The sequence below is a fragment of the Pogoniulus pusillus genome, chromosome 10 (assembly GCF_015220805.1).
Source record: "Pogoniulus pusillus isolate bPogPus1 chromosome 10, bPogPus1.pri, whole genome shotgun sequence".
In the NCBI taxonomy this organism is placed as follows: domain Eukaryota; kingdom Metazoa; phylum Chordata; class Aves; order Piciformes; family Lybiidae; genus Pogoniulus; species Pogoniulus pusillus.
Window position 1 is genome coordinate 6740960 of NC_087273.1, and position 215658 is coordinate 6956617.

Here is a 215658-nt window from a genome sequence, read left to right on the forward strand (position 1 = left end):
GGTAGCACTGGAGAAGATACTGAGGAATAGCACTGGAGAAGGTACTCAAGGGTAGCACTGGAGAAGGTACTGAGGAATAGCACTGGAGAAGGTACTCAAGGGTAGCACTGGAGAAGGTACTGAGGAATAGCACCAGAGAAAATACTCAGGGGTAGCACTGGAGAAGGTACTGAGGAGCAGCACTGGAGAAGGTACTCATGAGTAGCACTGGAGAAGGTACTGAGAAATAGCACTGGAGAAGGTACTCATGAGTAGCACTGGAGAAGGCACTGAGGAATAGCACCAGAGAAGATACTCAGGGATAGCACTGGGGAAGGTAGTGAGGAATAGCATTGGAGAAGATAGGAGTAGCATTGGAGAAGATACTCAGGGGTAGAAGTAGAGAAGATACTGAGGAGTAGCAGTGGAGAAAATACTCAGAAGTAGCACTGGAGAAGGTACTCTGGGGTAGCACAGGAGAAGACACTCAGGAGCAGCACTTGCTCACACTCCCTCTCCTGCTGCCTGGCTGGTAGCACTGGGGAAGGTACTGAGGAGCAGCACTTGCTCCCACTCCCTCCCCTGATGCCTGGCTGGTGGCACTGGGGAAGGTACTGAGGAGCAGCACTTGCTCACACTCCCTCCCCTGCTCCCTGGCTTCCTCTTTGCAAGTTTCTGTCCCCTCAACCGTGCCAAATCTGGACGTGTCTGGTTTCTAGGTAGGCTTTCTCTGCTGCAGGGAGGAGGATCACCTAGTGACATTTCCTCCAGAGCTGTTGTATTTGGAAGCCTATTGCAGAGCAAGGCAGGGAGAACAGCCCTGAGCTCCATGGGCACTGCTGCTCTCATCGTGCAGCTACTGGTGTAAATCAGCATTCACACTTTGGCATTGGGTCTAATTCTGAAGAGGGGGTCCTGAACTCAGGCAGTGAGATGATGCAGAACACAGCAGCTAGTAGGAGACAGAAGAAGGTGCCTGGGCCCCAAATTCCTGTGTGTAAATCAAAGAAGTGTTGAGGTCAGAAGAAGGCTTTGGGATCATCACTCCAAACACTCACCTAAAGCATCAAAGCATTCTAAAGCATCAAAGCATTTTTTATTGCCCAAGTTTCAACTCTGTGGAGGAGAAATAAGTTTGAACTGGAGGTCAAGGCATGCACCTAAGAGAACAAAGGCTGAGAGAGAAGAACCTGGAGAGGGAGGGAACTGCAGCTGCTTGTTATCCCTGCTGGCTGGGAGCAGGCTCTTCATGAGACTGTGCAGCCTGCACAGAAGTTTGATCATATGAAATCAGGACAGAGCTCTTAGCTTCACAAAGAAACAGCTCTGACACTGGAGCTGATGGAGAGACTCCTGAGTGAGCACCAAACTGGAGGCCAAACTGGAACAAACACAAAGATTCTGCTTCTGGGGCAGTCCTGCTGGCTGGGAACTGCAGAAACAGGAGGTGTCATAGAATCAGAGAATGGTCAGGATTGGAAGGGACCTCAAAGCTCAGCCAGTTCCAACCCCCTTGTGCCACAGGCAGGGACACCTCCCACTAGAACAGGTTGCTCAAGGCCTCATCCAACCTGGCCTGGAACACCTCCAGGGTGGTTGTGGAGCACAGAATCACCCAATGTGATCAAAGATCAAAGATCATATTGGGTGATTCTGTGCTCCACAACCTCCCTGGGCAACCTGTGCCAGTGTCTCACCACCCTCACTGGATAGAACTTCTTCCTACAATCCATTTTAAATCTCCCCTCTGCCACTTTAAACCCATTACTCCTCATCCTGTCATTACAAGACCTTGTCAGTAGTCCCTCCTCAGCCCTCCTATAGCCCTTTTCAGATACTGGAAGGCCACTCCAAGGTCTCCTGGAAGCCTTCTCTTCTCCAGGCTGCACAGCCCCAACTCTCTCAGCTTGTCCTCATAGCAGAGCTGCTGCAGCCCTCTGAGCATCTTGGTGGCCTCCTCTGCACTGGCTCCAACAGTTCCATGTCCTTCTTGTGCTGGGGGCTCCAGAAGTGCACCCAGGACTGCAGGTGGGGTCTGAGGAGAGCAGAGCCAAGGGGCAGAATGCCCTCCCTTGCTCTGCTGCCCACACTGCTCTTGCTGCAGCCCAGCACAGGGTTGCTGTCTGGGCTGCACTCACACTGCAGGCTCCTGTTGAGCTTTTCATCACCCCAGACCCCCAGGTCCTTTTCCTCAGGGCTGCTCTCAGCCATCTGCCACCCAGGCTGGAGTTATGTGCCAGGAGGCAGCTGCTGCCCAGAAATTCCTTTCTGCTGCTTTCCTTAGAGGTTAAGTGTTTGTCCTGCTGAGCACCTGGCATCGACTCCTGCAGGCTAACACTTTGTGTTTGCTCTGCTCTGTGCTGTGTTGCTTGTGGGTGGTTGCTGTGGCAGAGATCAGTTTCCTCTATTAACAGGTACAGAAAAGGCTTTGTGCTGAGTTGCTCCTGGGTATTCCCCTTCCTCCCGTGCCTGGTACAGATGCTAGACAGAAGTCAGGAATCACAGAACCACAGCATTAAGCAGGGTGGAAAAGACCTCTAAGATCATTGACTCCAACCTATCACCTAAACCTTCTAATTAACTAAACCCTGGCATTAAATGCCTCATGCAGCCTCCTCTTATACTCCTCCAGGGATGGTGACTCCACCACCTCCCAGGACAGCCCATTCCAATGCCAATCACTCTATGTAGAACTTCTTCCTAACATCCAGCCTAAGTCTGTCCTGGCACAGTTTGAGACTGTGTCCTCTTGTTCTGTCACTGGCTGCCTGGGAAGATCAGCTGAGATAGGAACAGACTCCCCAGGTCCTGGCTCTTCCCACCCAGTCCTGCTCCTCAAGGAGCAGAGACCTTTTCTGTCTGGTAGCACTCTTCTGGCAGGTGATGGTTTGCAGGGGAACCAAACTCCTCTCTCTTTTATTTTGTCACTGCTTTCCCTTGTGTGCAAGATTCTTTGTTTTAGGGAACTTGAAATGACAAATGGCATTTATTCAGCAGGTTAAATCTTGGTAGTTGCACTCTGAACTCTGTCTCCTCACATTCTAAGTTTCTAGAGCATCTGTAATCCACCCTGGAGCCTTGAGGAGAGTGATCATACAATCAACCAGGTCGGAAGAGACCTCCAAGCTCATCCAGTCCAAGCTATCACCCAGCCCTATCCAATCAACTAGACCATGGCACTAAGTGCCTCATCCAGTCCTTCTTGATGAAGCTGTTCTTGAACACTTCAAAAGAGACTTGAGAGTTGAAAGTAGTCATTCACAATCTGACCTAAACACCTCCAACCCAGACAGATCTTCATCTGAGGTAGATCTTATCTCTGTATGGTTTGTGTACAGTATGACTCTGACTCTGATCTTCACCAAACCACCAGCAGTGAGCATCTGAGCTGGTTTGAACTGCCATGGTTAGAGCTGCAAGTGTGTCTCTAGCATTAGCAATTCCTAAAGTGTGTCCTGACCTTCTGAAAGCCTCATTTGTCCCCTCCCATTCCCACTCTGCCCTCACTTCAGTTTATGCTTCAGTCTTTGTCCTGGCAGAGATTCATAGAATGGGTTGAGTTGGAAGAGACCTTAAAAATCATCCAGTCCTATGGGCAGGGACACTCCTGCTAGCCCAGGTTCCTCAAGGCTTCACTCAACCTGGCCTTGAACACCTCCAGGGAGGGGGTATCCACAGCCTCCCTGGGCAACCTGTGCCAGTGTCTCCTCACCCTCACTGCCAAAAACTTCTTCCCAATATCCACTCCAAAACCTTCTTCCCAATATCCACTCCAAATCTCCACTGTTCTCATGAGTTCTAATTTGACATCAGCCTTTGGCCAAGTCCTCTTCCACCATGTCCACTGAGGTTCTTCCAGTCTTAATGGCCATGAGCTGACCTTTGTGCTTCAGTGAGGGAGCTGTGACTGTTTTTGCTGAGGGGATGGTTACTACAGCAGGGTTTGAGAACAGCTTCCTTCCAGCTGCTGTTGCAAAAGGAGCAGGATGTGCACTCGTGGACTCGGACGTCACCTTCCTCACCTCTCGCAGGAGCCACAAGTGTGGCAAAGGGAAGAGCTACACAGCTTTAAGTAGGAGGAAGTGAGGAGGAAGTTCTTCACCATGAGAGCCTGGAATGGGTTGCCCAAGGAGGTGTTTGAGGCCCCGTCCCTGGAGGTGCTTAAGGCCAGGCTGAATGAGGCTCTGGCCAGCCTGATCCAGGGTAGGGTGTCCCTGCCCATGGCAGGGGTGTTGTAACTAAATGATCCTTATGATCCCTTCCAACTCTGACTGATTCTATGAAGTAGTAATAAGGCTTAAATTTTGGGGTATAGAGTCATGCAGGAAGGCAAAGAATGAATTCTGGAGTGTAGTTGTGCAGCCTCATTGCACAGCTCAGCTTTTTATGCCCAGTTTCAAGGTGGAGCTTCGTTTACTGTCAGCCTTGACAGTACTGTGTACTGAAATGCACCATCAGAGTGACAAAGCTACAGTGTTCTTTGTTTCTCCCTAAGCATTCTTGCCATAGACTCACAAAATGGGTTGGATTGGAAGGGACCTTCAAGATCATCCAGTTCCAACCCCCTGCCATGAGCAGAGACACCTCTCACTAGCCCACATTGCTCAAAGCTTCATCCAGCCTGGCCTTGAACACCTCCAGGGAGGGGACATCCACAGCCTGTTCCAGTGTCTCTGCGTCCTCACTCTAAGGAATTTCTTCCTAAACTACAGTATAAATCTGCCCTCCTCAAGCTTCAATCCACTCCCTATCATCTTGGCACTACAAGCCCTTGTAAAAAGTCCCTTCCTGCTTTTCTTGTATCCCCCTTCAGGTACTGACAGACCATGGTAGGCTATGATAGACAAGGAGAGGCTGAGGGAGCTGGGGTTGTTTAGCCTGGAGAAGAGGAGGCTCAGGGGTGACCTCATTGCTGTCTACAACTACCTGAAGGGACATTGTAGCCAGGTGGGGTTGGTCTCTTCTCCCAGGCAACCAGCAACAGAACAAGGGGACACAGTGTGAGGTTGTGCCAGGGGAGGTCTAGGCTGGATGTGATGAGGAAGTTGTTGTCAGAGAGAGTGATTGGCATTGGAATGGGCTGCCCAGGGAGGTGGTGGAGTCACCGTGCCTGGAGGTGTTGAAGCCAAGCCTGGCTGAGGCACTTAGTGCCATGGTCTGGTTGACTGGCTAGGGCTGGGTGCTAGGTTGGCCTGGCTGAGCTTGGAGGTCTCTTCCAACCTGGCTGATTGTATGATTCAAAGCACAGTAGTGCTTTCATCACTTACTGATTTATTGGTCTTTTGTAATACTCGCTTATGAAGTCACTGGTTAAAAATGCTCTGTCATGTCTTACTCTCACCCTGGTGCCTTCTGAAAGGAATGCCTGGCATTCCCAATGGGCCACTGCATGTCCTGCTCTTTTCCCAACCCAGCCTGGGAGGAAATGCCAAACCTTATGGTAATCATTTCCCAATGGAAATTCCAGATGAAGAACATCTATCTGAGGCAGAAGGATTAGAAACAAAGAAGTTTGGGGGTTGTAGGCATTCTTTGAGTACCTGTGTGATTTGTTGGCAGTAAGAAGTGCAATTTGTTGGCAATAAGAAGTGCAAACCAGGTGGCACAAGTTCAGGCAATGAATCAGTTGCTTCTCTTCTGAAGACACTAAAAACTTCACCTTACTGTTAACAGCCAAGATTAAGGCAGGCTGTGTTGCACCACAGTGAGTTCCTTGGGGTCCTCCTTTACTGACCTCTCTTTATTTCTTCTAGCCATGGCATCAAGGGCAGAAGAGGACAGGGCTCCCAAAGGAACCTTGTGCTCTTCAGACTCTGAATGCATCTCCTTGTGCTGTTTATCAGCAAAAGGCCATGCTGGCACCTTGCATCTTTGCTGGACCCTGGTGTCTTTGCTGGTACCTTGCATCTTTGCTGGCACCTTGCATCTTTGCTGGCACCTTGCAACTTTGCTAGTACCTGGCATCTTTGCTGGCACCTGGCATCTTTGCTGGTATCTGGCATCTTTGCTGGCACCTGGCATCTTTGTTGGAACCTGGTGTCTTTGCTGGCACCTTGCATCTTTGCTGACACCTTGCATCTTTGCTGGCACCTTGCATCTTTGCTGGCACCTGGCATCTTTGCTGGAACCTGGTGTCTTTGCTGGCACCTGGCATCTTTGCTGGTACTTGGCATCTTTGCTGGCACCTTGCAACTTTGCTAGTACCTGGCATCTTTGCTGGCACCTGGCATCTTTGCTGGTATCTGGCATCTTTGCTGGCACCTGGCATCTTTGTTGGAACCTGGTGTCTTTGCTGGCACCTGGCATCTTTTCTGGCACCTTGCATCTTTGCTGATATCTGGCATCTTTGCTGGTACCTGGCATCTTTGCTGGCACCTTGCATCTTTGCTGGCACCTTGCAACTTTGCTGGCACCTTGCATCTTTGCTGGTACATGGCATCTTTGCTGGCACCTTGCATCTTTGCTGGTACTTGGCATCTTTGCTGGCACCCGGCACCTTTGCTGGTTTTCAGGGTCCTGTCCTCAGCTCTATGTACCATGGCTCATTCACAATGAGTCATCCATTGTGTGGACATCCAAAGGCCATTTTTATGTCCTCCTTACACTTGGAGGCAGGAACTTGCTAATGAGTTCCAGCAAGGCAACCAAATCACAGCCGCATTGTGTCGCAACCTCTTCGTGCCGCACAGCGTCACCCCGGGAGCCCTGGGCAAGGCACTTCTGCACCCCTGGCACGCAAGCAAGGACGTTCATCTGGAGAGAAACTGCCCTCTTGGAGGGCAGCTGGGCACCTTCCTGCTGAGGAGCAGCCATCAGCACTCTATATCCTCTCTGCTGAGTGAGAATGGTTCTGCTCCAAGCAGGCAGTATTGCCCCACTCTTCAGCCTCAGGTCCTGCTGCAGCTCATTAGTGGGGTCAGATCAATCATCTCTGCTTGTCAACATCAGTCAGTGGATGCACTAAATCCTCTCTGTGCAAACTCTAAAGCTAACCCCAGAGCTAGGTTTGTTCAGGCTGGAGAAGAGAAGGCTGAGGGGAGACCTTATCACCATGTTCCAGTACATAAAGGGTGGCTGCCAGGAGGATGGAGACTCCCTTTTCACAAGTACTCCTGTGGGGGAAAAGTTGCTGCTGGGCAGACTCCAAATGGACTCCAGAAGAAAATGTTTCCCCATGAGAACAGTTGGACATTGGAATCATCTCCCAGGGAAAACAGAGGATTCCTCTGCACTGAAGTTTTCAGCCTCAGCTTGACAGGCTCATTGCAACTCAACTGTTACCTAGAAAGGTTGGACCAGATGGTCCTTGGGGCCCTTCCAACCTGTCACACTGGAGTTCTCTCTTCCAGCATCAACCCAGCAGACACCTACAGAGGTGAGGAATGGCAGAGACTGCTAACCAGGGCTCCTAGCAGCACCTGCAGTCTCACAGAGGGCATCTGAGAGCCTTCGGTGTAGGGCTTGCAGCAGGCTCCAGCAGCAGCAGGCATCCTCTTTTCCTGCTTTGGCTTTTGGCCAAGTCCTTTTCCACCACCTTCTGTGAGGCTGGGATTTGCAGCCTGCCTTGAGAAAGCGAGGAGCAGTGGTGGAGAGTCAGCCCCAGAGCCCTCTGCAGGGTCTGAGCCCAGGCTCCTCACAGCACCCAGCCTTTCCACAACCTTCAGCCCTCTTGCACAACCAGCAGCCTCTTGCTTTTGTCCCAAGCAGGGAGCAGCAGAGGCCTGAATCACAAAGCTGAGATCAGAACCTGAATCCGAAGCTCTTATTCCCATGAGGGAATATCTGGACACAGAGATTATGCCAGAGGCTCATCCCAAGGAAATGAAATCACTCTGAGAAGAAGACAGAGATGTGTGCATTTCCTAGCTGGTGCTGGCTGGGATGGGCTGCAGGCAACTTAGCAGCATGGCCATGGGTATTTGAAATCCTACTCCTGAATCTTCACCTGGGTACTTCAGCAAGTGGCCTGATCTTCACATCTGCAATTGCTGCTGGGTGTCTGAGAGAGCAATAATCCACACAATTTCACATTAGAAGTGCAGGGACCTGTCAGGGATTTGCAGCTCAAGGTGAGGCCCTTGTGAAAGAAACACCTAGGAATAACCTGGGACAAAATCAGCACCAGGTTAGATTGACTGCATGTGAGGACCAAGAATTATGGAATCAGCCAGGTTGGAAGAGACCTCCAAGCTCATCCAGGCCAACCTAGCACCCAGCCCTGGCCAACCAACCAGACCATGGCACTAAGTGCCTCAGCCAGGCTTGGCTTCAACACCTCCAGGGATGGTGACTCCACCACCTCCCTGGGCAGCCCATTCCAATGTCAATCACTCTCTCTGCCAACAACTTCCTCCTAACATCCAGCCTAGTCCTTCAACCTAGCCTGAAAGATGTAAATGCACCAAAGCTGAGCTTAAATGGGCCTCTGGGGGCATGGGAAAGGTTTGGGGACCTCAGCTGAGTCTCCTTAGGGCTGTTGAGGCCAATTGGTGCAGGCAGGTCTCTGAGATCAGTCAGCCTCTTATGCAGTGAGATCCCCAGACCTGGAGATGGTTTTCACCTGCTTGTCATTGCTCTAAAGGAGTTCAGTGAGGTCATTAAAGGGCTCAGCTGGAAATGCTGAAGGAGCAAAGCTTGCTGAGACTCAGCAGCCTGCCTGCCTTCAGCTAGAGGCTGGAAAAATGGAAGCTGCAGCTTGGGAGACCTTCTGTGACCTTCCTGAAGGTCTGATTTCTTCCCCAATCTTCTGAACAGAAATTAAACTGAACTGAAATAACTTCTCAACATCAAGAGGAGCAATCCAGAGGATTTCCTTCCAGTGATGGCCCAGCAGTGAAGCTCTTTCTCAATCCCTTTGCCTTCCATCTTCAGATGAGAGCTGAGCTGTAGAGACCATGACCTTTTCTTTTCTTTGCCTCAAATTGATGCCACTACAGTCCTCTGTGAAGTTACCTGCTCCAGAAAGGGTTTTAAATCACAAGTGCTTGCCCTGAGCTTGATCTGGTGGCAACAGGTGGTGGACAGAGGCAGCGTGGGGATAGCAACAGGGCTGCACTTTTTTTGTCCCAGGAAAATTGCTTTTACTGTTGGAGAGAACAAAGAATGAGGAACTGTTCCCCCCCCCTCATGGGCATGCACAATGAAATTCAGTGTTTCCCCAGCTTGGGCTGGTGTTTGTTTTGGAGCAAGGTACAGTAAAGCACTAGCAGGGCACACTTGACAGCATCTGGAGTGTTCAGAGTCACGGAGTTGTCCTGGTTGGAAAAGCCCTGCAAGATCATCCAGTCCAACCATCTACCCAGCACCACCATGGCCCCGAGTGCCACAGCCACAGGTCTCTTGAACCCCTTCAGGGATGGGGACTCCACCACCTCCCTGGGCAGCCTCTTTCCAATCCCTCACCATTCTTGCAGCAAAGAATTTGTTCCTCGTATCTGACCCTAGCCCTCCCCTGGCACATTTTCAAGCCACTGCCTCTCCTTCTATCACCTGAGGCTAGGCAGAAGAGCCCAACCCCACCTCACTGCAGGCTTCTCTCAGGCAGCTGTAGAGAGCAATGAGCTCTGCCTTAGCCTCCTCTTCTCCCCACTAAACACCCCCAGCTCCCTCAGCTGCTCCTCCCCAGCCCTCTTCTCCAGACCCTTCACTGTTGTCACTGGCATGCCCCAGAAGTGCAGAGCTGCACCTGAAACGAGCTGCTTGCCTCTCCTGTAGAGCTTGAAGTGCATCTTTAAAAGCTTCCCATGCTGTTGTAAAGCTTTGCCCTAACACAGTGTCCAAACATGGCCTTAAGCTGGCTTCCTGAGCATTGCCTTGGGCAGGAGCAGACTGAACTGGTGCCAGTGTGACACTCAGACCTGGTGGCAAGGAGGAACTCCTTTTATTTTGTGAGGAGCAGGGTAATTTACAGTCCTACACGGAAGGCAACCTGCAGCAACGAGTTGTGGCATGCCTGCAGAGCACCCAGGAAGCAGCTGAGGCTTCCCTTTGGAGCACAAATGCTGCATTGTTTCACTGCCCTGCTTTGTGGCCACCTTTTGGCCTCCCTCTGGAAAAGGGCAGATTGTCCCTGTGGGTCATTGCTGGTGACTGAGGAGATGTTAATGAGCTGAGTTCTTGATCAGCCTCAGGGAGAGCTGCCTGATGGACAGTGAGGAGTTCATCCCAGGACAGGTCCTCTCAGCAGAGTCTTAGAATCAGTAGAATCACAGAATGGTTTGGGTTGGAAAAGACCTCCAAGACAAGAACACAAACCCTATGAGGAGAGGCTGAGGGAGCTGGGGTTGTTTAGCCTGGAGAAGAGGAGGCTCAGGGGTGACCTCATTGCTGTCTACAACTACCTGAAGGCACATTGTAGCCAGGTGGGGGTTGGTCTCTTCTGCCAGGTAAGCAGCAACAGAACAAGGGGACACAGTCTCAAGTTGTGCTGGGGAAAGTGTAGGCTGGATGTGATGAGGAAGTTGTTGGCAGAGAGAGTGATTGGCATTGGAATGGGCTGCCCAGGGAGGTGGTGGAGTTGCTGTGCCTGGAGGTGTTGAAGCCAAGCCTGGCTGAGGCACTTAGTGCCATGGTCTGGTTGATTGGCCAGGGCTGGGTGCTAGGTTGGTCTGGATGAGCTTGGAGGTCTCTTCCAACCTGGTTGATTCTATGATTCTATGACAGCAGCCTGGCAGGCTGAGGCTTCAAACTGGCCAATGTAGGGGACTCCACTGCTTCCCCTGGGAGATGATTCTGATGTCTGACTCTGCTCCTGGGGACAAATGTCTGGAGTCCAATGGGAATCTGCCCAGCAGCAACTTGTCCCCATCACCTCTTGTCTCTTCCATGGGACTCCCTGGAAAAAGGGAGTCTGCACCCTCCTGCTACCCACCCCTTATGTGCTGGTCCATGGTAGCTCCCCTCAGCCTTCTCTTCTCTGAAAGGATGTTTTCCTCCTCACAGCCATGGCAGAGGCAGCCTCTTGCACTCACAACAGAACGGGCTCCAGTGGCCATACCCTTGCCTCATTTTGTCCAGGATGTTTGACACTTGGCTTTGCTGGGAATATTGGGATTTGTCTTTGCAGGTGCTTCACTAATTCCTTGGAGCAAGCAGGAGACAGTGGCATTGTTTCAGCTTCAGCCAGGACTTCTTGTGCCACTTATAACCCAGACTGGGTATCTCGTGTCCCTTTCCAGCCCCTCTCTTCACGCCCAGGGAAGATCTCTGGATGTCCCCAAGGCCTCCTTTTCTGTTCCACACCCACCAAGCACGGGCACCCCTTTGGCAGAGAACTGGTGAATGTGGTTTGTCAGCATGGCTGCTGGTGTGCTGTGGATGTATCTGAGTCCATGCCCTCTTCCCTGCATTTTAGTTCTCCTCCCCTCACGGCTCACAGGATGTTAGGGGTTGGAAGGGACCTCTGGAGAGCTTCTAGTCCAACTCCCCTGCCAGAGCAGGACCTTCCCCTCTTCCCCAGGCCACCACAGCACAGTGCAGCCCAACTGAGTGCAACTGCAGTGCTTCTGAAGCCAGACTAATTAGCAGTCTAATTTAGCCTCCAGTGTCTCTTAGCCAGGAGGTACCAGGCAGGCTGCTAAGGCAGCGATACTTCTGCATCCTTCCGCCGCGCATCCTCCTGGTGCACACTTTGCCCTCCCTTGGGTCCAGGCAGGTCCACACTTCCATCTGGAGGCCACGTCTGATACAGCAGCTTCTTGTCAAAGCCCAGAGCCTGCTCTGGATGATCCCAAACCTCACATCTGTGTGTCCAGACCTTTGTTTTTCGTGCACATCAAGCTCACCCCACCTGACCATTAGACCTCTAGAGGAAGGTTTTGCCTTTGTCCTGGAAAGAGAGAGTCCAGTGGAAGGTACAAAGCTGCTGGGGGGCCTGGAGCATCTCTGTGAGGAGAAGAGGCTAGAGACCTGGGGCTGCTGAGCCTGGAGAAGAGCAGCCCCAGAGGGGATCTGATCAATGCTCAGCAAGAGCTAAAGGGTGAGGGTGGCAAGAGGATGGGGCCAGGCTCTTGTCAGTGATGCCCAGTGACAGGACAAGGGGCACAGACTGAAACCCAGGAGTTCAATCTGAACAGGAGGAGATAATTCTTTGATGTGAGGGTGCTGGAGTCCTGGAGCAGGCTGCCCAGAAAGTTCTAGACAGTTCTGACAAAGTCCAAGAGGCACTCTGGTTCCCTCTGAGCTGGTAAATTAAACCTCCCCACTTTGCAAGACAAAGGTAAAGTTATGAGGCTCTAGTCCCAGCCATCAGTGTGTGAACAGACACTGCACTGAGAGAACTGCTGCACTCCTGAGCGTGCTTAAAGCTGACAAAGTCATAGAATCATAGAATTAGCCAGGTTAGAAGAGACCTCCAAGCTCAGCCAGCCCAACCTAGCACCCAGCCCTGGCCAAGCAACCAGACCATGGCACTAAGTGCCTCAGCCAGGCTTTGCTGCAACACCTCCAGGGACAGCAACTCCACCACCTCCCTGGGCAGCCCATTCCAATGCCAATCACTCTCTCTGCCAACAACTTCCTCCTAACATCCAGCCTAGACCTCCCCTGATTGCACAACTTCACACTGTGTCCCCTTCTTCTGTTGCTGCTTGCCTGGCAGCAGAGCCCAACCCCACCTGGCTACAGCCTCCCTTCAGGGAGTTGTAGACAGCAATGAGCTCTGCCCTGAGCCTCCTCTGCTGCAGACTGCACACCCCCAGCTCCCTCAGCCTCTCCTCACAGGGCTGTGCTCCAGGCCCCTCACCAGCTTTGGCGCCCTCCTGTGGACACCTTCCAGTACTGCAACATCTCTCTTGAATTGAGGAGCCCAGAACTGGACACAGCACTCAAGGCGTGGCCTGAGCAGTGCTGAGTCCAGGGGCAGAATAACCTCCCTTGTCCTACTGGCCACACTGCTCCTGATGCAGGCCAGGATGCCATTGGCTCTCCTGCCCACCTGGGCACTCTGCTGCCTCATCTTCAGCTACTTTCTACCAGTACCCCCAGGTCCCTTTCTGCCTGGCTGTTCTCAGCCACTCTGTCCCCAGCCTGTGGTGCTGCTTGGGGTTGTTGTGGCCAAAGTACAGAACCCTGCACTTGGCCTTGTTAAATCTCATCCCATTGGCCTCTGCCCACCCATCCAGCCTGGCCAGGTCCCTCTGTAGGACTCTCCTACCCTCCAACAGATCAAAGGTGTCCTTGCTCTGCAGAGCCCCTGGCAGCCTGTAGATGTCAGCAGCTGGGCCACAGCCGCTGGCTGCAAGCACCAGCATCTGAGTGTCTTGCTCAGTCCTTTTCACATCACCACCCTTTGCTTTTTGGAGTGAAATGTGAAGAGCTGCAGGGCAGTTTAAATGGAGATGTCTGATAGCAGTGTCTGGAGAAGCAGCCCCAAGCACCCTGGGGAGATGGAGCAGGGCAAGAGCAGCCCTGGCTCAGTGCAGCAGGAGCCAGCAGGGGCTACTGCAAGCTCACCATGCAGGGCTGCAGGCAGCCTGCTGGCCCAGCTGGCACTGGCAGACACCTACCCACTGCCTCCCTGCTCGGCACATCCCTTGGGCATCTCACCTGGTAGGAACTCCTTAAACAAGGCACACTGGAAAGTGCAGCCACACTGAAGTAAGAGCCCAAGCACTAGGCAAGGTCATGGTGATGAAACAGGACCAAAGTACAGTCCAGGGAATGCCCATCAAATCTAAACCCATTCTGCAGAGCAGCAGGGTCCACAGCCAGGCAGAGGTGTGCCTGCCAGAGACCAGCTCCCCTCCAGCACAGCTCAGAAAGGCAGCAGCTCCTCCAGGCTGGGCTCAAACAGGGTGGGAGTCAGGGTGGGGAGGTCACTGGTGAGACACATGAGGATCACCAGGATGGGCTGGTGCCAACAGAGCACTGACAGTAAAGGAAACCTCACTTGTCACCTTGCAGCATGGAGTGACACAGGTGCCATTGCTGTGCAATGTCCAGCAGCTGGAGGAGAGCAAATCCCACCTCTGGAGGGGGCCTTGCTCGCTGGCAGGGGGAAGAGGAAGCAGAAGATCCATCCCCAGAGTAGCATCCCCTTGGATGATGTTTGAGGTAAGAATGGCAGCAGCCTGTGCACATCCCTCTTTGACAAACACTGTCCTGCCAGTGCAGACTCCTGCTGTGACATGGCCAGAGTGGCGCCAGGCTTGGCGTTCACACCACTCCTGTGCTGTCATCTGCCAGCCCTCAGCTCCAGGCTGCTTCGCTGGGCAGTCCTCAGCCTCACAAAGAATGTCTGCAATTGTGACACTTACTGCTGGAGCTGAAGGCTTGAAAGCTCAGTGCCCACTCTTGCAGCATTGCTGAGCTGATGCAGAGAGGGTCTGTGTGGACACCAGCTGCTGCTCAGGGAGAGGAGCACCCAGCTCCCTGGCCGTATCCCTCCAGGAACAGCTGGGCATCTACTGCTCAGATGTGGCTGCTGCTTCTGCAAGCACCTTTGCATGAAATCCCACACCTGAGAAAGGCTGAGGGAGCTGGGTTTGTTCAGCCTTGAGAAGAGAAGGCTTAGGGGTGACCTTATTACTACACTCCAGTACATAGAGGGTGACTAGCAAGAGGATGCAGACTCCTTTTTTCCTGTGAGACCCATGGAAAAGACAAGGGGTGATGGGGACAAGTCACTGCTGGGGAGATTCCCATTGGACTCCAGAAGAAAATGTCTCCTCATGAGAGCAGCCAGACACTGGAATCATCTCCCAGGGGAGCAGTGGATTCCTCTGCACTGGCCAGTTGTAGACTCAGCTCGACAGGCTGCTGGGCCAGCTCGGCTTGATTGCTACCTAAGAAAAGTTGGACCTTGGGGTCCCTTCCAACCTGGCACTCTGGGATTCTCTGAATGACTTTTGCACAAAATTTCACAGCTGAAGATGCTTCCACTGCTGCAGCTGCCAGAACCTGTGCTCTCCACACAGAGCTGAGTGACCACACCATGCAGCTTCCAGCCCTCCTGCAGCTGGCTCACCAGGCAGCAGCCTGTGGTCTCCTGCTGAGCATTGCCTCTTGCAAGCCTGGGATCATAGATCATAGAGATCATAGAATCAACCAGGTTGGAAGAGACCTCCAAGATCATCCAGTCCAACCTATCACCCAGACCTATCCAGTCAACTAGACCATGGCACTAAGTGCCTGGTTCATTCCCAGTGTGTGATATAGAATGACAGAGCTTTAGAGGTTGGAAAGGACCTCCAGAGATCATTGATTCCAACCTCCCTGCCAAAGCAGGACCCCCAAGGGTAGTCCACATGGGAATGCATCCAGGCAGGTTTTGAAGGTCTCCAGAAGGAGGCTTTACAACCTTTCTGGGTAGCCTGCTCCAGTGCTCTGTCACCCTCTCTCTAAAGAAGTTTCCCCTCATGACATGTAGAAGCTGGGAGAACCTCATCCCAGAGACTGGATTTGCATTTCCAGTGGGCAGCTGCTTCAGATTCTTCACGTGTAAGGACAAGCATCCTGCCTGGAACAAGGTATGGCCTGCAGGGCTGAGAATGACAGTTTCAGATGGATCAAATTCCAGACTGGAAGACACACCCTCCAAACAACTGCACAGGGAAGAATCTTTCCAGAACTCCAGCATCTCCTGAGCAGCTGTTGCCTCATGGGTGCTGCCTCACACAGGGACAGGCAACCTCATTGGTGACTTTGTACCTTGGTGTTCCATGTGCCTCCACTCTCAGATTCATAGAGTCATAGAAGGGTTTGGGTTGAAAAGGACCTTCAAGATCATCTAGTTCCAACCCCCCTGCCATGGGCAGGGACACCTCCCACTAGCCCAGGGTGCTCAAGGCCTGGCCTTGAACACCTCCAGGAAGAGAGAATCCACAACCTCCTTGGGCAACCTGTTCCAGTGTCTCCCCACCCTCACGGTCAAGAATTTCTTCCTCATCTCCAGTCTCAATCTCCCCTCTCCCAGCTCAAAGCCATTGTCCCTCATCCTGTCACTCCTAGCCCTTCTCAAAAGTCCCTTCTCACCTCCCCTGCCACCCCTTCAGGTACTGGAAGGCTGCACTAAGGTCTCCACAGAGCCTGCTCTTCTCCAGGCTGTACAGCCCCAACTCTCCCAGCCTGACCCCAAAGGAGAGGTGCTCCAGCCCTCATCTGGCTTTGCTTTGCCCAAGCACTGCTGGACCAGAAAGACATTCAGATGTCCCCCAGAACGAAGCCAAATGTCACCCTTATACCACCCACGACCCCTGGGGTGGGTTGGGAGTGTGCTGGCCAGGCACTGGGAGGAGATGGAGCCCTTCAGTCAGAGGTGCTCTTGTTCCACCCAGTGCTGCTGAAATGCCACCGCCTCTGCTCTCACTGCCACCCTGTGCTCCAGGACCCTGCTCAGAAGAGAGGCATTCGAGTGAGAAGACAAATGTGATCCATGCAATGAGACACTCAGGAGAGGACCGTGGATATGACCCTGTAAGTATGGCAATGTCTTTACTCCTGGGGAGCCTCATGAGACAGCTGGGTGCCCGGAGGGGTTCCTGGAGCTGGAGAGGGAAAAGCAGCATTAGGGAAGGACAGGAGCAGCCACAGCAAGCACTGGCAGCTCCTGATCTTCAGCAGAGCTGAGCAGTGTCTCAGTGTCAGAGGTGAGGAGGTTGAGGTCTCCTCAAACCAGCCCCAGGGCAGAACTCAGCGAGCCAGCCCATGCACTTTCTCCAGCTCTGTGCCTCTGGGAGGGCTTCAGGAGCAAAAGCAAAACGAAATGCCATGGATGCCTGCAGACATCTGCTCTCCTGCCTGGGCCAATAGCTCAGGCAGCACAGAACCTAAGCAGCCACTTCTCTCTCTGCGTGGTTTGAAGGACACACCGAGGGCTGCTGCTTGCTCAGGCAGACAGTATTCTCTCTGCAGAAGCCTCAGCTGGTGCTGTGCCTCTGCTGTTTCCCCAGCAGCTTGGTGCATCACTCCAGTTCCTGGTGCTTACAGCCCACCACGAAGAGCGTTCCACACGGAGCCATGGGCACACACATCTCCTGTGTGATCTGGTAGAGGGGGGTTGGACTGGATGAGCTTTGGAGGTCCCTTCCAGCCCCTGACATTCTGTGACAGTGTGACACAATGTGAGGAATGTCTGCCCTGCATGCACAGGGGCGTGGGCTGCAGTCACCATCCACTGCTCCTGCCCACCAGCACTGTGTGAGCAAAGGGCTGCTTTCTGCTGGCAGGGCTGAGGAGCTGGACTGCTTCTGGAAGCACTGCAGTGTTTAAGTAGGCAGTGGCAGGGGAATTACATGCCCAGCATTAAGCTAATTTAGCATGAGGAGGTTTTGGCTTCATAACTGTGACTCAGCATCAACTGCTGAGGAGCAGGAATCTGTGTCTGAGTGTGGTGTCAACCCTAGAATGGGTTGGAAGGGACCTTGGTGGGGACTTTGGTAGCACACAGTGTGACAGTGACACACCTGAGGGGCAGTTTCCTTCAGAGTTTGGGTTTTAGTCATATCCTGAGGTTTACACACACAGAGAAATTGCTGCTGAGCCCTTCTCTGAAGTTTGCCTGTGGTCAGGGCACCTCAGGGGCTGGGACTGTGCAAACTTTCAGCAGATGAAATTCTGAGGGGAGAACAGAAAGAGATCATATCTTTGGGACAGCTTGCCTAGAGATGTGGTGGAGGACACATCCCTGGAGACATTTATGGTCAAACTTGAAGGCCATGGGCAGCCTGATCTAGTTGGAGGAGTCTCCTTCTCTAGAGACTTTCAAGATGCACCCAGACGTGTTCCTGTGTGACCTGCCCGAGGTGATCCTCCTCTGGCAGGGCAGTTGGGATTGGTGATCTTCAGAGGTCCTTTCCAACCCTTCCCATTCTGTGATTCTGTGCTTCGTTGTCCCTGCTGACTGCAGGGGGTTGGGCAGGATGACCTTTGAGGGTCCCTTGCAACATGATGCCATCTGTGAAGTCTTTGTGGTTGGACAGCACAACAGCAACCAGCCCCCCAGACCTAGGACTGATCTGCAGTGGAGCCAAGACATTTCCCGTGTCTTCATGGGTGAACATCCAGACCCAGGATGTAAAATCTGGTGGGATCTGGGTCATTGCTGAAGGCTGCTTTATGATCTGGGACATCCTAGGATGAGGAGAATGGGGAAGCTTTGGGCTCCATCACTGTCCCCTCTCAGGTGGTCCCGCAGCAGCCTGCAGGTGGAACCTTCTCGCTTGTGCACCATGTAAGGCAAGAGTGACAGTGCCAGGAGAGAGAGCAGGCTGCTTTGCAAGGGCAGCTCTGACTGCAGCAGAGGGCTTGATGGCAACAGCTTCAAGTCAAAATTAGAACCTGAAGCTTCCCCCAGGCTCTCTTTCAGGTCTAGCATGACCATTTGGCTGCGCAGTGGGGTTAGGAGAGGTCTTGGTTGTGGCTTTCAACCCAAAAACCAGAGTGGAGGTTTTGTGCCGTGAAGAAGCACAGATCCAGACATCTTGAAATCCATCTGAGGAAGCAATCTGCCCTGGTAAACCTTGGATGTGAAGAAAGCCTGGGTTTGGCAGCCTCCTGTGGAGCTAACCAGGGCTATGTGAGCTGGCTGGGTGTGGTGAGGTGGAGATTTCCCTCCTGGTTGAAGCTGTCTGACTACAGCTCTTTTGGACAGGGCAGTTCCCTCTGGTTCTGCCCTTTGTAAGATTTCGTGGCTCCAGGCCACACAAACCCTTGGTGCAGCTTTCTAAAGCCCTGTGACCTCAAGTGGGTGACTTCATGGGTGCAGGTGATCAATGCCAAGCCATCATACGTGACTGAGCATGTTTCTGGTGCTTAGGTCACAGTGGCTGCTGAGGATAAAGAGAGTGACCTCTGCAAAGTGCTGTGCATGCAGACAAAGGTCAGAACCTGACGAGTTCCAGCTCATCAGATGATGTCAGAGCCCAAAGCCTTCAGCACAGGCACAGCTGCTAACAGCAGCTCTGCTTCTCTTCTATCCCTTAAAGACCTGTGCCCCCCCCCCCCAACTCACAGATGGGCTGTGGGAGGGTTGTGGCCCCCTCTTAGAGCACTGCAGTGGATCTTGTGCATTGCTCAGCTAATTATCTGAGCTAATCATCTGTTTCCTAGCTTCTGGTTTCCATGCTTATCTGTGGTGTCTGCAAAACATGTCCTGGCACACCAGTGTTGCTGTTGGCACTTTCGGGTGATGACAGAAAGTAATCTTGCTGAAGAATGGGAGGTCCTCTGCAGGCTAGACCCAGCTGGTTTCAGTTCCTCCATTGGCTGCTATTCTGAATGCAGTCTCCTGGTGAGCTGAGGCTCAGGAAGACCAGGAAGAATGTTCTAGGTTTGGAGTTAATGATCTGAAGTTGTCCAGAAGCAGCTGCTTATAAGGAATCTTAAGGGGGTTCCTCCTCACTGTGAAGCAGAGAAGTGTGTTCTGAGCTCATGCATGTCCTGCTCTGTTGGTCAAAGTGCTACCCCTGAAGCCCAACATCACCTTGCCACAGCCAGGCTGCCGTCCTGCTGCCAAAACAGAACAGAAACCTCTTTCATTTCTCCTGTTGGAGATGTTCTTCTGGCTTTAGCAGGCTGTTTGTTAATGATTTGAGGCTGAGTTACTCAGCAGGTGAGCTCCAGCTTCCAATCATTTATTAACTTGAAATGATTTCAAAATTAGCCATGCAAGGAGCCAGCAATGTAACAGAGTCTTTAAAGTCTGGGGGAGATCATCACATTCCCTGCCTGTTGTAAAGAGATCAGCGTTACCCTTTCATTTAGGGGAGGAAATAGCCAGGTTGTGACTTGTTCTTAGCTTTCCAGGCATATAAACAATGTTTGTTATGAAAGATGGGGGGGAAAAAAAAACCTCCACACCAACCCTGCTCTGTGCATGATTGGAGTTTGCAGTAACTCATTCCTGCTGGGTGCCCTTAAAGCCTTCTCCCCCATGTGCTATCTATTCCTAATCTGCTCTGACCAGGCTCCATAAAGAACTTATCAGGTATTTGTGTGACTCAAATGGACTCAAAACCAGGACGTTGGTAGGAGCAGCTCAAGTGTGAGAGTGAAAACCAGAAGCACCCTGGAGCCATGGTCACCAGGCCAGTGTGAAAATAAACCAACACAGCTGGTTTGGCTGGGAAGGAGAACTCTGGCCACCACCAGGTTTTTGCTGCTGTCTTAGCACTGAGATCCTTGCCTGAGCCCAGGTAAGTTAAGGATTGGCTTTTAAAACTTGTACACTTTAAAGAAGCTATCTCTTGTCTTAGCACTGAGATCCTTGCCTGAGCCCAGGTAAGTTAAGGATTGGCTTTTAAAACTTGTACACTTTAAAGAAGCTATCTCTTGTCTTAGCACTGAGATCCTTGCCTGAGCCCAGGTAAGTTAAGGATTGGCTTTTAAAACTTGTACACTTTAAAGAAGCTGTCTCTGAGCTTCCATTAAATCTCTAACCTTGAATTAATCTCCAGGAAACAAAACCTCAGTGGCTGGGAATCAGGTTGGAGTTCGAGTTACACTGAAAGGTTGGCACCATGCTGCCCTGGTGTAAGGTGATAATGGGGGGGGGTTAGATCTAAAGATACTCAGATACCTTCTGGGAGCCAGCAGCTTTATGGGGTGAGCATCCAGCAGGGGGGATAATTGTCAGCTTTGGTGTTATCTTGGTTTGGAGACTTGCAGGTCTGAAGCTGAGACAGGAAAAATCCCACCTCTGTCTTTAAACATCCAGAAGCAATGAGGCAGCTCCAGGGCTTGAGCTTGGCTTGAAGCTCTAAGCTACCACAGCATGGAGCTTCTGTGCTGCTGTGAGCTGAGCAGAAAGCTGGGGCTTGTCTCTTCCCCCGTGTGCTGAGAGGATTCTCAACCTTCCTGAGGAGTGGAATCCTCACTTCAGTTTTTTTCTCAGGTGCAGAGCTGCAAACTGCAGGGCAAAGTGGAATCCCAGTATCTTGAGTGCCCTACAGTGAGTCCAGCTCTTGAGAGCAGCGCTCCAGAGCGGGGATGATGCGAGCAAGAGCTGAGTATTTATGGGTCTGCTTTGCCCTCTCCCTAGCATAAAGCTGTGCAGAGCAGAAGTTACAAATGAATTGACATCAATCCTGGTGTGACAAAATGGCTTTGAAGGCAAAGTGCTCTTCTTGCTCCTCTCTGTGGCTCAATAACTTCCAGTTTCAGGCTTGGTCTTGTCAGTAAGTTGCTTGCTCTGAATGGGTGGGCAAAGAGTGGGAGCTGGGATGGTGTGTGCTGGTTTGGGTGTTTTCTACCCCTTAAACCTCTCCTTGTGCAAGAGCTGCCGAGCTGCAGTGCTCTCTGGCAGACAGCTCTTGCCCAGTGAGTAAGGGTGATAAGGCTCGGTACAGATAAGCACCCCCTGACTCTACAGCTGCATGGGATGAAGCGGCGGAGCTGTGCTGTCACCAGCTCCGTGTGCCGCACGTCCACAGGCGCGACCTGGCTGTGGCTGGGTTCTTCACCCAGCACCCAAGGGCGGTGCGGGGCTGGGGAAGCACAACTGGCTCTATCCTACGGGTTAGGGAGGAGACAGGAGGATGTTTCGGGGTGTCCCTGCCAGCCAGGGATTCCCAGGAGTCAGCAGGTTGCCTTTCGCCGTGAAGTTCGAGATGAAAGCGTTAAGCGGAGCCTCCCCGGGGGTGTGACCCTGGCTAAGGCAGCTCCTGGCGGCGCAGGAGGTGGGGAGGGAGGTAAAGGCTCCCGACGTGCACCGAGCCCTGGGAGTGTCCAGGCCTTCCAGCGCGCCCGGCTCGGCGCTCGGAGCCGCCGGCCAGTGGGCTCCGGGCAGCGGCGGAGGCAGCCGGAGCGGTGCTGCCATGTCTGGGCCAGGGCGCAGGGGAGGGCACCTGCGACTCCTGCTGGGGGGCGAGCAGGTGAGTGAGGCACAGGCAGGGCTGCTCTGCTGGCAGGGTGGGCACAGGCAGCTGCTGCTGCTGGGGGGGTGAGCAGGTGAGTGAGGCACAGGCAGAGCTGCTCTGCTGGCAGGGTGGGCACAGGCAGCTGCTGCTGCTGCTGGGGGGTGAGCAGGTGAGTGAGGCACAGGCAGGGCTGCTCTGCTGGCAGGGTGGGCACAGGGAGCTGCTGCTGCTGCTGGGGGGTGAGCAGGTGAGTGAGGCACAGGCAGGGCTGCTCTGCTGGCAGAGTGGGCACAGGGAGCTGCTGCTGGGGGGGTGAGCAGGTGAGTGAGGCACAGGCAGGGCTGCTCTGCTGGCAGAGTGGGCACAGGGAGCTGCTGCTGGGGGGGTGAGCAGGTGAGTGAGGCACAGGCAGGGCTGCTCTGCTGGCAGGGTGGGCACAGGGAGCTGCTGCTGCTGGGAGGTGAGCAGGTGAGTGAGGCACAGGCAGGGCTGCTCTGCTGGCAGGGTGGGCACAGGGAGCTGCTGCTGCTGGGGGGGTGAGCAGGTGAGTGAGGCACAGGCAGGGCTGCTCTGCTGGCAGGGTGGGCACAGGCAGCTGCTGCCAGGCTGGTGAGCAGGTGAGTGAGGCACAGGCAGGGCTGCTCTGCTGGCAGGGTGGGCACAGGGAGCTGCTGCTGCTGCTGGGGGTGAGCAGGTGAGTGAGGCACAGGCAGGGCTGCTCTGCTGGCAGGGTGGGCACAGGGAGCTGCTGCTGCTGGGGGGGTGAGCAGGTGAGTGAGGCACAGGCAGAGCTGCTCTGCTGGCAGGGTGGGCACAGGGAGCTACTGCCAGTGTGGTGAGCAGGTGAGTGAGGCACAGGCAGGGCTGCTCTGCTGGCAGGGTGGGCACAGGGAGCTACTGCCAGTGTGGTGAGCAGGTGAGTGAGGCACAGGCAGAGCTGCTCTGCTGGCAGGGTGGGCACAGGGAGCTACTGCCAGTGTGGTGAGCAGGTGAGTGAGGCACAGGCAGAGCTGCTCTGCTGGCAGGGTGGGCACAGGGAGCTGCTGCTGCTGGGGGGGTGAGCAGGTGAGTGAGGCACAGGCAGAGCTGCTCTGCTGGCAGGGTGGGCACAGGGAGCTGCTGCTGCTGGGGGGGTGAGCAGGTGAGTGAGGCACAGGCAGGGCTGCTCTGCTGGCAGGGTGGGCACAGGGAGCTGCTGCTGCTGCTGGGGGTGAGCAGGTGAGTGAGGCACAGGCAGGGCTGCTCTGCTGGCAGGGTGGGCACAGGGAGCTACTGCCAGTGTGGTGAGCAGGTGAGTGAGGCACAGGCAGAGCTGCTCTGCTGGCAGGGTGGGCACAGGGAGCTACTGCCAGTGTGGTGAGCAGGTGAGTGAGGCACAGGCAGAGCTGCTCTGCTGGCAGGGTGGGCACAGGGAGCTGCTGCTGCTGCTGGGGGTGAGCAGGTGAGTGAGGCACAGGCAGGGCTGCTCTGCTGGCAGGGTGGGCACAGGGAGCTACTGCCAGTGTGGTGAGCAGGTGAGTGAGGCACAGGCAGAGCTGCTCTGCTGGCAGGGTGGGCACAGGGAGCTACTGCCAGTGTGGTGAGCAGGTGAGTGAGGCACAGGCAGAGCTGCTCTGCTGGCAGGGTGGGCACAGGGAGCTACTGCCAGTGTGGTGAGCAGGTGAGTGAGGCACAGGCAGAGCTGCTCTGCTGGCAGGGTGGGCACAGGGAGCTACTGCCAGTGTGGTGAGCAGGTGAGTGAGGCACAGGCAGGGCTGCTCTGCTGGCAGGGTGGGCACAGGGAGCTGCTGCTGCTGGGGGGGGTGAGCAGGTGAGTGAGGCACAGGCAGAGCTGCTCTGCTGGCAGGGTGGGCACAGGGAGCTACTGCCAGTGTGGTGAGCAGGTGAGTGAGGCACAGGCAGAGCTGCTCTGCTGGCAGGGTGGGCACAGGGAGCTACTGCCAGTGTGGTGAGCAGGTGAGTGAGGCACAGGCAGGGCTGCTCTGCTGGCAGGGTGGGCACAGGGAGCTGCTGCTGCTGCTGGGGGGGTGAGCAGGTGAGTGAGGCACAGGCAGGGCTGCTCTGCTGGCAGGGTGGGCACAGGGAGCTACTGCTGCTGCTGGGGGTGAGCAGGTGAGTGAGGCACAGGCAGGGCTGCTCTGCTGGCAGGGTGGGCACAGGCAGCTGCTGCTGGGGGGGTGAGCAGGTGAGTGAGGCACAGGCAGGGCTGCTCTGCTGGCAGGGTGGGCACAGGGAGCTGCTGCTGCTGCTGGGGGTGAGCAGGTGAGTGAGGCACAGGCAGGGCTGCTCTGCTGGCAGGGTGGGCACAGGCAGCTGCTGCCAGGCTGGTGAGCAGGTGAGTGAGGCACAGGCAGGGCTGCTCTGCTGGCAGGGTGGGCACAGGGAGCTGCTGCTGCTGGGAGGTGAGCAGGTGAGTGAGGCACAGGCAGGGCTGCTCTGCTGGCAGGGTGGGCACAGGGAAGTGCTGCTGGGGGGTGAGCAGGTGAGTGAGGCACAGGCAGGGCTGCTCTGCTGGCAGGGTGGGCACAGGGAGCTGCTGCTGCTGGGGGGGTGAGCAGGTGAGTGAGGCAGAGCTGGAGTCTCTCTCCTGCTGTAGCTGCAGTGTCAGAAGCCAGGTCCTGCACTCTCCCAGGGTTCTGGACATATTCCTCTGGGATACTCTCGGTGCTGGAGGGAAGGAGAAATGCTCAGTCAGAAACCTGTCAGCAGGGTCCTCAGCCTGGAGTAGGCTTGTGTGAGGCTGTGGTGGTTCACCTGGGCAGACAGTGGGCTAGGGGGCAGAAGCCTCAGCTGCCCTGCAGGCAGCCTCAGGCTGGTATCGAGGTGACCTTGTCTGCTCTTGGCGGTAAAAGTGATCTTTGCCAAGGGCGCTGCAGCAGAGAGTGACTTCTGGCAGGGAGGAGGGGTGAGGAGGTGCTGGGGCTCGGTGTGAGCCCTGCTCCAGCAGCACGGTGTGAAGGGAGGGGGTTGGTGCAGCTCCCCCTCCACGTCTCGGCAAGCAAAGGGGCTGTGTGCCCAGAGAATCACCAACTCCCCTTCGGTTTGGCTTAGCAGAGCTCATGCCCAGCCTGTCAGCAGCTGAACCCCTAACATCGTCCTGCTGGTACTCAGCTTCTGAGGGCTGTCACTAAGGCCCAGGCTCACTTCACACAAACGGATGTGGGTCTCAGTTTTGGCTGTGTCCCAGGCACTCCCGTGGGTGGAAAATGACCTGGGTGCACCTGGAGTGGTGCCTGCAGCGCAGAGCTTGGCCCCGTCTGGTGTATTGGGTGTGCATGGTGAGAGCTAATACAGCTCAGCCTTCTGCTTCCTGCACAAGGGACAGCCAAAGTCCCTCCATCCTGACCTGCCGTGGGCTTGAGCAGCTTGGGGAAACCCCGAGGCAAAATCCCTAGGAGGTCCCCTGGGGGGGTTTGGGGTTGCAGTGTCCCTTAGTGGTGGGAGCTCTGCGTAGCTCTCTCTGCAGTCCCCTCCTTGATGGATGGATGCACCAGAAAGCACATCCAGGCTGCTGGGTACAGATTAAGATGCTGCTTGGCTGCTCCTGCTGGGCTCAGCTCTGGGTGTTCCTCTCCTTCAGCTCTCCTCTGCAGATGCCTCTTTCACCCTTGTGTAAAGACCTGCCTGGCTGCTACCTTGGCTTTGCCCTTCCCCTGCTGTCCTGTCCCTGTGCTGGCAGCTTTAGCACGGGAAGATCTCCATCCTTAAGCCCTCTCCTCTGTCTCTCCACAAAGATTTAGTCTTGGAAAAGTATATTTCAGGTAAGACACAGATCTGGCAGGAAGGTCAAGTTCACTCCCTGTGAGCTGTGCTGTGTGCCCTGCTGTGACTCTTGCAGCTTTGGGGCTGTGCAGTGCTCTTGCCTTTGCCTTTTCCTTGGCTTCTCCAACAGTTGCAGTCTTCCTTGCTGCTCGTTTTGCACCAGCCCTGCTTATTTATTCCTGTCTTTCCCCTCTGCTTCTTTTTCTTCCTTCCAAGAGTGTTCCAGGCTTCAGTCAGTTTTCCTCCAAATGTTAAATTTCTTCTTAGTTAAGTCTTAGGTCAGCCAAGGTTCTGCTTTCAAGGCCTTACCTGAGGGAATTGTGCAGTTCTGTTCCAGTTTAATGTAAGGAAGATCCTGGCTGGCAGCAGGCAGGTCAGGAGATGGCTTTAAGTAGGTGGCCACAAGCATATGTTGTTGGGAGGGCTGGGAAATGAGCATGTTAGAGCTCAAAGGGGGAAATGGGGGGGAAAATAACTCCTGTTTGCCTTCTGAAGAGAAGAGGGAAGTGGCACAGGCAGCAATAAAATACTAGGAGGTGGCAGAAAATGTGACAGCTTGGTGGCTTTATGGAGTGCCAGTGTAAACAGCCTGTCAGGAATGGTGCCAGGTCGTTGTGCTGGGGAAGTCACTGCCTGCTCTCAACCCCCAGGGTCTCAGAGTTAACTGAAGTAAGGGTGCATGGGGAAGGGGGTTGCCTCTAGGCTGAGCTGGTGCTGTGGGAATGTCGTGTGCAGAGCTGGTCACAGAACTGAGAAGGATGCAAAGAGCATTTGTGCTTCTGCAGCAGCTGTAGAGGAAAGGCCAGCCTGCCCTCTGGCAGTGAGGGCCAGCAGTGGGAGAAGTGGGTGAAGAGTTGCTTCTCCAGCTTGTTTCTTTGGCAGCACTTGAGTGGCACTCAGAGTTCTGAAGGCAAACGATTTACTCGGGGGTGTAACAAAGCAGCAGCTGAGTGCTGATCTCCTCTGTGTAAAGATCACTGCTCTCAGGCTGCAGAGATCAGCTCTTTCTCTGACATCAGCCCCTTTAAGGTCGAACTCTGCTGAAGGGAGCACAGGCAGGAGCAGTGAAGCGCTGCTGGAGCTGGCTGCGGTCCCTGCTCTGGTTTAAGAGTGGTGACTTTGTGCTGCAGGACATGGCTCGGTGGCAGTGGTGGCATTGGGAGCTCTAGCTGAGTGGTCAGACTTGGTCTCAAGGGGCTCTTCCAACCTGAGCAGTTCCGTGGTTCCATCTGCTGCTAGTGAGATGTTCCTCCCTCTCTGCTAGGGAGCTGGAGTGGCTGCCCAGTTATTCCAGTGCCAAGGTCCCTCAGCATCTCCGCCGCTCTTACACTGCCGTAGGGATCTGATCCAGGTGGGGGGATTAGTCAGCCACACCCCAGGGGATTTCAAGGTGTGGCTGCTGATTCCTGAGCTCATTTGGGAGGCAAAGGAATGACACCATCCCACTGGGCTGCAGCAGTCTCTCCCTTATAGACAAACCCATCTCTGGGCTGGTTGGGCTTTCAGGTGTGCTTTTGCCTTGATGGGTGTCACTCAAAGGCCAGGAGCTGTGTGGGATCCTTCCTGGCTTGTGTTCTTTCAGGGATCCAGCACTGTTAGGAACTCCAGCTGCTCACCTGAACCTCATTTCAGCAGGGCACTTGGGCTTTACAGGTGGTGAAAACTTCCTCTGGGCTTGGGAGGTGAAGATAGAATCACAGCATGGTTTGGGTCAGGAGGACCCCCTGAAGGTCACAGCATGGTTTGGGTCAGGAGGACCCCCTGAAGGTCACAGCATGGTTTGGGTCAGGAGGACCCCCTGAAGGTCACAGCATGGTTTGGGTCAGGAGGACCCCCTGAAGGTCACAGCATGGTTTGGGTCGAGAGGGACCTCTGTGGGTCACAGCATGGCTTGGGTCAGGAGAGCCCCCTGAAGGTCACAGCATGGCTTGGGTCAGGAGGACCCCCTGAAGGTCACAGCATGGCTTGGGTCAGGAGGACCCCCTGAAGGTCACAGCATGGCTTGGGTCAGGAGGGCCCCCTGAAGGTCACAGCATGGCTTGGGTCAGGAGGGCCCCCTGAAGGTCACAGCATGGCTTGGGTCAGGAGGGCCCCCTGAAGGTCACAGCATGGCTTGGGTCAGGAGGGACCTCCAATGTCTCCCTGCCCTTACTGTCAAGAATCTCTTCCTAATCTCCAGTCTAAGTCTCCCCTCCTCTTGTCACTTCAAGCCCTTGTCAAAAGACCTTCCTCTAAAGGTGATGTTGTTTCATGCCAACCTTCTCTCTTTGACTATGGATGGATTCTAAGGCATGAGTTCATCTCCCCCATTGGTGTGATGCCACTTTTGGAGCTAAGGATCAGAGTTTTGAGTGCAGTATTGGTTGCCAATCACAAGTCTGAGTCCCTTCAAGCTGCTTTCCTCAGTCTGCCTTTTCTTCTAGTACCTGAGGGGGAGAGAGGACAGCCAAGGCTCCATGATTAATCCCATTGAAGGAGTCTCCTGGGTCTGGCTTGCTTCCTACCCAGAGTGCTGGGCTGTGTGGAGAGCTGTAAATTACACTGCTACCTAACTTTAATTACAGCCTTGCTCTCTCTTCAGTGCCCCAGCTGCTTGCTCTCTGTGTGTGCTGCAGGACAACACTTCTCCTCTTGCTCAGCTTTACAAACCTGGCTAAGGGTGGTTTGCTGAGTCACTCCTTTTGAGGTGACCCTGGGCCATGCTCTGCCCCTAATTAGCAGATGAATCCTAAGCAGTTAATGGGTTGCAGTTGAACAAGTGGAGCAGAACTGGAGTTGTCCTAATAGTGCTTGAGATTCAAGTCCTGGTGTGTGCAGTACCTGGGATTGGAGGTGCTGGGATACACTTGATGGGAATGGCTCAAGGCTTTTTGTAGTGGGAATGGGGAACACCTGAGTAGTAATAAATACAGAGATGGCATCACTGGCCCTTAGCTTGAGAGTCTGCCAGCCCAGTCCACTTGGCAAGCTGAGGCTTGCTTGTTTCCCTTAGAGACATTACTGGATGGAGTTCTGTTTAACCTTCTCTTTAGGTTCATCTCTTCTGACTAAATGAAGAAAGTGACTATGAAAGCACAGCATCTGCCTTCCCTTGCCATCAACGAGGAGAAGTTCCTAACCAGGTAAAGTATGAAACAGCCCCCAAGGTTTCATGGAGGTGCTGCTTGCTTTCAAGTTACTCCCTACTTACTCATTGCCAGGGGAGCCCACGAGAGCTGAGCCCAGTGATGCAGCCCTGCTGGAGCTGTTCCTTTTGTGCTGCTGCTGATTTGGGACACGGTGCTGCTGGCAGAGCTGCTTAACCTCTGTGACCTTCCATACACCTGGCATACAAAGCATTTGGAGTGTCTCAGATGAAGCAATGGCTCTGGGGGCTTGCTCCTTTGTATGCTGGCCTGTTAGTGAAGCCTGAATCCTGACTGAGGGCCTCTTGCATCACAGCCGTGGGTTCAAGTGCTGCTCAAGTTTCTCTGCCTTGCAACAAGCCAAGGGTTTCAAGAATCCCTAACATTCCACATGCACTCAAGCTTGCTTCCAGTGCAGCTCCCAGGCTCTTGTCCCTCATCTCTACCCTGGGTCCGTGTTCTGTTCCTCCTCTTCCACTTGTGTCATGCAAACCTGCTGATGTGCCAAGCCTGGAATTGCACAATGGCTGGATCAAAAGGCTGACCAAAGCATGTGGGATTGTTTGGCTGGCTGAGCTGCTGTGTCTTGAAGCATAACTGCCATAAATATCTGTGGATAAATGCCTAAGGCCTGGGGAGAGGAGGACACAGGTGAATTGTCCTGAGTTAGTCTTTCAACTGGACCTGTTCTGGGCTCTGGTTTACCACACTTGACCTTGTGCCTTCCTTCTGTCCTGCCTTTCTTCTTGGAGAAAGTGGTGAAGGCAGTCAGTGCTACTCTTGGGGCTTGTCTCTAGGTTGTCCTACCAGTTCCTTAGCTTTGGCCTCCAGGAGCAGCTGCATTTGGTTGTGGTCACAAAGCAGTGCTACAAGCAGCAGCCTTACAGCAGAGCTGCTGACCTGGCAGCTGAGCTCTGGAGGTGTGGGCATCTGCCTCCCTCTTGGTTAGGGCAGGCTTTGGGCACTCCTGGGGCAGATGTGCTTCAGCAAGGCAGTAAGGAGGCTGGGGCAGGTCTTCTTCCTGTGTGGGGCTACAGAGGCCAAGAATGTTCTTTTCAGGTGTCTCTAGTACACGAAGGCACATCAGTGAGAGCTGCTGTTGCATCTCTCCTCAGGGCTCTTCCCCCTGTGGGGTGGTTTGTCACTGCTGGCTGCAGGAGTGAAGCCTGGGGGGACTTATTTGTGCAGACTTCTGTGGAAGTGCCTGGGAGGTTTTTCCAGATGAGGCAAAGAAACCAAGTCTGACATCTTCAGAGCTGGCTCTGTGAAAAGGAACCTGCCTCACTTGGTGCTTTTAGCCTGGGCTTTGTTTTCCCTCTGCAGCCAGCACAGACTAATAGATGGGCCTCAGTGTGATCCAAGTCCTTATTTATTCCTAATCCATCTTCAGGGAACTTACCTCTTCAACTCCTTACCTGGAAGCAGCTTGCACAGTAGCAGCTGTCAACAGAATGATGGCCAAAGCTTTTAAGCTGCACGGAGTCAAAGGACTCCTGCTCTGAGCACCTCCCAAGCAGGGTCAGTGGGTCTGCCACAGCCTGGCTCAAGCAAAACCACAGCCCTCTTAGCTGGCTCTTAATCTGCCTTTGCATCTGGGTGAGGCCTGTGTCCAGGATGTGTTTCATCTTGCTTCCTTTAGCCAGCATAATCCACACTTCACTTGGACCTGGTTCACATCAGTTAAACTTTTGGTGGGATGAGCTGAAGACAATCCCTGACTCAGGAGATGCAGCCTGTGGAGAGCTGTTCCAGCACAGGGCAAGCAGAGCCTTTCACCAGCTGGAATGTGAAGAGCCCAGTGACTCGAAGTGAACATGAAAAATGTTGCTTTGGAGCCCACAAAACCACTTCAGAACCTCTGGGCTGGGAGAGCTGAAGGTTAACCAAGTGAATCGTTCACTTCCAGAGCGGTGGAAGGGAACGCAGTTAGCTGGAGTGCTGCAGCCCTTTGCCTGCCCTTACCTGCTGCTGTGTGAGTTTCCTCTGCACCTCCCCCTGGCATCGGGTGGTGCACACTGCTCTCTGCACCTTGTCTTGGGCCACAGACTGCTGCACCCCCAGCATGTATTTCTGTGTCCTCGGTGAGCTGAGTCAAGCAGTCAGATGCCCTTTCAGCCGAGCATCTCTCCCGTGGGGTTCGGTGGTTATGGGCAGTGCTGGCAGTGCCATCCTGGGGTTGGGTTTGAGGTGGGGGTTTGGTTTGGTTTGACTTCAAAGGGGTGTAAGAGTTGTACCTTCTGATGAGCCATGGGTCCTGGGCAGCTTGGAACTTGCACTGAGGAGTCTGCAGATGCTGTTGGGCCGCGGTTCAGCTGGCAGTGTCTCATACCAGACCAACCCAGGCGTTGTTTGGAAACAAACTTCATGTCTTCACCCTCCACTGTAGGACTGCAATGAACCTTTGCTGTCAGTCACCTCCTCTGGTGCTTGGATTGTCCACGGGGAGGAATTCAGGCACTGCTGTGTAACTGTTTCCCATGCTTAGTTACTGTGCTGTTGGGATTTGCTGCCTTGAAGGACAGGCTTAGTGTTCTAAACGGTGTGAAGAGCATTTCCATGCCTATCTCCATGTGCTGGGGACTCCTTAGAGCTGACTGGGGGCCAGCAGCTGCTCAGCAGTAGCCAGAAGGTGCTTTTCCACAGCTCCAAAGCAATCCCCCCCCCCAGCCTGTGCTTCTGCACCGTGGCATTTATGGTTTCCTGTTGCCAAGGGCTGCGTGGGCAGGTCAGTGGTGGGGCTGTGCACATCTGTTAGCTCAGGTGGGAGTGTTGTTTGCATGGCTGAGAGCTGGGCTTACCCTGCACTGTGCCTCCAGCCTGCTGGGATGCTGCTGCAGCTCTGCACACCCAGGGTTCCAGGCTCTTGGGTGGCCCAGGCTCTGCTGGCATTTCCCAGGAGGTGTGGAAATTGCAGTCAAAAAGGCAGTAACTGAAGTTCCTTCTTGCCAGACAGTGGAGGAGGAGGCTGTGGCCTCCCTGTGTGGTACCTCTGGTTTGGTTGTTTTGAAATCCCAGCACATTTGAGATTTCAGGGCAGATTGAGACTGGAGATTAGGAAGAAATTCTTGACAGTGAGGGTGGGGAAACACTGAGACAGGTTGCTCAGGGAGGTTGTGGCTGCCCCCTCCCTGGAGGTGTTCAAGGCCAGGTTGGATCAGGCCTTGAGCAACCTGGGCTAGTGGGAGGTGTCCCTGCCCATGGCAGGGGGGTTGGGACTGGATGATCTTGAAGGTCCCTTCCAACCCATTCCATGAATCTCTGTTTGCTGTCTGTTGGCAGAGGTTACAGAATCAGTCAGGTTGGAAAAGACCTTTTTGAAGGTTCTCTTTATCTCCATCCCTTCTCCTCTAGGCAAAGACTTAGAGTGAAGCTGGACACTGAGCTGTGTTGCCTGGACGTGCTGCAGCTGTTCTGAAACGAGAGCTGAAAGGCAGAACTCCATGCAAACCCTCCTGTGGGGACATCTGGTGCTAACATAAGGAAGCAAGCTGCAGCCCTGCTGCTTGGGAGGGTTGTTCTGTTTGCTTCTCCCTGCTGACTGCAACCAGTCCAAAGTACAGAGCTGTTCTGGGGCAGTGTCATTAATTAGTCATGGTCTGGTGTGACTTTAATGTCCTCTGTGTGTCAGGCCGTTATAAAAGCACTCAGCTACCATCCCAGTGTCCTGACACAATTCCCCTCCTGGAGGCTGAGGGGGTGACCCTTACCCTGCCCAGGGCTGCAGCCTCACACACCTCCTGCTGCTAGCACCTGGCTCTTCCTGCCAGATGGGAATCCTTCTCTTCTCACCCTTTCTGCTCTGACCTCTTGCAGAGAGCAGCTCAATTCACTTCTGAAGACTTACAACTCCTACTATTCTGACCAGGAAAACCTGCAACTGTCACATAATCAGGTAAGGATCATAGAAACATGGAGCTGGTTCTGGCTGGAAAAGCTCTCCAAGATCATCCAGTCCAACCATCAACCCAGCACCACCATGGCCACTAAGCCATGTGCCTAAGTGCTATGGCCACAGGTTTCTTGAACCCCACCAGGGATGGGGACTCCACCCCCTCCCTGGGCAGCCTCTTCCAACCCCTGACTGCTCTTGCAGCAAAGAAATTGTTCCTCATCCCCAACCTAACCCTCCCCTGGCACAATTCCAGGCTATTTTCTCTCCTCCTTTCACCTGATCCTAGGAAGAAGAGCCCAACCCCCACCTGACTGCAACCTCATTTCCAGGAACTGTAGAGAGCAGTGAGGCTTCCCCTCAGATTCCTCTTCTCCAGAATAACCAATCCCAGTTCCCTCAGCTGCTTCTCACCAGCCCTGCTTTCCAGACCCCTCAGCTTTGTATCTCTTCTGCCCATCAACCAGGATGTTTTCATTAACTGCTGCTTCCTCCTCGACCAGCAGAGCTGTTCTGCCCCTTTACCACCTTCTTGGCACACTGGCTGCAGCAGATCTGTTTGTCTAAGCAGAGCAGACAGGATTTGACTTGCAGGTGTGTCAGGCTGTGGGCATGGTGGCTGGAAAGCCTCCTGCTCAGAGCTGGGCTAACACTGACAGCAGATCAGGTCAGCTGAGGCTTTAGCAAGAGCTGAGGCATGGAGATGACAAAGGCTCTCGAGTGACCTCTTCCAGAGCTGTGTTGGCCTATTATTGTCTCCCTTTGAGGGCAAATCTGTTATTTGGTGGTCACTCCATGCTGCTGCTTCACTCCCTGGTCCTTTGTTGCAGCCAGAGGGAGGCAAACCATTTATTGAAGGGATCTTGTCCATCTCCTGGGGAGTCCGGCACCCCATCAGGCTGAAAGCCCAGGATGAGAAGCAGCTTCCCTCTTTTGTCACCCTGAAGGCAGCCGAGAGCGAGGGTCTGTTCCCTGCTAAAAGGTAACCTGGGGGCTGGCACCAGTGCCAAGCTGAGCTGGGGGGGAAACTCTGCCAGCAGGGCAGTGGTGGAGCCCCAGGGAAGCTGGGGTCAATCTTCCTTTTGCTGCTGAAACAGGGTGGGGATGGGGGATGCAACCTGCTCAGCCAAGGAGCACGGAGTGGTGGGGGTTGGAAGACACCTCTGGAGATCATCCAGTCCAGGGTCTCCTAGGGCAGGTCACACAGCAACACAGCCAGGTGGATCTTGGAAGTCTCCAGAGAGGAAGACTCCACAGCCTCTCTGGGCAGCCTGCTCCAGGGCTCCAGCAGCCTCACCATTAAGTGTCTCCATGTTGAGATGGAACCTTTTGGGTTCCAGCTTGTACCTTTTTGTTCCTGTCACTGGGCACCACCCAACAGAGCCTGGCACCTTCACCTTGACACTTACTCCTCAGATACTTACAGACATGATTAGGTCCCCTCTCAGCCTTCTCCTCTTCAGGCTCAGGAACTCAAGTCAAGGGGAGGTCTGGTTCTTTGCCTTGACCACATCTGCTGGTGCAGGGCACACATGGCCTGCGGGACAGGGGCAGGCTGCTGGGTCAAGTTGTGCTTTGCATTTTGATTTCTGCTGTCTGGAGATCTGGATCTTGAGTAAGCAGGAACTCAGAGTCAGCTGGAGCTGCCCTGACATGCCTTCAGGTATGTGGAGCAGCTCCAGTGCTTGAGCTTGGGTGAACTTTGCCATGCATGGAACACAACCAGGAGCCCTGGCACCTTCGCTGCAGCTGGGTGGATCTCGTTTGCAGTGGGTGTAGGATTGGTGACACTTCCTGCCACTGGGGGGTTGTTCTGTCAGCAGTGACTGACCTGAGGCTCCTCTGGGGAGGTGCTGCAGTGGACTGTGGGGGTATTGACATCAAGCTGAGGCTGAAACCAGCCTGGGTTAATTCCTTGCTCTGGCACAGAACTGGTTTGGACAGCACAGCACTGGAGAGGCAGTGTGGTGACTTACAGTGAGGGTGGGGAGACACTGGAACAGGTTGCCCAGGGATGTTGGGGATGCCCCCTCCCTGGAGGTGTTCAAGGCCAGGTTGGATGAGGTTTGCTGCTCTCCCATGCTCTGTCTAAAAGTGAACAAATGAGGCTGAAGTGTGTTTGACTGTATTGTGACTGTTTGGGCTCAAATTAAATTGAGGGCAGATGGGTTGTTGGTGAATCTCAACACGTCTGGAAAGGTGGAGGCTTAGCTTTGTGCCTCATCTTTGGGCTGCAGCAAGGGCAGTGTGGCCAGCAGGGCAAGGGAGGGGATTCTGCCCCTTGGCTCTGCTCTCCTCTGACCCCACCTGCAGTCCTGGGTGCACTTCTGGAACCCCCAACACAAGCAGGACATGGAAGTGTTGAAGCCAGTCCAGAGGGAGCCATGAAGATGCTCAGAGGGCTGCAGCAGCTCTGCTGTGAGGACAGACTATGAGAGTTGGGGCTCTGCAGTTGGGCATCTGCTGGATGAGCAACCTGGGCTAGTGGGAGGTGTCCCTGCCCATGCCAGGGGGTTGGGACTGGATGATCTTCAAGGGTGGGAACTGCAGGAAGCCTGGAAATCTCTGAGCTGATGAGGAGCCCTCAGCTGTGGCTGTGTTTGGTACCTTAGGGGCATGACACGCTGGGGGGAGTTTGATGACCTGCATCACATCAGCGGGGACACGCTGAAGGCTGCTGAGGCAGAGCCAGGCCTGGAGACAAGTGAGTGCTGCTGTCCTCCTGCTCACCGAGTCCTGCTGTGTGCCCTTGGCCCCTTGGCCTTTGCCTCACACAGAAGCCTCCTCCCGGGGAGGTGCTGGTGAGGGGGCAGAGCAGCCCCAGCAGGGCTGATTCACTTGGGTTTCTCCAGACCACCTGTGCTACCAAAGCCTGACGCTGCAGCCCCAGAGCCAGCAGGACCAGGACTGTGCCACCCTGCCCAGGGCCCGCAGCGAGGCGGCTGTGACACGCAGGAGGAGCAGGGTGCCCACCATAGCCAGGAGGGAAGAGGAGACTCGCAGGTTCTCAATCAATGGCCACTTCTACAACTACGAGGTAGGGAGGGTCCTGCTCTGTGCTGGCAAACCCAGCAGCTGTGCTGGCAAACCCAGCAGCTGTGCTGGCAAACCCAGCAGCTGTGCTGGCAAACCCAGCAGCTGTGCTGGCAAACCCAGCAGCTGTGCTGGCAAACCCAGCAGCTGTGCTGGCAAACCCAGCAGCTGTGCTGGCTGACAGCCACTGAGGATGGTCCTCATGCTCTGCTGGTTTGTTCCTAGACCTCTGTTTTCACTCCAGCCTTTGGATCAGAAACCAAGATAAGGATCAACAGCCAGATGAGGACAAGGCAGGTCATAGAGCAGCTGCTGAGGAAGTTCAAGGTAACTCCTCCTGAGATAACTCTTGCTCCCTCCATGCAGGTGTTCAGAGCCAGGTTGGACAGGGTCTGGGGGCTTGGAACAGCCTGGTCTGATGGGAGGTGTCCCTGCCTCTGGCAGGGGGGTTGGAACTGAATGGTCTTTAAGGTCCCTTCCAACCCAACCCATCCTGTGAGTCTGTTTGCAGGAGTAAGTGCAGCTCTTCCTGGAATGGTAACTGGAGTGTAGTGGGAGAGGATGGTGCCCACCCCAGAAGAGGCCACCTGGGCTGGTTTTAAGTTACATGCCTTTCACAGTGCCTTGGGTCTAGAGAGGTCCCCTTGGGTGTGGAGAAGGCAGTGAGGGAATGATGATAGCTCTGGGAACGCTCCCAGGAAGGGGAAACGGAGCCTTGGCTTGGCTATTAAGAACAGTTTCTTGGCTGCAGGAGTGGTCAGGGGTTGGCAGAGGCTGCCCGGGGCCGTGGTGGAGTCCCCATCCCTGGAGGTGTCCAAGACGCGTGTGGCCATGGCACCCGGGGGCACGGTTGGGTGGCCAGGGCGGTGCTGGGTCGGTGGATGGATGGAGGCAGTGACCTCGGAGGGCTTTTCCCACCCAAACCTTTCTGCCACCCCCGAGGCCGGCGCTGGGGGCGGGGGGGCTGGCGCCGTGTCCCTGCTGCCCTCTAGTGGCAGCTGCCGGCAACTGCGCTCCGGCTCAGCCGCAGGTGTTCTGCTGGGCGCTCAGAAAGCTCCAGGGAGCCAGAGGTGGTGCTCGGGATCGCTAGGGCTGGTGAGCAGCAGCTGAGGGAACTGGAGGTGTTCAGCCTGCAGGAGAAGAGGCTGAGAGGAGGCCTCACTGCTCTCTACAGTTCCTTGAAAGGAGGTTGCAGTCAGTGGAAGTTGGGCTCTTCTCTCTAGTGATGGAAGAAAAAGGAAATAGCCTGGAGTTGTGCCAGGGGAGGGTTAGGTTGGAGATGAGGAACAATTTCTTTGCTGCAAGAGCAGTCAGGGGTTGGAAGAGGCTGCCCAGGGAGGTGGTGGAGTCCCCATCCCTGGTGGGGTTCAAGAAACCTGTGGCCATAGCACTTAGGGGCATGGCTTAGTGGCCATGGTGGTGCTGGGTTGATGGTTGGACTGGATGATCTTGGAGAGCTTTTCCAGCCAGAACCAGCTCCATGTTTCTATGATCCTTACCTGATTATGTGACAGTTGCAGGTTTTCCTGGTCAGAATAGTAGGAGTTGTAAGTCTTCAGAAGTGAATTGAGCTGCTCTCTGCAAGAGGTCAGAGCAGAAAGGGTGAGAAGAGAAGGATTCCCATCTGGCAGGAAGAGCCAGGTGCTAGCAGCAGGAGGTGTGTGAGGCTGCAGCCCTGGGCAGGGTAAGGGTCACCCCCTCAGCCTCCGGGAGGGGAATTGTGTCAGGACACTGGGATGGTAGCTGAGTGCTCTTAGAAGCTGTTTCCAACGCAAGCAGCTCAATGTCTCGATGCAATCCAGTGTCTTCTAACTCTTCCCCAGGCAGGACCCCACTCAGGCCTCTGAGTGGAGCAGCAGAGAGCTGCTGCTGGCAGCGGTGTGCTGGGGCAGGGTGTGTGACTAACCCCTGTTTGTGTCTGGCAGATAGAGAACAGCCCCCAGGAGTTCGCGCTTTACATCATCCACGCCTCCGGAGGTGAGCTGGGCCCTGCTGCTGGCTCACAGCAGCCCTGGGCATCCTCTGGGCCTCTGTGGGACTCACCACAGCCAGCTGGCCTGCTCTGCACACTGTGGGCACGGAGGGGCTCTTCTGGAGACCTTTCTGCTGTAGTCAAAGCCTGCTGGAGATGCCACACCGTGACTGTGGTGCCAGGCTGCTGCTGCAGTGCTCTGGAGCATTTGCACTGACAGTTTGGGTGGTGGTCCTGGGTCCCAGATACCCAACTTGAAGCAGTCATCTGCTAGTGCAAATACTTCCTTCTGCAACAGCTGACTCCTGGTTCTTAAGGGGCAAAGGAGAAGGATCTCTGCTGAAAGGAACAGCTGAAGGGATGGGGGAGAGAAGCTCTAGGCATGGATCTGACCTGGCACATTACTGTGATGATGCAGTGGGCTTTTGGTTTGAGGAGTGGGTCAAGCTTGGCATCAGCCCCTTAACTGCTGTTGTGTGTTCTGAACACCACAACTTTTCTTGTCCCCCCCAGAGAAGAAGCAGCTGAGGAGTGCAGATGTTCCCCTCCTGCACAGGCTCCTTCAGGGACCCTCGGAGAAGGTGGCCAAGTTCTTCCTGATGGACAGGGACGTGGAGGAGATCAGCAGTGATGTATGTCTGCCCCAGCTGCAGGAGCTCAGTGGCTTTCCCAGTTCCTGCAGCTGCTGATGTGTGCTTCTTGTCCTGCCAGGTGGCTCAGTACCTCCAGTTCCACCTCCCCTTTCTGGAATCGATCCTGCGCAGGATAGATGAAGAGGAGCAGCAGGAGATCCAGCAGACAGTTGCAAGGCAAATGGGAGTGGGATAAGTGGGATCACTTTGGGTCCAGGAGAACGTGCCCAGGTGTGGGTTTGTGGCAGGATGCAGGTAGGACACTGCTCTGCCTGCTCAGGTGAAACTCTGTGCCCAGTTCTTACTGTGCCTTCTCCTTGATGTCCCCCTCCCTGGTGGCGCTCACAGCCCAGGCTGGATGGGGCCCTGAGCAGCCTGGGTTAGTAGGAGGTGTCCCTGTGGAACCAGATGCTCTTTAGGGTCCCTTCCAACTCAAACCATTCTGTGACTCTGTGAGCAGCAAGTTAGGATTTGGGCTGAGTTCTTGCAGGTTTCTGTTAGTTAAGAGCATTCCCTCCCCCTCTCTCCCCACCTCAGGTACCTGAAGGAGAAGACCATGATTTGCCAGCAGCTGCACAGCCGAACTGCCAGGAAAACAGAGACCACTGTCTGACCTCAGCAGCCTGCTGGGGTGTGCTGCCTTGCTCCAGGGAACTTTGTCTGTGTCCATGAGGAGCACTCCAAGCACAGTACTCAGAGTGCTGAAGCTTCTCCTGATAACTACACAGCCCCACCAGAGCTCACTGCTCCTCAGTTGTGGAATACAGGCTGGGAACCACCCAAGAAGAGGCATTAAATTCTCTAAGGCAGATGCTGAGCCTAGCTTAAAGTTTGGAGAAGCAATCCCCTGAAGAGCTCAAGGCTTTAAAACCCCCCCTGATGTAGAAGCCACCACCCAGGAGCCCTCTCCAAGGGGACATTTCCATAGGCAGTGTTCATTTCACAGCAAACAGGGACTGGGTGGGCTCCCTTCTGCTAGGGACACTCTGGCTTGTGTTAGGAGCAAGCTCTCCAGCAGAGCTAAGTGGCCAGAGGTACTTGTGTCCAAGACTGCACTTTAGGTGCTCACCTGGCTTCAAACTAACACCTGTGCAAGAGCCTCGAGCCTCACTGGCTCCAGCCCAGGAGATGCTCAACATGCTTAGGCTTTGAGCTACCACCAGAGAAACAGGAATGGAGACTTGCCCCTGAGCAGCACCTCAGCACTCACTTCAAGGTGGGAGGGAATTCAGGTACGTAGATGCTGCTGGGACTGCTCCTGGAGGCACCTCAGTGTTTGGAGCAAGATTCTGTGGGGGTCTGTTGCTGTTTCCTGTTCACTGTTGGGAATGCTCCATGGAGAAGCTGAAGCTCACAGCTGTGCTGGGCTTAGGCTGGGCAGGGACTTTGGTGCAGGCTGGCCCTAGCAGTGTGCAGTAGCTCAGCTCCTGCCTGCCTGAGCTGTGCCTAACGTTAAAGCTGATGTTGTAGAGATGTAAATAAAGCCACTCTGGTAGTTTGCCTTTTTCACCTGGTGTCTTGTGCTTCACCTTGGGTAAGAAACACTATCAGGGAGGAAAAAGCCTCCAGTACCTGAGCACAAGAAAGCTGGAGAGGGCCTTTTTGCAAGGGCTTGTAGTGGCAGGTTGAGAGGCAATGGATTGGAGCTGGAAGAGTGGAGATTGAGACTGGAGATGAGGAGGAAATACTGTGTCCAGTTCTGGGCTCCTCAATTCAAGAGAGATGTTGAGGTGCTGGAAGGTGTCCAAAGAAGGGCAATGAAGCTGGTGAGGGGCCTGGAGCACAGCCCTGTGAGGAGAGGCTGAGGGAGCTGGGGGTGTGCAGCCTGCAGAAGAGGAGGCTCAGGGCAGAGCTCATTGCTGTCTGCAACTCCTTGAAGGGAGGCTGTAGCCAGGTGGGGTTGGGCTCTGCTGCCAGGCACCCAGCAACAGAACAAGGGGACAGAGCCTCAAGTTGTGCAATCAGGGGAGGTCTAGGCTGGATGTTAGGAGGAAGTTGTTGGCAGAGAGAGTGATTGGCATTGGAATGGGCTGCCCAGGGAGGTGGTGGAGTAGCCGTGCCTGGAGGTGTTGAAGCAAAGCCTGGCTGAGGCACTTAGTGCCATGGTCTGGTTGCTTGGCCAGGGCTGGGTGCTAGGTTGGGCTGGCTGAGCTTGGAGGTCTCTTCCAACCTGGTTGATTCTATGGGGAAACACTGGCACAGGTTGCCCAGGGAGGTTGTGTCTGTGTTCAAGGCCAGGTTGGATGGGCCCTTGAGCAAGCTGGGCTGGTGGGAGGTGTCCCTGCCCATGGCAGGGGGTTGGAGCTGGATGATCTCAAAGGCCCCTTCCAGCCCATTCCAGGAGTCAGTGAAAAGGTTGCCTGGAAATGCTGTGGAATAAATCCAGTAGGAAAAGCTTCCCCCTGCCTGAGTTGTTAGTGGAGGAGCTGTAAGTCCTGGGTCTGAGATGAAGAGAAACCAGTGCACAGGAGGTGTTCTTCTGGCCTCTGCTCACAGTTGCTAAATGGAGCCATTTTTGCCACCACCTGAGGTTCAGTAGTTGAATTTCTGCTTGTCCTGCTGAGCTGGGACTGAGAGGTGCTGGGAAAGGGCTAGGGTAGGGGGCCCAGAGTCTGCTGGGGCTTAAGGGCAGTGGGATAAAGCTGAGCCTCGCTGGCTGTCAGCTCTCTGAGTGCTGCCAGACAAGCACAGAGCAGGGTTTATTCCAAGGAGGACTGGAGGGAGGAGGCTGCTGGGGGCTGCTGGCTTGGGCTGCGAAGTCAGCGACTGGAGCATCTGCCTCACCTGAGCTGGTGCTGTGCCATCAGCTCTGGGCTGCCAAACCCAACCAGCCTCACATCCCAGGGGGCTGAGCAGAAGCTGCCACACACCCTCTGTGCCCTTACTCTGGCTGTAAGTTACTGGTGCTGCCTTAACGCTTGCACTGCATTTCGACTGGCAGTGAGAGGAGCCCCAGGTGAAGTCTGCACACAGGTTTCTTCCCCCGTGGGAGTCAATCAGGTTTAATGCTGAGGCCAGCTGAGATCTCTGCACAGACCACGTTTGCAGCTCCACAACCCAGGGGGCTCTGTGTGGGACCTCGATGGCTTGCTTAGGCATCTCTTTGCCTTGTTCAGGCTGCAGAGTGCTGGAGCTGCTGTGAAGCATCATGACCCCACCAGATGTGAGTGAAGAGCCACAGCAGTTCCCTCCACTCTGGCAGATCCTGCTCCTCTTCATACCTCCTGGACACTTAGAGTTGTGCTGCTGCTCAGCTGGGTGGGGGCTTCCTTGGGGCAGCAGCAGCCTTCTGACCTGCTGTGGGACCTCCTTATGCTGATAACAGTTTCTCACTCCTCTTTATCAGTTCTGGACCCTGGAAAAAACAAAATATCCATGAGCAGGAGAGTCAGCAAGAGAAGAGCTGAGGAGGGTGAGCTGTGGGAGGAGGAGAAGAGCTGAGGAGGGTGAGCTGTGGGAGGAGGAGAGGGGCTGAGGAGGGTGAGCTGTGGGAGGAGGAGAAGAGCTGAGGAGGGTGAGCTGTGGGAGGAGGAGAGGAGCTGAGGAGGGTGAGCTGTGGGAGGAGGAGAGGGGCTGAGGAGGGTGAGCTGTGGGAGGAGGAGAAGAGCTGAGGAGGGTGAGCTGTGGGAGGAGGAGAGGGGCTGAGGAGGGTGAGCTGTGGGAGGAGGAGAGGGGCTGAGGAGGGTGAGCTGTGGGAGGAGGAGAAGAGCTGAGGAGGGTGAGCTGTGGGAGGAGGAGAGGGGCTGAGGTGGGTGAGCTGTGGGAGGAGGAGAAGAGCTGAGGAGGGTGAGCTGTGGGAGGAGGAGAGGGGCTGAGGAGGGTGAGCTGTGGGAGGAGGAGAGGGGCTGAGGAGGGTGAGCTGTGGGAGGAGGAGAGGGGCTGAGGAGGGTGAGCTGTGGGAGGAGGAGAGGGGCTGAGGTGGGTGAGCTGTGGGAGGAGGAGAGGGGCTGAGGAGGGTGAGCTGTGGGAGGAGGAGAAGGGCTGAGGTGGGTGAGCTGTGGGAGGAGGAGAGGGGCTGAGGAGGGTGAGCTGTGGGAGGAGGAGAGGGGCTGAGGTTCTCTCTGCCAGCTGTGCACAGACACTGTGTGCTGCAAGGTCTAATCAGCGTTCCACACTTCAACAGATGTTTTGCTTTCACTGCTCAGCTGCTGGGAGGGACCTGCGCCCCCAGTGGGCACCCAGCTGCTGGGAGGGCTCTGCATCCCCAGTGGGCACCCAGCTGCTGGGAGGGCTCTGCATCCCCAGTGGGCACCCAGCTGCTGGGAGGGCTCTGCATCCCCAGTGGGCACCCAGCTGCTGGGAGGGCTCTGCATCCCCAGTGGGCACCCAGCTGCTGGAAGGGCTCTGCATCCCCAGTGGGCACCCAGCTGCAGAAGGGATCTGCATCCCCAGTGGGCACCCAGCTGCAGAAGGGATCTGCATCCCCAGTGGGCACCCAGCTGCAGAAGGGATCTGCATCCCCAGTGGGCACCCAGCTGCAGAAGGGATCTGCATCCCCAGTGGGCACCCAGCTGCAGAAGGGACCTGCGCCCCCAGTGGGCACCCAGCTGCTGGGAGGGACCTGCTTGTAGGCAGGGCTTGTGCCTGGCAGGGCTGGGGGCAGCCTGGCTGCCCGGGCCCTGGTTCTGCGGCTGGGGGGAGCAGTGCCCAGCCCGGGGCTGCTTGTTTGTGGCGGGGGGGGGGGCAGGCAGCACTGGTACCTGTGTCTGGAAGCAGGCCTGGGGGCTGGGCTGGCCGCAGCACTGCTCCCTCATGGTGGCGAAGGCAGCCGAGAGCGAGGCCAGCTGCGCCTGCGAGATGCGGGGCTTGTACTTGATGAGGTTGATGAGCATCCTGCAGGGGAAGCAGCGCAGCTCTGTCAGCAGCGGGCACGGCAGGGGCTGCCAGGCTCTCCCTCGGCAGTGCTGGGGGCTGGAAGGGACCTCTGAAGGTCACCCTGCCAGAGCAGCATCGCTCAGGGCAGGTCACTCCAGAACACATCCAGATGAGTCTTGAAAGCCTTCGGAGCCCAGGTGCTGCCCAGCCCCTGCCTCCAGCTCTCTTTTCCTTTGCTGTGCTTGCAGCAGGGAGCAAAGGTCATAGACTCACAGAGTGTCAGGAGCTGGAGGGGACCTCCAAAGCTCCTCTGGTCCAGCCCCCCTGCCAGAGCAGGATCACCCAGAGCAGATCACACAGGAGTGCATCCAGAAGGTTCTTGAGTGTCTCCAGAGAGGGAGACTCCACAGCCCCCCTGGGCAGCCTGTGCCAGTGCTCTGTCACCCTCACAGGGAAAAAATTCTTCCTCAAGTTCACATGGAACCTCCTATGCCTCAGCTTGCACCCACTGCCCCTTGTCCTGTCACTGGGCACCACCCAGCAGAGCCTGGCTCCAGCCTCCTGGCACTCCCCCTGCACACTTATAGACACAAATGTGGTCACCCCTTAGTCTCCTCCTCTCCAAGCTGCTCAGCCCCAGCTCCCTCAGGCTCTCCTCACAAGGAAGATGTTCAACTTCCTTCATCATTTTTGTGGTTTTGTGCTGGGCTCTCTCAAGCAGCTCCCTGAGGTCCTTCTTGAGCTGGGCTGGGTGGGACAGAACTGGACACAATACTCCAGATTTGGCCTCAGCAGGGCAGAGCAGAGGGGAAGGAGAACCTCCCTCGACCTCCTAACCACAGCCCTTCTAATACACCCCAGAGTGGCACTGGCCCATTCCCCTGGCAACCAAATGCAATGCTCAGGCTTGAAGCTGCTCCACCCTGACCAAAGCCTGGGGATGGCTGCAGACCACGGAGCTGGATGGACCATGGCTGGGTGAAAGCCAGCCCAGGACGTCTGTGGGCTCCCCACAGCACGAGGTAACAGCCAGGGAGGATTTCAAGCCCTGCAGTGGCTGCGTGGGGGGCAGCAGGCAGCTTTCCAGAGGCTGCAGGAGGATGTGGGCAAGGGGAGCACTGCCAGGGTAAGAGCAGGAGGCACAGGGGGGAGTGTCACCAGCCTTGGATGTGTTTAAGGGTGATTTGGAGGTGGTGCTTGGGGCTATGGTTTAAGGTGAGCCTTGTAGAGTAGGGTTCTAGGTTGGGCTTGGTGATCCTGAGGGGCTTTGCCAGAGAGAGTGATTTCCCATTGGAATGGGCTGCCCAGGGAGGTGGTGGAGGCACCGTCCCTGGGGGTCTTCAAGCAAAGCCTGGCTGAGGCACTTAGTGCCATGGTCTGGTTGACTGGCTAGGGCTGGGTGCTAGGTTGGACTGGATGGGCTTGGAGGTCTCTTCCAACCTGGTTGATTCTATGATTCTATGTGATTCTGAGAGTACAAGAGGCAGGGCTTACTCCTGCTTCCTGTGCTGCAGCATCTCCTCCTGGCTGGTGCAGAGGTCTTCGTGGAAGGGGAACAGCTCAGGAGTCAGGGGCAAGGGCTCGAAACTCTCATCCATCTCCAGCTTCCCCAGGCAGGGCCTCCTGAAGGAGTAGGAGCTGCTGCAGCAGTGGCAGACTCCTGGGTTTATAGGATCCCTTAGGTGTCTTCTGCAGATTTCTCCCAGCACCAGATCCAGCTTCACAGAGGGAGGAGGAGGAGGAGGGAGAAAAAAGGGACCTTAGGTTATCTGCTCTCTTCCAGAATCCCTGCAGCAGAGGCTGCTGCAGTAGAGGGGAGAGAGAAGAACAGCCCAGGCTGAAACAAAACCCTGCCTGTGGGACAGAACCTGACTGTGCCACGGTGGGCAGAGCAAAATGGATCAGATGCTTTGCATTCACAGGGTGTTAGAGCTTGGAAGGGATCCACGGAGATCACCGAGTCCAACCCCCCTGCCACAGCAGGGCAATACCATCTGACACAGAGCACAAAGGAACACATCCAGACAGGCCTTGGAAGGCTCCAGAGAAGGAGACTCCACAACCTCCCTGGGGAGCCTGTGCCAGTGCTCTGGGACCCTCACAGTCAAGAAGTTCCCCTTTGTGTTGAGGCAGAACCTCCTGTGCTGCAGCTCCTTGTCCTGTCCCAGTGAGCAGAGCCTGTCCCCCCACTCCTGCCAGCCCTCAGATGTTTATAGACATTCACACTTTAGGGGCTGCCCTTTGCCCACAGGAGTGATGTGATGCCCTCATAAACCACCTCTGCTGCTCTGCAGAGTGCCTGTGGGTACCTTCAGCTCTGGCAGAGGTCCCTCTGCAGCCCTGCCCTACTCACGCTCTCCTCAGCGCAAGGCAGCAGCTTGTCCTGGCTCAGCTGGCAGCATTTGGAGCCAATGGTGGTCATCTGCTTGGTGAACTCGATCAGCTCTGCAGATGTCAGCTGGGGCATCTTCTTGGTGAAGCTCAGCAGAAGCCTGGAATGACAATTCCTCTGATGACAGTTGTGGTTCCACCAGGCAGCGGCGAGCAAAGAGCTTCCTTTGCCTGTGCAGAGCTCCAGCCAGACCCTGCAGAGCACTCATTAGCACAAGAGACTGGAGGTGAGGAGGAAGTTGTTGAGCATGAGAGTGGTGAGAGGCTGGGATGGGTTGCCCAGGGAGGTGGTTGAGGCCCCATGGCTGGAGGTGTTTAAGGCCAGACTGGCTGAGGCTGTGTGCAGCCTGCTCTAGGGTAGGGTGTCCCTGGGCATGGCAGGGGAGTTGGAACTGGCTGATCCTTGTGCTCCCTTCCAACCCTGACTGGTTCTGTGGTTCTAAGAGCAGGACTGAGCCTGGTGTTCAGAACCTGAGGTCTGTGTGAGAGCTCTGGTGGAAGCCTCTATCTAGTTCCAGAGGGCTTGTACAGACAACCCACAGAACATTTTGGGCTGAAGAAGCCCTCTAAGGTTGAGTCCAGCCATTGACCTAAGACCAGCATGGCCATCAAACCATGTCCCCAGGTGCCATGTGCACACATTTCTTGTACCCCTCCAGGGATGGGGACTCCACCACCCCTCTGGGTAACCTGTTCCAATCCTAATCTCCAATCTAACCCTCCCCTGGCACAACCTCAGGCTCTCTAGAGCTGAGAAGCACAGGCAGCCCAGCCTGTCCTCACAGAGAAGGCAGCTGAGCCTTGGCTGAGCACACCACACAGCAGCGTGGAGGTGCCCCTGAAGCTGCTCACAAGCTTTAGCTCAGGCAGGTGCTGCATTACCATTGCAAACCGGGGCCAGAGCTGCTCCAAAGGGCTTGTGCCTGCTCGTTGTGCCTGACCACGCTGCATGGCTCAGCTGCTTGGGGTTTGCCCTCTGCTGCTGCAGCTGGAGCGTTGCTACAAGCCCTGAGTGATTCGAGCTGCTGCAGGGAGCCAAACCTTTGCAAAAGGCTCAGAAACCACCTTCTGGCCGAATGAGAGACTCTCCAAGTTACAGCTCACAGCTCAAAATGCAGCTTTAAAGCAGGAGTGCCACAGGAGACATGGGTGGGAGATTGCTCAGGCTGTCACTTCCCTGCCTCAGGAGTTCATAGCAGCCCTGCCCTGCCCTGCCCAACCTTCTAGGCTTGGGGGATGCTTTACTAAGGTCAGCTTGCCCAGGCTCCATGCCTAGGTGCTCCCAGAGTGCCTAAATTGTCCTCTCTTGTGCTGAATCATAGAATCAAGCAGGTTGGAAGAGACCTCCAAGCTCATCCAGTCCAACCTAGCACCCAGCCCTGGCCAGTCAATTAGAAGCATGCAGAGTGCAGGGCAGAGAAGCTCAGCTGGCTAAGTGTCAAGGAGAGAACCCCTAAGAGGCCACAATGCTGTGTGGGACAAGAGAGGAAAGACTCCCAGAAGCTGTGAATTGGTCCAAATGTTCCAGAGGTGGCTTTTAGCTTGGCTTAGCCCAGTGTGAGTGCCTGAGAAGTGCTCACTCATTCTGGAAGTAGTAATCCCCTTTCTCCTTGTAGATGTCACAGCTTGCCTTCATCACGCTCTCTGTCTCGTAAATGTGCTTCTTCAGCTCCTCCTCCTGAACGAAAAAGAGAGGTTCAGCTGAGGAGGCTCAGTGCCAGGGAGCGCAGGGCACCCTCCTGCCTGCCAGGCAGCCCTGGGTGGCCGTGGGCAGGAGGCTGTGTGAAGCCCAGCAGCGCTCACCCCTCTGCTGCAGCAGTTCTCTGGGGCCCCACTCCTGCAGCACTCTGTCAGCAGCTCCTCGTAGCCCTTCCCGACCCTCAGGAGCATCTGAGCAGAAAACTCAGGGTGTCTGCGGGAGTACTCGTACAGAAACCTGCCAGGTGTGGAGGAGCAGGAGTGAGAGAGCTGCCAAACCTCCCGGCCTCAGCAGGTAGGCAGAGCTGGGCTGCCCTGGGGTGGGGGAGGGAAGGGCTTCCCAGCTTCACACAGCCTTCTGTGCCCCCAGTCTGGGATGGTGCTGAGCAGGAGGTGGCTGAGGGAGCACAGCAGCAGCCTCTGAGCCTGGGCTATGGGATGGTGCTGAGCAGGAGGTGGCTGAGGGAGCACAGCAGCAGCCTCTGAGCCTGGGCCATGGGATGGTGCTGAGCAGAAGGTGGCTGAGGGAGCACAGCAGCAGCCTCTGAGCCTGGGCTATGGGATGGTGCTGAGCAGGAGGTGGCTGAGGGAGCACAGCAGCAGCCTCTGAGCCTGGGCCATGGGATGGTGCTGAGCAGGAGGTGGCTGAGGGAGCACAGCAGCAGCCTCTGAGCCTGGGCCATGGGATGGTGCTGAGCAGAAGGTGGCTGAGGGAGCACAGCAGCAGCCTCTGAGCCTGGGCTATGGGATGGTGCTGAGCAGGAGGTGGCTGAGGGAGCACAGCAGCAGCCTCTGAGCCTGGGCTATGGGATGGTGCTGAGCAGGAGGTGGCTGAGGGAGCACAGCAGCAGCCTCTGAGCCAGTCCTGTGCATGGCACAGTCCCATCTCAGCCTGAGCCTGGGCTATGGGATGGTGCTGAGCAGGAGGTGGCTGAGGGAGCACAGCAGCAGCCTCTGAGCCAGTCCTGTGCACAGCACAGTCCCAGCTCAGCCTGAGCCTGGGCTACAGCCTCTGAGCCAGTTCTGTGCACAGCACAGTCCCAGCTCAGCCTGAGCCTGGGCTACAGCCTCTGAGCCAGTTCTGTGCACAGCACAGTCCCAGCTCAGCCTGAGCCTGGGCTATGGGATGGTGCTGAGCAGGAGGTGGCTGAGGGAGCACAGCAGCAGCCTCTGAGCCAGTCCTGTGCATGGCACAGTCCCAGCTCAGCCTGAGCCTGGGCTATGGGATGGTGCTGAGCAGGAGGTGGCTGAGGGAGCACAGCAGCAGCCTCTGAGCCTGGGCCATGGGATGGTGCTGAGCAGGAGGTGGCTGAGGGAGCACAGCAGCAGCCTCTGAGCCAGTCTTGTGCTCGGCACAGTCCCAGCTCAGGCTGAGCTTGGGGCGAGCCCAGCTTAGAGCTTTGTGGGGCTGGGGCTCTGCCTCTGTTGTCATTCCTGTCTCAACCATCATGAAGTAACTCCCAGCTGCAACCTGTGGCTTTCTTGCCCAGCTTTAGGATCACAGAATTAAGCAGGTTGGAAAAGCCCTCTGAGATCACTGAGTCCAACCTATCACCTAATTAACCAAACCATGGCACTGGGTGCCTCATCCAGCCTCCTTCACAGGGCTTCACTGCAGAAAAGGACACAGCCAGAACAGAAATCCTTCCATGGTTTGGGTTGGAAAGGCCCTTAGAGGTCATCTAGTTCCAACCTCCCTGGAGCAATCCTGTTGGAATCAAGATGTGAGTCTGGCTCAAGCGTTCTGAAATTGCCACTTAGGAGCAGCTCAAAGCTGTGTTTTGAGCCTGGGATCAAGTCCAGAGCACAGCCCTCTTAGGAGAGGCTGAGGGAGCTGGGGGTGTGCAGCCTGGAGAAGAGAAGGCTCAGGGCAGAGCTCATTGCTGTCTGCAGCTACCTGAAGGGAGGCTGTAGCCAGGTGGGGTTGGGCTCTGCTGCCAGGCAGCCAGCAACAGAACAAGGGGACACAGTCTCAAGCTGTGGCAGGGGAGGTCTAGGCTGGATGTTAGGAGGAAGTTGTTGTCAGAGAGAGTGATTGGCATTGGAATGGGCTGCCCAGGGAGGTGGTGGAGTCCCCATCCCTGGAGGTGTTTAAAAGGAGGCTGTCTGAGGCACTTGGTGCCAGGGCCTGGTTAATGAGAAGGGTTAGGTGCTGGGTTGGGCTGGGTGAGTTTGCTTCATACAATCTTCACCTTGCTTCATAGAATCAATCAGGTTGGAAGAGACCTCCAAGCTCATCCAGCCCAACCTAGCACCCAGCTCTGCCCTGTGCTCCAGGCCCCTCAGCAGCTTCGTTGCCCTTCTCTGGACACGTTTCAGCACCTCAACATCTCTCTTGAACTGAGGAGCCCAAAACTTGGAGGTCTTTTCCAACCTGCTTGATTCTGCACCTGGGAGCTGATAGTTCCTACACTGCACATGTCCTGTTCTGTCTCTGCCATAGCAGTGCTGCCCTGCCCTGTGTTTGTTGCCACTCCACATCTCCTAGGGCTGGGGATGCTTTGCTGAGATCAGCTTGCCCAGCCCCCATGCCTAGGTGCTGAGAGGCCACCTAAAGTGTCACCTCCAGTGCAGGGCAGGGGAAGTCCTCCCTCACCTGGCCAAGTGCTTATCTTTTTCCTGGGCAAACTGCTGGCATATTCCTTTGTCCTCTATGAACTCCCTGATGTGTGGGGACAAGCCTGCAGGTCTGTCATCGTTGTCTGCAGCCAGGATGCATTCAGCTCTCTGCAGCAGAGGCTTCTCACAGCACTGCTGGGTTTTGCTGGCCAGGATGTCCCGGTGGCTGCAGACGTAGCGCAGGATCTCCTCCTGGCAAGCCAACAACAACAAAAGAAGGGGACTGAGGAAATTTCAGCAGTGGGAACAAAGCCCTGAGAGCAAGAAGAGAGCTGCCCTCAGCTCCTGCAGGCAGGAAGGCTGTGCTGTACCCTGGCGCTCATGCAGTCCAGCGTAGCCCCGCGGCAGCAGGCCTTGTGCATGGCAGTGACACCCAGCACCAGCTTGCTCACGCTGCCAAAGTCAGCCCTGGGCAGCTTCTGGCTTATCTGAGCAAGTTTCCTGCGAGGAAGAACAAAGGTTGGTGGGGTCTGTGCTCAGGGTGGGAGGCTGAGGCCGCTGTCGCCATCGACTCGATAAGCCCAGAGGTCTTTGCCAACCGAACCAGCTGGATGGGTTTTTGGGGTGGGGGTACCCTGATTGCTCAGGGGGAGGTCTCTCCCTGCTCCCACTGAAGTTAACAGACATGAAACTTCCTCAAAGCCAATGGCTGAGGTTTGCAGAGGTATCTAAAGTGAGCTGCAGGGAGAGAAGACACAGGTGAGCATGAAGTGACAAGGACGAGGGGCAATGGATTGGAGCTTGAGGAGGGCAGGTTGGGACTGGAGGTGAGGAAGAAGTTCTTTCCAGTGAGGGTGGGGAGACACAGGCACAGGTTGCCCAGGGAAGCTGTGGATGCTGCCTCCCTGGAGGTGTTCAAGGCCAGGTGGGATGGGACCTTAAGCAAGCTGGGCTGGTGGGAAGTGTCCCTGCCCATGGCAGGGGGGTGGAACTGGATGATCCTCAAGGTCCCTTTCGACCCAACCCATCCTATGGAATTAGAGGAGCAGCCTTGTGGCAGCCATGGGTGAGGAGCTGAGCTGTGCCTTGCTCCCAGTCCCTCCCATCACCCAGAGCTGCACTGGTTTCAAGCTTTGGGTTAGCTTTTAGGGGCCCATGGCAGTCTGTAAGGGAAGGGTGGCAGGTGCCACGCAGGAATCTGTTGTTTCCACTCCCCTGGGAGCTGCTCCCACGTGTGACCTGCACACAGAGAGGCTGTGGCTGGTGCCCAGAGTCACTGCAGTGTGCAGGCATGGAGGCACCCACAGCTCCCACGGAACACTCCTCTCATCCTCATCACCCAGCAAGGAAAGCTCACAGGGCCTGCAGGGTCCTTTCTCCAAACTTCTCCAAGATGCCACAGGTGTGTTCCTGCCTCAGGACATCTTCTTTTAGTGGCTTCACCACCTTTGGTGCCTGGTAGAAAGAAGGGATGCAGACCATGGAAGTGGAAGGAAAGGCAACATTCCACCCCAAAGCTGCCAGCAAGGACAAGACTCAACCAGCAGCACACTGACAGCTGTCTTCACAGAGAAGGTAACGAGGGCAGAGGAGAACAAAGCCCAAGACAAGACCAGGGATGGGCACTGTGGTTGCTCACCACCTGCTGCCCAGTGCCCCAGCAGTGATCTCCCCTCACCTCCAGCAGTGATCTCCCCTCACCACCTGCTGCCCAATGCCCCAGCAGTGATCCCCCCCATGCCAAGTCCTCCCCAGTTTCTATGCAGGGCATGAGATCCCCTAGTGTGGAGCAGAGAGACACAGAATGGTTTGGGTTGGAAGAGACCTCTAAGATCAAGTCCAGCTATCACCCTAAGACCACCATGGCCATTAAACCATGTCCTGAAGTGCCATGGCCACACATTTCTTGAATCACTCCAGGGATGGGGACTCCACACCCGCCCCCCCTCAGAGGGCTGTTCCAACCCAAACAGTTCTATGACTCTATTTTTATTTCAACCTGTCCTCAACTTGATGGATCCAAATCCCAAGCACAAATCCAGGCTGGGCAGTGAGTGGCTGGAGAGCAGCCCTGAGGAGAGGGACTTGGGGGTGCTGCTGGAGGAGAAGCTCAGCATGAGCCAGCAGTGTGCACTTGCAGCCCAGAAAGCCAACCAGAGCCTGGGCTGCAGCAGCAGCAGTGTGGCCAGCAGGGCCAGGGAGGGGATTCTCCCCCTCTGCTCTGCTCTGCTCTGCTCAGCTCAGACCCCACCTGGAGTACTGCAGCCAGGTCTGGAGCCCCCATTACAAGAGGGATGTGGAGATGCTGGAGAGTGTCCAGAGCAGGGCCAGGAGGATGCTCAGAGGGCTGCAGCAGCTCTGCTGTGAGCACAGACTGAAAGAGTTGGGGCTGTGCAGGCTGCAGAAGAGGAGGCTCCCAGGTGACCTTCTTGTGGCCTTCCAGGATCTGAAGGGGGCCACAAAAAGGCTGGGGAGGGACTTTGTAGGCTCTGAGGGAGTGCCAGGACTAGGGGGAATGGAGCAAAGCTGGAGGTGGGGAGAGTCAGACTGGAGGTGAGGAGGAAGTTGTTGAGCATGAGAGTGGTGAGAGGCTGGAATGGGCTGCCCAGGGAGGTGGTTGAGGCCCCATGGCTGGAGGTGTTTAAGGCCAGGCTGGCTGAGGCTGTGTGCAGCCTGCTCTAGGGTAGGGTGTCCCTGGGCATGGCAGGGGGGTTGGCACTGGCTGCTCCTTGTGCTCCCTTCCAGCCTTGCCCGATGCTATGCCTCCTGATGCCAGCCGCAGGTGCCAGGGCGGGCTGGCTGCAGTGCCCGTGTGGCTGCGGCAGGTCCTGGCTGCTCGCTGCGGAGCTGCCGTGCGGTACCTGTCTCCCGAGGCACTCCTCTGGGCCGGCAGGGGAGGCTCCAGCGCCTGTGCAGCAGCTCTTCAGCATCTCCTCGTAGCGGGCAGCCGCGGCCAGGACGGTTGGGGCGTAGAGGAAAGGATGCTGCCTGGAGACCTGGTAGATAAAGCTGAAACCCAGAGGGAAAGGTCTCTGCTTTGGCAGCCCCTGCCAGGCAGGGAGTGAGAGCTGCTGAAGGTCTCCTGGCAGGATACTTCACGGGTGGGTGCCAGGTGGGTGGCTGTTCCCACAGGACAAGGGATAACAGGCACAGACTTGAGCGGCAGAAGTTCCATCTACACACGAGGAGGAGCTTCTGTAATTGAAGGGTGATGGAGCTCTGGAGCAGGCTGCCCAGAGAGGTGGTGGAGTCTCCATCTCTGGAGAGATTCAAACCCCACCTGCCTGAGTTCCTTAGGTGTTGAAGCCAAGCCTGGCTGAGGCACTTAGTGCCGTGGTCTGCTTGATTGGGCAGGGCTGGGTGCTAGGTTGGCCTGGCTGAGCTTGGAGGTCTCCTCCAGCCTGGCTGATTCTATGACTGTCTCTAGGTGACCCTGCCCTGGCAGGGGGTTGGACTGGATGATCTCCAGAGGTCCCTTCCAGCCCCTGTGTTTGTGTGATCATGTGGAGCATGGTTGTTTATCCTGGAGAACTCAGGTGGGGTTGCAAAGTGAAGTCTCCAATCCTGCCAGCTATGGCTGAGAGGCAGCAAAACTCCTGCTTGGCTTCCACAGGGAGTCCCTTGGCTCGTACAGAGCCCCTTGGCTAGTACAGGGAGTCCCTTGGCTCGTACAGAGCTCCTTGGCTAGTACAGAGCGCCCCTTGGCTAGTACAGAGCGCCCCTTGGCTAGTACAGAGCGCCCCTTGGCTAGTACAGAGCTCCTTGGCTAGTACAGGGAGTCCCTTGGCTAGTACAGAGCTCCTTGGCTAGTACAGAGCGCCCTTTGGCTAGTACAGGGAGTCCCTTGGCTAGTACAGAGCCCCTTGGCTAGTACAGGGAGCCCCTTGGCTAGTACAGGTAGTTCCTTGGCTCATACAGAGAGCCACTTGGCTTCCACAGGGAGCCCTTTGGCTAGTACAGAGAGTTCCTTGGCTTCCACAGGGAGCCCCTTGGCTAGTACAGGGAGTTCCTTGGCTCATACAGAGAGCCCCTTGGCTTCCACAGGGAGTCCCTTGGCTTCAGGTGGGTCCTCTCCCCAGGCCACAGTAAGTTAGGGCAGGTTGCTTGACCTCTCTCCAAAGCAGGAGGTGAGAGAAGATGCTTCCCAGAATGCCAGGGGAATTTAGACAGATCATTCCCCTTGGGAATTGGACCAAGTGGAAGATTGCAGAGGAGCTTAGGCTGCTGCTGCACCTGCTGTCCCCAGGCTCACCACTGGCAATGAGGGCAGGGTTCCTTTACTTACTGTGCCCTTGCTGGCTGGGGATGCTGGGAGTAGTTTTGGCAGGCAGCTTCAGCATTTGGGCTGTCAAAAGGAGAAGTGAAGCCTCTGGATGAGTTTTTCAGGGAGAGGAAGCAGTCATGTCTGGCAGGATCCTTTTCAGCACAGCACTCAGAAAGCTTGGGAAGATCTTGCTGCTGGCATGCTGCATCGAGGAAAATCCTGTCCTGTGAGAAAGGAGGAGAGGTCACTGGGGGGGGGGGGGGGGGGGGGGGGAGGAGCTCATCCTGCTCCTCTCAGCTCTGTGAAGAGGCTGCTTTGAGACAAGCCTCAACCTGAATTGCTGTCTGCAACTACCTGAAGGGATGCTGTGGAGAGGCTGCTGCTGGTCTCTTCTCACAAGGAATTAATCATGGAATCAGGCAGGGTTGGAAGGGACCACAAGGAGCAGCCAGTTCCAAGCCCCCTGCCATGCCCAGGGACACCCTACCCTAGAGCAGGCTGCACACAGCCTCAGCCAGCCTGGCCTGAAACACCTCCAGCCATGGGGCCTCAACCACCTCCCTGGGCAACCCATTCCAGCCTCTCACCACTCTCATGCTCAACAACTTCCTCCTCACCTCCACTCTGACTCTCCCCACCTCCAGCTTTGCTCCATTCCCCCTAGTCCTGTCACTCCCTGAGAGCCTAAAAAGTCCCTCCCCAGCTTTTTTGTAGCCCCCTTCAGATCCTGGAAGGCCACAAGAAGGTCACCTGGGAGCCTCCTCTTCTGCAGCCTGCACAGCCCCAACTCTTTCAGTCTGTGCTCACAGACACAGTTGGAGACAGAAGAGGGAATGGCCTCTAGCTGAGACTGGGTAGGTGTAGGTTGGACATTAGGGAAGAGAGAGTGGTCAGGGACTGGCATGAGCTGCCCAGGGAGGTGGTGGAGTCACCAACCCTGGATGTGTTGAAGGGTGGTTTGGAGGTGGTGCTTGGGGCTATGGTTGGGCTTGGTGCTCCTGAGAGGCTTTGCCAGCCTGCTTGTCTCTGTGACTGTGTGAAGGAACTCAGTGCCTTCCTTCCCTACTGCCTGACCTCTCTGGGATGATTTCTCCAGCTCTGGTCCTGTTGTGCCCAGACAGACTGGGCAGTGAGGTGGTTTTCAGCCCCTCTGACCTCACAGCATCACCCACCCCTTCGGTAGCTGCCCCCCAGGCTGTCAGCTTGCAGGGCAGCAGGGTCTGTGCTTTCTGACCCCAGCCAGGCTCCTGCCAGGGAGGAAGTCTCACTTCTTGTTTCCCACCAAGCAGGGCTGAGCTCCAGCTGTCAGCCACAGCTCAGCTGGGAGCTGTTGTGATCCAGGCTTTGTTTCTGTGTCTAACAAAGCAGAACTAAGCCCCAGCAAGGGCTGACATTGATGTCTCATGATTCAAGCTGCCAGCTCCAGGAGAGCTGGAGCAGGCACCACCAGAAACCAAGGACTGGAGCAGATGGCTACAGACATCACAGCTGCCAGAAAGATCTCCTTTGGCTTCTGAGCTCTGTCACCCCAGCCACAGAAACACAACATTCTGAGTGCCTGCTAGGGAGATAGAGGGCAGGGACTGCAAAAGGTGAGGGGAAGAGAGGAGCTTTGCCTTCCCTATGCTGAGATGCATTGTAGGTGGGAATGAAGGCAGCAAGGCTGAACAGGCACACAGAGGGTCTCTCAATAAGAGGATTCTCTCAATAAGAGGGAGGATTCCTGCCTCTTTGGAGGAACATCTGCCAGGGCTTTGAAACCACACAGAGCCACAGCATTGCTTGGGCTGGAAGAGACCTCCAAGATCCTTGAGTCCAGTCATTAACTCAGCACCACCACGGCCACTGAACCATGTCCCCAAGAGCCATGGCCACAGGTTTCTTGAACACCTCCAGGCATGGGGACTCCACCACCTCCCTGGGCAGCCTGTGCCAATCCCTGACCACTCTTGCAGCAAAGAAATTTTACCTCCTCTCCAATCTAACCCTGCCCTGGCTCAGTTTCAGGACCTTTCTTGTCCTTCTGTCTCCTGAGAAGGGGGAGAGGACACCAACCCCCACCTCGCTGCAGCCTCCTTCCAGGGAGCTGTAGGCAGCAGCTCCTGAGAGCATTTGCCAGAGGAGAAGCATGAATGATCTCACCAAAGGCTTCAGGCACTCTGGGTTGTCCTTGGTCCCAGCAGCACAGCTTCTGGCAAAGGCTGTGACATCCTCAGCTGCTTTCAGCACTTTGCCCAAGGAGCCTCCTTGCACATACTGAGCAAACATGACCATGGCACTAGAGAGAGCACAGCAGCAGCATTAAGCCTCTGGCTAGCCACCTGCAAGCTCACTGTGTGCCTTCTCTGGCTGAGACAGTGTCACCTGGGGCTGGGGAGAGCTGGCATCAGGGGTGAGTGCTTGACTCACCCCCAGTGCCCACCTGCAAGGCTCAGAGTCATAGCATTCTATGGGACCCCTGGGGATGACTGAGATCACTGCCAGAGCAGGGTCACCCAGGAACACGTCCAGATGGGTCTTCAAAGTGTCCAGAGAAGGAGACTCCACAACCTCTCTGGGCAGCCTGCTCCAGGGCTCTGACCCTCTCAGAGCACAGAAGTTTCTCCTCATGCTGAGGAGGAGCTTCCTGAGTTCTACTTTGTCTCCTCTCAGAGGACACCACTGAGCAGAGCCTGGGCCCTTCTTCTTGCCCCCCACCCTGCAGACATTTGTGCACATTCATAAATCTCCTCCCAGTTTTTCCTTCTCCAGACTAAGCAGCCCCAGGTCTCTCAGCCTTTCCTTGTCCCACAGAGGTTCCAGCCCCTTCAGCATCCTCATAGCCTCCCTTGGACACTCTCCAGTATATCCCTGTCCCTCTTGAACTGGGCAGCCCTGAACTGGACACAGCAGTGCTGCTGTGGTCTCACTAGGGCAGAGCAGAGGGCCAGGAGAACTTCCCTTGACCTGTTGAGGCCAGAACTGGACACAGCAGTGCTGCTGTGGTCTCACTAGGGCAGAGCAGAGGGCCAGGAGAACCTCCCTTGACCTGCTGAGCCCAGAACAGGACACAGCAGTGCTGCTGTGGTCTCACTAGGGCAGAGCAGAGGGCCAGGAGAACCTCCCTTGACCTGCTGAGCCCAGAACAGGACACAGCAGTGCTGCTGTGGTCTCACTAGGGCAGAGCAGAGGGCCAGGAGAACCTCCCTTGACCTGCTGAGCCCAGAACTGGACACAGCAGTGCTGCTGTGGTCTCACTAGGGCAGAGCAGAGGGCCAGGAGAACCTCCCTTGACCTTCTGGCCATGCTCTTCTTTAATGCCTCCCTAAGAGACCAGTGGCCTTGACCACAAGAGCACATTGCTGTCCCTGATTGTCCCCCCAGGACTCCAAGGGATGCTCATGGCAGCAGCTGTGCCAGCAGACACCTTCCCTGGAGCACTTACATGGCTTTGAACTTGTCCTCCTGCAGCTGAGCAAAGCGTTGGGCAATGCTGGATCCTTCCTCTGAAAGACAAAACCTCTTGAACATGAAATGTCAGGAAGGGCTTGGCTGGCTGTGGTGCTTGGGGTGGGTTTGGTGTCACAGGGGGGCACTGGGCAGGCAGAAGGCTGAGCTTCCTACATGGCTGGAGCAGGAGGATGAGGACAGCACCAAGAGGATTTCCCTGCCTAGCTCAAGGGGTGCATCAGGAACACACTAAACCTTGGAGGGCATTTTTGAGGATGCACTTCCCAAGGTGAAATAAACACCCAAGAGGACACCTTTGAGCCTCCCCAGAGCTAGTTAAAGGTAGGCTTGGCCACTCTCTAGCTGCAGATGAAGGGTTTTGCTGTGCAGAGACCATGGGGTAAGAGGAAGGTCACACCAGGAGGCAAAGCTGCTCAATGCTTCAGAGCTGCATCCCTCTGGCCACGCTGTGAAGTGGCCCAGAGGAAGGTAAAGATGTCCACTGCCTGGGAAGGTCCTGAGCAAATCATTTTCCATCTGCCACTGGCTCTTTATTAAGCTCTGCCAGAGAATGGTCACTTCAAAATCACAGAGCTATACAACTGTTTGGGTTGGAGAACCTAAGACCACCGTGGCTGCTAAGCCCTGTCCCCAAGTGCCATGGCCACAGGTTTCTTGAGCACCTCCAGGGCTGGGAACTCCACCACCTCCCTGAGCAGCCTGTGCCAACACCTGACCAGGCACTCCAAGGAAGGAGCCTGCTCCCAAGTCAAGCTGCTTGTGTTGGTAAGGTGTAAAAGGCTCGAAGGAGCCAAAGCAAAACTGAGCTTGTCCCTCTAGCAGGGCAGGAGAAGTGAGGTGGCAGCAGGAGGTAAGGGCACAGGCAGCAGCTGAGGTGACAGCAGGAGACAAGCACAGCAACATCAGCTCCCTTTCCCACTCCTGGGCCGTTCAGTGCATTTGCAAGTCCTGAAGAGGAAGGAATTTGGCTGCTGCTGAGCATTTGTGGTGGAAAGGAGCACCTGAGCCACACACACTGCTGGAGGGTCCCAGCTGTGCCACAGGAGGCAATCAAGCTGGGTGAGGTGTGGTCGTTGTAGGCTCTTCAGCAGAGAGAGGAAGAGTCCTCCAAAGGACCACACAGAGCAATAACTCAGCTGCTCTGAACAGCCACTTAAAGGTAGCATCGCTTGGGGCTTCTCTGCCTCACTTCCTTGTGGACGTGCAGGGAGCCCTGCAGCAGGTTTTGGAGTCCCTCACACCAGTGGTGGATTGAATTCCTCTTCAGGACCTTTCCTCTCACTAATCACTGCCCACCCTTCGTGCCACAGAGATGCTCAAGCTGCTGAAGAGCAGAACATCTAAGGCTGGTCCCAAAGGAACCCTTCAGATAGGGTTTTGTTGGGTAACGTCAGAAGATACCCAGTGGCTACCAATGCACTACCATTAAGTGCAAAGCTGCCCAGGTAGGAGCTATCAGCACCACACAAGAGGCTGAAAAATGAGTGAGAGCCTTACCTATGTCCTGAGAGCTTCTAGGCAGGGCTCTGACTACAGTGAGGCTCAGCAGAAGCAGCAGATCAAGTCTTGTTCTCCAGGTCATGCTGCCAGAACGGGGCTGGGGGCTGGGCTGGGCTTGATTCATCCTGTGGGAGGCAGAAAGAACGAAGGGGAAGGAGCTGCTTTTATACTCTCCCAAAGGACCTCTGGTTAAAGAGAACCTTTTTTTTGCTGTCCCATACAGCACTGAGGATGTCCCACAGTGATGAGCCAAGGTCCCTGTTTGCTCAGGGCGATGAGCTTGCTGCAAAGGCAGGACCTTGGAGAGGCTTTCTGTGTGTTGCTGAGGCTTAGGCAAACAGACAATTTTTGGCTTTCATTACTTAGAGCACTTCAAATAAGATGTTCAAACACTCCTTGGGCTTTTTACTGTGTGTACTGATCTCATTCTTGTTCCAAAGGTGGTTGCTGTGCAGAAGGTGCCTTTGTGACAGGGTGCTGGCTGAAAACTCCCCAGCCTGGTCTTCTTGCAGCCCTTCCTTGCTGTACTTCCTCTCTCTTGCTCCCAAGAGGTGTCATGGGTGGGTGGGGAACTAAGTTCCCCTTCTACTGCTAATAATTACCATCAAAATGGCTCTGAGTATTGAAAGGAAATCAATTCAGAGACTGTGGAATCATAGAAGCAGTCAGGGTTGGAAGGGACCACAAGGATCAGCCAGTTCCAAGCCCCCTGCCATGCCCAGGGACACCCTACCCTAGAGCAGGCTGCACACAGCCTCAGCCAGCCTGGCCTGAAACACCTCCAGCCATGGGGCCTCAACCACCTCCCTGGGCAACCCATTCCAGCCTCTCACCACTCTCCTGCTCAACAACTTCCTCCTCACTTCCACCCTGAATCTCCCCATTTCTAGGTTGGCTCCATCCCCTCCAGTCCTATCACTACCTGGCAGCCTAAAAAGTCCCTCCTCAGCTTTCTTGTAGGTCCCCTTAAGATACTGAGAGGCCAAAATAAGGTCACCTGGGCAACCCATTCCAGCCTCTCACCACTCTGATGCTGAACAACTCCCTCCTCACATCCAGCCTGAACCTACCCATCAGCAGCTTTGCTCCATTCCCCCTGGTCCTGGCACTCCCTGAGGTCCTAAATGAAGGGGTGAAAATCCCAGCTAGTACAGTGATCTTACTGACTGCCTAAAAGCCAAGCTGTAAGCATCAGCCTGATGACAATGACACATTTTGGGGTGACAGAATGGCCTTGGAGAGCCACAGGGACTTGCAGCAAAGAGGTGAGTGGGTGAGGGTGATGCACTCAAGTCAGAAGGAAAGGGCAAGGACAGAACTTTGTGTTTCTTTAGGGAGCTAATGGCAATAATGCAGCTTGTGCCTTGCTGCAGGAAGGTGATGAGGGCTGCCTGTTCTCACAGGAAGGATTCTGGCTGGGAAGCATGGCCATCAGAGCAGGAGGTCTGAAAAAGCCTTATCAGGTCTGTCCCACTTAACTGAGAAGCCCCAGAGGAAAAGAAGAACTCTGCTGGGCAGCTGAATGAATCCCCAGCAGCTGGGGCACCCTCAGGGCACTCTTTAAACACCTGGGCAGGGGCTCTGCAGGAGCCTGTTGTGCTCTGCCCGTGGAGAGGTGAGTTGGCTTTTCTGGCTCTTTCTTCTGCTGCTCTTCAACAGTTTTAGGTCTTGGGCTTGCTGTCCTGGGAGGTGCTTCAGTGTTTGCTGCATGTGTTTAGCTCAGGAGTCAGCAGCAGGCCTCTGTCCTCTTGGTTGTGTGGGAATGGTGGCCCAAGAGCTCTGAGCTGGGGTTGCTGAAGCCCAGAGGTGCAAGAGCTCTGAGCTGGGGTTGCTGAAGCCCAGAGGTGCAAGAGCTCTGAGCTGGGGTTGCTGAAGCCCAGAGGTGCAAGAGCTCTGAGCTGGGGTTGCTGAAGCCCAGAGGTGCAAGAGCTCTGAGCTGGGGGTGCTGAAGCCCAGAGGTGCAAGAGCTCTGAGCTGGGGGTGCTGAAGCCCAGAGGTGCAAGAGCCCTGAGCTGGGGGTGCTGAAGCCCAGAGGTGCAAGAGCTCTGAGCTGGGGTTGCTGAAGCCCAGAGGTGCAAGAGCTCTGAGCTGAGGTTGCTGAAGCCCAGAGGTGCAAGAGCTCTGAGCTGGGGGTGCTGAAGCCCAGAGGTGCAAGAGCTCTGAGCTGGGGGTGCTGAAGCCCAGAGGTGCAAGAGCTCTGAGCTGGGGGTGCTGAAGCCCAGAGGTGCAAGAGCTCTGAGCTGGGGTTGCTGAAGCCCAGAGGTGCAAGAGCTCTGAGCTGGGGGTGCTGAAGCCCAGAGGTGCAAGAGCTCTGAGCTGGGGGTGCTGAAGCCCAGAGGTGCAAGAGCTCTGAGCTGGGGTTGCTGAAGCCCAGAGGTGCAAGAGCTCTGAGCTGGGGTTGCTGAAGCCCAGAGGTGCAAGAGCTCTGAGCTGGGGTTGCTGAAGCCCAGAGGTGCAAGAGCTCTGAGCTGGGGTTGCTGAAGCCCAGAGGTGCAAGAGCTCTGAGCTGGGGTTGCTGAAGCCCAGAGGTGCAAGAGCTCTGAGCTGAGGTTGCTGAAGCCCAGAGGTGCAAGAGCTCTGAGCTGGGGTTGCTGAAGCCCAGAGGACCAAGAGCTCTGAGCTGAGGTTGCTGAAGCCCAGAGGTGCAAGAGCTCTGAGCTGGGGTTGCTGAAGCCCAGAGGTGCAAGAGCTCTGAGCTGGGGTTGCTGAAGCCCAGAGGTGCAAGAGCCCTGAGCTGGGGGTGCTGAAGCCCAGAGGACCAAGAGCTCTGAGCTGGGGTTGCTGAAGCCCAGAGGTGCAAGAGCTCTGAGCTGGGGTTGCTGAAGCCCAGAGGTGCAAGAGCTCTGAGCTGGGGTTGCTGAAGGCCAGAGGTGCAAGAGCTCTGAGCTGGGGTTGCTGAAGCCCAGAGGTGCAAGAGCTCTGAGCTGGGGTTGCTGAAGCCCAGAGGTGCAAGAGCTCTGAGCTGGGGTTGCTGAAGCCCAGAGGTGCAAGAGCTCTGAGCTGAGGTTGCTGAAGCCCAGAGGTGCAAGAGCCCTGAGCTGGGGTTGCTGAAGCCCAGAGGTGCAAGAGCTCTGAGCTGGGGTTGCTGAAGCCCAGAGGTGCAAGAGCTCTGAGCTGGGGTTGCTGAAGCCCAGAGGTGCAAGAGCTCTGAGCTGAGGTTGCTGAAGCCCAGAGGTGCAAGAGCTCTGAGCTGAGGTTGCTGAAGCCCAGAGTTTCTGCTGAGCCTTTCACCTGGTCCCTCAGCTCAGTCTCTCCAGTGCCAGCCTGTCGCTGAGCCTCTGTCTGCAGGAGTGCTCAGCCTGTGGCTGCAGGGACCTGTCAGCACAGGAGGCAGGAGAGCTGCTGCCAGTGCAGGCAGGAGTGTGCCCATGCCTTCAGCTGGCAATTGGTTGGCTCCCAGCTGCCCTGAGTCACCTGGCTGGGAATGAAGCCACTCTCCTCACTGCCTTTCTGGCAGTGCTCCTCTCCACCCTGCTCATGCCTGGGCTTGTGAGGACACATCTGCTGCCTGCCTGGTGTTGGAGTGGGTCGTGGGTGGGACTGGCAGCCTGGCACTTGATGTGGTCCCAGCGCAGGAAATAGGTCGCAGGTGTCCCAGAAGGGCTTCTCTGCCTGGCTGCTGGCAGTGGAGGCTTTGGCATGCCCACATGGCAGGAAGCTGCCCCCTGCCTTGCAGTCCAGGTCTGTGACACAGATCTCCAGGAGCACAAACTCACACACAGCACTGACCCTGGGTGCTTTGTGGGGTTTAGGAGTGGGAGCTGCAGCCTGACCCTGGGTGCTTTGTGGGGTTTAGGAGTGGGAGCTGCAGCCTGATCCTGGGTGCTTTGTGGGTTTGGGGAGTGGGAGCTGCAGCCTGATCCTGGGTGGTTTGTGGGTTTTAGGAGTGGGAGCTGCAGCCTGATCCTGGGTGCTTTGTGGGTTTAGGAGTGGGAGCTGCAGCCTGACCCTGGGTGCTTTGTGGGTTTAGGAGTGGGAGCTGCAGCCTGACCCTGGGTGCTTTGTGGGGTTTAGGAGTGGGAGCTGCAGCCTGATCCTGGGTGCTTTGTGGGTTTAGGAGTGGGAGCTGCAGCCTGACCCTGGGTGCTTTGTGGGTTTTAGGAGTGGGAGCTGCAGCCTGACCCTGGGTGCTTTGTGGGTTTGGGGAGTGGGAGCTGCAGCCTGACCCTGGGTGCTTTGTGGGTTTTAGGAGTGGGAGCTGCAGCCTGATCCTGGGTGCTTTGTGGGTTTGGGGAGTGGGAGCTGCAGCCTGACCCTGGGTGCTTTGTGGGTTTTAGGAGTGGGAGCTGCAGCCTGACCCTGGGTGCTTTGTGGGTTTAGGAGTGGGAGCTGCAGCCTGACCCTGGGTGCTTTGTGGGTTTAGGAGTGGGAGCTGCAGCCTGACCCTGGGTGCTTTGTGGGTTTAGGAGTGGGAGCTGCAGCCTGACCCTGGGTGCTTTGTGGGTTTGGGGAGTGGGAGCTGCAGCCTGACCCTGGGTGCTTTGTGGGTTTGGGGAGTGGGAGCTGCAGCCTGACCCTGGGTGCTTTGTGGGTTTTAGGAGTGGGAGCTGCAGCCTGACCCTGGGTGCTTTGTGGGTTTAGGAGTGGGAGCTGCAGCCTGACCCTGGGTGCTTTGTGGGTTTAGGAGTGGGAGCTGCAGCCTGACCCTGGGTGCTTTGTGGGTTTAGGAGTGGGAGCTGCAGCCTGACCCTGGGTGCTTTGTGGGGTTTAGGAGTGGGAGCTGCAGCCTGACCCTGGGTGCTTTGTGGGTTTTAGGAGTGGGAGCTGCAGCCTGATCCTGGGTGGTTTGTGGGTTTTAGGAGTGGGAGCTGCAGCCTGATCCTGGGTGCTTTGTGGGTTTAGGAGTGGGAGCTGCAGCCTGATCCTGGGTGCTTTGTGGGGTTTAGGAGTGGGAGCTGCAGCCTGATCCTGGGTGCTTTGTGGGGTTTAGGAGTGGGAGCTGCAGCCTGATCCTGGGTGCTTTGTGGGTTTGGGGAGTGGGAGCTGCAGCCTGATCCTGGGTGCTTTGTGGGTTTGGGAGTGGGAGCTGCAGCCTGACCCTGGGTGCTTTGTGGGTTTAGGAGTGGGAGCTGCAGCCTGATCCTGGGTGCTTTGTGGGTTTTAGGAGTGGGAGCTGCAGCCTGACCCTGGGTGCTTTGTGGGTTTTAGGAGTGGGAGCTGCAGCCTGACCCTGGGTGCTTTGTGGGTTTTAGGAGTGGGAGCTGCAGCCTGACCCTGGGTGCTTTGTGGGTTTGGGAGTGGGAGCTGCAGCCTGATCCTGGGTGCTTTGTGGGTCTGGGGAGTGGGAGCTGCAGCCTGATCCTGGGTGGTTTGTGGGTTTGGGAGTGGGAGCTGCAGCCTGATCCTGGGTGCTTTGTGGGTTTGTGTTGGGATCTGTGTTTAAGCTTTAAAGGACTGAAGTTGGGTAGAGGCTGCTGCCTATGTTGCCAGCACAATGCCCCCTTTCCTGGGAAGCAGACTCTACATGCCAGGCAGTCATGAGAGCATGAGGGGAGAAGCAAGACACCAAGTTTCTCTCCAGCCCTGGCCCAGCCTCCCCTCAGCTTCCTAAGCAAAACACTCTGACTTTTATTTGCATTCCAAAGCCCACCGTGGGTGAGCTGCAACCAAACTGGACACAGCAAAGTCCAAAGGGTGGCATTTCCAGCCTGTCCTTGTCTTTATCTGGCACCTGCAGGTGTGATGGTCCAGCCAAGGGAAATGCCATGGCTGAATGGCCAAACAAGTTATCTTGATCCACCACAAGCTCTGTTATCTGCAGAGGGAGCACACTGAGGTTGCAGTGACCTGCTTACACAGCAGGTTGGAGCCAGGCATGCAGCTCGCCACTCACCCACAGCTGACAGCCCCAAACCTGGGGAGCAGCTTTGTTTGAGCTCCTAGAGCTGCTATGGGAGAGGCACTGCCCCCAAGACACCCAAATGTACAAATCATTGAATCAGGAAGGGTGGAAAAGCCCTCTAAGATCATCAGCTCCAACTTTCCACCCAACACCCCCTCAGCCACTAAGCCATGTCCCCGAGTGCCATGGCCACACAGTTCTGGGGCATCTGCAGGGATGGGAACTCCATCACCTCCCTGGGCAGCTTCTTCCAATCCCTGACCACTCTTGCAGCAAAGAAATTGTTCCTCATTTCCAACCTAACCTTCCCCTGGCACAATTTCAGGCCATTGCCTCCCCTGGGCAGCCCATTCCAATGCCAATCACTCTCTCTGACAACAACTTCCTCAGAACATCCAGCCTAGACCTCCCCTGCCACAGCTTGAGGCTGTGTCCCCTTGTTCTGTTGCTGCTTGCCTGGCAGAAGAGACCAACCCCACCTGGCTACAGCCTCCCTTCAGGTAGCTGTAGACAGCAATGAGCTCTGCCCTGAGCCTCCTCTTCTGCAGGCTGCACACCCCCAGCTCCCTCAGCCTCTCTTCATAGGGTTTGTGCTCCAGGCCCCTCACCAGCTTTGTTGCCCTTCTCTGGACACCTTCCAGCACCTCAACATCTCTCTTGAATTGAGGAGCCCACAACTGGACACAGCACTCAAGCTGTGGCCTGAGCAGTGCTGTGTCCAGGGGCAGAAGAACCTCCCTTGTCCTGCTGGCCACACTGCTCCTGAGCCAGCCCAGGATGCTATTGTCCCTCTTGGCCACCTGGGCACACTGCTGGCTTATGTTCAGCTACTCTATACCAGCACCCCCAGGTCCCTTTCTGCCTGGCTGCTCTCAGCCACTCTGTCCCATCACTGGCCTCACTATAACCTGTACTTGTGGACCTTCATCTGATGCAGTTAAAAAGGTCTCATGATGCTTCCCTGAGAACAGGACAGGACTAAGCACACTGGGAGGCTATTTCAGAAGCTGAGGAATAAGCCCTGTCCCAAAGCCACTGCCTGCCACCAAGCTCTGGACATGCTGAGAGCTGTGAGATCAGCATCAGGTGGAGCTGGCTGAACATTCTTGCTACCTGCTCACTTTCTTCTTTGCTTTGTCTTGAGCTCTATGTCAAAAGTTCCCAAGATTCAAGTGGCAAATGAAGAATACATTCAGGCCACAGCTAACAGCCTTCTGACAGGAGGTGCTCCAGAGTCATGATACAAACTCCAGTTCCTAAATATCAGCCATGAATGCAGAGCACCTGGGGCCTAAAGGTCAGGACACTTCATCAACCTCAGAGGGACTGGGAGAAATCAAGAAGTGACATGGAAATGCCATGATCAGGAGGTGCCAGGGACCTAAAGGTGACAAAAGCTCTAGAGATGGTGCTAAAAAGGCCACAGCCAACACTCACTGCTTTAAAAGCTTGCAAACAGGGCAATTGCTAATGAGTCAGAGTGTGGTAGAGGAAGGGAGAGGAGAAAGGTTGACTAATTTGGGGATTAGGGCAGGTGGGAAGGGATTCTGATGGCTGGAGATGCTATGGGGCCAGCTGAAAGAAATAAAGGCTGAAGAAGGAGCAGACAAAGGCTTCATCTTCTGATCACCTCTAGGAAAAGGAGCAGAGATCTCTATGGCTCCATGGAAGGAGGCTGGAATGAGGTAGGATTGGTCTCTTCTCCCTAATCTCAGGTAATAGAAGGAGAGGCAATGGCCTGAAATTGTGCTGGGGAAGGTTAAGTTGGAGATGAGGCAAAATTTCTTTGCTGCAAGAGTGGTGAGGGATTGGAAGAGGCTTCCCATGGAGTTCCCATGCCTGGAGGTGTTCAAGAAAGGTGTGGCCATGGCACTTGGGGCCATGGTTTGGTGGCCATGGTGGTGTTGATGGTTGGATTCTGTCATCTTATAGAGCTTTTGCAGCCAAGACAATTGTGTGACTGCATGAGAAGTGTCTGAAAGCAGATCTGTTTGCCTGCAAAGGCTTCAAAGGGGCTGCCTGATTCCTGGCAGATGTCAAAGATATCCTTTTCTCTCTTTTTCTTTTGCTAGGAGCTTGTTGCTAGGCATCTTGTTCAGGCTGAGCAGTGCCTCTAACCATCCTCTCTAGGTAATTATGATGCTGAAGTGTAGCATAAAATGAACCTGTAATAGAACTGGAGCATTAACTTCTTCACCACCCTTAATATTCCTTCATGCATAGATCTCAAAAGCAAGCAACAAACCCTCCCAGTGGAACCTCTGCCCATTTATACTACCCTCTGTGTAGCAGCAGCTTTGCTCTCTAGTATGGACCAACAGGCAAGGCCAGATGCAGGTTTATAAAGCTTTATTTCTTTTTATTTTTGTCTTTTCTTGGGTTTGTGCTTTGGTTTGTTGTTTTTTTGAAGTGATGGGATTGAAAAGTTTCTGGAAAAGCAGAACACTTGAGGGATTTATGAAACATTCATTCAATACCAAAGGGCAAAAAAAAGGGGAGTGGGTAGGAGGAGAAGTTACACAGAAGTCTTCAGATTGTTGTTTCCTTTCCCACTGGCAACCTGGATGAGGGAATAAATAGGATGATTTCATCAAGTGCTTCAGCTTGGGCTGGCAGCAGGTGGTAGAGCACCCACTGGGCTGGTGGTTAGGTTGCTTTGGGTGGGAGGAGAGAGCAGGGCAGAGAGGGGTAGGTGAACAGCCTGGTACATGCAGCATGGCTCTTACCTACCTCATTTAGACACCAATTTCCAGTGTGGTTCTGCTCTGGACTATTAGGTTTGCACCCTAGAGAAAGGAATACAGACAGCTGTGAGAGACAAGGCAGCAGGAAGCCTTAAAAACTCAGCCTGTGGTTTGAAGGGTAATGCTGATGGTGTTGCCTAACCTTAGAACCCATGTGTTGGGGATCTGCAGTTTTGCAAAGGTAGAAGAGAAACTTTCAGAGCAAATGAGAGGCAAAAGAATCCTTTCTGAAGCCTCCCTAAAACATTTCCCTATGCATTTGGGCCTAAATGAAAGGATTTGATGGCTAAGCAGTTGAAGAGAATCCAGATCCATAGAATCAACCAGGTTGGAAGAGACCTCCAAGCTCATCCACTCCAACCTAGCACCCAGCCCTGGCCAATCAACCAGATCATGGCACTAAGTGCCTCAGCCAGGCTTGGCTTGAGCACCTCCAGGGATGGTGACTCCACCACCACCCTGGGCAGCCCATTGCAATGCCAATCACTCTCTCTGGGAAGAACTCCCTCCTAACATCCAGCCTATCCAAATGACCAGGAGGAAACTGACAGTTGTGCTGCCTGCAAATGCTTTGCTTGTGGTTACAGGCAAACTTCTCAGAGACACTGAGCAACCCTAGAGGATGTCCTGGCAGGAAAAGGCCAATTAATGCTGTCCCGTGGCTATTTCAGAGCTGTGCTGAGTGACTGAAGGTGTCTGTGGCTGCTGAGTTAGAAAGCAACACAGTGACTGCTCACAGGACAGCATTAATTGGCCTTCCCCTGCCAGGGCATCCTCTAGGTTTGCTCAGTGTCTCTGATAATTGATCCAGGCACTCTTTATTACTGGCAACCTTCAGAGTCCTGTCAGGACCTGTAGCACAAGAGGAAGTTTTCCATGTGCTGGAGATTCAGTTTAAATCCCCCATACACATTTCAACTACAGCTTGTAGATCTTCAGCTCTTCTGGACAGAGGCCTTGAAGAACCTTTTCTGCTCTAGAACTCTGAGGAGATGACTGCCTCACCTCCAGACCACCTTGCCACATGGCACTGTGCAATGACTACAATCCATGACAAGATCTGTGTTATGTGCTACAGGCAGAAGTCTTGGGAGGGCACACAAAGTGGCCACAGCACTCTGCAGAACCACATCCACTGTGTGGGGTGCCAGGCAGCTGCCAGTTTCCTGTATAGGTGTTCTGGGTTGGTTCTGGGTTGGGTTGTTTTATTCTCTTTCTCTTTTTGCTTGATTCTGGGTTTACTCTGGTTTGGTTTGGGTGGTTTCAGGTTTGGTGGGGTTTTTTTTGGCTTGGTTCTGATTTCATTTGGGGTTTGAGTTGGTTTTGTTTCATTCTGGTTTGGTTTGAGGTTTTTTTTTTGCTTAGTTCTGCTTTTGTTTGGGTTTTTGAGTTGGTTTTGTTTCATTCTGGTTTGGTTTGAGGTTTTTTTTTGCTTGATTCTGATTTCATTTGGGGTTTGGGTTTTGAGTTGGTTTTGTTTCATTCTAATTTGGTTTGAGGGGTTTTTAGCCTTGGTTCTGATTTCATTTGGGGCTTGGGTTTTAGCTGCTTTTGGTTCTGATTTGGTTGAGGATTTTTGGCTTGGTTCTGATTTCATTTGGGGTTTGTTTTTTGAGGTATTTTTGTTTGGTTCTGATTTGGTTTGAGGTTTTTTGCTTGCTTCTCATTTCACTTGGGGTTTGGTTTTTGAGTTGGGTTTGTTTGGTTCTGGTTTGATTTTTGCTTGGTTCTGATTTCATTTTGGGTTTGTTTTTTGAGGTATTTTTGTTTGGTTCTGATTTTGTTTAAAGTTTTTTGCTTGCTTCTGATTTCATTTGGGGCTTGGTTTTTGAGTTGGGTTTGTTTGGTTCTGGTTTGATTTTTGCTTGGTTCTGATTTCATTTGGGGTTTGCTTTTCAAGCTGGGTTTGTTTGGTTCTGGTTTGCTTTTTGCTTGGCTCTGATTTCATTTGGGGTTTGGTTTTCGAGTTGGGTTTGTTTGGTTCTGGTTTGCTTTTTGCTTGGCTCTGATTTCATTTGGGGTTTTGGTTTTCGAGTTGGGTTTGTTTGGTTCTGATTTGGTTTGGAGCTTTTTTTGGTTGGTTCTGGTATTGTTCTGATTTGGTTTGGGCTTTTTCAGTTTGGTTTTGGTATTATTCTGCTTTGAGAATTTTTGGTTTGGGGGATTTATTTGGGTTGGTTCTGTTTGGTTTGCAGGTTTTTGGGTTGGTTCTGGTTTTATTCTGATTTGGTTTGGGGTTTTGTGGTTTGGGGTTGAGGGCTTTTTTCTTGATTCTGTTTTCACTTGGGGCTTGTTTTTTGAGGCTTTGGCTCTGATTTGGGGGTTTGTTAGTTGGTTCTGGTATTGTTCTGGTTTGCTTTGGGGGATTTTCAGTTTGATTTTGGCATTGTGTTTTGGGGATTTTTGGCTTGGCTCTGGTTTGGGGATTTGTGGTTTGGTTCTAGCATTGGTTTGGGCATTTTTAGTTTGGTTTTGGTGATCCTGTGGTTTGGGGGTTTTTGGTTTGGCTCTGGTATTACTGTGGTTTGAGGATGTTTGGTTTGGGGGATTTGTGGTTTGGCTCTAGCATTGTTCTGGTTTGGTTTGGGGATTTTTTGTTAGGCTCTGGTATTACTGTGGTTTGAGGATGTTTGGTTTGGGCATTTTTGGTTTGGTTCTAGCATTATTCTAGTTTGGTTTGGGGATTTTTCACTCTGCTGATATTCTGATTTGGTTTGGGCATTTTTAGTTTGCTTCTGGTATTTTGATTTGAAGATTTTTGGTTTGGAGCATTTTTTGGGGGGTTGGTTCTGGTTTGGTTTGAGGGAGGTGTTGTTTTTTGGTTGGTTCTGGTTTTATTGTGATTTGGGTGGTTTGGGTTGGGTTTTTTTTGTTTAGAGTTGCTTTTTTTGTATGATTCTGATTGCAAATGGAGTTTGGGTTTTGAGGCTTTATTTGGTTCTTTGTTGGTTGGTTCTGGTATTGTTCTGATTTGGTCTGGGCATTTTTGGTTTGGCTCTGCTTTGGTTTGGGGGTTTTTGGTTTGGCTCTGGTATTACTGTGGTTTGAGGATTTTTGGTTTAGCTTTGGTTTGGAGATTTGTGGTTTGATTCTAGCATTGATATGGTTTGGGCATTTTTAGTTTGGCTCTGGTGTTCCTGTGGTTTGGGGGCATTTGGTTTGGCTCTGGTTTAGTTTGGGGGTTTTTGGTTTGGCTCTAGCATTGCTCTGATTTGGTTTGGACATTTTTAGTTTGGTTCTGGTATTCCTGTGGCTTAGGGGTATTTGGTTTGGCTCTGGTTTAGTTTGGGGATTTGTGGTTTGATTCTAGCATTGATTTGGTTTGGGCATTTTTAGTTTGGTTCTGGTATTCCTGTGGCTTGGAGGTATTTGGTTTGGCTCTGGCTTGGTTTGGGGGGGGGTTTGATTTGGCTCTAGCATTGCTCTGGTTTGGTTTGGGGGTGTTTGGTTTGGGGGTATTTGGTTTGGCTCTGGTTTGGTATTGGGGGTGTTTGGTTTGGGGGTATTTGGTTTGGCTCTGGTTTGGGGATATTTGGTTTGGCTCTAGCATTGCTCTGATTTGGTTTGGGCATTTTTAGTTTGGTTCTGGTATTCCTGTGGTTTGGGGATTTGTGATTTGGTTCTGGCACTGGTTTGGTCATTTTTAGTTTGGTTCTGGTATTACTGTGGTTTGGGGATTTGTGATTTGGTTCTAGCACTGGTTTGGGCATTTTTAGTTTGGTTCTGGTATTACTGTGGTTTGGGGATTTTTGGTTTGGCTCTGGTGATATTCTGATTTGGTTTGGGCATTTTTGGTTCTGATTATTACTGTGGTTTGAGGATTTTTGGTTTAGAACTGGTTTGTTCTGGTTTGGTTTGGGCATTTTTAGTTTGGTTCTGGTATTCCTGTGGTTTGAGGATGTTTGGTTTGGCTCTGGTTTGGTTTGGGGATTCGTGGATGGTTCTAGCTTTGTTTTGGTTTGGTTTGGGCATTTTTGGTTTGGTTCTGGTATTATTTCGGTTTGGATCTGGCTTGGTTCTGGTTTGTTTTGGGAGTGCCTGGTTTGGATTGATTTGAAAGGAAATAGGCAATACCTCTTCTCCAAAGCATGTGTCAATGTCTGATTGCTTGCAGCACTTGTTCACCATGTCACTGAAACCACTAGCAATGGTGTTGATCTGTTCTTCTGTCATCTGAGGCTTGCGTTTGATGAGGTTGATGAGCAACCTGAGAACAGAGTCAGGACACAGAGTTAAGGCTGCCTGTTGTGCTTCCATTTCCCACTTGACATTCTCTGCAGGCACAGCTCTTCCATGAGAGGTTTTTTTAGCCAGGCCTAAGGGAATATGTGCCTGTTTGTGACTCCAAAATGCCCTCTGCTGCCTTTTTGTTACCAAAAAAAACCCCATGTTGATATAATCCACCTCTTGTCTTCACCAAGTAGAGCTTAATCCTTGCCCTGGCAGTGGATCTACATGAAACTGCTCAGCTAAGACACTGATTTTAGTTGATGAAAATAGCCTAAGCTACCAGATGTTGGGCACTGAGAAGCTCAGAACAAACAGTTCCACTGGCTTTTCTGGCTGTTGCTAGTGAAGTCCCAGAGAGGGAATGGGTTGAAGCTTGTGGAGGGCAGATTGAGACTGGAGATGAGGAAGAAATCCTTGACAGTGAGGGCAGGGAGACACTGTGACTGGTTACTCAGGGAGGTCGTGGATGCCCCTTCCCTGCAGGTGTTCAAGGCCAGGTTGGATGAGGCCTCGAGCAACTTGGGCTAGTGGGAGGTGTCTCTGCCCATGGCAGGGGGCTGCAGCTCATGATCTTGAATCACAGCACTAAGCAGCTTGGGAAAGACCTCTAAGATCACTGAGTCCAACTTATCACCTAACCCTTCTAATTAACAAGGCCATGACACTAAGTGCCAGATGTGCCCCAGGTGGCTACCTGCCCTGAAGAACCTCATGCTGAATCACAGAATTAACCAGGTTGGAAAAGATTTCTAAGCTCATGGAGTCCAACCTGACTCTTCTAATGAACCAAACCATGACACTAAGTGCCAGATGTGCCCCAGGTGGCTACTTGCCCTGAAGAACCTAATGCTGAATCACAGAATTAACCAAGCTGGAAAAGACCTCTAAGATCATTGAGTCCAACCTATCACCTGATCCTTCTAATTAACTAAACCATGGCACTAAGTGCCTGATCCAACCTCCTCTTCAAAGTCCCTTCCAATCCAAAGCATTCTGTGAACCTATGAGCAGGGAGTTTGTAGCTTCCTTCCACCACCACCACCCTGAATTGTTACACTCCAGAATCATAGAATCAACCAGGTTGGAAGAGACCTCCAAGCTCACCCAGTCCAACCTATCCCCCAGCCCTATCCAGTCAGCCAGACCATGGCACTAAGTGCCTCATCCAAGCTTTGCTTGAACACCTCCAGGGACAGTGACTCCACAGAAGCTCCTCTACAGGGTTTTTCTTCTCACTTACTTCATCTGCCCTAACTCTCGTTCAGCAGCAGGAGCAGAGCACAACTTCTCATCGAAGTTGAACATATTAGGGTCAAATACTGAAGGCACATATTTGGTATCCACTCCCAAGGCAGTGAAGCAGGGTCTCCTGGAGGCATAGGACTGCCTGCAGCAGTGTGAGACGTTGTCATTGATGGGGGAGGTCTCCTGTTTCCTGCACATGTCCTGAATCACCATGTTCAGCTGAAAAGAGAAAGGATCAAGGACCATCTTTTAGGGTCTTATCAACAAACTGGAACAGGTTGCCCAGGGAGGCTGTGGATGACACATGGGTGGAAGCTTAAGGAGGGCATATTGAGATTGGAGATGAGGAAGAAATTCTTGACAGTGAGGGTGAGCAGACACTGGGAATGGTTGCCCAGGGGGGTTGTGGAGGCCCTCTCCCTGCAGGTGTTCATGGACAGGTTGGAACCTGGGCTAGTGGGAGGTGTCCCTGCCCTATGGCAGGGAGGTGGAACTGACAGGACGAAGGGTAATGGGTTTAAATTTCCAGAGAGGAGATTGAAACTAGATGTTAGGAAGGAGTTCTTTACAGTGAGGGTGGTGAGACACTGGCACAGGTTGCCCAGGGAGGTTGTGGTTGCTCCCTCCCTGGAGGTGTTCAAGGCCAGGTTGGATGAGGCCTTGAGCGACCTGTGGGGGTGTCTCTGTCTATGGCAAGAGGTTGGAACTAGATGATTTTTGAGGTCCCTTTCTTCCCACCCAAACCATTCTATGACCCTAGAGGTCCCTTTCTTCCCACCCGAACCATTCTGTGACCCTGGAGGTCCCTTTCTTCCCACCCAAACCATTCTGTGACCCTGGAGGTCCCTTTCTTCCCACCCAAACCATTCCATGACCCTGGAGGTCCCCTCCCTGCCACCCATACCATTCTATGACCCCAAAGGTCCCTTTCCACCCAAACCATCATAACCCTGAAGGTCCCTTCCTACCCATACCATTCTATGACCCCAAAGGTCCCTTCCCACCCAAACCATCACAACCCTGAAGGTCCCTTCCTACCCATACCATTCTATGACCCCAAAGGTCCCTTCCCACCCAAACCATTCTATGACCCTGGAGGTCCCTCCCCTCCCCCCCAAACCATCACAACCTTGAAGGTCCCTTCCCACCCAAACCATGCTACAAATCTCTGCTTAGTCTGAGGTTGGTGAAAAACCAGCTTGAGTTCACTGCCTCACCAGAGCTCAGCTTTTTTGGGAAGAGAGGAAACCTCCAAGAGGAGCAGGGAGAAGACCCAAGGTACTCACATATCCCTCAGAGCAAGCCATACGTTTTTCCTCAGGCATCTGGCAGCACTTGGTGCCAATACCTGTCATCTTCTTCCCCATGTCAAGCAAGGTGTCAGTTGATACCTGGGGCATTTTCTTAGTGTAGCGGATCAGGAGCCTGAAAAGAAGTCAGAGGAAAAAGAGTCAGGTTGGAAGGATGCTCTACTCATCTGGCCCACCAGAGTCAAACCAGAAGGGAAGGCCAAAGAGGTTTGCCCAGAGCTGGCAGGGTGATGGCCTGCACTCAGGAGAAGACTGATCAGCAGCACTCACGCCTTGAGGAATTCTCCCTCGCCCTTGGTGCTGAGCAGCTCGCAGTTTGTTTTCACAAGGTCCTGAGTTTCTTTGATGTGCTTGTTCAACTCCTCCTCCTGCAAGCAAGCACCAGTTTATCAGAGAGGGTAGAGCAGGGTGTCCTGCTGACAGCCACACATGCATCCCTTGTCACAGAGTCACAGAGCTGGAAGGGACCCCCAGGGACCGGCTGCTCCAAGCCTTCTAGGTCACATTTCAGCTGCAATGAACTGGCCCAGCAGCCTGTCAGGCTGAGGCTGGAAACTGACCAATGTAGGGGACTCCACTGCTCCCCTGGGAGATGATTCCAGTGTCTGACTGTGCTCATGGGGACAAATGTACTTCTGGAGTCCAGTGGGAATCTGCCCAGCAGTGTCCTGTCCCCATCACCTCTTGTATTTTCCATGGGACTCCCTGGAAAAAGTGAGTCTGCATTCTCCTGCTAGCCACCCTTTATGTGCTGCTCCGTGGTGATAAGGCCTCCCCTCAGCCTTCTCTTTCCCAGACTGAGCAAATCCAGCTCCCCCAGCCTTTCCTCCACGTGAAGGAAATCTCTTCTAAATCTTTCCAGCTCTGAGATACCCATTTTGCCAGGCCAATCACTTCCACATAGCCTGGATAGCATAAGCAGACCTTGATTTTTTCAGGGGAGCCTCAACTTCTGCCAGAAATCCTGTTTAAAAGGCAGTAGGGATTTGTGCCTTTTCACTTCAATTCATTCCCCTGAGTTTAGCCTCTCAAGCTGCTGCCTGCTCTGCTGTAGGAGCCTCTCAACCCAACCATTTCGTGCTAGGCACCCCCCAAGCCCTGTACCCATCTGCAGGCGAAGCTCTGCACTTACAGCTTTGCCATAGCACTCAGCAGGGTTGTCTGTTTTGCAGCACTTCTCCAGGAGAGCTTCATAGCCCTTAGCCACCCTCAGGACCAGCTGGTTAGAGAACTCGGGGTGCCTTCGGGCGTACTCGTACAAAAACCTGCAAGACAGAGCCTGGCAGGGACCTCCACAGCTCACCCAGTCCAACCCCCCTCCCAGAGCAGGATCACCTAGACCAGGTCACACAGAAACACATCCAGGCAGCTCTTGAACACCTCCAGAGTGGGAGAGTTCACAACAGGGCAGCCTGTTCCAGTGTTCTGCTGCCCTCACAGTGAGGGGAAAAAAACCTCCTCACATCTACGTGAAATTTCCTCTGCTTCAACTTCCACCACTGCCCCTTGTCATGGCATTGGGCAACACCCAGCAGGGCCTGGCTCCAGCCTCCTGGCCCTCACCCTGCACATCTTCCTAAACATGAATGAGGGTAGCCCTCAGGCTCCTCCTCTCCAAGCTACAGAGCCCCCAGCTCTCTTAGGCTCCCCTCGTAAGGAAGATCACAGAATCAACCAGGTTGGAAGACACCTCCAAGATCATCCAACCTAGCACCCAGCCCTATCCAGTCAACCAGACCATGGCACTAAGTGTCTTGTCTTGTTTTGAACGCCTCCAGGGACAGCGACTCCACCACCTCCCTGGGCAGCCCATTCCAATGCCAATCACTCTCTGGCAAGAACTACTTCCTAACATCCAGCCTAGACCTTCCCTGCCACAACTTCACACTGTGTCCCCTTGTTCTGTTGCTGCTTGCCTGGCAGAAGAGACCAACCCCACCTGTCTACAGCCTCCCTTCAGGGAGCTGCAGACAGCAATGAGCTCTGCCCTGAGCCTCCTCTTCTGCAGGCTGCACACCCCCAGCTCCCTCAGCCTCGCCTCAGATGTTCCACTGCCTTCAGTGTCTTTGTGTCTCTGTGCTGAGCTCTCCCAAGCAGCTTCTCTCCAGAGAAACCAGGGCTTTAGCTAAGGCTGAGGCTACATCAGTGACAGGAGACACAGTCTCAAGTTGTGCCAGGGGAGGTCGAGGCTGGATGTTAGGAGGAAGTTATTGGCAGAGAGAGTGATTGGCATTGGAATGGGCTGCCCAGGGAGGTGGTGGAGTTGCCATCCCTGAAGGTGCTCAAGAAAAGACTGAGTGAGGCACTTAGTGCCATGGTCTGGTTGGTTGGCCAGGGCTGGGTGCTGGGTTGGATGAACCTGGTTGAGTCTATGAGACCAGGCCTCCAGGTGCTCATCTTTTCTCTGCACACCCAAGAGGACACTTTGTCCAGAGGTGCAGAAGGCACAGTAGAGGCTATCTGCAAGGCGCTACTTACTCAGACATGAATTCGTCGTGGCCTGCCTCGTATCTTTTGCACACCTCCTTGTCATGGATGTACTTTTCAACCAGGGAAGGAAGGTTTTCAGGCTTGTCATCATAGTCTGCTTCAACAATGCACTGGCTTCGCTCCACAACTGGCTTCTCACAGCAGTGCTTGATTTTGCTTGAGAAAACATCTTGTTTAGAACAAACATATTCTATCAGTTGTGCCTGTAAGAGTAAAAGCAGGTATCAGACGAGCTGTGAGTTAACCATTTCAGTCAGTGAATTCTTTGTTTCAATCTCTTTTGCTTTTCATTCAGGTCCTTTATTTACTTGGCACCTTCCTAAAGAAATACTGTCCCCATTCAAAGAGGAATAAGCAGTGGGATGGGGATGTCCTGTGCACATGAGCAACGTGTTCAAAGCAGGATGTGGTTCCTGTGTGTGTGTTCACAGGTGCAAGGCAGGATGTGGTTCCCTCCTTCAGAGAACCAACTCTGGAAAGCCAGGAATTTAGACTGCAGATTAGGGAAGAATTCCTGACAGTGAGGGTCAATTCTTTATCTCAGTCTCTTTGCTTTTCTTTCGGGTCGTTTATTCAATTGGCACCTTCCTAAAGAAATATTGTCCCCATACAAAGAGTAATAAGCAGTGGGATGGGGATGTCCTGTGCATGTGAGCAACATGTTCACAGGCACAAGGCAGGATGTAATTCCCTCCTTCAGAGAACCAACTCTGGAAAGCCAGGAATTTAGACTGCAGGTTAAGGAAAAAGTCTTGACAGTGAGAGTGGGGAAATACTGGCACAAGTTGCCCAGGGAGGTTGTGGATGCTCCCTCCCTAGAGGAGTTCAAGGTGAGGTTGGATGAGGTCTTGAGCAGCCTGGTCTAACTGGGAGGTGTCCCTGCTCATTGCAGGAAGTTAGAACTGGATCTTGAAGGTCCCTTTCAACCCAAACCATTCTGTGGATCCATGAAAAGTCACTGAGTGGTCTGTCTGAAAGAGGCCTGACTGATCTTGTCAGGCCTGTCAGTTGCCCAGCTCTGAGAGAGGGCAGAACACACACAAAGCCCCAGAACCTCATTAAGGCTGGGACCAGCACTGAACACCAGCTGGTTTCAGGAGTGGGTCTAAGTTTCAGCCAGCCAGGCAGCACTGAATTCACTGCAGTTTTGCTGTTCCTCACATGCAAGCTGTTCTCTAGAGCACAAACTGCTGTCTTCCTAAGCACTTCTCTAGTCTGTAGACATAGTTGGAAAGGACTTGGCTTACCCTGTCATCCATGCACTCCAACATGTCCCCATCACAGCACTCTTTGTAGACATCTTTAAGCTCATGCACAACCTTCACCACCTCTGAGTGTGGAGCATTGGGATATTTCTGACTCAGGTGACCAAGTTTGCTGAGAGGAAAAGAAGAAAAATACCCTTGTAAAGCTCTGTATGGAACAGAAACCTTGCAGGTGACTGCAGGGGCCCATGTGAAAGCTGGGAAGGGCTTGTTTTGATAGGGTGGGAGGGAATGGGTTGAGGCTGGAAGAGGAGAGATTGAGACTGAAGATTAGGGAGAAATTCCTGACAGTGATAGTGGGGAAACACTGGAACAGGTTGCTCAGGGAGGTTGTGCCTGAAGGTGTTCAAAGCCAGGTTGAATGGGGTCTGGATCAACCTGGGCTAGTGGGAGGTGTCCCTGCCTGAGGTAGTAATCTTCAAGGTCCCTTCCAACCCGACCCATTCCAGGATTAGTCAAAACAGGCACATGTAGTCCTAATTAAAGCTTTGAATCAAAGCTGGCAGCATCTGGTGAGCTACTCCTGGGCAATGCCAGTGCAGCAGAATCACTGGATTGTGTCAGCTGGAGAAGAAGACCTCTGAGATCATTGAGGCCACAGAATGCAAGCAGCTCTCTGTGCAAAAATCTTTCTGAATGCTCAAAATGCAGCTTTGACATCTGAGATTCTGCCCAATTTGACTCTCTGGCTGCAGCTTGGTTTGCTGATTAATGCTGTGCCTGTCACTGAAAGCTGGGCATCATCAGTGGTTGGGCATCAGTGGGGCACAGCTTTGGCAGAAGGGGAAATGAAAGCCCCTGAGAGCTCTGGTTCTGGGTGGCACTGCAGCAGTTAAGCTCAGTTTAGTGTGGGAAAAAAACTGACCCCCAGATCTCTCCTCTGTGGGACAACAATCCTCAGCCAAAAGCACACTGCAAGTATCACCAGAGCAGTTTTCAAACTCATCACAGAGAAGTGAACTGTCCATGGTGGTGTTTGCCTTGAGTCATTTCAGGTTTAGGTTAACCTGATTGGAACTTACATGGCCTGGAAAGTTCTTGCACCAAACTTCTTGAGGGTTCCACAGGCATACTCGTGCTTCATGCTGACTTTCTTGGCTTTCTCTTTGATGGCAGCTGCCTATAGGAACAGGATGCACATTGTCAGGTTGGAGTGATTGCATCTGGCAGGGTGAAGGAAAAGCACATCTGAAAAGTCCCTCACTGCAGAAACACAGCAGATTCTGGTCCAGACAGCTCTGCTGAAAAGCCATCTGAGAACTCCTCAGGCAGCACTCAGTCAGCATTTAACTTCACAAGCATTTAAGTTTGCAATAACTTGCAGGGGAAGGATGGGAGAGAATGGATTAATGCTTGAGGAAGTCAGACTGAGACTGGAGATAGGGAAGAAGTTCTTGACAATGAGGGTGGGGAGGCACTGGAACAGGTTGCCCACAGAGGTTGTGGATGCTCTCTCCAAGGGGCAGGTTGGACAAGGCCTTGAGCAACCTGGTCCAGTGTGAGGTGTCCCTGCCCATGTTGAGGGGCTGGAATTGGGTGATCTTCAAGATCCATTCCAACCCATTCAATGACTCTGTGATTTGCTTGGGCAATGAAGATTAGGAGAGACTTTTCACGGCTCTATGTTGGACATGACGATGGAACTTTAGGTTGCCAAGTGAGATCTGTCTTGCCTTAATACCCCTTTGGCTGCAGCTGACTGCAGATCAGGAATGCCAGATGGGTTCAGTTTTCATCCAGAGGGACATATCTGTCTTACCTTTGTATCCAAGCAAGTATCAATGTTGCTATCCTGGCAGCAGGTCTGAAGTGCATGCTCGTAGTCAGCAGCTAGGCCAAGGATGGTTGGGGCATACAAGAAGGGGTTTCTTCTTGCAACAGTATAGATGAAACTGTAAGGAAAAGGAAAATAGAAGTTACATACTCCAATGGCAACAGCAAATGGTGTTAAAACTTCTTAGAGCCCAACTTATTTCTGGTTTAGAAATGGAATCTCATTTCCTACCATATTGCCTCCTACTGCTCTCTTTCCTCATCCTTCCCAGTTACAATGGCAGTAATGGGGAGCTGAAGCAGTCAAATTGTTGAATCAGTAGTGGAAACAGTGTGGGTCTTCAGGGCATTGAGGGAGAAAAGACCTGAAGGGGCTTTTGACAAGGGTTTGGAGTGATAGGATGTGGGTCAATGGCTTGGAGTTGGAAAATGGGAAAGTTAGAGTGGAGGTTAGGAAGAAATTCTTGATAGCAGGGGTGGGAAGACCCTGGAACAAGTTGCCCAGGGAGTCAGGGAGCTTGTGGATGCCCTCTCCCTCGAGGTATTCAAGGCCAGGTTGGATGAGGTCTTGAGCAACCTGAGCTAGTGGGAGGTATCTCTGCTCATGGCAGGGGGTTGGGATCTGGATGATCTTGAAGGTCCCTTCCAACACAAACCATTCTATGATTCCCTGAATCTATGTTTAAGTTGTGGTCCCTTAAAGACCCCTGTTAAATGGGAAAACCTGCTCCAGCATGAAATGAAAACATGGATATTTAATGACTGAGCAACTGCAGACAGCAGGTTTGAGTACTTGAGTATTGTTCCAACGCTCAGCACGTCCACAAGCTCTGCTTAGCTTGGGGATCCCTCTTCCATACTTCAACATGACACTTAAAGAGCTGAAATGGCCGTTTGTCTTACTGTCCCAGCAGTGAGACCCTGTTGTCCTGGTACTCCTTGCAGATGACATCAGCAGCTGGTCTCTGGTAGGGCTGGACAAAGTCAGGCTGCTGCACTTTGAAGGTCAGGAAGCACTCGTTGCGCTCGGGGTCCTCCTTGGAGCAGCAGTCAGCCATGTTCCCGTACGACTCACGCAGCGTCTCCAATTGGCAGATCTTACCCAGGAAGATGGCAGGCTGTGAGGGAGGTACTGAGGGTCAGGGTTACTGTGGACACACAGCCTGAGCTACATTCTGCTTATCCAGGACAGAAAACTTAGCAGGACAGGGTTTAGATCCTGAATCGGAATGATTCCCCTGGGTTAAACGCGATGGCATAAAGCTTAGTGCTGTAGTCGGCAGCAAAAGTGCCTCAAAGCTTGACTGGGGGAGAAAAAAGGCATTTTAATGATCATTCAAAGTCTTCTGTGCAAGATGGGGATCTCTTACTCATCTGACTAAATTCAGCCTTCAGATGAAGTGAAGCAGGAGTTTGATATTCCACTCGATGATCATGTGAGGGGAGGAGAGGGAATGGGTTACGGTTGGAAGAGGAGAGATTGAGGCTGGAGATCAGGAAGAAATTCTTGGCAGTGAGAGTGGGAGGCACTGGAACAGGTTGCCAAGGGAGGTTGTAGATGTTCAAGGTCAGGTTGGATGAGGCCTTGAGCAGGCTGGGCTAGTGGGACGTGTCCCTGCCTATGGCAGTGGGTTAGAACTGGATGGTTTTGAAGGTCCCTCCCAACTCAATTCATTCTAAGGATGTCAAAGCAGCAGATTAGGAAATCTTTAGGTAGAACTGATGCAGTGATGTGACTTGGTCTGAAGTTAGACCTCACAAGGGCACAAGCACCTCATGTTCTGAAGGGCTGGGCTGAGCCTGTTAGGGCTCTTTACTGACCTGCACACTTCTCTTGTTACCTGATCTTGAAGGAGTTTCTTGTAGAACTTCTTTAAGTACCTTAGAGTAGCACCCAAACCTTTTCAGGTCAACAAAGTGTGACCTGGCCACACACTGATCACTTTAATACCTGGAGTTAGACTTGGATTTTCCAGCTGGGGTACTTCTAGCAAATGCTAATGTGAATTTCCAGGACATGCTAAACCTAATGTGCCAAGGTGCAGTGCTTGGGCTCTGGCATAAGGCTACAGAGATCATACAAGCCCTTCTGAAAGGCAAGCATTCAGAACCTGACAACACCCAGTTGCTTCAGCACTAAAATGTGAGCATTGACTGATGGCAACAGCAGCACCTGAAAGGATCAGGTACAAGTCCTCAGTGAAGATGATTCTGGTAGCTGCCCAGAGTGAGGAGAAACACAACAGCAAAAGACTTGCTGCCTACCAGCGATTTTCCGCAGTCAGCAGCATCCTCGTTGGCATCACACTTCTGTGCCAGCTCAACCACATCCTTCACCAGCTTGGACAGTCCTTCATAAGAACACTTCTGGAGATACTGGGCAAATGTGATCATGGTGCTGGAACACAAAGCAAGAGTTTGGAATATGGGGGATGAGAAGCATAACAGGCAGCGTTTCCAAAGGTGCCTCTGGATTCAGAACTGCTTGTTCAGAGCCCAGTGCCACCTCCCATAGCCTCCCTCTTCTTGGTCCTTCCTCAAAATTGCTTTTCTCCTCACTTGCCAAGAAGAAAACCTTGACTAATAGATTAGAACTAAAGGAGCAAAGGCTTTGAGTTGAGTTCTCTGCTATTTTTAGCAGCACATTCATAAATGCCATCAACTGAGCTGCTTTTTGCTGGTCACAAATGCTGATCTTCATGCTGCCTTCTTTCACAAGCTCTTAGGCTCCTGTCAGAGCCCTCTGCCATTCTCAACAGATTCGAATTGTCTCAGCCAGCCTGCTGCAGGTTTGGTTTTTTGAGGTTGCTTGGATTGGTTGGTTTGGTCATGTCTCAAGGCAGCATAAATCCTCTCCATCCTAAGCTATCCAAACCACGTTACTCACGCCTGTCTCCATCCTAAAGTTATCTACCTCAAGCCTGTTTTCTTCACACACATAAGGAGCACAGGTATTCTCATGAGGCTTGCAGGGCATTCTTCTTGCAGAGGGCAAGAAGTCATCCTGACTTTTGCAGCTCTTAGCATATGTGCAGGCTTTGCATCCTAACAGTGAGAAGCGCCACGCTTCAGTGAGGCACAGGCAGCCCTCACTAGCCCACACAGTGTGTTTCTGTGGCTCCTTCCCCGCCCCCCCTCCCCATCCACTATCAACAGAGATGGAAACCAAGCAGAAAATGTATGCTGAGCATCCACTTACACAGCCTTGAATGTCTCCTCCTTCAAATCTCTGTAGCGATGGGCAATCTCACTCTTGTGTTCTAGGAAGGAAAGCAGAGGATGGTGATGGTCACTGTCACCTGGGCTGGGCTAGATCCTGAGCTCCCTCACACAGTCAGCTTTCTGAAGGAACCCAAGCATCTGACTCTTAGGGTTCTAGCAGAACATTCGTGTGGCCAAGAGAGCCAATGGCATCCAGGGGTGCATCTGGAAAAGTGTGGTCAGCAGGGGTAGGGAAGTTGTTCTCTTCCTTTGCTCTGGCCTGGTGAGACCACACCTGCAGTGCTGTGCCCAGTTTTGGGCTCCTCAGTTCAAGAGGGACAGGGACCTGCTGGAGAGAGTCCAGCAGAGAGCCACAAGGATCACAGGATATTAGAGGTTGGAAGGGACCTAAGGAGATTATCAAGTCCAAACCCCCTGCCAGAGCAAGACCATACAATCTAGCACAGGTCACAGAGGAAAACATCCAGACAGGCCTTGGAAGTCTCCAGGGAAGGAGACTCCACAACCTCTCTGGGGAGTCTGTTCCAGTGCTCTGTGACCCTTACAGTCAAGATGTTTCCCCTTGTGTTGAGGTGGAACCTCTTTTGCTGCAGCTTATACCCATTGCTCCTTCTCCTATCACAGGATGATTGGGGGACTTGAGCATCTCCCCTGTGGAGAGAGACTGAGAGCCCTGGGGCTGTTTAGTCTGGAGAAGAGAAGCCTGAGAGGAGATCTCATCAATGTCTATCTGAGGAGTGGGGGTCAAGTGCCTGGGGCCAATCTCTTTTTGGTGGTGCACAGCAATAAACCAAGGAGCAATGGATGCAAGCTGGAACAGAGGAAGTTTCACCTCAACAGAAGGAGAAACTTCTTTAAAGTGAGGGTGACAGAGCCCTGGAGCAGGCTGCCCAGAGAAGTTGTGAAGTCTCCTTCTCTGGAGGCAAAGCCTTCCTAGATACATTCCTGTGCCAACTACCCTGCGTGATCCTGCCTTGGCGAGGAGGTTGGACTTGATCTCTGGAGGTCCCTTCCAACCTCTGAAGTTCTGTGAGTCACCTCTGTAAGCACAGCCTCAATGCAGGCATTCAAAATGCCTGCTGCAGCTTGCTCTCAAAGGCTGGCAAAGCTGTTCTCTGCACAGCCAGCCACGCCAGCACCTCTGGCCTGCAAACAAAGGAATGCAGAGCAAGCAGCAGCAAAAATGTCTCTTTTTGCACATAGAGTTATTAACTTGCAGGTTTATATTCTTTTTCCACCTGCTTCATATCATCAAAGCAGATAAATCTCTTCCCTTGGTCCTGAGGGCCACAAACAGATTGCACTTACACCTTGCCCTTGGCAAGGAGGCTTCCCACCAGGCCTCTGGCCACAGTCCTGAACAGTTGTGCTAGAAATACAACTCAGGAGCATTTAGCAAGCACGAAGAGCAATTTCTTCACCTAATGGAACAAACCTGCTTTGATAAAAAGGGAGTTGAGAGCAGAAAAATTGGCATTTCAGGATTTCTGCTGCTGTTGACTGCACAGGGATGACACCAAACACTTGCTCAGGTCAAGCTGTCCTGAATATTCTACCTGTCTCCTCGTGGAGTTTCTTCTCAGGTCAATCAAATTTTGTTTCTCTGCTCTTTTCTTTAGCTCAGTCTTGCAAGAATCATTTGTTATGTGGCAGGAAAAAAAGGCATTCAATTGACAGGGAGGGGGAAAAAAAAGCCTGCAAAGACAACAGACCAGGCATTTCTTACCTGCACCTCGAGCAACTCTTTGCAGATTCCAGGATCTGGCAGAACTTAAGAGGAGGACGAATGAAATTAACGTTACCCACTTCATGGCTGCGAATTATGAGGTGGGTGAAATTGATCAGAAGCTCTAGGAAGATTGAAAGGAAAGCTTTGGCTTATATACATTTAGCTGCCCACCGCTGTAAAAAATTAACCAGAGAGCTGGCAGCTTGTAGATTTCCATCCAGCCTGAAGGGGATTACAAAACGAGGACTGTCCTTGCCACAAATGAATTTGTTTATTATGTGTTACTCTGGCCCTTTCTGTCCCCAAAAGGTTGAACCTTCCAGCACCCAAATAGATAAAAGTTTTGCGTAAATTTCCTTATCAAATGGCAAACAAAGGGGTTCAAGGCATCAGGTCTAAGCCTACAGCTGGGTGGGTTTTGTCTAGGTTGAGTTCAAAGGCAGAGCAGGTTGGGTTTGTACAGTAGCGGCTCAGCCAGGCAGGGCTTGGTCAGAGAGTCGCAGGATCAAGCAGGTTGGAAAAGACTTCTGAGATGGTCGAGTCTCACCTATCACCTAACCCTTCTAATTAACTAAACCAGGGCACCAAGTGCCTCATCCAGCCTCCTCTTAAACACCTCCTGGGCTGGGGACTCCACCACCTCCCTAGGCAGCCCATTCCAATGCCAACCATTCTTGCTGTAAAGAACTACTTCCTAACATCCAGTCTCCTCTTAAACACCTCCAGGGATGGGGACTCCACCACCTCCCTAGGCAGCCCATTCCAATGCCAACCATTCTTGCTGTAAAGAGCTACTTCCTAACATCCAGTCTCCTTTTAAACACCTCCTGGGTTGGTGACTCCACCACCTCCCTGGGCAGCTCATTCCAATGGCCATCACTCTTTCTGTGAAGAACTACTGCCTAACATCCAGCCTAAACCTGCCCTGGTGCAGCTTGAGACTGTGTCCCCTTGTTCTGTCACTGGATGCCTGGGAGAAGTGATCAACCCCTGCCTGGCCACAGCCTCCTTTCAAGTAGCTGTCCACCTCTTGCATGTAATTATGGAATTTTCAGTTGAAATGACTTGACTGAGATGGGATGGGCTGCCCAGGGAGGTGGTGGAGTTGCTGTCCCTGGAGGTGTTGAAGCCAAGCCTGGCTGAGGCACTTAGTGCCATGGTCTGGTTGATTGGCCAGGGCTGGGTGCTAGGTTGAACTGGCTGAGCTTGGAGGTCTCTTCCAACCTGGTTGATTCTATGAGCACAAGGATCCAGGGAAGCAGCACCTCCAGTTTCAGCTGGCTTCCAAACTCTTAAGAAACAGAAGGTCAAACAGGGAAAAGGATGCTGAGGACTGGAAAAGACTGACAGAAACATCCAGGCTGGAAAAGGCCCTTAGGATCACTGAGTCCAACCTAGAACCCTGTTCTACAAGATTCACCTTAAAACATAGCCCTAAGTACCACATCCAAATGCCCCTTAGACACATCCAGGGTTGGTGACTCCATCACCTCCCTGGGCAGCTCATTCCAGTCCCTGACCACTGTCTCCATGAAAAACTTTTTCCCAATGTCCAACCTAAATCTACCCAGTCTCAGCTTGAGGCCATTCCCCCTTGTTCTATCTCCAGTTACCTGTGAGCAGAGCCCAGCAGCAGCTCCTCCACAACGCCCCCTCGGGTAGTTGTAGACAGCAATGAGATCTCCCCACAGGCTCCTCTTTTTCAAACTACACAGCCCCAGCTGCATCAGTCACTCCTCATCAGATTTATTCTCTAGGAGCTTTAAGAACCTCCCAGTCCACACAGCCCTAGAGCAGGAAGAGTCCTTGCAGAGAGCAGCTTTGTGTCAGTGAGTCGCCAGTGACACTTTTACCCCGAGGCTGCATCTCGCTCTGCGGTTTGGGTACCACCCAAGAGGAAGGGATGAAGTCCTGCATTTGGGGAAGAACAATGCCACTGATCAGGACAAGTTTGGGGCTGAGCTGTTGGAGAGCAGCTGTGGGGACAGGGACCTGGGTGTCCTGATGGACAGTGGGATGACCATGAGCCAGCCTTCTGGCCGATGGCATCCCAGGGTCTATTGAGAAGAATGTGGCCAGCAGATTGAGGGAGGTTCTCCTCTCCCTCTGCTCTGGTGAGGTCACAGCTGGAGTGCTATGTCACATACTGGGCTCCCCAGTTTAAGAAGGAGAAGGACTTGCTGGAGAGGGGGCAGCAATGGGCTAGAAAGAGGTGCTGAGGGGGCTGGAACAGCTCTGTGATGGGGAAAGACTGAGAGGACTGGGGCTGTTTAGGCTGGAAAAGAGCAGCCTGAGTGGAATCTCATCAGTGCTGATCAATACATCCCTGAGGCTGGGACCAGGCTTTGTTCAGTGGTGCCCAGTGACAGGACAAGGGATAACAGGCATGAACTTGACCATCAGAAGTTCCATCTAAACATGAGGAGGAATTTGTGTAGTTGAAGGGTGCTGGAGCCCTGGAGTAGGCTGCCCAGAGAGATGGTGGAGTCTCCATCTCTGGGGACATTCCAAACCCACCTGAATGTGGTTTTGTGTGACCTTCTGTAGGTGATCCTGTCTTAGCAGGGGGCTTGGGCTGGATGATCTCAAGAGATCTTTTCCAACCCCTCCCATTCTGTGAGTCTAAGAATGGAGTATTTGTATCTGCTCTCACTTCACACCGTTTGCTCTGCTAGAACATGAAATGATGCATCCTCTTTTTCCAGGCCAGTTACTCTTGAAATTTCTATCCTTTGGTCCCTGGATCTAGGATAACCCCAGCTACCTTCTGCACTTTTGGACACAGGTGTGTGTGAAATTGCTTTCCTAGTACAAAGCTGTTGCTCAGTTCCTCTCTGTAGGACCAGGACAGCTCTGTGGGGAGTGTGTCCCACACATGATGGAAGACGTGGGAATGGGAAGCTGAGGGTAATGTGGAATACTGTTAAGCAAACAGCAACAGAGGAGTTCAGCTCTATTTTTCTGTGGTTATAGGAAATGTTGGCATGAAGCACAGGACAGACAACAGAAGATATCTGGAGATAAACATGGACCCTGTATTTCAGACTTACACATTAACTCCAGGGGAGCAGCAGGGTTCTTGCTAACACTGCACAATGCTGTGGGGGGAAAATTCCAGCCAGCTTTCGTGGCACAAAGAGAGGCTCCTCCTGGTGCTCAATTTCAGCCTGACAGACTGTACTTTCTCTCCCAGCCCTTAGCTGGCACCTCCTGAAGTCTGCTTTGATGCAGCCTGAGAGCATTTCCAGTGCTGTGCTAAGGCATCGTTTGCCACCACCGCCACATTTTGGCCCCACCTGGGCAGTGCTCCAGCCTGGTTGTCTCTGGCAGTCCCTTCATGGCTATCAACAGCACACCTCAGTGTGTGGTTGTATCTCCCTGCCTGCTCAGGTTGGAAAGGAGAGCCAGGCTCAGGACAGAGGTAAAGAAGCTGATGGCTGCAAGGCAGCTCTGTTGTGCTTTTCCAGGGCATCAGAAGGTCCTTGTCAGGCTGCTGAGCTAGCTCCTTGCATGCATTTCACCTGAGATCTTGGGGAAAGCATTGCTGAGCCTCTCTAGCTACCATTCCCCCTCTCACCAGTGCCAGCAGAGTTCCAGAAGCACAGAAGTTCCCAGACCCAGCATGCTGACCTAGCCCAAAGGCACTGTGCAAAAGCAGATGTAATTGCAAGGTAGTCTTCAGCCATTCCGAGGCTTCCAGGTTAACCCAAAGGCTCCATGGTTCAGTAAGGGGCTCTTTTCTGGCAGAGGGATGGGGTCAGTAAGGCCAAGGTCAGCCTGAAGTGTTGAAGCAGCCCTTTCCTGGGATTTTGTCAGGCTGAAGCAGCACAGGTCTGACAGGGCCACTGTCGCTCCCAGCACTCTCCAGAGAGTGAGGATTCTGTGGAAAAACACCTGGAAATACTGCCTGGTTCTGACACAGTGACAAAAGCTGGGGGCTCCTCCTCAAAAGCTGGACTTCCCCTACCATCCTTCATGAAAGAGTTATCCACACAGCCCTGAGATCCTAAAACAGAGCCTTGCTCCTTTACATCACTAAAGAGTTATCCACACAGCCCTGAGATCCTAAAACAGAGCCTTGATCCTTTACATCACTAACCAGAAGTTTGCCTTGCACTTGCTGAGATGTCAGCAGCAGGCTGGGGACAGTGCACACAGCTCCTACAAATCTCTGTACCCTTTCTGTGGCTCCTCCCAGAGAGCAGAGAGGTCTTTCTGAAGGAGTAGGGGCACTGCCTGGTCAATCATTTGTCCTGGCAGACAACAGGATGACCACAAGCCAGGCTTGTGGCCAACAAGTCCAACGATCTTCTGGGGGGCATTAAGGAGAGTGTGGCCAGCAGGTCAAGGGGGATTCTCCTACCCCTGTGCTCTGCCCTGGTGAGACCAGATCTGGAGCTTTGTGCCCAGTTCTGGGCTCCTCAGTTCAAGAGGGACAGGGATATACTGGAGAGTGTCCAAGGGAGGCTATGAGGATGCTGAAGGGGCTGGAACCTCTGTGGGACAAGGAAAGGCTGAGAGACCTGGGGCTGCTTAGTCTGGAGAAGGAAAAACTGGGAGGAGATTTATGAATGTGCACAAATGTCTGCAGGGTGGGGGGCAAGAAGAAGGGCCCAGGCTCTGCTCAGTGGTGTCCTCTGAGAGGAGACAAAGTAGAACTCAGGAAGCTCCTCCTCAGCATGAGGAGAAACTTCTGTGCTCTGAGAGGGTCAGAGCCCTGGAGCAGGCTGCCCAGAGAGGTTGTGGAGTCTCCTTCTCTGGACACTTTGAAGACCCATCTGGACGTGTTCCTGGGTGACCCTGCTCTGGCAGTGATCTCAGTCATCCCCAGGGGTCCCATAGAATGCTATGACTCTGAGCCTTGCAGGTGGGCACTGGGGGTGAGTCAAGCACTCACCCCTGATGCCAGCTCTCCCCAGCCCCAGGTGACACTGTCTCAGCCAGAGAAGGCACACAGTGAGCTTGCAGGTGGCTAGCCAGAGGCTTAATGCTGCTGCTGTGCTCTCTCTAATGCCATGGTCATGTTTGCTCAGTATGTGCAAGGAGGCTCCTTGGGCAAAGTGCTGAAAGCAGCTGAGGATGTCACAGCCTCTGTGATAGGGGCAATGGAGACAGACTGGAACTCAGGATGTTCTGCTTTAACATGAGGAAATCCACTGATGTGAGGCTACCCAGAGAGGTTGGGGAGTCTCTTCTAGAGTCTTTCAAGATCCATCTGGATGTGTTCCTGTGTGAGCTGCCCAAGGTGATCCTGTCTGGACAAGAGGGTTGGGTGGATGACCTCTGAAGACACCTTCCATCCCCTACCATTCTATGACTCTCTTTTGCAGTCCTGTGCCTACAGATCTATGCCTCAGCTGTTATTTCCTCCCCACTGGACAGCAGACATTCTTTGCTGACAGCAAGGATCAGGGCTAGCTCTGGCCACATGGGCAGGAGCTAACCTTTTCCTCTCTGCTGTATTGTGTTTGCTATTCTTATCACTGCTGTTTGGCTCCCGTGCAATCTCCAGGAGACAGTTAGGTTTTGTTTGAACAGAGATGGGCTCAGAGATATAAAATGAGCCTCCTGGCTCATCAGATGGGCAACCAGAGACAGGGCAAGGATTGGATCACTGCAGCAGAACTGGCAGGGTCCTGCTAAGGTGTAGCTGACAGTGCTTGTATATTTTTTCTGGGCATCTCCTCAGTTCTGCTGCTCAGAACTAGAAATGGATTCAGAGATTCACAGAATGGGTTGGGTTGGAAGGGATCTTCGAGGTCATCCAGTTCTAACCCCCTGCCATGGGGAAAGACACCTCCCACTGGCCCAGCTTGGGTGTCCAGTCACACATCTGCAGCTTTATAGAGTTCCCTCTCACTAAAATCAGCACTTGTAGACCAACCAGAACTATTCATAGTCTCACTGCACATAAATAATTAAAACATCTCATTCCAATAAGCTCAGTTTGGGATTTATTGTCCTGACCTCGTAGTCCTCTGCTGGGATGGACTTGAGACAACAAAGTTGTGTCCTCAACACCTCAATAGTTTTGCAAGCCTGCACTTCATGCCAAAATCCAGCATACAGAGAAAAGCAGCCAGGACATGCAGCATTTGGTGCTTCCTTCCAAGAGAGGGAGAAAGCTCTCAGCCAGGGTAAGATGCAGAGCTGAGTGCCCTCTCTCTGCTCTCTTTCTCTCACCAGGCTCACCTGCAGTGCAGATATTGTTAATCAGCATTTTTAGATCAACCAGAACTATTCATAGCCTCACTGCAGATAAATAATTGAAACATCTCCTTCCAATAAGCTCAGTTTGGCATTTATTGTCCTAACCTTGTAGTCCTCTGCTGGGATGGACTTGAGATGGCAAATCTGTATTCTCAACACCTCAGGGGTGACCTCATTGCTGTCTACAACTACCTGAAGGGAGGCTGTAGTCAGGTGGGGTTGGACTCTTCTCCCAGGCAACCTGCTACAGAAGAAGGGGGGGCAGTCTCAAGTTGTGGCAGGGGAGGTCTAGGCTGGATGTTAGGAGGAAGTTGTTGGCAGAGAGAGTGATTGGCATTGGAATGGGCTGCCCAGGGAGGTGGTGGAGTCGCTGTCCCTGGAGGTGTTGAAGCCAAGCCTGGCTGAGACACTGAGTGCCATGGTGTGGTTGATTGGCCAGGGCTGGGTGCTAGGTTGGACTGGATGAGTTTGGAGGTCTCTTCCAACCTGCTTGATTCTATGATTCAATAGTTTTGCAAGCCTGCACTTTGTGCCAAAATCCAGCACACAGACAAAAGCAGCCAGGACATGCAGCATTTGGTGCTTCCTTCCAAGAGAGGGAGAAAGCTCTCAGCCAGAGTCAGATGCAGAGCTGAGTGCCCTCTCTCTGCTCTCTTTCTCTCACCTGCAGTGCAGATATTGTTAAAGTGATGCTGGAAAGCATCCTGAAAAAGAGGATTTTCTTACATGTATGAAGAGGCTTGGTCCATGTGTCATTACCTCTGCTGGGTGAATGCTTTCCAGGTTGCAAAGCTTGAATGTGGTCCCTTGGCTGCAGAACTTACTGTGATACCTTTCAGGGACTATCTCAAACACACATGTGAATGGTTCTGCTTTTCAAAGCTTTGTCTTTAGTAGTTTATAGCTTAGAGGTGAAACCTTACAGGTCCTTGGAGAGGGCCTACAAGGGGTCTGGGAAGAGACTTTTCAGAAGGGCTTGTGATAGGAGGAGAAGGAATGGATTGAGGCTGGAAGAGGGCAGATTGAGAGTGGAGATGAGGAAGAAATTCTTGACAGTGAAGGTGGAGAGACACTGGCACAGGTTGCCCAGGGAGGTTGTGGATGTCCCCTCCCTGGTGGTGCTCAAAGCCAGGTTAGATGAGGCCTTGAGTACCCTGGGCTGGTGGGAGGTGTCCCTGCCCATGGCAGGGGGCTGGAACTGGATGATCTTGAAGGTCCCTTCCACCTCAAATGCATTCTGTGAACCATTGAATGTTTGGGGTTGGAATTGATCTTCAAAGGTCATCTTTGGTTGTCTCTCACCCTAAGCAGCAGCTTCAGCAGCTGAGCTGAGCAAGGAGAGGACCTTTAAGGTCCCTTCCACCCCATTCCATGAATCTGTGAACTTCACTTCTGCATGGAAAAGAGCCTCATCCCCACCAGAGCTTACAAGCTGGGTGTAAGTATCTCCTTCACTCCATCCCATCTCCCACATCACTCCATGGACAGCACAGCTTCTGTGGATCACAAACCACCTCCCAGGAACCTCTGCCTTGAAGCAGAACGCCAGGACAAGTTGAGGGGGGTTTAAGATCCCTTCCAACCCAAGCCATTCTATGAATCTCTGAATCCATTTCTAATCATAAGGTCTCTCAAAAGCCTCAGTGTGGTATTTTGGTACAAAAGAAGTGCACATCTGACCAGCAAGCAGAGGCAGGGGAGCACTACCTGGGTGCAGCACCACTCAGTGCAAAGTCCTCATCAGAAAGAACCTTTTGAAGCAGGGATTTTTGCTGTGCCCTCTGGAACTGAATCCTTGCCACAGTGTGGCTGCTGTTTGTTTCCTGATACCGCTGTAGGTGGAAATCTCTCTCTTTCCCCCCTCCCTCCCCTGTCTCTTACATAATTCCAAAGACCTTTGCAATCCAGAACATTCACTTGTGCCCTAGAAACGTTTTGGCAACTTGCTTTCCAATTTCCCTGCTGCTGCTCAAGCTCTGCAGCCTCTTTTCTGAGTTCTCTGATCCAGCTCTTTGCTGTTGGTGTTGTATCTCCACAGGAGCTCATATCCTCAGTGGCTGCTTTTCCTCTTCTTGAAGGTGCCCTTTAAAACCAGGTGGCCTAGCTGATAAGAAGTGGAAGCACCTATATTTCATCAGTGTGTTTCTTCAATAGCACACAAGGCACTGAGTTGGTTTAACTCTGGTTTGACTTCTGTGCTTCTATCCCCACCGGGCTCACAGGATGTTAGGGGTTGGAAGGGACCCAAGGAGATCATTGAGTCCAACCTCCCTGCCAGAGCAGGACAGCACAGATCACAGAGGAACACATCCAGACAGGCCTTGAAAGCCACCATAAAAGGAGTCCCTGTTTTTGCCCTGTTTTTCATGTGCTTGTTAAGGTGCAACTGAATTTGTGCTACTCATAGAACAATTTCTGTTGGAAGAGACCTGGAAGGTCCTCCAGTTCCAACCCCCTGACTTCTTCTAGAGCTGGTTGCTCAAGGCTTCACCCAACCTGGCCTTGAACATGCTTAGGTCTAGCTAGGAGCTACTTCATGGATTTCTATCAATCTCCAAAGATTTGCTCTAAGCCCTCTCTGCAGGTTCTCTGCTTTTCACCAGCCTGGCTCCTTCCTGGTTTGTTTGTGGCAGCTAATAAATAGCATTCAACCTCCAAGAAACTGGTGGTGACTCCATGTCTGGAAAAATGCAGCTGCAGTCAGCTGTCTCTTGATGGTCTCTGGCAGTATAGAAGAACCATGCACTGAATACAGCTTCTGTTTGGCATGAGACACTCAATGTTTCTTCCCTAGGCCTGATGTACTTTGAGTTTAGCCATGAAAGAGGCACTGAAAACTTCTAAAGAATGGCTGGAAATATTAGAAGGGTTTTTGTTTGTTTGTTTTCAGCTCTTTTGAGGCTTTTATCTGTGACCTCCAATTCATTAAACCATGGCTGCAAAACTGGAGTCCCTTTGGGTTTAGGAAGGGCAGGTCCTGCCTGACCAACCTGATCTCCTTTTATGATCAGGTTACCCTCCTGGTGAACATGGGGCAGGTTGTGAATGGAGTTGACCTGGATTTCAGCAAAGCCTTTGACACCCTCTGCCACAACAAGCTCCTGGCACAGCTGGCAGCTTGTGGCTTGGGCAGATTCACTCTGATATGGGACAAGAACTGGCTGGAAGGCTGGGCCCAGAGAGTGCTGGTGAGTGGTGCCCCATCCAGTTGTCAGCTGGCACTAGTGGTGTGCCCCAGGGATCAGTGCTGGGCCCAGTCCCATTCAACATCTTTATTGATGATCTGGACCAGGGGATTGATTCCAGCATCAGTAAGTTTGCAGATGATACCAAGCTAGGAGCAGGTGTGGAGCTGTTGGAAGGTAGGAGAGCTCTGCAGGGGGACCTAGACAGGCTGGATGGGTGGGCAGAGGCCAATAGGATGAGATTGAACAAGGCCAAGTGCAGGGTTCTGCACTCTGGTCACAACCCCAAGCAGCTCTAAAGGCTGGGGACAGAGTGGCTGAGAGCAGCTAAGAAGAAAGGGAGCTGGGGGTGCTGGTAGAGAGTAGGCTGAACATGAGGCAGCAGAGTGCCCAGGTGGGCAGGAGAGCCAATGGCATCCTGGGCTGGCTCAGGAACAGTGTGGAAAGGAGGACAAGGGAGGTTATTCTGCCCCTGTACTCAGCACTGCTCAGGCCACACCTTGAGTGCTGTGTCCTGTTCTGGGCTCCTCAACTCAAGAGAGATGTTGAGGTGCTGGAAGGTGTCCAGAGAAGGGCAACAAAGCTGGTGAGGGGCCTGGAGCACAAACCCTATGAGGAGAGGCTGAGGGAGCTGGGGGTGTGCAGCCTGCAGAAGAGAAGGCTCAGGGCAGACCTCATTGCTGTCTACAACTACCTGAAGGGAGGCTGTAGCCAGGTGGGGTTGGTCTCTTCTCCCAGGCAACCAGCAACAGAACAAGGGGACACAGTGTGAAGTTGTGGCAGGGAAGGTCTAGGCTGGATGTGAGGAGGAAGTTGTTGGCAGAGAGAGTGATTGGCATTGGAATGGGCTGCCCAGGGAGGTGGTGGAGTCGCCATGCCTGGAGGTGTTGAAGCCAAGCCTGGCTGAGGCACTTAGTGCCATGGTCTGGTTGATTGGGCAGGGCTGGGTGCTAGGTTGGCCTGGATGAGCTTGGAGATCTCTTCCAACCTGCTTGATTCTATGATTCTCTACAGTGGATAGTTTTCAGCCTCAGCTTGCCAGAGTGCTGGGCCAGCTCATTTCAACTCGACTATTACCTAGAAAAGAGCATCCCTGGGGGCCCTTCCCAGCTGGCATTCTGCAAGCAGGTAAAGTCAGAAGTGAGCTAGTGATTTATCTGCTAAAACCAGCAGAACAGCATGTTGAATGTGAGGAGTCTGGGAGCCACTGGATTTGTTCCCAACTTGAAATGCTTTCAGAGCTGTAAAATATTGCTAGGTGCCTCCTGGGGCTGCAGGACTTGTGGAAGATGTCTGGGACTGCACACAGAGTGCCAGGGCTCTGCAGATGACACACCCAGATGTTGCTGCAGTGCTGGTGGCCTTTGCTGCTCAGCAGTGCTGCCACTCTTACTTTGCCTTTATTTTCCATTTGGTTTCATTGTAAACTCACATTTTTTTTTCCATTCTGGCCTAAAAATTGCAGAGCTGATAAATATTTCCTCTTCCACAGCCATCACCATAGAAACAGAATCTGTGTTGCTGCTGAAGTTGTTCTCTGATTCTGTGCTGGTTTGTCTGCTGTGGCCTCTGGATTTCCTCTTGTTGGGTTGTTCCTCAGGAAGAGGAGTTCAGCTGCTTGAGAGAACTTGGCTGGATAGGGCTGGGTGATAGGTTGGGCTGGATGGTCTTGGAGGTCTCTTCCAACCTGGTTGATTCTATGGTTAAGGAGAAGAACAGAGCAATCCAAGGAGAGAGGGATCCTAGGAGAGAGAGAACCTGCTCTCATTCCTTCCTGCACCTTTTTGCTTATTTTGGTTGGGTTTGGGTTTTTTTGGCTTGTGTTGGTTTGGGGGTTTGTTTATTTGGGTTTGAGGTTGGGTTTTTTGCTTCTTTTGGTTGGGTTTGGTATTTTTTGGCTTGGAGGTTTGTTTATTTGGGTTTGAGGTTGGGATTTTTGGCTTATTTTGGTTGGGTTTGGGTTTTTTTGGCTTGTGTTGGTTTGGGGGTTTGTTTATTTGGGTTTGAGGCTGGGTTTTTTGCTTATTTTGGTTGGGTTTGGGTTTTTTTGGCTTGTGTTAGTTTGGGGGTCTGTTTATTTGGGTTTGGGGTGGCTTTTTTGCTTGTTTTGATTGGGTTTGGGTGGGTTTTTTGCTTGGTTTAGTTGGGTTTGGTTGGTTTTTTGCTTGTGTTGGTATAGGGGTTTGTTTATTTGGGTTTGAGGTTGGTTTTTTTGCTTATTTTGGTTGGGTTTGGGTTTTTTTGGCTTGTGTTGGTTTGGGGGTTTGTTTATTTGGGTTGGGTTTGGGTTTTTTTGCTTGGTTTAGTTGGGTTTGGTTGGGTTTTTGCTTGTGTTGGTTTTGGGCTTTGTTTATTTGGGTTTGGGTAGGGTTTTTTTGCTTATTTTGGTTGGGTTTGGGTTTTTTGGCTTGTGTTGATTTGGGGGTTTGTTTATTTGGATTTGAGGTTAGGTTTTTTGTTTATTTTGGTTGGGTTTGGGTTTTTTTGGCTTGTGTTGGTTTGGGGCTTTGTTTATTTGGGTTTGAGGTAGGGTTTTTTTGCTTGTTTTGGTTGGGTTTGGGTTTTTTTTGCTTGTGTTGCTTTGGGGGTCTGTTTATTTGGGTTTGGGGTAGGTTTTTTTGCTTATTTTGGTTGGGTTTGGGTTTTTTTTGGCTTGTGTTGGTTTGGGGGTTTGTTTACTTGGGTTTGGGGTAGGTTTTTTTGCTTATTTTGGTTGGGTTTGGGTTTTTTTTTGCTTGTGTTGGTTTGGGGCTTTGTTTATTTGGGTTTGAGGTAGGGTTTTTTTGCTTATTTTGGTTGGGTTTGGGGTTTTTTTTGGCTTGTGTTGGTTTGGAGGTCTGTTTATTTGGGTTTGGGGTAGGTTTTTTTGCTTATTTTGGTTGGGTTTGGGTTTTTTTGGCTTGTGTTGGTTTGGGGGTTTGTTTACTTGGGTTTGGGGTAGGTTTTTTTGCTTATTTTGGTTGGGTTTGGGTTTTTTTTGCTTGTGTTGGTTTGGGGCTTTGTTTATTTGGGTTTGAGGTAGGGTTTTTTTGCTTATTTTGGTTGGGTTTGGGGTTTTTTTTGGCTTGTGTTGGTTTGGAGGTCTGTTTATTTGGGTTTGGGGTAGGTTTTTTTGCTTATTTTGGTTGGGTTTGGGTTTTTTTTGGCTTGTGTTGGTTTGGGGGTTTGTTTATTTGGGTTTGAGGTTGGGTTTTTTGCTTATTTTGGTTGGGTTTGGGGTTTTTTTGCTTGTTTTGGGTTGGGGTTTGTTTATTTGGGTTTGGGGCAGGTTGTTTTGCTTATTTTGGTTGGGTTTGGGTTTTTTTGGCTTGTGTTGGTTTGGGGGTTTGTTTATTTGGGTTGGGTTTGGGTTTTTTTGCTTGGTTTAGTTGGGTTTGGTTGGGTTTTTGCTTGTGTTGGTTTGGGGGTTTGTTTATTTGGGTTTGGGGTAGGGTTTTTTGCTTGTTTTGGTTGGGTTTATTTGGGTTTTTTGCTTGTTTTGGGTTGGGGTTTTGTTTATTTGGGTTTGGGGTAGGGTTTTTTGCTTGTTTTGGTTGAGTTGGGGACTTCTTTTTGTCTGTAGTGCTTGCAGACTACTCTCAATTTTCCAAAAGAGACAAATGATCTGGGGCAGTTAATTTGAGAGGCTTCAGGAAGACCTGATTTTAAGAGAGAGGTCCCTGAGTACAGTCCAAGGATGAGAAAAACTTCACCTGAGCCCACAAATGTGGCAAATCTTAGCAACCATGCAGGTGGTTCACTAAATAAGTAGTAAAAAGATTGCTCCAGATGGTGCCACCAGAGGAAAGAAAGAGGCAGCAGGTAGATCTGTGGCTTTGCAAAGCCTCAGTAGCTGGGTTGTGTTGGGTTTGGGGTAGGTTGTTTTAGTTTGAATGAAACCCAAGACTCCTCCTCAAGGCATGTAAAGAAATATTAACAAACTCTTTGCACATGAAGCTTTTGGTGTTGTCCTTTGGATCAATCAGTCGTGGCCACACTCTCTAGGCCATTCCTCTACAGTGCCCTCCAACCCCTGCTGACAGCCCTTGACGTTTGTTCAAATAGCTTTTATTCTGACCCCAGGAGTGGGGCAATGTTGCCAGGCAAGCACAATCACCAGCTGTCTGCAGGGCCCAGAAAACAGCTTGTGGAATCAAATGAACAAGGTGGATTTGGAGCTGTCCTCATCTGGATCATGGGTTTTTAAGTGAACTTTAGGGTCCTGATTCTTCTCCTTCACTGTAAGTGCTGGAAATGGAGTAGGATTTGTCTTACTTGGCTTCAGTTGTCTTCAAAACAGGCAGAAAACCTCACTTGGGGGCAGTGCATCCAGCCTGGGGCCCCCTAACACAAGAAGGACCTGGATCTGTTGGAGCTGGTCTAGAGAAGGCCATAAAAATGATCTGAGGGCTGCAGCATCTCCATAAAATCAAGCAGGTTGGAAGAGACCTCCAAGCTCAGCCAGGTCAACCTAGCACCCAGCCCTATCCGGTCAACCAGACCATGGCACTAAGTGCCTCAGCCAGGCTTGGCTTCAACACCTCCAGGCACAGCAACTCCACCACCTCCCTGGGCAGCCCATTCCAATGCCAATCACTCTCTCTGCCAACAACTTCCTCCTCACATCCAGCCTAGACCTCCCCTGCCACAACTTCACACTGTGTTCCCTTCTGTTGCTGCTTGCAGAAGAGCCCAACCCCACCTGGCTACAACTTCAGGTAGTTGTAGCCAGCAATGAGCTCTGCCCTGAGCCTCCCCTTCTGCAGGCTGCACACCCCCAGCTCCACTGTGAGGACTGGCTGAGATTTGGAGTTGTCCAGCTTGGAGAGGAGAAGGGGAGACCTCAGAGCAGCATTCCAACAAGAAAGATGGGAATAGAGTTTTGAGCAGGGCCTGGCTTTAAATGGAAAGAGTTTAGATTTGGATTAGATATTAGGAAGAGATTCTGTGTAGTGAGGGTGGGGAGACACTGGAGCAGGCAGAACACCTGGAGGTGTTCAAGGCCAGGTTGCATGAAGTCTTGAGCAACCTGGGCTAGCAGGAGGAGTCCCTGCCCATGGCAAGGGGTTGGAACTGGATGATCTTTAAGGTCCCTTCCAACCCAACCAAATGCAGGCTTCTACGATTCATGAAACTCTGCACTGAACTTTCTCTCCTTTGGGAGGCCAAAAAGCTTGTGGTACCACTGTGGCAAGGGAAACTCCACTGGCATGGACTTGAGCTGTTTTATCTTGCCACGAGGTGGTGGAGTGCCCATTCCTGAAGGCATTCAAGAAATGTATGGACATGGCACGTGGGGGGTATGGTTTGATAGCCATGGTGGTGCTGGGCTGATGGTTGGACTCAGTCATCTTAGAGGGCTGTTCTGACCAAGACAATTCTATGGTTGCAGAATGATGTAACACTTGTAACTAAAAATGTACTGTGTGGAGAAGGTGGAATTTGGATGAGGCTTGCCAAGGAATTGCTGTGGAGCTATGAGGTTGGACCAGATGATCCTTGGGGTCCTTCTAACCTGGCATTCTGTGATTCTATTTCAAAGGAAAATAAGACTACTTGGTTTGATTCTGGGTTATCAAGAAGGCAATCTATCTACTTCCACTTCTGGAAGAAAAATCAAGCACTCCCTTCCTCCTGTTAGTATCTAACTTGCCCTTGCAGTTGGGTAAGGCCAGATTTGAACGAGAGACATCAGAGACTCCTGCCTGTTGGGCACTGCTATTGCCTAAGCAGCTGTTTGACAACTCAGGTTATCAGGTCCTCAGTGAAGGACTTTGAAATACATTCAGCACTGGCCTAATTCTGGTGATGCTGCAGTCAGTGCTAAGCTGGCCTGACTTCACTGGGCTATGTAAAACTGTGCTGCTTTTGTCCAGAGAACTGCTTAGCTGAGAAAAGGGGATGGGAAATGATGAATAACCAAGCAATACTCAAACTGGTTTTTTGGATTCACAGATTCACTCCAGCCAGGTCACAAGTGAAATCTTTACAAGCTTTTATAAAAGGCTCTTTAGAGCTCAGTGTTACAACTGCCCCTTAATGGTGTGCACAGTGAGAGCCCCACTGAAGGCAGCAATGAGTGCAAGGTGAAGCTCCAGCAGAGACACACCAGTTGGCTTTGAGTGGCACAGGAACAGTTTGTTGTACACCAGTGGGATGTGTTCTTCGTGCAGTAATTTGGATTTAGGCCTTGGTTTTGCAAGGTAGGGGTTTCATTTGCCTAACTGCCATGAGATCTTGTGACATGGAGCTTTCCATAAGGACTCCAGGAAGTTGTTTCACACCACATGACAAAAATATTTGTAGTTTGGTTAGTGGAAGAGTTGAATGTAAGAAATTCCTTCTAAACATCATCAGGAGCTTCTTTAAGGGTGATAGACACTGGCACAGGTTGCCCAGGGAGGTTGTGCATGCCCCCCTGCCTGGAGGTGTTCAAGGTGAGGTTGGATAAAGCCTTGAGCAACCTGGGTTAGTGGGAGGTGTCCCTGCCCATGGCAGGGGCTTGGACCTGGATGATCTTGGAAGGTCCCTTCCAACCCAACCCATTCTAGGAACCCATGAAAAGCACACGTTGGGAGGAGCTCTGGCAGAAATGCACAAGGATGGGCAGCAAAAACAGGTCTGTCTCAGAGATAATCCTAAACCCCACATTCAGCTTAATCCCTTCCTAAGAGACAGCCTTGGCAGAGAAAGCTACCATGTGTCCTCAAGTAAGCAGGCACCAGCATTGCTTCAGAACTGTCGCAGAATCCTGGAATGTCAGGTTGAAAGGGACTCCAAGGAGCATCTGGTCCAACCTTTCTAGGTAACAGCCAAGGTGGAATCATAGAATGAACCAGGTTGGAAGAGACCTCCAAGCTCAGCCAGCCCAACCTAGCACCCAGCCCTGGCCAAGCAACCAGACCATGGCACTAAGTGCCTCAGCCAGGCTTGGCTTCAACACCTCCAGGGACAGCAACTCCACCACCACCCTGGGCAGCCCATTCCAATGCCAATCACTCTCTCTGACAACTTCCTCATCACATCCAGCCTAGACCTTCCCTGCCACAACTTCACACTGTGTCCCCTTCTTCTGTTGCTGCTTGCCTGGCAGAAGAGACCAACCCCACCTGGCTACAGCCTCCCTGCAGGTAGTTGTAGACAGCAATGATCTCTGCCCTGAGCCTCCTCTTCTGCAGGCTGCACACCCCCAGCTCCCTCAGCCTCTCCTCACAGGGCTGTGCTCCAGGCCCCTCACCAGCTTTGTCACTCTTCTCTGGACACCTTCCAGCACCTCAACATCTCTCTTGAGTTGAGGAGCCCAGAACTGGACACAGCACTCAAGGTGTGTCCTGAGCAGTGCTGAGCACAGGGGCAGAATAACCTCCCTTGTCCTGCTGCCCACACTGTTCCTGAGCCAGCCCAGGATGCCATTGGCTCTCCTGCCCACCTGGGCACTCTGCTGCCTCATCTTCAGCTACTCTCTACCAGCACCCCCAGCTCCCTCTCTGCCTGGCTGCTCTCAGCCACTCTGTCCCCAGCCTGTAGCACTGCTTGGGGTTGTTGTGGCCAAAGTGCAGAACTCTGCACTTGGCCTTGTTCAATCTCATCCCATTGGCCTCTGCCCACTCATCCAGCCTGTCCAGGTCCCTCTGCAGAGCTCTCCTACCTTCCAATAGCTCCACACCTGCTCCTAGCTCGGTGTCACCTGCAAACAGTTGCAGTGATCTGGCCCAGCACTGTGTCAAGCTGAGGCTGAAAACTGGCCAGTGTATGGGACTTCACTGCTCCGTTGGGAGATGATTCCAATCTCTAAGTATTCCCATCGGGACTGATTCTCTTCTGGAGTTCAATCTTTCGCTTAGGATGTAGGAGCCTCTCTCCGGTCCTCAGGCAGGAGGAGGCTGCCACCTGCTGTTACCAAACCTCTTCTGCACGGAGAGGCCGTGGAGCTCAGCGTGGAGAGACCCAAAGTGTGGCTGTGCGCAGGGGTTTGCCTTTTCCCACCCTCACAAGCTCAGCCAGCAGACATCTACAGCTCGGTGTGCATTTTGACTTGCCGCAGCCCTCTTTCAAGCACTCTTTGGTGGCAGTTCCTCGTGTAGAAACCAATCACGTTGATGAAGGAGCAAAAAGAGAATGATAGGACTCAAAAGGAAAATTCACCTCATTTTCCTGAAAAGCTTATGGAAAAGGGCATTGATTTCAGCACAAAGCTGGTCAAGGCAGCATCTGCCTTTGTCATAGACCCTTGGAATGGTTTGGGTTGGAAGGGACCTTGGAGATCATCTAGTTCCAACCCCTCCACTTGTGTCCAAGTCAGTGGCACTGTAAAGGGCAAAGAAAAATCCCTGCTTAGCCTGCTGGAAAGAAATGACTAAAAGAATCACTTTAGAGGCATTGTTGAATGGGAAATAAACCACAGCAAAACCAAAAATAAGACATACATGGTTAAGAATTAAATCCTGGAATCATAGAATGGCTCAGGTTGGAAGGGACCTCATCTACTCCAACCTGCTCACTATGGGCAGGGACACCTCTTTGCTAGACTTGGCTGTTCAAGGCCTCATCCAAACTGGCATGGAACAGTCCCAGGCAGGAGGCAGCCACAGCCTTCCTGGACAGCCTATTCCAGAGTCTCACCACCCTCACACTTCTTCCTCAGATCCAGCCTAACCCTGTGCTCCCTCAGCTTCAAACCATTCCCTTGTCCTGCCACCAACACCCTCGCAAAAAGTCTCTTTGCAGGCTTTCTGCAGGATCCCTTCAGCTATTGGCAGGCAGCTCTAAGGTTCCCCTGGGGTCTTCTCCAGGCTGAGCAACCCAGCAGCTCTCAATCATAGCAGAGGTGCTGCAGCCCTTGGATCATTTTTTGTGGCCTCCTTTGTTCTCACTCCAGCAGCTCTGTGTCCTCCAGATGCTGAGGACACTAGAACTGGAGGCAGGATTGTAGGTTAGGTCTCAGCAGAGCAAAGCCAAGGGGCAGAATCCCCTCTCTTGCCCTGCTGCCCACACTCCTCTGGCTGCAGCCTCATCCTAAATCATAGAATCACAGCATGTCAGGAGCTGGAAGGAACCTTGAAAGATCATCTAGTCCAGCCCCCCTGCACCTAGAGCAGATCACAGATGCACGCCCAAGCACAGAAACTCCACAGGATTTGTGGAGCAGACCACAATCCTTCTCAAGCAGTTGGAGTCAATTTGGGATGCATTCACCCATTCTACAGGAATGCTTTAGTAAAATCAGGAAAGGACTTTTAGGCCAAAGATGCTTAGCAAATTTGGTTTAGTAAAATTTCATTTCCAGAAGGTTGGAAAGAGTAGCACTTTGTCATTCCCAGATGTTGGGAAAAGTAAGGATTTCTCCTTCCAGGACTCCTATTTCTCAGGGCTGCCTGGTTTCAGCTGCTTTGCCAGCTTCGAGCTCCACCTGCTGCGTCGAAATTAAACAGCAAGAGTTACCCTCGCTGTGGGTTGTTGTGGTTTGTTTGGTTCTAGCTGACATCCCCGACCACCCCCTAAAAGAGATCAGGAATCAGCAAGATGCTGCCGTTGCAAAATGGCATTAGAGCTCCTTCCTGAGGTATCTAAGGAATTCCTTCTGCTGCCTTCACCGATAAACAAGTTCCACACAGAGATTCTCACTCCCTTTCTCGCCCAGAAATGCCAGGGTAGGTATAGGCTGGATGTTAGGAAGAAGTTCTTCACAGAAAGAGTGATTTCCCATTGGAATGGGCTGCCCAGGGAGGTGGTGGAGGCACCGTCCCTGGGGGTCTTCAAGAAAAGACTGGATGGGGCACTTAGTGCCATGGTCTGGTTGATTGGATAGGGCTGAGTGCTAGGTTGGACTGGATGAGCTTGGAGGTCTCTTCCAACCTGGTTGATTCTATGATTCCCCTGGTTGTATCAATATTTTCTAGGCAGACTTTATATGAAGATAGAAAACAAGAACTTGAACCTTGTGCTGCTCAGAAGGCTGCCTGTCTGAAGTGCCCTCAGTCCCAAGTTCCCTCAGCAGCTGAGCACAGAGAGGAGTAATTTCAAGGATTAATTTCAGAACTACTCAATTGCTTACTTACAAAGTGGTTCCTATAGGAATTATCATTGTGGGGTGGCAAGACTGGAGCAAAACATCAAAAGTCACAAATGTTTAACCTCCTTGCTGATCCCTGTGTAGCCCTCAGGGGATCCCACCTTAAATGTCAGTCCTAAACCTCAAAAACTTTGACAAGTAAATTTTGGTATTCAAGTACAAGTGGGTTTGGCTTCAGAGGTCTCATTCCCAGTGTTGAGTTTCTCCTCTTTCTTTTCCAGTTTGTCCTGGGTTTATTTTACTTTTATCTTCTGCAGCATTTGAAGAGGATCAGAAAGAAACCACAGCCACCAAGCCACATCCTGAAGTCCCATGGCCACAAGTTTCTTGAACCCCTGCAGGGATGGATAGGGGACTCCACCACCTCCCCAGGCAGCCTGTGCCAATCCCTGACCACTCCTGCAGCAAAGAAATCTTTCCTCATCTCCAACCTTACTCTGTCCCAACAAAATTTCAGGCCATTTCCTCTCCTCCTGTCACCTTCTATGAGGAAGGAGAGACCAACCCCACCTCAGTGCAACCTCTTTTCAGAGAGCTGTAGAGAGCAATGAGGTCTCCCTTCAGCCTTCTCTTCTCCAGTCTACACAAGCCCAGGTCCCTCAGCTGCTCCTCACCAGACCTTTCACCAGCTTCCCCACCTTCTGCTGAAGCAGAAGTCACAGCTCAAAGGGATAATGAAGGATTATCCTTTGTTTCAAGATTTCCTGCAGCTTTATGCTAGTAACAAACCCAGATGTCAGAAATTAATACAACCTCCCTATTTTTTAGGTATTATTTCTCTGATGAAGGCCCAAAGTGACTTCCTTTGTTCTGTAATCCATTACCTCAGAGCCCTGTGAACAGGAAATACACCTTTGGGTCATTCACCTCTAAGCAAAGTGGGACACAGGAAAGAATTACCTTAATGATTTGTTCTTTCATTATGAGCCTGTCCTGATCATTCTGACAAGAGTGGGTTGTTTTTTGTAGGGAGGTTCTGAACATACAGCAGTGTTATGCACCCAGGAGAAAATTCACACCTTCCCAAGGTGTCCTCTCCTTCAAACTACCACAGGACTTGTAGATGATTTTAGTTAGGTGAACCCAAACACATCCAACCCCAAGCTGCTCAGAAGACCAAAAGTGCCTTATTGCTGCTGTACTCACAGGGGGGCTCAAGTGTGATAGGGAGAGGAGGCATAGACTGTACCAAAACAGAGGGAAACACCTTGCTTTACCCTGCAAGATTAGAAAGCACAACTCTTTGATCAGAACAGAGGTCACCACCATAAAAGAAACAGAACAAATAGCCTCAGATAGGCCATGCTGCCTGTGCCAACAATGTGGTGCTTTGTAACTCCTCCAGCTGATTCCAGGCTTGAGAACACAATGAAGTGATAAAAAACACCATCAGGCAGAAACTGGGCTCCAAATACCTTTTTCTAAGCCTCACAGCTGAAACAGAGGCTTTGAAGCAGTGTGCAAGTGTTGTAGCCCAGAATCAAGACGCAGGATTTGAACCTGGTTGAAGGGATCACTGCTGCAGCCCTGCTTGGCACAGATCAGCTTGGGGGCAGACCAACCCTTCCACGTAATTTCCCAACCTTACGCTGTACCAGGAAGGGATGGAGAGGACAACTCCTTGCTAACAGCTCAAAGGGTAAAATCCAGTCCTGCAACCGCCCTTCCTGAATCCAGGGGGGGTGGATTTGGTGCACTTGGACAATCTGTTCCTCTGCCAGGCTGCTCCTACAGCCACAGAAATCGAAGGCATGTTTTGTTTAAAGGAGTCGGTCATCCCTTGCGCCCAATCATGAAGCCCAGGCTCAGTTTTCCAAGGCTTATCACTTGAAAAGTGACATCATTACACCCCCAGGGCTCTTCGGGTGGCAAGGCTGAGATTATCTATGTGATTCTATGACTGAATGAATTCTGGAACACTGGAACAGGCTGCCCAGGGTGGTGGTTGAATTCCGATGCTGGAAGCATGTCACAGACACAGACATGGTGGTGAGGGACATGGTTTAGCACTAGCCTTGCAAGAGTTAAGAGAGTGGTTGGACCTGATGATCCTACAAGCCTTTTCCAACCAAAGTGATTCTATTCTAAGTTATTGTACCTCCACTAATAACACTTAATTTGTCATAGAATCAACCAGGTTGCAAGAGACCTCCAAGCTCAGCCAGGCCAACCTAGCACCCAGCCCTGGCCAAGCAACCAGACCATGGCACTAAGTGCCCCAGCCAGGCTTGGTTTCAACACCTCCAGGCACAGCAACTCCACCACCTCCCTGGGCAGCCCATTCCAATGCCAATCACTCTCTCTGACAACAACTTCCTCCTAACATCCAGCCTAGACCTCCCCTGACACAACTTGAGACTCTGTCCCCTTCTTCTGTTGCTGCTTGCCTGGCAGCAGAGCCCAACCCCACCTGGCTACAGCCTCCCTTCAGGGAGTTGCAGACAGCAATGAGCTCTGCCCTGAGCCTCCTCTGCTGCAGGCTGCACACCCCCAGCTCCCTCAGCCTCTCCTCACAGGGCTCTGCTCCAGGCCCCTCACCAGCTTTGGCGCCCTTCTCTGGACACCTTCCAGCACCTCAACATCTCTCTTGAATTGAGGAGCCCAGAACTGGACACAGCACTCAAAGTGTGGCCTGAGCAGTGCTGAGTCCAAGGGGCAGAATAACCTCCCTTGTCCTGCTGCCCACACTGCTCCTGATGCAGGCCAGGATGCCATTGGCTCTCTTGGCCACCTGGGCACACTGCTGCCTCATCTTCAGCCTACTCTCTACCAGCACCCCCAGGTCCCTCTCTGCCTGGCTGCTCTCAGCCACTCAGTCCCCAACCTGTAGCGCTGCTTGGGGTTGTTGTGGCCAAAGTGCAGAACCCTGCACTTTGTCCTTGCATCTTAACATAAGATCAGTAAAAATCACTGTTTGCCACAGGACAAAAAGCATTATTCTCACTCATCTGCTGCCCCACGTCTTGTGCTGGTTTGCTTGAGATCTCTGTGCAGGCAAAGCAGGAAGTGGTAGGCAGCTGGCTGGAAAATTCAGTTTATTCCTTCGGGATCACATCAAACTGTCACCTGGAGGTTATTTCCTAAAGGTGGTATTCAGTTTTGACCTCAGGCCTGAAGATCAGAGCTTAAGATCTACGATTACAGCTGCATGGAACCTTCTAGTGGTGCCATTACCACTAATGCAGCCCCAAAGAGCACCTAAAGGCTTGTAACAAGAGGTAGGTGCTGCACAGAACGTGGAGACTTATTGGCAAGTGGTGCACTTTTGTTTGGACGATGAGCATCAGCTCTTTGAGGATGTTCTCTGCCCTTCACTCCAAGGACACAGAGTGGCTCAAGCATGCCCATGGAGGTGGTGGAGTCGCCGTCCCTGGGGCTGTTCAAGGCAGGATTGGACGTGGCACTTGGTGCCATGGTCTAGCCTTGAGCTCTGTGGTAAAGGGTTGGACTTGATGATCTGTGAGGTCTCTTCCAACCCTGATGATACTGTGATACTGTGTGAAAAGGGCAACCAAGCTGCTGAAGGGTCTGGAGAACAGGCCTGGTGATGAGCAGCTGAAGGACTTGAGGTGATTCAGTGTGGAGAAGAGGCTGAGGGGAGCACGCAGCAGGAACGTGGATTTTGTGCTTTCACGATGCTGGCAAGCCCAGGCCCTCTGTGTAGCCTCTGCTGTTTGCTGAGAGGCTCCCTTGCCATGGCACCCACTCACACACCCCCCCAGGCCGCACGGGCAGAGCTGCTCCACCACGAGCGGCGCTCGGCGGGGCCCAGTCTCACCGTTCAACGCCAGGCACGGCCACAGGCGCGGCCGACCCCCGGCCGAGGCCGCGCTGCCAAGCCGCCCCCTCCCCTGGGTCAGGCGGTGGCACGGCCCAGCCGCGAAGGGGCCGGGCGAGTCCCTGGCTCTTTCGATTCGGCGGCAGCCCAGCGGTGCGGGGCCGAGGCGCGGCCGCCACTGCCGCCGAGGCGGGAAGCGGCCCGGGGCGCCGCCGCGGCGGGTGATGACGTGCGGGCGCTTCCGGCGCGGCGAGCAGGGCACGCAGGGAAGGGGCCGCCGCCGGGAGGGCGCCGCGACGGAGCGGGCGCGGGGAGGGGCGGGCGAGAGCGGCGCGGGGCCGAGCAGAGGCGAGGCCGGGCGGCGGCATCAGGGGAGAACGTGGGGCGACGGCGATTGAGGCGGCGGGAGCGGTGTCCGCCGTTGACTGCTGCCGCTGCTGAAGGCGGCGGCAACAACGACAAATATCGCGAGAGGTAGCGCGGCGCCGGCGTTAGAGGTGACCGAGACAGCGGCGGCCCCGGCTACCTCCTCCTCTTTCCTCACCGGGAGCCGGTGCTGAGCGAGGCGGATCGGCGGTCATGGAGAAAGCGGCCAGCGCGGCGGCGGCGGCGGTAGCGGCGGCGGCTGAGGGAGGCGGTGACGGCGGCGACGCCGGGAGCGCCACGGCGGGGCCCGGTCCCCCTGAGGAGCAGAACGGCGGCGCTGGCAGCTCGCCGCCGTCGTGCCCACCCGGGGCGGCGGCGGCAACGGGGCCGCGGGGGCTGGTGCGAGTGTGCGACCTCCTGCTGAAGAAGAAGGCACCGGGCAAGGCGAAGCGGAGCGGGCGGGCAGGCCGGCCGGCCAGCAGCAGCGAGAGCGGCGGCGGCGGCAGCGAGAGCAGCAACAACGGCAGCGAGGAGGAGGAGGAGGAGGAAGATGAGGAAGAGGAGGAAGAAGAAGAGGTCTCTGAGGTAGTGAGGAGACAGGTTCCGGCAGGGAGCCTGCGGGGACTGTGGAGGGGGCGATAGGCGCGGAGGGAAGGCCCCGGTGGCGGTGGGGAGGCCCCGGGGGTTGCCCTACTGATCCGGTTTCATAATTGCTGCCTGCTCCCGCCTCCCGCGGGGCCCTGCCGTAGAGGCAGGAAGGGGGCAGCACCGCGCCGACCGGGGCCGGCCTCGTGGCGGGGCGGGACCGGACCGAGCGGCCGCGGCCTAACTGGGCCTTCCCGGCGGCACCCCCAGCACCTCCCGCCTCGGTAAAGGCGGCGGGAGCGGCCATTAGTGCTCCCTCCCGCCCGGTTCCCGGGGCTGGGGGGGGGGGTTTACAGGTGGATACCGGCGGGGCCCGCTGGGAGCGGTATGGAGGGGCTCCGGGGGTCGCCCCGCGGGCCGCCAGCTCCCTGTGGGCAGCTCAGCCGGCACCGGCCTTCCTCTGCTGCTGGGCACGCGTGGGTTGCGTGGGGCTGCTCAAGGCAAAGACACAGGAAACGTTACAGGTGCCCCTCGGCACCGCGTTTTGTGTCTAGACATGGAATTCGGGTGAAAACCGGGAGCAGGAGAACGTAAGGGTGGGAATGCTGCTGCTACGCCGGGGCTGAGGCCGTGGAAATAGGCCCAAGCTGTGGGTGCCTTGGTAAGGAGCTTCCTAGCCATGGGAATGGGTGGTCTTGAGAAGGAGCTGAGGGTGCAACCGAAGTGGTGACTGTCCTAGAGCCTGGGGTACTCCTCTCTCATCCCGTCCTGCGATGCAGAAGGAGGCACAAGGAAACATTTTTCACCTGCTCTGGTGTTACGTGAGGCTTCTCGGGTAGTTGTTGCTGGCAAAAACCCCAGATGGACTTGAAGCCCCTTTCTTATTTGCATACCTTAGCCCCACAGAGCTGCTCTGATGAGTGGTTTTCATTCTTGGAGCTAAGCTGAACGTTCACTTCTGCTTTGAGCTTCTTTTCCCGTGGTGTCCCCCAAAAAAGGCCCACGTTTGCAAGCTGTTCTCTGAACTGAGTTTTTAAGCAGTCTGGCTTTTAAGTGGTATATCTACATTTGAGTTCAAAACTAAAACGAGCAGGAAGAAAGGGAAGGAAGAGCCTGATACATCTGAGGAAGGGCTGGGCTGAGATGGTGATAGGTTTTTCCACGGTTAAGAAGCCTTCTCTTTCTTCAGAAGCTGATACAAGAAACATTTTGTCCAGCTCCTTTGCACACAGATACGCCTGAGTTAACAAGTAATTATGCCTGATAGTTTGTTCCTGGAGTGCTTGTAGAAGGCTTTGAGGGGTAAAACTTGTAGGCTGGGCATCCCTGGTTGCATGAAGTGCTGATGATTCTTGGTGGGCTGTCTAAGTCCCAAGCAGCACTACAGGCTGGGGACAGAGTGGCTGGAGAGCAGCCAGGAAGAAAGGGACCTGGGGGTACTGATAGATAGTAGGCTGAAGATGAGGCAGCAGTGTGCCCAGGTGGCCAAGAGAGCCAGTGGCATCCTGGCCTGCATCATAGAATCACAGAATCAACCAGGTTGGAAGAGACCTCCAAGATCATCCAGTCCAACCTATCACCCAGCCCTATCCAGTCAACCAGACCATGGCACTGAGTGCCTCATCCAGGCTTTTCTTGAAGATCTCCAGGGACGGTGCCTCCACCACCTCCCTGGGCAGCCCATTCCAATGCCAATCACTTTCTCTGTAAAGAACTTCCTCCTAACATCCAGCCTATACTTTCCCCAGCATAACTTGAGACTGTGTCCCCTTGTTCTACTGCTGGTTGCCTGGGAGAAGAGGCCACCCCCTATCTGGCTACAATGTCCCTTCAGGTAGTAGTAGACAGCAGTGAGGTCACCCCTGTGCCTCCTCTTCTCTAGGCTACACAACCCCAGCTCCCTCAAGGGAGGTTATTCTTCCCCTGTACTCAACACTGGTCAGGCCACACCTTGAGTGCTGTGTCCAGTTCTGGGCTCCTCAATTCAAGAGAGATGTTGAGGTGCTGGAAGGTGTCCAGAGAAGGGCGACAAAGCTGGTGAGGGGCCTGGAACACAAACCCTATGAGGAGAGGCTGAGGGAGCTGGGGGTGTGCAGCCTGCAGAAGAGGAGGCTCTGGGGTGATCTCGTTGCTGTCTACAGCTACCTGAAGGGACATTGTAGCCAGGTGGGGTTGGTCTCTTCTGCCAGGCAAGCAGCAACAGAAGAAGGGGACAGAGTCTGAAGTTGTGGCAGGGGAGTTCTAGGCTGGATGTTCTGAGGAAGTTGTTGTCAGAGAGAGTGATTGGCATTGGAATGGGCTGCCCAGGGAGGTGGTGGAGTTGCTGTGCCTGGAGGTGTTGAAGCAAAGCCTGGCTGAGGCACTTAGTGCCATGATCTAGTTGATTAGCTAGGTCTAGGTGCTAGGTTGGCCTGGATGATCTTGGAGGTCTCTTCCAACCTGATTGATTCTCTGATTCTATGAACAGAGTCGGTGGAGTGCTGCTGTGTGACAAAGGCAGAAGGCCCTTTAATGACTTAGCAGCTGTATTGATTAAGCGCTGAGATGAGTTGCGTGCGGTGGCAACTTTGAACAGAAATTGTGTGGAGTGAGATTTATTGGCAAAATCGCAGGCAGATTGATTTTTGTGGTCTGTAGCCATGCTTCCATATGGCTCCTCACTGAGAGCTTTCAAATGGTAGAGTGCACAGAGTGTGGTGGGAAAGGCAGAGGCAACCAAGGTTTGTGTGTAGGCTTAGGTAAGGCGAGCCTTGGCTCCCATGCTGTGCCTTGCATTGCCATAGCTACCTACTTAATATGCTTTGAGGGAGGAAGAAAACCCCCAAATGATTATTAAATTATCATGAGGCAGCAGCAGAAGACTTCTCTTTTTTTGAGGTGGGGGGAGAGAAAAAGAATGCTATGTGCTGTAGATACCAATAGCTGGGAATGCAGTTTGGCATCTAGAAGCTTCCCTTGACATCTTTGTTTTATTTATGAAGGCTTTCCCAGCCTAGGTGGTCTGAGATTAAATATTAAGCAGGGGTGAGTGATAAATGAATTAATAACGCTGTGGTCATGAAGTTCAGGATGGCATACATTTTGTCACGCTTCAGCTTCACCTAGAACGATTCTTTGTCTTGGTTATTCAGGGGGCTTGCAAACAAAAACTGGTCTAGGCTTTCTCCCACTGCCTTGAGGATGAAATGCTGTAGAACAGGCACAGCTGAAATCACAGGTTTTTAGGAACCTGACCATGAGGATGGCTGCTGAATGGAGCAGAGGATTTAATTTCGAAGTGGTTCCCAGCAGCTCCTGAGGAGAAAATGAGATTTGAGTGTTCTCAGCAAAAAGGAGGTTTCCTTGTCTGAAAGCAACCTGATGGTTAACTTTTGGGTTTCAGAAGTCTTAAGGGAGAAAAAAAAAATGTTGGTTTTTTTTTTTCTTCTGCTGTGGGATTTTTATTTGGAGGTTAATTTTATTTTTAGATCAGGCTTGAGCTGTGCAGAGCTTGTGTGGCTTTCACAGCAGTTGGATTGAGGTCTTCTGACCGGGGGCAGTCTGGAAGGCATATAAAATGAGAAAACACAAAGCAATTGAAGAGTATGGGTTTGCTGTAAATGGAAACCCTTGTGGAAACACTGCAGAAGATGCTGTTCCCTCCTCTCTGTCTGCTTCATTATCTCTGTAAACTTAAGACAGTTTGTCTTAGGCTATTTTTTGCCCTTCTCGTGCTTAGTACATTAAGACTTCTCTAATCTCTGAAACGAAGCACTTCTAGATTTGACTGCTAAGGAGACAGGAGTACAGCAGCAACAAGTCCAAGGAGCTATAATGGGAATCCTGGCAGATACTAAATCACCAAGCCCCCAGGAGTGGAAGGACATTGTTTGGCTCAGTTATTGCCGAGCTGATGGAATAGAATAAAAAGTGTTAATCAAATGTTTTCATTTCAGCCTGTTTCTAAACCCCATTAGAAAGCACATGCATAGGACAGAGCTTTGGGAGAAGTTAAATTGAAATTTCATACCAGCAGCTTGATGAGCATCTACCACAACGTCCATGGCAACCTGTGAGAGTACTGTTTGAAACGGCAGTAAATTGTTGCTTGCCAAACCCCTCAGGATTCTAGGTTATGTGCCCCAGTTTTGTCTGAAAATGGCAAATTGCCTTCTCCCTAATCAAGACAAAGCAATTCTCTTCAAAACACAGGAAGGGGAATCTTAAGGTATGAGACAAATAACAGTGAAGTTGCACACTGTGGGGGAGGGGTCAGCTTGGGTGCTTGCTGCTGGAATTCTGGCCTGAGCTGCTGTGAAGGTTTCATAGGGGTAGTCTCTGAAGCCGTCTGAGGAGCTGTGTAGGGCTGTAGGGCCACTTTGATCAGGTGATGACTCACAAGGAGTGTGAATTCAGGCAGAAATCAGGGGTAGAGGCACACATGGAATACTTGATGGGTTGACAGGTTGGATATTTGAGCACGAGATGAAGGTGCACCTCAGATCTCAATCAGAATTGTGTCAGGAGTGTTGCTGAAGGCAGCTAAATTCCTGGGCTAATTATTCACAGCATCCCCTCATGGGAGGGTGCTTTTGCTTTTGAGTGAGGCTTTGTACACCCTCCTCTTTAGCATGGTTTATTGTTAACCAGTACGTGGAACTAACATGAAGAAAACCATTCTAACTTGTGTCTTAGGTCAAGTCAAAGGTCTCATTTCTGAACTAGTTAGAAGATTTTCAGGACATAAACCAAAGAAGAAAGAAGAGGTAACAGGTTAGTTGAATGAAAGCTGCCATATCAGGTGAATCTTAGGGATATTATTGTTGTTTGCTCTTTTTTAGGGAAAATATGATTTAACAGTTCTGATCAAACCCAGGTACCTGCAGAGTTCTTGAAAATCTTCTTGCATGTCATGATTTTGTGAGGCATTTGGCTTCAATGAATAGTGAGTGCAAAAATGAGCAAGGAGCAAGCTGCTGCTGAAAAAATCTAACGTCCAGAGTTTGTTAGAACTTATTAAACAATTAAAATGTTGGTTAAGAAAACTCTTTGCAAGCCTACTTCAGCTCTTAGAAGGATGTTTGCTGCTGGCAGCGAAGTTGGTAATTGTTTTTCCTAATATCATCTCCATTTGAGGAGTTTGTGAGTTGAGTTTTAGAATCATAGGCTCAGTCAGGGTTGGAAGGGACCACAAGGATCATCTAGTTCCAACCATCCTGCCATGACCAGGGACACCCTACCCTCTGGCCAGAGCCTCATCCAGCCTGGCCTTAAACACCTCTAGGGATGAGCCCTCAACTGCTTCCCTGGGCAACCCATTCCAGCCTCTCACCACTCTCATGCTCAAAAACTTCCTCCTCACAGCCAGCCTGAACCTCCCCACCTCCAGCTTTGCTCCATTCCCCCCAGTCCTGGCACTCCCTCAGAGCCTAAAAAGTCCCTCCCCAGCTTTTGTGTAGTCCCCTTCAGATCCTGGAAGGCCACAAGAAGGTCACCTGGGAGCCTCCTCTGCTCCAGCCTGCACAGCCCCAACTCTTTCAGGCTGTGCTCACAGCAGAGCTGCTGCAGCCTCTCAGCATCCTCCTGGCCCTGCTCTGGACACACTCCAGCATCTCCATATCCTGTAATGGGGGCTCCAGACCTGGATGCAGTACTCCAGGTGGGGTCTCACCAGAGCAGAGAGGAAGAATCACCTCCCCCACCCTGCTGGCCACACTTCTGATGCAGCCCAGGCTCTGGTTGGCTTTCTGGGCTGCAAGTGCACACTGCTGGCTGATGTTGAGCTTCTTGTCCAGCAACACCCCCAAGTCCTTCTCCTCAGGGCTGCTCTCCAGCCACTCACTGCCCAGCCTGGTTTTGTGCTTGGCATTGCCTCGACCCAGGTGCAGGACCTTGCACCTGGTCTTGTTGAACCTCCTGAGGTTGGCTTGTGCCCACCTCTCCAGCTTGTCTAGGTCCCTCTTGATGGGAGCAGGTATAGATCAGGCTTGGATTTGCCTGTGTTTCTCTTCTTTCTTTTGTTATTTCTGCCTGGTGTGGTTTTTGGATTCTAACATGACCTACAAATTAACATTATTACCATAACCCTCAGTGGTGTGAGCTGTACCTGAAAGCACTCTGCTATGCTAAGGATGATTTTTAAGTTGTTTTGGCATTTCTTCAGCATTGTTGTTTTTATTTGACCTCACAGCTGCTGTAAATAAATGTACCTTTTTTTTTTCAGCTGCCATTGCATCAGCAATGTCTCTAAAGTAGTAGGATGAGGTAGATGAAAAGCCAGAGCACCACCAGGCCTCTTGATGCAGAAGAAGCTACTCTTACCTTCTTCAGCTTAGCACCTTGTATCTGAAGCTAAAAGGTTGGGTGTGCTGGTGTGATTTCAAGTGTCACAGGCACGTGGTTGTAATGCTTGAATTGCCTAAGGCTTTAACGGTTGAGGTGTTAAGCTGTGGAGTTTATTTTATAGCTGCTTTTGATTTTAAAATCCCAACTGTCTTAATTAGAGTCCTGGAGTGAGACCTTTGGATTCTACAAGGCTGCTGAAGAGCCAGGATGCTACATCAGTAGCATCAGTACTGGTCATCCTGGGATGAGATTTAACTAGGCCAAGTGCAGGCTTCTACACTTTGGCCACAACAACCCCAAGCAGCACTACAGGCTGGGGATAGAATGACTGGAGAGCATGCAGGAAGAAAGGGACCTGGAGGTGCTGATAGATAGTAGGCTGAAGATGAGGCAGCAGTGTGTCCAGGTGGCCAAGAGAGCCAATGGCATCCTGGCCTGCATCAGGAACAGTGTGGCCAGCAGGACAAGGGAGGTTATTCTTCCCCTGTACTCAGCACTGCTCAGGCCACACCTTGAGTGCTCTGTCCAGTTCTGGGCTCCTCAGTTCAGGAGAGATGTTGAGGTGCTGGAAGGTGTCCAGAGAAGGGCAACAAAGCTGGTGAGGGGCCTGGAGCACAGCCCTGTGAGGAGAGGCTGAGGGAGCTGGGGGTTATGCAGCCTGCAGAAGAGGAGGCTCAGGGCAGAGCTCATTGCTCTCTACAGCTACCCAAAGGAAGGTTGTAGCCAGGTGGGGTTGGTCTCTTCTGCCAGGCAAGCAGCACCAGAAGAAGGGGACACAGTCTGAAGTTGTGTCAGGGGAGGTCTAGGCTGGCTGTTAGGAGGAAGTTGTTGTCAGAGAGAGTGATTGGCATTGGAATGGGCTGCCCAGGGAGGTGGTGGAGTCGCCATGCCTGGAGGTGTTGAAGCAAAGCCTGGCTGAGGCACTCAGTGCCATGGTCTGGTTGACTGTCCAGGGCTGGGTGCTAGGTTGGCCTGGATGAGCTTGGAGGTCTCTTGCAACCAGGTTGATTCCATGATTCTGTGATCCTCTCTACTGCTGCTTCTTTCATCCCCTTGTGTCTTCAAAGATGGGGCTGAATGTGCAGCTTGTTGGTGTGTCACATCCTGATGTACAGTTCAGACTCACATTCTGCCATGGTCATGCTGGAGTTTTTTCTCCTGTGTCTACTTGGGTGTTTTTTCACCTGTGCCATTTTCACAGAATCCCAGAATGCCAGTTTGCAAGGGACCCCAAGGACCATCTGGTCCAACCTTTCTAGGTAACAGTCTGGTTAAAATGAGGTGACCCAACGCCTTGTCAAGCTAAGGCTTAAAACTGATCAATATGAAAACCCAAACTCGTGTAAGACCTAAGCTGATTTTGACCTTTTCCTCCTCAGTACAGTTAGTGCAACATACAGCTTGGGGTAGCAACCTTCCATCAGTTGAAGTGATGTGCCTGGAAAACACAGGTTAGGCCCGACAGGATCTGTGCAGACTTCTCTTCTATCTCTAGAAAGAACCTCCTCATGAGACTTCAGAAATGCCAGTTCTGACCTGTGTGTTGTGGTCACTCAGCACCAAACCTGCTCTTACAGAAGAGATCTGAACTGGGATGATGCTGCAAGCGTTTGGTTTTATCAGGGAGGCTGGACTTAGTGGTCTCTGGAGATCCTTCCCAACCTCTAAAGTTCTGTGAGATTGTGAGGGATAGGGCAAGTATGATGTGATAAACCTGTCAAGGGTTTGCATGGAGATGCATAGAATCAGAGATGGCCTGGAAGAGTGACAGGATGTTTCCCCCAAACCTCTGAAAATAACAGGGCTGACAGAGCTGTTTGAAGGTGAATCCACAACACTGAAACCTGCAGTAGCTGCCTCCAAGAATCTTTAGACAAAACTATCCCTTCCTGATTGTTTCCTAGACTAGGTTCCAGCCAGATCAGTCTGGAAGACTGGAATAATGACTTGGCTGACTGCACTGTTCCCTGCCAAGCACTCTTCAATCATCACTAGCATCATCATGACTGACATATGTCCACTTAGCTAAGGAAGTTACCTTATTAGAGTTCATATCTTAGGAGATCCAGTGTCCTGTTAACTGACTGAGGTGGTAAGCAAAGATTCTAGTGGTGTCTTCATAAATTCCCTGAATGGTTTGGGTTGGAAGGGACCTTGAAGATCATCTAGATCCAACCCCATGCCATGGGCAAGGACACTTTCCGCTAGACCAGGTTGCTCAGGGCCTCTTTGTGTGCATGGCAAAGAATGCAGGGATACAGAGCTGACAGATACATTTTAGGAGGAAGTTCTTCCCAGAGAGAGTGATTTGCCATTGGAATGGGCTGCCCAGAGAGGTGGTGGAGTTGCTGTTCCTGGAGGTGTTGAAACAAAGCCTGGCTGAGGCACTTAGTGCCATGGTCTGGTTAATTGGCCAGGGCTGGTGCTAGGTTGGACTGGATGAGCTTGGAGGTTGCTTTCAACCTGGTTGATTCTGTGGTGCTTTCAGCCTGGTTGATTCTGTGGTGCTTTCAACCTGGTTGATTCTGTGGTGCTTTCAGCCTGGTTGATTCTATGGTGCTTTCAACCTGGTTGATTCTATGGTGCTTTCAGCCTGGTTGATTCTGTGGTGCTTTCAGCCTGGTTGATTCTGTGGTGCTTTCAGCCTGGTTGATTCTGTGGTGCTTTCAGCCTGGTTGATTCTGTGGTGCTTTCAACCTGGTTGATTCTGTGGTGCTTTCAACCTGGTTGATTCTGTGGTGCTTTCAACCTGGTTGATTCTGTGGTGCTTTCAACCTGGTTGATTCTGTGGTGCTTTCAACCTGGTTGATTCTGTGGTGCTTTCAACCTGGTTGATTCTGTGGTGCTTTCAACCTGGTTGATTCTGTGGTGCTTTCAACCTGGTTGATTCTGTGGTGCTTTCAACCTGGTTGATTCTGTGGTGCTTTCAACCTGGTTGATTCTGTGGTGCTTTCAACCTGGTTGATTCTGTGGTGCTTTCAACCTGGTTGATTCTGGTGGTGCTTTCAACCTGGTTGATTCTGTGGTGCTTTCAACCTGGTTGATTCTGTGGTGCTTTCAACCTGGTTGATTCTGTGGTGCTTTCAACCTGGTTGATTCTGTGGTGCTTTCAACCTGGTTGATTCTGTGATTCTATACCTTCAGGATGGTTTTAGTCTGCTCTGTGAAACCAGTGGCTATCTGTTATTTTTGTGAAGTCCCCTGTGTAAAAGGAGCACTGCAGAAGGTGGAGTTAGGTATTGGAGGCACTGCATGAACTTGTTTACTTCCTCAGATATTTCTCCAGGAAATGTCTTCATAAACATGACTGCTGTGCAGGCTGGAGCCAAGCACCCCCTATCTGAAGCTGGTAATTTAGTGCTTTAAAGAGAATGATTTTTCTCTGGAAGAGCTACAGCTGAGAGAATTTCTTGATCTGTCAGCTTCAAAGGCAAATGGGATTATGGCTGTTTGCTTATTTTCTCTCTCTCTGTTTTAAAACCAAAACTATTTATGTTCATATAGGATATAGCTGGTTTGGAAATTGAATTTAGGCACTGCCAAAAAAAAATCAATGTTGCAGTTCTGAGATGAGTGAGGAGGCTTTGTTCCTTGGGTTACAAAAATGAGTCCTCTTGGAGTTAAAAAAGAAAACTCCACGAATTAGTGATTAGATTTTTAGGCCATTTGAGGCAGAAACTGTAGCTGCCTTGGTAGACATTCTGCTTTCTTGCTTTCTGAAGTCATGATGTGCTCTCTAAGGTCCCTTCCAACCTGAGCTATCCTATGATTCTGGCATTTTAGGTGACCAAGTTGAATGGGGAGCTGCTAGAACAAGTCCAGAAGAGACCATGAAGATGGTCAGAGGGGTGGAGAACCTCCCCTCTGGGGACACGCTGGGAGAGTTGGGGCTGTTCAGCCTGCAGAACAGAGGACTTCAGGGACATCTTGGAGCAGCCTTCCAGTAACTGAAGGGCTACTGAAGTGGGCTACAGAGGAGCTGGGGAGGGATTTTTTACAAGGACATGTAGTGAAGGGAGTAAGGGGAATGGAATGAAAGTGGAAGATGAGATATATAGCCTGGAGATAAGGAAGAAATTCTTGACAGTGAGAATGGTGAAACACTGGGACAGATTGTCCAGGGAGGTTGTGGATGATTGCTTCCTGGAGGTGTTCAAGGCCAGGCTGGATGAGGTCTTGAGCAACCTGGGCTAGTGGAAGGTGCCCCTGTCTGTGACAGAGGGTTGGAACTGGATGATCTTAAAGTCTCTTCCAACCTATGCCAATCTATGAATTGACATCTCCAAAGTGTCCTCTATCCATAGAGCTTCAGAGCCTGTGTGGGCCACTTCTGTCATGTCATTAACTCTGGGTGCTTCAAGAATGAGTATTAATTGTGTGGATGAGGAAAGCCTTAATGGTAGCAAATGGTTTGGTTGAGGTCTTTGAAAATGTGTACTTAGGGAAATAAAAGGCCTTCCTTAACCTGTGGTTAGCCTCACACTGCTGTCAGTGTCTTGGTGTCCATGTGCACCTTCTGGTGACCTCTGTGCAGTGCTTGTGCAGCATCAGCAGGAGTATTTCAAATGTGGCTGGCCAAGGAAGGGCAGCATTGCTTCTATTGTCCCCAAGCAGTTAATGCTTTGTGTTACTGGTTACTCAGAGGTTATCTCAAATTTCCAGCTGCTTTTTTAGCCACATTTTCCCTCTCATCTGCAAGTCCTAAGCTTGGAACTATCTGAGGAGCTAAAGCCACGTGGAGGCATTACTTAACTGTTGTGTCACCTCGTTTCCACGTGAGCTTATAGCTGTATAGAAGGCTGAAAAGCAGCCACCAAGCCAAGTATGTCTTTAATATATCTTTGTTGATGCTTGCAGCCTTTTCTTTGGCTGAATGTTGTAATTATGATGATTTTGTTAGTGTTACCTACAGCAGTTTTGGACAAATTGAAATTGCTGGTGTTTGACGTGCAGGTGGTTTTTTTTCCCTCTGCTGTATTTGAGCTAAATCCTCAAGTTTTAGGAGCAGAATGATGTCTTCTAGGAAATGGGCTGGAATAAACCTTGATTTTGTTACATTTTTTTATTCCTCCTGCCCCACCCTGATATCTTAGGTCTTTGTGGTGTTAGTCATCAAGAATGTGTCCAGATCCACAGCTGTTCAGATGCTAGAAAGCAGAGCTAGGAATAAGTTTGGAGTATTAAGTGGTATGATACGTTGCTATTTGGAATGTCACTTTGGGGTTTGACCTCCATTCTCCTCAGCTTCAACTTAAAACTGTCAAGAAGTTTCTGGATTCCTAGGTTTAGGTTAAAATCAAAGACATCTTTCACACAGTAAAAAGATTTCTTTGTACAGCTAAGGAAGCTGCCTTGTGTTGGACCTTAGGTTTGTTTCCCCTTGCCCTGATTTAAAAAGAATGCTGGTTTCTAAGCCTCTGCATCTGTCCTTCCTTGCAGGAACTGTTTTATGGATTCCAGCCTCAGGAGAAGGAGAACATCTGAAACCTCTCTAGGGCAGGGAGTTATTCAGTGATAAGAGGAGGAAGGTTGTTTTTAACCTCCCAGTTTCCACACACCCCCCCACCCCCCCAAGAATAGAACTGAACACTTTAGGGAGAGGCAGGAGGCCTATAGTCCATCTGTGCCTGGCCAGGGACCTGGTGACTCTCACATTTTCTTGTCACAGAGTTAACCAGGTTGGAAAAGACCTTTGAGATCATCGAGTTCAACTCTACTGGACCATTTCAAAACTTCAGGTCTTCTCTTTTGTGAAGTCTTGTCCTGAAATGCTTTGCCAGCAGAATTTTTCCTTTTGATGCTGTTCTGCAGGTGTGAATTGTTCTCCTCCACAGCATAGTGAACAATGCTTTAATGAAGTTTAAGATCTCAAATGATGAGATCTTAGCTTTTTTTTTTTTTCCCCTCCCTCAAATGCTTAGTGCTGTTCAGCCTCTGTGTCAGCGTGGGTATGAATCCCACTGAAGTGGAGAGAATTGGGCTGGTAGGAAGGTTGCACTGAACACAGCACTGCCAAAAAAAAAAAGGCATTCATTGGTCCTCCCAGCCACTTGGGAAGTGATCTGGTTGAAAACCCCTCAGCAACAGAAAAAGGGTGTTTACAGTTGATGAGTTCCTTGATCCAGTTCATCAGGCGGTGGCACAAGAGCTTGTGCTGACACAGCGAAGAGCCAGGAACTTGGGCAGGGAGGAGGGCTGAGGGCTGCCATTTTTGATGGAGCTATTCAACTATTTAAATGCCTGTCAAAGAAACACTTGCGTTGTCTGAGAGGACTGGAGTTAAGAATGGCACAAATTTGGGAGGATTCTTGTATTAAAAAGGCAGAAGAGGCCTCTTGGTACCACCTTTTGGATCTTCTGGTTGGTAGTGGCTGGCACAGTCTTAGAAAGATGAATCACATGAGAATTTCTCTTTGTGTGTAGCTTTAAAACGTTAAACCTTCTGGAGATTAAATCAGCACTGACTGCTTTTTGTCTCTGGTGCTTAAGGTTCTTGAAAGCAGCATATAAAGGGCAGGGGGGGGAAAAGGAGGGATTGAGTTAGATCAATTCAAACGTTGCCATGTCGAGTATCACCATCACCACTTCTGCGTCACTTGGTGCAGCGCAGCAGAGGAGTCACTTTATGCACTGGCTAGCAGAGGATAGTCACAAAGCTCAGCTGTGATCAGTGTGCTGGTGGTGACACAAATAACAAAGCCAGTTTAAAGAAAAAGAGCACTTTCCAACCTAGCAGTCTGCTGGCTGGGTGAGCATATGCCTTCCGTCCATCTCCCTCTCTAACAGAAGTGAAAGTTGGCATAGCAGTGTGCTGGTATTTTTGTGAGGCAGCAGCTCCTCACTGATAAATATAGTGGCAAATTTGATGTGCTCAGCTTGGGAAAAGGGCTTTTCTGGAACCTGCTTCTGTGCAAAATAACTTGAAATGCACTGGTGGCTTGAGGCTAGGGACTGTGCACTGACACCTTGAAGCTAGGACATGCACTGGTGGCTTGGGACTGAGATGGGGGTTTAGAGACATTTTAGCACCTGCAGTGAAACTGGGCTCTGCAAAAATACTTAGACTGTGAGGTGGCATAATGTAGGGAGTTGATTTAAAGCCAAGAGTGGGGAGGGATCTATTCCTCTGAGCTCTCCCACGCTCTGTTTAGCCAGATCAGTGGCCTGTGATGTGTCTGAAAGGTGGTTAAAAAGTAGGTGCAAAGGGGGAGAAAGCTGTGTGGAGGGTTTTTGTTTAGGTGGTTTTTCTTTTGAGTCTGGAACTGAGGTGCTGTATCAGCTCGGGACATGCCTTGGGACTTGATATGCCCTCTTTAGCCAAGAGCTGATGAAAAGGCTCTGCCAAGTGCAGGGTTTGTTATGAAAGTTGATATGGATGCTAATTCCTCCTGGGCTTTAGGACTGTTGTGTGCTGCTCTGCCCCAGCATTGCTTAGTCATGTCAGTGTGTGGCCAAACCTAGGGTACGTTGTAAATCTCTTTGCCTTCTGTAACTTTATCAACCTTACTGGTTTGGAAGAAGTTTTGAGACCTTGAATATCCTGGGCTAGTGGGAGGTGACCCTGCCTATGGCAGGGAGCTGGAATTGGATGATTTTCAAGGTTTCTTTTAACCCAAACCATGCTACAAACAGTGAAAGTTCTGCTGTGTGGTCCCTAGTCTGTCTTGATTGTCCAAGTAGCTTGAGATGGATCAAGAAGAGAACAATTAGATTAAAAGAATATAGAGAACACAAAGTCTACCATTGTTTCTGTTCAGGTTGTGTGTTTTTCTTTCTTAGCCTTTCCTGACAGCTTGCTTTCTCTTAAATTCCAGGCTTGGTGTTTCTGGCAGTGAATGGAGTAGGTTTGCAAGCTGGTGTAGTCCATGAACTTGCAGATGACAGCTAAGTAACTCTGAGAGCTTTGTAAAGGCAACAATCATGAAGTGCATTTTTATGGGTCCTGATTGTCTCCATAACAGTTAGGACAGATCTGCTATCAACCAAGTCCCAATTCATTACAAACAGCCTATCTGAATGTAGAGCTGCTGGAACAGCTATTTCACAACTGGGGAGGCAGAGGGACATCTTGGGTTAGAATGTGACAGGGAAATACTTGATATCAGTGTTCAACTCATTGCATTATTGTGCACAGAAGAAAATGATGGACAAAGCCACTTCAAGAGGAGGGAGCAGACTTTGTTCTAGAAAGCAGCTTGTTCTACTTGAAGGCTTCCTAACTCCACAGGGAATGCATTTACACTTGAGCTATTCCAGAACTTGGAGTGGCTTACAGCTGGTACCTGCAAAAAGTGCTTTGGCTCAAAACACTGCAAAAGTTTCGGGGTATATCCAACATAACAACACAAGTTCATGCAAGTTCAGAAGAGCCAGAACTAAGGAACTAGCCTCCTGCATGTTGCATTCAGTCCTTTTTATGGCTACTGGGTCTTGAAGTGCTGTTTGTTCACAGATCACAGGTTGTTAGGGGTTGGAAGTGACTTCTGGAGATCTTTAAGTCCAAACCCTCTGCCGGAGCAGGACCATAGAATGGAGAGCAGGTTGCACAGGAATGCATCCAGACATGTATTGAAAGTCTCCAGAGAAGGAGATGCCATAGTTGCTCTGAGGAGCCTGTTCCAGTGTTCTCTGACCTTCAGAGTGAAGAAGTTCTTCCTCACGTTGAGGTGGAAATTGCTGTGCTGTAGTTTACATCCATTGCCCCTTGTCCTGTCACAGTGTTCTGTGGCTGCCTAGCCTAGGCTGCCAACAATACCTTGTGTTACAGCAGGTGTAGCAGGGACTGTGTGTTTGGGAGCTTGTATACCAGTATCAACTGAGTGAAAACCAAGAGCAAGCTCTCCTGAAGTAGGTATGTTCTACTTGCATATCAGAGTGCACAGAGCATATCTTAAATGAGGATGCTTCTGACCCTGTGCCCAGATTTTCACATACTAAGGTGAAGATATCTTGGCTGAGTACCTGTCCTGGAATTTGAGAGGTGTTAGTGTGAATGTTGTTGGACTGGACGTGACTCCTACACGTGAGAAATGATCACTCTTTGGGCACTGCTCACAGGCTGCTTGCATTACAGCTTTCCTGTCACCAGTAGCTCACGTGGAATGAGAATGATCTTAATTTTGTTTGCAGAAGGAGCCTCCCTGTCCCAAATTACTGTCTTAGCTGAACAAGTTTCTCATCTTTATTGGGTTTCCAAACCATATTTCTGTGCTGCTTTGAAAGTTCTTGCACTAAGTGCTTGGAATTTAACAATACCCATTGCAAACACAGACTCCTTACAACAGAGAACCTAAAGGAAGTTCTCCTGTAGTCACTTGACTCCCCTTAGCCAAAAGTTTTTACCAGTAGTGGTGCACCTGATGAAACTCCTTTTGGAAATGCTTCTGTTCTACTGTGTTATTTTGTCTTACTTATGCAGCATTATTGGTTACATTTGAGTTTGCTTTGGGCAGTTCCTCCACAGAAAAAATCATAGGGGCAGAACTGTGGGAATGTATCCTGACACAGTTGCTTTTTAATGATGTTCTAGTTCAGTTCATCTTCAGGGCAGTGCTATGGGTGAGTAAAGATATTTGCTTGCCTCCCTGCTCTGTGCTTGCAGAGCTGACATCCAAACTAGGGCTGATGTAAGCACTTGCTGGAGAAGGAGGCTCTTTGCTGCTGAGAAGGGTTTTTCTCTCACTCCCTGCCAGACTGCTGCTCCCTTGCTAGCCTCCATTTAGATGTCAGTTTTGTTTAGGCACAAATGAAGACTTACTTCACAAATATTCTTACTTTGTCTTGTGGAGATTGGTGGTGTGAGGATAAGAGGCTGCTAATAGAATTTAAGGACATTAATTTAGAGCTTGACTTCAGTGCTGCAGTATCAGAGCTGCTTTTTGACATCCTTTCTCTTCAGAGTTCCTGGAAGAGATGCTGCAAGCTGAATGCTTTTGCTTTGAGCTTGTGAGTGCTGTTGGTGAATCCTTAATTCCTTAGCTTCCTGGCACTATGGTGCAGACGTTTTTCAGTTGTGAAAGTGATTGCTGGAATGAAAAATCTGCTATGAAATGGTAATGCAATGTGAAAGCTGAAATCTCCCAACTGATCCTGGCAGGAGATAATAGCTATTTGAAAAGAGGTCCCTGGTTATGGAGTTGTCACCTTCTCTGATCCTACCAGAACTTGATAGTTCCTGCAGGCTGCCAAGTCTCCTTTGCTAGCATAGAGCTTCTGCTGAGGAGGGCTGTGAAGGGAATTGGGCAGCATCATTCCATCAGACAGGTCATAAACATCAGGGCCTGCTGTCAGCAGGCAGTCTTCAAACCTTTTTAGTTTTTTGCAGCCTTTCCAGTTGACATAAAAAGCTCAGGATGTGTTTATCTTGGAACTTTCAAAGGTGGTTATGTACAGACACCTTTCAAAGATGCTAGTTTCCTTGGAGCTGTGGAAAGCTTAGGTCTCAAGAATACCATCTGAAGGCTCCTTAAGGAAAATAACTTCATCCTGTCCAGCTTTGTATGCTGATCAAAATGAGTAAGACTGAATGAACAGAAAACACTAGATGTGGCAGAAGGGTCTGGAATGCCCTGCTGCTGCCTGCAGCCAAGTGGAGACAGAAAGGAAAGATCTGTCTTGGGAGAAAGCTTAGGGTTTGAGTGGGAAATAATCTTGGATGGTCAAAAAAAGCTGTCAGAGAGTTGTTACAGAAGAAAAAACATGGTGGATTCCTGTTGGAAGCTTCCTTATGGGAGTAGCAAAGCTGAAACAAGGGCTGTAAGGATGGGCAGCATCTTGTGATTGTAAAACTCAGGGACTGCTCCACTCCAGCTTTGGGCAGAGAAGTCTGAAATACTCAGGCTGAATTAAAAGGATAAAGAGGTAAAAAGAAATTGGAGTAAAAGGATATCTTTAAAATGGTAGATTTTATCAGGTTTGAAGCCTGCCACCCTGGGAATAAAAATTAGAGGAATAAAGTAGATTTCTTAGCTTTTAAATCCACTAAATCACCGTGGAGATGGGATTGCTGCAGGAAGGCAAAGCATCCTGTGTGAAATCAGTAAAAGCAGCTGAGGGGCAGGACCTTGGGTTTTTAACTTGGGTTTTCTGCATTGAGGATCAAGGGCAAGGAGTTTGGATCTGTCTGGAGAGAGAAGCTGAAACAGTGGGGTTAAAGCTGTTCTTTGATGTTGACGTTGAACTAAGGGACCTTGCAAAGTGCACCAAGTGATAACTGAGAGGAACTGATATGAAGTAGAAGTGATGCTTTGGTAATATAATAAGATTCTTGTATTCAAAAAGAACCAAACCCAAAATGATGATATGAGAAGTAGCAGAGAAGTTTAGTGGTTATCTGAACTAGCTGCTGATGTGGTGGAGTGATGGAAGGCCTGTGCACAGATGAGGATGTGTGCCTCTCTCTGGAGTAGTGTGTGGCCTCTTGATATCTGTTTGGGGAAACACTTGGGGCTGACTTAGCTGTAGAGGGTTGTGAAAAACTCTTGTTTTGACTCTTCAGAGCAGATAGGAAGAACTTGGCTCAGTTCAACAAAGTGAAGGTGTGTAGGAGTATCATCACTCCCTAAAAAAGAGGCAGAAGTGGACCCAACACAGAGCTGAAAGCCAGTGTTAGCAGGAGGAGGAGGAGGTGACTGCTGGGTGGTGGATAATTGTAGTGTGTCACTTGGAGTTGTTTACCCGTTAGCGTCTCCCAATTAACTTAGGTTTCTTGCCCCTTGTTTTTCTCCTGCTGTGCTAATCTTTAAGATAAGTTTAATACAGAGCAGCCTCAGTAACTGCATCTGGTTTTGAGGGATCCAGCTTCCTAGTTGTTTTTTTTTTAATGAGATTGCTGCTTTTAAATCATTGTTTTGATGATCTGCATCCACTAAAGACAGAATAAAGGAAGCCCAGGCTACAAAAAGTTGTCCCCCAGCATGTGATGACTGGTGAAGACATGTGGGGATTGGTGGTTAATTTGTAGGTGATTTCTTGTGTGAGGCATGTGTTTTGCTCTCCTCTTGAGCAGTAATAGTGCTCTCCTGGTACCAGTGACAAAGCCAGAGACAGCATCTGCAATGGCTTGAGTTCCTTGGTGCCTCCACTCGCTAAGTCTTTCAGACACAGGTTTGAAGTAGTCTTTGAAGCTATCTTCATATAAACACTTGCTCCTGTGTCTCGTGGTTTTCTGGAAGGGTAAACTTGCTCATTTGAAAGCTGTAATGATGGAAGCTTTCCCTTTGTGGATTAGTTGAGTTTTCTGCTGTCAGGGTTACCTCTAACCCATGTGAAGTGTCAGTCTTCTCTTTGCAAGTGCATCCTGTTGCATTCAGCACGTTCAAATATGATCTGTGCCTCAGTTTTCGAGGCATTTCATGTGACACTGGGGGAAATTTTGCCTCTTGGTACACTGCACTTAGCAGAAAATTGGAATGGCACAGAATTGTGACTGGAAACTCACTCTGCTTTTTGATCTTAGCTGCTTCGGGAAGTTTTTGATTCTATCTGAAGTCATCTCGTAAGGACTCTGCCTGCTGCTGGGAAGATAAATGCTTGGGAAAGCCATGCTAAAAGAGGATAACAAAAGTGATACTTTGTACTGTATTGAAGGGCTATTTTGAACTGTTTTCTCACCTCAAAATTAGTTGTTTTTCTTAGTGATCAACATGCCTCCTGGTTTTGCTGATTAAGATGTTAGCATCTGCGTGGGATGCAGTTTAAACCACCCAACCTTGACGCTGAGCTCTGTGGCTCTGAAAACACACATACAAAAAAGAGTGTGTTTATATGCTTTGGGACAGTTGGTGACCAGTACTGCTTGATCAGCTGGAAATAGATAACAATGTGCTTTTGTGATATAAGAGTGGGAATTGTCTGATCAGTTGTTCAAATGCTTACATTTCTGGGTGCCAGAATCTCTCTCAGATCAATTGTAGGAGAGTTTGCGCTCAGAGTGATGGAACCAGAGCTCAGAATTCCTGGGGCTTTGTAGTGTTAGAAGATGAAGTGAAGAACCTTCTTAAACTGTCCACTGGCTCTTGAGCACTTAGCCCTACTCCTTCATCCTGCATGAACAACTGTGCCCTTGCAGGTGCTTTTCTTTTCCCTTTGTCAAATCAAATGCTTTCCACTTAGGTTTAGTTCCCAGTGCTATATGGGGACCATAGCATAAAGTAAACTAATACTGCACTTGCATGAAAAGTAATTGCTGAAGCCAAAAGAAATCTTCACTTAAAACTTTGATGCTACAAGAGGCTGAGACCTGGAGCTCTTCAGCCTGAAAAAAAAAAGACAGAGGGGATGTTATAAATGTATATAAATAGCTAAAGGTCGAGAGGATAGGGCTGGGCTCCTTTCTGTGGTGGCCAGAGATAGGACAAAGGGCAGTGGGTACAAACAAGCACAGTTCCACTTAAATTGAAGAAGAACCTTCTTTATTGTGGGGGTGCTGGAGCAGGTTGCCCAGAGAAGTTGTGGAGTCTCCTTCTCTGGAGACATTCCAAACTCACCTGCATGTGTTCCTGTGTGACCTGCCCTAGGTGACCCTGCTCTGGCCCCTTCCAAACCTTACCATTCTAGGACTCTAAACCAGTCCTGGTTTGTATCATCTCTGGCTTTGGCTTTCACAGAACACCATCCCTGGATTCCCTTTGGTCTAACAGGCTTGAAATTGGATGTTTCCCCCTCCATTTTTAAGCATTGCTGGGCTAAGGTTGTCTCCTCAAGTGTTTATCCTCCCACCTTCTATGTGGGGAGCATTTCTGTGAGCTTTCAAAATGTAATAAGGAAATGTGATGGATGAGGATGACTTGGACAGCTGTGTTATTTTAAGGGACCTCTTGCTCAGGAAAGGCTGTTTTTAGTAGTGGACAGTAATAGATGAGAGCGCTGTCTAGATCATGGCCTGCAGAGAAAAGCAAGAGCTTACTTCAGACAGAAGCTGAGATGGTTCCAAAAGATAGCATGGTTGTTTTCATTCCTAAATACCAGCTAGTTGAAGGAATTTGTAGAGCTAGACTTGAAAGCAAGGAAGAAATGGATTTGTGTTCACCTCTGCAAAGCTTCTTCAAGCTCTGTTTCTCGATGTGTGTTTTACAGCCCCAAATCACACAACAGAAGTATGAGAAATGAATCCTGGAGCTCTAAAGAGTTTATCTAGGGCTTTCCTCCCTGGAGAACTGTGCAGGAAGGGAACAGAACCCTCCCTTCAAGTCTTCATTTTGTACTGAAAATCTCCTGGTCGTCTCAAGTGTTGGGAACAGGTCTTTTGGAATTTGGTATTCCAGACTATAACTCTTTTGAAGCACCGAATGAAGTAGTGGATGTAATCTGGCAGATGAGTGCCTGCAGCAGAGTTGCTGCTGAAGGTGAGCTGGGATAGGGGAGGAAGTGAGGGAACAGGGTGGCATGAAGCGGGTTGGGATACTGGGATTGTGAGTGTGAAAGCAAACCAACAATGCCGAGTGTGACTTGCTTGGTGGAGTATCGAGTTGGTAGGCTTGTTTGCTGCCCTGCTTGCACTCACACCTGACACCTCATGGTGCAGCACACCTCGAGAAACTCAGGATTATTCTTTTCCCTTGAGGTTTTGTAAATGAAGTGAGGTTGCTGCAGACAGAACTCTCCTCTGCCTGCCAGGTGGGGTGGGAAGTGGCTCAGCTCTGGCGGTGAGCTGTCTGCTTGTCCTCCAGATTGTGTGCTTGTTTTGTGACCGTGGAGGCGAATGATGCTGTTGGGTTTGCTTTGTGTGGGACAGACAACCTCTTTTGTTCCCTTGCTAGGCTGTCTTCCCATTTGAAAACGTTTGGGGTGTTGTCACATGGGAGTGCTAAGCCGTGTGTTCTCTGCTGGTTTTGGTGTGCTAAACGGTATCTCCTCATCCTCTGCGCTGCTGGGGAGACTGGAGGCAGGAGTGGTGTGTGGGAGGTGGTGGCTGCTTCGGTGTTCTTCTATGTACAAAGAAATCCTTCACGTTGGCAGGGCTTGGGCTGAGATTTGTGTGGAGCTGCTTGGCTTCATGATCAATGGCGAGGGGTTGCTAAGGGTATTAGCAATGCTGACCTACAAGCACTGCTGCACAGGAGCCGTGGAATTCTGTCCTCTGATTCCTTGCACGAACACTTTCCAACGGAAAGCAAACTCTGGCTGTAGGTGTCCGAGTGATTCATTTCTCTCATGCAGCTAAGACTTTAATGGCCATGGTGGTGCTAGGTCAATGTTTGGACTCGGTGATCTTGGAGGTCTTTTCCAACCAAAACAATGCTATGATTCTACAACTTCTATGAATCTTCTTGATGATTTAGCTTCAGATTGCCAAGATTTCACTTCCTTTTATTTTTTATTCCCTCTTTTTTTTCCTCTCTTTCTTTTTTTCTTTTCCTTTTTTCTTCTTTTCCTGGATTTTTCCCACCCTTTGGATTCAATTATGTCTATTTTCCTGGATTTATTTCTTTTTTCATTTTTCCCTCTGGATCCCTTTTTCCCCCTCCCCAGATTATCTTGTCTCCCTGGAGTCTCTCTTCCCCTCCCCCCCCCCCCCCCCCCCCCCGCATTCTTTCTCTCTTTTCAATATTTATTTTTTTTTCTTCCTCCATTTCTTATTTTTCTTCATTGTTTTAAAAAATATTTTTTTCCTTTTCCTTTAATATTTTTTTCCCCTCTTTCTCTCCGTTTCCGCGGCAGGCAGTGCCCAGCGCCCCCCGCCCCGCGTTGGTAGGTGCCCGCCCCGCGCAGGGTGGAACGCTCCATTTCCTCTTCCCCTGCTGACAGCGGGGGGGAGCGAGCGTGCGGCTGCCGGCAGCGCGTCCGTCCGTCCGTCCGCGCCGGCGGAGGGCGGCAGGGGAGGGGGCATGGCGGGGCGGTGAGGCCGGGCGCAGGCGGCGGGGCCGCCATGGAGGCGTACGTGCTGGAGGACATCCTGGAGGTAGGGCCGGGCCGGGGCCGCAGAACAAAGGGGGGCGCGGGGTCGGCGGGGGAAGAGGCGGCGGCGCCGAGCCCCGAGGAAGCACCCGACCGTGAGCGCACCCAGACGGAGCCCTGCCGGGAGCGCTGCCGTCCGCTCCCGGCTGCCGCTCGGGGTAAGCGAGCCCCGGTGGGGGCTGGCGCTGGCCGCGGCCGCGCACTCGGGGCCTAGGTCGGGGCCGGGCCTCCTCCCGGCACGGCGGCGAGAGGCCTGGCCGGGCTGGGTTTGTGTGCTCGGCGGGGAAACGGCTACCGGAGCGGTGTTGGCGAGGGGAGAAGAGAGGCCGCCCGCGCCCTGCAGGGCGCTGTGGGAGCCCTCGGTGCCTTCTGGATCCCGGTGCCCGGGGCTGACACTGCAGTGAGGCTGCCCAGCCTCAGCCCCGCCGCACAGCGCCTGCCTGCTGCTGCTCATTGCCCTTTTTGCCGGTTTCTTGCCCCAGGTCCATGTCGGCCTTGTGGGTTTGCTGCTGCCCAGCTCCCAGCCGCCTCCAGCACAGCCTTGCTTTGATTCCTCTGCGTTATGAAATAAATGACATTTTCCCTTCTCAGGAGTGACACTCAAAACTGCTCTTTTCAGCCAAAGGAAAGGCCTGCCTAGGAGTCATGGAGTGGAACTTTTGCTCAAAGGGACACGGATTTCTAGTCCAGATTAGGTTTTTGTCAATTCATCGAATGGTTTGTGTTGGAAAGGACCTTAAAGATCATCCAGTTCCAAGACCCTGCCATAGGCAGGGACACCTCCTACTAGCTTAGGTCACTCAAGGTCTTACTTGCACCAATAGTCGAAGGAAATAGCTCTTTTTGTTGCCACATCTTGAGTCCTGTGTCCAGTTCTGGGCTCCTCAATTCAAGAGAGATGTTGAGGTGCTGGAAGGTGTCCAGAGAAGGGTGACAAAGCTGTTGAGGGGCCTGGAGCACAGCCCTGTGAGGAGAGGCTGAGGGAGCTGGGGGTGTGCAGCCTGCAGAAGAGGAGGCTCAGAGCAGACCTCATTGCTGTCTACAACTCCCTGAAGGAGGCTGTAGCCAGGTGGGGTTGGGCTCTTCTGCCAGGCAAGCAGCAACAGAAGAAAGGGACACAGTCTCAAGCTGTGCCAGGGGAGGTCTAGGCTGGATGTTCTGAGGAAGTTGTTGGCAGAGTGTGATTGGCATTGGAATGGGCTGCCCAGGGAGGTGGTGGAGTCGCCATCCCTGGAGGTGTTGAAGCAAAGCCTGGCTGAGGCACTTAGTGCCATGGTCTGGTTGGTTGGGTAGGGCTGGATGCTAGGTTGGACTGGCTGAGCTTGGAGGTCTCTTCCAACCTGCTTGAGTCTATGATTCTGTGATTCTTTCTTGTGGGTTTCATAGCCTTGCAAGCAAAACAGTGATTACATTGGCAAGTGACTTCGGAGAATATTTGTGTGTGTTCTTCATTGTTACAAGAACCTGCTGCTATTCACCCCAAAAAATGCTTCCAGTGGTGTTTGGCCTGGAGATTGGTTTTCTTCATGGCCATACTTAGATTGCTGTAACATTCTAAGTTGTAGACTCACAGAATAGCAGGGGTTGGAAGGGTCCTCTGGTGATAACCAGTCCAACCTCCCTGCCAGGGCAGCATCACCTAGGGCAGGTCAAACAGAAACATGTCCAGATGGGCCTCAAAAGTCTCCAGAGAAGGAGGCTGATGTCCCCTTCCTCATGAGCCTTTGAACTGTTTAACATAATTGCATCCAGAGCATTAACACAACTTACTAACCAGTAAGACACTGGTACAGATGTGTGAAGAAGACTTTTTTTTCACCAGTATCCATGTGGATGATTTTCTCTGTGAGATAGGAAGACCAGAAGTGAGGTGAGCTTTCTGCCATCTGACAGATAATTCATTCTTTCGTTTTAACTGCAGTTGTCATCTGCAGCTCCATAATATTGTTGAGTCTGAAGAAGAGAAGACTGAGAAGGGATTTAATAAATGTCTGTAAATATCTGAGGGCTGAAGCTCTGCTCATTTGCTCCCTGGGATAGGACAAAGAGCTGCATCACAGGAGATTCCACTTCAACACAAGGGGGAACTTCTTTCCTGTAAGGGTCACAGAGCACTGGAACAGGCTCCCCAGAGAGGCTGTGGAGTCTCCTTCTCTGGAGCCTTTCAAGGCCTGTCTGGATGCATTCCTCTGTGACCTGAGCTAGATTATGATCCTGCTCTGGCAGGAGTGTTGGACTCAATTGATCCTTTTGGGTCCCTTCCAACTGCTAACATCCTCTGAGCTTGTGAATATGTGAAATGAGTTCATAGAATCACAGAATGGGTTGGGTTGGAAGGGACCTTAAAGGTCATCCAGATCCAGCCCTCCTGCAGGGATACCTCTGAGACCCTGAGCAGGGATACCTCCTAGACCACATTGCTCAAGCCTTTATCCAACCTAACCTTGGACACTTCCAGTGAGAGGACATCCACAACCAACCTGGACAACCTGTTCCAGTGTCCCCCCCACGCTCACTGTTAAGAATTTCTTCATAATCTCCAGTCTCAATCTCTCCTCTTCCTGTTTGAAGAATATCTTCTAAGTTAGTTATAATTTAAAAGGGGTGAAAAAAAAAGTGGGGGTTTGTAACATGCTTGTTGAGGTAATGTAGAGACTGAGGCTGAGCTTGTGTTTGAGTTCCTGACTGCAAGAGGTGAGTGGATGCTTCTGGGGCACAAACCACTTGTGAGTTAAGGTAGAGAGCAATCCAGTAACTCACTGTCGACATCATCTAGCTTGCCCTATTGTGAAGGCTGCTTCCTTGGGGAGAGGAAGAAGTAAGATGAGGTGAAAGCAGAGTCTCTGCTTGTTTCATTACTGAGGTTGCAGCACTCTGGTGGAAATAATTTTCCCCAGTCCTCTCCTAGCAGAGGGTAAAACTGAAATAATTCTTCAGCATGCTTAATGCAGCTGCAGGCAGAGATGGCCACCGGCCTAGAGGATTTCACGCGGCGTCCTGGCTGCCCTGTGCTTGCACCACCTTCAAAGGAGGTGTCCTTAATGCAGATCTTCAGCTGGCTTTGCTGCTGTCAGCTGGAGATGGGCATTCTCGTGGCTCTTTTACTGGAATCTGGAGCTGGATGTGCTTTGTGGAAATGCAGCTGAAGAAAATGGTAGCACCAGAGGCTTAATCTGCAGTCAGCTTCTGCTCATTTGGTTCTTCTGATAGGTGTAACTTGGCCAGGCTTGTGTGTTGATGGGTGACCTAGCTGGCAGCAAAGCTTTTGTTGTTGGTATAACCTTGCAGGTTTGGGCTAGCATGTACTAGTGAAGGAGCAATTATGCTTCAGGAGACCTTGGTGTGGCATTCAAAGAGAGCCATAAACCTGCAGCTGTGGTTTTGATGCTTGAGCTAGTCAAGAGAAGCATTTTCTGGGTTGGGAGGAGAGGAGGCACATTTTGTGCTAACAGATATGGTCTGTGGTGTTGTGCTCAGTTTGGACTAAGGGCACAGAAATCCACTTAGGAAGCTTATGGGATACATTCCTATTCCCTGTGTTGTTTGGAGACCTTGCAAGAGAAGCAACCACATCTTCTGACCTTCAGGTTCTCCACAAGCTTGGTTGTGTCTGACTTCAGAGAAGCAGATGGGAGTGGAGTGCCAGCCCACATGGGGCAGTTTTTCCATGGACTTACTGAGTGCAGTTAAACTCAATTCCCTTCAGCTTTCTAGCTGAAGGTCATTATCTCACCTACCTTAAATTGAGACTCCAAATTGCTGTGCACAAACCTTCAGTTCTTGGTGTGCTACGGGAGAGTGTTCCCTAACTGCAGCAGGTTTTACTGATTCTGTGCTAGGGCCATGGGACACTTTTAATAAGCCCCAAGATCCCACCTTGCTGCTTGGTGTGTAGCTGCCCTTGATGTTGGTGAGAGGGTCATGTCTTACACCTTCAGTTGTCCAGTGGGCACAGTGGAGCAGAGCTCGTGTGGTGACCAGAAGCTTAATGCAGAGCTAGAGCAAGCCCAGCCTGAGCACAGAGGTGCTTGATGAGGCAGTAATGGGAGGAAGAGCAGGCATTAAACAGAAGAGTAATGCCTGCAATGCATGTTTGGAGATCAGGGAGGCCTCTGCCATGCAATTTATTGTTTTCTAACAGGCCAAGACTTTTAATATTTATAAACATAGGAGTCTCTTGGTCTGAAGATTAAAATCAGGGTTCTGTTGCAGTATTCCTGTGCTGGGCATTAGGAGCTTTCCCACGTTCCAGCTCCTAAGCAGGCTAATCCTTTCCCTATTTTCTTTCTCATAGTTTCTCTTGCTAATCTTTCTGCTTTACTTCTTATCTCTTTTTCCCCTCTTTAAAAGAGTTCACCTAGATGAAGTCAGCAGTGGTTACTGATGTGCTCCAGCATTTCCTACTGATTGAGTGCAGTTGTTCACACATTGTCTGGCTGAAAAACTTCCTCTTTGAGTGTTATTTTCAAACCTACTGCTAGTTATTTTCAAGACTATTACCACTGCTAGTGGTGTTAATTTTATTAAGGCTCTAAAGTCTGGGTCTGCCTTTAGTTCCCTGTCCACAAGTAATGAGCATTGGGAGCTTGTGCTCCTAACTAGGTTCAAGGTAATAGGTATAGAGTTCACTCTGAAGAAATCTTGAGTTAAGGCTTCTTAAGAAGAGGAGGATCCCCACTTTAAGTCTGTGAGGTTGACCCCAACAATGATGTCAAACAGGGTTTGTTGAAGCTGGAGGCAAGGCAGCAAGAACACAGCATAGAGTACTTCAAGAGCTGGCCTCTTGCTTGCTGTGATGTTGTGCTGTTGCCTGATGTTCTGAAGCAGAAGTGCCCTTTTTATCAGGATCTGTGTTCTCCCAAAGGCTAGGTGGGAGCTTCTCTTTTGTTAGTCATGCACTTGTGGCAGTCAGTAGCTCCCTGGTCATGCTTTGCCCAAGCTTTTGGAGCAGCAGATGGTTTTGGTTGTTGGTTCAGGGTGTGGGACTAAATTGTCCTGAGGTGAACTCATGTTCCAGGAGCTCCTGGGTGAGAACTGAACGTAGCTGAACATGCCTGGTCTGAAGTGTTGTTCAGGGAGGCAAACTGGCCTGCAGGAAAACAAGCTGGACATGATAACAGAAAAGGCTGGAATTCTTCAGCCATCTTAGCTTCAGGAGGTGGCACTGCCACCTGGAGTGATGTGTGGAGAAGGGGAGGAGGGGAGACCAAGATGTCCCAGATCCTTGTCTGCTGTGGATTTTGGGAAATGGTAAAGGAAAAATACATCCTTTTGTGTCCCTGTCTTGAACCAGCTGGATGGAAGAGGGGCTTTCTGAGCTTACTGATCTACTCTGCAGCTCTTTATGGAGGAGACCCCACTTTGTGCTGCTGCCTTCTCTCCTGGCTTGGGCAGCACTGGACACAATGGTGTCAGTCTGACAGATTGGCAGCAGTGACAGTCACCCAGACTGGTGCCATCTTAACTTGGGTGTCTGCAGCTTCCCAGAGGTGAGTGGAAGCTAGAGTGAAGCTCTTGGCTTATTCTGTTGTCTGGGACTTTCTAACAAAACAGGAAGGTGATTCCCTACCCCTGGAACCTGCTCTCCCCCTGGCACTGCTTCTTCTGCCTCATGCCATGAGAGAGCTTAGAACAAGCCTGCATATGGAGTCTTCTAGAAAAGCAAGGCCTGTCTTTGATTTCTCTTCTTCACCTCTCCCAGATGATTTGGTGAGAGTGTTTTGCAGAGTGAGAAGCTGATTTCCAGCTGCTGGATCTGGCTTCTCTTGTGTGACAAGCAAGGAGCAGAAACTGGTAGATGTTGATTTCTTTGGGTCTTAATCTGTTTCTTATTGACTCACAGGCAGAAATTCCAAGCTTGATGGTATAATTGGAAACCATTCCTGTTATTTATGCTTTATTGCTTGATCTTTTCAGTAACAGTTTGTTCTTGGTACAGTAATTTGGAAGTGCAATTATTATGTGAGCAACCTTTAAGGCAATAAGTCATTTTGTATTTGGGGAGCTGCTGTTTAAAAGGTCACTGTTACTCTATGGTTTGTGGCTTGCTGGTTGGGGTAACCTAACCAAGGTCTTGACTAGCAGTTGCATCAGATGATCTGCAAAGGTCTCTTTCAACCAAGTCTGTTCTGCCTTTTAAACTAGTTCAAACTGGGTACTTAAGTTCTTCACAGAGAGATTGATTTGCCATTGGAATGGGCTGCCCAGAGAGGTGGTTGAGTTGCTGTCCCTGGAGGTGTTGAAGCAAAGCCTGGCTGAGGCACTTAGTGCCATGGTCTAGCTGGTTGGATAGGGCTGGGTACTAGGATGGACTGGATGATCTTGAAGGTCTCTTCCAACCTGGCTGATTCTATGAATAAGAGAATGGAAGATGTTTTAGTCAGTTGAATTTATATAGATCCTTTACTCCCATATACCCTGTCTTATACTTCTATAAAATCATAGAATCACAGAATGGTTTGGACTGGAAAGACCCTCCAAGGTCATCCAGTCCAACTACTGACCCAACACCACCACCCCAGGTGCCATAGCCACACATTTCTTGAACCCCTCCAGGGATGTGGGGACTCCACCACCTCCCTGGGCAGCCTCTTCCAATCCCTGACCATTCTTGCAGCAAAGACATTTTTCCTCATCTCCAATGTAACCCTCCCCTGGGGCAACTTGAGGCCATTTCCTCTTCTCCTATCACTTGTTCCTTGGGAGAAGAGACCAACTCCCACCTCACTGCAACCTCCTTTCAGAACTGTGTGGAAAGGTTCTTTCTGTGTCCGCTGTACTTGTCACTGCATGTGCATAAATCTCTTCAGGTCTTTGCCTGGCTGGAATCTGCTGGCTGTGTTAACTGCTGGGGAAGTCACACGCCCCAGAGCAGCTGGAGCCCCCACTCCAAACCTGCTGCACTGCCTCAGCACTGTGGAAGAAGGAGCTCTGGGCAGCTGGCTTGGACAAATAATGCTTCTTTGACACTTCATGGCCAACCACCTCTTGGGCTTCACAGTCACTGCATACTTTCTTGAGTTCCACTGCACTTTTCTGCTAGTTGAGCATCTTGGATGCTGCTGTAGGAAGAAATGTGGTGTTGCTGTTGCTCACAGTGGACAGTCATGTCCTCATAGCAGCTTTGTCCCAGCAGGTTTATCCATAGTGTGAGTGCAGCTGATTGTAGTTTGTGCTCAGGGGAGGGAAGGACACAAATCGTGATACAGTTTATCCTGCTGAGAAGCTGATACTGGAGCTGTGTTCATGTAAACATTGAATAAATACCCCAAAATAGTTTCATGGGGCAGATGTGAGCAAAAGCATTGAGAGGAGAAGAGAAATCCAAATCGGGGTGGGGAATTGAAGGGATTTGGCACATTGCTGTATCTAGCATGCAAAGCAAACAGTGAAAAGGAAGCACTCCACTCTTCTTTGCTCTGCCCTTAAACCTTGACTTATCAAAAAGGTCTTTGTAAAGAATAATAAGAGAGCAAAAAAGATCTCTTTGGATTGAGTCAAATCCCTGTGCCTTGCTGTAGCTACCTTCAGGAGTCTGTTCATTTACTGTGTGTGAAATCTGTTCGGATCTGTTCAATATGCAGAAGCTTTCGTTTGAGAGTGCCAAACAGAGGGAGGGAAAAAAAGGGAATCCATGTATTAGGTATGCCTGGCAGTAGCCTGTATTGAAGGCAGAGCTCAGTGATTTATCAGGCTTGTCAGAATTGTAAGCAAATGAGGTGAAATTATTAGAAATAATTCCTTCTGTGCTCAGTTCCCCAGGCACTAACAGCAGGAATCCTAATCAGATACTGCGCTTGGTTGTTTCCTACTGTAGCTTCAGCCTCTCTCTTCCCAGGAGAAGTGCTGACTGGTGAATGAGGCCATGCCAGTCCCTTCAGGAGAAAAGCCCTCAGCTGTGAATAAAGGCAGGGAGATCTGCAGTACCTTTTGGTTGGCTCCATTGCACTTTCTTGTTGGGCTCAGGTTTGACATCTCTAAGTGCAGTCTCTTGTTTTGGGACAGTTCTGTAGCTGTTTGTCCATTTTTAATTTTCTAGGGCAAGAATAAATCCCACTAAAGAGGGTTGGAGTGACTCAATAGTGTCAGAGCTCTGCACCTACCTAGTCATATCTTCCCTAACTATTTTGATGAGCTCCATAAATGTCTCCATGTGATACTTTTGGATTGACTGTGCTGCATGAGGAGAGATACTGAAAGGAGATTCCAGCAGGGTAATTACACAGAGGAAAGCAGATGTCCTCTAAGGACACCTCTGGTTCCTACTTTGGATAAAGTTTTTCACCAAGAATAAAATCTTAACCATAAGGAAAATTTTCTTATGAGAGCAGTTGGACATTGCAGTCATCACCCAGGGGAGCAGTGGAGTCACCTACATTGGCCAGTTTTCAGCCTCAACTTGATATGGGCTTGGAACACCTCATTGCAACTCAACTGTTACCTAGAAAGGTTGGACCAGATGGTCCTTGGGGTCCCTTCCAAGCTGGCACTCTGTGAAATGCTTGAAAGCTTCAGTAATTCCATTTTCCCTGCCATTGGATCATTGTTCTTGATTCCCATGTGCATTGCTGTTTGCATCTCCTGTCTCTTGGTCACTTGGTGTAGCATGGCACAAAGAAGCATCAAGAAAGGTGATTTGTGGAACATACATAGTGTTTCTTCTCAGAGAAAGATGATTTGTGGGCCATTCATGCTTTTTTTTAAGTCCCTGGAACAACATGTTGCATGTAAGACTGTGAAGAAGGGGAGGGAGTCATCTTGAACTTGTATAATAACTTGTGCAGTGAACTGATCATAGAATCATTAAGGTTGGAGGAGACCCCCAAGGTCATCAAGTCCAGCCTACTCTACCTACTCTACCCAACACCTCCAGGACCACTAAGCCATGGCTTGAAGTGCCACATCTACTCCTTTAACACCTCCAGGGATAGTGACTCCACCACTTCCCTGGGAAGTCTCTTCCAAGCCCTGGCCAGTCTTGCAGAAAAGAAATTTTCCCCTAATTTCCAACCTAAACCTCCTCTGGAGCAGCTTGAGGCCATTTCCTTACTTTGTCATGGGTTACATGGGAGAAGAAGCCAACACCAGCCTCACTCCAACCTCCTTCCAGGGAGCTGTAGACAGCAGTGAGGTCTTCTCTCAGCCTCCTCTTCTTCAGGCTAAACAGCCCCAATTTCCTCAGCCTCTGCTCTTAAGAACTGTTCTCCAGACTCTTCACCAATCAGGTGATGGGAAGGGAGAGCTGTAAGCAAGCTCAGCAACATGTTGGGTTGCTTGATGAAGATCTGACTCTGTTGCAGTGCTCTTCATTTTGTTCCCATCTGCACAGAGAAGCTGTAGACGAGGCCCCATGCACAGAGCAGGGTTTCGTTCACACAGCAGGAGCTCTGAGCTGGGCCCCAACAGAGTAGCTGTTTGTGTCTTCATCCTGGCCCTCCTCCACATGTCCTCCTTCCCTTCTGCTGCTCCATCCTTCCTTCTGGAGCACTTGCTGCTGTGAAGAGCAGCCCACCAAACCTCCTTGCAGAAGGGAATGGTTTGCTGCCAGCTTTGTCTAACAGCACATGTGGGCAGCTCCGAACTTTCTCTGTGCCCAGTCCAACTGGTGCTGTGCAGTTCAGGCCACTTGCTGACCATGGCTGTGCTCAGTAGCCACAGTGAACGAGGGAATACATGGGTGTGTCCTTCGGGGGACTGTGGACCTGATGCCTGGGGTGGAAATATTGGAGGATGAGCAGGAATGATCAAAAATGAGACTCTGAAAGGATTTGTTGGGGGTTTGAGATGGGAACAATAAGGAAGAGAGAAGCAACTTAGGTGACAAGGAGTGGTGATGCTGCTGAGTCCCTTGTTGAGGGCAATGAAAAACTGCTGATCCATGGCTGCTAGCTTTGAGCTGTGGCCAATTTGTCACATTTTCCAAGGCTTTTAGTCTTTGTCATTGTCTTGCAGGAGAAGAAACTGATCTGGAGGGAGTATAGGTTGTACATGGTGGGCAAAACAGGCAGACTGAAGTGGGAAGCTGACAGCTTTTCCCTCTCACTATGTTGGGAGAAATGTATGTCTGCCACTGCAAGAATTTTTCCTCCTGAAGTAGAGCTTCATTCTTCTGAGCATGGGCACAGAGTCTGCTGCCATGGAGGGTACAGAAAGGCTTGGGACTGGGTTCTGGGACTGCTTTTTGTGGTGCACAGTGAGATTTCTTCAATTCCTCATGGTGTTTTAGACTCTTGGGGACTATTTACGAGGGCTTGTAGTGCTAGGAGGAGAGGGTATGGATTGAAGCTGGAAGATGGGAGATTGCAACTGGAGATGAGGAGAAAATTATTGACAGTGAAGATAGCGAGACTCTGGAACAAGTTGTCCAGGGAGGCTGTGGATACCTCCTCCCTGGAGGTGTTCAAGGGCAGTTTGAGGCCTTGATCATGCTGGGCTAGTGGGATGTGTCTCTGCCCATGGCAGGGAGGTTGGAATAGATGATGTTCAAGGTCCCTTCCAGCCCAAACTGTTCTGTGAACCTACGGATTTGTTCCCTTTCCAGCATTGTGGCAGGGAAGGCAGGGAGAGGGCAGGTGGATGCAGTGGGTGCATGCTCTGCCACAATTCATTCCTACATTTCATCAGCTGCCAGCCAAGGCAGTTTCACTGCCCCAGGCTTGGTCTGTCATCGTGAACTGGCAGATTTCAAGTTGACTGTTGGTGCAGTTTCATGCTCACTTCCACGTGGGTTTCCATTAAAAGAGAGGAAATAGGATGCTTTGTGGAAAGCTGAGGTCATTTCCCCACAGTGTGTCCCACTCAGAAATGCAGGCTTTGGTATGTGCTGGTGATCAGGTGGAGAATCTGTGCTGGTTCCAGGGTATCAGCAGAACTGCCAGAAGCTTCTCTTGTGTCTTTTAGCAGCTGCTGTGGTGGAAGCGTGCGGTTCGTGCTCTGTGTTCAGAGAAGCCCTGAGCACTTCCAGCAACATGTTAAATAACTGGAGTTCTTGCAGCACAGCACCACTGGGGCAGCTCTGGGAAAGCACATCTGAAAAAGCTGGCTGCTGCTGTGCAGCACAGAGCCATTTTGAGTCTCTTCTGGACAGAGGGAGCCTTGCTGCTGGTTCCCCTCCTTGGAGGGAAGCTGGAGTCGGGCAGTCCGCTGTGGAAATCCTGTGGTCGTGTGTCTGTGGAGTGGGCTGCCTTCTGTCGGGAGGCTTTGGGGTGGTACTCAGCACCTGAGCTGCCCTCTGCTTTGGGGCTGGGTTTGGATTTGAGATCAGAGTGGCAGAATGCACAGAAAGAATCTGTTTGACATCCGTTAGGGGACAGGGGTAGCTCCTGGTGGGAACTGGGGCTGCTTCAGCAGTGCCCTGGTCCTTTGCAGGCACGGGGAGGAACGAAGCCAAGCTGACCAGGCTAATTGCTGGAAGTTGTGCTGACTGAGAAATGCTTTCTGGCAGGTTTAGCATAGCAAAGCTGAGGCATCTCTTGGTGGAGACTGGGGAAGTCGGTGCTTTCCCTTCTCTTCACCTCTCCAGTGGAGCATGCTGCCCGTGAACGCTCACCGTGCAGCAGTGCAAGTGGAGCCCTGCTTTTGGGAGACGTTTGGAATGCACAGATGGCCCTGAGGGATAGGAGGGTGGTCTGCTCTGTGATCAACATGAAATGTTTGTCCTCTGTTTTGTTTTTTTTCCTCTGAATCTGCACGGTTTAAGTTTGGCAGCTTCCTTGGCATGGACTACAGAGAAGCTGGTTTGGGTCATCTGAGGGCTGGCCTGATTGCAAGCACTAAGAGTGTGCACAGCTCTGAGCGAGCTGCTCTTGCATGGACAGACTTCAGCACTGCTGGGAGGAAATCTGGGTGAAGACAAGGCCCCACAGCACTCCTGCTGCTGCAGCTGGACTGCTGCTGGCTTTGTCTACCTCGGAGCTGTGATGTGGTGTTTCCATTGTTGGGCTGTGCTGATCTCCAGTCCTTAGAATAACAACTTGTTTCAGCTGGAAATGGATGGGTGTGCACTGTTCTGAACTCCAAACTTCAGCAAAGTGCCTGGGGGCCACTGAGATGGAAGAGGTGGAAATTCTTCCAGAAAAAGCACTTGGGAGAAGTTGGGCCACCTTCAGTTTTACTAAGCTGCTCTAAACTCCCTTCTCAAAGGATTAGTTAAGGGTCTTGATCTGTTACAACAAAGCCTGAGAGTGACAGAGGAATGGCTGCTTATTGAGCTGTGAAAGGAGAGCTCAGGATACTTCTTGAAGGCTGCAGGCAGCAAACATGCAGGGAAGCCTCCTGAAGTTAACCAGTGGCAGAGAGGATAAATAAGCACTGGGATGTCAAACTCAGCTCTCACAGCGACAGCAGAAGGGGAATGGTGCATTTGTGCTGGACATAGCTCAGGGGGTTATGGTTTCTAAAGCTTTCACTTTTGCCTGAGGTGTCATTTAAAAAGAGGATGCTTCAAGGTCCTGAAGTTGACATGGGCCTGTCAGTGTGGTGAGGTGCAGGGAGCTCTTGTGTTGAGAATCCTCCATTCCCTCTGTCCTCACAGTTAGGAGGCAAGGCAGAAAGTGAGTCTAGGGGAAGAGGAATGTCACCAACTATGAGAGAAGGATTTCCTCTTTCTGGTGAGCTCACCTTCCTTAAACAAGGCTTAAGAGAGCCATTGGAATGGGCTGCCCAGGGAGGTGGTGGAGTCACCATCCCTGGGGGTGTTTAAGAAAAGACTGGATGAGGCACTTGGTGCCATGGTCTAGTTGATTGGATAGGGCTGGGTGCTAGGTTGGACTGGATGATCTTGGAGGTCTCTTCCAGCCTGGTTGATTCTGTGATTAGTCCCTTGAAAGTAGGGCAGTAAAGAGCAGGATGTAAGGGTGCACAGCAGAGTGCCTGGTTCTTTTGGAGCGCTGCACGCACTGCTCAGAGCTGCTGGGGTACTGTCAGTTGAGGGGCTCTTCAAGGTGTCCAAAATCTCTTGGTAGGACCAGAGTCATGCTTTATGTGCTTCCCAGTTTGCACACACTGAATGAGAAACCTGAAAAGACTTCCACACAGCTGTGCTGCACTCTGCTTCTCCTTTTCTTTGTATTCTGCACTTCTTGCAGATCCATGACAGCCTGGGCATGGTTAGGGTCAGTCAGAGCCAGGTGATGGTCCTCAGGATGTGTTTTTAAGTGCCTGCTTATCCAGAGAGATTTAGAGTCCTTGAGCTGTCCTTCAGCAGGAGGAGAGGTGGAAAAACTCCACAAACCCACTGATGTAGCTGAGAAGGTTGTCTGAGGGAGCCTGTGGTACAGTCTGGGTGGAGACTTGGCTGGGTGTGCAGGGGCAGCATAACCCCTTCAGGCTTTGGAGAGCTGCAGCAAGCACAGTCTGCCTTCTGTGGCCCTATGAGGGACTTGGTAAGGAGCTTAAGTGATGCTTACCTTGGGTACCAGAGAGAGAGTCTTAAGGGGCTGCAGTTTTTGTTCAGGTGTGACACTGGGGGACAAGGATGGCGAAGGGGAGAGAGAGGGTGATTCTTGGAAGCTCATTTGCATCATCTCTTCTCTTGGTTGTATTGTGTCCCCTTTCCTGTGTGTCTGATAGACCTGTATGGGTTGGGAAGATGTGACAGGTTAGCTGCTAATGGCAGCAGAAATTGCCTGCGTAGGATCAGGCTGTCTGCTGGTATCCTTCAGTTGTCAGGGTGATTCTGCAGAAAGCTGCTTCCATTTTGGAGTTGTGACAGTGTGGGAACAACTTTTCTTAGGAGTGGGGTCCGTTTGTCAGGGACTCTGCTGAACAACAGGACAAGGGACAATGGCTTTGAGCTGGAAGAGAGGAGATTGAGATTGGAGATTAGGAAGAAATTCATGAGTGAGGGTGGGAAGACAATGGAACAGGCTGCCCAGGGAGGTTGTGGCTGCCCCCTCCCTGGAGGTGTTCAAGGCCGGGTTAGATGATGCCTTGAGCAACCTGGGCTGGTGGTAGGTGTCTCTGCCCATGGCAGTTACCTGGAACTAGATGACCTTTAAGGTCACTTCCAAACCAAACCAATCTGTAATTCTCTGTAGACCACCACATGTGAGGGTTGACCCAGAGCCAGCAGCAAAGCGATCTGTTGGCACTGTCAAGGTTTCCCCTCTGTGCTCAGCTCTTCCCAAGGTTTCTGTGAGGTGTTCATGATGAGCTGCCTTGTGGGGCTTGGAAGGAGGATGGAGATGCATGGCTGTGGTCAAGGGGTTGCACTGGAAACCTGTCAGACAGTGGGAAGCTGTGAGCTTTGTTGTACCTGTGGAAGTATGGTGTGGAGCTGTGCTTTGGGAGGCGTGGCGGCACTTTGAGAGTGTTTGGTCAATTTCTTTTGAGTGATTTTTGTCTGCCAGACTAAAACTTGGTGGCTTGCTTTTTATTGATTTTTATATTCGTTTTTCTCTGTACATAAATGTGAAAGTGGGGCAGTGAACTTGAGAAGATGGTGAGTGGAGGTGGTGTTATTTTTATGTTGACATGGAATTTCTCTCCAACAACTGCAGCTGAACCCCAGTTAATGCAGCAGTGTGCTTAATGTGGACGTGTACCGAGGGTTTGGAATGAAGCTCAGAAATGGGGAACAAAACACCCAACTGAAGGTGGTTTTCCTTGTAGGCTCACACCCATCTAGTAGCTCTAGGTATCCATCTGCCTGTCTCTATTGTCTGTGGAGCTGGAGAGGAGGGAATGCTGGTGTGAATACATCAGCACCTGTCTCGTCAGCAGCAGCTCGCTACCACTGCAGTACTAATGCAGGTGTCCCTGCAGCAGCAGCTCTGGAGGTGCCAGGCATGAGGACAATGTTATGCCATTTCAGCAGCAAGGGCTGGGACTCCTCTCACCCTTCTCCCCCTTGTCAGTTTTCCTTGCAGCAGCCAGAGAAATGAAGTGTGAGGTTGGTGGAATTAAATGAAAGGTGACACTGTCAAGACCCTCCAGCTGCTGGACTGCAGCTTTCTGCTGAACCAAGCATGTAGGTTTGGGGAGGGTCACTGCATGTCTGAAAGACAACAGATCTGATTATGAGTCCTGGATAACTGGAAGGGAAGAAGCACTGCTGCAGGGCTGTATGTGTGCTGTAGTAGCTGGTGAGAATGAGGGAGAGACACACAGCTTGTTCTGTTTCAATATAGATTTGGAGAAGGAAAAAAAAAACAGACCTAGAAAAACTGCAAAGCTAACATTGGGTAGGCAAAATAAGCTGCTTGGCTTCAGTGTGTGCTCTCCTTTGCTGTCAGCAGGAGCTAAAGAAAATGGTCTCTTGTGTGAATATCCAGCAAGCTGCTGCTGTGTCATAGGAATGAGTGGTTGAGATGTTCTAGGTTGTCCCCCCCAGAAGTGGTAAGCGATGCTAGAAGCTGGGCCTGCACCAAGGACTTGAGCAGAAACTGGAATGCACTGAATGATTCATGCTGTGGACGTCTGCATCTGGAGATGGGGTGGTGGCTTCAGTGGAGATGTAGCCTGCAAACCTGCAGCCTCAGGTGAAAAGGCAGAACCGTCCACACCTCCCTGGGGAGGTGTTCAAGGCCAGATTGGGTGAGGCTTTGAACAACCAAGTCTAGTTGAGAGATGTCTCTGCCTGTGGCAGGGAGGTTGATGTGGATGACTTCTGAGGTCCTTTCCAACCTGATCCATTCTATGAAGCCCCCTTGGAATAATGAGCATTTTGTCCCTAAGACCTCACAGGATTTGGTGATGCTTAAAAGGGAAAGCTGTGCCTTAAGGCTTTGGCAGCCCTTTGAGGTTAAAAACACTATGGAGCTGCTGGGACTTTGGGTTGCCTGTTTGTCTGTTAGGTTTTAGATGCCTCAGTGAAAAATGGGTGCTTGAAATCCTTGTCCTGGTTTGCCACCTTCCAAATATATCCTGGCTTTGTTCTGCTTCACTCCTACCTCACAAATCCCTTGATGCTCCCCGAATGTTTAGATACAAGACATTAAAAATACCAAGCAGTGTCGTGCAGAGCTAACTCAACTGGTTATTAGTCAGAGCTGGACTTTGTTCTCGCCCTGGGAATGTTGTTTATTTCCTCCCGTGTGTTCCAGTTGCAAGGTGAGAGTACAAAAGCTGCTATTTCTGTGTGGAGCAGGCTCCTAGCAGGGATTCATGGAGCAGTCAGGGGAAAATATTTTACTTTAAAGAAATCCTCACCAAAAAAAGATGGAGAGATCCATAAATATTTTGGATTTGGTGCCTTGCACTAACTGGGAACAATATCCCAATAAAACCCCAAGGCTGTAGAAAGCAATCAGTAGATGCTCAGTGGATCTCATCTGCACCAAAGAATACCTGAGGAGTGTTTTTTGTACAAGAGGTGGAAGAAAATCCTGTTCCTAGGCTCCAGTGAAGTTTCTAGACTTATGTGTGATCTTCATCCAAAGATTTAGGTGCCAGCCTAGTGCCTGTCCAGTCCTGCATGGCTGGTTTGTGAGGTGGAAGTGCTGCAGGTCCTGTTCCAAAGCAGTAAATGACACTGGCTGTGAAAACAGTCTTCTGTCCCTGCCCTTCAACTCACTAAGACAACAATAATAAGCTCTCTGCCACTGGAGGTGAGAGAGCTAAAACTGTTCAGGAGCAAGAGCTGAGATTATCTTGGAGAGTGGGAGTGTGGGTCAGACTCTGCCTGCTCATGAGCAACCTGAGGGGGTTCAAACTGCACACCCTACCAGAGTGGTGGAGCATTGGAAGCATCCTTGCTCTTTATCTAGTAACTTGTGGGTGTCGTGGGACTTCAGTTCATCCCCTGTCCTGGTAGTGGTGGGTGTTAGATCTGCAGGTGGCTTTGCAATACCTGATGGATTTGAAAGTCCTTGCAAAGTCTCATATTGTCCTCAAATAGGACCAGGGGGAATGGATCGGAACTTGTAGTGGGTAGATTGAGACTGGATGTTAGGAAGAAGTTCTTCACCACAAGGATGGTGAGACAAACTGGAACAGAGAAGATTTCAGCACAACATGAGGAGAAACTTCTTTGGTGTGAGGCTGATAGATCCCTGGAACAGGCTGCCCAGGGGAATGGTGGAGTCTCCTTCCCTGGAGACTTTCCAAACCCACCTAGATGCATTCCTGTGCAAGCTACCCTGGGAGATCCTGCCCTGGCAGGGAGGTTGGAGTGGATGATCTCTGGAGGCCCATTCCAACTGTGACAGGTTACCTAGGGAGGTGATGCAAGCCCCATCCCTGGAAATTTTTAAGGCCAGGCTGGATGATGGGTCTCTGGGCAACATGATCCAGCATGATGTGTCCCTGCCCATGGCAGTGGGGGTTGGAACTGGATGATTCTTGAGATCCCTTCCAGCTTTGATGATTCTGTGATTTGAAAACTCTTTTTGCTGCTCTCCAGAAATGATGGAGCTGGGGAAAATCAGTTGGGAGAGTGCTTGCAAATTGGCAGTGACTCAGAATCACAGTGTTAGGGGTTGGAAGGGACCTTCAAAGATCATCTAGTCCAACCCCCACCCCTGCCAGAGCAGGATCACCTTGAGTCCTTCTGCACCTCCTGAGAAATGATCCAAAAGAACTGGTAGTTGAGGGCTGTTGAGGTGAAATTGGCTCCATGGCAGCAGTCACTGTTCCACATGCTTTAGGTTCTTCAGGATGGCTTTCTACTCAGCCTTGGTTCTCCCAGGAGTCACTTAGCACCCTCTGGGTATCAAACATCAAATCCTAAATTTAGAGGGGGGGGAGAGATAAAAGCAAATTATAAACTTGTCATTAGTGCCTAAGAAAAGACCCAAGACATGGGAAGCTGGAAAACAAAGCCTAGAAAATAGGCTCCAGCCCCCCAAATAAGGCAAAAAAATCTCATAGAGAAAGCATTTTATCATGAAAGGTGGTTTGGGGGCTTGTAAAAGCACTTGTCTGAGCTGATGTGGTTCATCCAAGTCTGCTTTCAGATGCTGTTTATGGACCTTAAAAAAGCCTCCATCCTCTTATGTTAATGAGTAGCTCTTGCTACTTCACAGCCTTCCAGAGCTGTTGTTTGCCACCCAAGTGCTAGACACCAACACTGGATTTCGCTGTTTGCTTGATGCTTTTCCTGGAAGTGTTTACTACTATTTTTATTTAGCATGTCTTCGTGTAAGGATTCAAGAGAGACAATGGAATGATTCTGTCCTCCTCATCAACCACGGCTCAAGCACAGCCAGGAGATCACAGTGCTTGCAGGAGGGTCTTGCTGAGTTTTTGCTGCAGGACAAGGGAGGTTATTCTTCCTCTGTACATAGCACTGGTCAGGCCACACCTTGAGTGCTGTGTCCAGTTCTGGGCTCCTCAACTCAAGAGAGATGTTGAGGTGCTGGAAGGTGTCCAGAGAAGGGCAGCAAAGCTGGTGAGGGGCCTGGAACACAGCCCTGTGAGGCTGGGGGTGTGCAGCGTGGAGAAGAGGAGGCTCAGGGCAGAGCTCATTGCTGTCTACAACTCCCTGAAGGGAGGCTGTAGCCAGGTGGGGTTGGTCTCTTCTGCCAGGCAAGCAGCAACAGAAGAAGGGGACACAGTGTGAAGTTGTGGCAGGGGAGGTCTATGCTGGATGTTAGGAGGAAGTTGTTATCAGAGAGAGTGATTGGCATTGGAATGGGCTGCCCAGGGAGGTGGTGGAGTTGCTGTGGCTGGAGGTGTTGAAGCCAAGCCTGGCTGAGGCACTTAGTGCCATGGTCTGGTTGAGTGGCCAGAGCTGGGTGCTAGGTTGGCCTGGATGAGCTTGGAGGTCGCTTCCATGCTATTTGATTTCATGATTCAGGTTGCATTGAAAGCAGCATGGCCAGCAGATGGAGAGAAGTGATTCTGTCACTAACCTGATCTGATGAGTCCTGTGTCCAGCTCTGGGGCCTCCAACAGAAAAAGAACATGGAACTGTCAGAGTGGGTACAGAGAGGGCCACGATGATGGTCTTGGATGGCTGGAGCAGCCCTTCCAGTCTAAACCCATCTGTGAGCTTGCAGTGCTATCTTCAGACTATAAAGACATCAGTCCTGCTGGAGGGCAACCTTGGGAAATCAGAATGGCTCTTTTGCCAGGAAAAAAACAGGACTGGAAGTGTGTCCTGAGGTCCTTGTGGCATGACATGTCCTTGAGGTTTGGATCTGAGCACCTGCTAACACCACCCTTTTCTAAGCTGTTTTGAATTTCCCATCTCAGCTCTGTTCATAGAGTGGTTTGGGTTGGAAGGGACGTTAAAGATCATCCAATTCCAACCCTCTGCCATGGGCACAGACACCTCCCACTAGCCCAGATTGCTCAAGATTTGATCCAACCTGGCCTTGAAAACCTTCTGGGAGAGGGCATCCTTAGCCTTCTTGGACAACCTGTTCCAGTGTCTCCCCACCCTCACTGTCAAGAATTTCTTCCTCATCTCCAGTCTCAATCTAGTCTAAGTTCAGGGCATCAAAAGTAGGCTTTTGTGCTTGGGAGCAGTCAGAATGTGGCTGTTTTTTTTTCTCCTAGCATCTTTTGGATGCATCAAGTAACAGCAGCAGTGATCGTGGGCAAAGTAAACTTGGGCAAGTAGAGAACATGAGGTTTTTATTGCAGGATGAGAGAGGAGGAGAAATCTTGTAAAGGGCCTTCTGCTGGGGGCTGTCTGAACAATTGGATTATGTCAGAGTATTGTTCAAGGGGAGAACTGCTGACTGGGAAGGCAGATGAAATGCTCTGATACGTGAGGTGGGGTATCTGGGCACTGTTCTCTACATTTCTTCAGTGAAAGGAAAGAAAATACATCTGAGGGCCACTGAAGGAAATGTCTGTTTACTTGGGCTGCTCCTGGGAATGCTGTGTCTGTGGGCTGGAGCTTCTGTGAAGAGAGCAGTGTTTGCTGGGAGAGGAACGTGGCAGTTTCACTTCTCCCAAGGTGCCGTTTGGGTCACCTCTGTTAGCCCTGTCCTCGTCAGTGTTGATCGTGTTGAACTGGCTGAAAAGCCAAGGCTGGAAAGCTGATGGAACTTTGAGCTGAAAGGCGACTGGGGAGACGCCAGAGAGTAAATGGAGGCTGGCTGGAAGGTCATGCAGTCCACAGGTGGGACATTCTACCTCTAGAAGGGAAAACCAGCTGTCTTTGATGTCAGCAAGTAGTCAGGATGGGTTCTTTAATAAATGAAGTTCTGCTCTAAAATGGTTTAAATGACAGCAGGCAATCTGAGGTGACTAATGAGCAGATACTAATAAGCAGTAATCAATTGTTTTCATTCCATCAGGGGAGAGAGACCTTACTGCTCTCTACAACTCCCTGAAAGGTAGCAGTGAGGTGGGAGTTGGTCTCTTCTCCCTAGTCTGAGGTGATAGAAGGAGACACAATGGCCTGAAATTGTGCCAGGGGAGGGTTAGGTTGGGGATGAGGAAAAAACTTCTTTGCTGCTTGAGTGGTCAGGGATTGGAAGAGGCTGCCCAAGGAGTCCCCATCCCTGGAGGGTTCAAGAAATGTGTGGCCATGCCACTTGGGGACATGGTTTGGTGTCCATGGTGGTGTTGGGTTGCTGGTTGGACTGGATGACCTCAGAGGGCTTTTACAACCAAAACCATTCTGTCTTCAAAACTTCATTGCAAGAGAAGCTTTGTTCTGCTAAGCTGCCCTGTCCTGGTGCTGTGCTGTTTGGAGGTGGGTTGCTTTTTCTCCCCAGTCTCCATGCTCTGTGATTCTCTAATCAGGCCCTGCTCATATGCTTAGCTGGGAGGAAAATGGGAAGAATTTTCCATTTGGAACTTGAACTGAGTAAAAGACCAAATTTGAGGGGAGAGGATGTGAGTAGGGAGAGACATTTTCCTATTTAGCCTTTTTTCTTAGCAAATATTTCCTAGTGTTGGGAAGAGCTGAGACCAGCTGTTAAGTATCTCACTCAGAGCAGATTTTTTGTTCAGTCACTCTCAGTAGCAGGGATTTTGCCTGAGCTGAGTGAGCCAAAAACCCTTCCAACTGCTCAGTGGTTTGCCTCTCCAGTGGTGAAATCTGTCGCTTGGCTCCTGAGCAACAGAGGAGTTCCTCTCTCTTGCAAGGAGACAAATGGCAAGTCCTCAGATGAACCAAAACTGAGGATGCAGAGCTGATAGTGACTGGTGAAGGGTTGTGGTGAAGCAGCAGTGAGCTGCTCCTTAGGCCTGGGGAGGAAACTGGGAGTTGCCTTCACTGGTTTGCCAAACTGGAATGCTGCAGCCTCTGTGAGTATCAGTTGGCAGATGCAGCACTGAGAAGCAGCGTGCTTGCTGTGGAACTGGCTCCTTCTTGGTGCTTCTGGACATCAGAGCCACTTTTCACAGAATCACAGAATGGTAGGGCTTGGAAGGGACCTTGGAAGATCATCCAGTCCAACCTGCCTGTCACCACTTCAGCTTGCTGTGTTTCTGGAACTGAGTGAGGAAGAAGAGACCTCCAAGGAGTGGAACATGGCTTCAACGCTGCCCTTGAGATGTGTGCTCAAGCATTGCCAAAAGCTGTCTGGCAGGGGCTGGTTCTCAGTGGTGTGGTTGGAATGCTAAATTGCAATCATTTTGGTAGTTCTCAGCCCACCAGCTCACACAAGCACTGCCTGGCTTTGAGCTGGGTGCTAGCACCAGCTCCTAGTAAGCTCTGAGCTGGAGGCAGGCTGCAGAAAGAGCAGTTGTGTGAGCTCTCCTCTTGTGACAAAGAGGATGGAGAGAGACCTTTCAGGAGTCCTGAGATGAACTGCCTGCTCTTCTGGTTTGTCTGCCCACTTAGACTCTTGAGGCATTTATCTGCAGGAATCTGAACTTGTGATGTGCATGAGACTGTTCTAAACTTTGGAGCCCCAGATGACTCTGCAGAATCCCATGCATTGTGTTTGGCTGAGCTGGGTTCCATCTGCAAGTGGATGGCTGCTGTCCCACAGACAGCAGCTGCTTTTATTCAGAGCTGAGGGAAGGTTCTGATCATCTCCTAGGGGTGGCTGGCACTTCTGGTTTGCATCTCTGGCAGAACTGGGTTCAGATTCATTCTGAGTTTGGATTTGGATTGGTGGTTTATCTTTCTGTTTTGAAGATGTGGATTTCTGAGGGTGTTGAACTTTTCGTTTAAACTCGGTCTTTATAGTCTAGGAAGTGTTTTGGTGGCTGCTTCCTAGCCTTAGGGGTGTGTTCATGGAACTGTCTGAGCAGTGGCTTCTCTGAACTGCTTGGCTCAGTCTCCTTTCAGCAGACAGTAAAGCAAAGCTGGGTACTGGGGGCTTTCCTCTCTGGTGTTCTGATCTCTGCCTTAAATTCTGAGCTGCCTCATGGGCAGAACAAATGGAGAGGGCAGCAAAGTAGCATCTGGAGAAGTTGGAGCACTCAGCACCTGTTGGGTTGCTTTTTCTGGGGGAAATGTTTCCTTGAGAAAGGTTCTATGAACCCTTTGAGCTTTGCAGTTGGGGTGACTAGATCTGGAACATGCTGCTGGGCTTTTTTGGTTGATGTTTCCTGACCCAATGCTAAATAAAACCCAGACTTGAAGGAAGTGAGATAGAGGAGAGATTCTTTTCTGCAAGCCAGAAGCAAGCAGCTGACACTACAGCAGTGATGGTTGGGGTTTCTGGTTGGTGTGCTAGCAGAGCTTAATGTCACTTGAGGGCAGGTGACTGGCTGTGTGCAGTAGAAGAATTCTGTCTTTGTTCTCTATATCTTTCTTACTTGGGGGAGGAAAAAGCCAGCTCAACACCCTGCAGAGAAACTCGTGGCAGCTGCTACTTTTTAGGCCTGTAGAAGTGATCTCTTTGCTTCCAGCTTGCCCTCCCTGTGTTAAGCTAGAATTGAAAATTGCAGTGTGGAGATGTGAAGTCATCCTGGAACCTTTCTAGTCTATCTCCTGGCTGTAGTCACCAAGCAGGTGAGGGAGGTGGTAAAGGTGTTCTTCAGGTACAGCAGTGCTCTTCTGAGCCAATGGAGGGTACTTTGGCTAACAAAGCACTAGAAAGGCAAATGCTGGAGTGATAACTACCACTGCTTCTGGTATTTCAGTCTGCTTTGGTCAGTGACAGGGTTCTGGAACCGAATCTGTTGTGTTTCAGGTGGAATCCTTTATCTTGGATCAGGATGATCTTGAAAACCCCATGTTGGAAACCGCTTCTAAACTGCTTCTGTCAAGTACTGCCGATGGTGCTGACCTGAGAACAGTGGATCCAGAAACCCAGGCAAGATTAGAAGCTTTGCTTGAAGCTGCAGGTAAGTACCCATGTCCTGTAGGGTTTAACCCCAGAGCCCATGCTGGAGCTGCTTGCATAAGTCTAATCCATGCCAGCTTGGTACAGTTGCAGAATGTGAGGCAGTGTGAGCTTGACACGGCTGTGCGAGTCAAAGGGGAGGAAAAGGTGTGTTGAAGCACTCCAGAGGTTGGAAGATCAGAGCTCCACTGAGGGCCGTGCTTCCAGTGCCACATTTCTAGCAGCCTGAATCCAAACTGACCCTCACCCTCCCAGTGCTGCATTTCTAGCAGCCAGAGAGTCCAAACTGACCCCTGACTGCAGCTTGCAGCCTTACAGCGACCCCCAAATTTGTTTAGGCTTTGGTTCAGTGGCAGTTTCTGGTGAACAGTTTTACCAGTTGCTCACCCTCAGTAGCTGTCATTGAAAAACGATGGCTTCTGTGGCTCAGGAGCTTTCATTCGTGCCCAGCACATCCGAGTGCAGCTTTGACAGGAGTGTTGTCAACACCTAACCGCTTCTCGGGGAGCTGTGTTTCATTGTGCTTGCAGCGCTCGTGCCGGCAGATCTCAGAGGCTCAATTCCAACTTCTCTCTTTTCTCCTCCTTTGGCACATCCTGACGTGTGGTCTCCTGGACCAAAAGGAATAGGCAAGCTGTCCACAGCTGATGGTAAAGCCTTTGCAGACCCCGAGGTGCTCCGCAGGCTGACGTCGTCGGTCAGCTGCGCGTTGGATGAAGCTGCCGCTGCGCTGACCCGGATGAGAGCAGAGAGCACAGCCAGCGCAGGGCAGACGGACAAGTAAGCGACTTCTCTGCTGGCCTTTCTCCACTCCTGTGCTGCTCCTAGGAGCAGTTCTTCTTGTTTCCCTTCCTGTTACAGCGTGCTGAAAGCCTTACTCAAGTGGAATCGGTGCCAGGTTGATGCCTGTGATTCTCCTGCTCCGTGTTCCTGGGCTGTCAGGTTTTGCAGTGGGGAGCGAAGCAGATAATGCTGCTCAGTGTTCAGGAACCACACTCCAAGGATTTCCAGCTCTAGAGGCAGAGCTCTCAAATACTGTGGGACTTAGAACTGGGAGACACTGGAACAGGTTGCCCAGGGAGGTTGTGGATGCCCCCTCCCTGGAAGTGTTCAAGGCCAGGTTGGATGAGTCCTTGAGCAACCTGGGCTAGTGAGAAGTGTCCCTGCCCATGGTTAGGGGGGGTTGGAATAGATGATTAATGTTTGTAAGTATGTGCATGGTGAGTGCCAGGAGGCTGGAGCCAGGCTCTGATGAGTGATGCCCAGTGACAGGACAAGGGACAAAGGGTAGAAGCTGAGGCATTGGAAATTTCATGTAACCATGAGGAGGATTTTTTTCCATGTGAGGGTGACAGAGCACTGGAACAGGCTGCCCAGATGGGTAGTGGAGTCTCCCTCTCTGGAGATATTCAAGGCCTGCTTGGATGTGTTCCTTTGTGGTCTGCTATAGGTGATGCTGCTCTGCCAGGGGAGTTGGACTGAATGATCTTTTGAGATCTTTGCCAGCCCCTGACATTCTGTGATTCTCTGATCTCTAAGGTCCCTTCCAACCCAAATCTATGATGATGCAGAATGTTGTAACCTAGATGGGCATCGTGGAGGTGTTTCTCTCATAAACTTGTATCAAACCCGAGCTCCAGCAGGGAGTGAGCGTGAAAAGGGCGCAGTTCTGGGATGAGTTACATGGAAAAACCTTCTCAGTTTGTCCCACAGGCGTGAAAATGTCACCTCTTCAGTTAGCACTTGTCTAGCTTGTGTTTCTCTTTTTGCTGACTGCATCCTCACAGCATGTTAGGTTTCCACTCTGGGTGTAGAAGCCTTCCAAGCATGCTGCGTTGTCACCTGTGACCTCTCTGTCCCTCCAGCCGCAGCTTGGCCGAGGCCTGCTCCGAAGGAGATGTGAACGCTGTGCGCAAGCTGCTGATCGAAGGACGCAGTGTCAACGAGCACACGGAGGAAGGGGAAAGCCTCCTTTGCTTGGCCTGCTCAGCAGGGTATTATGAGCTTGCACAGGTTGGTTTTCTTCTCAGTGTTTGTGTGTGCTGTACAAAGATGGGACCCCTGAAGAACACTTGTCCCCATGAGCATCGGCAGACATTGTAATCATCTCCCAGGGGAAGCAGGGGAGTGCCCTGCAGTGAACGGTTTGAAGGCTCCCTGGGATAGGACAAGGAGCAATGGATATAAGCTGCAGCAGGGGAGGTTCCACCTCAACACAAGGGGGAACTTCTTACTGTCAGGGTGCACTGGAATGGGCTCCCCAGAGAGGTTGTGGGGTCTCCTCTGGAGACGTTAAAGGCCCATCTGGATGTGTTCCTCTGTCACCTAAGATAGATTGCACGGTCATGCTCTGGCAGGGGGTTGGGGGTTCTGCTCAGGGAGGTGGTGGAGTTGCTGTCCCTGCAGGTGTGCAGAAAAAGACTGGATGAGGCACTTAGTGCCATGATCTAGTTGATTGGATAGGGCAGGGGGATAGGTTGGACTGGATGATCTTAGAGGTCTCTTCCAACCTGGTTGATTCTATGACTCGATGATCAGTTTGGGTCCCTTCCAACCCTTGACATTGTGTGACTCAGCTTGACAAGCTTCTGGGCCAGCTTATTTCAATTGGACTTACCTAGAAAGCTTGGACCAGATGGTCCTTGGAGTCCCTTCCAACCTGGCACTCTGGTGTTCTATGGAATATCAGTGTTGAGTTGCTGTATCCCAGGCTTGCACACCTGGCAGATGACGTTAAGGTGGCAGTTAACTGGCAAATGGAGACTTGCCTGGGAACTGAATCTTTGTGCATCCTCTCTCTTAAGTGTTTCTGACACAGACCTGTGTGTGGGTGAAGGTGGGGGCTTTGTGCAGCATTTCAACCTTCTCCACAGGCTGGTTTGTCATTTGTCAGCACTGTTGCTCACCCTTCTGTTGGCAGGTTCTGCTGGCAATGCATGCTAATGTGGAGGACCGTGGCATTAAAGGAGACATCACACCTTTAATGGCTGCTGCTAATGGGGGACACGTCAAAATTGTCAAGCTGCTGCTAGCTCATGGTGCTGATGTCAATGCACAGTCATCAACAGGTAATCTAGTGTGGGGCAGCTGCTGGGACTTGCAGTGTGAAGGAAGCTGGGTGGTAACTGAGGAAGAAAGGCTCTACAAGCACTGCAGAAAGCTTCCAACCTGAGCTATTCTGTGATGTCTCCAGCCTCTTCTTTTTTTTTTCTTTCTCCTGGCAGTTTGGTGGGTACTTGTATTGAAGTGACCAAATTGGGGCATCATCTTTGTTTGGGTGGCCTTGAACTGCACAAATTGTCTGTAGTCAGCAGTCCTTGACAAGTGAAGTGCTGCCTCTGTGTGATGAGGGAAGCTGGAATGCCAGGAGACCCTTTATTTTTATTCTTGTTCTGAGCAGTTCTGCTTTGCCCTTGAACTCCTCTCAAGGTATCTTTCATGAAGGCAGCTTCTTTGTTCTGCTCAGATCTGTGTGTCTGTGGTGTTTCCATGGAGGTATTTTTCCTCTCCTAAAGACTAGAGGCATTTTGGATCTAACCCTTTTTGGATGTTCAGGGCTGGCTTTAGAAGTAGCATTCTGCTCCTTGCTTTCAGCCTTACAGCACAGCATGGCCCTGCTGCTAAACAGGAAAAGTGGTGGGTTTGGGGATGGAAGCTGGGATTAGCTGGGGTAGAAGTGGGAACAGAAGTGCAGCAGTGTAGTCACCAGGCACATGGATATCTTCAGTCTCTCAGCACTGAGCTACTTTGTGCACAGCTGTTGTTTCTCCCCCTGTCCCTGCAGTTCTTGGTCTGTAATCTGAAACAAGTCTGTTCCAGGTAAAAGGGATGAGATGAGGAGAGGCTGAGAGACCTGGGATATTCAGTTTGGAGAAGAGCAGCATGAGAGGGGCTCTTATCAATGCCTATCTGAGGGGTGGGTCTCAAGAATGAGGGGGGAACCTTTTTTCAGTGGTGTTCTGTAATAGGACAAGGGGCAGTGGACCCAAACTGCAACCCAAGAAGTTCCACCTCAAATGAGGAGAAACTTCTTTGGCATGTGGATGCTGAGCCTTGGAGCAGGCTCCCTGGAGGGATTGTGGAGTCTCCTTCTTTGGAGACTTTCAGGACCCACCTGGCTGTGTTCCTGTGTGACCTGCCCTAGGTGACCATGCTTTGGCAGGAAGGTTGGATTGGAAGATCTCTGGAGGTCCTTTCCAAGTGTCACCATTCTGTGGTTCTATGAAGGTGGTCACTAATTGGAGGACTCCTGTCACTATCCCACTACACTGGTTAATTTGTTAGGAAAAAAAACAAGCCCAGAATCCCATTCCAGGACATTGTCTTGATGCCTTTATATCACTTTTGGGATGCATTTCACATGAGGCTATGGAGTCTCCTCCTATGGAGACTTTCAAGACCCATCTGGGTGTGTTCCTGTGTGACCAGCCCTGGGTGATTCTGCTTTGACAGAAGGCTTGGACTCTCTGATCTCCAGAGGTTGCTTCCAAGTCCCACCATTGTATGAAATGGAGCAGAAGCTGAAACACCCAGTGCAGAAATGCTCACCAAGTGCTGTTCTCTTCCGGCTTTAGGCAACACAGCCCTGACTTATGCCTGTGCTGGAGGCTACGTGGATGTTGTGAAGGTCCTGCTGGAGTCTGGTGCTAGCATTGAGGACCACAATGAGAATGGCCACACTCCTCTGATGGAAGCAGGAAGTGCTGGACACGTGGAGGTGGCCAGAGTGCTGCTGGAGAATGGAGCAGGCATCAACACCCACTCCAATGAGTTCAAGGAGAGCGCACTGACGCTGGCCTGCTACAAAGGTACAGCTGCACACACTGCTCTCACCTCTGGGACAAGGCTTTCAGGCAGGAAGCTGTACTGCTTTGCTCTCCAGCACAGAAGGAATTGAAAAGCTAGAAATGGAGACCTTTCTGCTGCTTCTGTCCTGGCTGGGATACCACACAGCACGTATGCACCAAATGTGAGGGGGTGCTGGGGTGTGGGGACAGCAAACAGTAACATATCAGACTTCTAGCCAGGCCTTTATGATGTTTTAGAAGGTTTTTGTGTTCTCTGCTCAATGAGTTTTGAGGAAATAGCATCCTTCAGCATGGAGTGAGGTGCAGGAAGCTTCCTGTAGTACATTGGATTTTACAAGATGCATCTGCTTAGGTTTAGGAGGTTGGAGCCAGAAAGGGGTTAGTCTCTTCTCATGGGCAGCAAGTGACAGGGCAAGAGAAAATGGCCTCAAGTGATGCCAGGGGATGTTCAACATGGAGATAAGAAACAATTTCTTCCCAGCCAAGGGTCGTCAGGCACTGGAACACACTGCCTGAGTGGGTGGTGGAGTCACCATCCCTGGGGGCATTTAAGAGGCATGGATGTAGTGCTGAGGGACGTGGTTCAGTGGCAGTGGCTTGGCAGCAGTGCTGGGATTGTGAGCTCTGGGTGAAGAATTGGACTTTATGATCTCAGAGGTCTCTTCCAACCTCAAGAGCTCCTTGGTTGTTTGAAATTACTCATATTTATGGGACTTAGTCTTGGAAAACCTGCAAGATCTAAGGTCTTGCTTTTCAAGTGTCAGTGCTTTCCAAGAGCTGTTAGGTGGCCTTCTCCTGGGAGGGTTCTTGTGGGTGGCTCAATTCCTACGGACATGCTCAGGAGTGTGCTGGTCTCTCTGTCTCCTATGGTGGTCTGAGAGTCACTGGGCTCAGGCACCGCTTAGGACACTGTTTAGAAACCCAAGAGTCCTAAATCCTCAATAACAAGCAAGTTGGAGGGGAAACCAACAGACCCCCAACATTCTGTTGATGAAAAACAACATCTGGTGTCCTTGCACAAAATAAATGCCCTGGGTGAGGCTTTCCAGCAGTATGCACTGTTTGACTCTGAAGGCCCCTGAAGGAACAAGTCATGAAGACATGAGTTCAGAAACAAGAGGTTAGGATTACACTTGTAGCAACTACACTGTCAGCAGCCTGTGCATTGCATGTGTAGACATGAGCCTGCCTTGCCAGTGTTTCATGGTGGTTTGGGTTGTTGTATTCCTCTTGCTTTCATTGTGTGCAGCAGACTCTCTGTAGGAGATGCACTTTCTAAGGTGACCTCTATCTGTTCAATATCTTCTCCATCCAGGCCATCTAGAAATGGTGAGATTCCTGCTGGAAGCTGGTGCAGACCAGGAACACAAGACAGATGAGATGCACACTGCTCTGATGGAGGCTTGCATGGTAAGAGATGGATGGCTTCAGCAGTGAGGGTGAGGAGATAGTGGAACAGGTTGCTCAGGGAGGTTGTGGTTGCTCCCTCCCTGGAAGTATTCAAGGCCAGCCTGGATGAGACCTTGAGCAGCCTGGGCTAGTGGGAGCTGTCCCTGCCCATGGCAGGAGGGTTTGAACTGGATGATCTTTGAGATCCCTTCCAACTCAAACCACTCTATGAATATTCACCTGCTGAATGTGGGACTGAGTGATTCTTTTCAGCCCAACACTTAATTCTGTGACCTTCCTTTGTACAGGAGTCTCCAATTAAATAGTGGAAGATGCCCAGTGGTTGTTGAAATGCTTATAACCATTCTAATGTGTGTTAAATACAGGCAGTGCCAATGCCTCCAGCTGCTGGAGGCATTTAACATACCAGTGGCATGGTTCAGGAGTTTGTAAGCAGCTCTCTTGCAGTATAGGTGGTTAGGTTTAGGAGGAGTGGGCAGCTGGTTTCAGTCTGCTTCTCACAGCCACGTGCTCCTTGAACACACAACTTCAGAAGCTGCTTGGGAAGCAACCAGGAAAATAGAAGGGGAAATTGTTACCTTCTTACTAACAGAGCACTTTCATATTACTGTTCTGCTCCTCTGAGGCAGCTGCAAAGTGACAGTGCAGAAGAACTGAAATTCTCACAAAGTTTATGAGGATTCTAAGAACAGCTTTGGTCTCTGGGTGATGTTGTGTTTTTTTTCACCAGAGAACACAAATCTTGCTCTTGAAAGAGTTCTGAATGGGTACAGTTTATGCTGGAGTGGTATCACTGAGGCTGGAGTTAACATTCTTCCTGTCTTTCCTGGTGAAGAGAAATGGTTAAATCCATGATTTTAGAGACTTGTTCTTTTTGAAGTCTTGGGAGGCTTGAATAGCTCTGTTATCGTCCTCTGTTCAATATCTTTATTGATGATCTGGACAAGGGGATTGAGTCCAGCATCAGTAAGTTTGCAGATGACACCAAGCTAGGAGCAGGTGTTGATCTGTTGGAAGGTAGGAGAGCCCTGCAGAGTGACCTGGATAGGTTGGACTGGATGATCTTGGAGGTCTCTTCCAACCTGGTTGATTCTGATTCTTTAGTGCCCATGTCCAGCTTGCAGTCTATTTCCTACCTACTACCTGGGATAAAAGCATTCAATTGCTTTGGCCTTGACCCTTCTGGAGACTTCTTGTGATGTTGGAGCAGATGTACTCCTTTCTTCCCCTTATTTTGCCTCCAGGAACTGTTTGGCCTTTGGTACTGCCCCAGAGAACACCCTGCTGTGAGTTCATTACCTTGGGTGACAGATGCAGCAGGTGTCGCTTTGTGTTTTTACAACTCAGAATGTTTGGAAACTTTTCCTGCTGGAGGAGTGAAAATGAAGCGAACCAGAGTAGAATTAGGCTCCCTTTTAGCCCACTCCCCAGTTTTCTTTGTTACTCTGAATTGCAATAGGATGTGCAGAGCTTACTGCTGAGGATTCCTCTGCTTCTCAGGCTGCAGAGCTGCAGCTTGCTTAGGTAGGTCAGTAGTCTGTTTGTGCTTTATGCCAACACGCTCCACAGCTTTCATCTGAATATAGATCCTGAGTGGAAAACTGAAAACTTCTCTTCTAGATGTCCTGTTCTCCCTCCTATCTCAGTAAGATACCTCTAGGTTGGGTTTTTCATGCCACCAGCCTTGTGCAGCATCACATTGTGAAGAAGTGTCTGCAGGGGAGTGCTGCAACCTCTTCTTTGGCCTTCCATCCCCTGCAGTAGCTGCTATGGTTCTCAAATCAGTCAGCGTGGTCTGTTCCAGGAACTTGATGACTTCAGGTGGAACCATTAGCAGAAACCAACACTTCCCAAACAGTGGTTGGATAGAAAGGCTTGTAGATCACCAAGACTTCAGCTCCAGTTTCTCACTCCCAAATCTCAATGGATTAGCTGGGTCAATGTCCTGAGTGCTGTCCTTACACAGAACTCCCTGGAAGGTGATGAGAAAATCACCTTGTTTGATGTGGTAGCAACCTTCTTGTGGGGACAGCTTCTTGACAGGTCAGAAGCTTGCAGAGAAAGCTTCTGTTTCATGGCGCCATGGAGCAAGAATTCTTTTCCTTGCCACCCTTTACCCATTTTCCCTCTAACAGCCTAACTAAGTCTCTCAGACTCACAGAGGTGTTCAGGCCCATTTGTCAGCAGGATTTATTGAGCAAGAGGAGCAGATGTCTCCCTCTTTTCTGCAGGAAGCTGCTGCTGTGTAGGCATTTCCACGCTGCTGTTCAGAACTGGCAGGTAGTTGAGAGCCTGAGCTCTTCCAGCTCTGCAGGCTGCAGTCTGAAGGACAGCAGTGCAGGTAGAGGAAGCTTGAGGAGGGCAGATTGAGACTGGAGAGGAGGAAGAAATTCTTGGCAGTGAGGGTGGGAAGACACTGGAACAAGGTGCCCAGGGAGGTTGTGGATACCCCCTTCCTGGAGGTGCTCAAGGCCAGGTTGAATGAGGCCTTGAGCACCCTGGGCTAGTGGGAGATGTCCCTGCCCATGGCAGAGGGGTTGGAAATGGATAATCTTCAAGGTCCTTTCCAACCTCTGCACATTTCCTCTGCAGACAGCAGCAGCAAGCTGCCTTCTCTAGAGCAGCACTGACCAGGATTAGCTGTCTGTGTGTGGCACAACCTTGTCCTGCAAGGGACTTCTGCCCATGAGCTGTTTTTTGTAGGCAGCAGCTAGCGCAGGTTTAATGCCAGCGAGTTGCTGGGCAGTGCAGCTCCCCTCCTGGAAGCAGAAAGCAGGTTTGTCTGGTTTGTACTGTTTCTTCCTGAGCACCTGCTCTTGCACTGAGGGCTGATTGCCCACGCTGGCTGATCTTTAAAACATACTTGGTGTGCTCATGCAGCTTGTCAGACAACCCCCTGTGATCTAATGGCACTGCTGAAGCTTTTTCCCAGCTGCTCTAGAGGAGCTGTGCAGCAGCAGCAGCATCCCAGTGCAGGGTCTGTCAGAGCACAGATCACATCTCCTGCTGTCAGCAGCAGATCTCAAGGCTGCTTGGCCCACATCAGCAGCTTTGAAGCATGCCTTGGCCCTGCTGTTTGCCATGCTGGTTGTGAAGCAGGGATGGAGAGTGCCAGGGCCTGATGGTCGAGGCACCATCTCTGTGCCTCCCTGAGAAAAGATTCTTTATGGAGGCTTGGAGTTTTGCCCTAAAATAGTCTCACCACTTCATGTAAAAGGTGAATATGTCCTAGTTAATGTCCTAGATATTTTTCTGAGAGGAAATAATGTTTTTCTCCCTGGATATATCAGGAAAAGGTATAAAACATTTCAGCATATGAAGCATGAAAACATCAGCTGCAGTCTCATCTTCAGTCTGGAAAAGAGCTCTTTGAGGTTGTGGTTTCCAGTTTGGGGAGGATGGCAGCAGCTCTGGTTTGCTGCCCCTTGCTGGCTCATCTGAGCTCAAGGTGTACTTGGCTCCTCCAGTGACAGCCTTGGAAGGGCAGCCTCCTGTTCCTGGGATGCTGTTCTGTATTTTGTGTGTCAGCCCTTTCCCCGTTGTGGTTACTCCAGGATTTGAATGATGGCAACATCCTGATGGAGAAAACCAGCTCAGAGAGGTGGTGCTGTGCCACTGTCAGGCTGCCAGTGTAAACACAGAGCTGGAAAGCCACTTCACATAGTTCCTGGAGTGGTGGCATACTGAAAGCGTGACCAAGAGCAGACGCTCAAACAGTTTCTGATGGAAGAAAGCAAACTTAGGAGCTAAAACCAGTCTGACAACATGGTCCTGGTGTCTGGAAGATCCTGCCAGGATCCTGGCTTTAGCTCAGGTGCCTCTGGTGATGTACGAGGAACCCTTGGCAAATGGTCTGGGTTTGGCTTTTGCTTTGGTGGGAGAAAGTAAGCTGTAGAATGACAGCTTTGAGGAGCAGCAGCGATTCTGCTTGGGTGACCTTCTCATCTTGGGGTTTATTTTAATTCCTAGGATGGTCATGTGGAGGTGGCAAGGTTGCTTCTTGACAGTGGAGCTCAAGTGAACATGCCTGCTGACTCTTTTGAGTCTCCACTGACATTGGCAGCTTGTGGTGGGCACGTGGAGCTGGCAGCTTTGCTCATTGAGCGGGGAGCCAACCTGGAAGAGGTAAATGATGAAGGATACACACCGCTGATGGAAGCAGCCAGAGAAGGGCACGAAGAGATGGTGGCACTCTTGCTTGGTCAAGGTAACTGTTGCACTGTGTCCCATGGGCTGTAATCCAGTAGGCAGCTCTGGGGATGAGGGCAAAGGATGGGTTACTGCAACTTCTTGTTTCCTTCTTTGTCTTTGGTACTCTTTTTTTGAGCAGCTGGGTTGGTTTGTTAGCAGAATCTCCTTTGCTCTACCAGAGACTTTACTGCAGCCTGCAGGAAGCCTATGGGAAAGGTGGGGATGGACATTTTAGCAGGACCTGCTGTGACAGGACAAAGGGTGAAGATTAGAAGCTAAAGGATGTAAAACACTGCCCAGAGAGGTGGGAGAGATGCCCCATCCCTGGGACCATGCCAGGTCAGGTTGTCTGGGGCTTTCAGCAACTTGCTCTAGTTGAGGGTGTTCCCGCTGACTGCCAGGGGTGTTGGACTGGATGAACTTTGAAGGTCCCTTCCAATCCAAACCATTCTGTGATCCTACTTTGTAAGTGATGGTGCTGAATTGCAATTCAGAACAAGTTGGCATCTTCCAGCCAGCCATTGAGCAGTGAACATGTGGGATGCACCTTTGTGCAGGGTATAAGTTAGCCACATGTTCTCTGTTGACTCTCTTGAAGTGATGCTGCTGCTGGAAAGCTGTTGAGAAACACCTTGAGTCCCTTAGAGGAGGTTTCAAAGCACTCAAGTCAAGTTGAAATCTTCTAGTTTGATACACTCCCAGATTTGGAAGAAAATCTCTGCAGCTCTAGAAATGAGATGGGGAAGGAGCTGCCTTGTGCAGCAGGAGGTGTGCTGGGGCTGCTTGTCTGATGGATGTGGGTTTGGTGCTTTGTTTAAAGGAGCAAACATCAACGCTCAGACAGAGGAGACGCAGGAAACGGCACTGACTCTGGCGTGCTGCGGAGGCTTCTTGGAGGTGGCTGATTTTCTGATTAAAGCAGGAGCTGACATAGAGCTTGGTTGTTCCACACCTTTGATGGAGGCTGCTCAAGAGGGTCACTTGGAGCTGGTTAAATATTTATTAGCTGCAGGTACGGAGTGATTTTTGTTAACAGTTTTGTAGAGACTTCATGTAACCTTAAGAGAGAAATCTCTCTTCTTTTTCCTGACTCCCCCTCCCATATTCACAACATTTTCATTAGCAGCAGCATGAAACTGAGCCCTGCAGAGGGACCTGGACAGGCTAGATGGGTGGGCAGAGGCCAATGGGATGAGATTTAACAAGGCCAAGTGCAAGGTTCTGCACTTTGGCCACAACAACCCCAAGCAGCGCTATAGGCTGGGGACAGAGTGGCTGAGAGCAGCCAGGAGGAAAGGGACCTGGGGGTATTGATAGATAGTAAGCTGAAGATGAGGCAGCAGAGTGCCCAGGTGGCCAAGAGAGCCAATGGCATCCTGGCCTGCATCAGGAACAGTGTGGCCAGTAGGACAAGGAAGGTTATTCTGCCCCTGTACTCAGCACTGGTCAGGCCACACCTTGAGTACTGTGTCCTGTTCTGGGCCCTTCAATTCAAGAGAGATGTTGAGGTGCTGGAAGGTGTCCAGAGAAGGGCAACAAAGCTGGTGAGGGGCCTGGAACACACATCCTATGAGGAGAGGTTGAGGGAGCTGGGCCTGTTTAGCCTGGAGAAGAGGAGGCTCAGGGGTGATCTTATTACTGTCTACAACTACCTGAAGGGGCATTGTAGCCAGGTGGGGGGTGGCCTCTTCTCCCAGGCAACCAGCAATAGAACAAGGGGACACAGTCTCAAGTTGTGCCAGGGTAGGTATAGGCTGGATGTTAGGAAGAAGTTCTTCCCAGAGAGAGTGATTGGCATTGGAATGGGCTGCCCAGGGAGGTGGTGGAGGCACCGTCCCTGGAGGTCTTCAAGAAAAGACTGGATGAAGCACTTAGTGCCATGGTCTGGTTGATTGGATAGGGCTGGGTGCTAGGTTGGACTGGATGATCTTGGAGGTCTCTTCCAACCTGCTTGATTCTGTGATTCTATGCAAAGGTTTGTGGGACCTGAAGTAATTTGCTACTTGGATCTCCTGTGGTAGGGAGATTGGATTAGGTAAACTCTGAGATCCCTTCCAACCTAAGCCATTCTAGAGATTTTGAGGATGAAGTTGATGTTCAGACCCAAGCAAGTTTACTTCAAGTTTATTTAGAGTAGGGTTAAGTTGTGAAGTTAATGAATATTGGGTTGGAAGGGGGAGGTTAAAAATTGTCTGCCTGATCTGTGAGGGGACTTGCATGGTTTCTGTGAGGACCTCCACTAAGCTTACTTGCTCCTTACTGCTCTAGGGGCCAATGTGCACGCAACAACGGCCACGGGGGACACGGCGCTGACCTATGCCTGTGAGAATGGCCACACTGATGTGGCAGATGTCCTGCTGCAGGCAGGGGCAGATCTGGTAAGTCACCACCTCTGCAAATGCATTTTGTTAGCAGACAAAATGATAAACATCTAATTTTTGGTCCCATGCTCATTGCTGAAAATGAGGCGAGTTTGCTGTTAACTCTTAGGGTCGGGCTCAGGTTATTTTTTGGCCTTTTGCTTTCAGTTGAGTGAGGATTGGAGATGCTTTTCTAATGGATTTTGTGCTGTTTTGTTACCTGGAGGTGCTTAGGTTGGTTGCAGTACTCTGGTGATTGATGCTTGAAGCATTTCCAAGCCATTCAAAGTTGCTTGTACCAAAAAAAAATGGAGGATTTTGTACCTGTCGTGTGCAATCTTGAGCACCACTCAGCTGTGGATCATTGAGCTGCTTATGGGTTAGAACCTGCAGACTGGTCCTGTTCCTTATGGAGCAGACAATATCTAGCTCTGCTCTGCTGTCATCTCTTTGGTGTGCCAGAATGGAATTCAGATGATGAAGGTAGATGGATTTTATTTAGTTTTGCTGGGCTTGTACATCAGTGTGGTATCCAAAAGTGACATTAAGCCTGTAGTTGTGCCAGAGGAAAGGTAGGTTGGAGATAAGGAAGAATTTCTTAATTGCAGGAGTGGTCAAGGATTGGAACAGGCTGCCAAGGGAGATGGTGGATTCACCATCTTTGGAGGTGCTGAAGAAACTTGGCTCTTCAGGACATGGTTTAATGGCCATGGTGGTGTTGATGACTGCGTTCAGTGATCTTAAAGGTCTTTTCCAATCCAAACATTTTATGACTATGACAGAACAGAGTTGACTTAATCCCCACCATGTGCTTGATTGCGTGTTGCCAAGGAGTCTCAGCCCAGTCCACAGGCAGAGAGTTTCATCTGTCTGCAAGATGAACTCCATTTAAATGTCACACCTGTAGCTTGTGGAACACTAAAGAGAGGTCTCCCATCTCTGGTGTCTTTCCATTCAAAACCACAAAAGGCTGATTTGCATCCTGTCACACATGCTGCTTTGGAGTTGTGAATTGTAACCCTCTCTCCATCTGCTCCAGGAGCATGAATCAGAAGGTGGAAGAACTCCTCTGATGAAAGCTGCGAGGGCAGGTCATGTTTGCACTGTGCAGTTCTTGATCAGCAAAGGTAAGAAGAGTGGAAAAAGGCTTTGGGTTTCCTGCTGCTAGGGATACTCAGAGTTAAGGAATGTCGATACCTTGACTTTATTTCCAGTAGTTTAACTTGGGTAGATCACTGATTCTCACACTAGGCCAGGAATGGTCACCTCTGGGTTTTGGTGAAATCAATGGCATCTGCAGCTGCTTCTAAAAGTGTTCTCCTAGTGAGAACAGCAGCAGCAGTGGGCACTGGGAGTCTCCATGCTCTGAGGCAGCTTTGAGCATTCTCCTTTTGGTGGTTCAGGTGACACAGGGCACCTTTGATGCTCTTCTGATGCCAGCAGTGTTGACTGATTGAGTTTTTCCAGCCACAGAGAGCTAGGTTTTAATATTTAAGACAAATGCTCATTTCTTGCTACTTTTGGTAGAGAACTGTTGGAAGTTTGTGTCTGAAGTAATCTTTGTCTTGTTTTTGAAGGAGCAAATGTGAATAGGACCACAGCTAACAACGATCACACAGTACTGTCACTGGCCTGTGCTGGAGGTCACCTGGCAGTTGTGGAGTTACTGCTAGCTCATGGTGCTGATCCCACACACAGATTGAAGGTTGGTTGCTCATCTCCTTCCCTTGGTTTCCTCTGAAGTATTTCATTTGTCTTAGAATTAACAGTACCCAAAGGAGCTGGCTCCTTTATGCTCTCTTCAACTCACCCAGGGAGTCTTAGTGTAAATAGAAGAAAGATCACAGGCTCACAGGATGTTAGGGGTTGGAAGGGACCCAAAGAGATCATCGATTCCAACCCCCCTGCCAGAACAGGACAATACTATCTAGCACAGATCACAGAGGAACACATCCAGGCAGGCCTTGAAATTCTCCACAGAAGGAGGCTTCACGACCTCCCTGGGGAGCCTGTGCCAGTGCTCTGTGACCCTTACAGTAAAGAAGCTCCCCCTTGTGTTGAGGCAGAACCTCTTTTGCTGCAACTTACACCCGTTGCTCCTTGTCCTATCCCAGGGAGCAGTGAGCAGAGCCTGCCCCCCCACTCCTGGCCAGCCTTCAGATACTTACATTTATCAAATCCCCTCTAAATCTTCTCTTCTCCAGACTAAACAGCCCCAGGTCCCTCAGCCTCTCCTCCTAAGCCATGCCCTCCTGTCCCCTAATCATCCTAGCCCTCTGCTGGACCCTCTCCAGCAGATCCCTGTCCCTCTTCAGCTGGGGTGCCCAAACCTGAACACAGTATTCAAGATGAGGTCTCACCAGGGCAGAGTAGAGGGGGAAGAGAACCTCCCTTGATCTGCTGGACACAGATCAAGAGCTGCTGTTTCCACAACAGCACCATAGCTCTGGAAGTTGGAGGCAGGAGGAATGCAGGGCTGTTAGTGATATAAAGCTTGTGCTCTAACAATAAGGTTGTAACTGTGGAAGAAGGAAACAGAAGTACTAGTGAGGATTTTTTAAGTTGAGATATGGAGCTGGGTGCAGATGAGATAAGTATTTGTTTAAAGCAATCGTGGAGACATTGTGTCATGTCTCCCAAAATGCCTTAATGTTGCCCTGTTTTGCTAATGCTCTTTCCTCATCCTGAAATCTTTCTCTCTTTAGGATGGCTCAACAATGTTAATAGAGGCAGCAAAAGGTGGTCACACCAGCGTGGTTTGTTACCTCCTAGATTACCCAAACAACTTGCTTTCTGCTCCTCCACCTGATGCTACTCAGCTGACCCCACCATCCCATGATTTAAATAGGGTAAGATTGAAGGGCTGGATCTTTGTGGGGGGCTTTTTGTGCATTGCTTCTTAGCAGCTTCCTCAAGGGTGTAAAGATGAGAGGAAAAAAATCAGTCCTGTCATTTCATGAGCTGGAGGTGAACACACTTAAAATGATTGTGAGCCATTGTGAGAATGGTGAAGGCTCTGAGCATCACCATGGTGCCTTCTTGCTGCTCTGTAAAATACTGGTGTGAAAAAAAATGATGAAGGGGTGGGGGGAGAGGGAAAAACCCAGCAAGTGAGCAGCTCTGCTTTCACCAGGCTCTTCAGAGCTGCATTTGTAGTCCATTGTGACTTTGCTGTAGCATAGCTCTGAAAACGTAAAGTCTCTAGAGGTCAGCTGTTAATTATTGACCTCGGCACCTGAGAAACTGTAATGAATGTCATGAGTACCCGTGAAAAGTCTGCTTTTCTACCAGGTTTTGTTTACCTTCTATTGAATTATCACTAGATCAGAGTATGAGAAAAGTAATCTGTTAGTATCCAACATTTTAGGCTCCTCGTGTACCAGTGCAGGCGCTGCCCATGGTCGTCCCACCCCAGGAGCCTGACAAACCCCCTGCTAATGTCGCCACAACCCTTCCCATCAGAAATAAAGGTCAGTCTTAGCTCTGCAGCTTCTTTTCTCACTATCCTTCCTAGGCAGAAGATAGAGGGTTGCACTTGTAGCAGAGTAGTTCCTATGAAGAGTGTTTATGGATTTTTTTTTTTTGGTGCTTTTTTTCTATACTTCTTTTTGATTCCTTTTTTGGTTTTTGAAGGATTCCTTATCCACCAGACACCAATTGTCGCTCCATCCTGTAACCATACAGCGTCAAGAAATCTACCTCAAGTGAGGATGCTAAAATAGAGATTAGTCTGGACTTTAATGCACTTCTGCCACCCAGAAGCCTCTAGAAATTTGATCCTGGAAGCTGTAAAACCAATGCTAATCTCCACATGGTAGTTGGTTTGCTAACTGGTGTTGCCTTAGGAGCGGGTTGGACTAAATTGGATTGAAGGTCCTCCTGGGAATTAAATTTTGCATCTTATTTTGCTATCAACCATTTTTATCACTTTCTGTACTTTTAGGAATTCTCTCCCAATTTTTGGGTGGGTGTTTTTGGTTTTTTTTTGGTCAAGGATCAAGAGTAGTGCAAACACAGGCGTTGCATGTCATAAAATTTAACCCTCTGTGTACACTTTGTATTGTTCTGGAAATAACCCAGCAGCGAGGAGGAGGACTGGAAGAAACTGGGCACCTCCACTGCCTCAGAGCCTGAGTTTTGATTTGCCTTTCGCCCTTCAAAAATTAACTGATTGTTCTTTCTCCACCTGGTATGGCAGACCCTGTCAGCTGTGTTACTGTGGACGACTTCATAAAAGCTGAATTCGAACGATTCCCATCGCTCATTCTTGCAGGAAGGCTGAAATATTTGCCTTGCCTGGGCAGAGAGAGAGCTGAGTGTTGACACAGGCAGAAAAAAAGACCAAACCCAAAACCAAACCAACCAAAAAAGAAACCAAAACCAAATCCTGCCTGCTATGGATCAAAATGTAGTGGCTAAACATACCCTGTTAGATCACCTTAAAGATAAATGCCTAGCCTGGGTTCTAGAGGTGTTTGTCAACCGAGCAAAGCTGGATGCCTGTAGTGAAAGGATTCAGTGGTCCTAGCGAGTCTAGAACGCGCCGAGGCGCTCAGCAGAGCCGTGGCCTAGAGCGAGCCGCCTGTCCCTCCGGGTGGTTTTGCATCACTTTTGCTGTGCTTTCAGGGCTGTAACCACACCTGTACCTTAACACCATACCAGACACAAACCAGCAAGTGCGGAGGCAGCAGATCCTTGCTTTTTGTGTTGCCATCTCTCCGGTAGCAGCGGCTCTCGAGACAGTGGCTTCCTTTGGCAGAAGCGTAGCGATTGTCGGAGTTAAAATGTCACCGTAGGGCAGGGCCCTCTGAATTGGGCTGGGCAGTGAGCTGCACTGTTAACTTGCAACTTGACTGCTGGGTTCAATTTGCTAGCAGAGGAGAGGGTTTTCTTGGAGGGCCTTGCAGTACACGCTGACCTTCTGTGGGTGCCGTGTCTTGGTGCATAGCCGGCCATTTAGCATCCCAACAGTAGCTCTATAATGAGGATGCCATTCATATGCACTTCCATTGGTTCTGAGGGGGTTTCTTTTTCACACAGCTGCTTCTAAACAAAAGTCCAGCAGTCATTTGCCAGCAAACAACCAGGATGTACAGGGTTACATCACCAATCAGTCTCCAGAGAGCATTGTAGAAGAGGCTCAGGGCAAGTTGACAGAGCTGGAGCAGAGGATAAAAGAAGCCATAGAGAAGAACGCTCAGCTGCAGTCCCTGGAATTGGCACACGCTGACCAGCTCACCAAAGAGAAGATTGAGGAGCTGAACAAAACCAGAGAGGAACAAATCCAGAAGAAACAAAAGATTTTGGAGGAACTGCAGAAAGTGGAGCGAGAGTTACAGCTGAAAACTCAGCAGCAGCTGAAAAAGCAATATCTAGAGGTAAAGGCGCAAAGGATTCAGCTCCAGCAGCAGCAGCAGTCTTGCCAGCACCTGGGACTACTGACTCCTGTTGGGGTAGGAGAGCAACTCTCAGAGGGAGACTATGCACGATTGCAGCAAGTGGACCCCATCTTGCTCAAAGATGACCCCCAGCAAGCTGCTGCGCAGACGGGTTTTGCACCAATTCAGCCTCTGGCCATGCCACAAGCTCTGCCTCTGGCAGCAGGTTCCTTACCTGCAGGGTCCATCGCAAATCTTACAGACCTGCAAGGTGTAATAGTTGGACAGCCAGTGCTGGGCCAAGCACAACTAGCAGGGCTGGGGCAAGGAATACTGACAGAAACACAGCAAGGGTTAATGGTAGCCAGCCCTGCTCAGACGCTCAATGACACGCTGGATGACATCATGGCAGGTGGGTTTACATTGCTATGAGCAGGTATAATATTTGCTTGCCCAGTCGAGGGGATGTCCACTTCTGTGTCTGTGTGTTTGTGTATCCTGCCAGCTTACAGCAAGTGCCAGCAGCCTCCTGCTCCCTGCCTAGGGCTGTGCACAAAGCAGAGCTTTAACTTTTCGATTTGCAGGGCTGCCTTGCCTTTTTTTTTTGTTGAGCTAACTGGTGCCTCTGTTGGTCAGGTTGGTATGTCAGAAGTGACCTTGTTGACTCTTTTGTGCCCTGGGAGTGTATGCTAGGGTCTGGTAGTTTCATTTTGGTCTGTTTGTAGCTTAGAAACCACATCTTAGGCTAGGCATTAGAAGAAACTTCTTGACTCAAAGGATTCTCAAATGCTGGAGTGGGCTTACTAGGGAGATGCTTGAATCTCCATCTCTGGAGGTGTTTCAAAGAGGCAGAGATGTGCTGCTGAGGGACATGCTTTAGCACCAGCCTTGGTAGGGTTGGAGGATGGTTGGACCTGATGATCTGGTAGGCCTTTTCCAATCAAAACCATTCTCTGATCTGGATTGTACTGGTTACTACATGTGGCCATCTGGGAGTGGCTTTGAGCTCTCAGAACAAGCCATGGGCAGCTCTAACACCGCATCAAGCCTGCCATGTGTAAGGAACCTTTAGGCTTGTCTGCTGAACGAGCTGGGCTTGAGTAGTCTGGCTACTGGAATCACAGAATGCCAGATTGGAAGGGACCCCCAGGGCTCATCTGGTCCAGCATTTCTGGGTAACAGTCCAGTGGAAATGAGCTGGCCCAGCACCCTGTCAAGCTGAGTCTAAATCTGCCCAGTGAAGGGGAACCCAGTGCTTCCCTTGGGAGATGATTCCAGTCTCTTAGTTGGAGTTTTCTGTTTGAGGTAACAAAAATGAGAATCCAATGACTTATTTTAAAATGTCTGCACACAAAAACAGTTGCTTTGCCAGTGAGACCCAAATTTAGCTTTACCACATTCTTCTTAATTGCTTTGGAGCATTCTTCATCCAGTGTTTTAAGGCTTCAAGGAGTGAAATAAAGGAATGAAGCTGAAGGCTTCCTGAATGTACCTGAAGTGGGCCTACAAGAAAGCTGGGGAGGGACTTTTGACAGGAGCTAGGATAAGGGGCAATGGCCTCAAGCTTGAGGAGGGCAGAATGAGGCTGGAGATGAGGAAGAAATGCTTCACAGTGAGGGTGGTGAGGCACTGGAACAGGTTGCCCAGGGAGGCTGTGGATGTCCTCTCCCTGGAGGTGTCCAAGGCCAGCTTGGATGAATCTTTGAGCAACCTGGGCTAGTGGGAGGTGTCCCTGCCCATGGCAGGGGGATTTAGAACTGTAAGATCTTGAAGGTTCCTTCCAACCCAACCCATTGCATGAATCTCTGGATTTTAGTACTGCAGGCAGTGTGGGTTGTTAGTGCAGCTTCCCTTCACACCTGCTTCTCTTGCACTTAATCCCCTTTCCACCGTGAAGCAGTTGCTGAAAGACTCTTGAACACTCAGCTGAGCACAGATTAACTGTTAGGACATGGTGTTAAAAAAGATCATGTCACTCCAAACCTGCCTGAGGTGCTCTTGGTGAAGCTGATGAAGTTTCAGTTTGAAAAGGCTTGTTTAATGTGTTGTTTGAAGCATGGTGGGGTAAGGAGTGTGTGCTGGAGGCAAGGCAGCTCTCCCAGTTTTAGCCCAGAGCTGTGGGGCTGGGCCTCTTGCAGGAGTTACTGTGCAATGATGGTGCAGAGTGAGCAGAAGAGATGGCAGTGGTTAAAGATAACAGTGGTGGTTGTTTAATATAGATGCATGAAAAAGAAGATAAAAGTTTGGCCCATCTTGCACTGATAGTAAAGGTTTCTTCATGTGCCATGGTCTAGTTGATTGGACAGGGCTGGGTGATAGATTGGATTGGGTAATCTTGGAGATCTCTTCCAACTTGGCTGATTCTGTGGGAGCCACACCAGCAAGGGATGGGATAGAACCAGCTCTTGGCTCTTTGTGCAGAGCACTTCAGTTGTGTTCAAACAGCTTGAACTTAGAGTCAGATTAGTTGTTAGATTCTTAACTGCAGATAGCATCTTGAGAACCTGTGGTCTAGCTCATCTGCCACCCAGGCAGGCTCTCATGCATGGCCTTTTGGGAAGCTCAGGTACTGCCAGCGTGCAGCTGAGTGAATGTTTTTGTGCTGCTCAGTCCCACTTGTTCCAGTATGTGCATGCACACTTGCAGTTGGGATTGAGGTATGAAGTCACAAAATCACAGGGTACTTATGGTCTGGAAGGGACCTTTAAAAGTCTAGTCCAACTCCCTGCAGTCAGCAGGGATGTCTGTAACTAAAGCAAGTTGTTGTACAACTTGATCTGGAATGATTCCAGGCATGGGGCATCTCCCACCTGTCTGGGCAGCCAGCTCAGCATGAAAATGTTCCCCCTTCTCTCCAATCTCACCCCTTGTCCTGTCACAACAGGCCCTGCTCAAAAGTCTCTTCCCAACTTTTGATTAGCCCCTTCAAGCACTGAAAGGCCACCAGAAGGTCTCCCTTGACCCTTCTCCATACTGAACAACCCCAACTCTCTCACCTTGGCCTCACAGCAGTGGTGCTCCAGCCCTTGGATCATTTTTGTGGCCTCTGGACACATTTGAGTAGGTCCAGCAAAGTTTGGTTTTACTAAAGCAGTAACCATTCAAAGGCTAGTAACAAGCTCACAAAGAACTTCAGGAACCTTGAAGCACTTGATCAGATGAATTACTGGAAGCCACCTTGTGGGATGAGTCAGCTTGAATGGTAACTGAATAAATCAGTATGGAAAAAAAGTCCATGCATGGACTGTGAGTTCTTCACAGAAGCCTAATACTGACAAAAATAGCTGTAGTGTGCCAGCAGCACAGTGAAGTCAGGAGCTTTTGGCTCACTTGTGATCCATCAAGAGCTTTTGGCCCACTTGTGATCCATCAGGAGCTTTTGGCCCACTTGTGATCCATCAGGAGCTTTTGGCCCACTTGTGATCCATCAGGAGCTTTTGGCCCACTTGTGATCCATCAGGAGCTTTTGGCCCACTTGTGATCCATCAGGAGCTTTTGGCCCACTTGTGAGCCAGTAAACTGAGGCTGCAAGTTTGCTGCTGTAGCACAGCTGCTTGCTGGGTGCTTTTGTAGCGCAGCTACTTGCTGGATGCCCTTGTAAAGGGATATTAAATGCTTTTAGACCTTGGAATGTTAAGAGACTTCCACCTCTTGCTAGGCAGGTGGGGTTGTGTGAGCTTGAGCCTGTGACCTTTCAGACTAGATTCATCCCAGCTATAGGTGTGTTGTGGCAGCCAAGCTTCATCCACCGAGCTGGTAGCACCCAGAAACAAGGCTGTGTGTTTGTGTTCAACTTCAGAATGTAACTCTTGTCACCCAAAGCATGTTGTGCATCTGTAGAGTGCTGTGTTGGGCTGGAGCATGTGTGCAGGAATGTGGCTTTGAGTCACTTCAGATACCACAGAGAGATTGAGGCAGAGGAGGAGAAACTGCTGTGGAACAAGGCTGTTGTATTGGCTTGGATCAAGGTGGAGAAAGCTGCAATATCTAAGATACTTCTGGTGACATTTTGGGGGTGTTTTTTTTAGACCTTCCTGTTGGCTGCTTGCAGAGAAAGGGGAACAGTTCTCTTGTACAATTGCAGGAGATAAGAGAGGAATGCCTCAGAGCATGCTGTGCCCACATGTGGTAACCATGAATCTGAACTGGGATTGTGGAAGTGCTTGGGTTCTGTAACACCTTGCATCCAGTGGAATTACAAAGTATGCAAGGAAGCAGCAAACTTGAGCCGTGCCAGATTCCTTTCACAAGTCAGGCATTTTTCCAGACACACCTTTTGGATTCAGAGCATGCAGATAGATCACTAAGGAGAAGCAAAGCCTCTTGACTCAAGTGTTAGGTAGCTTGTGTTAGTTTGCAGGTTTGGAGTTTGTCAGCTTGGCTCTTTTCTGTCCTCCCTGGGTGCTGGGGCTGCTTTTGTAAGCCAAGTGTTGCTCTGGATGGTGAGGTTGTTGGGCATGGGGGAGAAGGCAGATGGCAGCATGTATATTATTAAGTTGAGATGTCCAAAAAGAAGTCAGTGCTAAGAGCAGCTAAGGTGCTGCTATCAGTCAGCACAAACCTGGCTGTCTACTATCTAAGCAAATATAAAAGGTGGTGCTGGGGGTGATGCATTGTGACAGAGAAGCTTGGCCTTGCTTTGTGAGATGATGAAGCCTGGTAGCTGGTCCTGCAGCCAGGCATGGATCTACTAAAACATCCCACTAGTGAAGTAGCTCTGTAGGCTTTGCTATACCAGACATCAAGTTATGACCTTTTCATGTTGAACTACAGCCTGGGAGTCAAGTTTGCCCATGGTCCATTAGGAGTAGAGGATAAACCTAAACTGGCCAATCAAGCTACCTGGTTCCTCTTCTCACTGCTCAGGGAACTTTTGGACTTACCAAAAGCATTCCATAGCTGTGTTTGGATGCTGAAGATTGCATTCATTGCCCTTGGCATGCTGACTGCAGAGCTGAGCTCTGCACGGGTGATGGTGAGTTCCATCCAGGCAGGTTATTGCCCATCAGAATGGCTCAGGGAAGGATGCTGCAGGGACAGGAAGGAGATCTGGTGGTGAATTACTGCTGAAGCACACTTGAAATGCATTTGAGATGAGGCCTACAAGTTAACATGCACCTTCTCTGCTAGCATGCTGCCAAACTCTCAGCTCTGGCTCATGCAGTAAAGGTTCTCTTCCTTGGGGAGAGAGAGGTGGTGGCTTTTAAGCATTGCTTTGGGGGGGTTTGCTTTGGTTTCCTCCCTGTAACATCACTGATATGAAAAGCAGACTTGCCCTGAATGAAGCACTCCCTGATTACTTTGATTTTAATCGATTTTGAGCTGCAGTAGTGCCTCCTGTGACACATGTGGATGCTTCTCAGCTCTCATCTTGGGGCTACAGCAACTGCTCAAAAATCCTGCAGCAGAGTTAACGTTGTCCATGTGTGGATTCTTTGTTGCTCATGTTTTGTATCCTGGAAGTTAGCTTCCAGTCCATTCTACCATCTCAAGTGGGTTCTTTTGCACTAGATGGGAGAACCTTGAGCCTTTATATTCATGGGAGTACCTTGAGCCTTTATATTCCATTCCTGCTTTATGCTGTTTGACTTTACAGCCAGGAGGGAAATACAGCAATTGTTCCAAGTGAGGTGTTTTGACCTTAAAAGAGGAGCAGGAGCTAAACCTGGGAACTTCTCCTTCTGTATTTGTGACTTTGGGGTTTTCTCTGTCTAATTTACAGTCAGAATAAGAGATGAGCCAAGTTTAAATGATCTAGGGTAGGGTGTCCCTGCCCATGGCAGGGGGGGTTGGAGCTAGATGGTCCTTGTGGTCCCTTCCAACCCTGACTGATTCTGTGAGATGAGATGCTCCACTGCTTGCTGAGCTTTGTTTAGTTCTCTGCACAGAACTACTTCAGGTCAATTTTTGACCTTGGGGAGATTACTTTGGCTTAGTTTCTCTGTGTATCTTTTAAATCCATGATCAGTGTGATTTGTCTCATCAGATACATCAAGACCAAGGCAGTTGGCATCTCGATTTAAATATCAAGTTCCTCTTTTCATGGACTAAGTTTGGGGGTGGTTCTTTTTTTTTCTCCCTCTCAGTGACATTTCTTAGCTGCTTTTTGCTGGGATTTGGTATAAAAATTCCAGAGGTTAAATTGGTTAAAAAACCCTCACAGCTGCCTTGCAGAGGAGTTCAGCAATTGGCATGTCGGGGTACAGTCTTTGTGGCACCTGTTGAAGAACTGCACACTTGCAATGAAATTTAGGAGCTGATTATCAGTAGCTGGCAGTTAGGGACATGGCTGATGATTAAACCTGCTTGGCAACTGAGCAGGCCTTGAGAATTTGGGGTGAAGGGATGGGGTGCAGGAGCACTGTATCGATGTTCCCTGAAGTGACTCTGGTAATGTGACTATTGGTGGGAGCTGCATTTCTTTTTCAGTTTGAAGGTGACAGAAGCATGCAAGTGCTACCTCCTCTGCTCAGCACACCTGACAACAACCTGGGGAAAAGGCAGAGAGGAAAAACTTGGAGTTCTTTTAAGGGCAACCCCTCCAAAGCTTTTTCCCTGAAGGCTGTTTCAGATTGCAGTTGGCTCTGTGCTTTCCACCACTGTGTGAAACGAATCCCAGGGGCAGCGGGGGCTCTTTTGTGTCATGTCAATATACTGTCAGCAGCTGTAAAATGACATTTCCTTTTGCTTATCCTAACAACCTTCACCAAAGTGTCTGTAAAATGACTGTTAAGAGGCTTCCACTTCGCTGGTTTCAACCAATTCTGCCGTCTGAGCATCCTGACACCGTTGCTTTGTTGTTACCTTGATGGGGGCCAAGGGGGTGGGAGGATGAAGGTTGGGCAAAGATTGATTTTTATCTGAGAATGTTTAAAGTGTTTGAAGATAAATGGCTTAGATCCTATTGATTGGATTTGTTCTGCAGAAGGTATGGAACTCCTGGGCTAAATAATGGCTCCTGTGTAAGCAAAAAAGACCTTTGGTTTAAAAGCAATAAAATCTGTGGTGGTTTTGTCGTGGTGGGCTCCTAGCAAAGGTGCCAATGGTTCACTTCACCTTTTTTCCTTCACCTGATGCAGTTCACCTCTGTCATAGTTGGTAAATTCAGAGTGAAAAGGTTCAAAGACTGGGTTTAACCGTGTGGAAAATCTTGTATTCGTGGCAAACAAAGCTTTTGGGGGAGTTGTGTCCCACTGTCCATTTGACTGTCACCTGCAGCTTGTGAAGCCCAGTGATGTTCTTTTACTAAGTGTGGTTCTTCTGTCCAACAGCAGTGAGTGGAAGAGCATCTGCAATGTCAAACACTCCTACCCACAGCATTGCAACTTCTGTCTCCCAACCTCAGACACCAACTCCGAGTCCCATCATTTCTCCTTCAGCCATGCTCCCAATGTACCCTGCTATAGATATCGATGCCCAGGTAAGCTGGCAGCGCTCAGCCCTCAGGCTGCTTTGCTTCTGCACCCTGAATAATTCAGCAGGCACAAGCAGCTCTGCTGTGAGATGGGGGTGGGTTGTGTTTCCAGAGACTGGATATGCTGCTTTTGGAAAGCCTGCACAACTCCCCAGAGAGCTGCAACCCACTTTCCTTGATGCTGTCTCTGAGCGAGAGAAGGTCCTGAAGGGACTTCTTACAAGGGCTTGTAGTGACAGGACGAGGGGCAATGGATTGAAGTCTGAGGAGGGTAGACTGAGACTGGAGATTAGGAAGAAATTCTTGATGGTAAGGGTGGGGAGACACTAGAACAGATTGCCCAGGAAGGCTGTGGATGCCCTCTCCCTAGAGGTGTACAAGGCCAGGCTAGATGAGTCCTTGAGCAACTTGGACTGGTGGGAGGTGTCCCTGCCCACGGCAGAGGTTTAGAACTGGATGATCTTTAAAGACCCTTCCAACCCAACCCCAATTCTATGACTCTATGACCAACTGTACCTAAGATAATCTACAGTGCAACAGAGGGCTACTGGAAAAGGAGATGTTTACCTTGTGTGTGTGATGTCTCTTTCTTTCAGACTGAGAGTAACCATGACACAGCTTTGACTCTTGCTTGTGCTGGTGGCCACGAAGAGCTGGTGCAGACCCTGCTAGAGAGAGGAGCCAACATAGAGCACAGGGACAAGAAAGGTATGTGTAGAAGTGCAGCCCTCCAATGCATGCCGCTAAAGACATGCACAGGCAGCAGAGGCTTTGTGGGGCTGTGCTGGTGCTTTGCTTGCTGTGGCTGTGGACTCTGCAGATGTCCTCTCTCGTTGCAGGCTTCACTCCGCTGATCTTGGCTGCCACAGCTGGCCACGTGGGAGTGGTTGAGATCTTGCTGGATAATGGAGCTGATATTGAAGCCCAGTCGGAGAGAACCAAGGACACTCCCTTGTCTCTGGCTTGCTCAGGAGGAAGGCAAGAGGTGAAGTAAAACTTCAGTCTTCAGAAGCAGTGTGTAGATGATGTCTTGCGTCCGGAGGCTAAATTCATTGTCCAGAGGAGACTTCAGCAATGCCTGGTTGAGAACAGGCTGTGAAGAGTTTCACTTACTCTTAACTTACACATTGCAGCATCTCTCACAAAAATCCCTTTTTCTGCTGGTGAAAGCTGGACCAGAGCTGTGTAGATGACCTCATGACTGTAATCATTAGTGGCTCATTGTGGAGTCTTTATCAGCATAATTTGATGTAGATATGATGAGGGGTCTTGGTGAGAAGCTGGATTTAGACATGAGACAGTTTCCTACGTGAGCCAGGAGTGTTTTCACATGGGCCACAGGATATCAGAGAACTGCAGCTGACCCCAGTGCCTCTCCTAAAGCCACAAACCCCATTTTTCACATGGCTGATCAAAAGCAGGTTCAGGGAAAAGGGTGTTCTGTCTTCTGTGACATACTGAGCTCTGTGACTTCTTATGAAAGCTGAGGTTTGACTTTTTCCTACCAAATCCCAAATGCCTCATTCTCATACTGCTTTGCAAAAGCCACACTGGAAGCTGCACAATCTGGTACAGGGATCACTTCTCACTGTGGCCATCTGGAAATGAGCGAGACTGGAGACACCTCTCCCACTTCCACAGTGGCATTTAAGAGATGATGACTTCCCTAGACAAACCTTAGAACTCCTCTGGCCTGTTCTGAGTGTCATCCAGATGTCAGAGGCTGAGGGGTTAGTGATGACAGTCTCTTGCTCTTAGCTGTGTGGGTCTGATCTAAACAGGTTTGACACTTAAAAGCTGAAAGTGGAGCAAATTGAAAGTGGAGCTGACAGAGTGGCTGTTCAGCTGAGTGCTCACTTTGATTGCTAGAGAATTTAGTTCCTTGTTGAGTGTTCTGCAGAAATTCCATTCCAGAAAGCAGACTTCCTGTAGGATTTGGGAAGCTGTGAACTGTTTGGCTTGAAAATGAATCAGTAAGGAAGGGATCATGTAAGAGGGACTTGTTGGTGTTTTGGTAATGCACGGAGAAAACCAGCAGGGGATGCAAATGTGGATTTGTGTGATGGGGCAGGCATGAGATCTCTGCACAGTCTGCACACTGGTGTGATGATGGAAAACAGAGAAGAGGAGAGCAGGCAACTGCTGCTTGTGGGCTGCACAGCTTCAGTCTGAGGATGAGCATCAAAATGGGAGAAGACAAGATGCAAGAGTGCTTTGTATGCCTTGTTAAAAGTGATCTCTGAGTTTAGCAGTCCTTAAAGGTGCAGGAGATGATATTGAAGTCTCAGATGTTTCTTGCTGTTACTCAGTTTGGTATGAATGGTTTAAACATGAGCAGTCATGACTCATTTTAAAGGAGGCTTTCAAGGACCTGCAGCCTGGATCAGTGCATAGAGCAAAGGGCAGCACCTGAGTGCAATCACTTCCTCACATTGGAAGATGTCAGTGGTCTATTTATATTTAGGCTTTAGAAACATTTACCCTGGGTAGATTTACAAGTTCAGAAGGAAAAAAAAAAAACAAACCAGATGTTATTTCTTCCAACACTGCAGGTGGTGGAGCTGCTGCTAGCTCGAGGGGCAAACAAAGAGCACAGGAATGTTTCTGATTACACACCCCTGAGCCTCGCCGCTTCTGGTGGCTACGTGAACATTATCAAGATTCTGCTCAATGCTGGGGCAGAAATAAATTCCAGGCAAGTTCCCTTTTCACCCCTTCTCTCAATGGCTTTTAGAGGCTTCTCAGGTTTTTTTACCCTTTCCAGAAGGATTTTTTGACAGTGATGTGGAGCAAATTGTAGTATCATGACATGGTCACAACCAGTGAATTCATTTGCAGTAGGATTCTTCCCTCTTAAAGTAGAGGTGAAAGGTTTTGACTGTTGCCAGTGCTCTTTCAGCTTCCATCTCCCCCTCTGCATTTTGTTAACTTATTTTCCATCTCATACAGTTTTCTGTGCCAGAGAGAAATTTCTTCTTCTGTCCTGGTTGGCTGCTGGACTGAAGTTACCTCTGGCTTAGTGTGAAGTGTGTTTTTTCTCCTGTTTTCCCTCTGTACCCAGGAAAGATTTCCCTATGTGTTTGCACATACCTGATGCTTTTACATCACGTGAAGAAGTAGAAAATAGCTTTTTTCCTACCTTTTTGGGAGGCTGAAAACAGCTCAGCTGTGCACTGCCCAAACCAAGTCCAAGCAGAAGTTCTGCTCCTCATAAGAGAGGCCTTTAAATTTGCAGCAATTAAAAAATACCACACAGAGATCTCTGAGGAGTATTTATCCTGAGCACTGCTATGGAGAACCTCTCCTTGCCGTCAGCAGCAGGCACTGCATAGCTGATTTTTTTGGGGGGAGTCTTGGATAATTGCTCTGCCTTCACTAGTTTTGTTAAAGTCACCTCAGCAATGTGATTTGGGTTTTCTTTTGTTCTGTTGCAGAACTGGCAGCAAATTGGGCATTTCCCCCTTAATGCTGGCAGCCATGAATGGGCACACGGCTGCTGTCAAGCTGCTACTGGACATGGGCTCTGACATCAATGCCCAGATAGAGACCAACAGGAATACAGCACTGACTCTGGCCTGCTTCCAAGGGAGAACTGAAGTGGTCAGCCTGCTGCTTGATAGAAAAGCTAATGTGGAACACAGAGCTAAGGTAAGAACAAAGGGTTGAGTAAGGCTCCAAAAAGAGAAGCTTGGTAGTCACCACTTCTGTGGTCATCTGATGATTTTCTTGCTCTCTGTGCAGGTCTTCTCTAGCTCAGTTGACTGAACTGAACCAAATACTGTAAAGAAAATGTGTTTCTTCTGAAGCCTTAATTAATCTTCAGATGCTTACAAGCATAAGAGTAATCAATTAATAAAAAGGAAAGACTTTAATGCATTGAGAACCAGTCTGGGTTTGCTTATGGTCTGGTCTCTTCTGACTGACCAACTGCTCGCATCCACAATGCTGCTGCAGAGCTGAAAAGGAATATGTATGCTTGAGGAGCTGGCAGTTCACCCCAGCTCTTTAAATGGGATGGATCATAGAATAGTTTGGGCTAGAAAGCCCTCTAAGATCATTGAGTCCAACCTTCAGCCCAGCACCCCTATGGCCATCAAGCCATGTCCCCATATACCATGTCCAGATGTGTCCTGAACACCTCCCTGGATGGGGGCTCCACTAACCTCCCTGGGCAGCCTGTTCCAATCCCTGACTGCTCTTGCAACAAGGAAAACTGTTCCTGACCTCCACGAAAGGCTGGTCCCTAGGAAAATGGCTACAGCATTGAAAGGGAGAGGAGAAGAGATGCAGAAGTCTCTTCTTTGTCACTGTACTTAATGCTTGCCGCAGAGGAGCTCAAAAGCACTCAAATGGTGCTGATGGTGCTAGGTTTCTTCTGGCTAAGGCTGTGCCCTTGCTCTGGCCAGCTGCTTTCTGGATGTTGGCTTTGCAGGACCTCCTAGAATAGAGAGGAACTGTGATTTGCACCATCTGTGTAATAATGTGGGCATTTGGTGGTACTGGGTGCTGCTGAGAGCTCCCCTTGGGCTAGCCAAAGATGGGTTCACCTTCAGAACCTTGGTATGAAACTGGCCAGGTTACCTGTAGTCCAGAACTACAAATGTTGTTGGAAGCTGAAATAAATCCTGGCTTTCAAGAGAAAACCACCTTTGACTAATTGCTTGGTTTTCCCTCTTTGCTCATCCTAGACTGGTCTCACACCGCTAATGGAAGCAGCTTCTGGTGGCTATGCAGAAGTGGGCAGAGTTCTGCTGGACAAAGGTGCTGATGTAAATGCTCCTCCAGTCCCTTCCTCAAGAGATACAGCTTTAACCATTGCAGCAGACAAAGGGCACTACAAGTTCTGTGAGCTTCTCATCAGCAGGTACTGTCTGCAAGTGTGCTGCCTGGGGCAAAGCAGCCTGAATCTGACCTTGCTTAGCTTCAACGTTCCCAATATGCACTGCTGCTCATCATCCTGACCAGCAGCTGCTTTAGGTGGTAGTCTGAAGTCCTTCAAGGACAGCAGATGCTCACAAAACCTACATCTTGATGGTTTCTTCTATTTTTGGATTGCTCAGGGTGCACATTGAGTGTAATTCTGTTTCCTGAGGAGCTCTGGGGGTGTTTCCTGAGCAGCAGCACTGGTTTGTTGGCTTGCACTCGAGATGTAGGCTGTTCTGGGTGAGCTAATGGAGAATAGAGTGTACTGATGGTGTTCTGGTGGATAGGAATTACTGAAGTCATTGGGGAGGCTTCAAAGACAGCTGTCAAACAGCATGATTTAGTATTAAAACCATTTTTAGGCTGAGTTGAAGCTATCAGAAGAAACCATCAGCATCAGAAGAAACCAAAATACAGTTTTGGATGCTGAAGCACTCTGAAATCAGGTGTTTGATGAAAAAATAGGCATGGAAATTTTCTCTCTGGTGCTTCTGCTGCTGTCCTTTTGATTTGTGGAGTGAAAACCTGGGCTTGAGCCCTAACTGAAACTCTTTGTTTTGTAGAGGAGCTCACATCGACGTGCGGAACAAGAAGGGGAATACTCCACTGTGGCTGGCAGCAAATGGGGGGCATCTAGATGTTGTCCAACTGCTAGTTCAAGCTGGAGCTGATGTAGATGCTGCTGATAACAGGAAAATTACTCCTCTTATGGCAGCCTTTCGAAAGGTAAAAATACCCTGTTCAGCTTTGGTCTTAAATTCACAGAATGATTTGGGTTAGCAGGGACCTTGGGGATCATTTAGGTCAAACCCCCTGCCATGGGCAGAGACACCTCCCACTAGAGCAGGTTGCTCAAGGCAGTTAAAACTAAATATTTTGCATCAAATGCTTGGATTAAAGTGGGTTTTTAGTGAGCCAGAAGCTGTTGGCCTGACAAAAGATGCTCCTTGGAATGTCTTTGCCAGGGTCATGTCAAGGTGGTGCGTTACCTCGTGAAGGAAGTGAACCAGTTCCCGTCAGACTCGGAGTGCATGAGGTACATTGCCACCATCACTGACAAGGTAAGGCTGTGAGAAAGGAGAGGTGTTGGAGGGGCAGCACTGCTGTGACTGAGCTTTAGAGTCTCTCTTGTGAATGCTCTTCAGCTTCCTGCTGCACCAGATTGCAGCCCAGTGATGAGTCCCACTGTAAATGTTCAGGGAGAGCACTGCTTGTGGCCACAGCAGCTTTGTGTGCACCTCAATGCTGTGAGCAAGGTAGTGAAGGGGGTGGGACTGGTTATCCATGCTGGTTTTCAGCTGTTCTGCCAGTTGCTCTGCTCTGTGTTTCCTTCCTGTTGAACAAGCTCGTACTGAATGTGACAGCTTTGGCAGTGAGGTGGAGGTAACAGTGAACCTCTGCTTAAGAGAGTGTGAGCTGAAGTGTGAGAAGTCACTATGCTGTAAAAATGGCTCTGTCAGAAAGAAGACAGAAAATAGAATTGCCAGCAAAGTGGTTTCTTGTAATGTATTAAGTGAGCTGCTGCTCTTCCTTGTGGAGCTTCAGTTTTGTTTGGTTTATTTTCATTTGGGCATGGAGAGAACTTTCTAGATTCAGAGAATGGGTCGGGTTGGAAGGATGCTTAAAGATCATCCAGTTCCAAACCCCTGCCGTGGGCAGGGACACCTCCTGCTAGCCCAGGTTGCTCAAGGCCTCATCCAACCTGGCCTGGAACATCTCCAGGGAGGGGGGGCATCCGCAACCTCCTTGTGCAACCTATTTCAGTGTCTCCCCACCTTCAAGAATGTCTTCCTGATCTCCTGTCCTAATCTATCCCAGTCAAGCTGGAGGGCATTTGAAGTCCTGTGCAAGTAATGCAGCAGTTGCTAATTTACCAATGTGTGCTTGAGATCATAGCCTCAGAACCTTGCAGGGTTACTTTTTCAAACAGATTTGGTGTGTTTTATCATTGCAGGAGATGCTGAAGAAGTGCCACCTGTGTATGGAATCCATTGTTCAAGCCAAAGATAGACAGGCTGCTGAAGCCAACAAAAATGCAAGCATTCTTCTAGAAGAACTGGACTTGGAGAAGGCAAGTTGGAAGGGATTGGAGCTGGAAATGTTTCTTTGATCAGAAAATTCTAATTTCATGTGCTTTCAAGATGTTGAGAGTGGTGAAAGTAGGTATTAAAAGTGTAGGGATATGTGGAGTTACCATGACTGGAGCATCCAGGGCTGGGCACCTTTGTTGCTGAGGTCATCTTTGAACTTACTGACTCAACATTCAGAGAAATTGGCTCCAGAAGCTCTCCTAACTATTTCCTCTGGAATACTAGTGTACAAAAAGCAGATTTTTCTGAGGATAATTGTGGCAGGTGCCTGACAGGTGGACATTTCCCACTCATCGGGCTGTGAATTTGGGGTCAAAATCCTGGTTTGAGTGTTCAGTCTGTTCATAATGTTACTAGAAATCAGAGTGCTGTAGTAGGGGTGAAAAAAACAAAGTGCAAGTCAGAGGAGCAGAGACTTTATCTTCAAGCAAGCTGAAACCCTTTCATCTTCTTATCTCTGGAAGGGAGGTTGGGTGGTGTTTGGAGTGCACTGAGACACACAGGGTTACACCAGGAATCCTGAAAATGCTCCTTGGAAGCTTCTGGCTTAGGTTTCTCTGTTACCTGTCGTGTCTCTGCACTAACCTGTTAACAGGAGTGAGCAATCTGCTTGGGCTAAGAGAATACATCCAGGATATGGCTGGGAATGAACTGAGCTTTTGGTTTGTAAATAATCTTAATCCAAAATGCAGATTCTAGGCAACAGAAGACATCAGCAGTCCTTGAGGTGCTTGGGGAACCTTGTCAGAACTGTTCTCTGCTTGACTTGCAGCTAAGGGAAGAAAGCAGGAGACTGGCTTTGGCTGCCAAGAGAGAGAAAAGGAAGGAGAAGAGGAGGAAGAAAAAAGAAGAACAGAGACGAAAACTAGAAGAAATAGAGGCAAAGAATAAAGAGAATTTTGAACTGCAAGCTGCTCAGGAGAAAGAGAAGCTAAAAGCTGAAGGTCATTTGAAATATTTGCCTTCTGTTCAGAACATGGCCTTGATTTTGTTCCCAAATTGATGATAATGACTGGTTGAAAAAAGCCTGGAAATTCCAAGCATGCATCGTTCCCTCCTTAGCCAGCAAAACCTGGTGGGGCTGTGGGTTAGGGCAGTGACTTGTGTGCTGTACTGAGAGATGGTTTCACTGCTGGGGCAATCAGTGAGAGACAGGGAAAGAGGACATGGCACCATTTTATTTCCTGTTCTTTCATGTGTTTATGTCCCCTGATGGCTTGCAAAAGTCCTGTCTGAATTCCACTGCATGTTTGGTTCAGTTGTTCCAAGAGAAGGAAGAAATTCTGTGAGTTAGGATGAGCAGGGGGAGAAGCTCCTTGGTGTGACATCTAGAATGGCTTTATGGATGTCTGCACAGCTTGGGTTTGCACATTTCTTGGAGTCCTGTAAAGCTACTCATGAGTCATTCATTAGGACAGATGTGGTGTAGAAGACAAAGCCACACAAGCTTCCTCCAGCCTTAATGGTTGGACTCACAGAATCCTAGAATGCTTTGGGTTGGAAGAGACCTTCAGGGTCATCCAGTTCCAACCCCCTGCCATAGGCAGGTGCACTTCCCACTAGCCCAGCTTGCTCAAGGGCCACGAGGATGCTCAGAGGGCTGCAGCAGCTCTGCTATGAAGACAGACTGAAAGAGTTGGGGCTGTTCAGTCTGGAGAAGAGGAGGCTCCCAAGTGACCTTCTTGTGGCCTTCCAGCATCTGAAGGGGGCTACAAAAAGCTGGGGAGGGACTATTTAGGGTATCAGGGAGTGTCAGGACTGGGGGGAATGGAACAAAGCTGGAGGTGGGGAGATTAAAAGTGGACATGAGGAGGAAGTTGTTGAGCAGGAGAGTGGAGAGAGGCTGGAATGTGTTGCCCAGGGAAGTGCTTGAGGCCCCATGGCTGGAGGTGTTTAAGGCCAGGCTGGCTGAGGCTGTGTGCAGCCTGCTCTAGGGTAGGGTGTCCCTGGGCATGGCAGGGAGGTTGGAACTGGTTGATCTTTATGGTCCCTTCCAACCCTGACTTGAGTCTATGATTCTCAGGCTTCATCCAGGCTGGCCTTCAATACCTGCAGGGATGGGGCAGCCACAACCTCCCTGGGCAACCTGTTCCAGTGTCCTCCCACCCTCACTGCCAAGAATTTCTTCCTCATCTCCAGTCTCAGTCTCCCCTCTTCCGACTCAAAGCCATTGCATCCCATCCTGGCATTCTCATCACTTGTCAAAAGTCCCTTCCTAGCTTTCTTGTAGGCCCCTTCCTAAAGGTCTTGCCCACCCAAGATGATTCCATGAGCCTACGCCAGCTAAACTGCTCCTCTTTTTCTCACTCTTCCATCAGATGATCCAGAGGTCCCAATGGAGCCTCCCAGTGCTACCACTACAACCACCATAGGTATATCAGCAACTTGGACGACGTTAGCAGGCTCCCATGGGAAGAGGAACAACACCATCACCACAGCCAGCTCCAAAAGGAAAAACAGGAAAAACAAAGTCACCCCTGACAATGTTCAGATCATATTTGATGATCAGCTCCCAATCTCCTACAGCCAACCAGAGAAGGTGAACGGAGAATCAAAGAGCAGCAGCACGAGCGAGAGTGGGGACAGCGACAACATGAGGATCTCCAGCTGCAGTGATGAGAGCAGCAATAGCAACAGCAGCCACAAAAGTGACAATCATTCCTCCACGGCTGGTACCAACACACAGAGCAACAAAAAGCAGCCCTCAGTTCTTGTCACTTGTCCCAAGGATGAGAGGAAGGCAGTCACTGGCAAGTCAGCTATCAAGTAAGTTGTACTGACCACGCGTGCCACCTGAAGGTGACTGTTCCCCAATGTTTTGAGTGTTGGGTCCTTGTCTTTGTGGACAATCAGTTGGTAGGAATGGGATGGGGCAGTGTCCTTGTTCTAGTGTGTACAGACATTGTGCAGTGTGGACCTGAACTCAGCAGATGGTTCTGAAGCCAGAACCACTGTGCCAGGGGAGCATTAGGTTGGAGATTAGGAAAAATTTCATTTCTGCAAGAGTGGTCAGGGATTGGCACAGTCTGCCTAGGGAGGTGGTAGGGTCACCATCCGTGGAGATGTTCAAGAAATGTGTGGCCAGGGCACCTGGGGACATGGTTTGGTGGCCATGGGGATGGTTGGTGGATGGTTGGGCTCCATGGTCTTAGAGAGCTTTTTCAACCCAAACCATTCCACAATTCCCATTTGGAGATGAAAGCCCCTCAGTTGAAGCATCTTATTGCTGTCTACAACTACCTGAAGGGAGGCTGTAGCCAGGTGGGGTTGGTCTCTTCTGCCAGGCAAGCAGCAACAGAAGAAGGGGACACAGCCTCAAGTTGTGGCAGGGGAAGTATAGGCTGGATGTTAGGAGGAAGTTGTTGGCAGAGAGAGTGATTGCATTGGAATGGGCTGCCCAGGGAGGTGGTGGAGTCACCATGCCTGGAGGTGTTGAAGCCAAGCCTGGCTGAGGCACTTAGTGCCATGGTCTAGTTGACTGGCTAGGGCTGAGTGCTAGGTTGGCCTGGATGATCTTGGAGGTCTCTTCCAACCTGGCTGATTTTATGAAGAGAAATGGCCTTGTGGGGCTGGAAAATGGGCAACATTCAAACACTCTTCCATTCCTGGGTGTTTTTCCTCCTGGCTGCATGATGACAATATTCCATTTCTTTCCAAGGCTGTCTGAAGTTATGAACGAGGTTACGAGTAACTCCTTGTCCACGTGCACAAAATCTGGGCCTTCTCCCCTTTCTTCTCCAAATGGAAAGCTAACCATTGCTAGTCCCAAACGTGGTCAGAAAAGGGAAGAAGGATGGAAGGAAGTTGTGAGAAGGTGAGCAAAGCGTTCCCCTAACTCCCCTTTGTTGATGTCTTTCTTCAGAGTGTTTTATCCACCACAGCTGCCAAGAGATGCAGCAAGCACCTGCTGTGTGCTGGTCTCTGCAGAAAGCCTCCAGGGAAGCTGTTAGGTGGTTCTCATCAAGCATCTGAGCATCCCTGCAGCAGTTCCCTCCTGGGGCATGATGCTGTTTGGAAGACAGGGTCCTAAGTCAGTACTGAAGCAGGCTCACCCACTTCCCACCTATCCTTGCCCTGCTGGCAGCTGAGGAGCCAGCCTGGCCTCACAGCCAGAGCCCCAGAGAGAGAGGGGAGCAGTTCAGGTCCCACAGCAGAACAATCTGCTCAGCTTGGACCAGACACACCTGGAACATATGGACATGGCACTTTGGGTAGTGATAGGATGGAGGGGATTGGAGCAAATCTGGAAGTAGGTAGACCAAATTGGATGTTAGGAAGAAGTTCTTCACCATGAAGGTGGTGAGACACTGGAACAGGTTTCCCAGGGAGGTGGTGAAAGCCTCATCCCTGGAAGTTTTTGAGGCCAGGCTGGATGTGGCTCTGAGCAAACCTGATGTAGTGTGAAGTGTCCTTGCCCTTGGCAGGGGGATTGGAACTGGATGATCTTTGAGGTCCCTTCCAGCCCTGACAGTTCTGTGATTCTGTTATGGTGGAACTGGGTCAACAGTTGGCCTCGGTGATCTTGGAGGTCTTCTTCAACTGCACTGGTTTCATAATTCTGTGGTCTGGTCCAGCCTTCTCTGGAGTTACTGAATGATCTTTGAGCAGACCTGATACAGTGTCACAAAATTCCTGCTCCCTGGATGGAATCATGACCACTAACACCACAGTTTTGCCCTGCCTGCCCACTGCTCCCTGCCATGGAAGCATATCCCACTTCACATCGTCTCTTTTTTGTACAGATCCAAGAAGGTTTCTGTGCCATCAACTGTGATTTCCAGAGTCATTGGCAGAGGAGGCTGCAATATCAATGCCATCCGTGAGTGCACAGGAGCCCACATAGACATTGACAAGCAGAAGGACAAAACTGGGGACAGAATCATCACCATAAGGTAGGCAGACTGCTGCCCTGGCTTCTTCCTGGGGGGAGTTGAAGTTGTCAGTCTGAGCTTCTTAATTTTTTGTCATCAGCAAGAGCATGCTTGAGGATACAGAGTTGCTTCTTTTGTCTCCTAGCATGGCTATTAGGGTATTCTTTTTTATGTAATCAGTTACTGTATCAGTAACTGATTTTTTTTATGTATCAGTTACTGGATATTAGGAACAATTTGTTCCCAGCAAAGGTTCTCAGGCACTGGAACAGGCTGCCCAGGGAGGTGGAGTCCTCATCTCTGGAGGGATTTCAGAGGGACATGGATGAGGTGCTGAGGGAGATGGTTTAGTGGCAGTGGTGAGATTGTGAGCTCTAGGTGAGAGGATGGACTTGGTGATCTCAAAGGTCTCTTCCAACCGCAGCAGTTCTGTGATGCTGTGGCAGAAGCCAGGCTGGGTGCTGTGCTGGAGGTACTTCAATGTGTTTGTAAATGCTCTAGATGCACTTTCCCTTTTCATAGAGTCACAGAATGGTTTGGGTTGGAGGAGGCTTTAAAGGGGGCCTTAAAGATTTTTTTTTTCCCTTCCTTCCTTTGCAAAGGGGTGGCACAGAGTCAACCAGGCAGGCCACGCAGCTGATCAACGCCCTGATCAAGGACCCCGATAAGGAAATCGATGAGCTGATCCCAAAGAACCGCTTGAAAAGCTCGGCTGCCAACTCCAAAATGGGCTCAGCGACGCCTGCCGCCACCACAGCTGCTAACAGCTCCCTCGTGGGCATCAAAGTGACCACCGTGGCCGCTTCCTCGGCGTCCCAGACGGGCTCGGCGCTGGCCGTGCCTGCCATCTCCTCCGCATCCACCCACAAAAGCATCAAGAACCCGGTGACCAACGTGCGGCCTGGCTTCCAGGTGTCGCTGCCGCTGGCGTACCCTCCCCCGCAGTTTGCACACGCCTTGCTGGCTGCTCAGACCTTCCAGCAGATCCGTCCGCCCCGCCTGCCCATGACGCACTTCGGAGGTACCTTCCCACCGGCTCAGTCCACCTGGGGGCCCTTCCCCGTCAGGCCCCTGAGCCCCGCAAGAGCAACCAACTCGCCGAAACCTCACATGGTGCCTCGCCACAGCAGCCAGAACAGCAGCGGTCCTCAGGTGAACTCAGCGACTTCTTTGACGACCAGTCCTACAGCTACGACAAGTTCAGTGGCTTCTACCGTGCCTGGTTCTTCTGCCAACGGCAGCCCCAGCTCCCCTTCGGTCAGGAGACAGCTTTTCGTCACGGTCGTGAAGACCTCCAACGCCACAACCACCACGGTGATGACCACGGCCAGCAACACGAGCACGGCGCCGACCAACGCCACCTACCCAACTCCTACTGCCAAAGAACACTACCCTGCATCCTCCCCCTCATCTCCCTCTCCTCCTGCCCAGCCAGCAGGTGCTTCCAGGAGCAGTCCCTCCGACTGCGCCGCCGCCTCTCCTAACAAAGGTGCAGCTTCGTCCGAGCCCGACCCGGGCAGTCCCCCCGCGGCGGAGGCGAGCGGCGCGGCCGGCAGCAGGCAGCCCAGCTCCGCCGGTGGCGGTGGCGGTGGCGGCGGCGGCTCGGCCGTGCACCCTGCTCATCAGCAGCCCCCAGGAGCTCCCCTGCCAGAGGCCAGGCCACCTCTCCAGCAACCTCAGGTTCCTGCGCCAGATCCTCGGATGGTTGTGCCTCCAAACCTAGCAGCCACGAGCTCCTCCGCTCCCGTGGCGGGCCCGACCACTGCCCCCATGACTTACCCCATGGCTCAGACGGCGCTGGGGGCTTCTCAGCCTGCAGCCAAAATGGAGGCCCCGGCCATCAGGCCTCCTGTCCACGCCTCTGGGGGCGTCCATAAGAGCGCAGCCGCTGCGCAGAGCTCCTCGGTCGCAGTGCTCAACGCCAACCACATCAAAAGGCCCCACAGTGTCCCTTCCTCAGTGCAGCTTCCTTCTACCTTAAGTACACAAAGTGCTTCTCAGAACTCGGCCCACCCAGCAAGCAAGGCCGTGGGGAACAACTTCAGCGCGACTCTGCCCTTCGGGCCCTTTAGTACCTTGTTTGAGAACAGCCCAAGCTCTGCTCATGCCTTCTGGGGTGGGTCCGTCGTGTCATCCCAGACACCCCCCGAGTCCATGCTAGCAGGGAAGTCCTCCTTCTTGCCAAACTCAGACCCTTTACACCAGTCTGATACTTCCAAAGCCCCGGGTTTTAGGCCACCGTTACAGAGGCCAGCTCCAAGTCCCTCAGGTAAGGCTCTGGTTTACCCTCGTACCTCAGTATGCTTCACTCAGGATTGCTTGGGAGGGTCATTTGGAACACTTCATCCCTTCTGCCACAGCTTCTGTGGTCATTTATAGGCAGTCACTGCCTGTCCTGCCATGCAAGGGGGCTGTGGTAGAGCTTATTGTTGCATTTGTAAGCAAAGTTGTGGTCATCTTCCTTTTTAAGTGTCCCTGGAGGTGTTCCAGGCCAAACTGGATGAGGCCTTAAGCAACTTGGTCTAGTGGGAGATGTCCTTGCCCATGGCCACAGTGGGTTGAAACTAGATGATCTTTAAGGTCCCTTCTAACCCAAGCCATTCTGTGCTAAAAGTCACCCTGAGGCATCTGTTTCACCATTCCAGTCCACTCTTCGGAGATAGCTGAGATGGTTGGACTCGGAGATCCTAGAGCTCTTCTCCAACCAAAACAGTTCCCTGATTCTATGAACTCTTCACTGTTGTTTCCACCTCCCTTCTCCTAGTTTGTGATAACTTGCTTCATATCCCGAGGCTGCTGTGTTAGGATGATGAAAAGAGTCATGTTTGGATGGGAATCTGTCATGAGAGGTGTTCTCTTCATTACTACGTTGAAACAAAGCCCTTGGTTTCACTGATAGTGCCTGAGTTTTACAGCAAGATGCTTGACCTTCTGCACAGAGAAAGCAAGAGGCTGTCACACAACTTCTGTGGCTTCCAGAAAGTACAGACACAGATGTCTAAGAGGAGCTGTCAGGTGTTGATGGAGCTGTGGTTAAGAATAGAGAGCTCTAACAGCTCCTTTTTCCATACTTTGGGAACATCACCGTGTTGAGTAGCTTTTGAGGTGCTCCTCCTGAGTTTTGTCAACTTGCTGTGCCTCTCACTTAGAGCATTTTGACTCTGTCAGGCTCTGTACTGGCTGCCCATCAGTTCCTGAGCAGGAGCAGTGTCCTCACCATCATCCTACTGTTAACTGTAGTCACCATCATCCTACTGCTACCTCAGCAGTTTCTCTCTTGGAAAGCTGCAGGCACAGGAGATGAACTTGGAGGTGTCTGCAGGGTCAGGAACTGTTTTGTTAGCTCATGGTGAAGCAGCCCTGAGAGCCTGAAGAGTGGCAAAAGCTTGTGATGGGTGATGTCTGCACCAGGCAGCTGCTGTGCTGCTTCAGTCTCCTGCCTGGCACTGTTGAAGGTTTTTTCCCTCACTAAATCTACAAATTTAAGGTTTTTGTCTTCATGAACACAAGCATGCAGGAGCTCCAGCAGCTGGCTGGTAACCAGCTGCCTTATTAGGTGAAGTTTGGTGGTTGTTGACTTTTCCCCCTTTCTTTCTTGAGGAGAAGATTCAGGGAGCAGCAGTTCTTGCTGCTGGGATTTCTTAGCTGCTTGGTGCAGTTTGGTCACATTACATTAACATTCCTTTGTCCTAAGCAAGGGAAAAGGTATCCCTGGCTTGGAAAAAAAGACTGATTTCAGTGCTGATTGTGGTGTATGGAGGTAGCATTCTGGTAGGGAAAGGTAGATGAAGAAAGTCTTCTAAGCTGTAGCATTATTGTCAGCAAGTACAAAAGCCTAGCAAATGTCAGTCATCAGTGTGCTTTTCACCATTCTTGCTGCAAAATGGTGCTTCAGAAAGTCCAGGCCCCTAGAAAATGTAAATGTACAGGTTGCTGAAATGCTCAGCTCCCTTTCCAGTGCCCAGTGATACCCAAATGTGTTCCATTTCCATAGTTTGATGTTCAGGGCACCTTCATAAGGCCGGAACCGCTTACACAGCACAGCTGCCAGGCCCCCGGGATGTGCAGAATGTGAAGCTGAAGACTCCCAATTCCCTTTGGGGAAGAGTCACCCACCTCCCAGCAGCTGATCAGACCAAAGCTTTTCTTCCTCCTTAATTATTTCCACAGTGTGGGCAACCCCTTGCTGGAGCTCCCAGAGTCACTTATGCCACTTTCTCTCCTAGGTATTGTCAGTATGGATTCACCCTATGCTTCTGTAACACCTTCTTCTACTCACCTGGGTAACTTTGCCTCCAACCTTTCTGGAGGTCAGATGTATGCACCTGGGACACCCCTTGGAGGAGCACCTGCAGCTGCTAATTTTAACAGACAGCATTTTTCCCCTCTCAGTTTATTGCCTCCATGTTCATCAGCATCAAACGGTGAGTGTAAGGTGGCAGGAGGCTGCTGTGGCCTCCTGCACAGCCTGCCTTGAGTGAAGCTTTGCTGCTTCTGGGCATTTTTAACTTCAGGTTTGGAGCTTGTGTTTTAAACCTCTTTGCACTTGCACCTTTTGAGATAGAAAATGTTCTTGTGCATGTTCTGATCTGACAGAATCACAGTATGGTAGGGTTGGAGATCATCCAATCCAAGCCCCCTGCCAAGGCAGGTCACACTGGAACACATCCAGGTGGGTCTGGAAAGTCCAGAGAAGGAGACTCCACAACCTGTCTGGGTATCTTGCACCAAGGCTCCAATCCCCTTACTTTAATGAAGTTCCTCCTTGTGTTTAGCTGGAACTTCTAATGGTCAAATTTGTACCCATTACCCCTTGCCCCATCACTGGGCACCACTGTACAAAGCCTGGTCCCATCCTCCTAACACCCACCCTTGAAGTATTGTCTGCCACAAGAAGCTCCTAGCCAAGCTGGCAGATCATGGTTTGGACAGATTCACTCTGTGCTGGATCAAGAACTGGCTGGATGGCAGAGCTCAGAGAGTGGTGGTGAATGGTGCCACATCCAGTTGGCAGCCAGTCACAAGTGGTGTTCCCCAAGGATCAGTGCTGGGCCCAGTCCTGTTCAATATCTTTATTGATGATCTGGACGAGGGCATTGAGTCCAGCATCAGTAAGTTTGCAGATGACACCAAGCTAGGAGCAGGTGTTGATCTGTTGGAAGGTAGGAAAGCCCTGCAGAGGGACCTGGACAGGCTGGATGGGTGGGCAGAGGCCAATGGGATGAGATTTAACAAGGCCAAGTGCAGGGTTCTGCACTTCGGCCACAATAACCCCAAGCAGTGCTACAGGCTGGGGACTGAGTGGCTGGAGAGCAGCCAGGAGGAAAGGGACCTGGGGGTACTGATAGATAGTAAGCTGAAGATGAGCCAGCAGTGTGCCCAGGTGGCCAAGAGAGCCAATGGCATCCTGGCCTGCATCAGGAACAGTGTGGCCAGTAGGACAAGGGAGGTTATTCTTCCCCTGTACTCAGCACTGGTCAGGCCACACCTTGAGTACTGTGTCCAGTTCTGGGCCCCTCAATTCAAGAAAGATGTTGAGGTGCTGGAAGGTGTCCAGAGAAGGGCGACAAAGCTGGTGAGGGGCCTGGAACACAAATCCTATGAGGAGAGGTTGAGGGAACTGGGCCTGTTTAGCCTGGAGAAGAGGAGGCTCAGGGGTGATCTTATTACTGTCTACAACTACCTGAAGGGGCATTGTAGCCAGGTGGGGGTTGGCCTCTTCTCCCAGGTAACCAGCAATAAAACAAGGGGACACAGTCTCAAGTTGTGCCAGGGTAGGTATAGGCTGGATGTTAGGAAGAAGTTCTTCACAGAGAGAGTGATTTCCCATTGGAATGGGCTGCCCAGGGAGGTGGTGGAGGCACCGTCCCTGGGGGTCTTCAAGAAAAGACTGGATGAGGCACTCAGTGCCATGGTCTAGTTGACTGGCTAGGGCTGGGTGATAGGTTGGACTCGATGATCTTGGAGGTCTCTTCCAACCTGGTTGATTCTATGATTCTATGATTCTAAGCATTGATGAGAAGATCCCCTCAGGCTGTTCTTCTCCAGACATAGGGAACTGGGGTTGTTTGGTGTGCAGAAGAGGAGGCTGAGGAGAGGACCTCCTTGCTCCCTACAGCTCCCTGAAAGGAGGTTGCAGTGAGGTGGGGTTGGCCTCTTCTGCCTAGTCTCAGGTGATGGAACGAGAAGCAATGACCTGAAACTGTGCCAGGGGAGGTCGAGGTTGGAGATGATGACAAATTTCTTTGCTGTGGGAGTAGTCAGGAATTGGAAGAGGCTGCCCAGGGAGATGGTGGAGGTGTTCAAGAAGTGTGTGGCCAGGGCACTTGGGGACATGATTTGATGGCCGTGGTGGTGCTGGCTTGATGGTTGGACTGGATGATCTCAGGCCTTTTCCAACCAGAACAATTCCATGACTGATAGGTGTGTGGCGACTGGAGAGCATCTGGCTGCCTTCTACTAACCGCTCTCATTGCTCTTCCTGCAGAGTCTCCTGCTCAATCAGTCTCTTCTGGAGTCAGAGCACCATCTCCCACCCCTTCAGCAGTGTCCTTGGGATCAGAGAAGCCCAGCAACGTTTCTCAGGACAGAAAAGTTCCTGTTCCCATTGGGACTGAACGGTCTGCACGCATTCGACAAACTGGAACTTCTGCTCCATCTGTTATTGGGAGCAACCTGGCTGCTCCCGTGGGACACAGTGGGATCTGGTCCTTCGAAGGTATAGGTGGCAATCAAGGTACGTGGTGGTCAGCCTTGTCCCTCTGCTTCTTAACCCCAGTATTGCCTTCTCCTCACTTGCCTCTGCAAGGATGATGCAGAACTGAGTGCCTCAGAATGTAGGAGCTTTCAGAGGAATTGGAGCAGGGAGTTTTGGTTGCTCTCTTATCCTCTTAATTGTGTTCTCAGAACCTCAGAGCTTCTGAAACACCCTGGCTGTAAGATTTGTTGCTCAAAGCAAGAAATAACAGGGACAAGAAAAGCAGAGGCCTTCCAAGGCTGAGCTGAGTGAGGATGGTTGGCTTTAGGAAGAGTCTTCAGGAGAGGTGTACCTTTTCTTTCTGCCAATGGCCAGGAGTTAAGGTGTAGCTGTAACCCACAGCTGGGATGGAGCCTTTGCTGCTAGGAGTGGGCAGCTAGTTAGGAACAGGAGTGTCCCACGTGGGAGCTGGCTTTATATGCAGCCCTGCTGTGAGCATTTAGAATCATAGAATCAGTCAGAGTTGGAAAGGACCACAAGGATCAGCCAGTTCCAACCCCCCCTTCCATCCCCAGGGGTACCCTACCCTAGAGCAGGCCACCCACAGCCTCAGCCAGCCTGGCCTTAAACACCTCCAGGGATGAGGCCTCAACCACCTCGCTGGGCAACCCATTCCAACCTCTCACTACTCTCATGCTCAACAACTTCCTCCTCACATCCAGCCTGAGCCTATCCACCTCCAGCTTTGCTCCATTCCCTCTAGTCCTGTCACTACCTGATAGCCTAAAAAGTCCCTCCCCAGCTCTTTTGTAGGCCCCCTTCAGATCCTGGAAGGCCACAATAAGGTCAGCTGGGAGCCTCCTCTCACTAAGCCAAGGCTCTGGACTCCAGTATAGAGCTCAGAGTTCATTCCTGGTGAGGCAGCTTCTCTCAGCAGACACCCCAGAAGGCTTACATGCAGTTGAGGAGACTGCTGCAGGGCTTTGGGGGATGCTTTTAGTGTGGTTTGGGGATTTTTTTTTTTACCTTGGGATGGGAGAGAGGGAATTCCAAGACTGTGCTCTGGAGGTCATGTCAGCTTCCTACAGAAAATGAGATTGGACTGGGTTGCTTTATCCAGTCTGATCCTGAAGACCTCCAAGGCTGGAAGCTGCTCAGCCTCTTTGTACAACCTGTTCAACTGCCTGGCTGAGGAGTCCAGACAGCTTAGGGCTTTGATAAGCTGACTCTGCAGATGCTTTGCATAGGAGGAGTTTTCTGCCCTGGGCTTTTTTCCCCAAATCCAAACGTGACAGGATGTATCCAGCTTTTTTTGTGTGCTTCACAGGTGGTCTCTATCCCACCTTAAGGCTTTAGAAATGAGATGACTTCGTTTGCATTGCTCAGGTTGTCCTTCCTGTCTGCTCTGCTGTTTTCTTTACTTCCACTACCTCAGCATTTTAAGCCTGAGTTCAGACTGGGTTTGACTTTTCTGATGATGAGTCTTAGGATTGCTTCAGAAATGTTTATGTGTTCCTTTTCCCCTCAAAATAATTGCCTTATGGTTTTTTTGTTGGTGGAAAGGTGGCTTTTGAGGTTGGAGCTGTAGCAACAACACCAAGCTGCCTCTAATGCATCCGTGTAGCTTGAACATGAGCATGTCCCCAGCTGGTCACTTTCTGAGTTTGCTTCTCCAAAGTGCTGCTGTGTGTCTTGGTTCAGTAAATCATTGATGAAGGAATGGTAGTGAAGTGGAGCACAGAGCCCTCAAGGTGTGCATGCTCTCTCACAAGCACCAGCCACACCAGGAGTGCAGGTCTGGGAGGAGAAGGAGTTGGCACAGACACCAACAGAGAGCTGGTGAAAGGACTGAGCATGCCTGTCATGGTGTGTGCCAGGTGCCACTTCTGCTGCCCTCCAACCCACCTGTACCAAGGTTTTGCTGCAGGTAGATGCCCAACAGCTGCAAGCAGAGGAAGACAGAGTCACAGCATGGTAGGGATTGGAAGGGACTTCAGGAGATTGAGTCCATTCCCCCTGCCAGAGCAACATCACCTAGGGAAGGTCACAGAGGAACACATCCAGGTGGGTTTGGGTCTCCAGAGAAGGAGACTTCACCACCTCTCTGGGCAGCCTGCTCCAGGGCTCCAGCACCTTTATGTTACAGAAGTTCCTCCTGATGTTTAAATGGAACTTCTGTGGTCAAGTTTATGTTCATTACCCCTTGCCCTGTCACTGAGGACCACTGAGAAGAGTCTGGCCCCATCTTGCTGACAGCCAAAGCCACTTTTAGAGTTGCTGGTGTGCAGAGGTTGAGGCTGGCATGCAGGTGCCGCTGATGCCCTGGCTGATGGTGTTGTGTGTCTCCTAGACAAAGTGGACTGGTGTCACAGTGGGATGGGGAGCCACATGATCCACAGGCCCATGTCTGACCCAGGGGTCTTCTCCCACCAAGCCATGGAGAGGGACAGCACAGGAATCGTGACGCCTTCCGGTACATTCCACCAGCCCGTTCCTGCAGGATACATGGACTTCCCAAAAGTGGGGGTAAGCACCTCCCTGCCCTCCCCACCAGCAGGGCCACTTGACTGCTGTGTCACTGCCCTGGGGCTTAGGTTGGAAGGGACCCTAGAGATCATCCACTGCCACCCCCCTGCTGCAGGCAGGGTCACCTCACACCAGACCAAGTCACTCAAGGCCTCATCCAGCTTGGCCTTGGACACCTCCAGGGAAGGGGCATCCACAGCCTCTCTGGGCAATCTCCCTGAAGGACACCAGGGTGGTGTCACTCAGCTCAGCCACACTCAACTGCAGAAACACCACCTGGCCTTCAGAATGGTGCAGGAACCTAGACCTAGCAACAAATAACTTGCCCGTAACCTAATTAAGACAGGTGTGGAAAGGTTTGCCTTAAATTCAGGCATTCCACAGATGGCCAGGTTGGAAGAGCCTCCAAGGATCATCTGTTCCAAACTTTCTGGGTAAGAGTCCAGTTGCAGTGAGCTGACCCAGCAGCCTGTCAAGCTGAGGTTGAAAACCAGTGTAGGACACTCCACTGCTCTCCTGGGAGATGATTCCAATGTCCAACTGACATTGGAGGAAACATTTTCTTCTGGAGTCCAGTGGGAATTTCCCAGCAGCACCTTGTCCCCATCACTCCTTGTAGAAAGGGAGTCTCCATCCTCCTGGTGGCCACTTGGTGCCGACCTGGAGGCAGGACTGAAGGTGAGGCCCTGCTGTGCCTGTGCAGCAGCAGCTGCTGGGCACACACTGACTGCGGTTCTCCCCCCTCAGGGCATGCCTTTCTCTGTCTATGGCAACGCGATGATCCCTCCTGTAGCCCCCATCACAGATGGTACTGGAGGCCCCATCTTCAACGGGCCTCATGCTGCTGACCCATCTTGGAACTCGCTGATAAAGATGGTCTCAAACTCCACAGAGAACAACGGGCCTCAGACAGTAAGTCCCAGCTCTTGTCTTCACAGCTCTGGGTCAGCTGCAGAGAAAAGCCTGCTTGTTAGCATGGAATTACAGGGTGGTGGTGGTTCTCCTTGCTCACTGACAGCTGCTGAACATCAGCCAGTTCTCCAGACAGGAGTGTTAAGCTGTCCTGAGGACACATCCTCATCCCAAAGTGACTGCAGAGCCAAGGAGTGTGCTGCTGTTGCTTCTGGGAGTGTTTGTACTTGGGAACTGGGGAGCTTGGAGGCTGAAAACCACTCAGCGAAGATGGGTTGTTGTGTTGGGCTTCACTTGGGTGCAGTGCAGACCAGGAGCACTGCAGTGCAGTTCTGACTTCTCAGCTTGTTTGAGCAGTCCCAAAGCACGGTTATGCCACCAAATTACAGTGGTGATTCAGAGAATCCTAGAACAGTTTGGGTTGGAAGGGACCTTTAAGATAATCCAATTCCAACCCCCTGCCATGGGGACACCTCTCACTAGATCAGGTTGCTCAAGGCCTCATCCAACCTGGCCTTGAACACCTCCAGGCAGGGTGCATGTTCCAAAAAAAGTTTTTAGTTTCTTCTGAGCTCTGTTGAGCAGCCCCAAAGCAGTGGTGTCAAGGCTTGTTTTGAGATGCCCCAAAGCATGGAGTTGAAGCTTGTTTTGAGCTGCCCCAAAGTGTGGAGTTAAGGCTTGTTTTGAGCTGCCCCAAAGCACGGAGTTAAGGCTTGTTTTGAGCTGCCCCAAAGCATGGAGTTGAGGCTCGTTTTGAGCAGCCCCAAAGCGTGGAGTTGAGGCTTGTTTTGAGCAGCCCCAAAGCATGGAGTTGAGGCTTGTTTTGAGCTGCCCCAAAGCATGGAGTTGAGGCTTGTTTTGAGCTGCTCCAAAGCATGGAGTTGAGGCTTGTTGCAAGCTGCCCCAAAGCATGGAGTTGAGGCTTGTTTTGAGCTGCTCCAAAGCATGGAGTTGAGGCTTGTTGCAAGCTGCCCCAAAGCATGGAGTTGAGGCTTGTTTTGAGCTGCTCCAAAGCACGGAGTTGAAGCTTGTTTTGAGCAGCCCCAAAGCAATGGAGTTGAGACTTGTTTTGAGCTGCCCCAAAACATGGAGTTAAGGCTTGTTTTGAGCTGCTCCAAAGCATGGAGTTGAGGCTTGTTGCAAGCTGCCCCAAAGCACGAAATCAAGGCTTATATTCAGCAGCTCCACGGTGTTAACCAAAGCTTTCTCTTTCAGGTGTGGACTGGAACTTGGACACCTCACATGAACAGTGTGCATATGAACCAACTGGGCTGAGTGGGATCAACTTGCCTAGCCATGAGAATCCCTTTTTTTGCAGAGGAGAACACAAGTGGCAGAAACAGTTTATGTGCTCCCAGATCATTCTACTGATGTGCTTGACTGAAGTGTGTAGGCTTTTTGCAGAAGAACTTAACTAACTGACCTTTTTCTGTGAACATTGTGACCACCCATTCCCCACCATCATATGTTTCAACTTAGTTAGCCTTTACTCTTTCTTTTCCTCTCTTCTTTTCTTTTCTTTTGGGATTATTTTCTTTTTCCTTTTGGTTTTGTTTTCATTTTGGGTTTTGGTTTTTTTTTTTTGGTTCTGTTTTGGGTTTTGTTTTTGGTTTGTTTTTTTTTTTCCCTGACATAACTTTCTGTTGAAGCTGTCCTTTGGCTGGTTGGTTTTAGTACTGTAAACTGCTTCTGAGCAAACACAGAAATTTAGCAAAATTATATAAACTTGATCCTGAAGTTTTAGAATGGCAAATAAATGTACAATTGTTTACATAACAAATGGCTAAGCAGAAAGTAAAAATTTCAATATGTCAGTATAGAGGCTCTACTTTATGTAGACTTAAATTAATGTGAGATATGTACCTTCATATTCAGAAATCTGGATGTTTCCTTCATACATTAAACTATTAATAAGCATAACTTTTCTACTTGTGTAATTTAAGTGCATTAGGGAGTCCAAAACAAAAATCTCTCTTGGATTATTTTAATTGCTGTTGGGTTTTTTTCTGTAGCCATGTACTAAGAGTTTGAAGCTTTCTTCCCTCGAAGCCTTTTCAGCAAAAAAAGCAGCTGAGAAAGCAGCCTTTTGGCACATCCAAGGTCATCTCCACACTGAAGCTTCTCCCACTTGCCTCATGGATAGGCTGCAAGAGTTGGGACTTTTCAGCCTGGAGAAGAGAAGGCTTTGAGGAGACCTTGGAGTGGCCTTCCAGTATCTGAAGGTGGTCTACAGGAGGACTGGAGAGGGACTGTTTACAAGGTCTTGTAGTGACAGGATAAGGAGTAATGGGTTTAAACTGGCAGAGGGGAGATTGAAAGTGGATGTTAGGAAGGAGCTCTTTCCAGGGAGGGTGGGGAGACACTGGCACAGGTTGCCCAGGGAGGCTGTGGCTGCTCCCTCCCTGGAGGTGTTCAAGACCAGGTTGGATGAGGCCTTTAGCAACCTGTTCTAGTGGGAGGTGTCCCTGCCTGTGGCAGGGGCTTGGAACTGGCTGAGCTTTGAGGTCCCTTCCAACCTAAACCATTCTATGATTCTGTCACACTGCAGCAGCCATTAAAAGTGGTTCTTGACTCAGCAAGGTCTGTTCTGCCCAGAGCTCTCCTCTGGGTCCTTCCTTTGCCTCCAAAAGTCACAAAATTGTCAGAGTTGGAAGGATCCACAAAGATCATCCAGTTCCAACCCCCCCCCCACCATGGGCAAGGACATCTTCCAGTTGTCCAGATCCACATCCAGCCCGGCCTTAAAAACACCCAGGGATGGGGCTTCCACCACTTCCCTGGGCAACCTCTTCCAGTGTCTCACCACCCTCATGGCAAAGAACTTCTTCCTAATGTCTGATCCTGTAGCTTGGATCTATTCCCCCAAGTCCTATCGCTACTCAACACCTTAAAATGCTCACCAGCTTTCTTGGATGCCCCCTTCAGATATTGGAAGGCCACAATAAGGTCTCCTTGGAGTCTTCTCCAAACTGATCAACCCCAACTCTCTCAGCCTGTCTTCATAGAGTCATTTCAGAACATACATCCTTGGTGTCCTCCTAGCTCAAGAATGAGACCCAGATTTAGCAGAGCTTCACTGCTGAAAGCAGGCTCGGGAGGAAGACTTATTTCAGAGTAAGTGGCTTTGTTCTAACAGGCAATCTCTTGCTTCAAAGTGGGTCACTGCCTTGTGAAGGCTCATTTGGAAAATCCAAGTGAACATTTCCTTAGTCACGATCAGGAGCTGTCACCTTCTGCCTTTGGAGCTTCGTGGAGTGAACAGCAGAACCAGGAGGTGTGAAGTCCCAGGGGCCCTGTGAGGCAAGAGTCAGCAGTGACACACAGCTGCAGTCAGGCTCCCTGTGCAGTCTCTGTATGTTTGGCTTACATTAGAACTACACATCAAACATGATTTGAGAGCCAGCCAGGGTCACCTGTTGCTGGTTGTTGTGCAGGGAAGACCAGAAAAGTTGAAACAGTTCATTTTGTCCTTGCTTGGAATCATAGAATCAAGCAGGTTGGAAGAGACCTCCAAGCTCAGCCAGGCCAACCTAGCACCCAGCCCTGGCCAAGCAACCAGACCATGGCACTAAGTGCCTCAGCCAGGCTTGGCTTCAACACCTCCAGGCATGGCGACTCCACCACCTCCCTGGGCAGCCCATTCCAATGCCAATCACTCTCTCTGGCAACAACTTCCTCCTAACATCCAGCCTAGACCTCCCCTGCCACAACTTCACACTGTGTCCCCTTGTTCTGGTGCTGCTTGCCTGGCAGCAGAGCCCAACCCCACCTGGCTACAGCCTCCCTGCAGGTAGTTGTAGACAGCAATGAGGTCTGCCCTGAGCCTCCTCTTCTGCAGGCTGCACACCCCCAGCTCCCTCAACCTCTCCTCACAGGGCTGTGCTCCAGGCTACTCACCAGCTTCATTGCCCTTCTCTGGACACCTTCCAGCACCTCAACATCTCTCTTGAATTGAGGAGCCCAGAACTGGACACAGCACTCATGGTGTGGCTTGGACCCTTCTGTTCCAAGTTACAATCTGGGGAAGAAGTAACCCAGCTGTATTAAGCAGGCTGCTCCTGAGGCTGTAAGGTAAGAAGTGTCCTGCTGACCCCCCTAGCTGAGGTTAAAGCAGAACAAAATGCTGCTGTCTGGTCATTGTGCTGCACCATTGAAAGCCAGGAGGAGGAAAAAATGCCAGTTGGCTGAGGAAGCCTTTTTAACTCTGGTGATATTTCCGAGGTGCCCAGAAGGCCTGTGCATACCCAGGTCCATAAATGTGCCTTTAGGTGATGCTCTAAATAAAAGCAAGCTCCTTTGCCTGGCTGGCTGATCCACCTGCAAGACAAAACACCTTGTGTGAAAAGCTGTGAAGGAAGATGAGTGAAACTCCACATCAGCAGCTTGCTGTGAGTATTGCAGTGCCCTGCCAGACTCCTCTAGAACCTTGAGCCCTCTCTTGTTTTTCTTCTTAAGTAGATATATTTATCTTAATACTTCAGTGCTCTTTAAGATCATTGGAAATAATGTTGTGTAAGGTCCAGCTGCAGAGCTGTAACTAGTGGAATCCCCCAGGGATCAGTGCTGGGTCCAGTCCTGTTCAACATCTTCATCAGTGACACTGATGAGGGAACAGACAGGCAGAGTCTGCTCAGCAGTTTGCTGATGACACCAGGCTGGGAGGCTTGGCTGATAGAGCTGCAGGCTGTGTGGCCATCCAGTGAGACCTGGCCAGAAGGAGCTGGGCACAGAGGAACCAGATGAGGTTCAACAAGGACAAGTGTAGAGTCCTGCACCTGGGGAGGAGTAATAAACTGCAGCAGTCCAGGCTGGGAGGTGACTGCTGGAGAGCAGCCCTGTGGAGAGGGACCTGGGGGTGCTGGTGGAGAACATCCATGGCACAGCAATGTGCCCTTGTGGCCAAGAAGGCCAATGGGATCCTGGGGTGTATTAAGCAGACTGTGTCCAGCAGATCAAGGGAGGTTCTCCCTCTCTATGCTCTGATGAGATCTCATCTTGAGTACTGCACTCAGTTTTGGGCTCCCCAGTTGAAGAGGGACAGGGATCTGCCTGAGAGGGTGCAGTGGAGGGCTGTGAGGATGATGAGGGGAGTGGAGCACTGCCTGATGAGGAGAGGCTGAGGGACCTGGGGCTGCTTAGTCTGGAAAAGACTGAGAGGGGATTTAATCAATGTTTGTAAATACCTAAGGGGTAGGGATCAGGAGAGGGGGGGACAGGCTCTGCTCACTTGCTATTTGGGATAGGACAAGGAGCAATGGGTGTAAGCTGCAGCACAGGAGGTTCTGCTGCAGCACAGGAGATTCTACTGCAACACAAGGGGGAACTTCTTTACTGTAAGGGTCCCAGAGCACTGGAACAGGCTGCCCAGAGAGGCTGTGGAATCTCTTGCTCTAGAGACTTCCAAGGCCTGTCTGGATGTGCTCCTGTGTGACCTGAGCTAGATTGTAGGGTCCTGCTCTGGCAGGGGGTTGGACTTGATCTCTTGAGTGCCTTCCAAGCCCTGACATCCTGTGAGCCTGTGAAATAATCCTCCCTGAGAAATAAATGCTGAGGATATATTGCCTGCTGGTCAAAAGAACAAAGCCTCTGGGGGTGGAGTTCCTTTACCTGTAATTTGACTTAAGAAATGATGGGAAGGAGAGCACAGGCTGGGTGCTACCTTTATGGCTTCAAGCTTGGTGACTGAAGTCCCTGGGGGCTTCTGGATGTATGCATGAGGGGCATTTTTTTAGTTCAATACTGCATATCTAATGCTTTTTACATGGCCAGTTTAAAATACATCTATTTATCCACTTTAGGTCCCGGGGCAGGTGATCTTTATACCCCCATTTAGAGGCTGGAGGTGTGGATGTGGAGGCAGCAGGAGGCGTGGATGTGGAGGCAGCAGGAGGCGTGGATGTGGAGGCAGCAGGAGGCGTGGGTGTGGAGGCAGCAGGAGGGGTGGGTTTGGAGGCAGCAGGAGGCGTGGGTGTGGAGGCAGCAGGAGGTGTGGATGTGGAGGCAGCAGGAGGCGTGGATGTGCAGGCAGCTGGAGGGGTGGGTGTGGAGGCAGCAGGAGGGGTGGGTTTGGAGGCAGCAGGAGGCGTGGGTGTGGAGGCAGCAGGAGGTGTGGATGTGGAGGCAGCAGGAGGCGTGGGTGTGGAGGCAGCTGGAGGGGTGGGTGTGGAGGCAGCAGGAGGCGTGGGTGTGGAGGCAGCTGGAGGGGTGGGTTTGGAGGCAGCAGGAGGCGTGGGTGCGGAGGCAGCTGGAGGGGTGGGTTTGGAGGCAGCAGGAGGCGTGGGTGCGGAGGCAGCAGGAAGCGTGGGTTTGGAGGCAGCAGGAGGCGTGGGTGCGGAGGCAGCTGGAGGGGTGGGTTTGGAGGCAGCAGGAGGCGTGGGTGCGGAGGCAGCTGGAGGGGTGGGTTTGGAGGCAGCAGGAGGCGTGGATGTGGAGGCAGCAGGAAGCGTGGGTTTGGAGGCAGCAGGAGGCGTGGGTTTGGAGGCAGCAGGAGGCGTGGGTGCGGAGGCAGATAGCGGCACACATGCACCATTCCCAGCTCGCCGGGGCTCACGGCGGGAGCAGGACGAGCCCGGGGCCGGGTGCCGCTGCTCCAGGAATTGCTCCTTTCCTCCCGCTCCCCTTCCCGTCCGCGCCGCCCTTCCTCCTGCCCTCACTCAACATGGCAGCCGCGCCGCCGGAAGTGCGCCCCCGTGCGCAGCGCCCCCGTGCGCAGCGCTCCCGTGCGCAGCGCCCCCGTGCGCAGCGCCCCCGTGCGCAGCGCCCCCGTGCGCAGCGCCCCCGTGCGCAGCGCCCCCGTGCGCAGCGCCCCCGTGCGCAGCGCCCCCTGTCTCGGTGCCGGCGCCATGTGGCGGCTGAGGCGGCTGCGGGGCTGGGCTCGTCCTGCCGCGGCGGCCTCGGTGGTGGCGGCGGCGAGCGGCGGCCCTGGCGGCTGGTACGAGAGTGTGGCGCGATCGGCGCCGGTGCACTGGGCTGAGGAGGCGTTGTTGTCGCTGCAGGCGGCCGGCGAGCTGCCTTGGTGGGCCGCCATTGCGTGCGGCGCCGCCTTGCTCCGCACCGCTGTCACCCTGCCGCTGGCTGCGCACCAGGGCCGCCTCCTGGCCAAGGTGGGTGCCCGCCGGTGAGGGCCCCGGGGCTTAGCTGTGTGCGGGGGGCACTGAGGGAAAGGGCTGGCGCAGGCCCCAGGACCTAGCAGTGTGAAGGAGGGACTGAAGGGGGAAGGGGTGATGTGGGCAGCAGGACAAGGGAGGTTACTCTGCCCCTGTGCTCAGCGCTGCTCAGGCCGCAGCTTGAGTGCTGTGTCCAGTTCTGGGCTCCTCAGTTCAAGAGAGATGTTGCAGTACTGGAAGGTGTCCACAGGAGGGCGCCAAAGCTGGTGAGGGGCCTGGAGCACAGCCCTGTGAGGAGAGGCTGAGGGAGCTGGGGGTGTGCAGCCTGCAGAAGAGGAGGCTCAGGGCAGAGCTTACAGCTCTCTACCTGAAGGGAGGCTGTAGCCAGGTGGGGTTGGTCTTTTCTCTCAGGCACCCAGCAACACAACAAGAGGACACAGTCTCAAGCTGTGCCAGGGCAGGTTTAGGCTGGACGTTAGGAAGAAGTTCTTCACCACAAGAGTGATTGGCATTGGAATGGGCTGCCCGGGGAGGTGGTGGAGGTGTCTAAAAGCCTGGATGAGGCACTTAGTGCCATGGGTTAGTTAATTAGAAGGTGTTAGGTTGGACTCGATGATCTTAGAGGTCTTTTCCATGCTGGTTGATTCTGTGTCCCTGGGGCTGAGCTCTGCAGGAGGGACTGAGGGGCACACCTGGCATGGGCCCCGGCATGTAAACATTTCTGCTTCCTTTTAGCTAGCTGGAAAACTTGCAGCCTGAGATTAAAAGCCTCTCTGAGCGTCTCCGCTATGAAGTGTCCGTCCGTGGGAAGCAGATGGGTTGGTCTGAAAAGGTGGCCAGGTAAGCTGGTGATGCTGTGGACCTCAGCGTGTCCCAGACCGAGGAGGTGGCAGGGGGGGAAAGTATCACAGTATCATCAGGGTTGGAAGAGACCTCACAGATCATCAAGTCCAACCCTTTACCACAGAGCTCAAGGCTAGACCATGGCACCAAGTGCCACGTCCAACCTTGCCTTGAACAGCTCCAAGGACGGCGACTCCACCACCTCCCCGGGCAGCCCATTCCAGTGCCCAATGACTCTCTCAGTGAAGAACTTTCTCCTCACCTCCAGCCTAAATCTCCCCTGGCGCAGCCTGAGGCTGTGTCCTCTTGTTCTGGTGCTGGCCACCTGAGAGAAGAGAGCAACCTCCTCCTGGCCACAACCACCCCTCAGGTAGTTGTAGACAGCAATAAGGTCACCCCTGAGCCTCCTCTTCTCCAGGCTAACCAATCCCAGCTCCCTCAGCCTCTCCTCGTAGGGCTGTGCTCAAGGCCTCTCCCCAGCCTCGTCGCCCTTCTCTGGACACGCTCAAGCATCTCAACGTTCCTTTTAAACTCCTTTGAGCAAGACTCTGACACAAGAGTCGTTTGTGTGTGGTGTTTGGGGATATGGTTTAGGGGGGAAGCCTGTAGAGTAGGGTCAGTGGTTGGACTTGGTGACCCTGAGGATCTTCATCTAACCTGAATGTTTCTGTAATCAAGGTTCAGTCACCCAGGGCTTAGATTTTCTTGCCACTTGCCTCCATCAAAGTTGTGAGGGAAAGAGGTTGGCAAATGTGGGAGGTGTAGTTGGAGATGGCTTTGAGGTGGTCTAGAGTTGCACCTAAAGAAGGTGTTAGGGCAACGTGCCTGCTCTGGAACGGTTCTTTGCCAAGGTGAGGAGTTGCCTGTGGGGGCCACGAAGATAGTCAGAGGGCTGGAGCACCTCTGCTACGAGGACAGGTTACAAGAGTTGGGGCTCTGCAGCCTGGAGAAAAGAAGACTTCGAGGAGACCTTGGAGTGGCCTTCCAGTACCTGAAGAGGACTACAGGAAGGCTGGGGAGGGACTATTGACAAGGTCTTGTATTGACAGGAGTTTAAACTGGCAAAGGGAAGGTTCAAACTAGATGTTAGGAAGAAGCTCTTTCCAGTGAGGGTGGTGAGACACTGGCACAGGTCGCCGAGGGAGATTGTGGCTGCTCCCTCCCTGGAGGTGTTCAAGGCCAGGTTGGATGAGGCCCTTGAGTGGGAGGTGTCCCTGCCTATGGCACAGGGGGGGTTGGAACCAGATGAGCTTCGAGGTCCCTTCTAACCTAAACCATTCTGTGACATGAGAGGACTTTGTCTGTCTTCCCCTCAGGCTGCAGTTCCAGAGGAACCTGCGGAGGCTCATCACGGAGCTGTACATCCGAGACAACTGCCACCCCTTCAAGGCCACGCTGCTGCTCTGGGTGCAGGTCCCCATGTGGGTCTGCGTGTCCCTCGCGCTGCGCAACTGCAGCGTGGGTGCCGCGGGCGCAGAAGGTGACGGAGCTGAACGCGCTCCCCAGCAGGCAGCCTTGGCTCAGCATCAGGGTTTGGGGCCGCTGTTAGTCACCACAGCCTCTTGAGCTGGATGTAGAGCTGGTAGCAAACCTGCTCTGCTGCTGAGTTTTTGAGCTGGCTGTGGTTGAGTCCTAGAGGAAGAGCTGTTTTAAGCTGAGTTTAAAAGCCTTAACGGTGTTGGTCCTGTAGATAAAACCTGCCTAGAGACTTGGGTGGTTTCATGATGCGTGTCCCCTCCCTGGAGGTGTTTGAGGCCAGGCTGGATGAGGCCCTGAGCAACCTGGGCTGGTGAGAGGTGTCCCTGCCTGTGACAGGGGGTTGGAACTGGATGAGCTTGAAGGTCCTTTCCAACCCATTCTTTGAATGTACAAATCATTGACTGGGGTTGGCAGGGACCTTTAAAGGTCACCTTGGTTTTCTCTCACCATCTTCAGTGGCTGAGTTGAGCAAGGAGAGGATGATTTCAGAGCACTCTTTCACGTTGCCTTCCTTTAGCTTAACCTGGCATAAGCACTCAACTTTTGGTGCTATGAATCTATGACAGTGCTCTCTTCACCTCCTGAAGGTGGACAAAGTGATTCCTTTCAGTCCAGCACTTAACTCTGTACCCTTCCTCCCAGTACCTGAAGGAGGCTACAAGAAAGCTGGGGAGGGACTGTGACTTTTGACAAGGACTGGGAATGACAGGATGAGAGGGAGTGGATTGAATCTTGAGGAGGGGAGATTGGGATTAGAGAGGGGGAAGAAATTCTTGACAGTGAGGGTGGGGAGACACTGACACAGGTTGTCCAGGGAGGCTGTGGATGCCTCCTCCCTGGAGGTGTCCAAGGCCAGGTTGGATGAGGCCTTTAGCAGTGTGGGCTAGTGGGAAGTGTCTTTGCCTGTGGCAGGGGGTTTGGAACTGGATGATCTTGAAGATTCCTTACAACCCAACCCCCTCTGTGATTCTCTTGGTGCAGTTCCAACTGACTTGAGGTAGCAAATCTTACTGAATTCTGTGTTTGCTTTACCCCTGCAGTTCAAGAACAGCTTTCAGCAGGTGGAGCCTTGTGGTTCACAGACCTCACAGCACCAGATTCTACCTGGATTTTGCCAGTTTCTCTTGGGTTGGTGAATTTGCTGCTAGTGGAGGTAGGTTGGAGCAGCAAACAAGATGATTGCCAAGAGGAGAGTTCTTTCCACAGCACTAATTTGGACTTAAGGACACTTGCAGGTTACCACTGCTTTAAGTGCATGAAGCAGAGCTGAATGGCAGCTGCATAATGTTCTGCACTTCAGTGTCAGGGTACCTTGGTCAGAGGTGACAACCTCTGATGAGACAGGTCTGAGGTGTTGGCTCAGCAGAAAGGTAGGCTTGGCTCTGAAGAGTCTCCTGTATGGAGGTTCTGATGATATTCTTGGCTGCTAAGCATCCTAAAGCACCCTTCAGGGTTGTTGGTTTGTTCTTCCCTCCAGCTATTAGTTAGTGCTTTGTGGTATTGACACTTATTAATTGACAATATTATGTGTTCTTAATGGTGAAAGAAACCCAGAGCTTGTTCAGATGGTTGGGCTGATTCATGGACAGAAACAGAAAGGGGGAAAAGAGGAGTAAAAAACCCTGAAGTCTTAATTTCCCCCTTTTGAGGGGTAGTTTATTGGAGATACTTTTCTTCTTGCTTTTCCTTTTAGCTGCCTCTTCAAACTCTGCCCCTCCAGATCTCATTCAGATTCCATTTTCTTGTCTCTCATCTAGAAGTGGAGGAAAATAGTAATAGTAGAGCTGCTTCTGCTTTGGTTCCCTTACCCATCAGCTGTGTTGGGTCTGCTGCTGTCAGCAGCCTCTTCCCTGAGGGCTGTGCTTCAAGTGGTGGAACTTTGTGTGAGGTTTCTGTTACCCTGAAGGCATTGTTGGTAACTCTGGGTTCCTTCCCTTGCAGATCTTTGCTTCACAGAAGATGCAGGCTTCCAGGTTGCAGAAGCTTGCCACGAATTTCTTCCGAGTGATGTCAGTGGTGATGATCCCTGTGGCTGCCACAGTCCCCTCTGTAAGTGCAGAGCCTCCTCCCCTGGCACTCTGCTGTCTTCCTGGGCCTTGAGGGAGCAGCCCACGTGTCTGGTGCCACCTTCTGTGGGAGTGAGCCCTCAAACAGCCTCTTTGGTTTACATTGGTATTAATGTCCTCAGTGTTCTGGCCCAACAGGGAAGAATCTGCAACCTTCCCTTTTCTGACCATCACTTTTTGGGGCTTGGGAGGACCTTCCAAGTGGGTTAGCATCCTGGCTGTGATCTGAAAATGAGAGCAAAGCTTTTCTGTAAGGAGAGAAAGACAAAGGTTTGCTTGCTCTGGAAAACAACATCGTTCTAGCAGAGCTGTGAGATAAGGTCTTAGATAAGGAAGCTTCCTAGATTCATAGAAGGACTTGGGTTGGAAAGGACTTTGAAGATCATCCATTTCCAACCCTCTGCCATGGGCAGAGGCACCTCCCACTGGTCCAGGTTGCTCAAGGCCTCATCCAAGCTGGCCTTGAATGCCTTCGGGGGGGACATTTTCCAGAGTATCCTTCAAACCCTTCCCATTTTCACCAGGTGTTTTACAGACCTTTGGCAGCTGTTAGCTGAGGTTGAGGGTCTCAGTGCTTGGCTCCTCAGCTTGCAGTGTGAGATGCAGCAAGTAAAGCAAGTTGGTGTGAATTGATTTATGAGCTGTGGACAAACTTCAGGCTGCAGAAGAATAGAGTGAGGAAGATGTGGGATGGCAGCCACTGTTGGTACTGAGAGGAGCAGGTTTAGGTGACCTCTCTGTCTGACTGCAGTGGCTGTGGTGGGCAAAGAGCTGCCCAGACCTGCAGAACTACCCTCTTGCCTTGAGGCTGACCTTGCCTGCTTGTCTCCTTGCAGTCCATGGCCTTGTACTGGCTGAGCTCCAGCCTGGTGGGGCTCTCACACAACCTCTTGCTGCGTTCTCCAGCCTTCCGCCGGCTCTGCTGCATCCCAAGGACCAAGTCTGAGTCGGACACTCCCTACAGGGACATGCTGGCTGCCTTGGCTGCCAAGTACAGCTTCAGGAGGTGATGGCACCTGGGCTGGCCCTCAGGTTTTGCATGGGTAACTGAGGGGTGCTGCTTCCCTGAGCTGTGTTTGCTGCACTCGTATTCGTGTTCCAATAAAGCACTGACTGATCCTTCAGCACAGGTGAGGCTTTGTTGGCAGCTTCTCCTGGATTGGAAAAGCCCTCTGAGAATGTCCAGTTCAGCCAGCCTAGCACCACCATGGCCACTAAACCATGGTCCTGAGTGCCATGGCCACTAAACCCTAGCCCTGAGTGCCATGGTCACCTTTCTTAACACCTCCAGGCAAGGGGACTCCACCACCTCCCTGGGCAGCCTCTTTCTAATCCCTGACCATTCTTGCACCAAAGAAATTTTTCCTCATATCCAACCTAAACTTCCCCTGGCACAGTTTCAGGCCATTGCCTCTTCAGTCACCTGAGACTAGGGAGAAGAGACCAACCCCACCTCACTGCAGCCTCCTCTTAGGGAGCTGTAGAGAACAATGAGGTCTCCCCTCAGCCTCCTCCAGACTAAACCACTCTGGTTCCCTCAGCTGATCCTCCCCAGCCCTGTTCTTCAGACCCTTCCCCAACCTTTGCTGCCCTTCTTTGGACCTGCTTCTGCCCCTTAGTGGAATGACAAGTCCAAACCTGACCTCAGGATCCAAAGTGTTACTTCAGTGCCCATTCCAGGGACACCATATACTGGGTGTTGGCTGCCAGAGGAGTTGGTCCTTAGCCTGTCCTCCTGGTTGTCCTTCGTGGTTGTTTAGTGGGGACTCCGAAGCCTTCATTCAAAGCTGGGTTATTGGGGTGGGTTCCTTGAAGCACAAGGGCAAAATCTCATTTTGGGCTCTCCAGCTCCATGGTTTCTGGGGGTAGAAAAACTGCTGCAGTGTTTTTGGCTGTGCTACTGCACACAAGGGGGTGCTCAAGCTCTGGGTCTGACGTGCAGGGGAAGGAGAAGATCAGAACCTTTGCGTTCTTTCTTTTCATCTTGGCACGGCATCAGGACCTAATGAGCCCTTGCTTTGCAGTGTACACTGCTCTTCCACTCCACTGCCACGGCCCTTTGAAGTACCCTGCTGTGTAGCCCTGCTGAGCTCTGAAATAAGCAGGAGTTCCTGCTGCCTCATTGTGGGCTGAAGATGCCAGGAGGAAGCTGGCAGGTGTCAGGACGATCCCTCCTAGCTGGCTTTCCAAAGCCATCTCTTCATGGAAGCCCTGTGGCCAGCTGGCAGGAGAGATCCTCTTACTGGTTTCACTGGTGAGCTCCCTGTGTTTAACTGCCCTGACTTACTGCTAATGAGCAGCTCCTTGTTCCTCTGAGGCTGTGCAGTGCCAGCA

The 215658-nt window shown here is 51.2% G+C and overlaps 5 protein-coding genes and 1 long non-coding RNA gene across 16 annotated transcripts; 4 read left to right on the top strand and 2 right to left on the bottom strand.

Moving 5' to 3' along the window:
- Window positions 1-13893: 13893 nt before the first annotated feature.
- RASSF6 (Ras association domain family member 6) lies at window positions 13894-38815 on the top strand. Of its 5 annotated transcripts, none has more exons than XM_064149672.1 (12): window positions 13894-14031; window positions 16304-16392; window positions 28568-28657; window positions 32474-32552; window positions 33380-33531; window positions 35162-35253; window positions 35402-35586; window positions 35808-35909; window positions 37508-37559; window positions 38068-38186; window positions 38266-38363; window positions 38724-38815. In XM_064149672.1, exons 3-12 carry the CDS (start codon window positions 28587-28589, stop codon window positions 38797-38799), a joined length of 1026 nt encoding a protein of 341 aa, XP_064005742.1. In that variant the 5' UTR covers window positions 13894-14031; window positions 16304-16392; window positions 28568-28586; the 3' UTR covers window positions 38800-38815. The 5 variants fall into 5 exon arrangements, with proteins under 5 accessions (XP_064005742.1, XP_064005741.1, XP_064005740.1 ...); XM_064149671.1 differs by lacking the exons at window positions 13894-14031; window positions 16304-16392 and adding exons at window positions 19846-20111; window positions 20810-21092; XM_064149670.1 differs by lacking the exons at window positions 13894-14031; window positions 16304-16392 and adding an exon at window positions 19847-20111.
- Window positions 38816-41420: 2605 nt separating this feature from the next.
- Window positions 41421-58982, bottom strand: LOC135178964 (alpha-fetoprotein-like). The gene is made up of 14 exons (XM_064150394.1): window positions 58861-58982; window positions 57338-57398; window positions 56056-56191; window positions 53935-54137; window positions 52511-52658; window positions 51007-51104; window positions 50021-50150; window positions 49687-49901; window positions 47196-47328; window positions 46973-47070; window positions 45355-45493; window positions 44496-44719; window positions 42887-43019; window positions 41421-41541 (listed from the first exon to the last, which is right to left on the bottom strand). Exons 1-14 carry the CDS (start codon window positions 58943-58945, stop codon window positions 41497-41499), a joined length of 1848 nt encoding a protein of 615 aa, XP_064006464.1. The 5' UTR covers window positions 58946-58982; the 3' UTR covers window positions 41421-41496.
- Window positions 58983-66290: 7308 nt separating this feature from the next.
- LOC135178641 (uncharacterized) lies at window positions 66291-88997 on the top strand. 2 transcript variants are annotated; one of them, XR_010303655.1, is made up of 3 exons: window positions 66291-66390; window positions 87419-87498; window positions 87687-88997. It is a non-coding gene; the product is annotated as an uncharacterized LOC135178641 (long non-coding RNA). The 2 variants fall into 2 exon arrangements; XR_010303656.1 differs by lacking the exon at window positions 66291-66390 and adding an exon at window positions 84608-84811.
- Window positions 67038-107192, bottom strand: LOC135178640 (albumin-like). Of its 2 annotated transcripts, none has more exons than XM_064149679.1 (15): window positions 107104-107192; window positions 82962-83022; window positions 82028-82160; window positions 80666-80880; window positions 79749-79881; window positions 79012-79109; window positions 77972-78101; window positions 76713-76927; window positions 75367-75499; window positions 74505-74602; window positions 74211-74349; window positions 72920-73143; window positions 71524-71656; window positions 67436-67491; window positions 67038-67265 (listed from the first exon to the last, which is right to left on the bottom strand). In XM_064149679.1, exons 1-14 carry the CDS (start codon window positions 107105-107107, stop codon window positions 67441-67443), a joined length of 1767 nt encoding a protein of 588 aa, XP_064005749.1. In that variant the 5' UTR covers window positions 107108-107192; the 3' UTR covers window positions 67038-67265; window positions 67436-67440. The 2 variants fall into 2 exon arrangements, with proteins under 2 accessions (XP_064005749.1, XP_064005747.1); XM_064149677.1 differs by lacking the exon at window positions 107104-107192 and adding an exon at window positions 84711-84837.
- Window positions 107193-108253: 1061 nt separating this feature from the next.
- ANKRD17 (ankyrin repeat domain 17) lies at window positions 108254-203750 on the top strand. Of its 5 annotated transcripts, none has more exons than XM_064149680.1 (34): window positions 108254-108888; window positions 154098-154251; window positions 154874-155030; window positions 156116-156263; window positions 157171-157318; window positions 158825-159058; window positions 160374-160468; window positions 164438-164675; window positions 165480-165671; window positions 166928-167037; window positions 168059-168146; window positions 168597-168724; window positions 169725-169868; window positions 170387-170489; window positions 172060-172809; window positions 179669-179817; window positions 180408-180519; window positions 180651-180796; window positions 182364-182506; window positions 183246-183459; window positions 184500-184675; window positions 185298-185460; window positions 185700-185795; window positions 186689-186805; window positions 187597-187768; window positions 189143-189590; window positions 190483-190638; window positions 191567-191716; window positions 192298-193964; window positions 195922-196119; window positions 198183-198431; window positions 200743-200918; window positions 201666-201830; window positions 203046-203750. In XM_064149680.1, the coding sequence occupies exons 1-34, from the start codon at window positions 108517-108519 to the stop codon at window positions 203103-203105; spliced, it is 7818 nt and encodes a 2605-aa protein (XP_064005750.1). In that variant the 5' UTR covers window positions 108254-108516; the 3' UTR covers window positions 203106-203750. The 5 variants fall into 5 exon arrangements, with proteins under 5 accessions (XP_064005750.1, XP_064005751.1, XP_064005753.1 ...); XM_064149681.1 differs by having other exon boundaries at window positions 179672-179817; XM_064149682.1 differs by lacking the exon at window positions 108254-108888 and adding an exon at window positions 131025-131113.
- A 4874-nt stretch (window positions 203751-208624) lies between these two features.
- LOC135178965 (cytochrome c oxidase assembly protein COX18, mitochondrial) lies at window positions 208625-214448 on the top strand. The gene is made up of 6 exons (XM_064150395.1): window positions 208625-208933; window positions 209676-209776; window positions 211096-211259; window positions 212299-212411; window positions 213200-213307; window positions 214161-214448. The coding sequence occupies exons 1-6, from the start codon at window positions 208673-208675 to the stop codon at window positions 214332-214334; spliced, it is 921 nt and encodes a 306-aa protein (XP_064006465.1). The 5' UTR covers window positions 208625-208672; the 3' UTR covers window positions 214335-214448.
- The last annotated feature ends 1210 nt before the right edge of the window (window positions 214449-215658 follow it).

Bases quoted from the DNA above. Each gene is read 5' to 3' on its own strand.
- RASSF6 (XM_064149672.1), top strand. From the start codon at position 28,587: ATGAAGAAAGTGACTATGAAAGCACAGCATCTGCCTTCCCTTGCCATC. The intron at 32,553-33,379 runs GTAAGGATCATA...CCTTTGTTGCAG, and splicing joins TGCAACTGTCACATAATCAG to CCAGAGGGAGGCAAACCATT. The intron at 38,187-38,265 runs GTATGTCTGCCC...TTGTCCTGCCAG, and splicing joins TGGAGGAGATCAGCAGTGAT to GTGGCTCAGTACCTCCAGTT.
- LOC135178964 (XM_064150394.1), bottom strand. From the start codon at position 58,945: ATGACCTGGAGAACAAGACTTGATCTGCTGCTTCTGCTGAGCCTCACT. The intron at 57,399-58,860 runs GTAAGGCTCTCA...TTTGTCTTTCAG, and splicing joins TAGAAGCTCTCAGGACATAG to AGGAAGGATCCAGCATTGCC. The intron at 49,902-50,020 runs GTACAGCACAGC...TTGGCTTGCCAG, and splicing joins TGGACTGCATGAGCGCCAGG to GAGGAGATCCTGCGCTACGT.
- LOC135178640 (XM_064149677.1), bottom strand. From the start codon at position 84,795: ATGAAGTGGGTAACGTTAATTTCATTCGTCCTCCTCTTAAGTTCTGCC. The intron at 76,928-77,971 runs GTAAGCCAAGTC...TTACTCTTACAG, and splicing joins TGGAGTGCATGGATGACAGG to GCACAACTGATAGAATATGT. The intron at 75,500-76,712 runs GTAAGTAGCGCC...TCTGTCTTGCAG, and splicing joins CACGACGAATTCATGTCTGA to GTTTTTGTACGAGTACGCCC.
- ANKRD17 (XM_064149680.1), top strand. From the start codon at position 108,517: ATGGAGAAAGCGGCCAGCGCGGCGGCGGCGGCGGTAGCGGCGGCGGCT. The intron at 159,059-160,373 runs GTACAGCTGCAC...TTCTCCATCCAG, and splicing joins GACGCTGGCCTGCTACAAAG to GCCATCTAGAAATGGTGAGA. The intron at 190,639-191,566 runs GTGAGCAAAGCG...TTTTTTGTACAG, and splicing joins TGGAAGGAAGTTGTGAGAAG to ATCCAAGAAGGTTTCTGTGC.
- LOC135178965 (XM_064150395.1), top strand. From the start codon at position 208,673: ATGTGGCGGCTGAGGCGGCTGCGGGGCTGGGCTCGTCCTGCCGCGGCG. The intron at 209,777-211,095 runs GTAAGCTGGTGA...TCTTCCCCTCAG, and splicing joins TGGTCTGAAAAGGTGGCCAG to GCTGCAGTTCCAGAGGAACC. The intron at 211,260-212,298 runs GTGACGGAGCTG...TTACCCCTGCAG, and splicing joins GGGTGCCGCGGGCGCAGAAG to TTCAAGAACAGCTTTCAGCA.